Genomic DNA, 288358 nt, shown 5'->3' on the forward strand with positions numbered 1-288358 from the left:
GAAATGCATCATCCTTGATTCCTTGTCCTTAATAGAATTTAAACTTTCTATCTCAGTAGCTAGGACATTTTTCATTTTTCCAAAATATTTAGTAGGACTGCACCAGCACTTCTTGCAAGAGTACTTCTATGTAGAGTGGACAGGTATTTCAAAGGGCAGCAACAGCACTTCTCAGCAACATTGCTCAACCTTTAGGCCAATGATACTGGCTTTCTCCGGCTTCACTGTCCTGATTTTAATGAAGCAGCCTAAATAATTCAAAGAACAGCTAATGTACTTTTAAGAGGATAGTGCTAGCAATTCTCAACATGACTACAGTAATTAAAATGGAACAATGTATGCACTTCTCAGAAGACCTGCTATACATATATGTACATAGGACAATACCAGGTCAGTAACAAACCCTTCATGCTGTGTTCCTGTAATCTTAGCAGATCAATATAGATTGTGAGTACAGTACTTCAATCATTTTAATTAGTCATTGGATGTCTAATCAAGGTTACTATTCCTTTAGATGGACAGTATCAACACTTCTTGAAATGTCTGTTTATACCCAAGACCACTAGAACAATGTAACTCTGTGGGCATAGCCTTTTCTGCATGATTATGGATGTGCCCACATAATCCATCATCTGCTACATAATCTGCAGATTTGAACCAACGAAAATTATTTCTACCTCCAGAAGATCATAAATTACTAAAAATGTGTCAACCTCTATGGTCGCACAGTGGAAAGCCTTTCTCATAGAGTGACTGATCACCGTTTGGTTGCTTATTGCTGTATTTTTTGGATTAAATTGATACGAATTTGGTGGAACATTTCCCAGACACTGTTAAAGTGTAAAAACATAAAAAATAATGAAGTAATACTATCATAAAATCTGTGCATTACACCAGATATGTTGCCTTTTCTTGTCACACAATTATGTCAACCTTGTTGCATAATTTGCTCATCCCTTGCCACATAATTCTAGTGGCCCTGACTATACCTAAACAAAGTAATATGGGTACATCTTACAAAGGATGCTAGTTGGCTGATATGCTAATATATTGTGTGGGTAGTTATATAGACCATTCCATACCACTTGCGAGGCCTAAAGTGCATGCACTTCTTAGCTGGGCTGCCATACTTCCAATGTGGTAGTGCTGGCACTTCTTATAAGAGCTGCTAAACATTTCCTAAGGCAGTATTTAGTATGACAATATCTTAATTTAGAAGCAGGGCTGCTCCTGGTTGATAAGGACAATAGCAGGGTCGGGCTTGCCTATAGAGCAATTAAGCAGAGCACGCTGGACTAGTCTGACAGATCAGTAGGTGGGCTTTTTGTGGCTGTTTGTGGGCCTGTTTATGGTGTGCTGAGCTGGGTTTTAGTTTGATTCCCTAATATTAAAACAAACATTGCATGCAACAAGCTCAACTCCATACTGTATTCCACACCTTGCAAAACACTTATACAGCGTGTCTTTACAAGTTCAAACCTGCCCCAGTTTGCAAACAAGGGGCACTCTTTTTTTAGCTTTCTAATTCACTAATAGAGGACAATTTTATGTTGGTGCCAGGCAAATTTTGGTGTCCCAGTCTGACCTCGGACAGTACCACCACTTCTCGGACAGGGCTGTTATATATTTGATAAAACATTACCTGTATTTCTCAGCAGGCTGCTATACTTTTCATTGGGCAGTATTTGTACTCTTCAGCAGGACTGCCATCCTTGAACACCAGGGGCACTTCTAAGCAACGCTGCTGCCCTTTTAATAGAACTGTACCAACATTGTTTCAGCAGGGATGGTATTTATTTATTTATTTATAAAGTTTTATATACTTTTAAGTGGACAGAGGAGAAACTTTTCCCCTGCACTTTGTGTAGGATAGTGTCTGCCCTTCTCGGTAGGGCTTCTGAACTATACATGGCCCAGGAGTACCAAACTTCACAGATGTAGGCAGGTATTACGAAGAGAAAGTCATGTTATTTCTAACATTTTATGGCCATTTTTAGGTTTCGACCTGGCGAGGGGCACGCAGTGCCCCTCCCAGATCGAAAACTTTTGTCTTCAGTAGGGATGTTTGGACCGCCTCTGTTTCCAATTGGCTAGCTCCATAAATGGAGACTAGCCATTGGGAGACAGAGGCTATCAATCACGCTTTCTTGCGAAAACGCGATTCGGGGGCGTTTCTCGTTCTTTTTTTAAGCCCCGCCCCTTTGTCCTGGGCCGCGCTGTGATTGGCAGCCGGCCCGGGACACCCCCGTGACGTCATTTCCCGGGCCGCGCTGTGATTGGCTGCAGGCCCGGGACACCCCCGTGACGTCATTTCTCGGGCCGCGCTGTGATTGGCTGCCGGCCCGGGACACCCCCGTGACGTCAGCCAATCACAGCACGGCCCGGGACTTGACTTGTTATTGGTTTGCGGTTGGTGTGTTCTCTTGCAGGCTTGCTTCTCACTAATCTTAAGGTAATGCATTTCACCCTCCACCACTAAATTAGTCAGTGGGTCTAATATCTTCCCCTAGGGTGCCCCACGCTGTCCCCTCACCCTGATGCCGTTTAGGTGCTCTCGTGCGGTTGGCCTGAGGCCTTGTCTGGCGACGGTGTCTCGTTCCTTGCGGTGAGTCATCCCCCTCGGGACGGTTCTGTGTTGTTTCTTTATCGGGTGAGGGGACTTTGGAGTGTTTTAACTTAGCTTTATGCCTTTTGCACGGTATGTCAGGTTCGGGATCAATCAGTGTCTGTAGTGGCGTTAGGTCTAAGGAACTTGACGCTCTGCATTGAGCCTTGCGGGTTCGAAGTTTCTATCGGATGTTCAGCGGCTCAGTTATTTGCTTTTGGTTGATCCCTTTTTATTGCTTGTCTTCCCGCAGTGAGGCCGTTGGACGACTGGGGGGGGGTATCTGTTATGCATCCTCGGTTCGAAGTCCGGGCGGTCTCGGGAAGGCTGCCTGGCTTGTAACGCTTGGGCATTGTTTCATCTCCATGCGGTTTTTAGTGTGTTAGGATGGAAATTAAGGTGTAGATCGGGCGATGTGTCACGCAGTATACTTGTGTAGTCTTCTGCTTTAGCATTTCGCGCTTTTATCTCCCCTTCGGGATCGGCAGTGCGGTATTTCTATAATTTTAAGGCAGTTTTGTTTTCTCTGATTGCGGGCAGTTCGCTTCCCTCTCGAGTGAGCAGGCGACGGACGGAAGCATCTCTATGCGCTTTAGGCCCGAGTATGATAGCACCGTCGCTACCGCTCCTGGCGGGTCTCTCAGGGGATAGTAGGAATGTTTATTCAACTCCATTGTGGTTGTGTTGTGTTTTTTTTTTTTTATTAATCCTTTACCGCGGAAGTTCTTCTGCTTTATCGGTAGTTGGCCCTGAGTTGGGGAGGGGGCGCGGGCGCTGCTGCGGTTTACCGTATGTGTTATCTCGATTTGCCGTTCAGTGTCATATCATCGGCCCAGTGGCGCAGAGAAAAACGCGCTGCCCACAGACCAGAAGATTGCAGGTTCGAGTTTCCTGGCTCGACGCTGCAAAGTGCTTCTTTGTTAAGGAGTGCAATTAATATGAAAGTAGGTAGTCAGTCCTGTGGGGAAAAAAGTACTTCAACTATCCTGTTAAAAATTCTCGGCATTCTCGCCAACCATGTTTTTTGCTAACGGACATTTCGGGCTCCGGTGTAGTGAGGGCTGCCGCGCTGCAAATCCTACAGATTGCGGGGGGCAAGTAGGCTGGCTGGCAAGTCCTGACGGATGAGATTTCTGCGGGGACTTTCATGTTGCTCGACCGGCACCCGTTTCAGAGGGCGGTCCCCCTTCCCCCTCCTCTACCCTTTCAGGGAATGGACAGTTGTGCCAGGTAGGCGCCTGCCGGTCCTTGCCGGGGACCCTGTGCTTCTCAGGCTGCTCGAGTGGTCCGCGTGGGGTGCCCCGGTCCGTATCAGGGGATAGGGGCCATTGTGTGGGGCCGCCATTGCTGGCCACGAGGGTCATTGGTGGTGCGGCCATTTTTGAGGGTCTCGACCTGCTCGGACAAGGGGGAGGGGCGGTGGGAGCGGCCATTCTGGACACCTCCACCTCTGGCTTTCCAACTGCAGGGGCGTGGCGGCTTGCTCGACAGCGGTGTAGGTCGAGTCTTATTTAGCTTATTGATGTCGGATTTCGGACCAGTAGCGCTCACGCTATAATAGCTTTTCAGCAGTTAAGCGTCTTGTCCCCTTCCACAGGATTCCGACAATTACATATGGAACGTAAACATTAGCATTCCTTCTTTGGTTGATTGCTTTCCTTCAGTTAAGGCAGTGGTGCGCAGGTAGATAGACTCGGCACAGTGTTGTCTCGTTCCCCTTATGGCCGGGCAGTCACGAGGCATACTGATGCACTTGTCCTGCTGTTAGCCCTTGCGCGCGTGTCGCGCTGCAGCCTGCCCCGTTCTCCTGTTCACATCGGCTTCGCGGGTTGGCACATGGTTCTGGGTGTCCTACGCTCTGGTATGGACAGTGCGGGCCCTCCATGTCGGAGCTCACGAGTAGCTCCAGCTTTGGCCCCTGCGGCTCCGGGGCAGCGCACCTTCTGGTGGATTTTCCTGCAGGCTGAGGCTCTTCCGGGGATCGCGTTCGTGCGCGAGGGCATCGGTGCACTTGGGTTTTGCCCGGGAAGACACGGAGCTGGTCGGGGTACTGCAATTATCACCGTGGTGGGCTTAGGTATCCTGTGTGTTGGGTAATTACGGTAGTGCATGAGGGTCCATTACGACCATACCACGGGAATACTCCAACGGTGTGGCCAAATTTATGGGCAGTTGCCCGCGAGATGTCCGGCGCATGTGGGATATGGGGCCGTTGCACGGCCTGTTTTGATTTGCTTCATTTCACCCCCATGACCATCTCTCGACCGTGAAGGTGCTCCATTTGGACGCTAAAAGCCTTGTCGTCGTTCTCCTACTCGCCCTCTTCAGAGCCCCACTGATTTTCTTTATAGGCGATCTGCATTCTGTGGCCAGGGGCGTAGCTATCACTGGTGCAGCAGGTGCAGTGGCACCGGGGCTCAGAGGGGCCGTGGAACCCTGATAATCGCTGTAATTCCTAACCTGACAACATTTAAAGGGTAATTTTCCTTGCTAACATCCGGGCCCTAGGCGTCCTTGATAAAGTATGGCCAGAGGCAGGGGGCATTGGGGCAATTAGGAGACGTCGTGACCAGCCGGAAGTCCTGTCAGGGTGGGGCCTTAATGTGTCGTCAGTGTAAGTGAACTGTTCACTGTTTTTTAGGACCAAATAGATTCATTACGCTACAGATACATTATCCCCTGCTTCTTTATTTAGATCATTACACTTTGATTTTCCTGTAAAAAACTCGGTCCACTGTCTCCCTCCACACACATGGTTTGAACCACTACACAGTATTTGAAGGCTTGAGGTGTGCATTTCAGTGGACATAACCTTTGCATTCACTTAAGCTAGTTTCATGACTATTCAGCGACGCCTAACTCCAAACAAGCATTAGCAAAACCAATAGTTCTCACCTTTGTGACCAATTGAATTTGCCAATGGTTTTTAGCCATGCTGCAAAGTATTCCCAATGGTGCACAGCATGGCTAAAGTAAACATTTAAAAAAACGTTTATGCATAATGCAGCATCAATTTATAGGCTAGCGTAGCATGCATGCACAACACTAAAAAAACAAGCACTGGCGTTGCCAATAGGTTTCGCATTTGGAAAGTTGGAGCTATTGGTTTTGTAAATGACATTTTATATTTATATATTGTTATTGACAATGCCAATAACGATATATAAATATAAAATTTCATTTACAAAAACCAATAGCTCCAACTTTGCAAAGGCGAAACCGTTGCATTGTAAATGCTTGTTTTGTATGTGGCAGAATTTTTTTACATGAACCGTAAGAGCCTGTGCCAGTGACGTCCCCAGCCCCTCACACCCCGTGCCAGTGACGTCCCAAGCCCCTCACACCCCGTGCCAGTGACGTCTCCAACCCCTCACAGCCCGTGACGTCTCCAGCAGGGCCGGCTTTAGGCATGTGCAAGCTGTGCACCTGCACAGGGCCACCAAACCCCAGGGGCCACCGCGCCAATATATATCCTTAATATAATAATCCTTTGAGGATGGATACATATTTGCATGGCGGCCCCTGGCAGGGATTTGGCGGCCTCCGGCTCTGTTCCACTTCCAAACACCCTTAACCCCCTACCCCCCCCTCCCCTCCCCCCTTCTCTGGCCTCCACACACCGCCCCGCCCAGACCCCCTCTTCCAGGGCCCCCTACCTTACCTCCCTGCCCAGGGCCACCATGAGCCTAGAGCCGCCCCTGTCTCCAGCCCCTCACACCCCGTGCCAGTGACCTCCCCAGCCCCTCACACCCCGTGCCAGTGACTTCTCCAGCCCCTCACACCTCGTGCCAGTGACGTCCCCAGCCCCTCACACCTCGTGCCAGTGACGTCTCCAGCTCCTGACAGCCAGTGACGTCTCCAGCCCCTGACAGCCCGTGCCAGTGACGTCCCCCGCCCGGCGCTGCTCTCACGTTGGTCATTGTCTGTCAGGCTGTAAAGCTTTGCACAGCACCGTCCTTTAATCCTGTCAAATAGGCTTAGTCCTAGCAGTCATATACCAAGAACACCCTGAAACGACCCGCGTGCTCGCATTCCCCACCCTGGCACAGGTGCGCTTAGCTCTGTGGTTCGGACCCTGGAGCGTGCTGGTCTCACGCCCCCCACACCCCTGTACTTCCGGTCACTGGGAGCACATTAAATAAGGCGCAATCCAAAGCCCCAAAGAAGCTGTTGCAATGATGACGGGTGGCTGAAGGGTCCCCTCCCAGGGCGGCTCTTGCAGCCTCATGCTGGAGCCTGCCTGGCCCCTGCAGCGCCCCCTGACGCCCTGCAGGCGAGCCACAAGAGGTGCTGTCCGGCACCGCGCGCCAGCAGCTTCACGCGTCCCACAAGGGACGACCAGCACGAAGGCGACAGGTATGTTCACCCCCCGCTGTGGGTACGTGCGTGCGTGTGGGGGGGGGGGGGGGGGGGCACAGACAATCGGTAGGACAAGGGAAGTTAGGCGGGGAGGGCACGGGGGATAAAGAGTTTGACTTTTCTGTTTTTTCAGTACGGGAGAATGAGATTAATGCCTCGGGGGTCCTCGCACAGACAGCCACCGGTTTCTGGCGCAGTTTTGGTCACTTGCTGCGCGCGCCCTACTTTGCGTCTCCTCCTTCTGATGCGTTTCTTTTTTTGATCCGAGGGGACGTGCGCGCCCTAATATCTGCTGCTGGTGGAACCTCAGGCGGGTAACCCACCCCTCCCCTCCCGCTCTCTGCATGAGAGATCTCAGCCCCACGGCCATGGTGGGTGTTGCACTTAAATAACCCAATACAGTAAAACCCTGAGACAGATTTCAAAGCTCTGGTATTAACCACTAGCAGGTGTCTCAGCTCAGCAAATCTATACGAAGGACACCGGCCAGGCACAGACCGGCAACCGATGCCCAGGTCAACAACATCTACACCAGATGCACTACCCCGGGCACAGACCTGCCCCAGAATCCCTATCCCAGATCAGCGGAAAACTGCTCCAGTTTACCCAGCTCAGAAACATCCTGGTCAGACTTCAAATCTCTGAAAAAATAACCACCAGGAGTCCCAGCTCAACATAATCTACCCCAGATGCATTAGTCCAGGCACAGTCCTGCACCAGCTGCCCTAGCCCCAGATCACCGTCAAACTACTCTACTTTACTCAGTACAGTAACATCCTTCAACAGATTTAAAAACTCTGAAAAAACACCATCAGCTGTCCCAGGTTTAAAAAATCTACTATCCCAGACCTGAACCAGATGCCCAATCACAGATGAGCAGATAACTTCTCTTACATTAGCCAACACAATAACAGCATGCGCCAGACTTCAAAACTGAAAAAAGCACCACCAGGTGATCAAGCTCAACAAAATCTACTCCTGATGCATCAGTCCAGATCAGCACCCAACGCCAGTCATGCTTGTCATGTCAAAACAAGCAATGGCAAAGCCAAATTGGTCAAGATCCGCCAAGCCAATGAGGTTTTATTTTTTGTCCAAGCACATAAAAATTATTTCAAAGTTTAAAGGTGAAAAAGTTAAAAAGCTGCAGTTTAACAGTAGCGTGGATATGTTTGCTAAACAGTAAGTAAAAAGAGGCATAATAAAAATACATCAAAAGGGAAATGAAGCTGAAATTAAAGCAGAGATTGACCCACCAGCCCTAGCACAGAGGTGGACTACTTTTTAGGTGGATTTGTATGTGCACACAAAAAAAATGCTATCACTGAGAATGAAGAAAGCAAATTATGTACATGGGCTGACCCACTACCCCATGCTGTATTTTGTGGTACCCCATGCTGCATTTTGTGGTACCCCATGCTGCATTTTGTGGTGGGCAGAAGTACCAGGTAAAGGACACTTGTACACCCCAATGGATGAAGGGGACTGAAAAGAAGCCCCATTATGCAGAAGTATGTATTTTTATGACTGATTTTCTGGTAAACATGAGGCTGCAAGACCGCTAAACCATCTTTAAACTAACCCTAAAAAGGCAACAGATGACTCAGCCTCAGTCAAAATCTGAAACAGACTAATAAACATGGTCATTATGTCCTAGACTATTCCAGCCCAAGGTAATAACCTTGCATGAAGTGCTATCACTGACAAAATAGTGCAGCAGATGCGCAACCCAAATAAAATCTGCCTCTGGCCAGAACCACCAAACATGGGCAAAATCTTGCACCATAAAGGCCAGGTCAGAAAAAGACCTGCATCAGATACAATGACTCAGACCACACTTGCACCAGTCACACCATCCCTGAGAAAAGACTGCTTTTGATATGAGATTACTTGAAAACATCTATTTCAGACATCATCACTCAGCTAGACCCTGAACCAGGCAACCAAATGTAGGCTAAATCTATTCACACTTGTTCAAACTCAAGAAAAACCATGAACCAAATGTTCCATTTCAAGTATAAACATTTACCGGTCAAGTCAACGCAGGAAGTAATCTGCACCAGTTGTCCATCTGTGTAAAACCAAGACAACCTTTGCAGCAGCTCTGGAAAAACCTCCTCCAGCCATCCCCGTACTAGCAAAACATACCCTATGCAACCCTGCCCATCGCAAAATCTGACCTAGAGATCTCAACCAAATTAAACCTGTGCCATGTGCTCCAAAGTGGGCGACAATCATGCATGCATTGTGAGCAAAGTAGAGATGAGAGACACAGGAGGGAGCCAGCAGCAGTGGACAGCGAGGATAAAGATGGCCCTTGAGAAGTCCAATGCAAGCATTCCAGTGGCTGTAGAAGGGAGCACTTAGACAATAGCATTCAGTGAGACATGAATACTCCATTGGTCTGAGCAAAGACTTGATTGACAAAGTCTCAAGCCAATAACTGTATGAGACTGGTCTAAGAAAGCCAATGGGTAAAAGGGGCACGCCCAGAGCCCGCTCTACCTAAATTGTTAGGTGTGGTTGTGCTTGACAGCTGTACTTCAAACCCCAGACTTTAAAACGTGCATAAAAAACTGCTCCAATGTAATGCTGTACCAGGTGTCCCGGCCCCTAGCTAAGATATCGGCACCAGAAGTCCAAATGCATGCAAAAAACTGCACCAAAATCCCTGTCCCAGAGGCATATCTGCACCAAATGTCTCAACCCAAATATAAATATGCACCAGGTGTTACATAATAAGTTGCAAGTAAATTAAGGTACATTCAGATGTTGGTCAGTCACCAATTCCAGGCACCGTGCCCCATTTATTTTGGAACCTCTCTTCAGGAGTCCTGCTGGCTATCATCTGATGGAAGTATCAAATCTCTGCACCCTTTTATTAGAGAGCACTTGATATTATTAATGGTTGGTTTGAGAAACAATGTTACTTTTTCCAATGATAAAATCCACAAGGAAAAAAAAAGATCGAAAGACCTGATTTTCTTAATATTTACGCAACGGGTACTACTGCTTTTAATGAGAGATTCACTGTATAGAGACTGGGCTTTCTCCAAAGTTTGGACCAGGGTAAGTTTCACTCTATTAATGCCCTCAGCAGAATGAGAGATGGCAGGGGGACGAATCTGTCCCCTGCATCTCCGGGTAATAGGAGGAAACAAATTAGGGCTGTTTCATGACTGCGCTCCTAGTCCCTACCCTGAAATCCATGATGATTTCACTGGATGTGGAATCACACCCAGTGAAATGGAACCCAGTAAAATGGCACCCAGTGTTTCTGCATCTTGTAATTTCAGGTGTGGGAAAATCGGGTCGCATGAAGTCAGCTGGAGTGCTATCCCCTAAAGCATTGGTTCTCCACCTGTCGTCTGGGGACACCCGGGAGTCTGCACAGCCTACTCACAGGGTCCACGACTGCTTAGAAAATGAAATAATATAAACAGTTAATAAACTTTATTTAAATAAAAAGGCAAAATGTACCATTAAAGATTTTAAAATATTCTGTAAATGTGAACAAATTTGAAATTGAAGGGCAAAAATTAAGGTAGGGTCTTCAGATTGATTGGTGGGGTCAGTTCAAGTGCATCAAACAGAATATGGTATGGACAATGAGTTGCGTCGATTGAATTTAGAAAACCTCCAACCTTCCTATTCAAATATATATTATTAAAAAAATATTTGTGAATGAGATCAAATTTGTAAATATTTGGTTGCTAAAGGCTTGTTTCTGTATATTTTGAAAATTGCTTTGTGGTTCAAATAATCGAAAATGCTTAGGCTGGGATCCCTCAGTTCCAGTAATCACTCAGTGGGGGTGAGAGGGGGGGGGGGTGAGAGGGGGGGGGGTGGTCTCGATTTCATTGACTCAGTGGGGGTCTCAGGGATCTGGTAATGATTAAGGGGGTGTCCCCAGAGGTCAAAATGTTAGGATTTCCTGCCCTAAATGTATACTGCCCCATCCCAACCGACCCATAATCATCTACTAAGTCAAACTAAATGGTTTAGATTTCTAAATTTGATATACTGGAATAACCTCCTGTTATTTGAAAGTTGTCTAATGGCAGTCTATAGGTCTTTTTGACGGTTGGAGAGAAGCCAATTATTCCCAGTTTTTTACAGTACTTTCCTATTAGCATCCGCGGTCAAACATGGCCGCCCTCTCCATTGACAGTGTGGTACACCGCTCTTGAAAAGTGGGAAATACAAGTTATCTGAAGAATATCTTGTCCATATCTATAAATTAGCAGTAATGGAAATAGGACCCAGAGTTCTTGGGCCTTCTTTACAAAACTATTTATACGTGTAAGTTCAGCTTGTTTTCACAAATAACCTCTTTTTCTAAAGCCACTTTTACTATTCACAAAACACAGTTACACACTCATAAAAAGATTTACCCACATGAGGCCGGATTCACACGAAAGACATTGTGAATCTACCCCCACATATTGGGTGTAGAGTTAGGATTTTTTTTATTTCTCAAAGAATTCAACTAGTTCTCCTGGAAGGGTGAAACATATCCAGCTTTGTATGAATGCCCACATGCGAACGCTCTTACACGTGTTTTTATACATAGTGTGTCGTCGTACAGGTGCAAATGTATACCAAAAGTTCCTTTGCACTTCCTAACTTTTTTGTCGCTGAACCTTTGGAGAAGTCCCTTTTCCTTCCCTTCCTTCCCGCTGGTGATAGGGTTTGATGCTTTCCAATTCCAACTATTGAAATTGGTTATTTCCCAGCCCTTGAGAGTGATACATTCCTGACTCTTTGAAGGATAGGAATGAGCAATGTTTATGAACATTCGTACATGTTTTATCTGCCAAGTCCCATTGTGGTAAAAGTCAGAGATTCACTTCTGTCAAAAGCAGGAATAAATACAATTCAGTGGTTGGGAACGGTAAAGGAACCCCCAAATCAATATGCGTGTCAGGGAAGAAGCTTCTCCAGGTTGGAAATTTATTTTTTTGTGGAGGAAAAAGGGAAAAAAACTTCTTGACAAATGCAATTGCACTCATGCAAGACATATTCACGTGCTTAATTTCATATTGTATCCACGTAGTCGGTTGAAAGTGCCTTTACATTAGCAAAAATTGTAATTCTAAAAAAATAGAGCACTCAGGAGTGCTGCTTGGAGCCTGCGACTGTCATAGTTTCCCCGTGATGCGTCTGGCAACTGTTGAGCATTCTGTATACTTGTAAGTCTATAGCCTAACGTGAATGAAAACTATTGCTGTTTGTGAACTAAACCATGTCTCGATCTTAAATACAATTGCCTGTCTACTTAGCTTTCATTAAGAGTTCCCCGATTCTAGGTTAAGGGATGCTGAGGGGCAAGCATCCTTGATTCTCTGCAGCTAAATTGGGGGTTTTGAGTAGTTTGCCATGGAATGGGGAATAACACATGGAACAGGCAATGCCGGGTCCACATTTGCTTACTTTTTCCCTTCAATTGAGAACAGTTTACTCAAATCGGTATCAATTCATCACCTGCTTACAGCAGCTAGTAAACTGTGCGGGGTTTTTGTTTGAAGGCCGTGGTGTGGAAGGAGGGTGTGAGGGGAGCAGGCACAGCATGTAAGGGGATAGATGGGGGTGCTTTTAAAAGAGCAGGGTGGGCTTGGACCGGCCACAGAAGGTGCCATCAGCACCGAAATTGCGAGGTCCACATTTTGTAGACTTTGTATGGCAGAGTCTGGTATTTTTGGAACTGGTAACTCCAGGCCCAGCAACAGTAGGCAAGTTGGACCTCTCTGGGTACTGATCCAAGGTCCAAGGTCTTTAAAGCAAGAATCCAGATACCTGCTGCTAGTCCTTTCTAGGTCACGGATGTGTCTCCCATACTACACTGAGCAATCCAGCTTGTCCAGCAAACATGCGCTCCTGCAGTGCAGTTCAGAAGAGCGTTCTCCCCACCTACCCTCCAAACAAATTTTGAGGCCTGAGCTAAAACATTATGTAAGGCCATATTCTAATGAATGTACAAAGGGTATAGGTTTTACCGACAGTTCTGAAATATTCCAGAACCAAACATGGACGTCATTTAAGAGTAACCAGGGGTTGCTTCTGCGACCCCTGGCTTGCCATTTGCTATCCCTTGCACTGTTTTTGCGACCACTGGCCTCAGAGGTGGCAAAATCAGTGCCTGGAAGACAGTGGCAGTTCTTCCTAATGGACGCTGTTTGGAGCTCCACTTGCCTGGTTCCTGCCAATTGGTTTTATTATACAAATAGTGAATAATATTATTCACTATTAGGAGTACAGTATGAGTGAGAGATATTAGAAAGAGATAGGATGGGAACCTCTCGCAATCTCCCGCTATAGACAGCAGAGCTATACCTCACATTGGACAGATCTTCCAGGTTCAGATAGCAGAGCTGCAGCTCCAGTCAGACAGAAGACAGACCCCTTAGATTTCAACAAGTCTGGAGGCTGAGGATGTTATGTTATGGTATTTGTAAAAGCGCCGGTGTGTGTTTGTGCCTAGACCTGCCTGTGGTAGGTTGGTTAAATGAAAAACCAGGTCTTCAGCTTCTTGTGGAAATCAAGGACAGAGAAGGAGGCTGTGATGTGGAGTGGGAGGCCGTTCCACACTTTAGGGGCGATGTAAGAGAACCCTTGTCTACCTGATCTGGTTCTGTTTATGCATGGGATGTGTGCGAGTTGAAGCTGAGATGTCCGGGTGATTGATGAAAGGAGATGCGACTGTTCAGGTAGGTGAGCCTGACTTGTGTAGTGCCTTGAATGTGTGTGTGAGGAGTTTGAAATTAGTGTGTTTGTGTATTTGGAGCTAGTGTAGTTCCCTGAAGTGTGGGGTGTTGTTCCGTATGGGAGGTTGAGGATGAGTCTGGCTGCCAAGTTCTGGGTGGTTTGTAACTTTTAGTGAGTTGCTTGGTGACCCTGGCATAGAGGGTATTCATGTAGTCCAACATACAGGTGACTAGGGTATGAGTGACAGTTTTTCTAGTGTTGCTTGGCAGCCGTTTGGTGATCTTCCTCAGGATCTCCAGGGTCTGGAAGCAGGATGCAGTGACGAAATTAACTAGTGCGGTCATGTGTAGGTTGCAGAAAATGATTATTCAGAGGTTCCTGGCATGGGTACTGTATGTGTGGGCCCAAGTTTGACTGGCCATCAGCTGGAGTAAAATGGAGAGGTGCTCTTTTCGAAGATCACTACTTCTCTCTTGTCAGTGTTGAGCTTGAAACAGTTCGCTTTAATTTAATTAGCAATATCAGTCATGCAGGAGGTGAGCTTGTTTCTCATGTTAGAGGTCTTGTTCAAGAGGCAGAGTATAAGTTGCGTGTCATCGGTGTGGGAGAGGATGTTGATGTTGTCTCCTCGGAAGACGTTGGTCAGAGGCCATGTATGGTCTGTCTTGGTCAGCTATGCTTTGAAGAGGGTGGGGCTGAGCGATGAACCTTGAGGCACTCTGCAGATGAGCTTGTGGGCTTCCGAGAAGTAAGGTGCCAGGCTGACAGCTTTTTTCTATTTATTAAGAAGGAGCAGATCCCGTGGAGAGCAGGTCCTTGGTTGCCAATCTTGTGCAGGCAGCTGATGAGGATGGGGCATGAAAGTGCCTCAAATGCTGCGGAAAGGTCCAGGAGAAAGAGAGCTGTCATATCTTCTCTGTCAAGAATCATCAAATTGTTGTCTCTGGTGACAATGAGTGCTGTTTCTGTTTTATTGTTAGGCCTAAATCCAGACGGCATGGCGTTGAGGAGCTGGTGGTTGTTTTGGTGGTCGGTGAGGCATTAGTTGATTAGTTTCTCCAAGACCTTTGCCTGGTATCGTGGGGAGGAAATGGGACTATAGTTGGAAAGAATGGTTGGGTCAGCGGATGGTTTTTTGAACAGGGGCATCATGATAGCATGTTTCCAAGTGTCCGGGAACGTGTGTGAGTCAATGGAGGGGTCGAAGATGGGTGAAGGTTTTTCTGATTGGTAGGGGTCCTCTGGTCAAGGTTAGGTGGGGGCAAGGGTCAGATGGGGCCCTGAGGGGATAATCTTCATGATAGCAGCGATTTCGACGGTGGTGCCAATAGGCCACAAAGTCAGGGTGTGTTATTTGGCATTGAAGGGAAGTTGAATTGTGACAGTGACAGGGTCTGGTTGAGGGTCAAATTTACCATATATAAAGGTGATTTTGTTGCAGAGAAATTCCTAGAGTTTGTTGCAAAGGTCTTGTGAAGGGGAGTTGTTGCTGAAGGCGGCAGAAGGAGCAGTGAATACTTTGATGATGGCAAAAAGTTCCTTTTTGCAGTTAGAGTTGGCATTGAAGCAATCTGAAAGAGCTGTGCGCTGAAAAGATAATTAAATATCATAAAAATCTATACAACAAAGTTGAGCGACTGCATCCTTGTGAGTCACAAAGGAATAGCCATAGCAACAAAGAAATAACAATAAGTGTCCATCATGCAGCACGAATTTTCAGGCATGTTAGGTTTTATATATCTTGGGCCATATTATCAAGCCCCAGCGATAATTATCGCTAAGCGCACTTAGCGCTAGGATAATTATCGCTGGGTAGCGTGGATTTTAATCACTGAGATAGCGTGCTATTAGCAACGCTTATCTGAGAAGTGATAAAAATCCTCGCGCTAACTGCCAAATGAGAGATTATCGCTGGAAAACCAACGATAATCTCTCGAAGTTTGGCGTTAGCTTGATGATAGGGGCTCACAAATTTAGCCATGATATCCACCTTCCATAGGATATCATGGCTAAGTCAGGAAAATACCAGGTGTAAAAAAAGCAGTGCTAACTGCGGTTAGCGCTGCTTTTTTTTATCACTAACAGGGTTAGCGATATCCTTGATAATAGGAGAAATGTCGCTTAACAACATTTCTCCTATTACTTTTCTCTGGAACCCCCCCTTTGCATCTCATTAGAGATGCAAGGGGAAGCGTAGAGAAAAAGGGTGCTAACATGCGAATTTGCGTGTTAGCACCCTGTTGCTGATAGTGAGATAATTTTATCTCCGCTTTCTTGGCTTTTAAAGCCAAAAAAGCAGAGATAAATCCCTTGCTTGTCCCTTAACACCACCTTGCATTTTTCTACTATTGTACACACTTTTACATTAGAAACATGGTCATAAAATATACTTTGTAATCAACTCCACAATAATGTTTGTTTAAAGGCATGAAAGTCTGGCATTACAAAAAATTAACCCAAAGTTCCAAGTTTGGAAGTATCATGGCATATGGATTGGACATCTAATGCCTGGACCGGGGCATGAAGCCTCTTGCTATTTATGGGGGAAGGCTTTGAAAGACGCTCTCGCTCCTTCCAACATCTTTCCCCTCTATGGTCTCGAGTTGGGTCTTATGTTAGCTGCAGAAAGAGCAAAGCATTCTCCAGTGAGATGTGCGTCAAAGAGTGAGTTTTCCAAAACTGACCTTCTAGTAGATATTGAAAAGAGAACATACATCAGCTCATGTTTCCTGGCAAAATCATGACGAAATTTAGCAAGCTAGTCCATGTTTGTTTAAACACTCTGCTATTTTATGGTAAAAATGTTTGCATAGGGCAAATTAAACCGCATGGGACTTCTTGGTACAGGGAAGCAAAGTAACTACATAATCAACAAATCACCAGGCCCATATATCCTGAGATGTATTCAACAAACTTAAAGAGTCAATTTTTAATAAGTTTCTAAAGCAAAGGTGGCCCTCTATTTTTAGAGAGAGGACCACCAGCCCCTTCCAGGCGCTTGCATCTTAAATCAAAAAGGGATGGCCACCTCGTTTTACTGACCATAACAAGGGAAGGAGCTTCAGATCACAGGAGTCAGCTTGCTCTACACCAGGGGTCTCCAAACCGGTCCTGGAGGGCCGGATCCGTGCCAGATTTTTTGGATATCCCCATTGAGATACATGTAGTTATTTTAAAAATCTGGCATGGATCCGGCCCTCCAGGATCGGTTTGTAGACCTCTGCTCTACACCAACTAAACTCATCAGAAATTATAACTGGGTCCACTTTTTCGGCAGTCAAATTGCAAGTGAGAGGGATTTTTGTCTGTTCTGATATTGAAACAAAATCTAAACAAAATGAAGCAATAGAAGCAGAAACTGAAGAATGAAATGTACAATTACTTGAAGTGCCATTTTTGAATGCCTGAACAGATCTCAGACCTAGTTTGTGGGACTTACCAGTCCATATGTATATATACGTTTTGCGTAAGCGTGAGCTAACAGCTTGTCTTAATTGGATGTTTTAACAAAAAAACAGGGACCTGACTTTTCCTTGTAATATGGCACGCAAGGAGGATGTGCTTTTGTGTTAATTATTTCGGAGCATATGGAGAAGGAAGTTGTTATTAGTCTTAAGGAACTAAGGTACCATCTGCACTAATACCGTGAGCTTATTCCTGCTGTGCGACTTAGTCGGCCAAGTGATGAAACCACCAGCTAAAGACTTGGTTAGCATAGAAAAACGTTTTGATGATGGGAAAACAAGCATTGGCAAACCTAATAGGCCCGTAAATGGCTGCCAGCCTTTTGAATTTGTCATTGCTTGTTCTGTTTTGGTTTTGCAACACTTTATTGTTGGGGACAGTGCTGGGCACTCATCAATCTATAAAAAAATTGTCTAAAAGCAGAAGTATTTTATGGTTTAAAAATGCACGCATTTCCATACTGGTCTCTTGCACTGAAAGAACTACTTTGTGCGTAGAAGCGCTCTTTTTGAAAAAGCAGAATGCTGTCACTCACAGTGAAGTCAGCCAATGGCTGAAGTGGCTGTCCACTAGGCATAGGGAAAGGTGAAGACACAATAACTGACCAATGGATGAAGAGAACTGGCTTAAAGCACTTACAAGTTCTATATTATACATACAATTTTTAGTAAAGTCAAAAGGTCTTAGCTAACGCCAAACCTAAAAATAAAGAGTGGCGCTTGACATACAGGTTGAGCGACCTAATTAACTTTATATTGTCTTCAAGTTTATCTGCCCTTTTGCCTAAATCCTTTCTTTCTTCAAATTCGCTAGTAAGTTTATATTTTCAGATACCCACTTATTATGATTTATAATCCCTCATGGGTCTCCTTTTTGACAACTGGAAATGAGTATTTATTCCCACAGATATAGTGCACACAATTGTTAAACCTTTAAAATTCCGAATTATACCTACATAATAGCTACAGGGACATTTCCATGTTGAGGACGCTGTTCTATTACAAACAAATTGAAAAGAAATATAGATTTAACCAGCTTTATGTACATAAACACATACATTTTTATTTCTTAAACCACAGCTTGGTAGACTGGAAGCAATTAATAGAAAAAATGAAACTCTGAAATGTAATTTTTTTTGTTTTTGTAAAATAAATATATTTCCCCCCAAATATCGACTTACCTATTTCTGAAAAAACACACCTAGCCTTTTGTTTATGGCTAATACTTGTTTTTTAATGAAACATCACCTAACTGTTACCTGGAAAAAAACATACATTTTGCCCATAACCAGCTTTCAGTTTTAGCAAATAAATGATGCTTTTCAAAACATCAGCTTGCCATTTCCTAATATACACCGGGTTTGCCCTCTGGGCAAGCTTTCCTGTTTGGTACATTAACTATTTTTAGGGAAAAAATTATTTTTCTGTTTTAAACTGCACTTGATTTGTTCTGAATACCAGTTAGGCATCTTTAAAACCGATCCGACTGAATACATATTTCCATACATGCCAATACCTGACAATCGATTGTCAGGGCAGACTAACAGGTGAACACCTCCTCCAGATGGCAGGGAATCTGCTCCAGAAGTGAGGCAAGACCATTATAATCCAGAGATCCCCATCTAATTTATGGAATGTTCACCAGATACTAGGAACAGCTATTTAACGCCATGCCTAGAAATCAGTTACCAAAGCTAGGTACCAGATATCAGTGCTGGCCATTAGATTTTGGGGAGGGACTTTTTATATTAGGAATGTCCCCCATATATCAAGTGTGGCCCTATATAACAGCAGGCAACATCATGTTTGCCAAGAAGGCACAATATGCTTGGAGGGCATGTACTAAAGCTGGTGTGTCAAAATAACTGATATGCTAGTGGTGATTCTAATGCCATGCAGGAGCAACATGGCAGGAAGGACAACTGTATGCTAGGGAGTGATCCCATAACCCAAGAATTGCCAACTTAATACAGGAATGCCAGCCTCATTGTAGGGTTAAACACCACAAAGGTAGATTGTGTGAAAGATGTCTACCAAAGATGGTGGATCAACTGCTAGGGGTATCTTCTAAATGCCAGCAGGATGCTAGGGAGCACAGCCATACTCCGAAGACGTCACTTCAATCCAGGAATAGAGCCCACATAGTGTTCATGGCCATCACTGTGATAACAGTGGCCTCTCTAAAGTCAGAGAGGTGTTTTTCAGGGTTGGCCTTGTATGCCAGGGAGACCACCGCTATACAAGTGAAGGCCCCCCATGAGAGTGGGTGGTTAATGGTAGTGCGTGAGAGAAGAGAAGACTGGAGAGCTGAATTAGGGTCACAGTGAGGTACCAGAGGACTGAAGAGCGATTTCATTGGGTCAGTGACGAAGGTTGGTGGGAAAAAGGATACTGGTAGCTGGGTTAAGTGTGTATGGGTAAAAAAGTATGGATGGGGAAGGAGGATGCGGATGTAAAGGGAGAGGGATGGGGAGTAGATTGACATGATAAAAGTGAAGGTGGTACATGGGGCATCGACAGTAGAGGAAAGGCGAAGAGAGGAGGAGGAGGGTCTACATCTTGTGTTGTGTATCATAGAACAGTGCGCAGGTATGGACTGAATGGTGGTGGAAGGAAGACATGAACTGTACAGCTATAAGGGTAGATACAGAACAGATGCGGTTTGAACATGAAAATGATATGGAATGGGTATTTGGATATATGGTAATGGAAACATTACAGGCCTGATTCACGAAGGTACTAACGGGTAGTAAAGTTACAAGTGTGGGTGGAATCTCCGCACCAAGCACTGCAGTACGGAGATTACGCCCGAAGTCACTGATCCCCCGTGAGCGCAAAGACTGCGCCATGAGTGTGGAGACTCCGCACTTGTAACTTTACTGCACATAAGTATCTTTGTGAATCGGGACATAGGAGGGTAAGACAAGAGAATGCGGGTATGAAAGGAGGGGTGCATAGGAGATGAAATAGAGTTGGCAGTGAGCAGTGGTTGAAGTGAAAGTTTGGGCCATGAAGATATAGAAAGTTAGGATGATATTGGGCGAAGAAAATAAAAAGAAAGATACAGAGGAACAAGGAAGAGGGCTTGGAAATTGGAAATGAGAGGCTTTGGGAATTTTTTTTTTTCCAAGGACCAGAAACAGATACAGGAGTGTTGAGCAGATTGGAGATGTTCATGTCTAAAGAAGGTCATTGCCATACACGTTATGCAGTAGAAGCAAAGCTGATGAAGTGTTTGGGTCTAATGGAAGACATACCGTTTAAGAACCTGAGGTATTAAGGCTGACAAACAACAGATTAGGTATGGGGTGAAACCTTAGAGCAAAGGATGAGAAACCTTATGGCAAACACAGCTTCAAAAATCTTAAAGGTATTAAGAGTTTATGGGTACACCCAGGAATGCAGAAGTTAAACTGTGGTGCACCAGGTATTAAAAAGGACGATGGCTAAAAAGAGTCTATCACTTTGGTTGTATATCAGAATATGAAATGCACAATATCTTCTGTCATATATATAGGGTCCTATTTATAAAGGGGTTTGCGTGGCGTTTGCACAGCGCAATGTGGTACATGTGCAACGCAAACCCAAAATGCGATTTCTCGAAACACGCAAGGCCACTTTGTGTGACCCTGAGTGGCTTTACTCGGCCATGGGAAGGTATTGTATGGGTGTTCCCACGCAACTCTCATAGATTTTGATGCTTTCCAAAATTTACCATTGCTGGTAGAACTGGGAATGCACCAAAAAGGTATGCCTTCTCATGTGAGAGGTAACGAGGAGAAATATCTTTATTTCTCCTCCTTATTTCCTCTTTCTAATTGTTCTGCATTCTGCAGCACACAAAAAAGGAGAACGTGTCGCCCTTCCTACACGAAAACAATCCTATATGCAACAAAGGCACCCTTCTAAGACGGTGCAAGGGTGTCTGCATTGGCGCCAAGCAGCCAAAACGGCGTCAGCACAGGGACAAAGGCCGGAATGCTCCATATTCTTTTAAATACGTCACATTCCTGCCCTTTCCCTGCCATGCAGCACAGCAAGGGTACTTGCTGCGCTGCAGGACTTTCTTATAAATTTACACCATAGTTTATTAAGTGCCATTTACAAAATATTGTTCCAGTGAAGTGCAAGCTGACATCACCTAATATCATGAGTGACAATCAGACAAAAGGAGTCTATCGGTTCACCTAGGTGTGGCAGAGGTGAGACAAAATGAAAGGTGCAGATCCTAAACAGCATCAGATATTATGAGTAACCCACAAATATAAGAAGTATGACAACCCTGGTGGAAGTGTAAGCTTAGGTAGAGGCAGCTTCACCTTCCAAAAGTGGCCCGATAATATGCCTAACCAAGAGATAATAGGACCCTATGAATTAGCCAGGAACAGCATCGGTGTATTCTTATGAAAGAGACAGTTTCCAAAATCCACCAGATATTATGACACTATAGGTCCGCCTTAGAGCATTTAGGGGACAGTGCTATGGAATTTGCAGCGTTCCAAAACCACCAGAACCTATACTACATTAGGTGTCTATGAGTAGGACTCATAGATATGCAACGCTACGGAACGTAGAACTTCCAAGCCCCAGCCATTAAGAACACCAATGGGTCCACCCAGGTACAGTGGAGAAGGGATTCTTTGGAAGATGGAATGAGGAAGCTGCAGTGACCAAATTCACCAGCTGTTGGGAGTAATCAATAAAAACCAAGGGGCTGAATTAGAGTTTGGTGGGCAGAGGTATGTTCCTCAGGATGACGGTGTCCCGCGGTACCTCTGCCCCTCAAATCTACGGCTGTCCACCAGCCCAAAGGCACCTCTAAACATTGGCAGGACCCACTGTGACAGCAGTTTCTGTCAATGTTGTAAAATTTGACAGACATCTCCGTCAGACATGACTGCCCTCTGTCAAACTTTTACAAAGATTTACATTTTTCAATCTAATGACCTTCACACCATGGGAATTTCCTCCCATTGTTTAGGGATCAATATTTTTTTTTTCTAAATTGACCGGACGGGATACTATGTAAACCTCCAAAAGCCTGCACTTCACCCGGCCTTTGGTGAAGTATATAAGAAACCGAACCGGTGTAAGCTCCTTTGCTGAAATACTTAAGATCTGCCCGCCTCTAAATAAGACCGGCTGACCAAGGGTTCGGGTGATAGAATACTATGTCACAGTAGCGACAGAGTACCCTCTCTGCCAAACTCCTAATCAGTCTTTAGATAAACCCAGGAGTGGCAAACCTAAAGAAAAAGAGATCTAAAGGTTCATCCAGATGCTTTGGAGCTACGACTCTAAGGAAGGTCCATCTTTCAAATGTGACCAGCTGTAGGAGGTCCTGCACGCTATTCGGACTCTATGGATTCACCCAGGAAGTGCAGAGGTGCAAAACTAGGGAAGACGCGTCTTCCAAAAACGCAAGATATTAAGGATCTCTTTTCCCACCTAAGGGCAGCTGCGATGAAGAATCATGGGAAACAGTAACACTGTTTGGGGTAGATGTGCTATGTGGCAGTAGACTACTGGGGTAGGAGGGAGTGAAAGCCCCAACAGCGCACAGCTGGATGGGAGGTTTGTGTAGGGTCGATGTTGTGGGCCAAGGCCTTTCCAGACCAAAGAGGGCCAAATAGGAAACTCACCCTTAACTTCTTCCGCCCTTTCCTGGACAACTTCGCTGGATGTCCTGGAAGAAGAGTTTTGTCTACAGGACTGAAGTCAAAAGATGAGAGCAGGGGAAGGTGCTAGTTTTCTGATCAGATCTTTAGGCTTGACCGCAAAGGAAATCAGTGGGTCTGCCGAATCTGAGCTGCTAAGTTTCTGAATGTAGAGTGGATAACTTGTGAGTAACATACAGCAGGATGGGCATGAGGGACAAAATAAACACAAATGGGGTAGGCACTAAGCCAGGTTGAGGAGCAACAAATTATGGACATGCTCAAAACGGTACAGAGAAAATGCTAATTCCAACAAGCAGCACATGGGTGGTCTTGCTACATACAAACCTGAAGCTAGGTGTTGTTACGGAATGAGTGAGATTTGGAGCTTTGCTGTTTCTCTGGTTCTACTAGTTGACTGGGATCCATTGCCAAGCTGCATGTGATTGGTAGATTGGATAGGGGGCATCGCGTTGACAGCTACGTAGCTCTCGAGCTCTGCCACGTGCATTGATATTTCCTGTTGTATCTCTGAGCGCTGGGAGGTGTTGCAAAATATTCCCGAAGAGATTTGTGCCTTAACTTTGGTTAAGGTCCTTCTTTATTAGTTCAGTAGAATTTGACCAATGTTCCTTTGGAAATATTAGCTGATCAAACACATATTTACCCTTCGGATTGTAATTTAAAGGACGCTTACAGCGTGCACGCAGCGGGCGAGATATGGCTAAGTCAATACTGGAATCCATCAATCATTTGCCAAGGTCAAATAGGCCGAGAAGGTCGCCGGGCTGTCCCCGAGGGAACTGCACGGCAATCTGAGTGGGAACATTCGAGTCTTCGAGATAATGCTACAAATAACAAAAAAGAGAAATCTTTACTGGAAGAAGGCCGTTCAGTGCTGATAAAATATAATACTAATAATTAAAAAACATATATAACATGTTGCAAAATGATTCGTTTATCCCACGGACAAGGCGCTCCATGGCTGTGTGCAAATCAAAAGTCATTCTCTTAACAACTGATGTGGTTGCCAAAAAGGTACACCATTTTCTCAAGTTCATTCATTATTTACTGTCATATATATTGATGGATGAGTTGCACATTATAGATCTACTAATGCTTGATGCACTTATATAAAGTGGTTTGTGTTTTTGTATTTTATATATAACGTAACACAGCACTGCTATAAATAATGTAGATGAAACGAATCTGAAAGCCAGGCTCAGTTAGCCAAACCTAAGTTATTATTATTAATATTATTATTATTTGTATTATTAATAATAAAAAAGACTTATAAAGCGCGTAGCTACCAAAAAAGGGTCTCTCAGCACTAGAGAAAGGCAGTGAGCAGAGATGCAGGAAGAACCGCAGCTAGCACAACAGCTACCCAAGTGACGCACAACAGCTACCCAAGTGACTCGAAGCTCAGTCATGACAATTGAAGAGCAAAGTATTCAGGTTCTTACGAAAAGTAAGTAGGGAATGACAGTTCCTGAGAGCTACAGGAAGAGAATTCCAGAGTTTTGGTCCCAGGTAGGAAAAAGAACAACCCTTCATGAGGGCCAGACAAAACCTGGGCGTAATAAACAGTGAGAGGTTGGATGTAAATGTAAATGTACAGGAATTTATATAGCGCAAATCACCGAGCGGTTTCTAAGCGCTTGCTTAAGGAACCCGTCCTGGTATTCCCCTGTGAGATAACCCCAGCAGGGTATCCGCAAGGTGAAAGCCAGGCATCCCGCCGCGAGGGGCCGTTGTGGAGATTAAGCAAGCTATTGCCCAGAGTCACAGAGTGTGAACCCGTGAATCGAGTAGGCACCGGAGCGAGAATTGTCGAGTCCATGGACATTATTTTTAGGACTCAAGAGCCCGCCGAGCCGGGAACTGAACCCTGGTCCCGGGCTGACTTCTGCTTCCAGGTCTGCCTCCTCTAACCAGTGAGCCACACTTCTCCACAGCATCTCAGCAGTCGGGTGGGCACGTAGGGTGACACCAATCCTTGGATGCAGTCGGGTGGGCACGTAGGGTGACACCAATCCTTGGATGCAGTAGGGTGGGCACGTAGGGTGACACCAATCCTTGGATGCATAAAGGGGCTAGGCCTTGTATGGCTCGGAACAAGTTATATAGTTGCGCTAAGTTGCACAAATGGCTTGTCTGTCGAGAATGCATTTTAATTGTGTTCACAAAAAATTTGCAAATTGATATGCCTCCAATACAATCATGCCATTCTTGTGTCATTTTATATGTGAAATAAAAATCTATTCATAAGGGTGGAAGGAGGACGTCCTGGGAGGGAGTGCCTTAGAAAGCAAGAGAACACCTAAAAACTGGTGAGTTTTGGGGTATTCACCTACATTTGGAAGACGCATTCTCACCCTTGATACAGTTAAAAACGAGAGCAGGAGTAAATCTGTATTTACATGGGTGTGGCTGGGTTGCAGGGCAACTGATTTCTTGACGGGAAAACACATTTTCTGTGGTTGATAAGAAATTAAATCAAAAATGCACTATTGCAAAACATTTACACATGTGTAAATGCATAGCTGTTACATCTATGCATGCAAAAAATGCTTTTGCATTTAGGAAACTTGGAAATAAAAAAGAATTACAGAGCTTGTCTTGGAAACCACTGTCTGTCGTAGCTTACAAGGGATGATCTGTAATCCTCAATGAATTCTGAAATGTTAGACATTTTCTCCAACATATGCAAACGTTTAACGGATTAAATTACTGACATTTTTGAGAATAATGTCCCAGCTGCTTTTTGATTGCAATGACTTGAATATTTTGTATAGGTTTGGCATTAGTCAGCACCTTTTTTGAATCAAAAATGTATGCATGAACTCAAATTAGTAACTTTCAATCAGCCCACTTTGTCCATTGGTGGGCTTTACTGTCATTCGCATTTCCCTTCTGCCAATCACAGCATACAGCAAGGGTTAAAGGCTCAGCCCACCACAAGAATTGTTTCTTTTCTTTGTGATGGATCGAACTCTGCCAAAGCACATTTATGTAACCCTCAAAGAACGTAGTACCATCTAAGGCCATAGGCCTTAGACCCATTGTGTACTTTTATTCATTAATTTTTTTTTAAAGCTTTTGAAAGGCCTGGCAGTTCTCCAGATGCTGTTACCGGAAACTTGCAGTGCACAACATTACTACACATACATTGCTTGCAGCCTCCATTTTGGGAATTGGCTTCTAACCCAATCAAAGGTGGCTGCCCTTGCATGCACATAGCACACATTTGCAGCTACTGTTTCTGAGCCAGATTTCACCTCATGCAAAGATTGTATTGCATTGCAGCATTAATATATAGGGGTTACTCACCCTATGGGGGTGCTGCAGCGCTGGCAGATATAACTAGCACGCTACACTAAGGAGGCATGTGGTTGGAAGGATGTTGATTTTGTTTTGATCCTATGTGGAAAGTGTTTCCCTGTAGTTTGTGATGACCACCAAGATGCGTTTTTAGTGTTATGGGTCACAGTGCGTATCAGTGTGTTGGATGATGAAGTACAAGAGGCACGAGCAGTTTTATGATTTTCTGTATGCTTGTAGCTTTGAGCAGCTCTGCTGGCCCCTTTATGGTATTCATATGATATAGTCTGCTTAGCTGGTTTCTGCACTGGGTTGTCCAATCCGACATTTTATGTACTGTTGTGACCCTTATCTGAATGGTCAGATTTTATACTTATTTGGGACCTACAGTAAATGGAATATATTAAAGTCCTCCAAATTGTCCAACAATGTGTGACAGATCTCTTCAGTTATTCCATTCCTGTTCATTTGGTGACACTTGTTTGTTTGGCTGTACAGTGCTGGTGATGGACAACCCTCATAGCAGATATGTCTTATGTGAATTTAAGAGGTGTACGTTACAATTTGTTGCTGACCTCTTTTTATTATATTATTATTATAGTATTAGTATTATTGTGAGCCATATCTGTTATATATAGAAGTACATAACTATATAATGCTATGGCAGTCCACAGGCCTGGCCTTTTTGCCTACTTGTATAATGAAATCTGTTTGCTGGTTGAGTTGATTGCAATTTGTGCATTGTAAGCGTAGGATTGCGTTTGAGAATGCAACTGTTTTCTGGGCTCCTTTGCCGGGATACAGGTGGTGCAGTTATCTAGGAAATAGTTAAGTTTCAACTGTCTTCAGGAGTGTATAGGCTCCGGAGTGCTTCTAATGCTGGCTGGTAGTGAGATCCAGAGTCTGGTGGCTTGTACTGAGAAAGCAGCGACTCCTATGCATTTCTTATAGTAAGGTGGCATGATGATAAGTGGTGCAAGCATGGAGCACGGTGACTGTTTGGTTTGTATTGCTTGAATTTAACTTGCATATATAGCAGTCAATTTCCTTGGGAGGGTCTGTGGATAATGCAGAGTGCTTTGTATATTGCCCTTCTCCCTATAGACAGCCAGTGGAGTGATTGAAGGATAGAGTCATGCGTTCTCTTCGGTGAAGACAGAGAACAAGTCTTGAGGCAGCATTTTGGATGAGTTGTATTTTGTGTACAATGAATGCAAGTGCACCAAGGTATAGGCTATTGGCATAGTCAAGCTTGGAGATTACGAGCGTGATCATGGCTTGCAGTTATGTTGGTAATGGGAAGATACAAGTTAGTGTTTTCATTGTATAGAAGGTCCTTTGTCTGCCCTGAAGTGTGCATTCTCTTATATGAATGGTCATTCGTGCTTCAATGGGCTTCAATCCCATTTAGAGATGGCCAGCTCATGCATACGCAAGCAAGAGCATCGAACTGTGAAAGTGTTTTGTAAAATGTCTTCATAAAAACATTAAAAAGCCATCCGTCTCTGCATGCAGCACACTTTAAATATTTTTGCCAGAGGTGGCTTCCTTTGCATGTGCATTCATGTGTAGACTTGCAGATTTCTTTTAAATGTTTTTGAAATATAGATTCACAAAAAAATGTAAATATACGCATTTACAAAGCCAATATACTATCAATCAATCATAGACATATTGACTTTGTCAGTGCTTGTTTAGCATGTGTCGAGAAAGTGTTAGGAATTCTGTAAGCAGCCCTGGCAATAGAGATCATGGGTGAATGAATAGAAAAGAAACTATGGCTCACCCTGCATGGTGGCATAATTACTGAGCAATAGATGCATATTTTTTAATATTTTTATAAACTATTCATCTGTTAAAATAGATAATTAATGTGTGCTTTTATGTGTGTGAATAAATGAGGGCTTGTGTGTTTTTGATCAAGTTGTTTTGTTGCTCTTGTCCTTGACCCTGCTTGCAGGTTAGGCCGCCTCCTCGCCGCACAGCTCCGCCTGTGATGCTCTGCCTTTGCTGCCCGCTGCTGCCCCTCCGTGAGTTCGCCCCTCCACCCCCGCTCTGTGTATATTTTTATGCTTCCCCTTTTACCCACTTTATTGTATTGTGCCAACTGTTCTGTGCCGTTTTGTTGACTCTCTTTTGCCCCTTAGTGAACTGTTTCTGTGCCGCCGTCCCCTTTTGCCTTCTGTTCCCCGTCCCTTCCCGCTGCTGCCTCCCTGCCGCCCTGCCCCCTCGCTCTCCCATTCGACGCCCCACTCCCGCCTCCCAGCTGCTCCTCCTTCCCACCTCCCCTTATATGGCGCCCGCTGCGCGGTAAAGGGAGCAACCCTTGACCGTGCTTGCAGGTTAGGCCGCCCCCTCGCCCCACAGCTCTGCCTGTGTTGCTCTGACTTTGGTGCCCGCTGCTGCCACTCCCTGAGTTCGCCCTCCCTCCCCAGCTCTGTGTATATTTTTGTGCTTCCCCTTTTACTCACTTTACTGTATTGTGTTAAGTGTTCTGTGCCATTTTGTTGACTCTCTTTTGCCCCTTAGTGAACTGTTTTTGTGCCGCCGTCCGCTTTTGCCTTCTGTTCCCCGTCCCTTCCCGCCGCTGTCTCCCTGCGGCCCATCCCCTAGCTCTCCGATTCGCTGCCCCGCTCCCACCTCCCAGCTGCTCCCCCCTACCACCTCCCCTTATATGGCGGCCGCTGCGTGGTAAAGGGAGCGACCCGTGACTCTGCTTGCAGGTTAGGCCGCCCCCTCGCTGCACAGCTCCGCCTGTATTGCTCTGCCTTTGGTGCCCGTTGCTGCCGCTCCTTGAGTTCGCCCACCCCCCCCCGCTCTGTGTATATTTTTGTGCATCCCCTTTTACTCACTTTACTGTATTGTGTTAACTGTTCTGTGCCATTTTGTTGACTCTCTTTTGCCCCTTAGTGAACTGTTTTTGTGCCCCCGTCCCATTTTGCCTTCTGTTCCCCGTCCCTTCCCACCACAGCCTCCCTGCGCCCCCACCCCCTCGCTCTCCTATTCGCCGCCCGACTCCCGCCTACCAGCTGCTCCTCCCTTCCACCTCCCCTTATATGGCGCCCGCTGCGCGGTAAAGGGAGCGACCCTTGACCCTGCTTGCAGGTTAGGCCACCCCCTCGCTGCACAGCTCCGCCTGTATTGCTCTGCCTTTGGTGCCCGCTGCTGCCGCTCCGTGATTCCGCCCCCCTCCCCCACTCTGTGTATATTTTTGTGCTTCCCCTTTTACTCACTTTACTGTATTGTGCTAACTGTTCTGTGCCATTTTGTTGACTCTCTTTTCCCCTTTGTGAACTGTTTTTGTGCCCCCGTCTCCTTTTGCCTTCTGTTCCCCGTCCATTCCCGCCTCTGCCTCCCTGTGGCCCCGCCCCCTCACCCTCCCATTTGCCGCCCCGCTCCCGCCTCCCAGCTGCTCCTCCCTTCCACCTCCCCTTAGATGGTGGCCGCTGCGCGGTAAAGGGAGCAACCCTTGACCCTGCTTGCAGGTTAGGCCGCTCCCTCGCCACACAGCTCCGCCTGTGTTGCTCTGACTTTGGTGCCCGCTGCTGCAGCTCTGAGAGTTCGAACTCCCCGCTCTGTGTATATTTGTGTGCTTCCCCTTTTACTCACTTTACTGTATGATGCTAACTGTTCTGTGCCGTTTTGTTGACTCTCTTTTGCCCCTTAGTGAACTGTTTTTGTGCCCCCGTCCCCTTTTGCCTTCTGTTCCCCATCCCTTCCCGCCGCTGCCTCCCTGCGGCCCGCCACCTCGCTTTCCCATTCACCGCCCTGCTCCCACCTCCCAGCTGCTCGTCCCTCCTATGGTGGTCGCTATGCGGCCGCGCAGCTGGTGCGCCTAAGGCAAGCTCGTATGCGCCCATCTGCTCCTGGACCGCGCCCAGGACCAGAACTCCTGGCCCCCGTGGTCGCCATGATGCCCGACAGCGCTATGATGCCAGCACCCTCCACGCACTCAACACGGACGATCACACACCTGCTTCCTGGTCATCCCGAAGTGCAGCCACTGGCCTTTCACCTGCCGGAACTGCAGCCTCACCAGCATCCGCCCCGCCAAGCCTCCGACCATGAAAGAACACAACCACCTCTGCCCGCAAACACACCGTCGAACTCTGGGACCTACTCGACTCCAAAACCCCAGACATCACCTTCGATGGAGACCTGGCTGAACCCCTCCTTGGCACCCGACATCGCCATAGCCATCCCGGAAGGCTACAAGATCACCCGCAGGGACCACACCAACGGAGTAGGAGGAGGAATCGCCATCATTCAAAGGAACACCCTCAGACACCAACGACACCCTTAGCACGGCTGAACACCTGCACTTGCAGATCCACACCGATCCCAAAACCACCCTCAGAGGAACCCTCATCTACAGTCCCCCAGACCATGACCACAGTTTAGCGACTCCATCGCCGACTTCGTCAGCACACACTCCCTCGCCTCCACAGACTACATCCTCCTCGGGGACCTGAACTTCCACCTCGAGAACAACAACGACACCAATTCTAGCACCCTGCCCGACAACCTAGCCAACCTCGGACTCAGACAACTCGTCACATCACCCACCCACTCCGCTAGCCACAGGCTTAACCCCATCTTCACCTCAAGTCCCCATGTCTCCTTCTACCACACCACCGAACTCCACTGAACTGACCACCGCTGCATTCACTTCACCTACCAGAAACCCACCATGCACCACCACACCCAACAGATGCCTCGCCGCTGCTGGAGCAAAGTCACTGAACACCAGCTAAACCCTCGTCCAAAGTCAACCCGTTGACCCCACCAACACCGACACCGCCTCCCACAACCTCAGACAATGGATCGACGACTGTGCCAACACCCTCGCCCGATCAAGAAACCTTCCAACAGACACACCAGCAAGAAAGCCAGCTAGTTCACCGAAGACCTCCAGGCCTCCAAGCAAACCTGCCGGAAGCTAGGGAAGCACTGGCTCTGGGAACGAACACCGGACAGCTACACAGCCCACAAGAACGCCACCTGCAAACACCATCACCTCATCAGATCCACAAAAAAGGCCTCCTTCAAAGACCCCCTAGACAACAACGCACACAACAGCAAAGAGCTCTTCAACATCGTGAAGGAACTCTCCAACCCCAGCTCTAACACCACGACATCCCACCCTCGCAAGAACTGTGCGACTCGCTGGCCACCTTCTTCCACCGCAAGATCGCAGACATCCAAGACAGCTTCAATGCCACGACCGCCACGACAACCACTGAAAACTCCGCCCCACGACAACTATCCGCACCAACTGTCTGCTCTTTTGGACCGACATTAATGACAACGACACCATCAAGATCATGAACACCATCCACTCCGGATCTCCGTCAGACCCATTCCCACACCACATCTTCAACAAAGCTAGCTCAACCATCGCACCCCATCTACGGAAAGTCATCAACATCTCCTTCAAGACAGCAACCTTCCCAGAGAGCTGGAAGTACGCTGAGATCAACGCCCTGCTCAAGAAACCCAAGGCGGACCCCAAGGACCTCAAGAACTTCCGGCCCATCTCCCTGCTCCTGTTCCCGGCGAAGGTCATCGAGAAGACCGTCAACAAACAGCTGACCCGCTACCTCGAGAAGAACAACATCCTGGACCCATCCCAGTCCGGATTCCGAAGCAACCACAGCACCGAAATTGACCTCATCGCTGCCACCGATGGCATCAGGACCCTGCTAGACAACGGAGAAACCGCAGCCCTCATCCTCCTGGACCTGTCAGCTGCCTTCGACACGGTCTTCCACCTAACACTACGAACAGGCCTTCATGACGCCAGGATCCAAGAGAAGGCCCTGGACTGGACCACCTCCTTCCTCTCCGGCAGAACACAGAGTGTATGCCTCCCCTCCTTCCGCTCCGAAGCCACAGAAATCATCTGCGGTGTACCCCAGGGATCATCCCTCAGCCCAACGCTGTTTAACATCTATATGGCAGCGCTCGCCCCGTCGCCCGACTACACGACCTCAACATCATCTCCTATGCCGACGACACACAGCTGATCCTCTCTCTCACCAAGGACCCCCACACAGCCAAAACCAACCTCCACGAAGGAATGAAGGCCGTCACCGAATGGATGAGGAGCAGCCGACTGAAGCTGAACTCGGACAAAACGGAGGTCCTCATCCTCGGATCCACCCCCTCGGCCTGGGACGACTCCTGGTAGCCAACAGCACTAGGAACAGCTCCAACACTCACTGACCACACACGCAACCTAGGGGTCATCCTCGACTCCACCCTCTCCATGACGAAGCAGATCAACGCCATCACATCCTCCTGCTTCAACACCCTCCGCATGCTCCGCAGGATCTACAAGTGGAACCCCAAAGAAACAAGAAGAACGGTCACCCAGGCCCTCGTCAGCAGTAGATTGGACTACGGGAATACCCTCTACGCAGGAACCTCGGCCAAATTCCTGAGACGGCTTCAACGCATCCGGAACGCCTCGGCACGTCTGATCCTCGACATCCCTCACCACAGCCTATTCACACCCCACCTGAGAGACTTGCACTGGCTCCCCGTCAACAAGAGGATAACCTTCAAGCTCTTCACCCACGCACACAGAGCACACCATAGCACCGGAGCAGCTTACCTCAACAGACGACTCAGCTACTACTTCCCCACCCACCAGCTCCGCTCCGCAGACCTCGCCCTTGTCACAGTCCCCCGCATCTGAAGAGCGAGATCCGGTGGCAGATTGTTCTCCCACCTCGCCGTCAAGGTCTAACACCCTCCCCATCCACCTACGGCAGACCCAAGTCCTGCTGACCTTCAGAAGACTCCTTAAGACCTGACTTTTCAAGCAGAAACAGCACCCCCAGTGCCTTGAGACCCTCACGGGTATGTAGTGCGCTCTACAAATGTTTAGATTGATTGAATAGTTATCAGATCTTTCAGCAAATAGTCAATTTGAAGAGGTTCCCCCCTCCCCCCCTCATAAAATATTTTGCTAAAAAGAATCAAAGAAGAATCAATTAGCTGATTTTGACTTTCAAGAAGCATTTTTGGAGAAAACGAAATCTGGAAATTGACCTTTGTTGATTTTTGCCTATAAAAATATTTTACTGTTTTAAAATCTCTGAAAGTGAAGATGCATTGTTTTTCTACAAAAATATATAATTTGCTTACTTTTCAACTTCAGGTGTCACAAAAATGAGCAAATCTCTATAGGATTTTCAGCCATTTGCCGAAGTAAGCTTACTCACTTTCATACCCCCTCCTCTTAACATTAATTGAGCAGATGCATAAAGTCTGTTAAACATAGTCAAATACAGCGAAAATGTGGAGGACGGCCTCTCTTGGAAGCCTTCCTTTGAAGCTTGGTAGACCTTTGGACCCACAGCTAGCATCTGTGGGGTGAAACTTCACAAACAAATCGTGAATGTGAAAGTTGATTCTCCTAGTGAAGCGGGTCCGGACAATCCAGCAAAATATCTTTCATCGAATTGCAGGTCTGTACTATATTAATATTTTCAGACTGCTACGAAGTATGTCCAGAGTTTAATTCTGAGTCTAGTCTCGAGGCTGAATTTTACCGTCTTGTTTAGACCTGTGATTGACCTGACAGGTGTTTAGAAATGTGAAAGTGAAACTGGCCTCACCTTTCAATTTGCTATACTTCTCTGGGATGAAAGGTAGCATCTTTTTGAGGACACTCTTTTGAAAGTTGTACAATTTTACCACATTTCTGTGTGATTTGTATGGAGCTATGGTGCTACAGAAATTGAGTAGTATAGATAGTCAAGAGGAAATTCGATTGCATATTTTTTAGATTTTGATACAGGTGACGGGTTCCATGTTTGCGTTCCCATTAGTACCATAGCATTCAAGGCATCTTGGAGCTACTCCTTTAGTTCCGTACTTAATCAGGTCATTTCAGGTATAAAAGGGTATTGTACATTTAGGAAGAAAAGGTGTCCTATACTGTTTTAATATTTGGCTATGCAGATATTGAATACGTTTGTAGATTGAGGGGATCCCACGACTGCTTTGCAAGAAGAGAAATTGCAATGTCATTGTATTAACCCAACTTTAATTTTTAATGATGTTTACTTATAAGTAACTTAAACCATTTTGTCCTGTTGTTTGAGTATGTGCCAACTGATCTGACATCATCCAGTTATATGACATGGTCCAGTTACTTATTGTTTAACCCCTCCCCTGCGAAGGGGAGGGGTGTGGCTCACTGATTAGAGCGGCAGGCCCTGATGCAGAGGTCTGGCCCGGGACCAGGGTTCAATTCCCGACGCGGCAGGGTCCGGAACCCAAAAATGTCCACGGACTCGATAATTCTCGCCTCGGTGCCTATTCTAATCATGGGGTCCCACGCTGCAACTCTGGGCAATAGCTGCTTAATCTCCACTACGGCGGCCCACCCGCTGCGGGATGCCTGGATTTCACCTTGGGGATGCCCAGTAGGGGTTATCTCACAGGGAAAAGCCAGGACGGGTTCCCAAGGCAAGCGCCTTGATGCCTTCGGGTGATACGTGCACTATATAAGTCGCAATACCTGCTGATGACGGAACCACTCCGTCATCAGCTGCGATGGTGCTGTGCTGATGACGGAGCGGTCATGGCCCTGCCGCCACGCCTGCGCGGCGCATTCTATTGAGCGGGCGGGCCGTGATGGAACCGCTCCGTCATGAGCACAGCGCAACCGACGCTGGTGACGGAGCGGTTCCGTCACCAGCATGCGCCCGCCGCTCAGCCGCCCTTCCCCTTAGCACTGCGGTGGAATAGCCGCCGCAGTGAAGGGGTTAAGAGAAAAGAAAGACATTGGCACCAACACAAATTACCTCAATTTTATAGACCTGCGAAATAGTGATACATTAGTGTTCTGGTATAATATAAAAGGTCTGGTTTACAGTGGAGCAGGTAGTGAAGTGTGGGGTGCAAAAAAACAGTGTGAATGTTAAAATTGTCCTGGTTATCACTTCAGTATTAGCTTTAATATAAAGGTAACTGGACAAGATTTAAAACGTATGGTGAGATACTGACAGGGGAGTTACGGCCTGTGTATCTCTACTATGTGTTGGTCGACATGTTTCTACCTTGTGGGGTAATCCCCGGTATTCCTCAGGACCAAAAACAAGGAAGTGGGAGGTGTGGGTCCCCTAAAAGACGCACCCTGTCCTAAATCCTTGGTCTTCCAGATGATAAAACTGTATCTCTGGGAATTCACTCCTAGGGTTTAGGAGATGAACAAAAAACCTAGGGAAGGAAAAAGAGAAGTAAAAGGAAGTGGTTACTATCCTGTTACGAGGTGCAGTGTTTTAGGTGAAAAACGTCGTGCAGGTTGTCCTTTCGTTCCACAGTGGTGAATTGAAAAGGTGCCTTCTTAAGTAAGAATACAGTTTTATCATCTGGAAGACCAAGGATTTAGGACAGGGTGCGTCTTTTAGGGGACCCACACCTCCCACTTCCTTGTTTTTGGTCCTGAGGAATACCGGGGATTACCCCACAAGGTAGAAACATGTCGACCAACACATAGTAGAGATACACAGGCCGTAACTCCCCTGTCAGTATCTCACCATACGTTTTAAATCTTGTCCAGTTACCTTTATATTAAAGCTAATACTGAAGTGATAACCAGGACAATTTTAACATTCACACTGTTTTTTTGCACCCCACACTTCACTACCTGCTCCACTGTAAACCAGGTGTTGAAGCACACCCAAGTGACGCTAGGCCACTTGGGTGGGCCCCGATGATGAAGCAAGTCACCACTAGGTGGTGAGTGAGGGGTTTACTAACAAAGGAATAGTGTTTCCTTGTCAGGAAAAGAGCCTTCTCTTCTCTCATCGGGTGGTACTCCTCCAGCTGTTTGTAAAAATTCCTTGACCAGGGGATCAGGAGTATTCCCCGTCCAGCCCCTTTGGACGAAATTCCTTACTCTCTACTTTTGTTATTGATAATATAAAAGGTGCCCATTTCTATGTGAACAAATGTGTTAGCAGTAATGCTAAATTAATTTCTAGAAAAGTGACTTTGAAGCCCTCCCAAAATCACAATTGGTAATTATGTGCCATCCGTTGCCCCCCCAGCAGATCAAGCCAATCAGCTTTTGAAGTTGAAGGTGAGCTTGTTAAATCTTGCTAGCCAATCATATTGACTCTCTCCTACAAGCACACTTGTTTCCAGCTTAGGTTGTTTATGGGTACTTGAGCACCTAACAGGGTGCTCCAGTTGTGTCTCTACAAACATAGTGATGCACTTAAGCAAGTCTGTGTTGCACGAAGGTCAGGTTGACAGTGTAGAGCATTTTACTTGTACATACTCCATTATGGGGGTGCAAAGGAGTGTTCACGATAGTAGGGAGAGCAATTGTGTGTTTACTTTTCACTCAAATTTCAGTGGAATGATGCTTTGTTTATTTAGGCAGTGTGTGAGTTCCAGAGTTTGGCGGACTTTACAGAAAAGGTCTCCCTACCCATGTGACATTTTCTATATAGGGGATATTCAGAAGAAGATATTTTTTGGTTGGGGGTTCTTTCTTAGGATATGTGTTTGAGTCATGGGCTGAAAGAAGGTTGCTAGTCAACAGTTGATTGAATTTTGCTACATTTTACCAGCAGCCAGTCAAGCGACAATGCTACGGCAGCTCCTGATCATAAATGTCGTATAAGTCTTACAGGAGCAACCTGCCTCATCTGCAGTCTGCATAGAAGAAAAGCTGGAGTTACAAGGGACGTTCCATCAGCTGAGTGTAGGATAAACAGTACCAGGATGATGATGGCTCGAATCCATTGCAGGGATTCCTGGAAAGGGAATATGTGTCCAGGATACTCATATTGATGAACTTGAGATTCTGACATAGTTAGCAGAAATGTGTGAGGTTTTAATTTTCTTGGGGCACCAAATGCAAAGACAAGCAAATGCTTGCAGCTTAGTATTTTTTTATGTATAGAGCTTAAAGTGGTTGTAGGACATCCATCTGTCCACCTCCATCAAGAAAGGGCCAAGAATGTAATTGTCTATGTCTGTAGGATTTCTCAGATTCACGATGATTTGAGTGTCATGATCATGTAGCAAGAAATGTTGAAGTATTTGATGATTTCTGGGCATGGCCTCCGACTATGAATTGAAAGGTATCAGTGCAGTTTTGCATCCTCAAGGAACCCCATCTTCTATCTTGGATCCTAAGGATTTGGATGGTGGGGTCTTTTATACCACTCTGAATTAAAAAAGAAATCCAGTGCAGAGTAGCTCATTTGATATAACATTTAATATAATGATGATGAATGGACTATTTTGAAAGCTGCAGAGGAGTAAAGTGAGAGGTGTGAATCCCTCCTATTCAATTGTATGATAGAGTCGCGCATGGATGAACCACATGTGCCTTTACCACGCAGCCTGAACCACAAATGCTTATTAACCATGCATTCCTTTACCACGCATGCTTTTACCACACAATTTTGTGTTAAAGGCATGAATGATAGAGGGGTATGCATGGCTCAGGGTGCCACTACTCTGACCCCGACCCCACCCTAAACTACAAAACCCTTCCAGCCCACCCCCCTCACCTTGAGGGCCAAAACCTTCTCTGAAAACGAAATTTTCTCCTCCCCCTGCCCTGAGCCCTATAATCCTGCCCCTTACATAGACTCCCCCGACCCCCACCCACCCTGCTGTCCCTAACCCTTAACATACACTACATCTAACCCCCTCACACCCCTGCACTGTCCCTAAAACTACCTCTATCCCTTCCATTGCCCTTAGGCCTGAAAACCAAAACATCTAATTTAAAAAATAGCCCAACACCATCACAAAAATCGACCGCACCCTCCCCTAAGCCCTAAAATCTACCCTAGCTACCCATTCACCTCCCCCAGCCCTAAGGCCTAAAACCCTTCCCCTTAACAAACACTACCCCGACCGCTCTCCCACTCCAGCACTGTCACCAAAAATACTCCCACCCTTTCCACTGTCCTTAGGCCTAACACCCTAACTCCTAATTAAAACATCTACCCCGACCCCCCAGCTCTGAAAACTACCCGGCCCTCCCCCAGACTCAAAAACTATCTCCCAAGCCCAGCAGCAGCCGGCAGCTAGACCTCGCACTGCCTTAACCACACATATGTATGGTTAAGGCATATGCGTGGTTGCGCTTGTGAGGTTGGAACACACGTGGCTGCGGCTGCGGTGTGCCGACTGTTTCCCCTACTATTCTAGTCAACTGTTGTGTTGTGGTAATCCAGGATTACAGTCACTGATGATCCTGTGCCACGCTAGGGTGGAGCCTATTATGGGAATCTGGAAGTATATCTAATATTGATACTGATACTCAAAGTTTCATATTTGTTGTGTTTCCTTAATTTAAAAGTCTTAATTTGCTTTCCTTTGTGTTGGATCATCTGTTTGCTCTACTTTTCATTTGAGGCTTTCTTTTTTCAATATAAATTGAAAACTGAGCCAGTCAACAGGGTATAACTGAACATCAAAAATGTAAGGTAAAGAGATGTGCTTGAAAATATCCTCTCCCTTTTGTCAATGGAAGAGGGTGGTGGGGTTTAGGTCTGGAAGTTCTCCTGCTGGGGACATGCTGTGTTTGCAATTTTGGGATAAATTGAAACTGTTAAGAGAGATAGTGTTTTATCGCTGTCAGGCACCGTCGCAATACTCCTCGGGGCTGTGCTGAAAGACCTATACCCACACCCACGCAACAATCCTGAAGCCTGACTTGGTTAACACAGACTAACAGAACAGTCCCGTGAGCGCGGGAAAGGAAGGGGACAGCGGGGAGGGAGATCTGAAATGGCAAATACAATTTGTTTAGAATGACACCCCCTCCCTTATCTCTCACTAGATTCCTTCATACAACGATTTCTATACCAAAAAACACCTGTGTATTTACACTCCTACCTGAAAAGAAATATAGGATGTCTTTATATACAGGAGAGAGAGGCTTAGGGTACTACCAGAGACGGCAACCAACTAGAAAAGAGCAATGAATAGTATAAGGGGATGCTATATTCCTCACAGGTTGCATACACATTTATTCCAATACCTTACCTACCACTTTAGTTCTGTGTTCTGCCTTGAGCTGCACATTTCCCTCTGATTAGATACCCCCCTGTAGTTTCTCTCCTGCACTGAAGAAAAATATAACGAAGAAAGTGTTGTCGACAGACAAAATAAATGCAAACACTGTAGGTTACTTCACCCTCATTTCTTGTCTTCTCATGAAATAAATGCTTTACAAGTCTACGTGCAATAATGAGTCTTTGCAACCCCTTCGTAATCTTCAGTAATGTGTGTTCTTCTAGCAGTTTGAGCCCAAACTGCTTTGACCAGGAGAACGAGTTGATATACCCAGAAGATTCCACGATTACTAGTTCAACTCCAACTTAGTCACAAAATGTTAACTAGAGTTTTTTCCCCGCAAGAGAATGCAGCCGCACTTCTCCTCCAACAGGGAAAACGTCTGTTCCTCTGTATGAAATGCAACAGAGAGAGAATGATACACACAGCCGCGTGTATCTCCAAAACGGCACTACTCGAACCAACCTGACACCAAGCCGGGTATCTCCAGACCAATGTCCAAACAGAAGGATTTACTCACGATTGTGCCGCTTCACCGCTCTCTACAAACCTCAGTACCAGCTCGGCAAGAATTATCGGCACCGACAGTAGACGCCACAATGCTTTAGTTCCGGGGATTGCGTGGCTAGCGTCTTTGCGTTGCGTAGCCGCTTGGCATGCTGGGAAACGTAGTTCAATTTTGGAGGATTGCCGAATGCTACGCATTTCGCGGACAGCGGCACACTCATAACCACAAACCTGACAATCGCCTAGTGAAAAGGAGATTGTTTTTTATTGAAAGTGGCGACTACGGCACTAGTGGGAAAATCAACTTTTCAGCATGCATAGTACTTGGCAGCTAGTAAAAGTCAGTAAACACCAGAAAGATATGCCCTCTAAGGCATTTCAAGTCCTCACACAACACCACATTTTGGAGCAGGACTTGTAAGTTTGCCAGGCCTTCTGGCCACAGTTCACTGCTCCACTCAGAACCATCACCTCTGACTGTACATACACTTGTGTGCAACAAGTTTAACCCCTTGCGTGCTTCTGTCGGCCAATGGCCGATGCGCGCACTACCTTTGTAGTGCTGCGCACATCCGTTAGCAGACACGGCCCACCCCGTCCACTCTGCTAAACCGCTGCACCGTGGTGGAATTGCCACCGCGGTTAAGCGGTTAAGAAGGCTAGTATTCTGGGTGTTAGTCACCAGAAGACAAGAGTTGAGACAGGACCCTTTGGAATGACTTTACTGATCAAGGCAGAAGAAGATTTATGTATCATCTGCCTAGAACAGACACAAAGACCTCAAGTCAGGTGTTTTAATAAATAAACATCAGAGGGCATAAGTATGCTCACTGAGGTACACCTGAAGTAAGGATTCAGCATCAGAATTCAGTTCTCGTACAGCTACACGTTGAGTTTGGTTTTCAAGAGGTACAGAATCTAGGCTGCTGATCGCTCCTTTAACCCGCTTGAGCTAGACAAGTCCTACGCAAACAAATGATGGAAGGAATGCTGCATAAATCATACATTCACCCCAGTCAAGAGAGCTGGGTTAAATCCATTTTTCTTTAGCTCACCATGCCACCACAGTTTAGACCCAGCCATATTCAAATCAGTCTTGACCCTGTGCCTCATGGGAACAGTCCAGACCGAACGGCCAAGCCAGGTCCTCCCTGGACCAGAAACAAGCATCCTGGGACCGGTTTCTGGGTATTACCTTTTATCAGCCATGCTAGCTTGAATCCAGTGGCACAGTGAGCAAGGGACCCATGTCTGGGCATACCCATCCCATTTAGGGTGAAATGTGCTACGCAAACAAATGATGGACGGAATGCTGAAGGAAGGCATTTCAAGTCCTCACACAACACCACATTTTGGAGCAGGACTTGTAAGTTTGCCAGGCCTTCTGGCCACAGTTCACTGCTCCACTCAGAACCATCACCTCTGACTGTACATACACTTGTGTGCAACAAGTTTAACCCCTTGCGTGCTTCTGGCTTTTACAGATACTAGCCTGTGTGAGGATATAGTACATTTACTTACCTGTTCCTCACCATGTCTCAAATTACGCTGTTTTAGCCCACCACCACTAAATTGGTTTCATGATAACACCACCTAGTCATGTCATGTACATGACCACAACCTAGTCCGATATAGGTCGAGCACACACCTTACCAGTCGGCAATTTCTGTGCAAACAGCTTACCATGCTAATTTGACTCTACCTTGTACGTCTGTCTATGTCTTATGTGTTATATGTAGTAAAAGCAAGAGGGAATCCCCCTCTACATATAGATGCACTTTAGGGTGTGCGACAAATTTAAAAAACAACACAAACACTATAATTTAGTATTATTCACCTGCACTATATCACATACTCATTGGTCCTGAGGAAAGCCAGTTTTTAAAGGCCTGGCTGAAACATGTAGACCACACTGGACGTAGGGGGTCATAAACTCTCCAACACGTCTGACCGCCTTTTTATCCGCTAACAGGGGCCCAGTTAATAAAACGTAACTATCTTACCCTAGGGTACTGGGACCCACTGTATAGCTTTTAACCTTCACTTTCTCAATCACTACACTGCACACTCAGCAATTATACCAGCTCCGCAGTAACTCTGGCGTTGAAGCACATCCGGGACACGCTAGGTGTCACTGTGGTGGGCCCGATGATGAAGCATGCCACCAACTAGGTTGGTGGGTGAGGGCTTTATTAAAAAAAACAATGGTTTTCCAGTTAAAACGTGCATAACTGAGTCTTGCACTTCTAGCTAGTCCTTATTGATATACCAATTCTAAACTATGACATGTGTGAAAGCTATGATTTTCTAGTGAATTTCCAAGGTTTTAAAAATGCTAATTTCTGTATCAATTTTTATATTTTTTATATATTTATTTTTCAACAAACTGCCTTTATATATTGTAATACATTGACTGTATCCTGTAATATGCAACAGCACATCTAGTTTTTATGATTGCCATAAAGTTGAACAGTATACTCTACATCTTCAATCCATATATAAACAGTCAAATTTGTTACTTTGTTTTTTTTTCTTTGTTTTTTTTCAAACGTGTGCGCATCGTGCGCGCACCTCGCAATTTTTTATTTTTTTTAAGAAAAAGGTTTTTTTTGCCCTTTGGGGTCTTTTAGGGACCCCCTGAGAAGGCCTAGGGGGTCAGGGAGTCTCTTACCTGCCTCATTTTCACGTTCTCCACTATTGTTTTTGAGTGACTTCTGCCTCGAGGGTGCGTGCACCATGCGTGCACCTCGCGATTTTTTTTTTTTTTAAAGTTTTTTTTGCCCTTAGGGGTCCTTCAGAGACCCCCTGAGAAGGCCTATGGGGTCAGGGAGACTCTACCCTGCCCCCTTTTCACTTTTTCCACTTTCGTTTTTCACTCTATTCTGAAACTACACAAAATGGCGGCTGAAGGGTGCACGCAACGTGCGAGTACCTTGCAACATTTAAAAAAAACAAAGAAAAGGTTTTTTTGCCCTATGGGGTCCTTCAGGGACCAGCCATTGAAAGAGGGTCAAAGGGATTCAAAGTTTAAAGACCCATGCCTGGTTAATATCCCCAGCTACTTCTACATATACAACACAACAACACAGGGGGTCTAACAGCCTAATAATGTAGCTGAGCTGTCAATCCGAATTATCAAGATCTCGGAGTGCCTAAATCACATAAGGACAGCTTATTAAACAAGGGTGAACACTATGTTATAGGAAACACAGACACTTTATAGGTCATTTAGAAATTGGTTTACAAAATCTGAAACTACACAAAATGGCGGCTGAAGGGTGCGAGCATCGCGCGCGCACCTCGCAGTTTTTAAAAAATTTAAAAAATGGGGTTTTTTGCCCTTCGTGGTCCTTTAGGGACCCCCTGAGAAGGCCTAGAGGGTCAGGGAGACTCTACCCTACCCTCTTTTCACGTTCTCCACTTTTAATTTTCACTCTGTTTTGCCTCGGGAGGTATAATAATTTTTGGGGGCCTTCGGGGTCCTACAGGGTCCCCCTGAGAAAGCCTAGGGGGTCAGGGACTCTCTACCCTGCCCCCTTTTCATGTTCTTTACCTTTATATTGCCCTCTTTGCTGCCTCGCACTGACAAAATGGCGGCCAACACTTCCTGGTTTCCACCGATTCAAATTTTGACAAACATATAACAGCAAATCAGAATTCCACTCGCGCACAATGCTGCGCGCACTGGTGCGCGCACGGTGCGCGCTTATAGATATATACATTTTTTCAAATTCGATTTTCTCAACAACTACTGGAGGGATTTACACCATTAAACAAAGTGCGATCTGCGAATCAGACTTTAACATTTTGCCAAATTTCTTGTAATTCCGTTCAGCCATTAGAGCTGTAGCCGTGTCTAATCGTCCTACGGAAAATAACATGGGTCAAAACACGTTTTGGGACCCCCTTTTTTCTCAGCCCCCACTTGACGAATCACCACTAAACTTTCAGGGAAGGAGCGGAGCGGGCCATCTTCTTTGAGAAATTCACGAAGATTCATCCACCGGCGCCAAAGTTATTCCCAATAGAATGTTATGGATTTCCTATGGAAACTAGGTCCTAACTATAACTACCTACTGGCGACTGCCGGTAGGTAATATATATATATATATATATATATATATATATATATATATATATATATATATATATATATATATATATATATATATATATAATGCAAATCATGCTACACCATATAGGGGTGTGATTGGAAATGTGTTGCCTATGCTTGTGCTTGATGACCACTGAGGTGTGGTTATCGTGGATCCTGAAAGGGTTCCCACTTTTATATTGCTGTGGATTAATATTGATTGAGGAAGTTAATTCCTTTGAATAAATACCCTTTTATATTTATCCATCTTGCATGCATATGCACTTCAGTTTCTATTCTGGCAAGGAACAGCAACAAAAATCACAAGCAGGTGTTGCATGTGAGAAGAAGGACTGAACAATAAATAGGGACTTCAGAAACATAGACTTAAAATTATAAACTGTTAAAATATTGACCATACTTAAATACCTCCCTAAAAAAACTGTCTTCTGAATTCCAGAATCCAGTCTGTTGGATTCCGGAATTCAGTAATGCTCCCTTCACACTTCCTGTGAAAAGGCATTTTAGAGAAATTTGTGTTGACATTTTTAAATCCGGGTTTTCACTTCGTACCCAAGTTGTGTTGATGACTGACCTGGATATTTCAATTGCTGTGATGGAGATGGGTGTGCAACTGATATCTATCATCCATCCCCACTTTTTCTAACCTACAGTATTCTCGTCTGGCAATTAGAAAACCCCTAGTTTCTGAATTGATGGTATGTTGGGACTGTGATGCTCAGGGCTGAAACTGACGCCACTCCTGGGAAAGTCCTAAAACTTGCATTTGAGTTTTAAACCAAAATTCTACTGAGTTCAAACTCAGACTTCATTTGCTTATTTTCACCCTAACAAATGTTTTCGTGGGACTTCAAGGGATATCTCAGTCACTTTTTTGAATATTTCCCTATTCGTGGGAAAAGGCAACAATATTTGTTTCTAAATTATAAACTGACTTGCACTTCAACTAAAAAGATGTTTGTTTCTTTGACCTTTACGCTTCCAGAATGAATTTGCATTTCTAACTCATAAAAATTCACAAATGATAAATGCTAAAATACATGATGTTTTTTTTCAAATTACGAGGCACACAATTATCGTTTTGCGTCTCCAAGCAAATCTGAGGAGATGTGTGTTGAAAATCAGCAGGTCTCAAACTATGATACCAGGCTATGATAAACAATCAGCTAGGCAGAAGCGGGGTACAGAGGATTTTTATGACCCAATGAAAAACAACAATATTGCAAGGTATGTATGGATGCTGCTCTCCATTACCTCACTTTAAGACTGACATGGATTTTTAAGAAACATTATCTTTACCAGACCTGCATGAATCTACCTGAAATTTGATGCACACACTGGTTACTGCAAACTCTTATGGAAGTACAAAACCTAAGCTAGGTGCTTTATACAGCAGTCATTACAACTTTTTATACTATGGGTATCAGCTCCTTGTTTGTGCAGCCTATTCCAACCTGCATAAAATTTGGAACAGGAATTATTGACAACACAGTGATTACTCTGTAACAAAAAAACATAATTTTGAGCCACCTGTGCCAATTGTTTTCCCGCCTTTGAGTCATACACTGGTAAAAATGAATTCACCTTCATGACTTAAATTGGAATACTAAGGTTGGGATTCCTATAGAAGTTTCACAGTAAACAAAAAGCAAAGATAATTGCATTTCTTAAAAAAAATAGAGTTTAATTTGATATTAAGGCTCCACGCCGAAGGCACCAAAATCTAGAAATGTGTGCAGTTAAAGGTATTTGTGCAAGATGAACTTTCACTACACAATACAGTGCTGATTCTCTATGAAACTGGCATTTCTGTGAAACACAGTTGTCCTTTGTTTGGCCACACAGAGCTGCTACATTGCCCGAGGGATGTGTTGCCGGAGAGGAAGGGGTGCACGTGTGCAGTGTTGTGTCCAGGCAAAATAGGAAGCTTTTGCTTTGATTCGAGAGGGCCATTCAGAGAATGATTTCATATTCATATTGCGTCACAAGTAGGCGTGTGCGACTTTTTGTTTCGCAAGGTGTAGAAAAGAAAAACATGCAGCAACCCATGATCCTGCTTTTTTTGGCGCCTGTCAAATTTTAATGTGTTGTGCTTTTTTTGCGCTAGTTCATCCGGGGTAAATTCCACAAGAACTGTAAATTCTACAAACCGGCCACTGAATTGCTACGTGGAAAAGTGGGAACTCTTTTCTGTTAAAGGAATTTCTTCAAAGAAAAACATTGCACATTTCACATTTCGGCAAAAAATTACACTCATCATCGTCATGAGTTAGAATTTCACAAAGGCAGACTCAGCTTCTCATCTTTATAGGTTGCTAAATTGCACCTCATTAAATAGGGTAGCATCTATTATTTACATTGCTTAGAAATGGCAAATAAGGATTGCTTAATATTGCATCGAATAACAACCTACACCGGGTTAAACCAAAATAGTTTCGATTATAAAATGTAACTTTAAAAAAACTACCTGAAAAGGAAAATATTGTTGACACACAGCATAAATGTTTATTTGGGCTGGTAGGATGCATGTGTCTTCGGGAGCCACTAATAACTCAGTGGGCCCGATTCACAAACTTTGCTTTGTAGTACTATGGTCATACTACAAAACTTACTACAAAGTGCTGTTCACAAACTCCACTTTTGTGGTAACTTACACCTTTGAGTGAGTTTATTACTTTTCAGTATGGACAAACTACACTTTTGTAGTAAGTTATTCTTTTGTAGTAAGGCCCGACCTCCATTATTTTCTATGGGTGGGTGTTGCAGTACCAGTGGTTGGCCATGTGCAGTGCTAGACTTACTATAAAACTGTAAGGCACTAAACAAGTGCAGTTTGTGAGTACCGAAAAGTTGTAAATTTACTTAAAAGTGTAAATGTGCTCAAAAGTGTAAATTACATTCTTCTGAATGAAGCCCTATGCGTTCAATGACTGACTCTCGATGGAGTAAGAACAGCCTGTAAAGGAAAGCATCAATCCTCACGTTTTACCGCCATCACTCAGTAGCAGATGTGAGAACCCACTAACGGTCCTCTTCCTGTGCAGCTAGATTTAATCAGATGCACCAGGAAAACAAACATATTTGGCGGCGTCTGTTTTATGACACTAGGCTTCAAGGGGAGAATGGCTGCAAACTCAGTGTGTGCTAGTTTTGAACTGGTGCCTCGGGGGAGTCGACCACACATTGTGCTTGCTACAGATTTAGATCAGGTTTCACCTGTTGGTATTTGCCGGTGCTAAATATATAAAATTGAGTCACTGCTTGCCTTAAAATAGGCGAAAAATCCATTTGCACAAGTTATTTCCTATTAACGCCCACCTTTTGGCACAGATGTAAGCATTGGGTGGAAAACCATGAGCAAAACCGAAGCCAGTGCTTAATTTGAGGGGAAACAGTCACCACATTGCATGCTTTACAACGCATGCGATTACAACGCGGTTGTTACAACAACCACGTTGTTACATCGCAGTACCAATAAAACGCAAGCTGTTACATCGACTTGCTGTACGGGGTGCGCTAACCTAAGGAATAGTATAATTTACTATTCCAACACCTTCCCTACTGTTGCGCACACTGGAGTTGGAATAGTAAACAATACTATTCCTAAGTCCAGCTCGCCCCCTACAGCAAGTTGATGTAACGACTTACGTTGTAATGGAACTGCGATGTAACAACGCGGTTGTTGGAAACTAATGCGATGTAAAGGGCTACATTCCATTTGAGCGGGTGTTTCCTGGGGGGGTGGAGGGGAAGGGGGTCACCAGAGCTTATGTTTTTGGTATCAGATATTTACATAGAGCAAAAGCGGGAAAACACACAAATCAGAGGCTGAGGAAGAGAAAGATGAACAACCTATCTATGAAGAACAAAGTAGAAACCTACACGAGTGAAATAAAAGGGAAGGCTGTATCTGATAGTGGGTTTTAGAGGCAGGAGGCAGATTTAAGACTATTCGGCCTTGGCATTCGGTGCACAGAGGTTTACTAGCATCAACCGTGGGCTTCTGACCAACTATTCTGGCAGCGGAACTCATTCTTTTACAAATTAAGCAATGTCTGAAGCAAATATTATTTGGACATGGGTTTCTCCTCAGGGATGCAATGCTTCTATCAAGGAAAAGCGCCTGCAATGCTTTTTTTTGCACCACACTTCTCAGCTATTACTCTAGGCTGAGAGCATTCTGGAACACTTCCTGTGGAATCATAGTAAACACGATTCAGTGTATCAGGGATGGTACAGGTAATGGGGACAATGGTGTCAATGATATTGTCATTGGCGGTATCAATGATGTTATTGATGACATCTATGCTATGCATGATGTCATCTGCAAAGGAGTAGGGCAGGGTTCTCCAATCTCGGTCCTGGAGGGCCGGATCCATGCCAGGTTTTTAGCACATCCTCATTTAGATAAATGTAGTTATCATGAAAATCTGGCATGGATCTTGCTCTCCACGACCGACATTGGAGAACCCTGGAATAAGGGGTCAGGAGTTAAGTGTTTAGAAATGAAATTAGATTATGAATGAATGAAACACAACTTTGCATAGTGCAAAGTGGTGATCTCATCAAGGTTTCCTAGCACAGGAGACAAACAGGCAGAACTTTCCTGAAAAGAGGGTGTAAGGAGATGTAGCAAATTCATAGTGGAAAGAAGTCCCACAATCTGGAAGCAGATAATGGACAGCTCAGGGACATAGACTGTGGGCAGGAGCATAGCATTTCAGACGCTTTCTAATGAAAAGGAGTCCCGTATCGTGAAAGGGCCTATAACAGAAACAGAGAACCTCAAGATGTTGTGCTTCTGCTTGGGCAACCAGTTGAGGGATGCCAACTCAGAGGATTTGCTGGCGAGACGTGAGGTGCCCTGAACAAGATGAGCAGCCATGTTTTGGATAATCTGTAACTGGTGCATGAGTGAGCAAGGCAAACCAAAGTAGATGGAGTTACAGTAGTTGAGGAGTCAAGACAATTTGAAATGGGCAACCTACTTACGACTTTCAAGAGGAAGAAAGACCAGAATTTTCCTGAGAGTTTTTAAGAAACAGTAACAGGTGGATGTGAGTTTTGCAATTTGTGTGCTTAAGTAACGCTTAAGGTCAAAAGTGGTGCCCAGGTTGCGGGCATGGATCACAGGAGGTGACACAAGGCTCATGCATGTGGGCTACCAGGAGTTCACCAAGGCAGGTGGAGAGGTATTGCCAAAGATCTGGACTTCTGTTTTCTCTGAGTTCACCTTCAGATTGTTTTGTCTCATCCAGTTGCAAATTGCCGAAAGAGATGCTGCCTAGTGACACAGAGAGCTGTCAACAGCAAATCAATTGGCTGTCATTAACATAACAACAAAAACTCAGTGCATGACTTAGATGAGATGTACAAGAGAGCTGACACAAAGGTTGAAAAGGGTTGGATTAATGGCAAATCCGTGTTACTGGAATCTGCCACAGAGGAGTTGGGGAGGTAAAGCCTTGGGCAGAATGCTAGTTACTGACATTGGGAAGTATTAGCTGATGAGAAAATTGTGCCTAAGGAATGGACAAGGTATCCACAGTGAGATTTAGTTGAAAGTTGATAGGTATATGTGAGCATGCACCCATTCCTCGAGTTTACCATAGCAAAAATTTGATTTTTGAGCCTCATCTCAGCACATAAACTTAGGCGTTTGCACTGGAAGCATTTTTGTGACATAGAATTGAGACCCAGAGCACATCTTTGGGTCTCAGTCCATCATGTGAACTCTTCTTACCAAGACTGACTACTATAAGCTTGCCTGGTTGCGAAGGACTGACGGTGATGGCAGCAGGGCCAGCTTTAGCGCTAGTGGCAACCAGTGCAACACACTTTGTTTTGACCCCCTAACAAAAAGATCCTGCTCCACATATTCCCTCACTGCCACACCCCACCAGTGCCCCGCACCTCTACATAGCCCTTCATTCTCATGGATTTCATTTCTTTCCTAGCGCTACTCATGCCAGTGTAGGAAGGATGTCAGAGCACTTTACATCATGCACACATTATACAGAGTTAATGAATCATATGTGTGTAAATCAATATATAGGAAATGTTACATAAAACAATGAGGATTACAAGGTATAGGAGTCACATGTTACAAATACTAGTAGGCAATATACTTTAAGAGTGTCTGGTCTGCAGAAGCACAAACCCAGGATTTAAAAAGTACCACAATGGTTGGCTTTACTAATAAGAATGTAGTTCTACCCAAATTAACGCTCTTAGCAAAATTAAGATAATGAAAGACCGGGGGAAAACATAGCATCCTAACCTATACCATGCAGTTTGCATGCAGCTCTTTGATGGCAGTTTATAGATCACTGTGCTGTGTTAGGGTTGTAATGTATGAGCTGCAAGTAACAGAAGTATCTCTGTGACAAAGGCAGTAACCTACAGAGCGATCAACATAAATTACAGTTCGGTGATTTGCGTGGTACACGTTCCTTGTAGCAGGCATATCAACCGTCTGTGCTTCTTTATCATGAATAGAAACTCTCGATCTTACTCCAACAGGAACATTAATTACCAGAGTTAACTTGACATTTTTGTTGTTGCCTGATAGTTTCTGGACACACAAGGAAATCTGCAGCAGGTGCTTTTTAAACCCTTATTAGTTCTAAAGATGGCACTCCTCGAGGTCAGCACCGGGTGCGGTTGCATCGGTCGCATCACCCTGGATCCACCCTGAGTGGCAGTGAAAACGATTCTAGCAGCATGGAAGGCCTTATATTACCTGTCAGTACTCTCCCACCTTTTTTTATCGGTCTACTAGTCCTTTTCAACAGGGTCTTAGGCCATCCATGTGGGACATGGATGATGCTTCTGTATCTCCTACTGTTCTGTGTGGAGCATGTGTGATATGTGTGTCCATAGCCGCACTGTAATCCATTTTATGAGTGCAACATTCAAGAAGTGCATGGGATGGAGGGTTTTTGGGAGCTCAGCCTGCAGATGTGAATTTACGGTTCCTCCAGGACATTCTAGGGATCCTTTGTAGTGGATCAGACTGTTGGGTGTGGAGGAGAGGAGGCAGTGTACCCCTCTGAAGCTTAAAGAGTTTCCCTGTTCTTTCCCTTCCCATTGATCACTCGAAGGGCTAAACTCCACAGGTTAACAAGGAGATAAGTGGGACAACTCCCTTCCTTTTTTATTCTATTTTGGGTCTCTCCTGAAAGAGTCTCTCATCTCCACTACACCTTCTTGCTAACACCTTGCAATGACCACTTTGCTGCCTTTGTCTGAGTTAAATAAGTAAAAGGAACAGGACTGCCCAAATCTGGTCTCAGAGCCAACTGTTGGATACACGAGCACTGTCTGCAGCTTTGGTGTAAAGATGGGACCACAACTTCCAACCAGATTCCTCTCCCAGAATTTGGGGTCTCCACAAGGCTGGCTCTAGGGGGAGGCGACAAGTGTCATGGCACCGGGTGCTGACTTCAAGGTGCCACATGTTTGCAAGTTTATTTTAGGTTTCAAAGCACCTGCTGCCACTTTCCTAGCTTCCAGCAATTTCCAGGTAACAATAAAAATGTCAAGATAACTCCTGTGATTAATGTTTTTCCTAGGGAAAGATCAAACTTTGTGTAGTTGAGGTATAGACTGATCATAAAATAGCACAGATGATTTATATGCCTGCTGAAAAGAACATGTACCATGCAAATCACAAAATGCACATAATGTAAATAGGTCAGTGTGTTACTGCTTTTCTAAGAGACATCCTTTTGTTACTTGCAGTTTATACATTAAATTCCTAATATAGAACAGTGAATAACTAACTGTCATCAAAGAACTCCATGCACACTGCAAATTATAGATTAGAGCATAGATTAATTTTGCAATAGCGGGTTAAATTGGGTAGAAACCGATTCTTATTATTAAAGAGAACCCCCAACTGTTGTGTTCGGTTTTCAATTCTTAGTTTGTGCTTCTTCAGACCAAGCACTCTTAAACTTTATTGCCTTCCAGTATGGATGACATGTAACTCCTACACCTTGTAGTCCTCTGGCTTATGTAACATTTCCCATATGCTGATTAACACATACGGTTGATTGTCTTTGTGTAATGTGTGTGTGATGCAAAGTGTTCTGACACCGTACACTGTTATGAATGGCGCTGTATAACTAATTAAATGCATCTGAAGGAGAGTGGTTATGGAGACTTGAGGGGCACTGTTAAAAGGTGGTGGTGTTGAGCAAATCCATGGTGGAGGTGGTCACCACCTCCACCAAGGATGGGGGCGCCAACAAACAATGTTGCACTGGACACCACCAGTGCTAAAGCCAGCCGTGGGTCTCCACACCAATAGCATCAAAAAACTCTCTTGGATCCAGGGTTGTGGTATTGGCTGCTAACCCCTCTTTCCGGCTTTGGACCAGCAACCTGCAGAACTTGGACAAAGACTCTCAGAGGGAGTGTCTGGAGCCTGCTTCAAGGGAGAGAGTTGACTAACTGGTCCAGAGAGCAATAGAGGAGCCATTGCATGTGGAAGATGATGCTAAGAATGAGAAACTCCATGAAGAATCTGAGGTGGGACAAACCAAAGACATCTGTTGCAGCACTCGGGAAGGAAACTGCATCGCTCACAAGGCTGAGGCCCAGGACCCTGAAGTGTCCCTGCAGTTGACACTAAACTATGTGGATCAAAGACCTGAGTCTTTTGTGAAGCCAGGCAGCAATAAGTATCCAAACCCTGGAAGAAGAAGCCAGGCAACAACCATGGATCCCCCTAAAGAAATAACAAGAGTGAAGAATATTCTGCATCCACAAATAGGCCTGCACCAAGACTTGATTACTCCCCACTACCACCAGGGGGTGAGTGTGTAGGTGGGTCTGAAGGTGGCTTTCTTAAATTTGCCTGAAGATGAACCCAAGCTACAAGATTCATAGAGCGACGAGAACTGCGACTCCACGGCTCCCTCCTCGACTGGTGCTGCCTCTGCTTACTTCATTAACTGCACAAGGCACAGATGCACAAATCAGCTGGGCTAAGGTAGACACTGCCTTCTGCACTCCGTGGGCCTTCTGGTGCACAACACTCTAAGAAGGGCTGCCCTGCTGACCACCAAATAATGGCTGTGCGCTTGACAAGGAAATGAACAACCGGAAGTTGTGCAAACAGGAGAAGAACAATAAGCATTGGAACAACGCCCATGACTACCCCAAAGGAGTAAAGGCTCGCCCAGTCAGACCAGTCTTTGCCGGAATTTACGTAGGTTGCGATATCCCCTCCAAAAAGAATCATAGATACCATTTGGGAGGTTTGCACCCTATGAACTGTAGATTTTTTTTTTTAAACACTTAGTAAAATATCCCTTCTGACATATTAAGTACTCTAATATGTTGTGTGTGAACTAGTAAAGTGCCAGGAGAGCTGGTGATGGCTAAGAAGAAGCTGGACCTAGCGCCTGCTGGGTATCTTTATGCTTCTGTTTAGCACTACTCCTTGCCTTCTGCCGAGCCATCACTGTAAGCTGGAGAAGGTCTCTTGAGAACCCTTCAGTGTTGTATGTGTAAACTTTGTGGGAGAAGCAGTCAGATTCATCTCAGAGTGGGGTCAGCATTTTTGTAGCATTACTCCTTTTCAGGGATGTTAAGGGTTTACTCAAAGAGGTCACACGTGGAATGAACCCTAATTTCCATGAAGCTGTTCTCTCATGTTCTTCTTTACTGGACTACAGACTTCAATTCACATTTATTAGTGCACTTTGGAAATCATACAACAGGTGACCCTTCCTTTTCCTTGTGTTGTGTGAGTGTTTTGTACACTAACCTCTGTATGACTAGGTACAGGGGCGGCTCCTCTGCAATGGCGGAGAAACATTGCCCCACTGGCTAAGAGCCAGCAGGCGAAAAATAAAACAATATTCTATCATCGTTTTATTTTTCACCTACTGGCTGAGACAGCGCGCATAGGGAGGGGTGGGGTTGGGGCCATAAGCTGGGGTGGAGGACTGGTTTGTGCACTTCTTAGTGCGCATGAGTGTTTGGCCGGCCGTCTCAGGCCAGCCAAACACACACGCGCACTTAGGTTTCTCCAACCTGGCTGTATTTAACAGACTCCCTGTCTTGAGTGAAGCGTCAAAGCATCCTGCTCAGGCCAATGCCCACGCTGCTCTCATCGCATGAGAGCAGTGTGGCAAATGCACAGGGAGCCTGTGATGTGACGGGAAGAGGTAGCCGCCAGCTTCAGGTAAGCGTTAAATTAAAAAATATATATAATTAAACTCCCTACGCCGCCCCCCCCCCCCCTGCACTCCCTCTACCTGCCTCACCACTTTTTGTTTGTGTTGCCGCCACTGGCCAGGTCTGGATGTTTAGCCTAGCTCTAGTTGAAACTAGTGAACCTTATACAAGGCTGAATCCATACAACTGCAGTAATCCAAGCGAGATTCCACCACCTCTCATTCCCGCCCACTTCGTAAAAGAAACTGGGCATGGGTGTGATTTTGCTTAGCAGGTTTCCTGGAAGGTGCAAATTCTTGGTTATTTTATACACTAGTAGGGTGAAAGAGAGTGAGGTCCAGGATGATCCCTCAGGTTCTAACTTTAGTAGCAGGACCCGGGGCGCGGCCTTCTCCCCCTACACGAGACTGAACTCCTCTAAAATTGCCTGGGGCCGGATCCACTCTACTGGAATTGAGTTGAAACATGTTTATTTGACAAGGGGAAATAAAACCAAGAAGTTATCATGCTTGTAAGTGGATAGTAAATAATGAGACTTAAATTGTATCTGACCTCAGAAACATGATATATAATGGCACACACCTCAAAGACATTGTTGCTCAGAGCCCAAGATGTTTGAGTTTTGGCCTCCTCCCCTCTTCACAGGGCTTACTTGAGCTCACCTTCCCTAGAAAAGGCAGGGTGTCTTTGATTTATTGGGGTTCATATTACTTCTGCTCATCCATTCCTTGCCATGGGTCAAGCAGAGTGAAGTCTGTGTGGCATTCCTGTCTCCTGCCCAAGCAGTCCAAAATCTAAACATTATCCACGTATTTAGAACACTTGCAGCGAGACATTCAGTCACAAGAGAGCAGAGAGCAGGGCACAGTGAAGGTTCAGCAGAGAGCAGGGCACGGTGAGGGTTCAGCAGAGAGCAGGGCACAGTGAGGGTTCAGCAGAGAACAAGGCACGGTGAAGGTTCAGCAGAGACCAAGGCACAGTGAAGGTTCAGCTGAGAGCAAAGCACTGTGAAGGTACAGCAGAGAGCAAGGCACAGTGAAGGTTCAGCAGAGAGCAAAGCACGGTGAAGGTACAGCAGAGAGCAAGGCACGGTGGAGGTTCAGCAGAGAGCAAGGCATGTGAAGGTTCAGCAGAGAGCAAGGCACAGTGAAGGTACAGCAGAGAGCAAGGCACAGTGAAGGTACAGCAGAGAGCAAGGCACAGTGAATGTTCAGCAGAGAGCAAGGCACAGTGAAGGTACAGCAGAGAGCAAGGCACCGTGAAGGTTCAGCAGAGAGCAAGGACGGTGAAGGTTCAGTAGAGAGCAAGGCACGGTGAAGGTACAGCAGAGAGCAAGGTACGGTGATGGTACAGCAGAGAGCAAGGCACGGTGAAGGTACAGCAGAGAGCAAGGCACGGTGAAGGTACAGCAGAGAGCAGGGCACGGTGAAGGTTCAGCTGAGAGCAAGGCACGGTGAAGGTTCAGCAGAGAGCAGGGCACGGTGAAGGTTCAGCAGAGAGCAAGGCACGGCGAAGGTTCAGCAGAGAGCAAGGCACTGTGAAGGTACAGCAGAGAGCAAGGCACGGTGAAGGTTCAGCAGAGAGCAATGAATTGTGAAGGTTCAGCAGAGAGCAAGGCACGGTGAAGGTACAGCAGAGATCAATGCACGGTGAAGGTTCAGCAGAGAGCAAGGCACGGTGAAGGTTCAGCAGAGAGCAAGGCGCGGTGAAGGTTCAGCAGAGAGCAAGGCATGGTGAAGGTTCAGCAGAGAGCAAGGTATGGTGAAGGTACAGCAGAGAGCAAGGCACAGCAAAGGTAAAGCAGAGAGCAAGGCATGGTGAAGGTACAGCAGAAAGCAAGGCACGGTGAAGGTACAGCAGAAAGCAAGACACAGTGAAGTTTCAGCAAAGAGCAAGGCACGTTGAAGGTACAGCGGAGAGCAAGGCACAGTGAAGGTACAGCAGAGAGCAAGGCACAGTGAAGGTTCAGCAGAGAGCAAGGCATGGTGAAGGTTCAGTAGAGAGCAAGGCATGGTAAAGGTTCAGCAGAGAGCAAGGCACGGTGAAGGTACAGCAGAGAGCAAGGCACAGCAAAGGTAAAGCAGAGAGCAAGGCACGGTGAAGGTACAGCAGAAATCAAGGCACAGTGAAGGTACAGCAGAAAGCAAGACACTGTGAAGTTTCAGCAAAGAGCAAGGCACGGTGAAGGTACAGCAGAGAGCAAGGCACAGTGAAGGTACAGCAGAGAGCAAGGCACAGTGAAAGTTCAGCAGAGAGCAAGGCACGGTGAAGGTTCAGTAGAGAGCAAGGCACGGTGAAGGTACAGCAGAGAGCAATGCAAAGTGAAGGTACAGCAGAGAGCAAGGCACAGTGAAGATACAGCAGAGAGCAAGGCAAAGTGAAGGTACAGCAGAGAGCAAGGCACGGCGAAGGTTCAGCAGAGAGCAAGGCACGGTGAAGGTACTGCAGAGAGCAAGGCACGGTGAAGGTTCAGCAGAGAGCAATGAATTGTGAAGGTTCAGCAGAGAGCAAGGCACGGTGAAGGTTCAGCAGAGAGCAAGGCACGGTGAAGGTACAGCAGAGATCAATGCACGGTGAAGGTTCAGCAGAGAGCAAGGCACGGTGAAGGTTCAGCAGAGAGCAAGGCGCGGTGAAGGTTCAGCAGAGAGCAAGGCATGGTGAAGGTTCAGCAGAGAGCAAGGCATGGTGAAGGTACAGCAGAGAGCAAGGCACAGCAAAGGTAAAGCAGAGAGCAAGGCATGGTGAAGGTACAGCAGAAAGCAAGGCACGGTGAAGGTACAGCAGAAAGCAAGACACAGTGAAGTTTCAGCAAAGAGCAAGGCACGTTGAAGGTTCAGCAGAGAGCAAGGCACAGTGAAGGTACAGCAGAGAGCAAGGCACAGTGAAGGTTCAGCAGAGAGCAAGGCACGGTGAAGGTTCAGTAGAGAGCAAGGCATGGTGAAGGTTCAGCAGAGATCAAGGCACGGTGAAGGTACAGCAGAGAGCAAGGCACAGCAAAGGTAAAGCAGAGAGCAAGGCACGGTGAAGGTACAGCAGAAATCAAGGCACAGTGAAGGTACAGCAGAAAGCAAGACACTGAAGTTTCAGCAAAGAGCAAGGCACGGTGAAGGTACAGCAGAGAGCAAGGCACAGTGAAGGTACAGCAGAGAGCAAGGCACAGTGAAAGTTCAGCAGAGAGCAAGGCACGGTGAAGGTTCAGTAGAGAGCAAGGCACGGTGAAGGTACAGCAGAGAGCAATGCAAAGTGAAGGTACAGCAGAGAGCAAGGCACAGTGATGGTACAGCAGAGAGTAAGGCACGGTGAAGGTACAGCATAGAGCAAGGCACAGTGAAGGTTCAGCAGAGAGCAAGGCAAGGTGAAGGTACAGCAGAAAGCAAGGCACGGTGAAGGTACAGCAGAGAGTAAGGCACAGTGAAGGTTCAGCAGAGAGCAAGGCACCGTGAAGTTTCAGCAGAGAGCAAGGCACAGTTAAGGTTCAACAGAGAGCAAGGCACAGTTAAGGTTCAGCAGAGAGCAAGGCACAGTGAAGGTACAGCAGAGAGCAAGGCACAGCGAAGGTAAAGCAGAGAGCAAGGCATGGTGAAGGTACAGCAGAAAGCAAGGCACGGTGAAGGTTCAGCAAAGAGCAAGGCAGAGTGAAGGTACAGCAGAGAGCAAGGTGCGGCGAAGGTACAGCAGAGAGCAAGGCACAGTGAAGATACAGCAGAGAGCAAGGCAAAGTGAAGGTACAGCAGAGAGCAAGGCACGATGATGGTACAGCAGAGAGTAAGGCATGGTGAAGTTACAGCAGAGAGCAAGGCACAGTGAAGGTACAGCAGAGAGCAAGGCACGGTGAAGGTCCCGCAGAGATAAAGGCACAGTGAAGGTACAGCAGAGAGCAATGCAAAGTGAAGGTACAGCAGAGAGTAAGGCACGGTGAAGGTACAGCAGAGAGCAAGGCACAGTGAAGGTACAGCAGAGAGCAAGACACAGTGAAGGTACAGCAGAGAGCAAGGTATGGTGAAGGTACAGCAGAGAGCAAAGCACAGGGAAGGTACAGCAGAGAGCAAGGCACAGGGAAGGTACAGCAGAGAGCAAGGCACGGTGAAGGTACATATCACCATTTTATCTTGAGGAACTGGTTCTCTTTGTGGGTGTCCTCATTTAACCTGGTTTTGGTTGTTTGCAGTAACATTGCGTGCAGGAGCCTTGTCATGTCTGACATGCGCCCACGCCTCCTTACAGTGAAACCTCTTCGCTGAACATAAACTTAGGTCACTTCCTGCCCCACATCCCTTTGCATCTATTCTTGTCTCTGTGCAGAACTTTGAAAGCACATTTATTTTGACTCTGGCGGATCTGCTTAGCATTTAACTGTGGTAATTGACGTTAACATTAAGATGCATATATTAAAAGCAAGTCCAATTTCCAGCTAAATAGCACAATTAATAAAGCTTCGGCCTACGCAAGTCATTCATTCATGAATGTATTCATTCATCCAAGCCCAACTAATGTTACATGGATTTAAGTTCCATGGATTGAGTCTTTCATCAAGACGACAATGTGTGCTTTTAAGATTAGTGTTTTCATCGTTTCATGTGGCATTTGCTGAAAGATCAATCTTTGCATAATCACACAGTCCAGGGTGCACCACCATCAACTGTACTTGATTTATGAACAGAATATGTATGCAGTGGCACACACACGTATATTCACTGGAAAACATTTTTTAAAGTTAGATGTGATAAAAAGATCTGTTTTTGTTTTTAAAAAACCTCATAAATTCACTGAAAAAAACCAAAGGTATAGTGTAGTTATGTGAATATGTCAGTGACATTAAGTTCTTAAACTAAAAAAACACAGAAATTCACCTATTATACTCAGCAGGGAAAATTAAAAGTTGCGCCCCAATGCCGTGTGCAATGAAAAGCCATGCATAGCGTGAGGTTGGGTGCCTGCTGGGGATTGGCTGACTCCAGATGGGCTGGCCACAGGGCCTGACTGCAGGCCAGACCCTGTTGCCAACCCCGTGCTGTGCAGGCCCAAAGGTTGTGCACAGTGTGGGGTTGCCTGTCAATGGTGGGGTTTGCCACAGGGCCTGGCGGCTGTGCGCGGCAGGGGGTTGGCTTTATGTATTGTAATAAAATTATATTTTACGTTAAAAAAACTGAAATTCACTGAACAAAACAAAGGTTAAAGTGATGTTATAGTTAGGTGTGTTAAAAAGATCTATTTTTGTACAAAAATAACCTTTGAAACACACTAAAAAACACAAAGGTTAAAGTAACGTTATAGTAAGATGAATATGTCACTGGCAACATTAACGTTCTGAACTAAATAAGGAAAAAATAAACAGAATGTTCACCAGTTCTATAAATTGCTCCCCCAAGCCGCATGTGAGAAAAGGCCATGCGCATTATGACCTTGAAGAATGCAACCCAGGCCACCATTTTATTTTTTGAATCACGCTGGAGTTTCATGTGGTCACCGCAAATTTGCTGGGTTTTTCTGTATTTTGTCCGGGGGGGGGGTGGGGTGGAGGGGGTCCCTCAGGGTCTCTCCCATGGGCCATAGGGTAGAAAGTTATCTTACCTTGAGCCCTTATTTTACTTTTTTTTTTTACTTCCGGACTTAGGAGACTAATTTCTCAATTTTGGTTATGGCTGCCAGCAACATTTTTCTCAAGTTGCTGGCCCCTAATCAAAGTGCTCGCTCCCGCAGGAGTCTGATTCGGGTGTGGGTAAATTGGCACAAGGGGAAAAACTCCCTGGGCTAATCACAATGCTCCATTTTTTAATTGATGCTTCCGCGAGGGTCTGTCAAGCCTCTTGAGAACCCAACAGTAGTAATAGCTGATACCCTTAATCCCCATTCATGACCGGAAAAGTGACAGGTCCTCCCCAGGGACCCCCGCCCCCTCAGTGTGACCGGAAAAGTGAGTGGTTTGTCCGGAAAAGTGACATGTGTGGCAGGAAAAAGCTGCGTGTCCTTAAATGTGACAGGCCTCAAGTCCTTGGAAATACAAGGGTGGGGCCCCAGGGTGTCCTCGGCGAACCATAGCCCTGTGACGCGTGTATGACATTGTTGTGAAGTAGAGGGTACGCCTGGTTTTTTTTGTTGTTTTTTTTGGGGCTGCTTAGGATGCATATAAGGCCTCCTTAGGAGTATTGTACAGCAACCGGAATCCTGAATACGCCGCAGTTCCCACAGCAAGAAAAAAGAAAAAGGAATGAAGCGATACAACCCCGTCGTGAAAGGCCCTATGTGGGGTGGGTCCCAGACCACTATCAATAGATATTACAGCTGCTTGCCACCCCGGGTGGTGGATGAGAATGCTCAACAAGAATCACCTGGGGATCAGGGCTGCGACGTTACTGGTTTTGACGCTGACCTGCTTCGGAGTATGGAAACCCCTCGGCCCAAGGCTTGCGACTGTTGTATATCCCCTATTAAGGGCGACAGCAGCGGGAGTGAAGACTCTTGTAATGACAGCGCGTCTGAGGGATTCGAATTTGTGGAGTTGGACAGCTTGGGAGATCCGGTAGTTCTGCCTGTCACCCCCATCTATGAAGACCTTGGTTTTCAGGAGGATGCGAATCCCGAGAAGGACATCGTGCAGCCGTCGGGTACACCAGTCGAAGATGCAGGGTTTTTGGAGGACATTAGCGACTCTCAGGATTTCAGAGCGGCCGCCGAGGGATGCGCCTACGGCATAACCGCTGTAAAAAAAGCTGTAGAACATCCTAAAACACCCGTCAATGAAGTCATGGATCTTCGTGAGCAGACGGCTGTTGAGAAGGTCGTTCTGCAACAACCTGGCACAAGCGTCGAAGATGATGGGGGTTCGCAGGACATTAGCGACTCTCAAGATTTCAGAGCGCCCGTAGAGAGCTTTGAAATCTTGAGAGTCGCTAATGTCCTGCGAAGCGTCGAAGATGATGGGGCTTCGCAGGACATTAGCGACTCTCAAGATTTCAGAGCGAGCGCAGAGAGCTGTGAAAATTCGGAGGTTAGTACGAAAACTGTTATGCACCGTCTGGTACGTAGTGTTGTATTTTATTTCTCCAGCTAAACTAATGATCCGTCAATCTTTCTTCTTTTACCCCCTAGGGCGGAACCCCAAAAAGAACTAAGGTCGGGGAGTCTCCTACAAAAACGGACAGCGTGAATTTTTACTGTCTATGTTGTGCAAACCAGGCTGAAAGTTCCATAAGTCAAAGTGCTGATGTTCCTGTGAAGCGGGTCGTTGTCTCTAAGAGAGACGTTGTTGTAAAAGAAGTTATTGCAATAACTTATGACGATTTGAAGTCTGTTAAAGGTTTCGTAGTGGCTGTGGTGCAAACGTGTGTCTAACATGACTATTATTATCTTTGATACGGACATAAGGCGGATGATCCTCAGCAGGACGCGCACGATTGTCTGCTCGATGCATACAGAGACAGGGTAACCTGTTATATATGTAGTGCGTTAGACCCTCACCGGATGTATAAACTGCTAAGGATAGTTTACGGGTTGTCAGATGAAAAGAAATATGTTTACCCTGCTATGGTTAAGATCATCACGGCGACACTCGCGGAAGCCCAACATGACCCTCATCCCGATTTAAAACTGCCGTGTATGCGGGCTGTGTGCACGGTTAATGATAGAAAGATGATAGAAAGACTCATAGAAAGACGGGTGTGTAAGCTGTATAAAAAAAATATAAGAATAAGGCCGCTGGCTCCTCGAAGACTATTTTAAATAAATAATGTCACACCTAAAGGACCCTGATAGCATGTTTTTAGAATGAATGAAGTAGTAGAATGTTACACCTCGAGGTGACTATGGTTTAAGCAGTTCTTACACAGTTAACTGTGAAAATGTAAAATACCTTCTGTTTATGATTTGTTAAGATTCACTATTTTGTAATAAAATGTCCTTACGCAGAACAAGTGTCATTCATTGGCTGTGGTGTAGCTGTTGAGATCATGCCGGGGGAGCGGTTAAGAAAACTTTATTACGATACTGGAGGGGTGGGCGGCTTGGGGAGCGCTGAAGCTCTGTATAGAAGGGCTGTAGATGAAAACAAGCATGTAACAAGAGCCCAGGTCAAGACGTGGCTTTCAGGAGAAGAGGCGTATTCCCTCCATAAACCAGCCAGAAGACGTTTTAAGAGACGCCCAACAATTGTTAATGCACAATTAGATTATCAGTGGCAGGCTGATATCATAAGCCTTCAAGATATAGCAAAACATAACAACGGAGCCCAGTATATATTAACAGTCATAGATGTATTGTCCAAGTACGCCTACGCAGAAGCGTTACACGATAAAAGTGGTATGAGTGTCACGGCCGCTTTTAAAGACATCTTCGCTAGGGGAACAATTCCTCAAAAACTACAAACAGACGCCGGCAAAGAATTCTTAAACAAGACATTTCAGAAATTATTAAACCATCATGGTGTTCAACATTTTGTGACACACACGGAGGTAAAAGCTGCTGTTGTAGAACGGTTTAACAGAACTTTAAAGTCTAAGATGTGGAGGTATTTTACGGCCAGCAACACCTACAGATACATGGATGTTCTTAAGACTTTTTTAGATGTATATAATGCCAGTTATCACCGGACCATCAAAACAGCCCCCGCAGAGGTGACTCCTAGTAATGTTTTAACTGTATGGAGAACGGTGTACGGGCTACAAAGGTCAAGAAGCCTATTTTTAAAAAAGGAGAGCACGTCAGGATTTCAAAATTGAAAGGCGTCTTCACGAAGGGCTACCAGGAGACATTTAGCGACGAGATATTTATAGTGGAAAGTGTGGAGCTCAAAGAGGGTCTGTATATTTACAGGTTAAAGGACTACGCTGGGGAAGAGGTATCGGGTATCTTCTACATGGAAGAGCTACAATCGGTACCTGATGATCCGAACTGTGTGTATAGGGTTGAAAAGGTTCTCAAAAGGCGGGCCGAGGGGTTAACAGACAGGCATATGTCAAATGGAGGGGGTGGCCTGAGAAATTTAACAGTTGGGTGTTGGCCAGCTCTCTGAAGGGCGTGTGAGCTAAGGCCCTGTTACAAGCAGCTGAGAAGATGGAGACAAAGCCCTTTTATATCACCTTGCCATCCCACTCTTCAAAGGTCATGTTCCCCGACAACTAGATTTCTAACTACATCGTGAAATTGGCAAAGCCGGTGGACCTGAAAAGGGATTGGGAGGTGGCCCTAACAGAAATACAATACCCTAGAACCTGGAATACCTTGACATCGAGCGAAGCAAAGTTTTTCATAAAGCGTGAGGACAATGTGAACATGCACTCCGGCATCCCGTTTGGCTACTACCCATCAGTTGCAAGTGTTGTCGATAGCCGCCCTCGAAGGATATGCGAATATTCAGCTGACGCTCGATCACGTCAGAAGGAAGGTGTTTCTTAAAGCCCCAACTCGAGGCACGTCGTTTAACTGCTCCGCTAAATTAAAAAGGATTTTAGGCACAGTGATGAATGCGGCTTCAAAGGGCCTGGCAGAACAGGATCAATCTTGTCCAGATATTAACGGAGGGTTCTATACGCTCTATGTATATAGCGATATAGTAGAGGCCCAGAGGATCGGCGATAGCTACTCGCCGCTGTTAAGATGGGTCCAGGTACAAGGTGAAAATAATGGGATGGGCAATATCCAGTTTCATAAACCCGACTACGTCGCAGTTTCTAAAAATCATTTTGACACTATTTTAATTATGATCTACGATGATCAGTCTGAGCCGGTTGGGTTTAAATAAGGGAAAGTTATTGTCAAGCTTCATTTAAGACCGAGACGCGATAGCGGCTATTAAGCAGGCATCATGGTGGTCGTGAAAACATACGGTGACCCTTCTACGTACCGGGACTATTACAGAAACCAAGCCGGCTATGGAGGGCCGCCGTACTTTCAAGGATCACCGGTTATGTACGGGGCTGGTTTAGGGGGATTCTTCAGGAGTCTGTTTAGAAGAGCGATGCCATTCCTGAGAAGAGGCTATGAAATTGCAAAACCGCATATTAAGACGGCAGCTACGATTGCCGGGGATATGGTCCATTCTGTTACATCAGCAGTTGCAGAGCGCATGAACAAGCAGCCGCAAGAAGGATCGGGGCTGGTGTACGCCCCGCGTGCGCGTGTTAAAAGGAAGCGTCGTGCTTCGAGCCGCAGGGGCCCACCGGCCCCCTATAAAAAAAGAAGGAGCTCTTCAAAACGCCCTCAGAAAAGAAGAGCTCCAAGACGGAAGAGAGCTGTGAAGAAGAAGAGAGCCGCCTCTAAAGTGAATATTTTTTAAAAAGCCTTGTAAACTAAACCATGGCCTTTGTACATTGCGCATCTGGCGAGTGCGCCAAATCCGAGTTAGACCTGTTCACTCTAAAGCCAACGCAGACAAGCATCAAAAACAGCTTCCTCATGGAGGTATCGCCTTTAGCCGCATTGACGCCTCTGGCCCCTATAGAGTTTTATGTGTCGGGGTCCACGGATATGTATTTGGATCTCAACAACACGCTGCTGCATCTTGTGTGTAAAATCACGAAAGCGGATGGGTCCGACATCGCAGCAGCCGCTAAAGTGGCAACGATCGCTTACCCCATAGCTACAATGTTTAATCATGTGGACATCGCCCTGGGTGATCGGCTCATCACGCAGAATGACAACATGTACGCCTACAGAGCCTACCTCGAGAGTATTCTAGACTACAGCAGCGATGCCCTTGACACACAGCTTTCAACGGGTCTCTTCTACAGGGATACACACGCCCAGTTTGAAGTCACGGCTCTGGACGGCGCCAATAAGGGTTTTGTAAAAAGAGCGGGGCTGGCAGCCGGCAGTCGCAACTTTGACCTTCTGGGACGCATACATTCAGACCTATTCTTCCAAGATAAACTGCTCATCAACGGAATTGATCTTAAGATCAAGCTCACCCGTAACAAGGACTCATTCTGCCTCATCAACGGGGATGCGGAACAGTACAAACTGGACATACTGGCAGCAAGTCTGTTTGTAAAGAGAGTGAAAGTATCTCCGAGCGTCAGGCTAGCGCACGCCGACGCTTTACAAATATCAAACGCCAAGTACGCTGTGGAAAGAGTAGCTCTGAAGGTATTCAGTATCCCAGCAGGTACCCGCTTAACACAGTAGCAGAACCTATTTCTTGGGCAACTACCCAAACTTATCATTATCGGTTTTGTGGACAATACAGCCTTTAGCGGTACCTATGCCTCAAACCCCTTCAATTTTAAACACTACGGCATCAACTACGCCGCGTTGGTCCACGAGGGCAATGTGATTCCCGCAAAACCCTACACTCCTAGTTTTGTAACCTCCAACTACGTCAGGGAATATCAGGGGTTGGTTTCGATAACAGGGAAGCACCAGAGGGACTGCGGCATAGCCGTGTCACGCGAAGGCTATGGGGCTGGATACACGCTGTTCGCATTCGACCTGACCCCCGACCTGGAAGACGGCGATCACTACAACCTGGTCAAAAACGGAAATCTAAAAGCTGAAATATGATTCAGTAATCCTCTACCTACGAATGTGAACATGGTCGTATTCTCGGTATTCGACAGCATCATCCAGATCAACTGCGCCAGACAGATTTTGTTTGACTATCTTTAAAACATTGGCGAAATGGACACTGTGCAGATCCAGGACGTCTTAAGCAGGCATAAACACGCTAGGAAATACTTTTTAGGTGTTTTCCCCAGCGACGGGTTACCTGCTGAAATAGGGGTAGAAAGACCCCGCACCTTGGTATTTAACACTGATCCTCACTACAAGGGTGGAATACATTGGGCGGCCTTGTTTATAGAGAATGATCAGGTTATAGTGTTTGACAGTACAGCAGAGTTCCCAGAACACCGCCTATATACACAACCCATATTCAAGTTTGTAAAAAAAGTTGCAGAGCGAGTGGTGTATAATAAGGTGCGGGTACAGGATTCTGTAGCCATGACATGCGGGGAACACTGTATTTATTTTATCAGTAAAATGTCAGAGGGTGTTTCGTTTAGAAATTTCTTAAATTTATATTCGAGGGACCTTTTTAACAACGACAGTATAGTTGTGAAATATGTAAAAGAAAACACAAGGGTATCGGTCAGACCTGTGAAAACCGAATATGCTGCTTGTCAAAATTATAAGAGCTTATAACTTATGTTTTTAATGATGAACGTCTAAAAATAAAAGACAATATTTTTTTTTAAATCAGGCATTCAGTCCCTGCATTTTTATTGCTTATACATGCACCATGATTTAGAAACAAAAAGTTTTTAAAATAGGAGCGGGAGACGTTATGAAAAGTTATAAAAGTGTTTATTACAAACAGGACTGTAGGTTGAACATTACAATAACAAACTCTGGCGAATAAACATATGAAGAAAAATCAGACACGCTTATACACATAAACTGTACATTTTTAGTTAAAAACCATTAAGGATTAATCCATGTGAGGGCTCTGCCAAATGGCCTTTTTCGCCGTACTGATGACACCATTGGCCTACTCCAGGAGGGTGATAACAGTGGATCATCAGATCCTTCAGGCGATGGTGGGAAGGGTGTCTTTAAATTTTCAAGCATACGTCTGTGTTTGTTATTGCCCACCAGCGTGGATGGAATGTTGAGTTCAGCAGCGGCTCGTAGAAACTGCTCCCAGCCGCGTGGGGTATTTTGAGGTGTCAGGATTCTGGGGTGTGTGAGACCTTTGACTAGATCATACATGTGCGAACCTGCAATCGGCTGGCCCCTGTAGAGAAATTCTCCTCGATCATTTCAGGATGTTAGGTCTTTAGAAGCGGCTAGTTTACTCATCAACATTTGCGCTGCCCCTCAATGCCTTTGACTTATATTTTGTAAGAGGTCGTCCACAAAGGTATCTGAGGGTAGCTCAGAGTCTGGTGGTGCTTGTAGGGGTTGAGGGGCATTCGTAGGGGCTGCTGCTTGTTCAGAGTCTGGGTTGTATAGATTTAGATTGTTTTTCTCGGTATTCCACTACTTGTAGTAGCTTAAAAAGTTTTTAAGACTGCTGGTGTAAAGATTGGCCTTGTCTTAGGGGTTTAGATCAGTACGGCTCAAAATGTCTTTAATTTCAGCATCCAGTCTTAGAGTCTCATTTCTGCGTTTATCCCATACATTGTCCGCGGAAGAGCCCAGCTGGTCCATTTGTTGTTTAGGAACCAAATACATTTTTGTGGCGTGCTCCATCAGCGTGTCGGGAGGAAGCTTGTGATTACAGGTATAGCTATATGCAGCAAAGCGCCTATAAACCCCCCAGACTGTTTCACCAGCTTCTTCTTGGTAATGAGTGAGGCCCTTTTATTACTGAGCTTCTTGATAAGACCCTTCTTCTTCTTCAGAACCTGTAATTGACCCCGTGATATAGGAATGTTGCCTTTTAGGGTATTTAGGGCTATTTCTGCAATGGCAGACACTAAGTCATCAGAAGCAGCGCACAGGATGGCCTTTCTGTGTTGGGGACTGGCTGTAACCAACAGTTTCAGGAGAGAGAAATTGCGTTGCAGACGGGCCGACATGGTCAACACCTTGTATTATAAAGTCCTGGTTGTAAATGTCTCTAAAAGTCATCAACCATACTTTTTATAGGACCTATTCTTGACCCTTGGCGTGTAAACTACGGGTAGCTCGGGGGGAAAAATATCAGCCCTCAATCTATGATCTTCTAGAGTTTAATTTTTTAAGTCTACCAGTAGGTAACCGTGGGGTTTTGCTGTAGCGTCGTTAAAGGCTTCCATGAAGAAGTGGGTGTTTCCGGGGTACATCTGTTTAGCTATGACGGCTATTTGTTGTTTGTCACGGGGGGTTTTAAATAAAACAAGATACGAAGCGTTGAGAGCTATAGATATGCTGTTCTTACCCTTGTTAAACAAGTTCTGCACAATATAACAGATACTTAGATTGCGATGATGTGAATATTGAGTAAAAGCTCTCTCTAACTCCGTATGATCACCCCTTCACGCATAAGGTCATCGACAATTATCATGTTAACCTTGGTCGGTGGCAGTAACTCATCATCGTTGAGATTATCCGGTATACCCTCTATAAATCTGATATGGGGGAAACTGCGGGCCAGGGCTGTATAAAGCGGCTGCCAGAATGAATAAAGCCATACAATGTTATTAAGGGTCTGGGATAGAACAGATGCAGAGTTTTCTAAGAGCTTTTTATAAAGTAGCTCTTACCGCAGTTTGAGGGCCCTGCTAACAAGCAGGAGAATGGATGTTGTAATCGGGTGTCCATGTTAGGGGCTGGTTTGTCTCTCCAATGGGGTCTAATAGCCGTACGGTAGCGTTTTATAGTCGGTGGTCAGGACCCTTTTATCAAAAACAACGCGTAAGGTTTTATGTAGGGGCTGTGTTGTAATTTCCCACTTCTTTTGGGATCTGACTATGCAGGGCTGGTTCACAACTATAGTTTTTGCATTTTCGCAATCGTCTGATGTTGCGTATTCGTGCACCAGATTCTTTAGACTGTCGAAATTGATTTTTAGGTTGTTGGTGACGTTTAGGGTTATGCCTTTGACCTTCATGCACACTTTGTTCTTGTTTGTGCGGTACGAGTATGTTTTAGGCCCGGATGGGGTATATTCTATTATATGCTCATCCTTATCGAGCTCGCTGGTCAAATTACCAAGATAATCTCCAAGGGGAGGGTCTTCATCCCCCGGCTTACTCACAAAAATCACCGAGTCGGTATCATGATACAAACAACGGTCCTGGAGTTTATCCATAACCCTGTAAAGCTCTAGACGGGCGTGGGCTGTGGTGAAGCTTGCTATGAAGATGTTTACGTTGCTACACGTTGTGGGGTATGCTTTTGTGTATTTCCAGCATAGTGCCGCGGTATCGTCATCGATAAACTTGCAGCTGGACACCTCGTAACAAGGGGCAAAGAGGTACTTAAACAGTTCGTCAGGATCTGTTATTAAGGTTGTGTTTGACAGATTTGTACGCTGAGCGAATTTTCCCCATAAGGAATTAAGACAGAGCTTGGCTAACTGGCGCCGGGCTGGGTTGACCTCTATCAAATGGGGTCGTAACTGAATACCCTCGTGAAGGTAGTAGTCATCGATGTACTTCTGTTTTGCATCCTGACTAGTACACCATTCGGGATAGCCAGAGGCTTCCTGCTTGTCTCTGAGAAACAGATTAATGTATGAAGTAAAGAGTTGTGTGGAGGTCCTCTTAAAATGCCACACCTCGTGGATCCTCCCGAGCCTGTAACCTTTCTCTAAGGCAGCTTCTACCTCGATGCTGCACCAGGTCCCTGTGAGCATCCTTTGTTCTTCGGTGTGCCCACAATAACCAACCTCTTTAAACACGGCACATGTTCGACAGAGGGGGAACATCAGTTTACCATCGACTCTGTATGGTAACACAGGAAAGTAAAGCTGTCTTGGAGGATAGATTTCACATTTGACTAGCCCAAAGTATTCGGATATGGGCTTAAAATCTCTATAGATGATGGTTGGGTGTCCTAAGGGGTATACCTTCATCTTGTTCACAAACGGGTACAGACTGGTGAAATCATAGTAGTGTATTTTCTCACCATCACCCGCTGCCCTGTACAATTGTATGGCATTTGTACGACCGCCAAATAAGGCGTTGCGAGGTTCCAGGGGTTCGGGTAAAGCACGAGTCTGTAGGAAAGAACAGAGCTCGGTGTCGGTTGCTAGCATTTCCAACCATTCGTGCTCCCAAATAGCCCTCATAGCATAGCCACGTTTTTCAACATACTGTGCCTTCAACAGAGTACGTCTGTGTAAGTCTTCAAATTTGGCACCCAACAATCTGTTAAACTCGTGAGGCTTGTAACATTGAGGGCAACCGTGGTAAAAACAGCCGTTGTATTCGAAGGCCGTCGACACTCCCTTAATTTCAGCATACCCATCCAGGTAGTAGAGACCCACACTGTGTTCACCTCCCTGTAAGGCGTGGTGAATCTGTATGCCTTCCTTCTCAGAGACGTACATGAGCCATCGGATAGAGGGGGTTGAATAACGTTTCTGTTTGCCGTTATAGAGATCTGGAGGGACTAGAGCGATACTTTTTGGTTTTAAAAACATGTGTTTGTAAATGGACATACACATGGAGGCCAGTGTTATGTTTTGAAAAGGGTCGATGTATTCGATCTCCTTTGGCGACTGATCCTTCTCGGATTTCAAGGCCTTGCTTTTCTTTACCGTTTGAGGCTTCTTGGGTTTCATAGCTCTGACCGTCTTTGGTCTTTGAGGCTTCTTTGGTTTTAACAGCTTGACTTTCTTAGTCATCTCCACCACAGCATCTCTGAAGAGGTTGCACACTTGTCGCAGGATCATTACATCCGCCTGGCAATAAGCTTTCAACTCTGGTTTAAAATGAAACTCCTTTTCACAGTTTTCAGAGTACCATTGTTGAAAGTTCTCTTTCTCGGCAGGCATCATGTATTCAACCCCATAACTGTCAGGAGGTGGCATGGGACCCACATAATCCTGGTTAGCCCAGGTATTAAAAAAGTGTGGAAAAAAATCTTTACACCCAGGGAATCCAAAGGCTTTTGGAAGCTTGCTCAGTTTCATGGGTAAAAAATTCAGGGTGTCTATAAACCTTATTTGTAACTGGACAGCTGTTAACAGCATAAGCTTGGAACCCTGAGTGATGAGGTCTACTTGTACCTTTTCACGAATCATATTTTGCAAAATAAAGAATGAGTCGTAGGCTTTTGAATTGTGGGCCAACATGGTGTACCCTTTGAATTCTGTTTGAATGAAGGTGTTAAGGAAATCACCAACGCACGTTCTACCTTCAAACTCCCAGCTGTCGTCGGAAGTTAGATGGTGTGCGTAAATATAGTTAGGCTGGTGTACTCCTGTCTCCTGCGTGCACTCTATATCAAACACGATGTATGCTTCAGTCTTGGTCTGGGGTCTGCCTTTAACCATGTAGCACTGATGGTTGGTACCAGCTTTAAAAGACATCTGACACCTGGGGCATTTCATACCCCTGCATTTGTGATCATCAGGCACATACCGGCCACACTCAAAACAATCCATTTTAGGGCTGCATCTAGCAGCTTTCCTATGTATGTTCAAACAGTCTTGAGAGCGACAAAACATCTTACAGGTGCGACACTTCACCTTCGTGGTTGCGTCTGCGACGCACCCATCCCTCTGGCACATCTTACAATGCATTTCACACTGATGACGTTCCATATTGCTGTATATGTGGTCGCAATGTGTACACACGTATCGGGCTCCCAGAAAACCTTTAAGGTTCAAGATGCCGTAAAAGTGCTTATCATGGTGAAGGACATATACAGTCTTGTGCCCCACACGGGCCCCGGTTGTAAAGTACTTCCAAGAGCCGTTGTGATAAAGAACTTTCACAGTCACCGAGAAATAGTTTTCAAATAGACTGATGTCACCAAAACCGACCAGACTGTCTGGAGGTATTTCAAGAACTTTATGGGCTTCAGACGCTCTAGCCAGGATGACCGCGTCGGTGGTGTCGCGCCCCATCAACAACCCAGCGATGCTGGCAGCAAGACAAGTGTTGGTTGCATTATTGTTAAAGTCGAGCAGCCAGCGCTGCTTCTTACCTATTATCTGGCTGTATAGCACGCTCTTTAAAGGGCGGGAAACACCCCCCTCACGACCCCGTACAATGAGGGCTATGACTCTGAAAGTGCCAAAGGCGACTAGTTCAGCATTGCTCTGTAAAAGCCGCAACAGGTTTTCTAAAAAGTCTACGGCGTCAAACACATCTCGCGCTGCCCTTCTGGTGAACAGAGGACTATCAAAACCCTGCCCCTGGAAACGTAGCTGGAAAAAATCATTGGGCCCCACATCGCGTAACAACCTTTCAATGAGCGCTTGCACCGCCTGATGTATAGCAAAAACACCGTGATCGGTGGACGTTATTCGGTGTAGGTTAGCAAACCTAAACTCCTCGTAGTGCTCGGTGGCCCTAAATCTCTCCACATTACGCTTGTAGCTTCTAACGCTCTCTAAAAAGACAACCTCTGAATCCTCATCTTGAGGGGTTTGACTCTCTGGGGAGCTTGTTGCGGTATCATTTTGAGGGTTCTGGTTTAGTAGGGGATCTTGATGTCTTTTAAAGCGCCTTGTGGCACATATTCTGGCTTTCTTTAGCTTCCTGATTAAAAACCGGCGTTGTTTAGCGCTATTGGCCCACTTTTGTTTTTTATGGGACCATTCTTTTCTGGGTGCCAGATCCCCGGCTATCTGGGCAGTATGTACTGCACCTATGTGTGGAGTGTTCCTTGAGGCCTCTGCTATAGAACCATGCAAAGACTCCTCTAAGGGTTCCGGTTGGGGTTGTGTTGGTGTTCTAACATCAAAACCCTTCAACCGGCTGCCCCTAGGGCTGTCCTCTCCCAAACCTGTGTTCTGGTGTATGGATAGTATCGCGGTATATGATTTGGACTTGGCTTTTGAAACAGCATGCCTCTGTTTGCGGTGTTCTATACACGTTTTATGACCGCGTAAGAAACGCGGGGATTTTGTTAGAACTGTTTGGAACTTACAGGTATATTTTGAGGTGCGTATTTTACTAACCCCGGGGGACTGCCGTTTCTTTAGGAGCTGGCGGCGTCCTAGTATCGGTTGTATAGTCCCTATGTCTGATCCTGCTTCCTGACAAGTTTGGAGGATCACTCTTTTACAGAGGTCAACCCTTTGCAATATCTTCTGTTGTGCCGCCACTATGGATCTGTCACAGCTACCCCCCAATCCCCATTTTAAGGTTGCGGTGACCGCTTGGCGCTTTAGTTTTCGGACAGCCAATTGTATATCCTTTACATACGCATCTAGTACCGGTTTTGGATTTATAGAGTCATATTTTGGAGGGTTGGGGGTGAATACAGGGCTTGTGTGTGTAGCAACCTCTAACGCGCCAGGGGCCTCTCTAGTGTCTTCAAAATCCCCACCATTCTGTAACTGCGGGCCTTGGGGGATCATGGAAATAGGGGCCCAGTGCGAACACCCAGGGGCATCTGGGGGCGGGATCGTACTAAATGCCCCCACCATACTATGATTGGACCATTCGCTCAACCCGGTACTAGCAACAGTGTATATTGCTGGGGGGGTCGTTGGGCTGGTTGGGTCGTAAACTCCCTGAGGGGGTATAGGGGTCATAAGAAGGGGTGCGTGTAATTGACTGTCACAATAATCAAGGGTGCCACAAGCTAAGGCCGTATCGTAGGGTTGGGGAGGCGTTGGTGTAACACACGTTTGCAAGACCACCTTGTTGTTGTTAGAAGGGCCCTCGTACGCTGCTTCTGAGGTTCCCTCAAGTCTGTCTACCGTTCCACCTAAGGGACGCCCCTTTTCAGACACTTTGTTCCTAAAAACGGATGGGGCGCCTATCAAAGTTTTTAGGGTTTGGTCTAGGGGACACGCCTCTGGATGATTCGTTAGTTTGCTTGGAACTCCCAAAGGTTTCATAGGCGAATAAGGGGTCTGAGGTGTAACAGGCTTGCTTAAGGGGACCTCAGGTGTTCCTACTTCTGACACATCTAACCTCTGCTTATTCTTAAGATATTTTCTTAAAAGCCTACTGACTTTAGGGGTTTGTGGTTGTGAAAGAGTTTCCGCAACAGGCGTCGCTGTCGCTGGGTCCTTAGAGAGCCCCGGGGTAGTGGGCTCGCTCCCCTGCTTAACAACATTTTTTAAAAATAGATCTACAGGAGGCGTCAGGGGTTCAGAAACCACAGGTTTCTTGCTGAGGTCTAAGGGACCTTGTTGGGACATATGACCGCCCTTCTTCTTCTTGAGGTTTATGGGCCCGGTATGGGGTACGGGTTTCAGCTGCTTTTTGTTAAGGACAGGCTTGGTTGTGATGAGCTTCCCTTTTGAGGCCTTGAGAGGTTTCAGATACGCCGAGGGTTTTTTACACAAAACTGGCTTTACAACGGCTGGGGTTGTGAGCACTACTCCACGGTTGACACCCGCCCCTGGTAAAATAGACTGTCCTGTAAAAGGGTTCAACAGTTTGGTGGTGGGCTTGATTTTACATTTCTGAGATGTCCATGTTCGCTGGTGTATATGTTTGTAATAAGAACAGAGTTTATCCTGGCGAACACGCCTACTCACACCTTTCGCTGTAGGCCCCTTGTTCAGAACGATCTTTGTGATATTCGCCAACGGTTTCGTAGCTCTCTTAGCCTTATGAGTATCAGCACCGATGTTCTTTTGAGCTGCTCCTGGAAATGTAAAATAAAAAAATATATATATTAGAAACACGCACGAATCTTGTATAAGATGCTTACACTATCCTCCGCAGGACCCTGGTACTCTAAGTCTGAGGGCCCCTTGGTTTTGAGAGAATAAAACTCAGAGAGTTCTTTTTTGTTTCACACCCTTTTGTAAAAACACACCTTTTAGATGACTTTTCCCAGATCCTTTCTTTTTCACAGGTCCGTCTTTAGATGCTGTAGCTTTCCTTTTCACAGTTGTTTCTTTTGGGCGTTGGGGCGACTCTTGCACAATCACTATGTCCTGGCGTGACTCAGGGGGCCCTGTAAAGAAAAAATAATCACATTTGTAGTATAAGCCAGACCTTAGCAGACCCCTCTGAGGAGCGTTCCTATATTTCACATTTGTTTTTTAGGGAGTACTAGACCCACCTCCCGGGTCTTAAACCTCTGAAAACCACCGCCCTTTTGATTTACCTGTAGGAAGGGGATTAGCCTGTGCACTCAACGACGCGTCTTGAGCCATGGGTAGGCGCTGTAGTTCGTCAAGAATCCGCTCTAGTTCGGGATTCAGACCTATAAAAAGTATACACATGTGAGAACACATTAGGAAAGCAGGGCTTCTAAGATACAGATGTGTGCAGTAACTCGGAAGTAAGGATCTCTAAATGCATATACCTGACTCTATGGTTTGCATTTGCGAGTCTGTGAGGATTAATTCCTGCTGGTCTGAGTCCATGAGGGTTAATTCCTGCAGGTCCGAGTCTGTGAGGGTTAATACAGGCAGGTCTTGTGGCTGGGGGTAAATATATAAAATGAAAAAGGGGATGCTTTAAAACATATCTCATAAACCCTATGTTACAGTTACATACCTCGTAGAAAAACACATATCACACCTTGAAAATCAACACATGAGTATTAGCCTTTACTTATGGGTAGCTGCATAAAATAAACAAACATCGACTTAGGCGTGTATATAATACTAGCTTCCCATCCCGACTTTGTCCGGGTATGAATTGCTGCCGGCCAGTAGTATATTGTTTTGTAGGATTTCGTTTTGATAGCATTTCTTATCTGTGACAGGCCTGTGAAACGCTCCGATTCACAGTGCACTGCTGATGCACTGAAGAGTGCGCGTTCAGTAGTGTGCGAACTCCAGTTTCCCTACTTTATTTTTCCTTGCAATATTATATAGCGCGAACTCGACAAGATGGCATGAGCACAATTTACATTACAGAAGAACACATTCATTTGTGGTAGGCACAGGGAGACAAAGCGATTTGCCTGGAATCAGAGGATGTTGAGCTGATGCCCAGATTCAAACGTAGCTCCCCAGCTCTAAAGTTCACAATTCTAAAACTTGTGGCGGGAGGTGTGTCTACAAGTGTATGTCGCTGCTGGCCATCAATGAGAGAGACCTGTGCATTTTTCAAATCGGTGGTGAAAAAATACGAGTATGTTGCTGGAGATGTGGGCCGCCGTGCCACCAATGTACTTACCGGGGGAGGGTAAACGCCCATTATTCCGCAACTTTCTTTCCGCATACCATCACTCCGCATACTTTCATCACGAAAGTACCATGGCTCCGCAATGCCATTATAACGCATGGCATTACATTTTATATGCTTTTACCACGCATACATTTACAACGAAATTCGTTGTAAATGCATGAATGGTAAAAGCGTGTTTTTTTTTTAATGTTTGGTTAAGGTAAGTATGGGTATAGGGGTATATGTTTTGGGATACTGAGGTATATGTTTTGGGGTGTTTGGGTATTTTAAGGGTTCAGATATAGTTTTGGGTTATGGGGTACAGGGGTAGTTTTAGGGTTTAGGGATAGGTATGGGTTTTGGGGTACAGGGGTATTTTTAGGGTTCAGGGCTAGGTTTGGGTTTTGGGGTATAGGAGTACTTTTAGGGTTCAGCTGTAGGTTTTGTTTTTTGGATACAGGGGTATTTTAAGGGTGCAGGGCTAGGTTTGGGTTTTGGGGTACAGGGGTATTTTTAGGGTTCAGGGCTAGGTTTGGGTTTTGGGGTACAGGGGTATTTTAGGGTTCAGGGGTAGGTTTGGGTTTTGGGGTACAGGGTTATTTTTATGGTTCAGGGCTAGGTTTGGGTTTTGGGGTACAGGTGTATTTTTAGGGTTCAGAGGTAGGTTTGGGTTTTGGGGTACAGGGGTATTTTAAGGGTTTAGGGTTAGGTTTGGGGGTACAGGGGTATTTTTAGGGTTCAGAGGTAGGTTTGGGTTTTGGGGTACAGGGGTATTTTAAGGGTTCAGGGCTAGGTTTGGGTTTTGGGGTACAGGGGTATTTTAGGGTTCAGGGGTAGGTTTGGTTTTGGGGTACTGGGGTATTGTTAGGGTTCAGGGCTAGGTTTGGGTTTTGGGGTACAGGGGTATTTTTAGAGTTCAGAGGTAGGTTTGGGTTTTGGGGCACAGGGGTATTTTAAGCGTTCAGGGATAGGTTTGGGTTTTGGGGTACAGGTGTATTTTAGGGTTCAGGGGTAGGTTTGGTTTTGGGGTACTGGGGTATTGTTAGGGTTCAGGGCTAGGTTTGGGTTTTGGGGTACAGGGGTATTTTAGGGTTCAGGGGTAGGTTTGGGGTTTGGGGTACAGGGGTATTTTTAGGGTTCAGGGCTAGGTTTTGGTTTTGGGGTACAGGGGTATTTTTAGGGTTATGGGGTAGGTTTGGGTTTTGGGGTACAGGGGTATTTTAAGGGTTCAGGGCTAGGTTTGGGTTTTGGGGTACAGGGGTATTTTAGGGTTCAGGGGTAGGTTTGGTTTTGGGGTACTGGGGTATTGTTAGGGTTCAGGGCTAGGTTTGGGTTTTGGGGTACAGGGGTATTTTTAGAGTTCAGAGGTAGGTTTGGGTTTTGGGGCACAGGGGTATTTTAAGCGTTCAGGGCTAGGTTTGGGTTTTGGGGTACAGGTGTATTTTAGGGTTCAGGGGTAGGTTTGGTTTTGGGGTACTGGGGTATTGTTAGGGTTCAGGGCTAGGTTTGGGTTTTGGGGTACAGGGGTATTTTAGGGTTCAGGGGTAGGTTTGGGGTACAGGGTATTTTTAGGGTTCAGGGCTAGGTTTGGGTTTTGGGGTACAGGGGTATTTTTAGGGTTATGGGGTAGGTTTGGGGTTTGAGGTACAGGGGTATTAATATGGTTCAGGGCTACGTTTGGGTTTTGGGGTACAGGGGTATTTTTAGGGTTCAGGGCTAGGTTTGGGTTTTGGGGTACAGGGGTATTTTAGGGTTCAGGGGTAGGTTTGGGTTTTGGGGTACAGGGTTATTTTTATGGTTCAGGGCTAGGTTTGGGTTTTGGGGTACAGGGGTATTATTAGGGTTCAGAGGTAGGTTTGGGATTTGGGGTACAGGGGTACTTTAAGGGTTTAGGGTTATGTTTGGGGGTACAGGGGTATTTTTAGGGTTCAGAGGAATTTTGGGTTTTGGGGTACAGGGGTGTTTTAAGGGTTCAGGGCTAGGTTTGGGTTTTGGGGTACAGGGGTATTTTAGGGTTCAGGGGTAGGTTTGGGTTTTGGGGTACTGGGGTATTTTTAGGGTTCAGGGCTATGTTTGGGTTTTGTGGTACATGGGTATTTTTAGGGTTCAGGGGTAGGTTTGGGTTTTGAGGTATAGGGGCATTTATAGGGTTCAGGGCTAGGTTTGCGGGTACAGGGGTATTTTTAGGGTTCAGAGGTAGGTTTGGGATTTGGGGTACAGGGGTATTTTAAGGGTTTAGGGCTAGGTTTGGGTGTTGGGGTACAGGGGTATTTTAGGGTTCAGGGGTAGGTTTGGGTTTTGGGGTACAGGGGTATTTTTAGAATTCAGGGCTAGGTTTGGGTTTTGGGGTACAGGGGTATTTTTAGGGTTCAGGGGTAGGTTTGGGTTTTGAGGTACATGGGTACTTATAGGGTTCAGGGCTAGGTTTGGGTTTTGGGGTACAGGGGTATTTTAGGGTTCAGGGGTAGGTTTGGGTTTTTGGTGACAGGGGTATTTTTAGGGTTCAGGGCTAGGTTTGGGTTTTGGGGTACAGGGGTATTTTTAGGATTCAGGGGTAGGTTTGGGTTTTGAGGTACAGGGGTATTTATAGGGTTCAGGGCTAGGTTTGGGTTTTGGGAAACAGGGGTATTTTTAGGGTTTAGGGATAGGTTTGGGTGTTGGGGCACAAGGCATATTTATAAGGTTAAGAGGGTTAGTGTTTAAGGGTGTTGGGGTATTTTAGGGAGTACAGGCGGGTTATGATTATGGGGTGTAGGGGTATTTAAAGGGAGCAGGGTGGGATTAGCATGCGATAAAAGACATGGCATGAAGGGCGGAACATACCACACGCCCCCAGCTTTTGTCACGCCCCCAGCACACGCCCACAGCACATCGCAGACACGCCCACAAGGGACTACTTTGCTGGCACGGTTCTTTTACCTTTTAAATGTATATGGTGGGCGTCTGCATAGCCTATGTCCTTCTGCTGCAACTGCGCTTTCCAACGCTGTATTGGGTGTTGTGATTGGTGCTGTACTTTTTGAGTTTACCCGCCTCAAAGGTTTAGGCTGTCTCTTTATATTATTAGTATGGATTGAAATAAAAACAACCAATTGAAACACCCTGCACAGGCCTTCAACTGACCTTAAAAAAACCTCCTTTAACAGCCTCCTTCAAGGACACTTCCTAGTTTAATTCACACCCCCCTCTATAATCTGAAGGAAGACCTTCCATTATAGGGAAATCTGTTCTACGTTCCTATAGAAGGGCCATACTAAGGGTTCTGCCCATTTATAGCGTCATTATCCTTCTACATTTACTTTGTACGCTTTTGTAACATACACACATGTCGCTTTATTCTTCTTGTTATGGATCGCTTGCTACCTCTTGTATTTTGTATGCTCTTGATACATGCACAGTTGTCACTATTCCTTATGCACCGTAACGTATGCTTTTGTAACATGTGGCCTTATATTGTGTGATACCCCATTTATTGCAGTATTATTCTGCTACTTGTACTTTGCACGCTGTTTGTAACCTGCACACGTGTCACTTCCTCATCCTGTAATGCCCCGTTTGCCTCAGAGTCCTCATGTATTATCTTTGCTCACGATTGTCGCTATTGCCTTATGTAATGTTCTCTTGTCTCAGCTCTGTTCCTATTGTGAAGCGCTCTGACACCTTCATGTAAAGTCTGCGCTATATAAAAATGCCTTAAATGGCATTGAGGCAGCCCCAAACACTTTCCTTCCGGGATTGCTGAGGTAGGAACCGCCCCACCAGTGACATCATCGGGACTCCCCTGATGTCACTGGAGGGGCGGGCCCTACCACACCAGTCCCGGAGGGGAAACTCCCTTCATCCGCCATCACGACCCTCGTGGGTTGCCTCGGGAATGCCGCCAGCCGCCTCAACCCCCATAGAGCAGCACAAGCCATACGCTTGCTCTGGGGGGCTTCATTTTTTAAAAACAACTGGGGGCCGCGAGCCCCAGCAACCCCCACAGCAGTCGCACATACCCCGGAGCCCGCTTGGAGACATAGCGGCGCTCCGGGGTTTATTTATTTAATTATTTTTATATGTCGCCACAGTGGGGCACCACGGAGTCCCCACACCCGCTGCACATGCCCCGGAGCCCGCATGGCGCCCAGCGGGGCTCCGGGCCCTTCAGCTTTAAAAACGCGGGCCTAGCACCCCACCACTGCCACACCGGGGACACAGGAACCCCCAACACAGGCCTCAAACCCCCAGGAGCAGCGCATGGAGCCCAGCGAGCTCCGGGGGGCATTATTTTATTTTTTAAAATGAGGCTCAAGCCCACCAAGGGCCACGCTGCCCCCAAGGCCATAGGAGGCCCCACCACCACGCCGCAAGCCCCCCGGAGCCACGCATGGAGCCCAGCGGGCTCTGGGAGCATTCTTTTTTTCAAACGGGGCCTCACGCCCCACCACGGACCCCCGAGGGCCACGCTGCCCCCAAGGCCACAGGAGGCCCCACCGTGTTTTTTAGAAACAAGGGGAACCCAATAGATAGCTAAGGACCATGGGTATAACTACGTTATAGGAAACAAAGGTGCTTAGCTTATTCAACATACATACAATACAGTATAGGAACACAATGGAATACTATACGGTTAAGGTTTCCTGACCCAGCCGGGAAAGGAATTTATTTTCAAGACACATTGTCAAGTATACAATATAAATCGAAATAGCATGACACAAGCCTGTGCCGTACCAAGAGGAAAGAGGAAGGATAGGAATAGAGTGAAGGGGGTGTTTTTCAGGCAAAGGAAGGGAGCAAGAGCAGGGCACTGTAGATAAATTAGAGATCAATAACAGTGTCTCCTGAAGCGGAGCATACACATTTGCATTTGACAATATTGTAAGTGTAACCCCACTTTTGGGTGTCAAAAACCACCCAAAAGTGGGGTTACACTTACAATATTGTCAAATGCAAATGTGTATGCTCCGCTTCAGGAGACACTGTTATTGATCTCTAATTTATCTACAGTGCCCTGCTCTTGCTCCCTTCCTTTGCCTGAAAAACACCCCCTTCACTCTATTCCTATCCTTCCTCTTTCCTCTTGGTACGGCACAGGCTTGTGTCATGCTATTTCGATTTATATTGTATACTTGACAATGTGTCTTGAAAATAAATTCCTTTCCCGGCTGGGTCAGGAAACCTTAACCGTATAGTATTCCATTGTGTTCCTATACTGTATTGTATGTATGTTGAATAAGCTAAGCACCTTTGTTTCCTATAACAGGAGGCCCCACCACCACGCCGCAAGCCCCCCGGAGCCACGCTTGGAGCCCAGCGGGCTCCGGGAGCATTATTTTTTTTAAACGGGGCCTCACGCCCCACCACGGACCCCCGAGGGCCACGCTGCCCCCAAGACCACAGGAGGCCCCACCACCACGCCGCAAACCCCCGGAGCCACGCATGGAGCCCAGCGAGCTCCGGGGGGCATTAATTATTATCATTTTTTAAACGAGGGCCTCACGCCCCACATGGACCCCGAGGGCCCCAGCACTGGCCAGGGTGCTCAGGAGCCACCGGCAATACCCCAAGCCACGACCTCGGCTACTCTGTGAACCCTACAACTCACCAGCGCCTATGCAGATCCCCCGGCCCCTGATGGTGAGTACCAACATGTGTTATTTAATTTATGTGTAAAACGCTGATTGTATGTGAATGGCATTAATATCACATCTGGGGCAGGTTTCTATACATTGTTAAAGACGTTAGCTATTCTAGGTATTCTCTTAAACGCCCACATAAAGCACGCTACACTGTGTTTAAAAATAAAAGGCAGCATTGTTCACCTTAAGCATTCTATCAACCCTCATTTAACATGACTTAAAACAGCGTAAACATCCTCACACCTTGCTTTAAACAGCCTTTAAAAATACACCCTTGTTTATATAAAATACAAGCCCTAGGCGTTTTGCACCGATTAAAAAAAAACCTCATAATTATAAATGTTTCACATTCCCCATTATTCACATTTAAACAGCATAACACATGGCCATAAACATGATTTGTAACTGCGAGCACCGGCCTATATAGCTAAGAAAAAAAAAAAAGAAAAAAACATTTTAAAATACAGCTCTGTTCACTTACTTGCAACCCCCGTACATTAAATAAAATCAGCATACACCAACCACCCAGCCCCTTATTTATTTACCTTCCTTAAGTTGTCGCAGGCAGCGTTAATCTGTGACAAGTTGCTCTGATCCATTATTCCCTTTAAAGTCCTGGGACGGGTCTGTACCACTGCAAATCACCAATACGACCTTCCAGAAGTGTGGCCTCTGTATGTGCTTTGTGTTTGAGACCTGTATTTGTAGGGGGTTTATACTTTTGATTGGTCTGCTCATTATACATGCAGCCTTTGTGGAGGTGGGCTCCTAACGGGTGATAGTGCATTGCTTTTGATGCTTCATTTCCTGACACAGGCCCTGAGGACATACCTTTGAGGCCCTCTTACGGTCGCTTCGCAAGGTCCTAAGGGTCATCCTTTTGCATTCATCTTATCACGGTATCTGTGGCTAATTACATTTCAGGAACTTTAAGTTGCAGGCCTTTGTGCTCATTTTGTCCTCGGCCGTAATTATCTTTCACGTGCTCTAGGGCGTCTCCTGCGACAGTGTGACTTATCCCTGGGACCTCTGCTAATCCGTCCCTTCACCTCTTTTTGTGGGGTCGTGTGCCCTTGCAACTGTGTTAAATTACATTTCATGCCTTAGGAGACTCCTTGTCCACCCCTTTTGCAGCACCAGCTGTGCTTAATTACTCTTTACAAACCCTTCTTTTAAAAACGCCACATTTAACTCTCTGACACAAACCTCATGCAATGCCCTTTGTATTTCCAGGGACTTGAGGCCTGTCACATTTAAGGACACGCAGCTTTTTCCTGCCACACATGTCACTTTTCCGGACAAACCACTCACTTTTCCGGTCACACAGAGGGGGCGGGGGTCCCTGGGGGGGACCTGTCACTTTTCCGGTCATGAATGGGGATTAAGGGTATCAGCTATTACTACTCCCAACCATTCATATGTACAAATATTTTTTCCCTTAATTTCTTAAAACTAGTGAATGAACTTACACCTAATCACAAAAAGCATGCAAGGCCAAGCATCGAAAGACCACGATCTAGCTTCCTGCCAAATTTTGTGTAACTTCGTTCAGCAGTTTTTGCTGTAGCCCCGCCTACAGAATTCAATGGAAAATGCATGGGGATTTTGTGTTTATGGATCTCCCTTTTTTTGTAGTTTAGGACCAATAGCCACCAACCCTATAAGTGAAGTTATGGTAGTAAATTTTGCATGCCACAAGGTGACTCCAGTTTACATGAAAAAGGCTGAAGACTGTTCTTTTAAATAGCCAATCAAGAGCACTCCAACAGTAAAATAATTGTTGGCAGGTGCATCAAATATCTTTGCACTTTTCTGAACCAATTGGTTTACGGGTAAACAAGTTTATTAATGAAAAAGAGCTTCTGGGTGAAGCAGGGCAGCTTAAAAAGGGGTTTGTTACTTACACAGGATGCCGGAAAAAGGCATTGAAGATGCGCTGGCTATACCACTGTCCATGATGCCTTTAAAGATATATTTAGGAATGATTTCAGAAAACTCTATAGGCAGGGGTGTAGCTTTGGGGGTTGGGGGGGTTTGGGTGTTACACCCTTTAAACATGTATTATGTAGTAAATAGTTGGGTACAGGTGCTTTCAGTTTGGTATGGTGAGGTGTTTGTCGGATTTCATCCTGAATTTTTACAAGGCCACACTGACAAAATCATACATGCCCTCTCCCTCGTCTCTTCCTTAAAACTGGGTCAGTTTGAAAACTACTGTACACCTAACGATCCGCACTCCTGTCTTTTCACTGCCTCTTAAGCCTCCTCCTATGTTCTGCTTCTCGTAATGTAGTTTAACAACATATGCCAAGAAGATTGTTGGAAAATATGAAGCTGTCTCCCCCCCAATCTTACTGACCAAGCTACGCCCCTGGTTATTGGAAAAAAAAATACCGCTGATGTGCCCATATTCAATTCTAATGGCCGAAGGCCGCTGCCTCTCTATTGGGCAAAGTGATACCGTGCCCTATAAATACTGATAGCATGTGGTATTGCACTTAACGATATGGCATTACCGCCCAGTTACCCGTTCTGCCTGTCAGAATAGGAGACTACACGATCATTCTGCACGTTTTCACCCCTTCCAAGCTGCAAAACTCAGAATCCTGCCGTTTTTTCTGCACACAGATTTCTACAGATATTACCTAGCAAACTTTGTGCAGGGACAAAAGATATTCTGGAAGCGAAATTTGCACACATTTTGTAATCCATATTCGGGTGCAAACTTCCATTTATGCCTGAAACGGTATTACCAGGGCACTCGGAATGAGGCCCAGTTATTGGTGTAGAAAATGCCCGGTTACTCACCGGTAATATTCATTTCTCCGAGTCCTGGTCTTCCCGTCCCATTCCTGAACAGTGGGTAGCTAGTCTGCTCCCCAGAAACCTAAAACCTAGCAGAGCTTTTCAGCACTTCTCCCAATATGGTGCCCCCGCCCGCTAAAACAGGGCGTGATGGGACCCCCCGTGAGAGGAGCGGCCGCCAAAGCAGGCCGAGTACAACAAGGCGAGGAGCCAGGAAAGGAACAGGCACAAACGGCCGCTAAAGCAGGCCGCGAGAAGGCAAATAAACAAAATGCATATTTCCCAGCACCAACACCAAACATAAGAAAAAAAGCATTCGCTACAGCAGGCTGCCAAAACAAAGAAACGAAAAAAAAACAGAAGGTACACTTACCCGACCCGCAGCTCCGCTAGGCATAAAGGCAACTGACGAAGTCAGAAAAAAATGAACAGGATGTTCTATGTCGCACTTCCCCCTTTATCCTCACCGGATTGGTGGCGCCATATTGGGAGAAGTGCTGAAAAGCTCTGCTAGGTTTTAGGTTTCTGGGGAGCAGACTAGCTGCTCACTGTTCAGGAATGGGACGGGAAGACAGGACGAGGAGGTAATGAACAGTAAGAGGCAGCCAGTGGGGCTTCAGTGCATACCTTTCGAAATTACAGAACACCTCGTTAAAAAATATGTCACATCAAGATAAATCTGATTATTTTTCCTATCTACGGGGACAGAATGGGGAAAGGTTGCTGCTTCTCAGACTAAAGAGCAATGGAAAAGTACATATCGCAGGTTTATGATCCATTATATGAAAGATTTATTGGGTCTGCCTTAAGTACACGGAGTCTTTAGATAATGTTAAATGAAAAGCATTACCAGGTCAGAAAGGATGAGAGTTTACATAGGCAGAAGAGCACCTGTGCAAACATTATTGCCATTATTGCAAGCAGCTGTAGGTATCTCTCGGAAGGAAAGATATAGCTAAACAGGAGTTAGTAACATACAACTATGCAATCTTTGAAAATGGCACAGTAAGTGGGGCAAATTTTGTTAAAAATAAATTTACATCTCAAATGTTGCCCCGACAAAAGGCATCATTATGAGTGCCCCAGAGTGGTAGTATTTATTGCACCCGATAAAATCTGGCACCCTTGGGCTTGGAATTATCCAGGTGCAATAAATAGCACCTGTTCCATTTTTTCCATTTAAAAAAGGAATAACTTGCAGATTTTGGTGCTTACTGCACCAAAATCCACACTTTGTGGTAATGATCATTTTACCCCATTAAATTCCATCTGGTTTGACCTGCTGAAATCTATCAAGGAGCAGACCTTTTTTCTTTTATTTAATTTAATGGAGTTTTATATAGTGAGATCTTGACCCGAAGGCAACAGGTATCAGAGTGTTTTACACAGCACCAGCTGCATTACAAGAGGACACATTTATTTTTTGTTTAGGCACAGGGAGATTATGTGATTTGCCCAGAATCACAGGATGTTGAGCGTCATTGCCGAGACTCGAACCCGGTTCCCCAGATTCGAGGTCGACCGCCCTAGCTGTTAGGCCAACTCCTCTCCCCATTGCACTATTTAATTACCAGGTGTGATAAAAATCACACAACTCATAATTCTGACCTGTGCAGAAACAGGGGTCTGCCCAGGGCTCAGGATGAGGGGTGGGAGGAGCTCGCAGACATGCACTATGCAGAATTCATGGAGTTGCATAAAAACTCAGTGGAATTTCACTCCGCCCAACTAATGTATATGGGGCGGGCTTGTAGGCACCTTTACATACTTCTTGTTTATAAAAGGGCAGAACAAGGTTACTCGTCTCTGCAGCAGATGACGAGAAAGAAGCCACAATCTAGCAGCACTGGGAAGTTGTTCTCACTCCCGAAGCTCCCTGTACACTCGATGCAGCAGCTGGAAGGTCTTTGGGTGAGGGGGAGTGTGCCAGAAAAGAAAGAAATCATAAAGGCAGACCAGTCAGCTCTCCAGGATGAAGCCAGGAGCAGGACTGCTATGCTCACTCCCTTCTCCCGGCAGCTCCCCAGTAGGTTAAAGCCTAGGGAGACAAGCTAAGTGGGCCAAAGGCGACTCTCAAAAGACTGGAGAAGTGGGCCAAGAGTAAAGGATTCATTTAGATACGGAATGTCCCCAATATATACTGCTGACCCTTGCATTTCTCCATTCAGTCCTTGCAGACTCCTACCTGAGTAACAGCATTTGCAGACATTCCCAGACTCTATTCTCTTCGGACTAGTGAACACGAGCTACATAGACGTACCCTATGCACACACTTGATATTTCTGTACACGTAGGTGATAGTACACAAAATTCATAGTAATGCAAACATGCAGAGAAACAGTGGATGTCAACAAAAAAGTGGAAATGAATAGTGTGACAAGGGAAGATCCTTTTGTCCTTATTTAATTTTCAAGGATTAACAACAGCCAGCCGACACGTGTTTCATCGCATCACGCAAATCTTCAGGGCTCTAGGTAGCTGTGTTTGAGCCAAAGGTCGCTCTGCCGGTGATACTTCCGACCCGGTGGGGCCCGAGACTGTCTTAAATTCCAATGTAGATGAGAGGACGTGGACTTGAAGCGAAGTGCGCTTATTGTTTATACCCGGGAACTGTAGTTCATGGTTATAGGGAGCAAGTCGCTCCAAGATCTATGGGGTCCAATGAAGCGTTGTGTAACGTTGGAGGAACAGAGGTAGCTCTGTGCCTTCGTAGTAAGCATAAGTTAATTTCTTCTAGAGTTCAGATTAGCTGTTCCCGGGTCACCGTGTTCCTGGTAGTGGTCACCGGCAGAGCGACCTTTGGCTCAAACACAGCTACCTAGAGCCCTGAAGATTCGCGTGATGCGATGAAACACGTGTCGGCTGGCTGTTGTTAAGCCTTGAAAATTAAATAAGGACAAAAGGATCTTCCCTTGTCACACTATTCATTTCCACTTTTTTGTTGACATCCACTGTTTCTCTGCATGTTTGCATTACTATGAATTTTGTGTACTATCACCTACGTGTACAGAAATATCAAGTGTGTGCATAGGGTACGTCTATGTAGTAATTGTGAGGTTTTGCCGCCTTGCTGACATTACCATTGGGTGGTTACATGGTTTTCCACTCACCCAGTTGCACCACAAACCACTGTTCATTAGTGCTTCCATACAGGCAGTGCGCCCATTGTTAGATTGACCTCTAAAAACCATTCTTTCCTTCTCTTAGTGAGCACGAGCTGTCTGGGTGCCCGTCCCTCTGGTCAGATAATGAAAATGACCACAGGGACGGAGAAGGGACATTTTTACTCGTCCTCCCCGGCTTAGGAAGACAGCGTCATGTGACTGATTCAATAGCATCGCCACTGGCGGTGCCTCTGCTAACCTGGAACTGGAAATACCACCCATTCCAACCCCCAAACGTAAGTGAGAGAGACAAAGGACTACCGACCCCCAATGCTGTTCCGATGGTTTCCCTTGGTTGTTACTAGGGGTAGGCTGGCAGCCGACAAACTCCACTATGCTACGCGGCAGGCGCAGTTTTTTGCCAAACTCCACGCTCCAAGTGAAGCGTGAAGTGGAGTAAACTTTGCAAGCTCCACCAGCAGAGCGGAGTTCCCCACCCACCTTACTCAGGAATTTCCAGCTCATCATAATCAGTGTCACAGAAAGAGTGTTTTCCCAGGGTTTTACAAAGCATAGTGCATTATGTAAAAGATTATTGTATCATTTGTCAAAAAAAGACAAAGATCAATTTGTGGGCATTGCTAGCAAAGACTAGGACTGGACACGCTCCTTCCCACTCATGCGAGCATTTGCTTATTGCCCCAGTGCACTGAAGTTCTTAAATTGGGGTGACACTGGAAGCATAACGTTTTAGGCAGTGTGGTGCCTTGGTGTCTTGACATTTCCTTGGTGCTCTAGTCTGTATGGTCAGCAGTAATCTGGTCTGGATCTTCTGCTGTCTGATGTGAGGGTGACTGTTTCCTTAAGCAACAATGTCACCAAACACTGGAACATGTGGTATCCAGTGCTTTCAAGAAGCTGCCACCTGCTCAGAAGTAAAAAGCCAAAGGTGTAAAAAATATCCTTGGTGGGTGAAGACTTTTGAGGGTTGAAGAAGACCAGAAGTCTGGAATCCATTAGTGGAATTCTTCATGAGCGAGGAGTCAGAATCGGCAAGTGGAGTGAATGAGGGAAAAAGCGGTGGATGCTGGCATCTACGGGGGGAGGGTGCACACGCCTGAGCAAGTGCAAATAAAAAAATATATAATAGTAAAAATTAAACACTTTCTGAGATGCACCAGACCTCTTCCTTCCTCTTCTTTTTTTCTCTGCAGCCCGGCCACCAGAAAACTCCCTTGACCAATCTGGGCGCTGCTCTTATACCATGAGAGCAGCACCCTGATTGGAGGGAGAAGCCTCATGCGGCACTCCACAGTGCTATGCAGGCGTGCACTTGCTCTAACCCAGCTGTTTTAAGACAGTTGGGTTAGAGATGTGTAAAGTGTGCCTTTGTATGTATGTATGTATGTATGTGTGTGTGTTCTTATGTAGCGCTCGACTTACCCTTGGGCATCTCGGCGCTTGCATTGGGAACCCGTCCTGGCTTTTTCCCTGTGAGATAACCCGTACTGGCAGCCCCAAGGTGAAAGCCAGGCATCCCGCCTCGGGGGGGGGGGGGGGGGGGGGGCGTAGTGGACATTAAGCAAGCTATTGCCCAGAGTTGCAGAGTGTGAACCCGTGATTCGAGTAGGCACCGAAGTGAGAATTATCGAGTCCGTGGACACTTGGGCTCAGACCCTGCCGCATCGGGAATTGAACCCTGGTCCCGGTCTGACCTCTGCTTCAGGGTCTGCCTGCTCTAACCATTGAGCCACACTTCTCTTTGTGGCTGGCCATCGCAAGACGGCCGACCCAAAGAACATGCACACTTCAAACAGTGCAGTGGATAGCCCGCACACCTCTCTGCTGCTGTCACTCATCCCGTTGATTTGTTTGGGGAAGTAGATTAAAAATAAAATGGTAATAAATTACCATTTGATTTTTCATCTCTGAAGATTTGGGAGTAATTTAATGGTGGCGACACTCCTCAGCTCCAATGAAGGAGCCACCCCTGATAACAAGCGAAGGAATATGGTTTCATTGCGATGCACCCTCCAACCAGACTGAAGCCCTTATATTGTAAAAGAAGAGAAAAGGGATAGTACATCAAATATCACACAACAGGAAACACAAAGGATTTGGAAAACCAGAAAGGAATCAAGGAGCAAACAGCTGTGATGGAAAAGGGAAAACCAATGGAATAAAAGCCTGAACCAGAGTAATTGTGGAGCCCTTTTAAAAAGCAGCTTCAACCCCTCCTGCAGGTGAATGCCGCTTTGGTACTGGAGGAGTAAGAAGCAGCAGCTAGGAGCAAGGGAGCATGAGGGAAGGAAGCCCTAGCTAGATGAGTTGAACTCAAAGCCTGCAAACTTCATGCACCATTTCTGGAGATCTAGGAACTGCGGAACCACACATGATACTGCGGTTCTTGAACTCACAGGCAACCGAGAATCCACAGTTACAACATTTGCTTCATTGAACAATGTATGTGTCATTTAAGACTAGCAGTGGGTGGAGCTCTGTCCGCAGTGTTTTGTCGAAGTAGAGCTTGAATTCCTTTTCTGGTGTAGGTGATACGTCATTTCCTTCATGTGTACATCCTTCAAGCAGCTGGGGAGACCTGGCAGCAGATGAGAACATTCCTGCAGGGGAGCATAGGCTTTTCTGAGCCTCATGCATAGGTTCGCCCTGAAAACCAAGATGGCGGTGGTGGCTCAGTCGTCGGCAAAGATTGATTCCGTCTGGTATGCTTGACTTATATCACCAAAGCAAACCCATACAGAGAGAGTGGAGAGAACAGAAACCCTAAGTACTTCGCGTCAGGGCAGAAAAAGTGCAGCGAGGCGATGGCGAGAAGACGTAGGAGTTTGAGGTTCATGCTCTGAGAGGCTTGCTGATGACCACGGATACAGATCCAAGAAGTCATGTGTGATTACTCACAGAAATAGACTTGAGAGATAACAATAATCCTCAGTGTTTTCATCAAGAAACTCTGATTAGAAGGAGATTATCTCTGAGTGCCATCGTGATGAGGAGGGGATTATTCAGAGGGAAATTTTCATCGTCACCAGAAGATTACAGCAGTCATATCAACATTTAATGAGATATAAAGAGAGCAGTAGCGCAAATCTAGCAAACTTTGTTTGCTAAAATATGTCTACAAGACAGAAATTGTGCACAAAAGGTATGAAACAGTCACCCACATGAATCAACTCAAGTGCATCATGAATATTGAATGATGAGAAATGAGTAATGAAATTTACTTTTCAATGGATTAAATTTGTCACAAAAAAATAACCACTTAAAGAAATGTCATGGTGCGCACTGGAAAACAAAAAAAGATGCCAAGGTGTTAAAAATGTTCTAAAATCAAGCAACAGTCAGATTTGAAAAGATTAAATAAAAAACTTCACAAAGCGAAATAGCTCTGAAACATCTAAATGTAATCTATATAATATTCACTGTGATTGCTTGATTACTTAATTTTAGAACATTTTGAACACCTTGGAATATATTTTTCTACAAAGTGGTGAGGTTTTGTAACAATTTTAATTAATTGAACAATAAATGTCATTACTCATCTTAGTATTGAATGGTGCAGGGTCTCAAAACGATTTATGGGGTACATTGGACCATTAGTCCAGAAGCATACAAACTGAGGGGGCTAAACAAATGGATAGTAAGAAGAATGTGTTCAGCAATGAGAAATAAAAGAGCAGCTCATGTTGAGAGTCCTGAAGGGTTTTGCTGATCCTAGGTGGTGGTATTTATCTTAGTACCTGGATTGACACCAGATGAATGAATAAATGTAAGAAATGAAAAAAGAAAAATGAGTTTCCTTCAGGTGGGCTCATTTTTAATACAAGTTTTCTATTCTATTCTATTCTATTCTATTGCAGCATTTATATAGTGCTTCATACCCCTGAAGGGGTTGCATTGCACGCTGATTTGTATTCGACTCCTGGGCTCCTTTTTAGTGTGCGTGTTTTAAAAGGGTGCTAGTCGTGGTTTCCCTTACATGGAAGTTCAAGTGAGGTGCTTGTGGTTTCAAGACTTTCTCTAGACATGGTGCGGTGGCCTTGCTGTGCTGAAGCATGAAGTGTTGTGGACATTGTGAAAGTAGACGCAATCACAAACGCGGTCACTTACCACTTTCTGGTGGCATGATAATGAAAGAAGACATCATTGATGGAGGTCAGTGAGGTTCCGTGATTCTGAACCCGTTCAATAAAGGTCGTCGTATCGAGACGATTTTGGTATCAGCGGACCGCAAATGACGAGTGCAGCATGTACAAGTGTTTTCGTCATGATCGATTGATGGATACACTGTGTATACAGGGATTTCGTTCGAACCTTCGGGTTCCATTTTGTGTACGGCAGCCATTTTGTGGTTGCCCTCACATAGGCCGATGACTACGGCCGAGCGAGCCCTTGGGACACGTACACCTTTAGCTGACTTTTGTGTGACCTGAACGAACTTACTCCCTTGCCCAAGGCTAACCTTGTTGAGCCAGTTTCTTGTTAGGCAGCTGGTCAGATAGAGATCAAAGAGCAGGAGATTGTTGAGTTTATGGTACATGCACACACCCTTCTATCTTACTTCTCATCTGTTTCTGTTCATTCCTTTATGGCTTATTTTATGGTTTAGGTTGAGGTCCTTTATTATGGGCTCGTTTGGCCTGTCCGAGCAAGAATGTTGGTTTTTGCCTTGTCATGTATGGTGGGCTGGACAATTGAAAGTGGGCTTGTCGTTATGCGATACCTATGAAATGTCACTGTGTGATTGGTCAGTTTGTAAATAATTGATGCTAGCCAGGAATGCGATTTTTGGCATAAAAGACGATGTCTCACTCAATGAAATTGTGCAGTCTCTAGCGAACCACCCGTGTCGTGCTTCGTAGACCTCTGTTCCTGGTTGCAGCCAATAAATTTGATCTTTGACGTCACCGAGAAGTGTCCCGTGTCTCTGTGTGCCAAGACAGGTGAACTCGAAGACTTCGGGCGTTTCCCCTGGCGCCGCTGGGTTCTAAAACCCGGTTCTTCATCAGTGGGGACAACTTGCAACATCCTGCAGGACTTTTCCCGGTACTTACAGAGGTCCCAGAGATGCTTGAAATCCACAAGTCTTGTGGGGTCTGCTCGCCTTTTATTCAGGTTAGACCTCTGGAGTTCTGCATCAAGATTACATCCCCTGTGTCTGTTTAAGATAATGTGTGTTTTGTTCCTCCCTCTGGTTTGGGCAGGCCTTCTGTAGTTCATGAATTAGCCACTAGACCAGCTCATAGGGGGCTACAAACAGTAACACCATATGTGACATTGAGGGTAAACTAGACCCTTGTCTTGTGCAATGGGTTGTGATAGGAGGCCAAAACATGAAGACATGAAGCCAGACAACTTTGCAACCAGGCATGGATGTACAGAACCTCTCTTCTGTATGAGCATAGATGAATGCCCTGTATTCACTAATGCGCCCCAAAGGGAAATGGTCGTGACAACTTGCACTTTTATTACTTTCATATGGAATGCTTCTTCCTGAGACCCGTGGAGTGGCCAATGTGCTGACAAAAAGTTTTGCTAGGGAGAGTGAGACTCCTTTCACCTTACTGACCCCGTCTCTCTCGAATTGATGAAGTGGATTCAAGGGCAGTGCAGCCCAGGCCTTTTGGAATGAGGGCAGGAAAAAGCGTTCATAGTGAATCTACTAGGAAGGAATGTAAACAAGTCCCTGTCAACTTGTACTTGAGAGAAGGCACGGCCACATGGCAAGGTTACCCTTCTGGTGGATGACCCTTAGGGGAGGGAGTCAGGAGAAAAACAAGGAATGTAATTTTATTTATTAGAGCTCAGCTGGTGGGGGAGGGGTAGGTAGAGAGGAGGGGTGGGTCAGAGTGACATGACACCATCTTCACATCTGAGGAATCATCCATATTTAATCCATCTCTCACATAGACTTTGGGCACGGCGGTGGCTGTTGGATTTGCCAGGGAAGGACTGACATGAAACTGAAGGGAAGGGGGCCACACACTGTTGCCATTGGGCCAGACCCCATTCCAGTGACATACTGGCCAGCACCGAGCCAGCCCCCCACCAGAATCGACTAGAAACGAAGAGGAGGAAAGCTCGGCTCCCTTCTGTAGACAGACACGTTTCTACTTCAGTGGCTGTCACAAGACTCTTCCCTGCGTGTCTTGTAGGATCAGATAAATTGATGCTAACAGAAGTGCTCGGCAAGATATCCTTCCGTTCCCACAAGCTCTGAAATTTGCAGACGCTGCAAGTGCTGAAAGGGAAACCAGACGATGAGCTTCCTGACCACTATACTTGTTTCTAGACACAGGAGTGCTGCTGAAGGAATTGTGACTAAAACAACTTTCAAACTTTTCAAAAGCTTTTATAGGACTAGCCTCCAGGTTGGCCTTGAGGACTTGTACTATTGTCATCACTCTGGGTCTAATTAACTTAGGTGAATACTGTTGATTAGCAGTTTTCATAATACCTGTTAAATCCTCTCTGAGGCATGCAACCCCATTCAGGGTATTGTTTTCTCCAGCCCTTGTGTCCTCTTTGAACCACACTTGCGCAGAGATTCCCTATTGACCACTCAGGAGGTGCTCTTCTGCTGTCTCCCAATGGACACTTCTAATAAAAGACTCTCTTTCATTATATGATTGATAGGGTGATAAGACATATACATTTTATAGGAAATCTTTTATAAAGTATACATGTAATTTCATTCCATATCATAATTTTTTTATCACCTTTACCAATTTTCTCTATTTTTGCTTATTTCTCCTCTAATGTTCTTGTATTACAGTTAATGTGCTTTGAGATCCTCACGGGTAAGGAGTTGCGCTTAACAAATACTGATTGATTGATTGAGTTACACCGTATGTGGGCATTCTCCATTTTTTATTCCTTGATAAATTGTTGGTTATGTGCTGTTACATACACCAAGTGCACAAGTGCACAAGAGCACAAATTTCCTCTGTTCCTCATCTTTTCTTGAGGTTTCTGCTATTAAAGGTGAGCTAAGGTTACACTTCTTGAAACTGGTTCACTTGGACGCAGCTGTCACTCAGCCTCTTTCCCCAGTTGCCTAACAGGGCACTTCTTAACAATCAGGTTGACAAGGTGAGGAAGCCCCACAAATGGAGTTGGCTGTTGGTATGCCGTGACGTAGGTTTATGCCTGTGTTACATTTTTTTTATTTGCTTGCTTCTGACCACTTAGAAGGCCCGAAGTCAAAGGAAAAATTCAAGACATAGTTGGTCAAAATTTACTTTTATATTTTCTCTGATCAGATCATCGATTATCAATCCCTTTGTATGGTTATTGCTGAGCGTATTACCTTGAGCTAGGGTTAACGGCCTCTCAATGTGATAGTATTTGGAGAAGGTTCAGCCTTATGCAGAGCTACTGGAAAAGTGAAATTGTGTGGCTGTTGTGTTTTTTGTATACAAAAAAAGAGATGGATAGAATGTTTGAATTAATCTCAGCCACTGGTAATCTCTTGGGCCGCATCCCAGTCCATCATTATTTTGTATGCCATCTCAGTTAGGACCCAGCCATATGCAAATGTGTCTCTTGACCAGATCAAATGAGAACACTCCAGCCCAAACTGCCAGGTCAGGTCCTCCCTGAATTGGAACAGAAGCAAACCAGGAACGTTTTTGCCCTAGTTAGTGCTCATTAGCCATGTATAGCTGGATTTCAGTGCATCCCAGTCCATCATTATTTTGTAGGCCATGCCACCTCAGTTAGGACCCAGCCATATGCAAATGTGTCTCTTGACCAGATCAAATGAGAACACTTCACCCCAAACTGCCAGGTCAGGTCCTCCCTGAATTGGAACAGAAGCAAACCAGGAACGTTTTTGCCCTAGTTAGTGCTCATTAGCCATGTATAGCTGGATTTCAGAGACAAAGGCATTTTCCCATTCACTGTTCTTCCCGTCGACAGAAGCCCCGCCCAACCCAGAACCTAATTGATGGAGACAGCATTGTGACCGTTTAGCAGACCGGCATCCCTGAAATGCTATCTGTGCTTGGACAGTGCCCAGCGACAGGAGCTCTCCCCCCTCATGTCATTCCAACCAACACCACAACCACAACCACCACCTGGGCCAACAAACGCTGCCACTACTCCTACACCATCCTCAACAACACACACGGCAAACACTCTGCTGCCACGCATTTCTTTTTTTTTTTTTTTTTTTAATATCTTTATTCGGCAATTTTTCACCATAAAAGAATACAAATACATAAACATTTCAATCCCAATAAAAGATTATAAAATACAGTAAAAGCATGGACACATCATTCATCAATTTACTGACAGTATGATCGTCCTCAGTTAGTGGGACCTCCAATTTGTAGTTTCAGTAACCGGGAACGTGTCATCCACGCACTTCCTAAAAACTTAGCCACCCCACAGATCATACTGGCAGATGAGGACTCTGTAGAAAGGACGCGTAGTGCCAGACTATGGCACCTCAGCCCCAATTCCCTGCAGACGGGTTTCAACCAAAATTTCCGTGCCCCTTTGTAAGCTGGGCAGGCAAAGAACATGTGAGCCACCGATTCCTTAGGGGCCGCACAGCCCGGGCAAACACGCGAGCAGGCATCTGCATCCAGCCATCTTACCGTAAACTCATTCACCGGGAGCGTCCCATATCGCAACTTGAGGTACAGCGCTCGGTCCAATGGTTTGGTTATTAAGTCTAGAAAGGGTTCCAATTTACGCACACACTTAATAGACAAAAACTGGTCAGTGAGTGAGCCCAAATTCGTAGACCTCATAGTGTTATTCTGTACCCAGTCCCAGTACAGTTTTTTTATAACATCTTTCGGTGGTGGTGACTGCGACTCCCATGCCTCTCTAAGACCCAAGCTGAAAACCAATTCTTTCAATTTATTTAACCATCTTATTTTTTTACAGGTGTCCAATAGTAGCAGTTCATCCAGCCCTTCTGCATACTTTGCGAGCTCCTCAGTTCTTCTTAGTCGGGACCAGAATAACAACGGGCGAAGCCTCACCAAATCCTTTACTGTTTTTCTGCCCAGATCTAATCTTAGAGGGATCATTGGGGTAGAAGTGGGGAGAGCTACCACTTTCCTAAAAAAGTTGTTTTCCGCTCTCATCAAGTCAGAAACCCCTTCAAACCCCCACAGTTCCGAGCCATAGAGTGCTGCGGGAAGGATCTGGCCCTCATAGATGGTCATAGCTGGGGAGACCGGTTTGCTGGTTGACTCCCGGATCTCCTTCAGCGTCACCCCGGATACTCTATGATGGTTTAATAGCATTTTAGACAAATGATCCTTCCAGGTCATGTGACTGTTAATTCGGACACCAAGATAGTCAAAAGACTCAACCAGCTCAAGGGGGGCGTTATTAAGCACAAAGTTATTTCTAAATCTTCTTGAGGGTGCAAATGCCATCAATTTGGTTTTTGATGTGTTGATAGTTAAGCCTCGGTTGGTGCAGAAGGAGCTAAATCGATTCAAGAGTTTTTGCAAGCCCACCGGGGATTTAGAAATTAATAGGGTGTCGTCAGCGAAGAGAAGTGTGGGGATTCTCTCCCCCGCCAGGGATGGGGCATCCGACTCCTCCCCCATCAGATGGTCAACCACTCCGTTTACGAATAGGGAGAAGAGAGTCGGAGCCATAACACAACCCTGACGCACTCCTCTTCGCACAGGGATCCTATCTGTAAGTTGACCCTGGGATCCCCATCTCACCCTCGCATAGTTCCCCTCGTGCAGCTTTACGATTAGGCTCAGAAGACCACTGGGAATACCCATCTCTTCTAGAATTCCCCAAAGTTTTGTACGAGGGACCAGGTCGAATGCGGTTTTAAGATCAATGAAGGCCATATACAAACTGCCCTTCATGATAGTAACCGCCTTCCAGTAGATGGCAAAGAGACGAAAGACCTGGTCCATCGTACCTACCTTCCTTCTGAACCCCGCTTGTAAATGGGAGAGGATACTAACCTCCTCTATCCAGTCGCCTACTCTTGAAATGATGACCCTGCCGACCACTTTCTGGATTATGTCTATCAGACTGATGGGTCTGTAGTTTGCAGGGTCATCCCTAGCCCCCTTCTTGTACACAGTAACTACCTCAGCCCCTTTCCAGGAGTCTGGAACCTGGTGTCCCCTCGTGATCAGGTTCATTATAATCACTATTAGTTTGGCCCAGGCCTCCGGCTCCGCCAACAATAGATCCCCAGGGATCCCATCCTGCCCAGCGGCTTTTTTTGGGGTTAGGTGTCTAATCGCCAATACTACTTCTCCCGTTGAAAACAAAAGCTCGGTATCATCCACGGGGACCCCTTCACCCAGGCTATTCACCCCAGGACAAGTTGTTTCTTCCGAGTCTCCATATAGGGATGAGAAGTGTGTAAACCATTGCTGGAAAGTTATATGATCAGACAATGGTTGCGATTTTCTCTGCCTAGATCTATTAACCAGTTCCCAAAAGAGGTTTGGGTTCCTGCCACTCACTGCATTGGAAAGGTCCTGCCAGTGCTGTTCCTCCCACTCCCGTTTGGCCAATGATAATACTTTCAGGTAATCCTTCCTGGCCGCTCTAACCAGTGGAGGGTCCCCTGAAAGTAGAGCTTCTGTCAATTTTTTCCTTTTACTTTTACAAAGTTCATTATACCATACTTTGCTAAGGGTAGAGGGTATAGCAGGAGCCCTATTACTTTTCCCCTTCGAGATAAAAAATTTGCCAACTTGGTCTATTGTGGATTTATAGGCAGAGTCAAGGGAGGGGTATTGGGGACTAACGGTCCATTTTTCACCAGCCCATATTTCTAAGGTGGAAGATAGACCCTCAACCATTGCTTTGATGCTTCCTATATCGCCCTCATTAAGCTTAGCCTTATCCCATTTCAATCTACGGTTGTTATTAAATGGGATAACTTCTTTAGTTGTTTTTAGGATGGCCATCGCACACCTGTCATTCAGAACACCCCAATGGAACTTGCATCACAGGGGATTGTGGTCACTATCCTGGCTTGGGACGACCTCCATGTCGATCAGGTCCGGCCAGAATCCAACATCCATTAGGATGTAATCGATTCGGGACGGACCCGAAAGTCTATTAAAGGTCCATGCCCCTGACTGGTCAGACATAGTCCTACCATTGAGGGCTCTTAGTTTATGGTCCCTTGTCAATGCATTAATTTGTATGGCCCTAGACGACCACTTCCTAACAGGGGACAGGGAAAGAGTTGGAATAGACCATTTTGAATCCTCCTCTTCGATTCCTAAAGGGTCGTCTCCGAGAAGGGGTTCAAATGTACAGTTAAAATCTCCCCCCACCAGAATTTTAGCTGAGCAGGGGCAATTGGCTAAAGCCAAATCCAGGGATGTTAGGGTCAAAGAGGGGGAGTCACCCTGTGTCCCTCTTGCATAAACATTAAAAAGGTCAAGCCTGACAACATCCTCCCCTCCTTTTGCCGAGAGGTGGAGTATATCATTACACTCCACAATATGTCTTGTAACCACCCAATTCAGATCTATTTTTATCCAGACTATGAGCCCGCCCGATGGTCTGCCCTTTCCCTTACTTACTGCGGGCACACAGTGGGTGGTATACCCCGATTTATGTAATGGAACAAAACTCCATGTCTCCTGAAACAGGCAGACATCAAACTGCTCAATTTGTATGTGCCACTCTGGAATATCTAACTTCCTCTTTAGCCCAGCAATATTCCAAGAGAGGAGGTTTATTACCCTCCTTCCTCTAGGCGTGGAAGTGTAACCCACTTTTGGCAACCTCTCATTAGCCACCCTAGTCAAGGGGCACCCTCCCTCCTGGGCCATTGAAGTTAGGGTTGCTAAACAATCAACCGTACTCATCACGGGCCCAGCTGGCCTAGAATCCTCAGTAATGTCAATGGTGGTCACCATGTGGTCTGTAGATAGACTAACTTCTTCAGTACCAATGCTACCCCAGAGTGGACGAGGATCCTCCACCCTTGGAGGTTCATTATCAGTTTCCCCCCCCCCTTGCCCCCAACTTCAATCACAGTCTTCCAGCCCAGACAGCTGAGAAAACCGATTATAGGTGTCCAATGGGGTAAAGGGCATCAGATGGTTCATACTGGGACCCTGGTTCTGCCTATGTCCATGAGGGACCATGGACCAGGCGGAGTGTAGATCAGGCACCCTAGTCAGCTGATGACCATACTGAGGTTGATTATTAATGTAGGGCGGAATAATGGGCGGCCTATAAAATTGTGGTCTGTTTAAATATTTAGAGTTGGTGACTTTTGACCTGGGATAAAAGTATGTTAAAGCCCGTGGGATAACACAGGTTTCCCCACTCCCAGGTGGCCAGTTTAGGATGTAATCAACTGCCCGAGGGTCTCTAAAATTGACCACCACTAGGTCCCCCTCAATATCTTTAATTCTACTCCCCAGCCAATTGATCCGTCTAACATGAACTATGTCCCCATCTATGTTAGGTGCTATCGGCCTGTGCAACCGCAACCAATGGATAATTTTATTTTTGAGGTCAACAAATCCCTCCTTCTTATTTTCAGTTAGCTGCGGGACCCCCGTTAAGATCACCACGTAGGGCACAGCTTCTGGGGGAATCTCTACTTGTGGAACCCTTTTCTGAGGCATTCTGCTTTTTCCATCATCCCCGTGTGCACTCTGGTTGTTACTCGTCGGGGCCTTTAGAGATGGGTTGGAGGGGCCCACTCCCAACCCAGTAGCTGGTGCTTTTGGTTGTTTAGGCTGCGGTGTATTATGAGTTGGGGGCACAGCTCCCCCCGGCAGCTGGCGAGTTTGCTTAGCCGGAGCAGGAGCGGGAGGAATTCTAGATTTACTTTGAGGTGTGGTCGAAGGTGGTTTGGGATGTACCGCCACACTTCCTTTATTTTTGGTATGGGTAGACATACTAGTTATGGCGGCTTCCAATATGGTTAATCTAATTTCCACCTTTTTAATTGACTCATTAATGGGTAAAAGGAGAGATCTTAACAAAAATTCCAGATTCCCTGATAATGAAGAAGGAAGTACTGGTGAAGTGATAGGTGGGGTGACTCTAGTGTTATTATCAGGAACCTCATCTTGTATAGTTACTGAAGATGGACAAAGACCCGGTGAAACAACTACCTGTGGAGTGTGTTCCTGCTCTACTACTGTGGGGGTCTCAGTTATAATCGGGGTTTTTGTCCCTTTACCAAAATCAGTATGCGATGTTTTTGCTTTACCTGATACCACCCTTTGTTTCCTTCTTTTTTTACTAGGGGGCGGGCGGTGGATCTGGGCTACAGGATAAATATTAACTTTCTGCTTCCTAGATTTGGATTTGTCGGCCACACGACTACCACTAGGGGTGGGTGAAACAGTTATAATATTATCCCCGGGCAAACTAGGAGTGGCTACAAAGTCACGAAACAATAGGGGGACTCCATCTTGACTTACGTTATCCTCACTTAGGCCAATCGAATCACCTTCCCGATTTAATTCAAGTAGGCTATCAGTGAGGGGTCTATGTTTCATATTCTCAACAGAGCGACGCCGCTCTGCCCTCCGCTCCGCTAGGATGGAATCTTTTTCTCCCTCGCTCCTCTTGGGAAAATAATTCTCCAGGGATCCATTACGTAATCTAGATTTTTTCCCCGGGGTTTCTTCTTCTGTTGCCATATCCAATATGTAATGAACAATGTCCTCCGGACTGCAAACGAAAGAGGTCAGGCCCAGCCCGGCCTCCTCCGGCCCCTGACGGCCGCAGACGGTCCCGCCCTTGTCCCGGGCTTCTCCCGGGACGCTCCCGCGCGCTCCCGCGCAGCGGTACTCACGTGTTAGTTTATGGCTGTGGTGGAGGTGGGCTGGTCGTTGGGGGCGGGGCGGGGAGGGAGAGCAGCCCAGGTGGAGCGGGGGCGGGTTGCTGGGGCTCCTGGGAAATGGAGTCCCAGCCCTCTTGCTCGCAGCCCTCGGCCCCTGATGTACCCCAGCAGCAGCTTCACCCCAGGAAGATAAGCGCCCCTCTGCGAAGCGGGACCCGCGCAGCGGGTTCCGCGAGGCGTGGAGAAAGTTGCACAAAGTGTCCTCACAAAATCCAAGAAGGCAGAGGCAGGTCTGTTGGAAGGTCCCAGGAACTGCAGGGCAAGCCGGTATTTAATTCACCTGGTCGTTGGGGGCGGGGCGGGGAGGGAGAGCAGCCCAGGTGGAGCGGGGGCGGGTTGCTGGGGCTCCTGGGAAATGGAGTCCCAGCCCTCTTGCTCGCAGCCCTCGGCCCCTGATGTACCCCAGCAGCAGCTTCACCCCAGGAAGATAAGCGCCCCTCTGCGAAGCGGGACCCGCGCAGCGGGTTCCGCGAGGCGTGGAGAAAGTTGCACAAAGTGTCCTCACAAAATCCAAGAAGGCAGAGGCAGGTCTGTTGGAAGGTCCCAGGAACTGCAGGGCAAGCCGGTATTTAATTCACCTGGTCGTTGGGGGCGGGGCGGGGAGGGAGAGCAGCCCAGGTGGAGCGGGGGCGGGTTGCTGGGGCTCCTGGGAAATGGAGTCCCAGCCCTCTTGCTCGCAGCCCTCGGCCCCTGATGTACCCCAGCAGCAGCTTCACCCCAGGAAGATAAGCGCCCCTCTGCGAAGCGGGACCCGCGCAGCGGGTTCCGCGAGGCGTGGAGAAAGTTGCACAAAGTGTCCTCACAAAATCCAAGAAGGCAGAGGCAGGTCTGTTGGAAGGTCCCAGGAACTGCAGGGCAAGCCGGTATTTAATTCACCTGGTCGTTGGGGGCGGGGCGGGGAGGGAGAGCAGCCCAGGTGGAGCGGGGGCGGGTTGCTGGGGCTCCTGGGAAATGGAGTCCCAGCCCTCTTGCTCGCAGCCCTCGGCCCCTGATGTACCCCAGCAGCAGCTTCACCCCAGGAAGATAAGCGCCCCTCTGCGAAGCGGGACCCGCGCAGCGGGTTCCGCGAGGCGTGGAGAAAGTTGCACAAAGTGTCCTCACAAAATCCAAGAAGGCAGAGGCAGGTCTGTTGGAAGGTCCCAGGAACTGCAGGGCAAGCCGGTATTTAATTCACCTGGTCGTTGGGGGCGGGGCGGGGAGGGAGAGCAGCCCAGGTGGAGCGGGGGCGGGTTGCTGGGGCTCCTGGGAAATGGAGTCCCAGCCCTCTTGCTCGCAGCCCTCGGCCCCTGATGTACCCCAGCAGCAGCTTCACCCCAGGAAGATAAGCGCCCCTCTGCGAAGCGGGACCCGCGCAGCGGGTTCCGCGAGGCGTGGAGAAAGTTGCACAAAGTGTCCTCACAAAATCCAAGAAGGCAGAGGCAGGTCTGTTGGAAGGTCCACGCATTTCTCAGCACCATGGCAGGACCTTTCTCCTACACCCAATGCGATTTCACCTGCGTCTTCACCTCAGATGCCGACACCAACATCTCCAAACAACCAACACATGCCACCACCTCCCCACAACAACTGCTCCTCAACGTACGATCCCTCAGGAAACACTCCACTGAAATCTGGGACCTCCTGAACAGAAACACACTCAATCTTCTGTTCCTCACTGAAACATGGCTCAACCCAGACATCCCTGCAGCAATCCCACCGGCCTATAAAATCATACACCTGGACTGAACCCACAAACCAGGTGGAGGACTCATGATCATGTACGAAAACACGAACGACTGCACCACCTCCACAGACTCAAACACCAACGTCATGGAAGACCTGCACTTCAAAACATGAACGGACTACCATGCCACCCTTATGGGAACCCTCGCCTATCATCCATCAGGCCCCTGAGCAGAATTCTGCAACTGCATCGCAGAATTCGATGCTCCCCTATCCAACAGATCAACCAACTACATCCTCCTCTGGGACCTCAATTTCCAGCTGGAAGAACAACAGACCCTAACTCCATGGACTTCCTTGACAGTATCAGCAACCTTGGACTCTCCAGGCTCGTTCAAGGATCATCACACACATCAGGCCACACCCTTGACCCTATTTTATCCTCCAACAACAGGATCACCACCACCCATATGACCCCGCTCACATTGTCCGACAACTACATCATCCATTTTAAGATACCCACCCACCAAACCACCCCACTGGAAAAACCCAAAGCACCATCAAGACACTGGGGCAAAATATCACAAGAAAATGAAACCAAGGCCCTACACGAACGCCCACCCAACCACACCAGGATTCTCAATGTCGACACCAAGCTCTTTAATAAATGGCTTGCCGACTGCACCACTCCCACCAGAAACAAGATCTACAATAGCAGCAGATGACCCAGCTGATACACAAACAACCTCAGGGAGTCCAAGCCACTGCAATAGAAATTGGAGACTAAACCCAATTACCACTGCAAGGTCCCCAAACAAAGCTATCCTAAACTTCTACCACCATCAACTGTGAGATGCAAAGAAAAAGGCCCTAACTCTCAGACTCGAAATTCAACAATGGCAAAGAACTCTTCACCATCGTCAAGGAGTTTTCCAATCTGACAGCTGCCAATGACATTATCCCAATCCTTAACACTCTGCAACAACCTCACAAACTTCTTCAAAGAGAAGATTGCCAAGATCTTTAACACATTCAACCCAAAGAATATCAATATGAACTCCCACAACCAGCCGGACACCTACTTCATTGCCAAACTGCAGCTAAGGAACTGGGAGCCCCTCTCAAGGAAAGACACTAGCCCCCTGATAATACTGTCCACTCAAAAGCCCCTTCAGACCCATGCCCACACCCCATATACAACCTTGGAAGGACCATCATCTCCCCCCACACTCTCTGGTATCATCAACACCTCCATAACCACTTCTACCATCTCGTTTTGCTGTAAAAATGCAAAATCAATGCCCTAATGTAGAAACCACACACGGGCCTTGACTCCCAACTCAGCAAGGCTGAGTCAAACTAGAACAATGTAACAACACAAACGCCAGTGCTGAGAGCTTCTATTGACAACTGAAAAACTTAAATAAGTAGCTGTTTTGAGTAAAGCGAAAACAACTTGCTTAAGAAATTGCAACATGCAAATTTTAATATTTCTTTTTAGTTTCTTCACCTTTTATAACACTATTTTTTCGTGCATGGAAATACAAACAATTTTACTGTACACAATATATACAACAATTATAGAAATTATAAAAAATAGCATTTACACACTTCAGGCATTCTTGGCCATTCAGTCATCCAAAAATCATTCACACAAACGAACAACATGGGTAAACAAACAGTAATAGGTCTCAGTATCAGTTGGACTGTTATTGTGAACTCAAGGAGAAAATCCTTTTGCGTTTTTCAGTTTTTAAAGTCTTTGCAGAACGCAGATCAAAAGAGTGTCCACATCTCTTACTAATGATTTGGCAACCGTTTGTAGAACCATAAGTTTAAACAAGATACGAGACCAAGCTGGTCGACGCGTTTCGAACCCCTATAAGTGACGGGGTTCTCCTCAGGACCAAAATAGATGCTTAGTCGCTTGACCAGTAATCCAAATACAAGAAGGTAGTATTTCCAATGGCAGTGCGCGCGGGGGCCGCTAAAACAATGGCGTCTGGCTCGCCATGGATTCCCTGTGTATTCTTGTTGCTAGGGGGCAGGGCTGAATCTGGTCCCACCGCGGTTAGGGAGAATTTCGGCACTTCACACGAGCGTGCAGGACGATTCACCTTCATCGCTGTGCTGGCACAGCGAGTGAAGGTGAAGGTGAATCGTCCTGGACACTCTTTTGATCTGCGTTCTGCAAAGACTTTAAAAACTGAAAAACGCAAAAGGATTTTCACCTTGAGTTCACAATAACAGTCCAACTGATACTGAGACCTATTACTGTTTGTTTACCCATGTTGTTCGTTTGTGTGAATGATTTTTGGATGACTGAATGGCCAAGAATGCCTGAAGTGTGTAAATGCTATTTTTTATAATTTCTATAATTGTTGTATATATTGTGTACAGTAAAATTGTTTGTATTTCCATGCACGAAAAAATAGTGTTATAAAAGGTGAAGAAACTAAAAAGAAATATTAAAATTTGCATGTTGCAATTTCTTAAGCAAGTTGTTTTCGCTTTACTCAAAACAGCTACTTATTTAAGTTTTTCAGTTGTCAATAGAAGCTCTCAGCACTGGCGTTTGTGTTGTTACATTGTTCTAATGTAGAAACCAACAGGGGATCCAAACTGCCTCAGCACCTACAGACCCATATCGATCCAGCCTTTTCCAGCTAAAGACATTATGAAAGCCATCCATACCCAACTTGCATACCACCTAGAACTCCATCAACTCCTAGTCAGCTACAATTAGGATTTCACACCAACCAGAACACGTAGACAAACCTCATTGTGGCCACGGATGACATCTGAAGCATCCTCAACAGAGGAGAAATGGCCACACTCATCCTCCGCGATCTCTCAATAGCTTTTGGTACAGTTTCCTACAATTCACTCATAAGAAAGCTTCAGTACTTGGGTATCTGTGGACTGGCCCTCAAGTGGATATCCTCCTTCCTCACACACAGAACTCAATGAGTTAGACATTCCCCTACATCTCAGAACCCAAGCAACTAATTTGCAGAGTTCCTCAAGGATCGTCGCTCAGCACAACACTCTTCAACGTCTGCATGACGCTACTTGCAGACATCGTCAGAGCCCACAGCATCAACATAGTATCCTATGCCAATGACGCACAGCTGATCCTCTCCCTTACTGACTCAATCAGCACCTCCAAACCAAACTTTGCCAACTGCATTTTAAATGTTGCTGCTTGGATGAAAAACAACTGCCTCCAGCTTAATACAGACAAAAGCAAAGTCCTAATCTTCGACAACAACCATTCCCCCAGGGACGCCTCTTGGTGGCCCTCTGAACCTTGCCCCCACCGATCCCTGTGGACCATGCCAAGAACCTCAGGATCATTCCTGGACACCAATCTCTCCATGATGAGATAGATTAGCGCCATCTCCTCATCATGCTTCCACAACCTGCAAACGCTACGCAAGATTTTCAAATGGATACCAATGAACACCAGATGAATGGCCACCCAGGCTCTTAGCACAAGTAGACTTGATTACGGGAATGCCCTCTACACCCAAATGCCAGCCCATGTTCTAAGCCAATGCCAAACAACTCAGAACGCCGCTGCCAGACTCATCCTGAACATCCCACAAAATAACCACATCTCTCCACACCTCAACAATCTCTACCGGCTCCCAGTCCATGAAAGACGTAAGTTCAAGTTACTCAACCACACCTACAAAGCTCTCCACAACACCAGTCCAGCTTACCTCAACCACCGACTCAATTTCTACCAACCCACCAGACACCTTTCATCCGCGTCTTAGACAAGAGCACACCTCCCTTGCATCAAGAAGTCCAGAAGCAGAGGATGCTCCTTCTCATACTTTGCAGCTAAGACCTGGAGGGACCATCCAAAATACCTCAGAACCCCAATCCTTCATGGACTTCTAAATGAACCAAAAAACATGGCTTTTCCAGATGAAACAGGCATGATCTCCTCTCCCCCCTCCCCCTCAGACCTGTCCTACTCAGCGCCTTGATACCCTCACAGGTGATTAGCCGCGCTCTACAAATTTACATAACATAGCACATAGGACCCTTGTCTGGTCAGAACCATCCCACTTAGGGCGACACACTAATGTATACAAAACAGTTATGGATGGATTGCTTGAATTAATCTCAGCCACTAAAATCGCTCAGGGCTGCATCCCAGTCTATCGCTATTTTGCTCACCATGCCACCTCAGTTAGGACCCAGCCATTTGCAAATAAATCTTGACCCTGATCTACTGGGAACAGTCCAGCCTGAACTGCTAGGCCAGGTCTTCCCTGAAATGAAACACAAGCAACCCAGGACCAGTGTCACCCTAGTTAGAGCACATCAGCCAGGTATAGCTTGGTTTCAGTGACATGCGAGTCACACTGAGTTCTTTTTCTCCCAAAATTCCAACAATTGAGGGCCTGATAAACAAAAAGACTCTGCACTCATGGCAGAGGCCCTGGAGTCATGAGGGACACCAGGAGAGTCCCCCATGGCTGCCGGGCCTCCGCCACAAGTGTGTAGACCCTTATGGAATCAGACACATACGCTTCCCTGGTGCTTCCCATTTTTTTTTGGGGGGGGGGGGTTTGGTAGTGAGAGAAGTCCCTAAATTACAGCATGCCCAGGCTAAAAACAGGGAAATGTTCTTGTGCAACATTGATTGGCATTGCCCCATTTCGAAAAAGGATCCGTACATTGCACATGTAACATACATTCTGATACTCTCAGCCAGGCACTATAGCAGGTGTTCTGAATGGTCTGAAGTATATCTGTGTGCATCCACGGTCTGCTCCTATGCCCTGGTCAACATGGGTCAGAAATGCAAAGATCTTTTCTGCTGCCCAAGTGTTTTGAGGGTGATCTCATTTAACTTCAAGCAATGCGCAAAAGTATTCACAAAAGTCCATCTGCTTGGCAAGGGTATAAATAAGTTATTTCCACATCTTCAACCATTTTGCACCACAGCAGTCCGTCAAATAGTGCTTCAAAATTGCTAGATAAAATGGCCAGGTTACTTACACAGATTATTTGAACCGACTGTAATAACTATGACTTTTTAAACACTTTCTTTGAGAAGTTGTTGTCAACAATGGGATTAATAATTTGGGAGTGGGCACTCATGCCAACTAAATAATGTCACTCTGGGAAGGTCAAAACACAGTACTGAAACAATCTCTGCTCATCCCCTGGTAGCTAAGGCACAATCAGCAGTAAATCCCCAAAGCAGTGCTTGCTGAAGTCAAGCAGTACCAACAAGTGTAAGGTAAAGAACACAACACAATAAAATACACAAACCAATTTGGAAAAATAGAGGAAAACATAATTTAGCAAAGAGACACCAACATCATTACAATAGGTTAAGATGACCCAGTAATATAAATCTTTAGAGTTTTAAAGCAAAAGGTGCATAGGAAAAGTCAAGCACTATGGTACAACAACAGTTTGTAGTGGTCCCAGACCTAAGTTCAATATCAGGCCAAACGCGATGCAGCAGAGGTCGGCTACATCAAGGGATTTGTCCTGGTCAAAGGTTTTACTTTCAGACTTACTCTCCAACTGCAGGGTGAGGCTTATTCTGGCCAGTCCTGTAGCCCCTAGATCCTAAAGGCAGGTATTTGGACATCAGATTTCTCTTCAGCCAAGTTTCCTGAAGGGTCTAGACCTCTTTAGTTAGCTGGACCCTTTTGGGATCAATACTCTTGCTTGTTGTGTCCCTGAAGCGTGTAAACATGAGTTCAACCATTTGACCCTTGAAGAGCAGTAACAGTTCCTGGGTGCCAGCAGGATTCATAGGTCCTTATGAACTTGTACTAGTCCTTCTTCCAGCAGGGAACAGGAGTCAGAAATCAGGATATTTCCTCCATCTGAGCCTTCTTCCTCAGATGGGATCTTCCCAAGTCCAGAAAGTCTTGGAAAAGGTTGTGGTAGATGTGCCAGATGTATCCTCTGCACTAGCCAATGATCTGAGAAATTCTACAGCTCAAAATCCTAATAATTGTCTTGAAGTTCCCCACCTTCTCTGCCCACTTTGCCTTACTGCTAAATTACATAGGAGCCTATATTTCAAGATGGTGGTGCATAGCTACCACTAGGCAGACCTGTCTTCAGCTTCTTAGCCACTCTCCTATCTGACAGGGTCAAAACTGATTTTCTGTCCTACTGTGGCTGGACTCTAACTGTCTACGATGATCCTAGGGTTTCGTAAAATAAGCCCTCCCTTGCTTCTCCATGGTAATGCTAAATCTTCTCTTTCTTCTGCCAACTGTTCCTGACCAAACCCAGATAGATAACCTTTGCTAAATTGTTAGCAGTTAACACCCATTGGCCTTTCCTGAGTCCATATGCAAGACATCATCTTTTGAGCCAGGGTTGTTAAGTCTCCCAACCAGGGATTGTATTTCAACTCTAGATGTGTGATTTATTGAAAGAACTAATGTTAAGATAGTTTGGCTCCGGTAGCCTAAGGTATATTTTTTCAAAGTTACTTGTCTGCATAAATTATCAAAAAATCTGATTTAACCATGAAGTCTTTAGTCTTTAAAAACTAAGAAGGGAATAACTTAAGTATTTTTTTGCCCTTTCCTAAGAAGAAATGGGAAATATAGATTTTAATCCCCCCTGTGTGAGCCCATTAGGAAAGGTGAGGACAGGCCTACAAAGAGAACTCATTTATGTGTTTTATATCACTGTGTGTGCATCCAAACTTTAACATGCAGAGTTCTTGGTTTTTCCAGATTCTATCTTCAATGGAGAAAAAATGAAACATAGTGGTGTGTGCCAAGCTTGGCAATTCCTCATGAAAGAATTTAGTAAACACAGGTAGACTACATATGTTAAATAAAACTCATGATGCTCACCTCCGAATCTCCTAAAAGAAGGGTTCCTTCATTTACTATGTCTTGAGTTATGTGAGGGCCAGGTTCTATAGAGCAGAGGCAGGCCTATCTACTATTTAAGATTCCCACAAACTCATTGATCAAGGCTGTCTCATAACATGACACACTACTCCATCTAATAATGCCAATATCTACATGCAACACTCATCGGAACTGAAAGTTATTCACACTGGAACAACCTTGGCTAAGCTTCAAAAGTTTCAATTGACCTTTCTGTGAAGCAAACATTTACATATTAGTCATTGGACTATGGTCCTAGACAGAAGACCCAAAGGTCAGATTGAAATGGGCCTCCAAGAGTCCCTCTATTTCCAGCTTTCCAGCAAAAATTAATGATTACAAGAGGGGAGTAATTGTAGCCAAGGCAGGATGCTAGTCATCTGGGTGGTGGCAGAAGGAGCGGAGTGAAGGGGTGGGTTGTACATCTGGATGAGGAGTCTTTAGATCCTGCCTGAAGGCTGAGTAGCAAGGGAGTTGTAGATGGGTGGAGTTAAGATGGAGGAACCTTATCTGTGAATCTTTTCTTTTTAGGTCAAATGCTACCAGACAGCACAACTGTCTGGTTGCTAAAGACTTCTTGGGGACATTCTGAAAGCGGAGCTAGGAATGCAATCCACCCTTTGTTTTCCATTGCCATTGTGGTTAGTAACTCACATTTGCTTGCTTTCTGCTTGCTGACTTTATTTGTTTTAGGCTGTCCAGCATGTCTTTGTTCCTCTCTTGGAGAATAGCCTGTTTACTACCTATCTGACTTGCATCTTGTATTCTTCCACAAGTGCTCGATTTCTGTAAACAGGACTGTTTTATTTTGTTCATATCTTGTCACATTTGTTATGCATTTAAAGACAGAGGTCAAATGTCAGGCTGTGTCTTCTGAGGGATTTTGGAGTTTACTTTTCTTCCTCTGATTTCAAAGTGGGAGGATTGATGTGACAGACTGGGGCTGTAAAGGAAAGGCTTTTTTCTAGCCCACAATAAAATGTAAATGTCTGTAAAAGAACTGTGCAAATATATTAGAATTCGAAAAGCACAAATAAGATCAAAACAAATCAGTACACTAGGTGACAGCCACGGTCCATCCATATGGGCTAAGCGGCCATGCCCCCTCACCTTTCTCCAGAAAAGAAGAGTGCCTGTCAGGCTCAGAAAAGGTCAGCCTGATGGACACTCTTTTTATTCTGGTCAGGCTGCCAGGAGCTAGTAATGTACCAAATTTACAGACTCCTGGCTGCCTCATCAGAACTTTGCCAGGCTGAGGATTTCACATCCATGTGGGTGTTATCTCCTCAGCCTGGCAAACGTGGCTCATGGTCCTCCCTCTCATGACGAGGGTGAGCAGCACAAATTGCCTTGAAACTGGGTGCTTCAGTTTTAAACCCTGAAGTGCCAAGGGCCGACTGTCAATCAGTGGCACCTCGTCATGGGGTGGGGTCAGCACTGACTCCATCCCACTCTGTGATGAGTGAGGGACTTCTGCCTTCTCAGAGAAGGCAGCAATCCCCACCCTCCTGGGACCTCTGAAGCTTTCCCCTCCCAGAGATTCAGGACAAGTATGTTTTATTTTTTTGAATGGTGCGAGCGTGTATGTCTAAATGTAAGAATTTGTTGTGAGTATTGTGAATGGGTGTGTGTATGTGTGTGCACTTTGTGAATGCATAGGTGTGAGCGAGTGAGTGTATATGTGTGCATGTGTGGCATGCTCTCCCCCTTACCTCCAAACAATTACCAGGCTAGACTGCTAGGCGATGTAATTTCCACACATTATCCTTTGTTTGCTTTTTAATTTTTATCACTAAAATTATACATAATGGTCATTCCAATTGAAATGGGCCGTCTGTAATGGCAGCATTATCTTTGTAGCACTGTATAATTGTATCAATAAAACTGTAAACCTGTGAAAATGTAATTGTGATTTACATACAAAATGTGTTGCTTGTGATGGCAGTTCATTATCCCAACATGCATACTCCACTCTACGTCACTCAACATCACTCTATGCCACTCCACTCTACAACACTCCACTACTCAATACTCCACCATATGACTTCATTCCACTCTACTCGACTTTATGGCACTCCACTCTATGATCCTTGGCCCCTTGACCCTTTTTGATATAATTGAATTTTTTTTAATGGTTTTATAAAAAACTTTTTCCCCATTTTATTCTCAAATATGACGGATGATTACGTATTTTTGGCATTTGAATTTTATTCATGTATAGATCGACTGTATTTTACTATGAATTTGTGCTTTTATGGGTACCAAGGTATCCGAATAAATCCGAATGAAGTGGCCATTGCGCCCATCTACCCTAGGCTGAGACATCCGGCCTTCAATCAGGGTGAGTACTGTGACTCCCCTTACTCTGGGAGTGATTGGTTCAGCACACCGCCTGTCTCTCTTACACACGGCTCATTTTTTGTTTTCAGACTGTCTTTACAATATCCCCACCACACCTGTCTTGAGGAAGACCTTCGTGACCACCCATTGGGGCACCATAGGGTCGAAACGTCAACGCTTTTTCTAGGCCCAGTACCACCAGGATTCCATACTAGTAAAGATAGGAATCTCTGGACTGAATTCAATATCTGGCCTACCCCAAAACTTGTATATATGGAACTGCTTTCACTGTATATAATGTTCACTGCCTAAGCACCATGCACTTGTGTCACCCATTCACACTTGAAATTGATGTTTGTTGTTTTTGTTTTGACAGTCAGCATATGCAATGTATATATCATTAAATGAAGTAATTCTGATATAAATAACATTGCACAAAATGTTTTGATCCCATGTCTTATTCATTAAATGCTAAGAAGTCATTCTATGTGTGTTAAGAGAGCCTTCTCCTGTTTTTTGAAGGCATTAATAGCTTTCCCAATCCTATTCTTGTTCTACCCGACAGAACCAATTTTTTGCTTAAACATTATTTACCCAGGTTCTGAGAGACACAGGGTCACCCCTTTTATCTTAACTATCACTGGGGTTCTCTATAAAGACATGTTTTCTTAACTTCACTGAGATAAAAAAAAATGCAAACGTTACCAGGACTCAGTGCACTGATTAGTTCACAATGGTGAACCACACCTAAATATAAGTGAGGCCACTTCTACTCAGGCCCTCTGCCCATGCTTAATCTGCATAAATTAATGGGCCGCCCTAGCGAAAGACTGGGAATGGTAATTCCGCCACATTGGTAAAAGGGCGTAATAGAGGTCCATCTGTCTCCGGAAAGGCCGCTCAGGCACCCACTCGGTTGCTGGCGGCATCTGAAAAGCACAGACACAGTCCAAATCGGGCACCGCACTAGCAAAAAAATGGCCAACAGCTGCAACGCAGATACCAGCCCATCGCCCATAGCCCTTGTGCCCGCCTTACCAATCCAGCCCAGCTTTCATGGTATATTATTAATGGCAAAACCGGGAACAGGTCTGGCTTATTTGCAGTAAGGCCAAACCTTTCAATGAGAAAACAACAACAATTGCAATTACTGCAATTCGCTTGAATATATATTTAGGCTTAGAGAACAGATCAAAACTGGATCTTTGAAAGATTAAATCATTTGAATACATTCATTTATTTTCAAATTGTCATTCATAAGCATATTTTCTGAACATCAAATTATTTTACGTTGTTCGGAAATGCATTATAGTATACAGGAGAGGAAAGAGCAAGGAAAAAGATCCTACAAAAAGTAAGCAACTGGGTATTCCTCTGAGCACTCAATTCAATAGTACAAAGTCTTTGTATAGTTTTCACTGATCGATTTAATGTCCAATCCTTCAGATGTATTTACATCCTAGATCCACCAATTGATGAGACGCAGCTAACACGTGTTTCGTCAAGTCAGTAAGACAAATGACTTCTTCAGGGCTGCAACCCAAAATATTTACAATAAATTACAATTTTAGTAGATGATAATAACAAAATCAGTAACTCTCCCATTACATCTATTGAGAGAGCAAACTAAAAGGACACACCCTCAAACCATCATAGGTAAAATAACATGTAAATATTTCATAGTGGATATTGAAAGAAGGAACACATTACACCAAAATCGTGCTCGTATCGGGAAATAAACTATAAACCATCATAAAAATAAGTTATTTAAGAACCATGGTTCTAAGCCATTCAAGCGTTATGGTTGTGAGTTATCGGCAACACCACTATTACCCGGGTCACGCATAGTGAAGTTTAAATCTTCCTAATAATAGCAAGTTAACTCACCAATATTTTAAAATTGGTGTCCTCTGAGTTTCTCTAGTCCAGTAAATATAAACCTATAAGTAAACAACATCTCTAAGTTGAAAAGTACTGTGAAGTCAATCGTAGTCAACACGTATGTGTTTCAACCACATTACCCTCACCTCCAGTGGTCCAAATATCCAAAAACCGGACTTCAGCCTGTATCTGATCAATTGTGCGTGTAGTTCTCCTAAAAATTAAGTTTATAAAATAATAACTGTTACTGTCTAGTGGCATACGTCTGTTGCACGACAGTAAGGATAGGTAGCTTAGATGGCGTTCAAATAGCAGTCCCATGTTTTCTACACTTCTTGTTAAAGTAATACATTTTAGTTTGCTCTTCCTGTACTATTAAGAATGGTCATGTTAATTCAATTCCTCACCTCGTAAGTAGTCAGCAGTACTCGGGAATATGTAGCCCCATCTGTCAAGTAACTACTCCTTTGGTACGTCACAAGGACGTGTCTGTAACCAAAAAGTATGCATTAGTAAAGCGTATGGCTCCTAGCTCAGTACGAAATCTAAGTTCCCAATAATATTCTCAAGCTTACCGTTCACTGCATGTTCGCGAACATAAAGCGGCGTTCTCCACCCGCGCCATCTTGTAATGGCTATTTGTAGAAAAAACAGCGTGCAGCCATATTAAAGTGGTGTATAGCTGATGCTAGTCTGATAGTATAATCCAAATTGTCTTCTGTGTAAACTTTACGCTATGAATAGAGATTGTTATTTTCCAAATTATAATTAGCGATGTGAAAGCGATGTTCAATCCCACCTTTTGCCTTTTTTACACCAACTTTTTACATTCTTTGGATCAACAGGTTCTACTTCTGGATCTTTTACAGAAGCCCTAATTATAGTACTTCCGAAACCAGATAAAGACCCTACTCTTGTATCTAATTATCGTCCTATATCCTTATTTAACCAGGACTGTAAACTATATGCTAAAATACTTGCTTCCAGGTTGGGGCCTATTTTAAATTCTATTATACACCCTGATCAATTGTTTCAAAAATCTGTTATTGTTAAATCTACTAAAATGTTATTTAATGATCTTGATTTAATTTTTATTTCTCCTATTAATAATACAAATGAATTATCGTTATGGTATAGTAATGTTATTAAATTAGATAAGAAAATTAGTTATTGGTATTCTTGGATGAAAGCCGGTATTTTTTATCTCAAAGATGTTTATTATAATAATACTTTTATTCCTTTTGATATATTGCAAATAAGATTTGGTTTATTTAAATCTGACGATGTCAATTATCAGTATTTATGCAATTCCATCTTAGACTCCTTCCCTAATGATATTCCCTCTAATACGCCTGCTGATTCATCACTTTATATTCAAACAATTTCTTCTTCGTCTCATGGTGTTTCCATTCTATATAAAAAGTTATCTGATACTTTAGTTAATAATATAGAGATGATTGCTACTTTTTGGAACAATGAACTTTCACTTGATTTATCTATGGACATATGGAAAGATATTTGTCTCAGTAACATTTCTGGTTGGTTACCTGTTTCTATTTATGGACTCCTTCACGATTATTCCGAGCTAAACTTATTCCATCTGAAGATTGTTGGCATTGTAAACTTCACCCAGGTACTTTACAACATAGGCTTTTTGATTGTCCATTAATTTTCAAATTTTGGTCTGATGTTTGGAATATCTTACAAAAGATTTTTAATATTCAAATTGATGTTTCTTATTCCTTAATAATATGTAAATCTGCTATTGTTCCTCACCTTTTACCTGATTTAGAAGGTAAACTTGTTAATTTCTTAGTTTCTGCAGCTTTAAAATCTATCACTTTTTGTTGGAAATATGCTTATCTTTTATCTGTTAATGCTTGGTGGTCTTGGGTTATCTTTTCAAGAAGAGGTGCCCAACTATCACTAAAAGGGATTAATCACAATTCCTTGTCTTATGAATCCTTTTGGTTACCTATTGATACTTATTTATCTTCTTAATATTGTACTAATTGTATTATTCTTGATTCTTAATATACTGTTTACTCTTATGCTGTAATTATGTAGCTCTTTAGATTGGCTATGCAATCTCGGTTCTATGTAACCCCTTCCTTCCCTCCTATGTTTCTTTTGAGTATTTAATATCTTTTACCTGATGTATTTTTTCTTCTTTTTACTGATATTGCTTATTGTATGAATTTTGTTTTTAGGTATTTTTGCTATATAGTAATATGTTTTGTATTGTCTTTGTTGGTTGTATCTATGCAAAAATGTAATAAAATATTTTGAACATTAAAAAAATGTGCAGATTATGCAGCAGATGGTGGATTATGTGGCAAATGTGGCAAATCTATATTTATGTAAAAAAACACAGTGCCTACATAATCTCATAATTTCAGTGGCCGTTCCTAAAACTAACTGGTATGTATGGTGCACACATTTTTTGTCTGTGTGGACCAGATGCTGTATTTTGCACTTGAATGGCAGATAGGTAAGGAAACATTTTAAGTGTGGTGAGATGTATTTTTTTATATTTTGTAAGGAGATAATTTGATTAGTGTGGGGAATGAAGGGTAAGGTGTCTTGTCAGGTAGAATTACTGACTGCTTGAAAAAGTTGGGGAGAAGTTCTGGGAGGAAGGACTTGGCTTTAGTGGAAAAGAGGATGTCATCGTGTGGCCGGTGCCTGTGATTTTATGATAATGCTGGTGAGATAATCTAATATGAATAGTTAGAAGGAGTTATTTTTATGTGTTAGGGAACATAAAGTTACTGGATTTGTGGTGAGTGTTAACCACGATCTTGACAATGCTGTTGTTAAAGAATTAATTAATAGCTGATCTCTTTGCTATAGAGTATACTGAGTGGAAGGAAAAAGGTTTAGATGCATTGGTTTGCTGTTTTAAATTGAGCATGGCTCTGATTGCTGGTCTCAGTAATTTTTTGGGCAGTGGCATACAATTGGCTATAGGATGACGTCCTTGGAAATGTATACATTTGCTGTTTTAGCACGGCTAATGTGGTGCTCAAGGTGCTGCACGAGTACTTTTTTAGTCTAAATAGTCACTTATTTTTGCTGTCAGTGAGTTCTTGTCCTACCAGGGAGTGTTTTTATTCAATTATGCTTAGTGTAGTGCTCAAATGGTATACACGTAGGGCAACAGGACCCTGAGAACTACAGAGTGACCCTCCCAGAGAGGTCACCATATCCAGTGGGGTAGGGACAGGAAGTTGAGGACTTGACAAGGAGCTGGGCCATTGGATTGTACCATGAGGGGCTAAAATGGCGATCTCTTCTTTTTGCAAAGCATTTGTTGCGCTTTCTGAACTCAATAAGAATCATAACCTGTTTTCTGCATGCTCTCTACCCTATGATGCATCTCTGGCAGGCAGTCACACTCATGGTGCCCTGGGCTTAAAGGTCCAGGATTTTGGCATGTGATTTGTTGGATATGTGTAATATGTAGTTAGCAGCAATTTGGGTTTAGGGTGATTTTTGAAGGCTCCACAGAGATGCTGACGTTATGTGAACATTAAGGAGACCTGGATGAACGCCTCTTCAGCGCCCGACATCGCCATCGCCATCCCAGAGGGCTACAAGATCACCCGGAGGGACCGCACCGCCAACCAGATGGGAGGAGGCATCGCCATCATCCACAGAAACACCATCCGAATCACGACCAGCACCGACAACACCCTTACCACCGCCGAACACCTGCATTTCCAGATCCACACCGACCCGAAGACCACCCTCAGAGGCACCCTGATCTACCGACCTCCGGGACCACGCACCCAATTCAGCGAGGACATCGCCGACTTCGTCAGCCCGCACGCCCTCCCCTCCGCTGACTACATCCTCCTGGGGGACCTCAACTTCCACCTGGAGAACAACAACGACCGCAACACCAGCACCCTGCTCGACAACCTCGCCAATCTTGGACTCAAGCAGCTGGTATCCACCCCCACCCACCTCGCCGGACACACACTCGACTCAGTCTTCTCATCCAGCACAGACATCGCCTTCAGCCACGCCACAGAACTTCAATGGACGGACCACAGCTGTGTCCACTTCACCTTCAAAAGAACGACGACCCACCACCACCAGCAACAGGCTGCCCGCAGAAGCTGGAACAAGATCACAGCCGACCAGCTCGCCACCTCCCTGAGCCAGCACCCTCCTGCCAGCTCAGCGAACCCCAGCCAGGCCGCCGACAACCTCACGAAGTGGATCAGCAACTGTGCGGACGAACTCGCCCCGCTGAAAACCCCGCCCAGCAGACCCGGCAGCAAGAAAGCCCCATGGTTCACCAACGAACTCAAGAGCTCCAAGAAGAACTGCCGAGCCCTCAAGAAAGTCTGGAGAAGGGAACCAACACCGGACAACATGACCACCTTCAAGCTTGCCACCCGGAAGCACCACCAGCTGATCCGCGCCACCAAGAAAACTGCATTCAAGGACCGGCTGGACAACAACGCACACAACTGCAAGGAACTCTTCAACATCGTGAAAGAGCTATCCAACCCCAGCGCAGGAAACAACAACATCACCCCATCGCAAGACCTCTGCAACTCCCTCGCATCATACTTCCACAACAAGATCGCGGACATACACAACAGCTTCAGCAACCAACCAACGCACACCACGACCGAACCACCACCCCCCACCACCACCCTCCGCGCCTGGACTCCAATCAGCACCGAAGACACCGTCCGCACTATGAACTCCGTCCACTCCGGATCTCCGACCGACCCCTGCCCTCACCACGTCTTCAACAAGGCCGACGTTGTCATCGCACCCCACCTGCGAGACATTATCAACACCTCCCTGAGAGCTGGAAGCACGCCGAACTCAGCGCTCTACTCAAGAAACCCACAGCGGACCCCACCGAACTCAAGAATTACCGCCCCATCTCGCTCCTCCCGTTTCCAGCCAAAGTCATCGAGAAGACCGTCAACAAGCAGCTGGCCGCCTTCCTTGAGACAAATGGATCCCTCGACCCCTCACAGTCTGGCTTCCGTGCCAACCACAGCACCGAGACCGCCCTCATCGCCGCCACCGATGACATCCGAGCCCTGATGGACAACGGTGAAACAGCGGCCCTCATCCTCCTAGACCTCTCCGCGGCATTCGACACTGTCTGCCACCGCACCCTAGTGCAGCGCCTCAGCAACGCCGGAATCCAGGAGAAGGCACTGGAATGGATCATCTCCTTCCTCGACGGAAGAACACAGAGAGTCCGCCTACCACCGTACAAGTCAGAGGCCACCAAAGTCATCTGCGGCGTCCCCCAAGGATCCTCGCTGAGCCCCACCCTCTTCAACGTCTACATGAGCCCCCTCGCGGCCATCGCTCGCCAACACAACCTCAACATAATCTCCTACGCTGACGAAACCCAGCTGATCCTCTCCCTCAACAACGACCCCGCTGCCGCCAGAGCCAATCTGCACGAAGGGATGAAAGAGGTAGCCGAGTGGATGATGACCAGCCGCCTGAAACTGAACTCAGACAAGACGGAGGTCCTCATCCTGGGCTCTTCGCCCTCCGCCTGGGACGACTCCTGGTGGCCTCCCGCCCTGGGCACCGCACCCAAACCAACAGATCACGCACGTAACCTGGGCTTCATCCTGGACTCCTCCCTCTCCATGAACAGGCAAGTCAACGCCGTCTCCTCGGCGTGCTTCAACATCCTACGCATGCTACGGAAGATCTTCTGGTGGATCCCCACCGAGACCAGGAAGACCGTCACCCAGGCCCTCGTCACCAGTCGACTGGACTATGGCAACGCCCTCTACGCCGGTACCACCGCCAAGCTCCAGAAGAGACTCCAGCGGATCCAGAACGCCTCAGCCAGACTCATCCTCGACATTCCACGAACCAGCCACATCTCCGGACATCTGAGAGACCTGCATTGGCTGCCCGTCAACAAAAGAATCACCTTCCGCCTCCTCACCCACGCACACAGAGCCCTACACGACCAAGGCCCGAGCTACCTCAACAACCGAATCAACTTCAACGCTCCCAAACGCCACCTCCGATCAGCCAACAACGCCCTCGCCGCCGTCCCCCGCATCCGAAGAGCGACAACAGGAGGAAGGTCCTTCTCCTACCTGGCCGCCAAGACCTGGAACTCCCTCCCGACCGACCTGCGCCTGACCCAAGACCACCTCTCCTTCAGGAAGAAGTTGAAGACCTGGCTGTTCGAGCAGTAACGGCACCCCCCTCCCCCCAGCGCCTTGAGACCCTACGGGTAAGTAGTGTGCTCTATAAATGTCTTTGATTGATTGATTGATTGAAGGTCATATGTAAGGTACAAAGCAGATTTAAAAAAGGAAATGGCTTTTTATTCTGACCAATAATTAACTAAGGGCTAGTAACAAGTGATTGTGTTGGGTGTGTGGAAGGGCAAGTCATGGGAGTGATTGGTGGGCGCAGGCAGTGTTTCATAAGGTTAAACAGTTGGGGGAAGACTGAAGAAGTCTTATTACATTGTCTTGGTTGCTGAGTTTCCATGAGAGTTTGGAGATACAGAGGAAGATGTTACTAGCAATTGTGACAATAATTGGTGGAAGATATCCACTCAGCTACTTCCCTTGCTTGCGTGCAATTGGTTTAGTGTGTAGAGCAGCCAACAGGTAATAGCTTGCAAAGGACTGGGCATGAGATACGTCTTAGTCAAGGTTCTAGCAGTAATAAGCCATTGGTTTGGGTGCAGTGTGCAGTAACTTTGTCTGCAACGTCTGCTCTGTCTGTTTGGGGTTCTCCTTATTTATGTCTGTGTGGTGAATTAAATTGGGTTGTGGATGGTTGCTGGTGAATGTCGTGGGGTATAATATGTGATGCTGCATGCTTTTCGAAGAGGTGCCGTCAGGGATAGGTTCTAGTGGGGCGAAGGATGAAAGATACATGGCTGTGGTTAGCACCAGAGGAAGTTGACTATCCTACCAGTGTGATGCGAGGGCATATTTTGTGGGTTGCGGTCCTCCATGGGCCTTAAAGGTCCAAATAGACAGTGTTGTTATGACTCCCGGTCAGAGAAGCGCTTCACCGGAAGCATCTTGGGCCCTGTTCAAGGGAAAGAAGTAGAGCACCTGTTACAAGTCAAGTAATGTGAAGAAGATATGAAGAAAATATGCATTGCAAAGCCAAGTGGTTTTGCTTTGCCATGGTCGGTATTCTAGTTCTTGTGTTTTTTAATATAGCTATACTGTTCTGACATGGCTGCTATGTTGTGTCATGTTGCATGCCTTTGAGTGCTAAAAGTCAAAAGCTTTGGACAAAAAAAAGGAAAAATAACTCCCTCAAATCAGCAGCAGAAGGAAACAAATCACTCCTTGGTTGGGACAAACACAAGAATATGGAGAAAAGCTATCAAATCAGGAGCAGGGTATTTGAATGGGCAAGATTGTCATCCAATCATGAGCAAGGTGCTAATCAAAAGCCTATTGTAAGTATATGTGAAAATAGCGCATACAGTGCAATCTGTAGCAAGACTACAAAAATATTTCAATTGGGGTGGTAAAGCAATATGCTTGTTTTCGGATGTATGACGGTACGACGCGGGCTATTACCCCGCGTACCGTTACAACTCGTGTTTTACAACGCAAGTCTTTACCACGACTTGCGCTGTATGGTGCGGACTTAGGAATAATTTAATTTACTATTCCAACACCAGTCCCCGTGGATAGTAGTGAAGGTGTTGGAATAGTAAATTAACTATTCCTTGTCCTTGAGCGCCCTCCAGCGCAAGTGGTGGTTACGACTTGCGTTGTAAGAGATGCGTCGTAATGGTAGCGCGGGGTAACATCCGCGTCGTAAAGGATGTTCCCCCTTGTTTTCGGAGAGAAATAAGATTTTGAAGAAGCTTTGAGGGATTGAGAAAAACAATGGGTGTGAATGAAGGTATGTTAATGTGGGCAGTGAAGGAGGTAACAACAGATTCTTACGTAGAGCAACATTTTATAGAGCAGTCATTTTTCATAAATTTACAGGAGAAACGTAAAACATCTATCATCTACATACACAGAACCCTGTAGGATCCCGTGTTTAAGGCTTAGGCTCCAAAACCACACGTAGTTGAAGAAATTTCGGATTGCATCTCGAAAACAAGATGCAGACAGAATGTCTACTTATCCCACTCATGGGTATTCCATGGTTACTACTGATGTATCTACACCTTCTGCCTACTCTCTTTCCTTTATTTTTTTATTTCAAATCATGTTTATTGAAGATTTTATAGGATAAGAAATACAGACATAGTACAAAGCAGAGAGGAACAATAGTATAGTGGGGTATGTGGGCTGACACTGGAACATCATCAAATACTTTAAACTGCTAACATCTTGAGAGGGATGGATGTGATATGGCGGAGAAGGTCGACAATGTTAAAGCACAGTCTCTTGTATCGTATACGTTAGGGAGGTAAAAGAGATGAAATTAGGGTAGGGTATATTGCCAATCATTTCATACCCATGGGTAGTATCAAGGTGTAAGGGGGAAATGAGAAAGTGAAGTGAAGGAAAAGAGGAAGAACAGAATGAAGAAAGGGGGGGTGGAAGAAGCGAGGAAGAAGTAGGAAACCGTCTCCTCTCTTTCTAAGGCGAATCCCTAGATAAGGGCACTGGATTTAGTGGGGTGTAGCAGGAGAGGGAGCTGTCTTGTTTTTTTCTACTGCCCTTTGCAGTGTGTTTTTTCCTATTCTTCAGATTTTTTTTATACATGCCCTAAAATTACAATGACTTCAGATGCAAATGGGGCCCTAGAGCAATCACCCCTTGATCAACTGCTAGTAATTCAGGAGTTTCTTGCTAGGATAAAATGGCTCTGATCCAGAAGAGCGCAGATTAGAGCCCCATATCCAGTAATGTAAATCCGTTACAATGATAGGGATAAAGACTATGGATATACATCAAATGGAAATATTAAACATGAGAACATTTTAAATAAAACGTTAATCTTTTTTTTAGTTGTTTCTTCCATTCAAGAACAGTAAACGGTGAGGAATTGCTGGGTTGAGAATACAGCGAGGACACGTTTCACCCCATGCAGACAGTCGGAGTTGGGCTTTCTCAAGGCTGGAAAAGTTACTCTAATTATACATAATTCTCAAATCAAATATTGGTTTTTGGTAAAAGTATAAGATGACACTATGTAATCAGGGTTACTAAATTCATGTCCTGGGCTTTCCTTTTACAATTCATTGCCTTTAGGTGTGACTACAACTCTCACAACGTACTAGATTATTAAAGGGCAAAACCGATCTGGAGTCCATGTGGCCATGGATTAATTAGTTAACATTATTATTAACATAAAACGTTGTTTAGTGAACACAATCACTGAGAAAGAAAAAAGTGAGGCTATTGTGGAGAAACAAATGTATCTTAGTGTAGTTTTAAAGCCCTGCTGTCCGATAAGGACGTTTTGGAAACTTCCTAGCATGCAGGAGCTCTCTGTAAGATTGAAATTGTGCACATCTCTAGTCAGAAACTCAAGGCTTTTTCTAGGTGAAGATGGTTGTTTCACTAAAGACTGGAGAGACAGCTAAAGTTACAGGTAGAGAGTGCAAAGGGGTTGCCATCGCCACCCCCAACACAGGTGTATTTCTAAAGACAGCCTCTTACCCCCCCACACCAGCTGGTAGTATCATACTGACTTACCCCCAAATTTCTCACTGACCTTTATGTGCTTGGTTTGGTTAGACGCATAGGAGCTGGAAGTAGGGGTGCAAGTGGGGGAGGGGGGCTGCAGCCATCCCCAAAATAACCATGCTGGAGTTCAGAAGGTGGGTGAGCAATAAAGATACCTTTACATTTTGTTTTGATCTTGCCACATTTACTGTGCATTCAAAGACAGAGATCAAATGTCAGGCTATGTCTTTTGACAAATTGCTGTTTACTAATTTAACATGTAGCTTGGGGTTTACTTTTCATTTTCTGACTAAAATGTTAGTGGATTTTTTAAAGTGAACTATGACAACCTTGCTGGTTCACAGGAAGAGGGAAAGGAAAGGCTGTAGGGTGTGGATTTTTTTCAAACACCACAAAAGCCAAATATTTGTAAATGGACTGTACAAATATTTCTTAATATATCAACAGTTAAGAAAGCAAAAATTAAGCACTTTTTTGTAATTCTGAAGTGTGATGAAAACAAATATTTTAATAGGATCAAAACAAATCAAGACACTTTACTTATTGACATTCAAATGCTAATTATTCATTGAAATCCAATTTCCACACGTCTGTGCTCTGAATAGCTTTATCATAAAGCTGCATGACTGGGCACATGTGGTGGCAGTTTCAAAGGACACTGTGCTGTCTGTAAATGACAACGTTCTACCACACATGCTATTAATGTATTTATATCAGTATGCTTCAAAATGCATACCAGCTAGCTACATACCACACCCTTGGGGGGCGTGGCAAGGCCGCCGACCAACATGGCCGTGCGGCGCTGAAGCTCTGCCGAATCGCCCACGCACGTCTGAATTATCCCCTGACAAATTGGCGCTAGCACCTTTGAAGCGACTCTGGCGGCAGGCAGAGGCGATGTGCAGTGCGGGGAGGACCCCAGGACAGTTGTGAGCGCTTCTGATTGTGGCAAACGCAGTCCAGATCCTGAGGTGGGTGTGGCACCCACACGATCCAACAGAAGTACGCACAACCAGCTTTTGCCTGGTCCTTCGTGAGCTTGCTGTTATCCTGCTAAGGCCCTGCCTGGGCGAGGAATGCTGTGAGTGCATTGGGCGCGTGCCGCCGGGGACTCCCTCCCTCCCCCTCCTCGTTAACTGTGACGTGCGGAAGGTGCCCCGAGCACTTATTTATTTATTTTATTTATTTATGGAATTTTTAATGCGCAGCTAATACCCGAGGGTGTCTAGGCGCAGTATGATGCTTTAGGATACAGTGATCAGCACACAAAGTTATTGGTTAAAGAGCCAAGTCTTCAATGCCCTACGAAAACAAATGAGAGTAGGGGCAGTTTTGATATGTGAAGGGAGAGAGTTCCACAGTCTGGGAGTTGCTACCAAGAATCGTCTGTCTCCCCAGGTGGCGGTTCTTGTTCGGGGAACAGATAGTAGACAACTAGCTGCTGATCTTAGGTTCCTTATAGGGGTGTATAGCTGAAATGCCTCTCTTAAAAACTTCGGGCCAGTATGATGAATGGCCTTATAGGCAATACATAAGGCCTTAAATTTGATCCTGCTCTCCACTCTTAGCCAATGAAGATGGCGTATAGCTGCCGAGATGGACTGGCGCCTTGGAATGTTGAGAAGGATTCTGGCTGCCATATTTTGAACAGATTGGAGCTTGTTCAGAATATATTTATGAGTGTTGAGAAAGAGGGCATTTCCGTAATCAAGCTTGGAAAACACCAAGGCGGTAATTAGGGTTTTCCCAGCTGATGCTGGTAAGTACGGTAGCAGCTTTTTTATCTTTTTCAACATAAAAAAGGCAGCTGAAACAACCTTATTTACATGGTGTTTGAAGGACAGATGTTTATCAAAGATCACTCCAAGATTCCTGACCTTTGCGACTGGGACCGGAGGAGGACCCATCTGAGTAGGCCACCAAATCGGGGACCATTCTGGAGAGATGTTACCAAAGGTCATAACCTCCATTTTCTCCGCATTCAGTTTTAGGCAATTACTGTGCATCCAAGCTTGTACCTCCAGTATCCCCTCCTGAAAATTAGCTGCCACCACTGGGCCGTTCTTATGCACCGCCAGCACAAGTTGGGTGTCATCAGCGTAGGTAGTTAGGCGCATCCCATGAGATTTTATGACCCTTGCCAAGTCTGCAACATAAATGTTAAAAAGCGCAGGGCTTAACGACGATCCTTGGGGGACCCCGCATGGCAGTTTAGAAGTCGGTGAATAATAATTGCCCAGTTTAACTGCCTGTTTGCGGTTAGCTAAAAAAGAAGCTATAAGATCTTTGGCCAGATTGTTAATCCCCAGGGCTGTGACACGGTCGACCAAGATGGCATGGTCGACCGTGTCAAAGGCCGCCGAGAGATCCAACAGAATGAGCACTGCTGCTCCTCCCGAATCCAAGATGTTTCTAATTTCATCGGAGGCCTTATGTTGCTCCCTAAGACCCCGCGGGAACAGGGCCCATGGGTGAGCCCAGGAGGCGGCTGCCCAGCCACGATATTGAGCCCTGGGGAGAGGTGAGTGGTTGCCCTGGATGTGTTCTGCGCCCGGTCACCCCGCACAACAATGCTTGGTTTGTCCGCTTGCCCAAAAGCACAACTACGCAGAAAGCCAGCGCTGGCCTTGCTGACGCCTTCAGCCTAAATCCGCCATTTTGAGACCCCCGCATGCTGAGACGTGCGCTGTGGGGATTTACAGGTCGCCCCAGACACATCTGCGCCATCCCAACTGGACCTGCCTGTATACTCCTGCTGTTTGGAGGTGCCACCGTAGGCCCCCGTATTTGTTGCCTCTGCCCCCACTGTGCGCAGGCCCCTTGGCCCAGGACATTGTACCTGCATCCGACGCTCCGAGGCTTGAGCGATCAGCCTCCCTCGAGCAAAATACACTACCCCCTACGCTCAGAGAAGCAGTAAATATACTCCTTCCCAAACCGGGCAAAGACCCCCAGCAATGTGCTTCATATCAGCCATTATCTCTTTTAAATTTGGATTATAAGATCCTCGCGGAAATGATTGCCTTTCGCCTCGCCCCTTTGATGGACAAGATAATTTCGCCGGCGCAATCAGGATTTGTTCCCCAGAGATCCACCTCGCTTAATCTTTCTACCCTGTTTGCAGTCCTGCATAGAATAAGCCCTGAGGTTCATGCGGCGGCTGTTCTTCTGGACACGAAGGTGGCCTTCGATTCATTAGAGTGGCCCTTTTTTGTGTCAGTAATGCTGAGAATGGGTATGCCCAAGGGATTTGTGGCTAACACAGCAATGCTGTACAGCAGCCCCAAAGTGAGGTTGCGTCTAAACGGTTCATTGTCCCGCCCTTTCCCGCTGTCGCGAGGCACCCGACATGGCTGCCCCCTGTCGCCGCTTATATTTATCCTTGCAATGGACCCACTAGTCCGCCACTTTCAGGAAAAACATCTACACAGAGGTCTGCAGTTTAACACTGGACCTTTGCTGGTTTCCCTATATGTGTACGATGTTATTCTGTACGTGCACAAACCTTAGGAGAATATAGATCTACTGATACGGGAAGTCATATGTTTTGTCCACTTCTCAGGATTAGGTATAAACTGGCGGAAATCGGTGATATTCCCCCTACCATCTAGCACAGCCGGCTTGTGAATACTCGCTGTATTGGTGCACAGACTCGACCACATTTTTAGGCGTTCATTTACATCTAGACACAGCACAAATGCTCAGGCTTAATTATGGTCGGGTGGTTCATAATCTGGAGGAGCAGATAGACAGATGGTTACACCTCCCCCTCTCCCTTGTGGGCTGTGTGGCCCTGATAAAAATGGTTGTATTGCTAACATTTTTATACCTCTTTAACAATATTCCGATCCCTCTAACAAATAGTTTTTTTTTAACACTGTGATCACACCTGATCAGACTGTCATGGGGGTAGGCGACCTAGGGCACGGTGGTAGGTTATGACCTTGCCATATGATAGGTGAGGGTTCGGCGTCCCAGGTCTTCAGCTCGACTACCTGGTTGCCCAGAGCAGCTACACGTATGCCTGGTTCCACCCCGATGCTAGGATCCCTTATCATGGCATAAGGCAGATCTGGTCCTCCCTGACGCCTTGTAGGTTGTATTGCCCAGGGGCTTGGCTCGGGACCACAAAGATATCCAAACTGTCTCCACCACTAGTTGGGCCTGAAACAAGCTTAGGTGCATGACTGGTGCCCCCTTGTTGTACTCGTCAGCCTTCCCTATCCCCAATAACAGATGGGTACCAATTATGGGGGAGAAGCTAGTGCAGCGCACATTGGCTAAAATAAATCACGAAGTTTGGAGACCTGTTCCCAGGCGGGCACTTCGTCCAATTGACAGAGGACGAGCATTTCTGCTCTGCCTTCTTCATGGAAAGATTTGTTATGGGCCAGGTCCGATCGGCCCTCAGGGCAACATTGTCCAGTCTCCTTCTCGAACCAGAGTCATGGTCGATGGTAATCGAGTCAGCAGGGGGGCACACTTGATATCTTAGTTGTTGTACGGGATCGGGCGCATGGAGGGGTAGGAGGGACTGAGTCTGACACTTGGAGTAAGGATTTCAAGGATGATTTTATTTTCATATAGGCTTTTCTTCTTCTACTAGTGAGTCTTAACCGTGCAAACTCGTCCGGCTCCGTTCTTACTCCCTTGGGGAATGCTGGTAGTTCCAGGGTGCTTCAACCACGCAGGGGAGAAGTAGCCGCCAGACCGGAGGTTCAGCTGTGTCCGTCCCAGGCGGTGTCCTCAATATGGGTCGGGAAGGAAAAGGAAGGAGAAAGAAAAGCTGTCACTATGATGTCCAGCATAGGACGTTTGGGGCCGGGGAGTGAGGGACACCAAGTGCGGAAGTGTATTTTACAATGGTGATACTGTGCCTTTCGTGCTCGTGAGTGGGAAAGGAATGAGGAGTCTATACACTTATGTACACGCTGGCCGTTAATCGTTAGGCTGACCACTTCGAGTTACCCAGCCCGCCACTCTGCCCCGTACCTTTGTGAGCCACGCTCCTCCCGCGGTAACATGGCGGGCGAATCACCGACACGTTGGCCTCCTGGCTTGAAGTCCACAGCTGGGCTTTTCAGGGTTTCTTCCTCGCCGCACTTCGATTCCACTCTCGCTCTCCAGTCTCCAACGCCTTCTTCCTCCGGGGAAACGCCGTTCGAGGTCTTCCGGGTTCCACCTCCTTTTGGCTCCGTGACGATCCAGGTGTAGGAGTCTCGTCTTCCTCAAAGGCGGAATTAAAGGTGTTGTGTCCATTTTCGTCCTCGTATCCCCAACGGTGCTCAGTGTCTGCCAGAGGCCACTCCTCCGGATAAGGGGAGGCAGGCTGTTTAACGGGAACAGAAAGGGGCGAAAAGGGAACAGCTGACCACCAGTCTCGTGAAACATCAAGTTCCTCACCGTATTCGTCACAGTGGCGTCCCGCCCCGTCACAGTTGTATTGTGAATATTTGGCCATAATCCTGGTTACAGATGAAAAACTCCGCGGGGCTTGGGAGGAGGACCTTGGGCACCCCCTACTGGAAGAACAGCGAGTTGAATGTTGTTCCCTAACTAAAACGGTTTCTCTAAACAACCGTCATAAATTACTCCATTTAAAATTTTTACGCAGATTATATGTGACTCCCGCTGCAACTCATGGAATTGACCTGACCAGACCACCCATGTCTAAAACGCGGGGCCCGCAGGCAGATTTTGTACATCTCACCTGGACCTGCGCAAAGGTTAGAACTTACTGGGAGGAAGTACATAAAGCCCTCAGGGACATGGTAGACCTAGACATAGCTCCTACACAAGAGCTGGCGTGATTGGGCTATGTGGCCAACTTCCCTAAAAAAGTCCGGAAGTTTGTGGCCCTCAGTTTAGTACTGGCAAAAAGGGAAATAGACATACACTGGGGACAGAAAAGGATATTTGGGGGCGCTCAGGTCCTACTGGGCAGTGGAGCAGTTGAATCCTACCACACCTATAGAGCAGGGCCTTGTCCCTGCAGGGGTGGGTTAGTTACGCTACTGGGTTGGATGGTGGACCTTTTGGGAATATCTCTAAAATTGTATTTGCAAACTGTGGTTCTGATCTCATGGTGGATATGCCGGAAAATCTGAAAAGCAATTGGGGTGCCTGGGCTCAGCCGGAAAATGCCTCTGGAATGGTTTATGCAACTGTTTGTGAGTATTGTATATGCCGTTATCCGCAAGCTAAGCAATTGTTACAGTGAGCGTCATGTTTTATTGTATGATGTTATATGATGCACTTTGGTAAATAAAGTAAAAAAAAAAACCATACCACACCCTTACCAATCTCCTGCTGAATGGACGTGAATCATTTGCTACACGTTTTTTGTTGTTGTAGATTTTATATAGCACAAACTCAACACAAAGGTATTGGAGAGCTTTACACGAGCACCAGTTATGTTAAACAAGGTCACAATCATTTTTGGTAGGCATGAGAAGACTAACATATAGATTCATCAATGTCCCCTTTTGCGAGTATGTATTAGCGATTATTAAGGAATCGCTATGACAGCCTCGCAAAACGGGATGCATGTAGAAATCGCAATATTTTTTGCGATTTCTACTGCTTCCTTATTTGCGATTCGCAAATTGCTAATCGCAAATAAGGATGCGATTTCCCATTCATTCCTATGGGCGTAAAGGCCCATAGGAATGAACAGGGAATCAATCCTTATTTGCGATTAGCAATTAGCGAATCGCAAATAAAGATGCGATTTCAAGGGTGCCAGGGTGTCCAAAGGACACCCTGTAGCACCCCTGAAATGCAAATGCACACAGGTGTTGCGCACACACATGTCCAAAGGACTTGTGTGTGTAACATACAACTTAGAAAAATGCACTAAAGTGCATTTTTCTACGTTTTCGCTATTTACCACGAAGTTACACTTCGCGGTAAATAGCGGCCCCATATTGCGAATTCCCAATTTTTAAAAGGTTCATGAATAGCATTTAAGGGATCTGTAATTGAGATTCCTTAAATGCGATTCTTCGCAATTTAGCGAGTTCTGTAATTGCGATTTTTGCATTTGGGATGATGAATCCCAAATGCAAAAAAAGCGCTCGCAAAGGGCCGGATTCTCAGAATCTGGCCCTTTACGAGCCGATTTCACTTTGATGAATCTGGCCGTAAGTGATTTGCCCAGAATCACAGGATGTTGAGCCGACACCGAGGCTGGAACCTGGTTCCCAGCTGCAAAGTCGGCAGCTCTGGCAGTCATGCAACACTTGTTCTTTGTGTAATGCTTGGATTTTTCATTATTCTTATGACTTGGGAGATGTAAAATAGATGGCTGAACTGGGGTGGCAGAGTGGGCTTAAGAACGGTGATGGATTAAACCCAGATCTGTTGACTGGGTGTGAGTGTTTGATTGATTTAGATGCTCCGTCCATCACCACCCCCGTTTGTACCGTAAAATAGATGGCAGCATCCCCATTCTGAAATTTGCTCCAGCACCACTGCTCAGCTGTCTCACCTGCTCATAGAGTCTTCCAGCTCCTCTGTACTTGAGTCAGCTCATTGCAGTTCCCGTGATTGAGGACCGAGGCTGACAACGGCTGCAGCAGTACTCAGAGCAAGTAAAGGCTCACGCTGAGTGATGGAGGCCTTCAGGGCCCTATTTAGGCCGGGTCCCTCCAGGTCTCGGACCCAGTAGTAATTAAAAACGTACATTAAAGCGGGTCCCTATCAGGCCCTTTATTTATATCTTTAACTTTAATGGCAAAAACAGTGTTCGGTTTATGAACAATGAATGTAAAATAGGTAAGGTAATCTGTGTGAGCGAATTAGATCCTGTTTGTATTTCACACATTTTACTTAATGTTGCATTCCCTAAGAGTGTCAGCCGTTTCCAGGATGCTGTGCTACTGCATTTCTTTTCTGTGTAGCCTATTACTCTTGTATAGTGCAAACTTTGAAAGTCACCTGAAGATGTTCATAATTGGCCACAATTGAAAGCTCTGGAGTTGAGGCTGAAGGCAGTGTGAGTTTCTCACCATGTCTGGCTCAAAATGGTGATCTGAAAACACAAACCTCCAGTCCTCTGCTTCTCTTTAGATCACACAGAGCAATGTTCATGTATTCCAGTTGTAATTGTGATTCTGTGCAAATGCGTGTGAAGGAGGTACACAGATGTCGAAATATAAAGGCGAAAGTAAAAGAAGATGAAGTGCTTACAGGAGAGTGACTGTGTTCTGTGTTTGGGGTGGTGAAATAAAGGTGATGCGAGGATAGCATCAGGAGAGAGTGAAAAGAGGGTGCTGAAGTTCTAAAAGATGAGGTGCAAGATATGTAGGTGGACAAGATGTGGAAGGAAAAAGGGGACACAAGTCTACCATGAAGTGAACATAGCAGGAGTGATTAAAACATTCCGAGGACCACTAACCCTTCCCCAGGCTCCTCTAGTGTTTAATTTAGTCTCACAATTTAAACATTTCCAATATTAAATCATTATTGTTACTCATTTGCCTTAAATAGCTAACAACCACTGACAAAGGCAATAGTCCTGGCTGGTAGTAGTTGTATCTCAGTTGTTTTATCTATCTGTATACCATAACAGAAAACTCAGAAAGCACCCAAAATCCTCCATGGGTAGCACACTACGGAAATCACACACCTTTAGCTAACCTGTTTAAGTCACACCCTAATTACATAGGCTATGACATTATTAGAGCCCTCTGCTTATTTCATCCCACTTAAAGCCCTGGAGTCCTTCCTCAACATACTGTGGGGTTGCTTTCTGCTCAAACTGTTGTGACCCTTCATACTGACTGGATATTCAGAGCCGGCCAGTGGGACCCTAGCCACTCGCCTGACTCGCGCTGTGCTCGCGTACTATTTTAAAACTTTTTTTAAATTTCTGCATTTGCCTAACCTTGTTTTTGTTGTGCAGGTGTCACTCCTTGGGCAGCATTACTCGCCACATCAGTCCGCTAACCTCTTGCCATTGCTCGTCCTCACGGGAGATTAATTCCCGCCCGGACGCGCTGTTGGCCGCCATCTTGGGTGAGGAGGGTGAGTAGGTCAGCGGTGCAGCGCTCGGCCCCTCACCACCTCAGCCCTATAAAAACCATTGTGTTGTGACCCTTCATACTGACTGGATATTCAGAGCCGGCCAGTGGGACCCTAGCCACTCGCCTGACTCGCGCTGTGCTCGCGCACTATTTTAAAACTTTTTAAAAATTTCTGTATTTGCCTAACCTTGTTTTTGTTGTGCAGGTGTCACTCCTTGGGCAGCATTACTCGCCGCATCTGTCCGCTAACCTCTTGCCATTACTCGTCCTCACGGGAGATTAATTCCCGCCGGGACGCGCTGTTGGCCGCCATCTTGGGTGAGGAGGGTGAGTAGGTCAGCGGTGCAGCGCTCGGCCCCTCACCACCTCAGCCCTATAAAAACCATTGTGTTGTGACCCTTCATACTGACTGGATATTCAGAGCCGGCCAGTGGGACCCTAGCCACTCGCCTGACTCGCGCTGTGCTCGCGCACTATTTTAAAACTTTTTTAAAATTTCTGTATTTGCCTAACCTTGTTTTTGTTGTGCAGGTGTCGCTCCTTGGGCAGCATTACTCGCCGCATCTGTCCGCTAACCTCTTGCCATTACTCGTCCTCACGGGAGATTAATTCCCGCCGGGACGCGCTGTTGGCCACCATCTTGGGTGAGGAGGGTGAGGAGGGTGAGTAGGTCAGCGGTGCAGCGCTCGGCCCCTCACCACCTCAGCCCTATAAAAACCATTGTGTTGTGACCCTTCATACTGACTGGATATTCAGAGCCGGCCAGTGGGACCCTAGCCACTCGCCTGACTCGCGCTGTGTTCGCGCACTATTTTTAAAACTTTTTAAAAATTTCTGTATTTGCCTAACCTTGTTTTTGTTGTGCAGGTGTCACTCCTTGGGCAGCATTACTCGCCGCATCTGTCCGCTAACCTCTTGCCATTACTCGTCCTCACGGGAGATTAATTCCCGCCGGGACGCGCTGTTGGCCGCCATCTTGGGTGAGGAGAGTGAGTAGGTCAGCGGTGCAGCGCTCGGCCCCTCACCACCTCAGCCCTATAAAATGGCGCCCCGTCACAGGGAGCGCAGCGGACGGGCGCAGCGGGCACGCCGTCAGCGCGCCGAAGTCGCACCTAAGTCCCGCCCGCCTGCGCCCGTCCGCGGCCGAGGCCCAGGGGCTTGGGACGCTGCTACTGTCATATCTTTCCCCCCCCCCCCCCCCGCTGCTCTTACGAGTCTACAAGCCTCTGCTTGCCCCCTATCTCCCGATACCTGGGCCCGGATCTCTTCACTTGGGATCGCAGGAAACTCCCCCCCCCATCTGGGGCCGGCGTTACCTCTCATTGCACCTGCTCTTGCTGAGTCGCAGATCCGGGTATTATATCTAAATACTCGCTCTTTGGTCAGGCATCAAGCCGATATTCTTCACCTCCTCTTGACGTAGAGCCCAGACGTTCTCTTACTATCCGAGACCTGGCTCACCGACGATTCCCTTCCCGATATCCTCGCTGCGTTACCCCCAGATTACTTCTTGTTGAACACCAACCGTCCTGGGGGCCGCTCCGGAGGAGGGGTGGCAGCGGTAATACGCAAGAATCTAAAGATTATCGCCTCCGCCTCCATGACCCTCCCTGAAGTGGACAACCTGGTCCTCCGTCTTGGGACCGAGGTAGGTGCAGTTACCCTTATGGTACTATACCGTCCCCCCCACCCCATGCCTTCCTTCCCCTCATCTTTTATTGAACAGCTGACTAATCTTGCCACCTCCTCCCCCCGCACTGTCATTGTTGGTGACTTCAACTACTGGTTCCAGCACGAGGACGCTGGCCCCCATGCCTCCGAACTGTTCGAGGCCCTCTCGAGCCTGAACTTTACTCAATTAGTCAGGTCCGCTACTCACAGTGGCGGCCACATCCTTGACCACATCTGGGTCCACGGGGTCAAGTCCTCCTGTCCGCTTATAACACCTTGTGTGTGGTCCGATCACTTTTTGATTGACACCACTTTCTTGGCTGTTGGCCAGATTAGGATCCCATTGCAGGAGGGCGGCACCGCCCGCAAGTGGAGAGCCGTCGATTCCTCTAAATTCCTATCTCACCTCTCTTTTACCCGTCCCCTGCTTCCCAATGATTTAAGCACCAACGAGCTTCACGGGCATATTTCTGACTGGCTTACGACAGCCAGCGATATTTTTGCCCCTCTAACTAAGTTCCCCCGATCCCGACATTGCAACTCCCACAAATGGTTCACCCCCCAACTCAAGACCCTGCAATTGGAACTCCGCCGATTAGAGCGCAGGTGGAGGAGAGACTATTGCTCGTCTAGCAGAGACGTATATGTGGCCGCGCGCAATAAGTACAAAACAGCCATCTCCGCTGCCAAAAAAGCGTACGCCTCAGAAAGAATCTTATCAGCCCCCTGCAAGTCCAAAGAGATTTTTAAAGTTCTTAACGAATTCACTTCCGATCCCAGGACACTCCCGACTCAGGCCCCCACACAGGAATCTTGTAACGCACTAAGTACTTTCTTCATTCAGAAAATTGCTTTGATTAAAGACACCATCCCGGTTACTCCCCCTGGCGCTGGTTCCGTCTCTCCCCCCCACAATGCCCTCTCTTTCACTCAGTTCCCTCCCTTAGACCCCACATCCTTGACCACATTGGCTACCCGTACTAAGTCTGGATCTCCAGACGACTGTTGTCCCCCCTCCATACTTCGAGACATCTGCCATTCTCTACCCGACTGCATCCTTCCCCTGCTGAACTCCTCTCTCTCTTCCGGTACGGTGCCCAGCTCCTTCAAGGAGGTCGTTTTGGTCCCTCTACTGAAGAAGCCTGGTGCTGATCCCGCCGTTCCGGCGAACTACCGCCCCATCTCCCTCTTGCCCTTCTTCTCCAAAATCCTGGAAGCCCACGCCACCGCCTGTCTCTCTCAGTTCATCGAGAGCTCCAACTTTCTCGAGGCCAACCAGGCCGGCTTCAGACCCGGCCACTCTACGGAGACTGTGATCTTGGCCGTGCTGGATGCCTTGAGAGACGGCGCTGACAAGGGTACCCCCCAGGCCTTGGTATTATTAGATCTGTCAGCCGCTTTCGACACGGTGGACCACAACATCCTCCTCCACCGTGTCGAGCAGGCTGGCATCCAGGGCCTGGCGCTGGCATGGGTCAAATCCTTCCTGACCGGGAGGTCCCAGACCCTCAGCCTGGGCACTTTCAGAGCTCCTAGGGAGCACTCGCCCTGCGGGGTCCCCCAGGGCTCCTCCTTATCCCCTCTTCTCTTTAACCTCTATCTTCGTCCCCTTCTTTTTTCTCTGAGGCAGTGGGACGTCACCGTTTTTAACTACGCGGACGACCTGCAACTCATCTTTCCTCTTAATTCCCCCTCTGCTATTCCTAATTTCCAGGCAGCTATGTCCCACATCCTCCAGTGGATGTGTCAAAATCAGCTCAAATTGAACCCCGGAAAGACAAAGCTCCTTCTTCCTGGCAGGAGCTCTACCCACTGGGGTCCGCACTTTTGGCCGGCAGAACTTGGCCTCCCCCCCACCCCCGTGGCCTCCGTAAAGAGTCTCGGGGTCACTATTGACTCCGGCCTTTCTCTCGGGCCCCAAGTGGGGACGGTGGTCTCCTCCTGCATGTTCCAGCTGCGCAGGATCAGGAAGGTGGCCTATCTCCTCACTCCTGAAGCCCTTCTGCAAGTTATCATGGCCCTCGTCCTCTCCCGCTTGGATTTTTCGAACTCTATTTACCACGGTCTGCCTAAAACATCTCTCTCCAGACTACAATCTGTTCAAAATCAAGCGGCGAGACTGGCCCTTGGGATTCCGAAATGGCAATCCGCCAAACCCCTTCTCTCTAAATTGCATTGGCTCCCTGTCATCTCGAGGGCAGCCTTTAAGATCGGCTGCCTCACCTTTAAATCTTTATCTGGCTCCTGTCCCGTCTTTCTGAAATCCCTTATCAGGCTCTACTGCCCATCACGTAACCTGAGATCTTCTCACCTTCACTTCCTGTCCACCCCCCCTATCAAACTCTGCAGATCTGGAGGCCGGAGATTTGCATTCCTGGCCCCTAAACTTTGGAACTCCTTTCCCCTCTCTCTCAAAACCTCCAATTCTCTCATTCTTTTCCGTAAATCACTAAAAACATGGCTTTTCCCTCAATCCAGCTAAGTCCCTCTGGTCCCTCTGCATCCAACCAGCGCCAGGAAACCCATGGTGTCAGTGCGCTTTACAAGTTCCCCTTACAGTACAATACAATACAAACCATCAGACAGACGTTCAAGCCACCATTGCATTGGTGAGGCAGGAACTGGGCTTTCCCACGCTACTGCCACATTACTGTCCACTCTGAGGTATGACTCGAAACGCACCGTGAGCTGCATAAGCTGGTGGAGCTCAAAACACCGCTGTTCCCCAGCACTGAGGCAACTTCAAAATAGTTTGATTTTATAATAATTTTCACAGAGGGGCAATCCAGTGAGCGCCTGGCTACAGTTACCCAGAACAAGGTCCCCAAATTGTTGTAGAGACACTCAGCCACTCAGATTTGAGCAAGCAACTCAAGACCAACCTGCTTTTCCAACAAGAACATAGGCTGGAAGGCCCCACGCAAAGCGTGCTTGGCTTCCACTAGATGTGGGGTGTGTTTATAAAAGCATGTAACATAACACAGAGTACCATATATCATATAGTTGCTGACACAATGAGTGAGTGAGTTAGTACTTGTTACTGACATCTGCAGTGATCTGAAAGTCGCGAGTTTGGAGTACAGCAAAGCAGAGCCATCCTTCCATTGACCGCCCTCAGGATGCTTATCTTCTCCAGAGATTGCGAGAACCTCGATACGTCGCAGGCAGTCGATGGTGGTCAGGAATCGCCTCACGGACTCTTGTAGATATTCAGATACTAGTGTTCCGGTTCCCTCACTGTTATTTTCAACTTCATTGCAAGTCCTGCTCTCCATTCACCGCCATGCACTCAGAACCCACCTATGGACGTCAATCAAAACTCCCGGAGTGAGAAAAGCGATCTCGTGCACCTTTTGACCCACACCAACATCACAGGATTGAACCGCTGTTCCACCGCTAGCCCCTCAACTGCCTCCTGTTACTGCTGCAGGAAGAGAATAGGATAGAAACTACTGAAAGTAATCAAGACTTTAAAATGTCTGTGTACTCCCAGATCCTTCTAAGAAACAAAGGGAGAGGGAGGGTATTCAAAGTAGGGTAATACTCCTTATCCCCTAGGGCTATATTTTCAAAAACAAAGAGAGGAGTATCCCCAGGACACAGGGTCCTAGTGATTACAAAGGCGGGAAAATGGATGCAGATAAAGAAAGAAATCTTTTCTTTATAGAAACCCCTCACTCACCAACCTGGTCGGTGACATGCTTCATCATCGGGGTCCACCTGAGTGACCAAGTGTCACTCAGGTGTGCTGCAACGCTTGCAACTGCAGCAGAGATGGGTTTTTTTGTGAGATGTGACAGGAGTGATTTTGTGATTTTTTTAAAAGGTGTTCAACATGTACTCTTCTTTAATTTATTTCAGTCATGTGACACAGTTAAAAGATATGAATAGGATACTTGTGCTGGCGTAATGTGTCCAGAAAGTATCAGTGCTAGGTGAATATGGTCCATATTCACCGAGCACTTACATTTTTTTTTTTAAATCACTAAATCACTCATGTCACATCTCACAAAACCCCCCAGCTCTGCTGCAGTTACAAGTGTTGCAGCACACCTGAGTGACACTCGGTCACTCAGGTGGACCCCGATGATGAAGCATGTCACCAACCAGGTTGGTGAGTGAGGGGTTTTTATAAAGAAAAGATTTCTTTCTTTATCTGCATCCATTTTCCCGCCTTTGTAATCACTAGGACCCTGTGTCCTGGGGATACTCCTCTCTTTGTTTTTGAAAATACTCCCTGATCCTACCAGCTCCTACAAGGGGCAGTGTCAGAGTTAATAAAGGGCGTATCAACTTCTAAAACTGAGTATCCCTCATTGACATTAACAAACCCATCACTTCCAGGCTTTGCTCCCTCCCCCTACCCTAACAGGGGCACTCTTGCCTCCAGAATGGGATTGCACTGTACGTCTATTAATATAGCGCCTCCCATACTCCTTACAAGGCTTATAGTGCTTTTTGGGTTGACGAGTCAGTGGCTACCCCACATGTTTCATCACAGTCGTACTGGTGTATAGGGCAATCAGGGAAGGACTGAAGGGCTGGTCTGACAGGTCGGTAAGTGGGCTGGTTTCTTCGCTGTTTGTGGGACTTTTCTATGGTCTGTTGGGCCGGTTTTTACTGTTGATTTCCCTGGTATGAAAACAAACATTGCCTGCAGCAAGCTCAAATCCATGCAGCCTACCTTTCAAAACACATATGCGGCATGTATTTTCAAGTTCCAAACTGCCACAATTTCTAAACATGGGCCACTTTTTTAGTTATTTATTTCACAGAGGAAGGGGGGGTTTATTTTGCTTCCATGGGCCTATTTTCTGTCCCAGTCCGACCCTGTCCGCCATGTATTTATGTAAAGCTTTGCAGTGCATAAGCACAGGAATGGTGCAGAGTATAAGAACAGGCGCTGGCCAAAATATATCTTCGGTGATTTACAGCAGTGAATTGCAACACTCATAACATATTTGTGTTTTGGTTTTGCACATCTTCATGTGTTATTGGAAAAACATAGTATGTAACATTTATGGCTTCATTCCTGAGATTTTGAGCCGTGCATGTGTTTGATATCACTTCATTAAAAAAAAAATATATATGAAAACGAGTTAGAGCGAACAGCCCAGGATAAATAATTGTTTGTTGTTCCAATTTGCAATTGAGTTGGGCGTAGGGGCGTGTGTGCACGGCATGGAACACGCAGTGGGCAGAGCAGCGTCTTTAGAACGGTGCTTGGTTGGTAGACTGCTGTGATCTCGCGACCACCAACCACTTCCTGTGCTGCGCCGCGCGCAGGGCCAGTGTGACGTATGTTTGGAAGGTGGCACCTTCGGGCTGTGGCGCGGAAGTCATGTCTACTTCGCTGTGAATCTGTACGATCTGCTACTTTTGCAGGGTGAACCCGGGCTGCTGACAGGAGCTTCGGATGGTCTTCCTGGATAGCAAAGTTCCCTAATGTCAGAAGGATGAGACCATGGGTCTGGAGGTGTCGTGCCTGAAAGGTAAGAGCACTTACTAAAACAAGAAATCGATGGGTGGAAAGCTTTTGCTGTGGACCGGGCATGATTGTTGGGGTGACTATCACCGGGATGGGGAAGAGGGAAACCTCACAAGGTCTTAGGAGGTTAAGCCGGTCCTACAAGCATGGTCAGTATCAAGAATCAAGAAGGAAAACAGGCCTGCATCCAAACAGGGATGGGGTGAGGTAGGGGGACCTGGCATCCCAGACTTACTAGGACAATCCCACTCACCCATCATGTGCATTGAATGGTATCTGTTTCAACCCTTCTTCAGCCTCAGAGGGAATAGAAGGAAGGCAAACTTTAAACCCCCAGTCATCTTTTAGACTCAGTAGAGAGGGGTGACCCACTTTTTCCATCATTCCCCTTGAAAAACGTAGAAAACAATTGCGCCCTTAAAATGCCGCTGGACTTCAGTTCATTGTGGTCCACAGGTTACTAGCAAGCATCCTCGTGGTTCAGTTTACCCCAATATTTACCTTTGGTGTCCCATGGTCACAACACTGGTGAACTGTATTTGAATAGCCCAGTTACTCTCTTTACAAAAGTGGGCTGCATATGGGCAATAGATAAAGACGCAGTGACACTGGACCCAATTCAGATCCCTGGATACTGCTGAGATAACACAGGGTGAAACATCAGGGGTCACTCCTAAGAGCAGGAATAGCATGAATAAAAGGAGTCACTCCAAACATATAGAGCCCAAACATGCACCAGCCAAACAGCTAGTACCAAAGCTACCTTGTGTTCCCACTGGTGGCCTGGCGTCCTGTCATCCGTGTTTGGTTACTACCGAATAACCATGGACTTGCACAGGAACCTGTGTGCGAGTGCCCTACCCATTCCCAGTAACTGTGTTAGGTGAAAAGCAAGGCCCATGTTCTGATCCATTAATCTAGCAGTGCACATGTATGTGATGAAAATGCCAGGTTCAGCTCGTGAATGCTAAGCCTTCGGTATGTGATTGTCACCTTTAGCATTACTGCTTCACATTTTTGCCACACACTACCATGCTTCATCTTTACATTTCTTCACCCCTCATTTCATCCGAAGGATAGCTGAGCGAGTTGAAAGTTTGCTCACAGAAGATGCTGCTCGAAGATGGGCCCATCTTATAGTCACTGGGTTGAATCCCAGCAAAGCTGCCTTCCATCCTTCTGAAGTTGGTAAAGTGAGTATCATTGATTGTGGAAAGAGTAGCACTAGCTGTTTAAAATGGTGGGAAACTGAACTTGGAAATGGCAGATGGGCAGAATGAAACACTAAACAAAAAGAAAGTTCTCACTAGCATCGTTGTTAATACAGGCAGCCTTTCTGCCAGGATTTCTTCACCTGCCACAGGAGGGAGCTTTCCTGTATGCAAAAACAAATACTTTTCCTGTGTCGTGGAGCAGGGGCCATTCAATATGTGCGTTTGTATAGATTTAGTTTCAACCACTGGGTATATTTCAGTGTGTAGTCATTTATAATGCATTTGAGTGCACAGCCCTAATTTTATGTGCACTCAGCAGCACCCTATGTACACAAGTAGCACCATGGGTAATAACTTGCTTTACTGCTGCGATTTATGCCACACTTTTAAGAACTATTATCCAATGCAATGGTGTTCAATTTGCCGACATCAGAAGGATGGAAGGCTAAGGTGGCCTTATTACAATTTAAAGTTATCAGTGGAAAGCATTTAACTAAATGATGAATGGAGATGGCACAATGGGTTGAGCTAAATGCTGGCCACTGATACATTCTGTAATCTGCAGGTCACAAGTTTGAATCTGCCTCACCCAGCTCAGCCTTCAATCCCTCTGAGGTTGGCAAATGTATATCATTACATATGCTAATAATAACACCTATTTATGTAGGAGTGCAGTAAGAAGTTCTATATATAAAAAAAACCGCTAATAAAAAACATATTAGTTAAAGTCTTGTGAAAAAGAAAATCTGTGTTTCAAAGATATCACGGTGGAAATTTAATTATACTTTGTGCCAAGTTTGCATCCCAAAACTGAAGCAAATCCTTAGCAAACTATTGTGTTGGGATTTACTTTCCAATGCAAATCCGGATTGCAAAGGAAGTGTGCATAAAATAAAACAATGTTCTACTTTGCGCCGCGGGGCATCCAATGAGTGGTGCATGGACGTTCTAATGCAACCACCCAGGGGCTTTGATGCAAACCCTTATCGACTACCATTTGAAGGGAAGTACTTGCGCCAAAAATGACATCTTCTTGAGGCAAGCGTAACAATAGAGTAAGTTTAAAAACGTCTGCACACCTTTCCACCTTGGCATGTGTGCTACACCGTAGAACACGCATACAATGTGGGAAAAGTATGAAACTATGCTAAAGAATGTTTTTTTTTTACTGGAAGTGTGTGTTTCCAGCACAAAACTGATACTTGAATGAAGACCGTTACCTTGTGGTACAAGTAAGGTTGTGTGTACTCGCCAAGACAGCCTAAAGTGTTCCAGCACCCGAGGACAGAAAAACAAAACAGTATTGTAGAAGATATGGTGCTGTTTTTCTCTCTCCTTTTGATGCAAAGCAGCTCGTTTTGATGTTCAGCCATGTTATATTAAAATGTAGTATATATACTCCCAAAAACTTTGAGAACCTGAAACTATGAGCATGTCATCTAAGTGGGAGAGCTACAATGTATGAAACAGATACGAGGAACAACAAAAATGAGAGAGAAGGAGAACAGAGTGAAAAGAAAGAAGGATAATGAGTGAGGGAAGCCACAACCAGAAGGGAAAAAGATGTGAAGAGACACCAAAGGAAGTGGGGTAGACAATAGAGTGCAGCGGATGTGAAGGGGAGCAAGAAGAGAAAAGGAGGGATAGGCGTACAAGTATGCAGGTGCATTAACACCAGTTGGTTTGTTGGTTGTTGAAAATCAGTACACAATCACTGTGGGGGCTGGGTACAGGGAAGACTCTTTGGGGCAGATTTACTAACACCGTGCAACAGGTTTGCGTCACTTAACCAGCGCAAAGTGCTGTTTTGGGATTCACTTTCCAGCGCAAATCCTGATTTCCATTGGAAAGTAGCCATAAAGTGATGCAAAGTCGCGCTTTGTTCTACTTTGCACAACTTTGCACAACTTTGTATCAAGGGAGCATCCCATGGGTGTTCCATTGCTTCCCATGCAGGGATGAGCGAGCAGTGTAAGTGAACAGAGCATGTCTTATTAACCCATATTAACCCCTTCTTGAGAGTCCTTTCTGATGAAGTGCGCCTGGAAGAGGTCTTCAAGGTGTAGTGGAACTCAACATCATTGGGAAGTGCTGTCTTTATTGTGGTAAACTCTTGTTGGTTGCTGACTTTATGTCTCACTTGTGTGACTGTACACAGTGACATTGCTCAGTTCAGGCGATTATACGATTTCATGATTTTTATAGTCTGTTTCCCTTTCTACCTCAAATAACAGAGTACTCCATTTAGCAATGGCTGCACTTCGAGGTGGGCACACTATCGATTTTATTACTCCTTCATCAGGAACTTGGATCCTCTTGACTATGATCGACTTGAAATTTCAGATTCTGCTCATTACACAAATTACCAACAATATGAGAAATTACAAGTTGTGCAGGAGCACTGTACTTCTGATATTACACCCAGGTAAATTCGTGCAAGCGCCGCATAACAAAATATTTACAGGGAAATTGAGCCAAAACATGAGGAAAACATGCAGGAATTTGTTTGGAAACATGAGTTCCTATGATTGAACCAAATTCCAGGCACTGAACCTTCGGAGAGAAATTTCCACACTTCTAGAAATAACAATAAGGGTGGTATGAAATAAATAAGATAAATACATGGGAGGGAATCATTACAAACACCTTGGTGTTGTCCAAAGGCCGCTTTATTCAAGAGCAAGCTCCGCGCACCTAACACCAAGCTTCAGCCGTACATACTAGTATGCCCTCACAACTATAGTAACTATCCCCTCGCCCTTTAACAATTTTCATGATATCTTTAACTTGAAAACTACTGTTTGATATCTTTCTTGGGTTCTTCTGACCTTTCTCTTGCTTCTAATGTTTCATCCTGCCAAACCGGCCGGCTCGTTCCTGGACCAAGCCTCCCTTCCTCTCATTCCCCCATTTCTCTCATTACTTTCCTTGGTCCTGTTTCCTGAAACCCTCAAATCTGGTCTTAGAGCTCTTCATTCGACCACCAAAATAAATCCTCTATTCTGGTGTTAGTTCTGTCCACCCCTCCACCAATGGGTAGCTTGACCTGCCCATCCACCATCTTCTTAGCACTTGTGTCACATTTTCCAAATAAAGTCTATGAACCCCAGCAAAGATACATAGACTCCATAATGTCTAAATACCTGCGGGCACTCATTGACTATGTCCTAATGCCTCACTACTTCTATCTCCAGGCTCTTACAAATTCCTGACACCTCTCTGGTCACCTCCATCCTTGCCCTGTTGATTGCTGTCGGTTTTATCGCACCTCTCCACACTCTCCTGGGCAACAACTGTATCCCCATTACCATCATCTTTTCCTATGTTCCCCTTACTGTTTCACAAGGCCTTTTTCACCATTTTAATCAATTCCGCCCCTCACAGCTTTTATTTCTTGTAACTTATCCCTCTGTGCGGCACAGATCCAAATTTGGAAAAGTTTTAATGTTAGAGCAAACATAATATTTTGAGCTGAAAGGGTACCCTTCCATTTCAAAAGCTATGCTATACTAATGCAGAGACCTGTACACTATAGTTCAAAGGTGTGTGCGTGGCGCTTGGTGGCCTAATTGTGCGCCGGGGCTAGAGAGATGGCTGGACAGTGCTATCTCTGCAGATAATGTGCTTTTGTGCTCCCTCTGTCATGCAACACAGTCCCTGTTGGTTATCTTCACTCAGCACTTGGAGGGTGCTTGCTCTGGAACCTGTCCCTTCTTACCGTAATTCTGGACCTTCTGTGGGCCGGGAAGAGTCTGCTGCTTTTGGCTGGGTCTGGTGTGACCCCCATACTCTGCTATTTGATTAGGGCTACTCCCTGCATTACCTGATAGCCTTCTGCTGCCTGCACTTTCTTGCACTGCCAGCATGCAGCCAATGAACTATCATCCCCTCCTTGCTTGAGTCTCAGGTCCATCCTGAAGGGTACTGAGGTTGTGTGCTCACCCTCTTGTTTGCCTTGCCCGTCTGCATCTGCTGTTGGACAATAAACAGCTTTGGTCCCATTGTCTGTTCTGGCCCGCTTCTCAAGGCTGTGGCTCAAGTTGTTTGTCTTCTCCCCGTTTCTCTCCTTGCCCCAGGGGGTGGAGCTTGGGTGGCCAAGGAGGTCCTTTGTTGATGGACCATTCCACCCAAAGGTGCCTCATGGGAAGGATACATGTCCCTCTCCCCATGTGCCCTCGTGCAGGTGCCCACACCTGACTTGGCTTCCAGAGCAGCCCTGTAGTTTTCTCGGATCGGCCCCTGGCTGATCCCAAGAGGCTGGAAATGCTTGCTTGTTGCTTTTGTTACTGGGGGCCATTATTGCAGCACCGCTGCAAAACCGGCCCCCAGTATCAAAACCATCCCGCATACTGCAAAACCGGAACCCACCCTTCCAGCCTCCAGAGGAAATGCCCGATGCACATTTTGGCCCGTCTGGTCCTGCCCACAATCCCTATATTGGTGGTCCCTCAAAGCTTTGTGCACTTTGAAATCAAGGAAGTGTCAGTAGGCTAATAACAAGGAAGCCTCAATATTCCCCTTCCTGAGGGGAGAGCTGCAGGACTTCACAGCTGCAGCCACTTCAGCTTAACCCGTTGACCGCGGCTGGAATTCCACCACAGTGCGGGTGATTTATGACTGGGCGTGGTCAGGACGGCCTGGCCGTCCTCCGCACACGCCCACCGTGACACGCAAAGGGTTAAGCAGCCCCGCGGGCCTCTTTGCTAGGCCTTGATGATTCTCATAACTCCTCCCGCACCATTATCTTGCATGAACTTCAATTCACCAAAATGCCAGGTGTATCGGATGTGACATCACATGCCACTTAACCTTTACTTTCATTCACACATGCATGCATGCATACACACATTCATACATACACACATTCTCTCTCATTTAAACATGCTCTCACACGCAAGCACGCACACAATATATTTTTTAAAAGCAATTTTTACTTACTGTAGCTGGCAGGAAGGGTCATATTCCAGCTAACTGTAATCCATTTTTTATTACAGTAATAGTGAATTATAAAGTATTATTTAATGTTATTGTACTAAACAATTGTCAGAAAACAAGGAAAGTGGAGCCGCAACTGATGTCCAGAAGGAAGAGCTGCCCTTCTATTTCTAGCACTGATTTTGCCAACCTCTGAGGCCAGGGGTCAAAAGGGGCAAGTCAGTCAGGGGGTCGCAGCTGCGACCCCTGACGACCCCTAAATGAGGTCCACGTTCTCCTGCAATCAACTTCTCTGGTGATGGCCGCATCCCTTCTCAGTGCTTTTCGGCAGGCACCTGTTTAGGTGCAAGGCGAGTGCATGTGGTACCACTACAGTGATCATCATAGCATCGACATCATTCCCCGTCCCAAATCCCCGCAGGTGGAGAGAGCAGTACCTTTCGCTCAACCCAGGGCCCTGCATATTGGCCTGTCCCATTCAGGTGAACGTTTGGAGACATCCAGCTTTCACTGTAAACCAGTCCCTCCTTGATTTAACCAAATAATATTTGTTGTAAATTGTAAATTGATACTTGTATAGCGCACTACTCACCCGCAAGGGTCTCAAGGCGCTTGTACGAATACCGCTGTGGAACCCATCCTGGCTTTCCCTGTGAGGTGTCCACTCCTGGGCACCCCCAAGGTGAAGCCCACCCTTAATGCAGCCTTTGCAAGACCAGAACATTTTACCTCACCCTAGGCTAACAAGACTTTGAAAAACAAAAAACAGGACATTCCACAAACATAAAAGTAGGACACCAATTTTGCATCAACTGAGGTGCACACAGGTCTTCACTGACAAAGCTCATCGGCATTTCAACACAGACAATTGATAATTTAATTAAACTTTTAAGCACATTGCCATCTGTGTCTATTAAATTGCTTGGCTGCCTACAATCTTGCCCTGGAATATAAAAACAAGCATTTACAATGCAATGGTTTTGCCTTTGTTAAAGTTAGAGCTATTGGCATTGCTCTTGACATTTTTTATTTATGTTTTTTTCTAACATAAATAAATGGCATTGTCATTTACAATGCCAATAGCTTAATCTCTCGCAAATGCCACACACAAACACCCACAGAGAGCCCCCCCACACACACACACACATAGCCCCCCCACACACACACCCACACAGAGCCCCCCACACACACACAGAGCCTCACACACACACAGCCACACAGAGCCCCCCTCACACAGAGCCCCCCCACACACTGCAAGCCCTCCCCACACACTGCGAGCCCCACACACTGCGAGCCCCCCCCCACACACTGCGAGACCCCCCACACACACTGGGGATCAACATGAAAATAGGGCAATGACTGAGTTAGACCAAGAAGCAGGGGGTCAGTGTATTCTGCACTCCTCAATACGTTGAATAATAGTGGGGATCACCAATCTATTGTCTTTGAATAAGTCAATAGGGACCCCATTTAGGCCCAGCACTTTGTTACCTCCCTTTAGGGTAATTTTGGGGGATCACTACTATTTATGCTTCCTGGCATACACCCACACAGAGCCCCCCCCACACACACACAGAGCCCCACACACACACAGCCACACAGAGCCCCCCTCACAGAGCCCCCCCACACACACCCACACAGAGCCCCCCACACACAACCACACAGAGCCCCCCCCACACACTGCGAGCCCCCCCACACACTGCGAGCCCCACACACTGCGAGCCCCCCCCCACACACACTGCGAGACCCCCCACACACACTGGGGATCAACATGAAAATAGGGCAATGACTGAGTTAGACCAAGAAGCAGGGGGTCAGTGTATTCTGCACTCCTCCATATGTTGAATAATAGTGGGGCTCACCAATCTATTGTCTTTGAATAAGTCAATAGGGACCCCATTTAGGCCCAGCACTTTAATACCTCCCTTTAGGAAATTTTGGGGAATCACTACTATTTATGCTTCCTGGCATATCTATTAAAGTGGCGATGTTGTATTGCTTGTAAAAAAGTGCCACACATTGATGCCGTGGGGTCATGGGGTCCATACACCTATCGGTCTCTTCAATCGGTGAATTTACGATTTTCCCAAAAAATTGAGAGTATTTTCTTTTATTGAAGGGAACGGGTGTGTTTGCTTAAAGGGCTTTTGTGACATCAAAGCTAGGATTAGAATTGATACCAAAAGCTAGACATTACCAGCCTGTATCAGCTTTACACAAAACAGAAGTTAACTTTTTTACAATGGGCTTTATTTGAAAAGTGCCCCGCCCATAGACCGCCCTTTTCGCCCGTAGTCAGAGCAGTTGTGCCTGCTTTCCTGCGACTGTTGTCGTTCTTCAGAGCAGTCGAATGGAAGCTCCATAAATCGTACTTTTAATACGCTGTACAATAAGTGTCAAAACGTGAATTCTGGATCAGGCCATCTAAACGTATAAAGCGTGAAAGTACACGTCTCCCACCGGAAACCAGATGCTTCCCTTGAATGGGGAGCGAGTTCCAGATGCGCAAAGAAGGTGCCATGACTCTCATCTGTCCTACAATAAAGTACACTATTACCCCAATAGCCACACCTAGCCAGCGTCATGGAAACCAAGGTTCATTCATAAAACTCAGCTCACAGGAATTTCCTCCCCTTGCCTGACCCCAGGCTGCTGTCAAGTCAGCTTTGCTCAAGGTGACAAAAAGAGAAAGAAATGGAATGTGAATTATGTAGCAATCTTGCACATAGTGCGTGAAAGTGAAAGTAAAAGATCCCATTTTTTGTAACACACAATAAAATGTAAATACCTCTAAATGCCAACTATGCATTCAGCAGTTAGTAAAGCAAAAATGAAGCACCTTTTTTGTAATTGTGAAGTGTGATGAGAGCACAGGTTTTAAAACTATCAAAACAAAATCAAGACACTTGGTGATGCCAAAATGATAACTATGCACAGTAACCAGATTTCTGCACATTATCACTTGAGTGCTATTTAGTTTACTCAATAAAGCTGAGCATCTGCACACATTTAGTGCCATTTTAATGGGAAATATGTTGGCTGTAAATGAAAGTGCGCTGCCACACAATGCTTTAGTTACATTAAAAAACACCCTACCTCATGTCCATTAAACCTAGGTGGGCCATGAAATGTTGTCCTTCTAAAAAGTGAGTCATAGCTCTAGAAAGTTTGGGAAGCAATGGACTAAAGGCATGGGGAGATTGTGAGGCCTAAAATTTGGTTTCAAGTTCTAATTCAATAATCAAGTTACCTCGTTCGTACACTTGACTCACCAAATGTAGCAATAGCAAGCAGAGAAGGCATACTCCAGGGTGCAGTAGAGGTACTCCAAGTCAGGTACAGCATAACACAGTATTGTCAAATATACGTCTCTTCTAGACACTAGGGCATCCACTTAGTACAGAATGAAACCCTCACAAGAACACCACGACTCATACAGTCCACACCACATACATGATTGCTCTCCCCACGCCCACGTTACATCTCCTACTTTACTCATTCCCACACCGCTGGTATTAATGCAATCCTTGGTCACACCACAGACCATACTTGTTTGGCCCCTGGGAAATGTTTCTGAGTACAAATTTCCTGGAGTGAAAAACAGAGCATTCCTCTGCAGGCCAGCCTCTTATACCAGGGACACTGGTCAGTGGCCTATGGGAGGACGAGGAGGTCCTCAAATCTTCACTGGCATCATAAGAAAATACATATTTCTTTACCGACCACCCACATGGGACGCTTCCAAAAAGTACGAAAAAGCTGGTTGCCTTTGGGGAACAGGAACATTTTTTAAGAGGCTGCTGGCCTTATACGGAAAACAGATCATTTCTGCAAACAAAAGTCTACTACATGCATATGGAAAAATATTCCACAGGCTAACAACGTATGGAAAATGGGGATATTTTCAACAGGATTTAGAGGTTTTCTTTCTATGGCCGCAAGCCTTTTGAAAATGTATCAATAGGCAGATGTGTCATTTCTTAACAGCCTCGGGAACTCGCACAGGTGTTTTCACATCAGAAAAGGAAAATACCCACCCTCAAGGCTCCAACGCCTGAAACTTGAACCTGGAAACCTACAAGCCAGGCACCTTAAAAAACACCCACAACTACAAACGCAGCGGCAAAAGAGAGAGAGAGCATCTATTCTAAGCTTGTGAGGACATCTCAGAAAACAATTAGCAGCAATGGACTAGTAAAAAGGTGTGCGTAGTGAATGCCGAATGATAACCAAGGAACTTTAGATTCACAATCATACATAATAAGCTGGGGCAAATCTGGAGACCAAACAGGCTCCACCGCCTGAGGTCAACAATAATGCAAATGACTGACAAAGGAGGGCACCGAGTAGGCAGGGGAGTTGATGGAGCACAAAAGCATGCCAGAGTCCGAGCTGTCAAAGACCTGGGAGGCCGGCGGAGACAGGAATGCGTGCAGAGAGGTAACGCTGGAAGCATAATGGGGTGGCAGGAATGGGCAGACGGGCTAAGAAGTGGGCCAGCAGGGAGGCAGCAGCACTGAGCAGGCATGGGTAAGGCTGGAGACCGCGGAGAGTCGGGTAGATGTGGCGAGCCGGCAGCAGCCACAGGGGAGGGGTGGGTCTGTGTGCAGTGCCCTGGTGGGTCTGTGTGCAGTGACGTGGACTCTGCACTGCTCGGGTGGCTCTGCAGTGTCCCTAGCCGGCACACCGTCATCTTTGGGTGTAACATTCAGGGTCATCCAGGGGTGAGGGCTCTCCTGTCAGAGGGGCGGATGTCCAGCTGTGCAAGGGGGGGGCTCTCCTGTCAGAGGAGCAGATGTCCAGCTGTGCAAGGGGGGGCTCTCCTGTCAGAGGGCCAGATGTCCAGCTGTGCAAGGGGGGGCTCTCGCTGTCAGAGGGACAGATGTCCAGCTGTGCAGGGGGGGCTCTCGCTGTCAGAGGGGCAGATATCCAGCTGTGCAGGGGGGGGGCTCTCGCTGTCAGAGGGGCAGATGTCTAGCTGTGCAGGGGAGGGGGGGATCGGTTTCAGAAAAACAATACAAGGATGAGCAGGGGGTGTCCCCTGACGGCATGGACCTCCAACACCAAGGCTGAGCTACCACCCTCTGCACTTACACTCTCTCCCTGCAAAGAGGAGGGGGGGCTCGTCGTGTGGCACAGAGCGCAACATAAAGAGATGCCATTTTACACACCCTGCATTTACACCCTCTCCCTGCAAGGTGAGGCAGGTGTCATCATACGGAGGGGGGGGGGGGGGGGCATCCTGGGGCACAGAGGGCAACATGAAGAGGTGCCATTTTACACACCCTGCATTTACACCCTCTCCCTCCAAAGGGGGGGGGGCTGTTTTGGGGTACAGGAGCAACATGAAGAGATGTAGTTTTACACACTCTAATATAGAGGCAGACTCCCATATTAGAGAAGGGAGAGGTGTGTGTGTGGGGGGGGGGGGGGGTTGAGGGTGCAATGCCATTTTACACCCCTGACTTTCATAACCACCTACTTCTCCTCAAAATGTTTCCCATACTTAATGACCAACCCGGGCCAAAAGCACATCCATCAATGGAAACTTTTGGGGCACCTCAGAGGCCCCGTGTGACTTCCATTTTTTAAAAAAAACAATGACAATCAGCCCGCAGCCAATCAGTGGCTATCTATCCGGACACACGCCGGTTAGATTAGCACGCGGGCTAATGGCGCTGCTTAAAGGCACAATGGTCATCTGTTTAGAAACAGGGGTGATACAAGCTCTCCTGCCCCAGTCATCTGCACGTGCGTGCGCACACATCCAGAAATGCACGCGCACGGAAGCCACAAACAGAAGCACACAGATCCTCACACACAGACAAGCACACATAGAAACGCACACATTCGGAATCAAGCACACCTAATAACACAAATTGTATTCATGTGGCGCTTACAAACCGTTGAGGATGCGTTGAAACACACACACACACGGAATCGGGCACACTAAAACATACACATAGAATCACTCACGGAAACACACACCCACATAATCACAATCACGCACATACACAGATGCACACATACAGAGAATCACACACAGAAGTACCTATACACACTCACAGAAACACAGGCACACATAGAAGTACACACACCTACGCGCACACAGACAAAAACATACATTGTAAATTGTAATGCACAAGCTTGTACACACAGAAACACACACACGAAACCGCAAACACTGAAACACAAAAACTGCACCCACAAAAAAAAGCAAAATCACGATTACGCACATACAGATAATCACACAGACAGAAACACACACAGAAGCACACATACAGAGAAAGTATCACACACACAGGCGTATATATGCTCAGACAAGCACGCATAAAAACACAAGCACAGAAAGAAGCACACGCGCAAACACAAAACAAAGACAAAAAAAAACACACTCTGTGCCACACTTGCTCACACACACAGAAAACGCACAGGTAAAAATGTACCACTCCACAAGGTGTGTGGGACTTTATGTTTTAAAGAGTATTTACTTACATATTGTGTGCAAGTACATTCTGCGCAGCTGGCAGGAGTGCACAGAAGGATGAGTAAAGCTCTGCGAAGCAGCCGTGACTGCGTTGTATTTTACGCATCCCTTTTATCGAGGACGTAAATGTGCTGCTGATTTACAAACATCACCACCTAAAAAAAATCTCATCTCCTTACAAATACTAATGTCGGAGCACGCAAAACTACAAATGTTTTTAAAACCCTACCCCAAACTCAGATCCTTCTCGAGAGCTGTGGCCACGAGTTTTTGCAGAATTTCAGAAAATAAATGCTCAAATAAAAAAACACCTTTATACATTTTTATTTTACCGTATGCCACATTATCGATTGTGTGTTTGTTCGGAGACATCTACGTTTCGTTTGCCCCTGCCGTGCTTCGATTATTTGAAATATCGGCGGCGAGCTTTTTATTGCCTCCATCGGGGAATTGTCCGAGCGCTGCCTTCCAACGCATATTATTAATGCTGTCAATACTGTCAAACCTGTCCATTGGTGGGACAGTGCCGATATTTCGCAAAACCACTGCAGTTCATTTGAGGGACAGTACCAGCTGCTGACAGTAAACCTGCTGTGCAGTAGCCGGTCCTAGCGACGCTCTGCCTCATGCTCGTACATTAAGTGGACTCTTTTTAACGCTTTACTACACAATAGCAGCTCTTCCAGGCGCCGGATCGCTGAATGGCTGTTACCAGTACCACCCCTTCTGAACAGAGTTACTACACGTAATAGGACAGTAGCACCACACTCCAACATGCATTGGGCAGTTCCAGCCCTTCCCAGCGGAGCCGCCGTGCAGTACTGGGGCAGCACAGCTGGTCCATCCCAGGGCAGTGGCGACGGCAGTGTGCAGCGGCACAGGGGCAGTGCCTGCGAGCTAAGCGCGTGCACGGCTGGCACGGCTAGTCTGGGACGCCCCGGGCTATCTCTCGCGGTGCTGCCCGCCGTGGCTTGGCGGAGGCGTCCAGCGATTCATTTCCAACCCTGACGAATTATTGCAGCATTTCTTCTCGCCCTCTGCCCGAAGGGGGAGGGGCGGCAGTACGGAAGGCAGTCCTGTGACAATGCCCATCAATGGGTGCACATGAAAGACAGAGCGTCTTTGGGTGTGATGGTTAACTTGTAGCGGGGCGGATGTCTAGGAATGCAGCTTGAAGTCCTCCGCAGTGTGGTCGGGGTATGATGGGTGGGGGAGGGGGTGAGCTGAGGGTCTGGGGATGGCAGCCTGGCCGTGGCGTTGGAGAGGGGGGGGGTGCGGTTGGGTGAAGGTCTGAGGATTCCAGCCTGACCGTGACACGGGGGAGGGAGGGGGGGGGGGGTTGGTGACGGTCTGAGGTAGCTAGTCTGACCATGGCCCAGCAGGTACGGTGGGGATGCGGTGAAGGTAGAGCCACAGGCCTACCATGGCATAGTGGTTGCGTGTCGATGGAACCCGGCCTAGCCGCGGTGGAGAGGTGACGGGACGCGGATGAGGCTGTGCCAACCTGACCTTGACGTGGGGGGTGACAGGTAAAGGGGATTGCACGGCAGGCAGGGCGCGGAGGGGGGTGGGGCCGGGGCGTCAAGTGAGGGTCGGGTGAGCCTGCCTGACCGCCTCAGAGCAGGGAGACGGGCTGAGGCACACCACCACACTGTGCGTCCGCTGCAGGTCTGGGGAGGCTGACCTGAGTACGGGAGAGCAGGGAGGGGGGCATAGCGTGGGTGTCTGGCCGTAGTAAAGGAGGCGAGATGTTTTGAGGGAGTATTTGAGGAAGTGAGGCTGGGGTACATCATAACACGGGAGGAGAGAACGTGCAGTCGGTTAGAGCCATATCGCATAGTATGGGCGGGGCGGTGTCCTGGGGGGTCTCTGAGGAGGTTTGCCAGGCCATGACAATGTATATTTTCTTAATGATTTCACGGAACGATCGATTGATCTGTCTATCTATCTGTTCGGTCCAGTCTGTGGTAGAGTTGGGGTGTGGCGCGTGGGCTCGTTGCACTTTCAGCCCCCCCCTTCCTTCCCCCTCTTACCCCAGCAGACAGAGCGCATGCGGTGTTGTAAGGTGGATGATTTGTTTACCTCAGGGCGGATTCCTTGACATTCCCAGCGCTCCCATCTCTTATCTGTTTCTAAACAGTTGGTTTAACAGACCTGGAACCGAAAGCATTGATTTATAGCTAGATTTTGAGCTCTGCCTGTCATGGGGGTTTATAGGAAGTGGGGAGGGCGGAGCTGAGAGTTGTAAGATGTGTGCAGCGTCCTCATCACTGCGCCAGTGACTCAGTCTTTACAACAAAGCCTGCATGAAGCAGAAAACATACTTTCTGGAAACTCCACATCTTATGCGAAAGCCATTAAAGCGAACAGTGCCGCTTGTAGATTGTCCGTGGGGGAAGGCGGGTGCCCTCAATCCCGGACCAGATTCGGGGGCGTTGACGAGAAGAGGCTTTTGGCTGACGTAGCCAAAAGCCAAAAATTCTCGGGAACGCCCCCGAATCTGGTCCGAGATTGACGGACGGAGCCCTCTCCCAATGGCTAGCCTCCATTTATGGAGCTAGCCAATAAGAGGAGGGGGCGTATTCCCGACCCCACACACACATCAAAAGGTTTTTTTTGGCGCATGCGTACTGAAGTACGCATCGCCAGTCAAAACCTAAAAACTTGTCTCTCACTGCGCTCAGCCATCCTGCTCTGAAAAATGGAATATGAATTTCATAGAAATCTGCCAGAACAGAAGACCAAGGCAGCATTGCAACAGGTCCATGGCCCAGAAGCTCTGCTGTCCTCCTAGCGGTGTTGGGGCACCATGTAGCCTTGGGAAGGCTGTGTTTATCATGCTGCCCTTAAAAAAGTCTTCCCATTAGCATGGACCTTTAGCAGATTTTCCCTGGGATTAGGTCACTCCTCCTAGCAGGTCCAGTCCAACTCCATAGCAGGCAAGCAGGTCCTCCTTCTCTCTCCAGATCACAGCAGCAAGTCAACCCTGCATGTTTCTTTTACTTCAACCTTGGCACTTTTCAGAATGTTATGATATCTTTTTTTTATTAAGGTGTCCTAAAGTACTTAAATATCACCTACTGGTCACTTCAAAGCGCTTCAGAGATCTGGGCATATAGAGTTGAGCCAAACTTTAATGAGGAAATAATGGTGCAACATTGAGTAGCTTAGTAGCGAGGATGAGAAGGAAGGAGAACAGAAAATGTTTTTATAAGTCGAGTCGCGAATTGCATTGTAGATTAGTGGACAGCTTTGTGTAAGAGAACCAGAACCCATCGCCCTAACCCCTACCTTGTTTATGTTAGTACTGGTGCACACGCCCCCCGAAAATAAATACTCCTGGCTACAGTCCTGATGTCCGCCATGAGTGGCGAAGACCACGACCAAATTTCTTCATTATTGGGAACAGCAGACATGCTACAGGTTAAAGGTGTGCCCATAGGGATACGTCTTACACCCAGAACCTACTGGCCTGAAGTCATTCCCAGTAGGTGCTTGGGTAGTGGACCGATCAAGCAGCTCATGGCCAGCAGTCACACTCTTTGCTCAAACCCTGCAGCTCACGTCTAAGGGTAGGTGCCAGTGGCTATTGTGGGGGGGGGGATATTGCATGAATATCAGAGGCAAAGACCAGTACTCTGTGCCCTGTAGCTACTCTGCATGGTCAAGCACTATGCTCAATGATTTCTCATGTGTGGTATTGGGCAAAGGTTGTGACCATCTATCCAGAGGGTGCTGAGTTTTATTTTAATAATGTCGTTTAGAGTTAGATATTAACTTGAACAACGTGAGAGTTACAGACGTGCCCAGGCATAGAGTAGAAAACCGTGCTGGCTTATGTACTGTCAGAAACCAATTTAAGTGAAGAAGTGAAGGAACATTAACCCAGACGTCAATGACAATCATTTTGGATCAGCCATTATGGACACAGCGGTCAATAAAAGGTGGCAATCATTTTCAATCAGACAGAACTCTAACCATGCACAATGTAGATGGCACTATGGGGAACACTCTCCATTGCTTTCCTGGTGACCGTCACCGCCATCCCTCAAGAACTGGAAAGCATGGACCACTAACACGCTGTGGTGTAAATGGAGAAGTATGCTGCAGCTTCTTGCTAACCCAGGAGTCCCCACGAACCCCAATAAGTCCTGTCAGGATTGTGATCACGATCCAAAACCTATAAACAATTAACGTTACAGTTATTGTGAGCTATGTTAATCAATCAATCAGTCAGGATTTATAAAGCATGGCTAATCACCCGATAGGGTATACAGGCGCTTGCAGGCCCCGGAGGCTTGATCAAACAGCCAGATCTTGAGGCCAATTCTGAATTTTGGAGTTGAGTGGGGATGCTGTTCCCAGTTTTTGCTGCAATGTGGGAGAAAGAGAGTCCTTCACTTCTGCTTTGGTAGATGCAGAGGGTATGGACAAGTGAGAGGGAGACGGAGCGTAGTCTTCTCAAAGGTTAATGGAAGTTCAGGTGGTGGTTAATGTAGGCGGGTCCTTGGTTGTGTAGAGGCTTTTGTGCGTGGATTAACAGCTTGAATTGGCGTCTCTGCTGTCCATGGAACCAGTGAAAGTGCCTGACGTGGGGTGTGGTGTGTGTTCATTGGGGAAGGCCAAGGATGACTCTGGCTGTGGCGTTCTATATGGTCTGAAGTCTCTATAGGAGGTGTGTGACGATTCCTGCAAAGACAGCATTGACGTAGTCCAGTCGGCTGGTGATGAGGGCCTGCGTCATGGTGCATCTCATGTATAGGGGTAGCCACTTGAATAATGAGGAAGCAGGTGGAGGATACGGCATTGATCTGTAGTTTCATGTTGAGCTTGTTGTCAGCGACGACTCCAAGGTTTCTGGAATAGTCGGAGGGAGTGGGAGCAGGTCCTAGGTCTGATGGCCATTAGGAGTCATTCCATGTGTTGCTGCTGTTGTCAAAGATCAGTACCTCCATCTTGCCTGTGTGCAGCTGCAGGCAGTTGTTCTCCATCCAGTCTGTGACACTTGTCATGCATTGTGGAGGCTGGTTCTGCTGGTGTTGTTGGTGAGTGGGAAGATGAGTTGAGTGTAGTCAGCGTAGGAAATTATGTTGACACCCTGGGATCTGATGATGTTGACCTTATTTGTAAGTATCTTGCTCAAAGCCCAAGAGACTTCCAGCCATGTACAAGGTGGTAGGTCCATGTTTAAGGGAATATGGTAGCCCTCCACCAATCCTTGTGCCATGGTATCGTCGAGAGACTTGGAGTATACATTTTTTAAATGCGATCTCCAGGCTTCTTCCGCTAGATTTGGAACAATAGCCGAGTTGCCTTCGGAATGCCCAGTCTTCACTAGGTTCCAGAAGGATCTCGAGTCTCTAGATTCCAAAGCTTTCCTAATCGCTTCCCATTTTTCATTCTCCCATGCTATTTAAGCTTCTGCCAAGGTATTTTTATAATGAGACCTGGCTACTCTGCCAAATTAAATTACTTAAAAAATAAATTTAAGTCTCCTCTCACCTCCCTGTATCACTTTGGGATATTGGTGGACAGAGCCCCACAAACATCTTACCTAGTGCTTTATTAATGATAGAGACAGGATCTGACCCTGAAATAAGACATTCAAGACAAACTCCCCCTTCCTTATCTTGAAAACACTGAGCAGTGTAACCTTGAACACGTCTTTCGATTGACCCTACAGCTTGGAAGGCTGCCAGGCTGATGTTTGCCCTTGTAGGTCCCTGCATTTTTTCACTATCTCCTGCAAATACTTTTCTTTGATTTCTTTCAAAGCCGTAATCAGTTCTCTAACTTTAATTTTTGAAGGACAATAGGATTTAGGGTGCCATTTCAATAATATGGGTTTTTCAGAATCTCTAGGACAGCGCCAAGTACACCTGTTGTCCCTACAATCTAATAATCTGAACTTGTTTATTGTCGAGTAATTCACACTGGAAAGCTCCCTCTGGTGCTGGCCATGCTGGGTGCTGTCACCTGCTTACTCCGTAGCGCTCTGCTCATTGCCCCTTGCACTGCTCAGCCACATGCCCCCGCTGTCACAGTGTGTAAATCACAAAAGGGTAGGTGGGCAGGCATCCCCCCCTGCCCCGGGCCCTTCTGGTGCTGTCTCTGTCGTTACACATGGCCTGCAAGGACAGGGGTCAGACAGGCGGTGGCCCCGGGCCGGCTGAAAAGGGGGTCATGGAGCAGCCGCCATTTTAGATGCCGGTGCTTGGCCCCATGAGGTGACGAACACTCCGACGGCCACCAGGGTTCTTCCGATGCTAGTAGGCAGCTCCCTGTGAAGGTAGAGGAGTTACCCCATTGTGTAGTATCTGTATCGCCTTCCGGACTGCGCCACCCTTATGATTTGCAGCGGACATTCGTTGGAGCCCCGTAGTGGTGCTCTTACAACGGTGTCATCTTGACCAAGTCCCCCGCATTCTCAGCATTTAGAACTATTTTCGTTCTCGAAACTGCAAATATTGTGGGACATAAATATAGATTCATAAATATCAATCACAAAAATATCGTTTTCCTATACTTATAATGTAAATAACTAAAATATCAGGGGAGGAAATATCGCTATACACTAATATCAAAAACAAAAATATTGTTTTTTATATAAACATACTTAAACATAGTAAACATTAAATAAATGATCATTAAACAGTAATATAATGTAAATTAAATATATTTTAATATTTAAAATTATACAAAAATTGTAAACTTATTTTTAAAAATAATCATATATGTGTATATTTATTTAAACATATATAATTTAAAACAATTATTAAAATAATAATTATAATTTAAGTTGCAATCTACAAATTTTTTGAAAACTTAAAAAAATAACATTAAAAAATGATATATGTGTATACAAACAAATTAAAAACAGTAACAAACTGAAAAAAATCTAAAAAACATACCAATTTAATTACGCATATATATTTCATATTACAAATTTAATAAATAACAATAATCTAATGTTAAATACACAAAATCATCATAATTTTAAATTTAAACAATAGAAACAAAACTATAAAATTATACGAATAGTGCATACACTGTAAGGTCTCTCATGCTACGTATCTGAACACTACCCTGTTGCATTTGCTAAAATTGATCTTTGAAACGTGCTATGTTTTAATTATGTTTTAATTACTACTTGCTTTTTGCACATCCTGCTGTTTGAATTTGGAGGAACATAGGGAGGAGGGAGCAGTTAAAACACAGTGGTTCTGCTTTCTTTCGACCATTTCTCCAACATTGGGATACAGAGAGGAGCCATTTTAGTCAGTGCGCGCTCTGGTCCACATGTATTTAAAGAAAGGTGCTGCACGGACGCCGTAAGGTCTCTCATGCTACTTTTCTGAATGTTACCCTGTTGCACTTTCTAAAATCGGTCTTTGAAACATTCTGTTTTAATTATGTTTTAATTAATATTTGCATTTTGCACACCCTAGTGCTGGATGTGGGGGAACATAGGGAGGAGGGAGCAGCTAAAACGCAGTAGTTCTGCTTTCTTTCGGCCATTTCACCTACACTGGGACACAGATTGGCGCCATTTTGAGTCAGTGTGCATCTAGTCCACATATATTTGAAGAGAGGTGCTGCAGGCCTGTCTGACCTGTCAGCAATGTTTTTAGACAAGATGTGGACTGTATCAGCATTACCTTGGGTGAACCTGATTGAGCAGAATGTCTGGGTTTCTGCTGCTCCTTATCACCCCTTCAATCCATAGTGGGGGCCTTGATCTATAGGCCGCCTGGCTCACTTAGGGCTTTTGTGAATTCCTTAAATCAAATTCTGGCACCCTGTACTCCCAAATACTCCCATTTTCTGGTCATGGGCGACCTAAATCTACACATGGACAAGCATCTGGAGACAGAAGTGATTTCTCTGAAGGAGACTTTTTCAGATCTTAGCCTTACCACATATGTATTTCTACAAGCGCACAGGGCTGGACACACCCTGGATCTAATCTTTTCAAATGTCACAATTAAAGAAAATTATCCTGTACCACTAACCTGGTCGGACCATTATTTAGTGAGCTTTAGCTGGCTTACATTTCAGAAAAAAGGCAGACGCATTCCACAAACACTTCAGCGACGTTTAGAGCTTTCCATAGAATGTCTCTAACTGACTTGGACAAAGCCCTCAAGTCCCCATCCTCCTTCCAGAGACAGATGCCCTCCAGCTAGATGCTTGGATCTTGCAGAATGTAAATTAGCTAGCTCCGATTATTGCAAAAACTTGAATAAAACAAAGCTTTTGCCCCCTGGTTTAATGAGACATTAAAAACAAGTTAACAAATGTCTAAATGTCTGGAAAGGAGATGGTGGAAAAACTTCAATTTCGAGGACAAAAGTATTTATAAACTGACTTTGAAGGCTGGCTATCTAAAAGTCAATGCAGTAAAAAAAACCTTCTTTGAGGAAAAAACAGAGGAATCTGAAAACAAATCAAAGGAGATTTTTTTAAAATGTAACATTTTTTCTCAATCCTGAGACCACTATCAGTCCTCCCGCCATCGCAGCTACAAAAGGGACCACCCACCATAGTTGCGGCAGTTCCTCCATACGAGTCATGATGCGCCTGCCAGTATGGCGGGCGCATCCTGTATATTTTACATTGCGGCGGGCGGTGCTGCAAGCAGCACCCACTGCAATGTAAAATATACATGTTGTGCTTTTACATGCACAATGTGACAGACACCGCTCGGTGCCTGCCACATTGTACATGCAAACGCAGGAGGGTACCATAGGTACCCCCCATGTGCGCCCCCCACCCTCCCAACACCCTGGGGCCCGCATCGGGCCCCCAACAGCAGGAACCGCCAGCCTTTCCATGGCAGTAATGCAGCCAAGGAGAGGCTGTTCACAGCCTGCATCGTAATATGGATGGCGGTGTCTTAAACCCGTTTTACACCGGTCGACGGTCTTTCCGTCCGCCGCAGACCCCCCAGCCATCATAATATGGCGGGTGGTCTTTGCTGTCGCAATGGCGGTCGGATCGCCCCTACCGGGTCGCCTGCCCGGTAGGGGCGATCCGCCAGCCAATGTAATCGGTCCCTAAGTACTTCGCCTGCGGTGCTTGATCATGTTACCTGATTTTTAGCAGGGCTGCTTTAGTTTTCCAGGTCGGCACTGTCAATTCCTCGTATTCATACAGAAAGTTCTGCAAATCACAAAAGTGACACCCTAGTGTGAGGAGTTTTTTTTACCAACTGCAAAAAAACTCTAACTTCCTTTCCTGAGAGAAGTCTTTCGGTTGCGATATTTATCTCTTTACTGCCTTCACCCAAACAGTCATACAATCATGCGCTAGCATACCACTTGTTCTTAAATGTAAATAAATACTATTTAAATCAACCTGTCCACCACAAAACCCCTACCATGCGATCCGCATATCCAGTTTAAGTAAAAGTGGAAAAACATTGGCCCCGATTTATCAAACGTTTGCGTTATCCTTGCGTCACTCAAGGCAACACAAACCCTTAAGTTAGATTTACTGTGCCACGTAGAGCCACCTTGTATGGCTGTGCATGGCATATTACATCTGGAGTAACAAAAGCTCAAGTTCCTGCCGTACGTTACTTTGCGCGGGGAAGTCATTCCATGGGTGGAGAGTGGGTGTTCAAACTCATCCACCCATGGTTTCTGACTCATTCCAAGATTTACTAAGAGTAGCAAGCATGGGAATGTGTCAAAATGATACGGCTTCCCTGGTGAGGCGTAACAAGGAGAAATATCTTCATTCCATTTTTTTTTCTCATTATTTCTCTTTCTACATGTGTTGCATTCTGCAGCACACTTAGAAAGAGAACTTTTCTCGGGAGATTGTTTTTGTGCAGGAAGGTATCCCTTCACGCACAAAAACGATCCTAGCTGTAACACGGGCACCCTTGCACCATGCAGGGGTGCCATCGTTGGCGCTTGGCAGCCCCCAGTGCCCCAGCGCAAAGAGGGAGCAGGAGTGTGCCATATCTTAGTAATTATAACGCATCCCTGCTCTCTCCAAGTAACACAGTTTAGCAAGTTGTCTTCCTGCGTTGCACCAAATATTGATATATTTGGACCATAGTGTTGATAAAAGATAAGCATCCAAGCTCCAATCGGCTTATTTCCAACTCAATCTTGGCACAACGGTCTCCAGCTTCCACCTGTCTAATGTCACACTGATTTTACCTGTCTGTGCCACAGACCCATTCAAATTGCCCATCTCTAGTCTGCTTCGCACTCGTAGACCATAGATAGGCTGCAGCTCAGCTCAGCTCTTGTTAGAGTAACACTGGTTTCACATCTCTCTGTCCCAGATAGATCCAGCCTGCCCATTTCCTATCTATTTATTTATTTAATTAGTGTTTTTTATAGCACGAACATGACCGTAATAGGGTATCAGAGCGCTTTACATTTACATATCGTTCAACTTGGAACATTACAAACGCCATGCAGTTTCATTAAACCTAATTAACCCCTTCGGCGCTGGTGACGGAACCGCTCCGTCACCAGCCTCGGTCGCGCTGTGCTGGTGATGGAGCGGTTCCGTCACGGCCCGATTGTCGCACCTGGGCAGCGGTGATTTCGAGCCTGCGCGGCGCGTTCCATTGAGCGTGCGTGGCCGTGACGGAACTGCTCCGTCACAAGCACAGCACAACCGAGGCTCGTGACGGAGCGGTTCCGTCACGAGTATGGGAGCGCCGCGCGGCCCCCCCTCCCCACTAGCGCTGCGGCGGAATAGCCGCCGCAGCAAAGGGGTTGATGTACAGCCAGTTGCTCGATACAATTGTGTTCCAAAGTCATAAATTCATTATGCATTGATTTGTGAGATAAATATTTATGCTTGACATATCTACTTCTAACTCACAGACCCTATATGGTCTCCAGATTTACCCATTTATTCTTTATGCCATTTGGCCACTATTTATCCCCAAGCCCTTTCGCTGTCTCCATTTCATATCCATTGTTTACACACAGATCTTCATCCTGAATAGTTTACAGCTTTACCTGTGCTGCTCAACTCTGTCCCTCCCCCATTTTCGACCAAGGTGTTTATTTGCTGTGTTTCCAGCAGCTCTGTGGGTATCTGGCACCCAGATTCATGCCCACTACTGCAACTTTAATAGGATAATATTGGGCCCGCCCATTAAAACAATCACTGCGAAGCCTGTTATGTCCTGAGAGAAAGGTTGGCAGTGGAAGGTCAATAGCAAAGTTGTGTTTAGTACAAGAGCTTTGCAAAGTGACAGATTGTTCAGGGTCAAATGTTGCGCCTCTGAGCATTACCAAGAGTGTACAGGAATTGTGATTTGTTTTTGCTCTCAGTGTTGCTCTGCTGTTGTGACCTCAAACGAAAATGGGGTGTCTGCCAGTACAAACAGCCCTACTGTTGTTCATGTGCTGTTGGGTAAACAGAGGGATTTGATTCACTGAAAGTGTTGCAAGGCCTCAGAGTCACTGCAAGTGGAGACTGACATTAAGGCCAAATACCCGGCGCTGCAGTATAAACAAGGCTGTTTATTTATTAACCTATTTCAACACAGTAAAATATCACTACATGGGTAACATAGCCATGCCAGCGTGCCTCAAAACATAGGAAACCGGAAGATCAGGGCACAGTAAAGTGTCGATATAGCAACAAAGCATCAAAGCAGATGGTATACTTTTATAATAACCCAATAGTAAACCAATGTATATCAGTATCTTGATATATCAATACAAATGCGTCCCAAAGCATATCTGAACATCAGAACAGAAATATATTAGTATAGCTCTGCATTTGTAAACCAAAGTGTAACAAATCTTTGGTGCATCAGGGCTTATCAACACATTGGTGGATCAATGCCAATGAAGCCATTGGATAATTAACGAACAAAACAGGTGATGGACCGAATGTGGATCAATGTCACACATTCGTCCCAGTCCAAAGATCTGGGCCCAAATCCATCGTTTTTTTGCACTCCACACCACCCTGGGTTAGACAATGGCGATATGCAAATCAGCTCTGACCCTGTGCCCCATGGGAACAGTCCAGTCCGAACTACAAAAGCCATGTCCTACCCAGAACGGAATCAAGCATCCGAGGACCGGACCGGTTTTGAGGTAACACCTCTCATCAGCCCGGCTAGCTTGACTCCAGTGGTGTGGAGTGCCTGGGACCCACGTCTGAGCATCCCCAGCGCACTTATGGCGGAGTTTGCAAACAAAACAGGTGATGGACCGAATGTGGATCAATGTCACACATTCATCCAGTCCAAAGATCTGGGCCCAAATCCATCGTTTTTTTGCACTCCACACCACCCTGGGTTAGACAATGGCGATATGCAAATCAGCTCTGACCCTGTGCCCCATGGGAACAGTCCAGTCCAAACTACAAAAGCCATGTCCTTCCCAGAATGGAATCAAGCATCCGAGGACCGGACCGGTTTCGAGGTAACACCTCATCAGCTTGACTCCAGTGGTGTGGAGTGCCTGGGACCCACGTCTGAGCATCCCCAGCGCACTTATGGCGGAATTTGCAAACAAAACAGGTGATGGACCGAATGTGGATCAATGTCACACATTCATCCCAGTCCAAAGATCAGGGCCCAAATCCATCGTTTTTTTGCACTTGGATAATTAAGGCATGAATCACAAGCAATGGCTGGTTGGTTTACCTTTCAATACACTGCACTCTACAAGGAGAGGACTGGCTTGAACAGAAGGTAGGATGAGGTAGATAAAAGGTCTTCACTTAATGAGGCACTGGAGAATCTCTGCCTGCCTGAGAACTGCAGGAGGGTGACTCCAGCTTTGCCTTCAGTCTCTGCATTTAGTCATTTTCTCTGATGCTCGTTACAGTGGCCTTACCAGTCGCTGCTCCTCATGGGATTTCTGGAGGGCAGTGGGGTGTGGCGAGGGAGGGGCAGCGTGGGGGGTAGTAAACTTTTGGCACCCGCAATGAAATTTGTTTTATTTATTTATTAACTCAACTCCGTTCGGCCTTATGCCGGAGTTTACATTCCCGCCACTCTGCTCCTCCCCCACACCGCAGCACTCCCACGAGGAGCCGTGACTGCCTCTGACCCAAGAGGGCCAGAGAAGAGTCAAGGTGTGGCCACAAAAGCCGACTTGCCCCTCTCTGACTTTCCTTCTTTGGTTTGAGGGTGCAAGAGGTTGTGTAGCCAAGAAAGCTGATGGCGGCCTATAGGAAAACTAGCGGAACAGTTAGAACTGGACAGTTTTCCTGCCTGCCCCAGTGAAACATCCCTCCTGTTGCTAGAGGGAGCAGCAGATCCTGTGGACAGAAGATGTGGTTCTGTGGAAAAATCCAGAGGGCCTGTCAGATCTGTGTCTGTCCAGTTGTCCTGAGTGCACTGAATCAGGGATCCATATTGTCTTTTTGTCCAGTGTATGATTTACTTAGGGGCAAAATAGATGTTCTAAATATCTCTTTTAAAATGTGATAAGAATATGTAAACTCGATGCTTCGATTCTGATGACCTTTGCCTGTTTGCATTATTTTCTGAACTACCTAAAGGAATTGTTGTCCTTTTTTCAAATCTGCAGTTTAATCTTTATGAATCTTTTTTATAAATTGTGGTAACAAAGAAACTTAAGATCATATAGTTTTGATGTGTTTTTAATGATATTGGGTACTGTGGTGTCATGAATCTGTGTTTTATGGTTGAAATCTGTTTTGTCTGACTGATTGACTTAAGGACATGTGTTATCATCAGCCCTGGGTATGGTGTCGTATGTCTAGGCTTCTGCCAGGTTTCTGGTTTTTGGGTACATAGGGTAAGCAGTGTTTTGGTTTGCTTTGAATCTGTGGGACTAGCAGGGTAGAATCTGAGGCAGCCTTAGAGGAAGCATGGACTCTATAGAGGGCAAATAGTGAATGTTGAATCTATTTGGTGGTAGGAGTGAGTATCAACTATGTGGATACAGAAGTGAACACATTTTATGAGTAAAGGTCTAAGATTGAACATGGAATCTGTGGGACTCTAAAAATGAACATGAACCTTCTGGGTCTAGGAGTGAGCACGCTATCTGTGGGTTCCTAAGAGGGAATCTGTGTAAGTCTAGGACTGAACACAGAATCTGTGAAGGTTTAGGACTGAACAAGGAATCTGTAAATTCTAGGGCTGAACATGGAATCTGTACATTTCTAGGATTCAACATGTCTTCTGTGAAGGTCTAGAACTCAACATGGAATCTGTGGGAATCTAGAAATGAACTTGAACTCTCTGGGTCTAGGAATGAACATGCAATCTGTAGGTTCCTAAGAGGGAACATTGAATCTGGGGGGGAGAGAGGGCTTGAAAGGAACTGTGACCTGTGGGAGGATTAGAGGGAAATGGAATCTCTTGGGAGGTGGGTATGAACATGAAATCTCGGAGTCTAGCAGTGGACATAGATTCTGTTGGAGTCTGGAAGTAAACATGGAGTCTGCTGGGATCCAGGAGTGAACGTGGAGTCTGCCTGTTCATAGGCGTGAACGTGCATGTGTGGGGGTCACGGAGTGAATGAGGAGCCTGTATTATATATTGGGTTGTCTAACTATGCGGAGACTCCGTAACAGATTAACCAGTCATCCTCTCTTGGATGTTCCTCCCCCCCACATATTCTCCCCCCCAGCTATCTTACTTTTTTTATCACTGAATGTCGCGCCACGCCTGTAATCACCAATCTCCAATCAGTTGTTGTATTTGAGCAGGTGTTTGCCAGGACTCAGCCCCGGAGCATATTTTAGAGCACGGATATTTCAGTGCAGTGCTTGCATTTGTTTGTTACGTTATGTCTTATGTTATGCTCATTTGTACGGCGCAAAAATCACCCTAAAGGGTATCCTGGTGCCGAAGAAGGGTGGTGCAATCCAGACTGAAGCCTGTTCGTTTCTGCACTGGTCAGTTGCACATCTTGAATGAAGGAACAGCTGCTAATGAGCAATATTACCAACTTTCAGTGAGAAGGAAACAATTGTGTATCAAGGACGGCACTTTTAACACAGAAAGTTTGCAGTAATACCAATAGTGCTGGAGGCATCTACAGGGACAACCATTGGCTGATCTGAACCAGAGTTAGGCAAGTCAGCATTACACCTCATGCACAACTCTTGGGGACCGTTCAGCCAAGTGGGGATAGATTGCTGATCTGGCACCAGCCTGGCCAGGTTTGGGTTTAGAACCATAGCAATAACAAACAGAAAAGCTCAGGTTGGCCCATGGAAGGCAAGTAACTGATCCATTCTTGCTTTTTCCTTCAATTATAGCTCTAGTAGCTTTTTTTCTATTGTAAATACTGGACTACAGAAATCAGATTTCCGAGAAAGAATCGCAGTGGCAAAACTATTCACACCTGACATGGAACAAGACAGGGTCAATTCAACTACTGTTTTCTAAACGATGGCAAAATGAAAGACTGATTTGAATATGGCTCGGCAGTTCGGGCTGGACTGTTCCCATGAGGCACAGGGTCAGACTGATTTGCATATGGCCATGTCTGAACTGGGGTGGTGTGGAGTGCAAAAAAACGATGGATTTGGGCCCAGATCTCTGTACTGGGGTGAATGTATGACATTGTTCTGCATTCTGTCCATCACCTGTGGTTTTTGCATTTGTCTGCCGAGTGGGATGGGTATGCTCAGACGTGAGTCCCATGCAGCGACGGCTCGTGGAGGGAGTTACGGTGGGGCAGGAGGGTGGGGAGGGGGAGGGGCAGGGTGGAGGTTGCTAAAAACCGGCATATGGATAATTGCAGGTAAGTAAACAATTTAATTTATGAAACGAATTTCGTAGCTCGCACTGCATTGCATTTTGCGATGCAAGGCGCACTACGAAATTAGTTTTATTAATTAAATTGTTTACTTACCTGCAATTATCCATATGCCGGTTTTTAGCAACCTCCACCCTGCCCCTCCCCCTCCCCACCCTCCTGCCCCACCGTAACTCCCTCCACGAGCCGTCGCTGGTCCCATGCACTCCACACCACTGGATTCAAGCAAGCCGGGCTGAAGACGGCCGGAATGCCAGGAACCAGTCCTCGAAAGCTTGTTTCCGGTTCAGGGAAGGCATGGCTTGGCTGTTCGGGCTGGACTGTTCCCATGAGGCACAGGGTCAGACTGATTTGCATATGGCCATGTCTGAACTGGGGTGGTGTGGAGTGCAAAAAAACGATGGAGTTGGGCCCAGATCTCTGTACTGGGGTGAATTTATGACATTGTTCTGCATTCTGTCCATCACCTGTGGTTTTTGCATGGGTCCAAACTGCGGCGTCATGGTGTGCAAAATAACGATGGATTGGTATACAACCTGAATAATTATGTGTGGCTCAGATTAATTCAAGTATTCAATCCATCCATCACTTTTCTGTATACTTTGGGTGCAGTAATGCTGATGACACGTGTGTGTCACAACATTACAATGGCCATCTCTGGCACTGTTATTGTGTTAGCATATTCTCTGGCACAATAGTCTGGATCTTTCTGCCTTATACAACTGGTCTCTGGCACAGTTCACTGGGGCATCTTGAAGTGGCACTGTAACATTTTGCTCACTTTTTATTGTTAACATATTTTATGGGCTCGTCAATCTGTTTTTTATTTAGTTCAAGAATGTGACTGAGGGCTGTATTCTCTCACTGAGTTATCTGGGAGGGATGGTTCTGCGGGTCAAACAAAGCAAGCAGCATTCTCTACCACACCGCTCTGTGGGGCACAATATACAACACGATATCTGGACAGGGAGTATTCTAAAAAAAATATTAACCCACACTACTGAAGGTGGTGTTCTGGGGTACAGTTCTTTAGATATCGCTTACAGACCACTTTTAGTCCTGGGTCATATGACGGCTCGCTTCAGTCGATGTGTGCTATGAAATCTCTCTTCTAAGAAGGCTAGCTCCAGTCATGGGTCCTATGAGGGCTCGCTCCTGTCCAGGAGTCCTATGTGGGCTCGCTTCAGTCTATACATCCTATAAGATCTTCTCCAGTCGATGGGTCCTATGAGGATTCATTCCAAACCATGAGGTCTATGGGCGATTGCTTCAGTCCTTTAGTCGAATAGGCAACACTTATCTAAAGTTGGCTGGTGAGTGGTTTATAACCACTCCCATCAACTTTACCCGTGTCAGTCCTTCAAATATTTCTGAACCTGTATACACGCTGGTTAATGTTGAGACACCAGCTGGCCAGCCTTAAAATATTGCTTTCTCCAAACTTTCCCTGGTTTAATGTGAGTTAAAAAAAAATGTTGAGACCCCTGACATTAAACAACAACTTAGTATAGCCTGGAGCCGCTGACTTATTCTTACAGTGTGCATGAGATAGCGGCTGTGTTTCAGTTAGAGCCTGGTGCACCCAGTGGGGGATCCACGACTATATGAAATGCCTGGGGTTTCTTTTTATGTTGAAAACAGTACTGTAATTAATGTTATAATGGTCCAATTGTGGGTCTGACCCTATATTATGTGCTATTATGTATTATGTATTATGTATATTATGTGCTCACTGCAGTCTTATTGGATACTTTTTTAATATATGTTTTTATGGGTTTTTTTCTTCCCTAATTATTTTAAGTTTTTCCTTTTGTCCTTGCTGTTATGGTTCTTAACTGTGAATATGTATCTTTTATGGTTATTTCTTTAATCAAATAAAGATTTATACTACTACAACCTGTGCCATTCAAAAAGGGCGTGTATGGGACCAAACAAGTGTATGATGTATGCACAAAACCTCGAACAGTCAGCCTTAAAATTTATATTTTTACGTCCCTCTTGCAGGTTTTTTGTTTTTGCACATTTAAGTGATCAATGCTAAGGAAGAAAACAAATATTAGATTTGATTAATATCTCATTTGACTAAGTCACACCGTTCAATAATTATAGCTAAAAGACGACACAGGAAAACCTTAAGAAATGCGTTACTAGTGCCACGTTAAACTGAACAAGACACATTAAACATCTAAAATACCAATATAGATATGTGATAAATCGGTTTAAAACCAACCAACAACAGCAGGAGTTGTTAGAACTTCAGAGCTGATAGGCTCTAGCACTGCGTCCTATAAATTAGCAAACAATTATTTTATCCCGTATAACAACTAGAAGGCAAAGGATCTTTATTCTAGCAATACTTCTGCCTGTTTTATGATGGGCCCATATATTAACAAAAGCTTTAGGGTTACTTAAGAAGAAATTGTCATTTTTATCAAAAATGTTAGACCCTCTCGTGCCGCAAGACCAGAGGTGTACCAGTGGCATTGCTTAAGCATGATCCTGCATCATGTTGCACACTTCTCTCGTGCCTGCTTAATCGAAATATGCTGACAGCTCAGATTCCCTCATCCTTGATACATCCAGTTCAAAAAAAGGTCCCAAAGAAGAATCCAAAAAGCCTCTGTACTAATAGGCATATGTACAAGGAAATGGAGCGGTGGCAAATTTTGCAATTTACAAGAATACGGTGCACCCCTGTGTTTTCCCTTGCGCTGGCACTAAAAATAGCTGCCTAGCGCCAACACAGACACCCTTGCGCCATAGTGCAAGGGTGCCTGACTTGCAGGGATGATTGTTTATGTGCAGGAAGGTGTCCCTTCCTTCACATAAACAATCAATAATGGCAAGTAGCTATTTCTTTGTGAGCTGCATTGTGCAGCATTCATAAATGTACTTAATGATTGTTTTGTGCAGGAAGGGACATCTTCCTGCACAAAACCAATCATTAATGCATTTTGCTCTTTCTGCATAATGCATCACATAAAGAAAAAGCAAAACGAGGAGAAATAAAAGGTATTCTCCTCGTTTCGCCGATCTAATGCCTGCTTTTGCATGGGGTTCGTTTTTGCAGCTGCCTCTGAGTTACACATCCTTGTAAATCTGGGTCAGCATCAAAAAGCATAGGGTGCTGCAGTGAAACACACTTAGCAACACCCATTGCACGCCCCTTGCACACAGATATCTGCGTGAAAAGGTACCATATTTACAAAAACGCGTTAAGCCATGCAAAGTGGATATGATGCAGAGCATTGTGCCACCGGAACGTAAAAAAAAAGTGACATTCCGGTGGACCTATGAACCGGATTCATACGTTTCATACCAGCTGCATCCAAGGCATTAGGAAGCACATTTACTAAACTTTCACACAACACAGAGCAGCAAGAAAAGTCGCTGTGCTGTGTTACGTGAAAGGGAGACAGCAAAATGGCTCCACATTTACAAAGATATGGAGCACTTCTGCTCCCTCCTTGCTCTGGTGCAGTGCATGCGGCCTAGTGCCAACGCCAACCCCTTTGCACCATTGTGCATGGCTGCTTGCATTACGGGCAGGATTGTTTTACAAGGAGGCATTTTCCTCCTTCTATGTGTGCTCCAGAATGCAGCACATGTGGAAAGAGGTAATAAGGTAACATTTTGCCTTGTTATGCCTCACTTGGGAAGGCATAGTATTTTTATGCAATCCCAGGGTTACAAGTCTTTGTAAATCTAGGAATGCGCCTAAATCCATGGGTGGGTGCACAGGAATACCCTTGCTATCCCCATGTAATACCACTCAAGTGGAACTGTATTGCAGCACAAGCAGCTGCGTTGCGGCACATTTGTTTAGAAAGCCATGAAAGACCACACAATTGAGGACTTGGTTGGCTTTATAAAATTACTGAAGCTTTTGTGCTGTCCTTGCATTCGCAAGGGCAACAGAAAGGCTTCATAAATATGAGCCTAGATCATTACTGAATTTACAAACCTCCCCAGCACATCGAATTCTTTGCTCAAAACTTGATTTGAAACCAGTAAACACCTTGCACATGCCTCTACGTTCAACCTTGCCTGTGGGTTAAGGATGTCGGGGAAGATACATTGAAAAAGCTGATTTCAGAGGAGCTGGTAATTAATGGATCTAAAAAGTTTGATTTCCACTTCACCACCATTGAGAACTCTCCCAAAGAACATGACTTGCATTCACTGGATTCGCTATCAAGACTAGAAAAAGTCGTAAAGGGTTAATAAGAACTACCCTACGAAGAAACAAGTGTAGTAATGATATAATGGTGTTACTTAACTACAAACATACAGATTTAATTTCAGACTTATACTTATCCATAAAACAACCATATATTGGCTCAGACTTGGAGGCCGTCAAGAAGTTGCAGTATCTCTGTCTTTGCTTGCTATATATTCCTAGTCTTAAATTTGGCGGGTCATGGAAAACAGGGATACTACATAAGATCTTGCAGGCTGTGTGACTATAAACTCAAATCCATGGATCATGTATTATGCATTTGTCCAAAGCTAAAAGAGCTGGAGAAAAAGTATTTCTGCTGTTTATTCAACCAGTGGCGTAGCTAGGTCAGGTTGTACCGGGTGCGGAACATTTCTGGTCACTCCCGGCTTGACAAAATGCTAAAAATATGTGTTTAAAACAAATATTTTTGCCATTTTGTCACCCCCCTCAGTGATGACATCCGGGGTGGCCCGCATCCACCTTCCTACGCCACTGCATTCCACAACAACCTAACATCCGGTAATGATCAATCAGATGTTGTTTTAGTCTTCAGACAAAATGTTTTATTAGTAAATTTGTTTCTAGACCTCACCTATCGGATATTTGATCAGCCGATAAAAGATGAACTGAGTTTAGGAGTTTAAGAACAACAGTGATGGCATGAACATAAATTTCACCAAAGGCCAGGGTTATTGTAAGTAATATCATCACATGCCACTTGGCCATCACGTTCACTAATACACACATGCTTACACATACACACTCACTTACACACACTCTCTCACATAAACACACTCTCTCCTGCACCCATGCACACAACATATATTTAAAAGCATTTATTACTTACCTCCGCTGCCAGGGAGGGTCATATTCCAGCTAATCCTACTCAATTGTTTTATTACACTAATAGTGAATGATATATTTGTATTCACTATTAATGAAATAAAAATACATTGACAAAAAACAATGGGATTGGAGCCTCAACCGATGTCCAAAAGGATGAACTTTCTCTGTGTACCTGGCACTGAGTTTGCTACCTCAGAGTCCAGGGGTGTAGCTTGGGGAGATGGCACTGTGGCAGCTGGGGGGCTTCAGACTTCCCAACAGTCAAGCTGGGATATCTTGATAAAACACGTTATATGAGAACCGGGATATGAGGGGGTCTTAAGGAGTAGAGGAAAGAGAAAGGAGGGCGGACTGCTGGAGGCATTTAAATCACAAAAATTTTCAAACGTATCAACATTTTAAAAGGTCTTGAAAATAGAGTTGAAAGAGAGAGAGGGCGTGTGTGTGTATGTGTGTGTTTTTGTCAGTATGGGCATGAAAAGATCTCAGTTGAAATCTGACAGACATACCCGACTGAAAGGGTACAAGCACCTGGGGTTGGGAGGGGTGGATTTCAAGCAGCTATGTCTCATCCGATGAGCCAGGTCTTGAGGCTCTTCCTGAAAGCCTGCAGTGTGGGGGTCCATCTGATGCTGAGGGGAATTTTGATTCAGCTCTTGGCTACGATGTAGGAGAATGCTCTTCCTCTCCTTCTGGCTCTGCGAATGCATGGAATTTCGGCCAGGGCAAGGTCGGCGTAGCGAAGGCTTCTCTTGGGTGAGTAGAAGGATATTCTGTCGTTGAGGTATTGGGATCCAGTGTTGTGGAGGGATTTGTAGGCGTGAGTGATCAGCTTGAAGATCACTCTCTTTTCGACCAGGATACCAGTGGAGGTCTCGTAGGTGTTGGGTGATGTGGTCTTGTTGTGGGATGCTGAGGACGAGTCTGGCAGCAGTGTTCTGGATGGTTTGAAGTTTGAGGAGTAGAGATCTGTTGATTCCAGCATAGAGGGCATTCCTGTAGTCCAGTCTGCTGGTAATGAGTGCGTGGGTGACGGTCTTTCTGGATTCGGGGAGGATCCATTTGAAGGTCTTGCGGAGGATGATCAGGGTGTTGAAGCATGTGCAAGATACAGCGTTGACCTGTCGGTTCATGGTGAGGGAGAAGTCAAGTATGATGCCGCGGCTGCGGGCGTGGTCCGTTGGTGTGAGAGGGTTGCCGAGGGTTGTGGGCCACCAGGTGTTGTCCCATGCAGAGGGGGTGGATCCGAGGAGGAGGACTTCCGTTTTCTCAGAGTTGAGCTTCAGGCAGCTGCTCATCCAGGATGCAGCTTCTTTCATTCCTTTCTGGAAACTGTGTCTGGTGATGTCGGGTTCCTTGGTGAGGGAGAGGAGGAGCTGGGTATCGTCAGAGTAAGATACTATGCTGAGTCCGTGTTTTCTGACAATGGTGGTAAGGGGGGCAATGTAGGTGTTGAAGAGCGTTGGGCTGAGTGAGGATCCTTGGGGTACTCCGCAGCTGATCTCTGTGGGCTCAGAGAGGAAGGGTGGAGTCTGATTCTTTGAGTTCGACCGGTGAGGAAGGTGCGGTTCCTGTCTGAGGCAGTACCCTGTATGTCGGTGTTGTGGAGGGATGTATGATGGTACAGCACATACATTTACATCGTGGTACATTACATTGCAGTTTTTACAACGCAAGTCGTTACAACGACTTGCGTTGGAGTGATCTGGACTTAGGAGTAGTATCATTTACTATTGCAACTCCAGTCTACGTACAGTAGGGAAGGTGTTGGATAGTAAATTATACTATTCCTTTTCCTAGAGCGCCATCTAGCGCAAGTCGTTGTAATGACTTGTGTTGTGAAAACTGCGATGTAATAGCATTGCGATGTAATCCCTGCGTTGTAAACGATGTTTCCCGTTGTGAAGTCTGGCGGTTAGTGTGTGGTGGGAGATGGTGTTGAAGACTGCTGAGAGTTCTAGTGGGATGAGCGCAGCCATATGGCCGTGGCCGAGGAGGGTGCTGATGTCGTCCCTGGTGGCCAGGAGGGCGGTCTCAGTGCTGTGGTTTCTGCGGAATCCGGATTGGGAGCTGTTGAGGATCGAGTTGGATTCGGTGAAGTTCGTGAGCTGGTTGTTGACGATCTTCTCAGTGACTTTGGCTTCGAAGGGGAGGAGAGAGATGGGTCTGTAGTTTTTTAGGTCCGTTGGGTCAGCGGAGGGCTTCTTGAGGAGGGGGCTTGACTCCTGTGTGTTTCCAGTCGTCGGGGAACGGTCCTGTTTCGAGGGTGCAGTTGATAGTACGTCATAGTTCTGGAGCTATAGTGGAGGCGGCTCTATGGCAGATATTCATCATGGTCTTAGTGGTGTCGTCTGTGGTGAAAGGGGTCCAGGCGGTGATGGTAGGCTGGGTGGCGTTGCAGGTGGTGGGTGTAGCATCGGTGTCTTGGTTACGTTCGTCGAACTTGTCGTAGAGAGTCCTGATTTTGAGATGAAAGTTGGAGCTGAGTTTGTTGCAGAGTTCCTGGGAGGGAGGGATGTCAGAGGATTCACTGGGGGATTAGGTAAATTCTTGTATGATTCTGAAGAGTTCCTTAGAGTTGCTGGAGTTGGAGAGGATTCTGTCCTGGATGAAGTTCTTCTTCGTGGTTCTGATGAGTTGGTGGTGTTCTGTTATGGCGTACTTGTAGGCGGTGCGTACTTCTGGGGTTTTGCTGTTCCTCCAAGCTTTCTCGAGTCGTCGGCATGTGCGCTTGGATTCTCGGAGGTCGGTGGTGAACAAGGTGGCTTTCGTGGTCTGTTGTCTGTCGGAGTTCTGGAGGGGGGCGAGTTTGTGCAGTCGGGAACACCCCAGAACCTCCCCACCTTCCAGGCTACGCCCACCCCTATAATGAACCGAGGAGGATTTGGCCTTCCAGCCAGAGCTGCCGACTTTTGAGCTGGGGAAGTTTGAGTCTCGGAGTCAGCTCAACATCCTGTGATTCTGGGCAAATTACTAAATCTCCCCGTGCCTGCCTAAAATGAATGTGTCCTTGTGTAACGTAACTGGTGCTCATGTAAAGCGCTCGAGTTTGCGCTATATAATTCTGCAACCCTGGCGATCCCTGGCGACCTGTCCATGATGATTGATGTACCCCTTGTATTAGCTTTTGTATGGTACCGTTGTCATAATTATTTAGACTTGTAATTCATTTATTTACATGAAATAAACCATTTTAATACTATTAGATTTGTATGCAAATATTCAACATACACACCTTCTGCAACAATTGAGACCTTAGAATTAACGAAAATGAGGAAGTGGAAATTATGCAAATGGCCACTTGATGGCGCTAAATCCATGTAAATGAAAACGATGTAAAATTTCGAAGTACGTTGACGATGTTATGCACCGTTAGTTAGCACGTGGAGTTGATTTACTCAGACATTGGTACATCCCGACTTATCTGGTGGTTGATATTATAACCAGAGGTGCAGCCCTTGTGCCATGGGCCTTAGTATAAAAAAAAAATGCTCCCCACCACCTCCTACGGGGTCGCTGTTAAATTCACCAAGAATCAGGGTTCGTTCGTTGGGCCCTTAAGGACTCCGGGTCCCGGTGCAGTGCACCGGCTGCACCAATGGAAGCTTTGCCCCTGACTGCAACTTGTTTTATGCACATTTTGTCAAATATGAAAACGGAGAGAGACAAGACAATGAAAGTGATTTGGGCAGGCTCGCCGGTTTTGCTGAATTGGCAAAATGTCTGCTTGGCTGTACTTTTTTAAGTCGCGTGACTAATCTGGACACACACACACAGACCTCGTTATCAGACTCATCGGAAGTGACGGGCCACTTGTAACGAGGTTCATAGATCCCTATCACTTCCTGTTGATATGTTCATTCCCTTTGAGATGGGCCAGCACTTCCTGGTCTCACGCAATCAACATTACTCCAGCTGTCACCCCTGGACCCCTCGGCAGCCCCACTCCCAAGCACCACATGTTTTTTAATTAATTTATTTAATGCGATTTTATATAGCGCAAGCTTTACCCGAAGGTGTCAGAGCACTTTACAAAAGGACCGGTTACATTACACAAGGACTTCAGAGTACATGAGTTACATAAAAGATACAAACAAATAAACTCTAAATTCACATAAGAATTCTAGTGGTTAGAGTTACAAAATTACAAGTTGCAAATTTCACTCATGATTATATTTTAATGAAAGTTGAAGTGGTTAGGGTTGGAGAAATATAAAATTCATATTTGCACAGCATGATCTTCTCGCCATTGCTGGGGTTCTTGCTTTCAGCCTGGCCTCTGGGCCTGGAGTGATCCCCAAGCTATTGATGGCCACTGAGCTGCACAGGCAGCAGGCGAGGTCCGGGAGCTCCCGGGCCAGGGATCGCCTTTTCCGCAAAATATCCCTGACAGTGGCCCATCTCGATTCCAACACACCCAGGGATTGGGTGGCTGCAGCACTGCAATGCCCCAGTGCCACCTGGCTGCCGTCCCCGCCGGTAATGAAGAGGAACCGCAGATGGCATCGGCGGAGCTACGCCACCCGCCATCACTGCTGCCAAGGCTGATCCACTGACGGCGGCTGCCGGCACCTCCCCACACTACACACGGTGAGCGCGGGCACTTCAGTGAGTCTCGCCTAGCCACTCGCGGTGCGGACGATCGGAGCGGAGTTGGCGGCTGGCGATGTGCTTCTTGGGGGGTGAGAGCAGCGCTGGATGCATGGGGTATCTCCACTGTCTGCTGTGACGCACCGCGGGATGGTAGACAGTGAGCGGGGGCATTGCTAATCACCCTGGTGTTCCCCCAAATGTTCTGGTATTGAGGGTGGGGGGCTCCGATGACCTGTACCCCCACCGCCCTTAAACTCTCTGAGTCAGATGCGCGCTTGCTGAGCACAAGATGGCAGAGTGCTCCTCTGCAGCGTTTGCTGTTTAACGGTGACTCTGGCTTCCCTCCTCATTCATGGATTTTGCCCTGAATTCGTCACTGTTCCCAGCGGGGCAAGCAACGTGTGGGACACTCTTCCATTTCGGTCTCTGTTGTCCCTATCTATTCTGAGGCTCGCTCCAGTTCTCGGCTGTCCTTGTTGCACGGGTCGTCAGCTTGATGCCCTTGTGGGGCTGTGCCTGTGCACGCAAACAGCAGACATTCTACTGACCTCCCTTGGTGTTGTGACTGCGTCCCCTCGCCGACCCCACTTAATGGAACTCTGCTCTCATGATTTTTGGTTCCTGACCTGGATGCATCTTGCCATTTTGAGATGGTTTCCATCGATACCCGGGTCCGCCATTTTGTTGATTCTTGTCCTTTCCTTTGGTCCATTAGATTCCATCCTGCCGACCTTCAGTCATTTCTCTTTTGCTGGACTGCCTTATCTCTTTCTCCCCTCAGGTCCCCCTCTCTCTTCTCACCAATCTCAGCTTCTGACTCTTCTCCCCCACCTACCGCTCTCTACCCCTTTTGATTTTTTCTTTTATACTTGTCCAGCTTAATCGCTAGTAAAATGTAATCCTGAGCAATCTACTATTTGTATATATGTATATAGAGATAACTCTAACCACTAGTATATGTAGTAGACCCTTGTACTCACTACCATTCCTATGTGATTCTTAGAGTTTATCCATTTGTATCTCTTCCTTGAGTGACTTTACATATTGTACATTTGCAATTTTCTCTGTTTGTATCTCTTCCTTGTGTGACTTTACAACTTGTACATTTGCAATTTTTTCTGTTTGTATCTTTTATGTAGCTCATGTAATACTCAGTTCTTATGTATCGAAACTGGTTCTTTTGTAAAGCGCTCTGACACCTTCGGGTAATGTTCGCGCTATATAAAATCGCAATAAATAAAATAAATACATTTTATAAAAATGTTTTATACAGAGACAGGCAGTCCCCCGCTGGCAGCGGACGCAGCTCCCCCACGCTGTGAGGCACCAACTGTGCCCGTACAGCACCTACCAGCAGTAGGTGAGGTCCGCAGCAGGGCTCCTCAACACCTGGGCATCCACCGGTACAGGCAGTTCCTGGCCCCAGGACACCGCAGGGCATCTTCCAGAAGCCCCAGGTATAAAATGGTGGTTTCCTCTCCTCAAACATGGAGTATGTGTCTTCTTGTCCCCAGGTAGATCTTCCACAGCGACGGAGAAGGGAAAGCACCTGAAGGTGGCACGACCAGCATGGTCCACTAGGTCAGAGAGAGTCTCCCCTTGCGGCCTACCTGATGACCGCTGGGCCACTTCATCATGATGACGCCATGATTTCAGGCTCCCCAAGAAACAGTTTTTGAATGGCTGATGTAATAGTAAGGGAAGTAATAGCGCCCGCCCTCCTCCTGGCACTCACAATTAACACACAGCCGTCATAGGCCCTCTGTGCAAAGGGGCTGTTCCAGGGCCGCTCTGTGGCAGGCGTGGGTGCCCTTGGAAGAGAGGCAGCTGCGTATTGGCCTCCAGGGGGCAATGGGGGCACACAGATTTGGCATGCGCATTGGCACGTTCATTGCACATACATTTTCTGTGAGCTTTGGTACAGTACTGCATGAAGCTACAGTCCATTCCTGCTTATTGATGGCCATCTGGCTGTTCTGGGCACCTCTTGTACTCAAGGGCCAATAACAGGACGCCCCTGAGCTGGGAAGGAGTTGAAATGGAACTTCTAAGGTAATGGGTGCACAGGAGAGAGACAGTGATAGCTAAACTTACATCCAGGTATCTGAACTTTGTGAAGAAGATGGCCAAAGCAATTGAGGAGCACAGAGTAACCTCCAGCTACAAAAGACAAGACTAGCAGATCATGCCAATGGGGCAACCAGGTGTGAAAACAATGTAAATATGAGGGACCTAAAGGATCCCGTCAGGCAAGGTCAAGACCTCCAGATGATTGGATACACAAGACAGTGGTACCAACATATGGCGAGGTGCAAAAAGACACAAGCGAAGGAAATGGGTGGAAATCCGAAAGACTCAAAGACACCAGATTCATCCAGTAGATGGTGACCTCAGGATTAGCTCGACTCCTAGTGCCAAAGGTTACGGTTCTATCTCCAGAATAAAAGGGCAGACCAACATAACTGTATCTTCCATAGAAGTCCTTGTAAAAAAAAGCGTCCCCAGAAGATCCTCATCAATAACCAGAGAATGAAGCCTCTCTCCTGGTGAGACCACATGTCCCATTCACTGACATCTTGTGAGTGGAAATTGCTACAGCTGAGAAAACTGACATCACAAAATGGATATCAAATGAACAAATAAAAAAAGCAATATAAAGCCTCCAAGACAACAAGCCCCAAGGACAGTGTCTTCTGACAAACAAGTTATTCACACTGTGGAACATGTGCTTCAACTTGTTTGAGTTTTGCACAAATTCTCTGGAATTCCTCCAGTCGTGTCCCAGCTCGGTCATCGCTCTACTGCACAAAAAGGTGGAAACAGAAGACCCAAAGCCCTGGAACAAGCTGAAGTGAACATACAGAGAAAGGTGATAACACTCAAACTAAACGAATGCTGGGGAGATGAAGAAATCATTACACTATTTAATGGGGAATTCTACCAATGCCTGTCTACAGTTGATCAAGTTTTTACATTCAATCACCTGATAACAAGGAAAGCTGATCTTGGCTGGGTTCATGGACTAAGCCCATAGGTGCTGGAGGTGGGGTGCTGGGGATTCTGCTGCCCCCCCAAGATAAACATGTTGAGTTTCAGAAAGCGAGTGGGCAATACAGATGATTTTAAATGTTGTTTTTATCTCATCACATTTTCTATGCACTCAAAGACAGACGTCAAACGTCAGGCTACGTCTTCTGATAAACTGCTGCTTATTCTTTTAACATGGAGACTGGGGTTTACTTTTCTTTCTCTGACTGCAAAGTTAGAGGATTTTGCAAAGTGAAGTTTCTGACAGTCTTGCTAAGGTACAGAAAGAGTGAATGGAAAGGAATGACAATGTCAGTTTTTTTCTAACACAAAAACATTTAAATACCTGTAAATGAATTGGACAAATATCTCAAAACATACCAACAGCTAGGAAAGCACAAACAAATCACATTTTCTTGTAATTTTGAAGTGTGACGGAACCAAGATTCTAAAAGGATCAAAAAATCAAGACACGTAACTTGGTGATGTGCAAATGTTAACTATTTACTGAAAACGGCTTTCCCCCAATATTCTTTGTGCGCTATATAATTTGATCAGTAAAACTACAAGTCAGTGAAATGTTGCATTTCAATGGAAAATGTGCTGTCTGTAAATGGCAGTGTGCTACCACATCATGCTTTAGAACTATATTTGCGACATCTGTAGCCCACTGCAACAACTTTGTGGATTTCTATGATAGAAAAGTCAGAGACATCCATATCTCGCTACACAACAGTGAACCTCCAGAATCTGAGATTCTATCTTGCAAGGCGCTTCATTCATGCTCCTATTCCTGAACGAGACCTACAGCGACCAATCTCCGAAGTGAAACCCTCAAACCACCTTCAGGACACCCTTTCAAGGGTCTCTCTGCAAATCTCTTGCCACACACCTACTCCTACTTTAGACCAACATGGTCAACTCCTCTCTTCAAAGTTGTTGTAGTGGGCCACTGATCGCTCGAGAGCTGAAGTGGTGGATGGGTTTGCAGTTTGTCCAAGCACCTTAAACAGATGATTTGGTCTGTTCATTGCAGAATTCACCAGTGCTCTGAAGTGAGAGGATTTGGCCCTAAGGATTCGGTCTTTGTTTGTTTTCACGCTATGCAAACCTTATTTATACTGAGGTGAGAGGGTGCTAATCTTGATTCTTTCTCACACTTTCTGAAAAGCTTTCTTTCTTGGTAAAGTTCTTTTGAGAACCAAGTATTGGAGGGTTTTGGTCTTGATAATTTGCACTTCAGGGGTGCAAATTTATCAATAAGGGATTCCATGCAGGAGTTGTATTTGTCAGTGGCCTCATTAATATCAAAGTGTAGTGTAATTGAGATACAGCTAGGAAGGGCCATGATTGCCATGGCTTCTGTGTCAAGGTTGAATGTGTCCCTGAGCCATATTTTCTCTTTCTTTGGTTGCACAGACGTTTTGGTATAAGAAGGAGAATGGGAGCTGCATGTGGTCAGACAAGTCACCTGGACTGGGGTTGTATTACTGCAGATTGAGAGAATTGGAGATTATCAAGTAAAGGGTGGTGCCTTTGGGGTGTGTGGGTTTAAGGCAGTGTTGTTGGAGATCAGTGTCTTTGAGAAAGGCTGTATAGGTGTCCACCAGGCTGTTACCCTAGATTCCCCAGTAGATGTTGATGTCTCCAAGAAAGATTGTGTTGTCTGAACCGATCAGTTGAGAGCAGAAGAGATCTATGCAGTCCTAGATGAAGGAATTATTATGACTCGGTGGATGGTAAATCACATCCAGTCTGATATTGGAGGTAGTGGATGTGGGCACTTCCACCGACATGCATTCCTAAGGCTGAAACTGAGACGCTTGGAAGATCCTGCCTTTCAGTGAGTTTCTGTGAAACCTCTCGCCACAAAGTAAAATGTAAGAAAACCAATTAACTGGACTGTCCAAAATAGTCATTTAAAATACTCCTCTTTGCTTAGAATTGGTGAAGCTGAAACATGAAACAATTTAAACATGCACGGCTTCTGCACGCACCTCAATTCTTCATTAAAATCCCTAATTAAAGGGTATGGTGCTGTGTGCTACCTGGATTCTCATGAGGAATGCATAATTTCAAGAGCAGGTTTAACAGGGTCTTCAGGGCTCTACTACATATTATGCAGGTAGTTTTGTTTGACAGAAGTTTAGCTAAGAGGTGATTTTGGAGGAGAGTCGGAAAAAATAGAAGACCTCAGAGCAGATCCTTTAGACATAGCAAAGGCCATGACCATGTTGGTGTTGTGGTAGATCAGCGGTCTTAGTGCATTAAAAAAAATAAGGGAACTGTGAAGCTGTGCACAATGGGGGTTGGGGAGTAAGCGTAGTGGTGGGGTCAAAAGCGTGGCTAAAAAAACAAAATATTCTATAACGTTTTTCAGTCTTTTATCTTCAGTAATGTGCATATAATATAACGCAGAGCTTAAATACAAAATAAATGCAATTTAAGTTAATCAGTGGGAAATGCAGTATTGTACTTTATGAAACCTCTGTTAGTTAATGCACTGCAGAGGTCTGTGCCTCTAACCAGAGAACCACAGAATTGAATCCTGGTTGGAGCAGTTAAGAAGTGTTAGGGATTAAACCAACTCCCCTGCAGCGCAGGGGCATGTGTTATGCCCCTTTAAAAAGCACGTACTTCACAGCTCAGCGGGTAACTCCTTTCCAATACCACTAAAAAAACAATACACTTGTTTAATCAAGAAGCGTCAAATGATTCCATTAATCAAAGCCAATACTGGCTTCCAAGCTCCCGTTACATCTGCAGATTGACCCGTAGTGAAAATTTACATTTCTTTCAGGTAAGAAGTTACCCTGGGCCTGACGAAAAGGCATGTTGAGCTGTCTGCCTGCCTTCAGTTTGACAGCCCAGGAGACTCTCTGTCTTACACTACAGCTGAAGCATTTCAGCTCTTGGAAATAACCATTTCGGGATGGTTATCCTTTCACAGAAAGTAGGGTAACTTTTTTCCTTAAATCAAAAAAGTATGGGATTGTCGTGCCCATCTGACCCTGCCCACTTCGACCACTGCAGATGAATACCAATGGTGTAACATTTACTAGGATGCATTGAGAATTGTCGATTGAAAATCCTGTTTTGTAGCTATGCCCGGAGGTTTGGGTTCTCTTAACGTCTCGGACAATGGAGTGCTGGGTAGCGCTTAATCACCCTTCAAACTTCAGTCTTTCTCAGGATTAGGTCTACACTGAGTTACTTGTTCCATATTCTAAACCGCAATATCTGTCGACCATCCCACAACGCTTATTATTATCAAAGCAAAAGAAATTCAATCTGAAAAGAAACAATATATGCCATGGATTTCTGGAAATAGTTCCCACTCTCAAATTTGTGTGGAATTTTTGAGATTTTCCTGTTTTAGGAGCATTTCATGGACATTTCACACATTTTGCAAATATATCTAAAACCCTGAAACGTTTACAAAAGTATGTGTTTTTTTACTTACCTCTGGTGCTTCTTTTTACCTCTTGCTCAGACCAGTGAAATAAAATTCTCCCAACCGAGGCAGTTTCATGAAAAGTGTTCCACAAAACAAAAAAGTGTCAAGGCCTACTGATTACCAATGAACTTCTAATTTTATCTTGGAGTGCCAATTTGATATTCACACCCACCAGCACACCCCAGTTGGACTCAGTGGTAAAGTCAAACAACCACTGGCATATATTAGGTGGTTCCTGCCTAAGGCCAAATAATACTGCCCACAAAGTTGCTGTGAATGGAATTTCACTGGAGCTTCTCCTCTAAGATATAGAAATAAGGAACGTAATTTATATATATTTATAGATTTTAAAGGACCATGTAGAAGTTGTTTTTGATATGATACCGTTCATTATAAGTCATGCTGATGAGGTGGGACATCTCTCATAAACAGAAAAACAAGTTTGTGTACAGGCCGGGGACAAATTTGAGCGAGGAACCCAAGCATGCATCAGCCATATGCCGTGCCATCTGCAAATGGAAATCAGCCTTCGCCTGTGCCAGGTGCGTGCCACTCATTCAATGATCTTTTTTCCCATTTCAGTGAAAACCCTTGCACATTGATCTAATTAAACCGCGTTATTAAATCCGAATTTGTCAAGTGCTTGAACACCTAAGGATCAAAGTGCTCCCCAGATATGTTGACAAAACAAATGGATTTAACCACCAGTAAGGTGATGCGTGAAATTCTGTGTCATTCACACATATGTATTTATTTGTTAGTTGAGAAAGTCTGTGAGATCACCCTTGTTGTAGATGTACTCACCCACAATGGAAGAAAAATCAATTAAAAAATACAAATTTTGCTGTGGCACATCTTAGTAACAAAAATGGCAAAGATACCAAACATGCAAGTTAGACTATGAATAATAAATAAATGAGTGAATGAGCAGAAGAGATTCGCCGACATGTTGTATAGAGCATGGGCCAGACGGATGCACATCTGTATTGGCTCTACAAGCATCCACATCTTTCTTAGCCCTCTTTTGTGACAGGCACTTTGCCTACTTTTTTCTTGTGAGCTTTAAAATCTGTTGAACCTAATGCACATGGTTAGTTATAACCCATCTCTGCTTGTTGGAGCAAAAGACCTTCTAAGTTTGTCCTATTCCTCTTTTTGACTGGATTTTATTGTGGTATCATTTATATAGCACTTACTATACCTCACAAGGTACTTAAGCGCTTTACGGCTAATGGCATGCCTCTTGTGAACTCAAGGTTAGTGGTTAAATCCGCAAGTTAATTAGATTTAGCCGTATGCTGTCATGAAAGCATTCCAAGCATTTACTGCTGTTACTTTAGTGGCGGGGTCAATTACTAGGAGTTAGGTGACGTCATTAGTAGGGGCTTCCTTGCACAATGCAGTGCCTTATGCTGTCCATGTGACCTCTCCAGAGCGCTATGCGAGATATGCGTCAGATGGCTAGACAATCTGCATTCAGGTTGATGTGCAATATAAATACAAGAATGAGAGGTAAGCTGGTCTATGGGTAAAACTATTGATTTATTCACCTAGGGGGTCTCTGAAACTACCTCACTCCATGCCCACTTTAACACTGCATTGCCCTTGTTTGTGTTGCTTTCGTCTATCAGGAAAGAAACACTAGTTGTTTCTGCCCTCGATGCTGTATTTAGTCAGAGCATCAGGCAAATGCAAACATATTAACTATGATTTACTTGGTACAAACAATACTTGTCAATAAACTGTACGTTTGTGTTTTTTGTTTTAAACTGTAGTCTTTATTAATAGCCTCTCAAAGCTCATATGCCACTAAAAGGAGTCACCTATATATGCTTCATGTGGTAGTTCTGAAAAAATACACAATTTAGTTCCTGAATCTAGAGATTTATTGCTGGTTTCATGTGTTGTTGACAGGGTCAGATGAGTAAATGCCAGTATGGGGTTTAAACGGCAGTCGTCAACGTAGACTGAATAATCAGTGATAAATATTTTTTTCATTGACATTTGCTCTCAAAACAGTTCTAGCAGGGAGCTATGGAATGGTCAAAGTAATCAAATGCTAGTTACAGCTGACTTGTCATTCTGTGGTCAAATATTAGTTACATATAAATCATCCTTATGTGGTCATATATTAGTTACAAGTGAACTGTCCTTCTGTGATCAAATATTGATTCAATGGAAATTGTCCTTCTGTGTTCAAATATTAGTTACAGGTGAACGGTCCTTCTGTGATCAAATATTGATTCAAGGGAAATTGTCCTCTGTGGCCAAATGTTAGTTACAGGAGAACTATCCTTATGTCGTCAAATGTTAGTAACAAGTGAACTGTCCTTCTGTGGTCAAATATTTGTTACATGGAAATTGTCCTTCTATGGTCAAATATTAGTTACAGGTGAACGGTCCTTCTGTCATCAAATATTAGTTACATGGAAATTGTCCTTCTGTGTTCAAATATTGATTCTATGGAAATTGTCCTTCTGTGTTCAAATATTGATTCTATGGAAATTGTCCTTCTGTGGTCAAATATTGATTCAATGGAAATTGTCTTTCTGTGGTCAAATATTAGTTGCAGGTGAACTGTCCTTCTGTGGTCAAATATTAGTTACATGGAAATTGTCCTTTTGTTTTCAAATATTAATTCCATGGAAATTGTCCTTCTGTGGTCTAATATTAGTAATATGTGAACTGTCCTTATGTCGTCAAATGTTAGTTACAAGTCAACTGTCCTCTGTGGTCAAATATTGATTCCATGGAAATTGCCCTTCTGTGGTCAAATATTAGTTACAGTTTAACTGTCCTTCTGTGGTCAAATATTAGTTACAGGTGAACTGTCCTTCTGTGGTCAAATATTAGGTACATTGAAATAGTCCTTCGGTGGTCAAATATTGATTCAGTGGAACTTGTCCATCTGTGGTCCAATATTAGTTAAATGTGAACTGTTCTTATGTCGTCAAAAGTTAGTTACAAGTGAACTGTCCTTCTGTGCTCAAATATTAGTTACGAGTGAACTGTCCTTCGGTGGTCAAATATTGCCTACATGGAAATTGTCCTTCTGTGGTCAAATATTAGTTGCAGGTGAACTGTCCTCCTGCGGAATGGAATGAGACTTCAGGTTGAGACAGTTTCTTCAGGCAGCATTTGAGTAAGAGCAGTTTTTTAAATTACATTTAATAAGCAGTTATGCATAGCCCTGTACCTTGCAAACAACACTGCAAGACAGCCTCACATTAACAAATATATAAATTAACATAATACATTTAACAAGTTAACATTTCAACAGATGTGAAGCCGCCTAGTAATCTAGAGACACCTGTGGTTTCAGAGATAAAAAAAAAGCGGAGGATGAGAGGGCTCCTGATACATATTCACGTTAAAGAAATAGGACTTATAGTTGCAAAAGGCTAGACGTGAGTGGGGTAGGACATCAGAATAAGAGACGAAGATCAGAGTAAGCAGCAAAAACATAATTCTAAACAAGAAAAGACTCATAGAGGCTAGAAAGAGAGAGAGAGAACACAGATACATTCATTTTCCTTATTAGATTGATTTCGAGAGTGCAAACATGTCACCTGAGGCCACTCTGTACCACGGCAGATACTGGTGTGTTAATAGTGGAGAACTGTTCCCGGTGGAGCGGTTCCTTCATGTGGGTTCTGATATATGGTGGGTCGCCGCTTACTTAATAAGACATAAATAAAACAATAAATAAGATATACAAATATTAACTGAAAATGGAAAGAATATGGCAGCTTAAGTCTGGAGATTTGTGGGGTGAGGTGGGAAGTGTTGTCAGTAGGGGATAGGTGCAATTGAAAATCAATTTTAATTGATCTGAAAGTGCTCTCAGTAGTGAAGAGGATCTGTAGTGAAGATGTTATAATACAAGGGAAGCAATGAGGATCTCAGTTTACTGAAATATGATTCATGATCATGTCTTGTGAACATTATATTTATTTATTTATTTATAAAGTTTTATATAGCGCAAACTTGATCCCGAGGATAGTAGAGCGCTTTACAATTTGAGGAAAAGGAAGGTAACAGATCCAAACTTGAGTCAAATGGGGAATCTAGTAGGCATTGAATCAAATAGTGCACACGTAACTGATCATTGATAAACCTGGGCGAACGAAGAATGACTAGACGATACTTCTGGAATCTAGAAGTGTTGGAAGCCTCGGAGAAGGCTGAGCCACGGGCTGCAGTAAGACACTCTCTTTACATGCCGTCATATGGCTGACATTCAAGGGAGGCATTTTAGCAAAATGAGGTGGTAGACAGGACAGATAAGAGGGCAGATTTACGAAATGTTCACACAATGCAACGCAGCAAGGCAAGTTGCTGTGCTGTGTTGCGTGAATGGGAGAAAGCTGAACAGCGCCTTATTTACGAAGATATGGCGCTGTTCATCTCTCTCTCTTTGCTGGTGCACTTGTGACCGCCAATCGCCAATGCAGGCACACTTGCACCACAACACAAGGATGCCTATGTTATGGGTAGAATACCTTCCTACACAAAAATAATGCTTAAGGGCATATTCCTCATTCCAAGTGTGCTGCAGAGGGTATACACCTGTTACAACGCAACTTTTACAACTACCTACCATTACAACGCAACTTTTACAACGCATACCATTACAACGCATTGGCCCGGGGGGCGCTCTAGGATAGGGAATAAGTTTAATTTACTATCCAACACCTTCCCTAGTGTCCACGGGGACTGGAGTTGGAATAGTAAATTATACTTACCACTATCCAGCACTTCTAAGCGCTATGCGTTGTAATGGTATGCGTTGTAATGGTTGCGTTGTAATGGTAGGTAGTTGTAATGGTATGCGTTGTAACGTCATACATCCGCTGCAGAGTGCAGCACGCATGGAAACGGGAAGTAATGAGGGAAAATAAAAATATTTGTCCTTGTTAAATCTGTTTTGGGGAGGCCCACCATTTTGGTGCACACCTAGGTTTACTGCCCTCAGGTAAATCGGGGGTTGTGTCAAAATACGTGGGTGGAGGCATGGAAATGCCCTTGATCTACCCACATAACGCCTACTCAATAAAGCGTAACATGATGCAGTGCGAGGTGTTGTGTTCTGTTACTTTTTTTTTATAAAGCCACGCTAAAAAGCCCTTGCGTGGCTTTGTAAATCTCTAATAGTATTTTGTGTTCTGGTTGTGCCAAAAAAGTAGCGCAACCACAACGCAATAGGTTAGTAAATCTGGCACAAAAATTTTTTTGCTTTACTTTTCTAAAGTTGAAATGCTACAAGCATGCAAGGCAAACATCCACATTAGAAAACAGCTAGTACTTTGGCTAAGGTGATGAAAATCACACCTCACGCACACAGCAAATTAGCTACAACTACGAGCAAAATGAAGAAATAATTGAAATACCGTGATCTGATTAGCATTCTCTATTGTATGGTAACAATGAAAGCAAGACTGCATACAGAATCACGAAAAGCAGCAGGTGCAGACAGTGAGAAGTGAAAATAAAAGATATTCATATGCTAATTATATTGATTGCAGCTATACTGAGAAATAAAAATGAAATTGCCCTGTAAATGATAGGTGTTAATATTGCCAAGCTCTCTAGTACTAATTTTCTCAAGAATGGTAGTATTATGGGCAGATATATGTGAGAAAAACAAGGACCCCCTGGGTACCGATAAGGATTCCTAGGGCAGGGTAAATACCTATGTGTGTACAAAACCTAGGACATCTGCATATTATAGACGACCAAATTCGTTTAAAATAGCAAGTGTGAAAAATAAACAAAGACTAAAATTGTATACAGTATATAAATTTAATATATATTAATAAAAAATCATATAGACAAGCAAACTATATGATAGGGCTAAAAAAACAGTTCATAAAAGCCAAAACACATATATCATATTCCACTATAAATTCTCAAAATCATACATATAGTGACCAAAGAAATACATTCATGAATATAGATAATAATAAAAACATATAATCATAAAGTAACTCGACGCGCGTTTCGGCAGAAAAACCGCCTTCTTCAGGAGTGTCTGTTGGTAATCTGGAGAGGCAAGTTATAAAAACAGAAAGAAACTTTATGATTATATGTTTTTATTATTATCTATATTCATGAATGTATTTCTTGTCTATATGATTTTTTATTAATATATATTAAATTTATATACTGTATACAATTTTAGTCTTTGTTTATTTTTCACACTTGCTATTTTAAACGAATTTGGTCGTCTATAATATGCAGATGTCCTAGGTTTTGTACACACACATAAGTATTATGGGCAGAGTCACACCAGGTGGGATTCAAGTGTTTGACCTGTACGTTACAGACAGATCTCAGTTCATTTGCCTGAGTGCCTGTTGCAATCTTACCAGGGGATAAGACTGGTAAAACTGTGAAGAGATGTGCAGCAAATGACAGCAGATGCCAACTGTACCACAATCTTGGGTCTAAACTATTCAAAGGAGCAGCACAATGGCAGCAAAAGACCATTATCCAAATGAACAGTGCAGGGAAATGGGGCTATATCAGAGACACACAGGAATGTAGATTTTCCTAGTAATTTATGTAGGAAAGTCTAGATTTGATTAAAGACATAAATGGGGAGTATTATGCTTCTCTGCTCTTGCATTTATTGGATAGCAGCAGGCAAGAAGCTAAATACTACAAGTTCCATGAGGATTAGGGAACATTAGCCAATGGGAAATGAAACACTGTAAGCATCACAACCAATAGGATCCCCTTAGCATGTATTACCCTCAACTTGATTGAAAACAGCTCTCTTTTCTTGTGTGAGAAATCAATTGTAATCAGAGAATAAAGGAAAAATAGATAAACAATTGACAACGTTGGAGAAAAAGTAAAAAGTTATTGCCAAAAGTCCATGAGTTTGAATCCCAATGATGCCAATAAAGAGGAGAGATGAAAAACGCCAGGAACATCCGTATTAGAGGAACTCGACAGAGATGAGGCAGAAGGTGCTGGAACGTACTTAAGAGGCAGGAGGCAATGCCTGAGCAGCTGTTAGGGTGGGAGAAAACACCAAGTTAATGAAGTGTTGAGGTGGGATAATACTTCCGTTCTTGTCTTTAATAAATTCAAGACTTTCCTACATAAATTTCTATGAAAATCTACATTTTACTGCAAGACCAGAGGCTCCTAATATGCTTGTTTGAGGCCTATTAATTACAATAGAAGATGCAGTATTAACAGGTTTACAATAATACGTGCAGAAACCATTATCGTTAGCCCAATCAGCTGATTTCAGAATGTGTGTGAGACAGGAACCTGCCCAGAAAGACGTAGAAGCCATGGGTCCCTTGGAAGAGTGTGCACCAAAGATGAAAATATCGATGCCTGCAAGAGACATCACCCACCTAACCCAGCGAGACAGAGTAGGAGAGGAAACAAATCTGTGTTACTTTCTAAAAGAAATGAGGAGTTGCAAATGTGAAGACGTTCTAAGATCAGTTGTCGTGTGTTCATACACAATAAAGCATTGTCGAACACAAAGTTTAGGTTGAGCAGGAAAATGAGGATAAACGACAGTGGTTAAATTTGTCTTTGTGCATCTGTGAACTGAGAATAGAACACCTGTGGGCGTAAATTGGTGGGAGGTAATATCCAATGCATTAACATCATTTGATCTAGATAAGGCATAATAACATAGTCAATTTTTTAAATAACATTTTCAATGAAAGATCACTATTATCATGCCAAGAAATAAACAATGTTAATAGTATAGTCACATCCCACAATTTGCTGTATTTTGAGATAGGAAGTTTTACTCCCTTTAGCAGTTAACAGATGAGTGGGTGTTCTCCCACCAGTTTTCCGTTGATGTAGGGATGAGTCATTGAAATAGTCAATCAGTACAGATTTATGGTACGATAAGCCTTGCCACTAGTCTCGGCTGCAAGGAAGTTAATAGTAGACTGAAAGGAGATTGACAGATTTTCCCAAACACCAGCTTGCCGATAAAAACCAAACTGATTTGTAGGACTTGTGGTACCTGGGGCCCAGAATTTGTTGATATATTCTGACACTTTTGGTGAAATGGAAGCGCAAGACTGAGAGATCCTGCTATTTTCCATGTGCAGAGGCTGAGGCAGTTGGATAGTACTAGATTGTGGCCCAACGAATCCTGACTGACTTGCATCTGATTCTAACACAAGATCAGGGGATGATGCAAGGATAGTTCTGCCATTGCAGGCATCTAAATGGTCGATCTGCCTTTGAAGCTCCAGCTCTGATTCTGGATCTGTGTGGATGGAGTCTGAGTAGGCGAGACCTTTGCATAAATGATGGATCTTTAGTCTTTGAAGAGTCCGATAATGGAGAGAACCCGGGAAGATGGCCTGCATTGAGGAAGGCAGGAGACCCACAATTCTCGCTAGAGATCTGAGGGAAATGAAGGAGCTGCGAAGAGTTTGGAGAATCTCTATTTTGATAGCTTTGACTTTTGTTGAAGGAAGATTAGGGGTGGCACTGGAAAAATTAGAAACTCTATTTGGGTTGAGGGAATGATCACAGATGTTTCTGTGTTGATTAAAAAACACAACTCGGAAAGAAGAGAGCATGTGAGATGCAGATGAGAAAGTAGAGTCTGAAGGTTTTGACACATTAAAAGAATGTTGTCTAAGTTAATGATGAGGCTGATACCCTGAGACTTGAGGTGAGTGCCTACTGGCCTTATTAGTATCGTAAAGAACCATAGTACTGAAGAAGGGCTGACTGGAAGAGACAAAAAGTGACACGTTTGTCCCTGCCATTGGAACTGAAGACATTTACTGTGACTTTGATGAAAGGGGATTGTAAGATATGAATCTTGCAGGTCTAACCTGACCATCCAATCTTTTTTGAATAGCGAATCCCTGAGGTGTAGAATAGTTTCCATTTTGAAATGATAGGAAACAACGAACGGACTGAAGAGCTTGGAATTGATGACTGTGCTCATCGTTTTGTTTTTCTTCTGTGCAAGAAAGATGGAGCTGAAGAAACCTGATGGATCTAGGAGAGAAGGTTAGATTGCTTGCTTTTGTAGAAGAGATTGAATTTCTTGTGAAATTAGATTGGACATTTTGGAGGAGGAGGAAACACAGTTTGGAAAAGCTTTGTGTAAAGCTCTATAATATAACCTTGTATTGAATTTAAAATCCAATGATCTGAAGTTACTGTTTGCCACTTTGTGAGAAATACTGCAGATGGCTGCCTACAGGAGGTTAGCCAGAACATAGAATCACTTGGCTGGGAGTTGGTTTGGAAGCTCTTTTGTCCATGCCTTTGATACCTTCTGCTTCTCCGGGGGTAGGTATGTGGCTTGTATTCTTGGTAGCCGGAGTAGTTTGAATTGAAGGAGCCTCTGTATCCTTGGCTGCAATAGTTACGGCTAGTAAAGTGGCTCCTGCATCTTTGGCTAATGTATACTAAGCTTAATGGGACGTATAGCCTGTTAAGCTTCTTGACTGCTGGTATCCAACAAATTCAAGATTAGAGAAGCATAATAGGATCCTCTGGTCCTGCAATAAAATGAATACATAAAGGGGATATTGATTCATATCACCACATTTGTCCTTCGTCCAACAATAAAGAGTACGCTGCTTAAAGTTCACACACTTAGGACAATACTAATGTCACATATGATACATTTTTATGTATTTCACTTCAGAGAGTTGTAAGAGTGTTTCAATAACTAGCTGATTCTCATACTTTACCTTATGTGAGCTGAGATTCAATTATCAGAGAGTAAACTCAAAATTATCTTGTTCAATGCTGATATCACATTAAACGATCATCCATGTCATAGTGAAGAGAAATAGGATTATATATGTTCATTTCAAATGACTACTTAAGTTGTCCTTTCTTATTTGACATTTTGCAGCATTTGCTACTACATTGCAATCAAGCTATTTCGAATAAAATACACCTTCCAATTCGTATTCCAGATATTAGACCTATATTGCTAAAGTTTATAATCTTCCCTTAAGTAATACAAAACTAACAGGGGTGAAAACCAATATTTCCAGGGGCATCACAGTTTTAAAACTCCACCTTGCTAGCTAACAAAAGTGTTAATATAGTCAACAATTTGTTAGCTAGAAAATGATTATTTGAGAAAAGTATATAATATATATTCTTAGAAATACTGAGGATAACGGGTCTTATAGTTGATTACATTTATTTCATTTCTTTATTTCTTTTTTCTTTTCTTTTTGTTTCTTTTATTCTTTTTAGCTTTTTTATTTATTTTGCTTTGCCATAAAACATACCCTATTGTATCATTTGGAGAAGGGTTCAATGTATTTATTCATTACATGAGAAAGAACATGTTTGGTGAAACTCAGAAAATGCCCATTTGGAATTTCTGTTTTGGCCAGACTGCACTGCCACTGGGCACAGGTCCGTAGTGTTGAACAAAGGTTGCATAAAGGCTGCAATACATTAATGGAATTTAGTTAGATATTGGAGAAGTGTGGCTCACTGGTTAGAGGAGGCAGACCTGGAAGCAGAGGTCTGCCCGGGACCAGGGTTCAATTCCCTGCTCAGCGGGATCTTTAGTCCTAAAATGTCCATGGACTCGACAATTCTCGCTCCGGTGCCTACTCGATTCACGGGTTCACATTCTGCGACTCTGGGCAATAGCTTGCTTAATATCCACAATGGCCCTTCGTGGCGGGATGCCTGGCTTTCACCTTGCCGATACCCTGCTGGGGTTATCTCACAGGGTAATACCAGGACGGGTTCCCTAAGCAAGCGCTTAGAGACCGGTTGGTGATTTGCGCTTTATAAATACCTGCACATTTACATATGTGAGAAATGTGTCACAGCGGGTTTCCTTTCCGTGTTGTCAGTGGATTGAGTAGATGCCACAAGATGCCACAGAAGGACAGTGGGGCACATGCATCAACCTATTTAGGAAGTGCAAACGGTGCGAATCGGTAAATTCAGCCGTTTGCGCTTCCTAAATACGTTTTTGGGATGCATGAAAAATTTTTTCAAAAATCGGGTTTTTTTTGCATTTCCTAAAAATGAGAATGCATTTAAGGAATCGCATTTGTGCGATTCCTTAAATGCAATGCATCATTTTTTTTTAAAAAAGCGAATTTTGAAATAGGAAGTGCAAATTAACACGAGGTTGACCCTCGTGTTAATTTGCGAAATTGTTTCAAAAAGCACAAAAATGCATTTTGAAAAGTGTCATGTTACAGACACACATGTCCTTAGGACATGTGTGTGTGAAACATGCCCTTTAAGATACATTTCAGGGTTACAGGGGGGGGGTCCTTTGGACCCCCCTCTGCACCCTTGCAATGGATCAACAAATTGCGATTTCCTAAAAAAAGAAATGCAAAACGGCATTGATTCCTATGGGCCTCTAGGCCCATAGGAATCAATGTAATGCCATTCCTTAATTGCGATTCGCAATTAAGGAATCGCAAATTCCGAAATTTAAGAAATCCTGAAAAATTTTAGGATTTCTTGATGCGTAGGATTTTGCAATTCCTAAATAGCGATTTCTTAATTTTCGCTATTTAGGAAATGCAAAATCCTAGATTGATGCATGTGGCCCAGTGTCTTCAGTGGTGAAGAAACATGTTAGATTCATACCCTTGATTCTTTACTTTGAGTAGCTTGAGTGATAACACTTATACAAAATAAAGACCAGTAGGCTCCTACTGTCTTTACATTTTGTCCCAGTGGTAACACCGTTGACTTAATGTAATCTACATTTCTCTGTTTCCTTTAACATCCTTATAGTCTCACACAAAATCTTACTCACGCCTTCCAATAACTTTTCTCATCTCTTCTCTTATCTCCCAACTTCCAGCACTTTAGACACTACATACAAGTCATCATACAAGCTCTCCTGCAAATTTTGTTCAACTGTAGTATCTCTCCTTTGGACCACATTTAAACTATCTTCATTCTTCATTAGATCTGGCCTCTCGAGCTGGACTCAATACTCTAGACACAGCAGGACCAACACATTTAAACAATACTTGCACAATCACATATTTTGTACTGGTTAAAACTCTCTTTTTGGACAATTTCTATCAGCTGGTTCTCAATTTTGGAAAAGGTGATGGACAGAGTTTCTGAATGATGCAGAATACTCCTACCCAGTCAAGAGATCAGGGCTTGATCCATCACCGTTTTTTAGCTCACTGCACCATCCCAGCTCAGAACCTGGCTACATGCAAATTAGTCTGTTCCTGTCCCAGTGCATGATGGGAACAGGGCAAACCAAACTACCAAGCCAATTCTTATATTGGGAAGGAGACAAGCTTCCGGGGACCGGTTTCTGGCATTTCAGCCGTCGTCGGCCCGGCTTGCTTGAATCCTGATGGTGCAATGAGCTAGGGACTCACGTCTGAGTATACCCTCCCACACTTAGTGTGGATAAAATCAATTTTGGAAAAGGTGATGGACAGAGTTTCTGAATGATGCAGAATACTCCTACCCAGTCAAGAGATCAGGGCTTAATCCATCACTGTTTTTTAGCTCACTGCACCATCCCAGCTCAGAACCTGGCTACATGCAAAGTAGTCTGTTCCTGTCCCAGTGCATGATGGGAACAGGGCAAACCAAACTACCAAGCCAATTCTTATACTGGGAAGGAGACAAGCTTCCGGGGACCGGTTTCTGGCATTTCAGCCGTCGTCGGCCCGGCTTGCTTGAATCCTGATGGTGCAATGAGCTAGGGACTCACGTCTGAGTATACCCTCCCACACTTAGTGTTGATAAAATCAATTTTGGAAAAGGTGATGGACAGAGTTTCTGAATGATGCAGAATACTCCTACCCAGTCAAGAGATCAGGGCTTGATCCATCACCGTTTTTTAGCTCACTGCACCATCCCAGCTCAGAACCTGGCTACATGCAAATTAGTCTGTTCCTGTCCCAGTGCATGATGGGAACAGGGCAAACCAAGCTAGTTCTCTACATTACCTTTTAACTTTGTTTTGGAATTTTATCTTAACTCCTGCCACCCACAAGAAGTTTGCTTGAGAGTCTGGAAATAGGTTAACACCAAAATAAGGTGTAAGCAAAAACTGACATTAGAGACTCCAGACTGAATTTTAAATAACTTACATGAATGTAAAAGGCTAACAGGATTCCAGTCCCAGGACAGAAATGTAATTACAAAATGAAGAGATATGACGAGGGAAGATGACTCCTAAACTGTCAAAGACTGGAGATGTGGATATTAAATACATTTTAATCACAACAAAGGGTTTCTTCAGGTGATACATTCCAGTCAATACAGCACAACATTCACTATTTGAAAGTACAAAACTCCAAGACCCAATAGACACCTGACCAGTTTCTACCATCACGTAAGGTAACATCTACCTTCATATCACCATTAACATTACTGAAGTTATACATGCTAGCATTTTCATAAACCCATTAACTAGTAAGGCAAAAAAAGCCTTGTCTCTGTATTCATCCTTTACAAGAACATAAAGATGTTGAAGGCCTAAGCCAGTGGCTGTACTTAGCAGGATATGCGCAGAATGCAATGAGTGCAGGGCCTTGCCAGAAGCCATGTCCTTTGCCCATGATTCCCTGGGGATAGCCGGCAGCCATGCTCACTAAGCTCCACAGGAAGTGGAGAAGGCCCAGGCAGAGGCCAGGCCATGTACCTAGCCTTAACCAAAGGACTAGCCCGTTGGTCCTGGAGGAAGGTATATTAGTCGTATGGCCTTATCTGGCCAGGCTCTGTGCTCCAAGGTCACTGGGCTTTGGCAAAGGTGACCCAGTTCAAGGGTGTCCTCTAGCCAATCAATGATGATGTGATACATGATGAATCAATGAACTAAATAAGAATCTAGGGCATACAGCTACTACTAGGTTGCTGAGGATTCTAAATAATTGTAGGCAGCATGTAGATTACACATCCAATCAGTCATTTTTTTATAAAAATCCTGAAGAGGTAGTGAGTGGTGTAGTTACCTGAGGCTGAGAGGAGTTGTATTACAAAGCTTGATCGTGTCATAGAGGAAAGCTCTTCCTCGCATTCTAGCTCTTGTAATCCTAGGGACCTTTAGAGATGGAGCAAGGCTGAGTGAAGACTCTGCCTGCCTAGCAAATGAAGACAAAATTGTCACATTGGGTAACCAGAGCTCTTACATTATAAGCGTTGAGGCTCTAATAGAGGGAGTTAGCCTAATCCAGCCTCCAGGATTGCAGAGATTGGGCCTCTGTTTTATATGCTACTTTAGGTAGGAAAGGAAAGATATTGCGGAGAGATTTAAGCAAGGCAAAACAAACTGGAGCAACATTCTTTTTTATTTTTTACAGCTTTTATTGGCTTTAACAAATAGCTCCAATAGATGGTACAGAGCATAAAGGCACACAGAGACATCGGCAATCAGCCAAACTTTAAGACAACGATGTTGAACAATAGTACAACAGCATATTGAATCATGGAAAACTCTGAGCGCCTCACCCAGTGTGTGAGCTGTGTGTGTGGGTACAATATCCTTGATCTGACCTGAGAAAGACAAAGCGCCATTAAAACTCACTCCGAGGTTCCTTGCTGATTTAGTTGGTGGGGAGGCTTGTAGTCAATTTCTTACCATGGGGGAGGGACTTGGAGTCAATTTCTTCTGCCCAAGAAACTGGAAACCAAGTCCACAAGAGCTTACCAAAGCCTAAGATCTTGGACTGCTATCCATTCAGTTTCAGACAGTTGTCTTTCATCAGTTGGACAACTGGTGTCATACAGTTATTTAAATTTGACAATGTTTTCCACAGTTAGTTAATGAGACAAAATGTGCATAAGATATCAGATTGAATCCAAAAGACCTACCTCCGTCTGACAAGGATGGCACGTAAACATTAAATAGCATAGGGCTCAGAGGAAGAGCCTTGTGGAATCCCGCAGTTTAAGGAGACTAGTTTGGACTGAAAAGGAGGAAGACTGATTGTTTATTCTCTTTTGGACAGAAAGGATTTAATCAATTTCCAGGCTTTGCTTCGTAATCCAATATCCGGAAGTCTATTGAGTAGCACATCAAGAGCGACAGACTTGAAGGCCTCTTAAAGTTCCAGAAAGAGCAGGGTGGCAGAGCTTCCTTGTCCAGAATTGTTCTAAGATCATATGATACTGCGAGCAAGGCGGATTCAGTGCGGTAGCTTGGTTTGAACCCAGGCTGTAAGGGGCCTAACAAAACATACTGAGACAATTATGACTTTACCACATTTTCAATCACTTTGGCTGCTAAAGGGAGCAGCAAGATGGGCATGAATTTGGATAGTTTACAGGGATCTGTTGCAAAAAAACTGGTTGCAGAGAGCAGAAACTGCTGGCGAAATATTGTCCAAAGGCCAGGATAAGTGGGTGAGGTAGACAAGGATCTACGGGCGTTCCAGATTTAATATGGAGTAATCTTTAGAGGCAGCATTGGCAATATCTGGATCAGCCGCAGCATGTAGCCAGGTTTCAACAACCAATATTAGGCGAGGCATGCAGATAGAAAAATAATGTTTGATTAAAGACTGTGCATTCAGAAGAAATGCTTGGATGTCAGCAGTAAAATAATCTTTGATATGTATCACATCATGTGTGAGGAAATTAGCAACACTCAACGTATTTGAGATAGACTGAATAAACGGAAATTACGAATGTCAAGGGTGTTTAGGTTTTGAAGTATAACAAATGGAGGGGCTTATTATCAATGCTGGCGATATGCTATTTTTGCCGCTTTAGCTGCCGTTTTCGGCCGCTAAGCGACGATAATACTATCGCCCAATTAGCAAGCTGTTGCTAACTGATGTTAGCGACAGCTTTGAGGCGATAGCGAGCAGTTTGGGGACGCTTTGCATGTTAGCGATAATTATCGCTAATGACATGCAAAGTGGGCGTTCCCAACCCGTTAGAGACTGAAAGCAATCGCTAACATCGCTAACGCCTATTAGCAAGGCAGGCTTCGCGATGGCAATATTTGCGCTAAGCGCGAATATCGCCAAAAACTAACACCTGCCCAGACAAGTTCTTAGCTAGGTTATCCAATGGGAGGTGGATAACATGGCTAAGAGCATTTAGTCGCTAATTTGTGAATATCGCTGTATTTTCAGCGATATTCATGCTATCGCCAGAAAAATTATTGCTTTGGAGATAAACGTAGCTAATAGCACGTTATCTCAGCGATAATTTCCGGCGATGCTTAGCGATAAAAAATCGTTGCTAAGCCTAGTTAGCGATAAATATCGCTAATCGTTGGTAATATGCCCCGGAATTCCTTCAACTGAAGTTTTTCCGTGAGAATTTTTACAACTATATTTTGAAATATGACTAAGAAACATAGGGGCATATTATCAATGCTGGCGATATGCTATTTTCACCGCTTTAGCTGCAGTTTTCGGCCGCTAAGCGGCGATAATACTATCGCCCAATTAGCAAGCTGTCGCTAACTGATGTTAGCGACAGCTTTGAGGCGATAGCGAGCAGTTTGGGGCCCGCTTTGCATGTTAGCGATAATTATCGCTAATGACATGCAAAGTGGGTGTTCCCAACCCGTTAGCGACTGAAAGCAGTCGGTAACGGCGCTAACGCCTATTAGCAAGGCAGGCTTAGCGATGGCAATATTTGCGCTAAGCGCGAATATCGCCAAAAACTAACACCTGCCCAGACCAGTTCTTAGCCATGTTATCCAATGGGAGGTGGATAACATGGCTAAGAGCATTTCGTCGCTAATGCGTGAATATCACTGTATTCTCAGCGATATTCACGCTATTGCCTGAAAAATTATTGCTTTGGAGATAAACGTAGCTAATAGCACGTTATCTCAGCGATAATTTCCGGCGATGCTTAGCGATAAAAAAAATCGTTGCTAAGCCTAGTTAGCGATAAATATCGCTTATCGTTGGTAATATGCCCCGTAATCTCTTTTTAAAAACTGTTTTCAGTGATTTCTAATTGGGTGATTTGTTATTGTATAACTAGGCCTCTGTTCAAACTTACTAATGGCTCAGACTGTAGCATGTTTCCAGTGGCCAGGCCATGAGTCCAGTACCCAACCCCCTGAGCAGCGTTGTAGCGCAAAATGATGGTTCCCCTTCAGAATGTGAAGAGGGACCGCCGAGTCCTGCATTTCTCACGTATATTCATTGATCTTGGGCTGAATGGTGCTCCCCTGAAAGGCAATGGGGCCCCTGAACACATAGGGGCCCTCCATGCTACAACGGCTGCTAGACCCTGCGTTACGCCCCTGCTACACAGCCTTCTGGCGTGGTCTTTTACTCGGTGGTTAATTCGTAAAAAGTAAGTGCCGGGACTCTCGTCAGGAGGCAGCTTGCACCAGCTCACTTCTCCTGTTAGTGCAGCCTAAACCAGAAATGACTAATAAACATGAAAGCGGGGAGAGGATGTGGCATAATGGCAAGAGCTGTCTAATTCAGAGTTGGGGAGCCAGCTCCTTGTCTCAACGTTGGTTCAACATCCTGTGGTTCTGGGCAAATCAATTAATCTCCCAGTAAATTAATGTGTCACTGGTGCTCATGAAATGTGCCAATGTTAATGAGCAAGTGCCGTTGCAGAGTATCGGAAACCACTGGCTTAAATTAAGCACTGCTTTTACTACAAGCATTAGACTCTGGGCTCAGGGTATAAACTTTGTCCATGCACTGTACCGCTGCCCCCAGAGCTAAAGCCATGCACTTCAAACATTGGGTGCAAGAAGGGACCTTCAGCCAGGTCTCAGGCAAAGTATAGTGTCATAAACCGTGGTTTCTATTTCCAGGATATGGCAACCATGACCTACACTCAGTGACTGCACCCCTAGAGCCTACAGTGTATGCTCTGGCTTTGGTACAGGGTATGGCATATGGCCACCAATTCTGCCTAATTCCCTGTCCACAGAGCACAAATGAAATCGCCTTTGGCTGTCACCATGGGGCTCTGAGCAAGGTGTATGGCTTTCAGTAATATGCTGAACCCGTCAAGCTGGCCACAAGAAAACACTGGGTAAGTGTGGAGCTGGGTGGCGGGCGGACCGGAATAACAGGCGGGGAGGCCGGATAAAGTGAGCTATGACAAGTGTTTTATTGCAGCTGAAGGACAAAGTCACAATGAGGGAGGGATGCAGTGTTGAATCCAAGGGGTGGTGGGCAGATAGTAACTGCGGTGGACCAGGCTCGGCGAGGATGTTGGGGATCAGGATTCGCTTCTCCTTGTTCCGCCAGTAGTCTCCTCGGTGCGGTACTGGGGCTCCTTGGAGGCTTAAAAGAAAGGAGAGAAGCGTAGGGCTTTAGTCTGAGTACTCCAGCAGTACACCCCACCACCTACACCGGGGAGTGAAAAGGTACTGAGAAAGTCCAGTGAGGACGGGATGGTAAAGGGGGGGAATGGAACAGGCAAGAAAGAGGCGGGAGGGATGAAGGCGGAATGGTGCAGGACAGTGCTCGGTCTTTGTACAGTGCGCGTGAGAAATCCCTAAATATCCCTGTGCTCGTGCAGTCTATGGACTATATACAAGGCTATTTACAGATATACTATATACAGGAGGGGACACGGAGAAAGGGTAACGGGTACTCACGTGCCCCGCCGCAACTCTCGTCCGAGTTGCGGCCGCTCTCCAGCTTCCTCCTGAGGACGCCACCAGTCCTCCGTCCAGACGTCCTCTTCCTCGTCCTCGCTTCGGTCTCGCAGTGTTGCTCCTCTCTCTCTCAGGGGTCCGTCGCTGTCCGCTGCCTCCTGCCACGAGTCGGTTGCTCCGAACGCCTCTCCTTCGTCCTCGGGGCTTTTTCTACCTTCCGGATTCTGGTCTGGCCGTCCACTTCCGGGGTCGGGGTCGATCGCTTCCGGGTCGCTAGGGGTCGACCCACCGTCACTTCCGGTGTTCCTGGCGAGGGTTTCCGGTCCTTCGTGCTCCAGTATCGGTACTTGCAGGGGACGACAAAGAGAGGGTGTCCTGGGTGTCCGGGACGTTAAGTGACCGGGCGCGGGAGACAGGACCCCTGCGCCCGGACTTGGTTGCGCCGAGGTAGGTGCCGCCTCCGCTCCACATCCCCTTTCCCTAGCTGTCTTTCTTGTAGGGGACCTGGGAGGTGGGTATCGGGACAAATAATCAGCGTTGCCCTGTTGCAGTCCTTTCCTGTGTAGCGTTTTGAACCGAAAGGGCTGTAGGGAGAGGAACCACCGGAGTACTCGGTCATTGTGGCCCCTATTGCGGGCCATCCATTCTAGAGGGGCATGATCTGTGTAGAGTTCGAATTCCCTCCCCTCCAAATAGTACCGAAGGCTGTCCACTGCCCATTTGATGGCTAGGGCCTCTTTCTCTACCACAGCGTAGTTCACTTCCCGGGGAAATAGTTTCCGGCTGAGGTAGAGGATAGGCCGTTCGACCCCTGTGTTATCCCTCTGGGAGAGTACCGCCCCTAAGCCCTGATCAGAGGCGTCTGTTTGCAGTATGAATGTTCGTGTATAGTCTGGACTGACTAACACAGGTTCGGTTACCAGGGATTGTTTCAGACGCTAAAAGGCGTGGACCACCAGGGTTGGGGGATGTTGGAGTAGTGCTTCTGTGTTCGTGGTTTTCTTTAACAGGTCGGTTAAAGGGGCCGCTGTTTGGGAGAAACATGGGATAAACCTCCTATAGTACCCCAATAATCCTAGAAAGGCTCGGAGTTCCTTCCGGGTTCGGGGAAAAGGGATGGCCTGGATGGCCTTGATCTTATTGTCCTGAGGCCGGATGAGCCCTTCCCCTAACAGGTAGCCCAGGTATTTCACACTCTGGGCCGCTAAGGTGGTCTTGGAGGGGTTGATGGTAAAACCATTGTTCCCTAGTGAGGTGACAACGGCGCTTAGGTGGCGTAGATGCTGTTCCCAATTATCGCTATATATAACGATATCGTCAAGGTAGGCCCCGGCGTACTTGGTATGTGGTTGTAGCACCAGGTTCATGGCCCTTTGAAAAGTAGCCGGGGCTCCGTGAAGTCCGAAGGGCATCACTTTAAACTGAAATAGGCCCTCAGGCGTGGAGAAGGCGGTCTTGGGTTTGTCGGCTGCTTTGAGGGGGATCTGCCAGTACCCCTTGCAAAGATCCAGGGTACTTATATACTTGGCCTTGCCTATTCGTTCCACCATTTCATCTACGCGGGGTAGGGGGTAGGTGTCGAAGGCCGATATTTTGTTCACCTCCCTAAAGTCGATACAGAATCTTGTAGATCCGTCTGGCTTGGGGACTAAAACTATCGGGGAGTTCCAGCTGCTATTGGAGGGTTCTATGATGCCCATTTTCAGCATTTGGTTCGTTTCCTCTTGAATGGTGGCTCTACGTGCTTCGGGAATGCGGTAAGGTCTTTGTCTTACTATTTTTCCTGGTTCTGTGTGGATGGCATGTTCCACTACCGTGGAGTGTCCGGGTAGGGAGGAAAATACGGGTTGTACGGAGAACAAGGCCCGCCTGAGGTCTCGTTTATGCTGTTCGGGAAGGTCAGGATCTATGCATGTTTCGAAGGGGGGGTTTGTTACGCTAGATAGTACTGGACAGGGTCCCTCCCACTTCTTTAGGAGGTTCACGTGATAGATTTGGGTTATTCCTCTGGTGGGTTCGGTTTCTATTTCGTAAGTTACAGGGGTCACGGCTCTTAGCACCGGGAAGGGGCCTTGCCACTGCCCTAGCAGCTTATGGTCGGAAGAAGGAAGCAACAACAACACTAGATCCCCTGGGTTGAATTTCCGAGCCTTAGTTCCTTTATCATATTGGTGTTTCTGGGTGTTTTGGGCGGCCACTAGGTTCTGCCTCACGATGACCCTGATCTGTTCAAGGTGGGTCTTTAGATTATCCACGTATTCCGGCAGGGGTCGGGTTCTGTCGGGTTTGGCTTCCCATGCTTCCCTAGCCATATCCAGAAGTGTCCGTGGGGCTCGGCCATACAACAACTCATAAGGAGAGTAACCAGTACTGCTTTGTGGCTTGCACCTGATGGCAAACAGCGCCAGGGGAAGCATCTCCTCCCACCTTTTGCTTTCGAGGCCTAGGAGTTTCTTCAATGTCGTTTTGAGGGTGGCGTTGTAGCGCTCTACCAACCCATCGGTCTGGGGGTGGTAGGCCGAGGTCCTTATCTGCTTGATGCCTAGGTGGGAGCAGACCTGGCGCATAAGGGAGGATACGAAGGGCGTCCCTTGATCGGTGAGTATCTCGCGGGGAAAACCCACCCTCGAGAAGATGGATATGAGGGCCTTGGATATGGTTTGTGTGGTGGGATGACGTAGGGGTATCGCTTCAGGGAAGCGGGTGGCATAATCTACCAACACAAGAGCATACCGACAACCGGTTCGGGAGGGCAACAATGGTCCGATAATGTCCATGCCTACTCTGGTGAAAGGGACGTCGATAAGGGGGAGAGGCTGCAAAGGAACCCTGGGGGGACGGTAGCGGCTATTTCGTTGACATACTGGACATTCCCGGCAATACTGTTTGATCTGTCCGTGAACCCCGGGCCAATAAAACTTATCAAGGATCGTGCGTCCGGTTTTCTCATCGCTGAAATGACCTCCCAGCAAGTGGCTATGGGCCAGGAACAGCACTTTGTCGCGGAATAACCCGGGGATAACCAGCTGGGTTGGTTGTTGGGGTCCCCCTTTCCTGTAGAGGAGCCCGTTTTTTCGGAAGAAATAAGGACCTACATGTAGGGGGTCCTCGGCGTCCAGAGCATGGGCCCAGGCTTCCTGCAACACCGGGTCTTCCTGTTGTGTGGCGCGGAATTCCCGGTCGGTTTCCCAGGGATGGACGTCTATTTGAGCAGGAAAGGCCATCGCGTACTCTCTCTTTTCTTTTTTCTTCTGTCTTCGGGTCTTGGGAGGTCTGGTCACCGGATTCACAGGAGCAAGTTCATGGGAGAAAGGGGCCTCGGCCCACCAGTTCCTCAGGGAATCGGTGGTGTCTTGGAGTAGACGAGGAAGACCGCTATAGTCGCTGCCCAATATCGCTTGCTCCGGGAGATTAGGGATCAGGCCCACCGTTAGCAGACTGCCCGCGTCGGTGGGGTGTTGCACATGGACCTGGGTGGTTGGATAGCTCTTAGTGTCGCCATGCACACACGTAATAGCCACGTTGCCTGTCATTGGCCTGACAGGACAGGGCAACTCCTGGGGTCTTATAACGCTTTGTCGGCATCCCGTGTCGGCCAGGGCCATCATTCCGTGTCCGTCTATCCGCACCGGGCACCGAAAAGGAGGAGGGGTGGTGTCCGCGGTGAGACAGGCATAGTTTCGCGCCAACCCTATGTCCATGGGTTCCTCCTTTTGGGGGCAGACGCGAGCAATATGCCCGAACCCACCACAGTGGTAACATTGAGGGCCCGGTGGGTGGGGTCGAGGCAGGATAGGGTATGGCATCAGGGGAGCGGGGTCGGGTTTCCTGACCACCTGAGGGGGTCGAGGGACCCGGGGATGGCTTCCTGGAGTTATGCGGGACGGGTGTTCCTCCTTTGGTCGCTGAGTTTCCTGCGCTCGGCTGTAGGCGCTGGCAATCTCTACAGCGCTGTCAAGCGTTAGGCGAGCATGCTGACGCACCCACTTTTGGGTGGCAGGATGCAGGGAAGCCAAATACTGTTCCAAATATATTTTGGCCAGAATGTCCTCCTTGGTGGCCGTAGCAGGTTTCAGCCACCGGTTGGCCAGATCCTGTATACGGAAGGACAAGGCCCTAGGCGTTTCTTGGGGCCCTTCCCTGGCCTGGCGCAGCCTCACCCTATAGGTCTCGTCGTCTATTCCTAGCCGTTCCAGGATGCAGGTCTTGATGTCGGCATAGGGGGTTTGTCCCTGGATGTTGGCTTGCTGGTAGGCAGCTTGCAGCTCACCCGTCAACAGGGGACCCAGGTAGTGGCCCCACCGATCAGCGGGCCAGGCCGCCGCCTGGGCTAGGCGCTCAAAGTTCGTGAAGAAGTAGTCGGGGTCCTCTCCGGGGACATACTTCTGTAGAACGACTGAGGGCAGGGAGGTGGCTGGTCGTTGAAGCCCCATGACTGTAGTGAGCTTCTCGAGGGCTTGATCCTGTGCGCTTCCCTGTCCCTTCAGCACGTCATGTAGTTGGCCCCGATCGTCTTCTGCCGTCTTGAGGAACCTCTCCATCATTTTTCCCAATTCTTCCTGGCTTTGCGCCAGTTGCTTGACCGCGGCCTCCATGCCTCCGGGATATCCCACTTCTGACACCACTTGTGGAGCTGGGTGGCGGGCGGACCGGAATAACAGGCGGGGAGGCCGGATAAAGTGAGCTATGACAAGTGTTTTATTGCAGCTGAAGGACAAAGTCACAATGAGGGAGGGATGCAGTGTTGAATCCAAGGGGTGGTGGGCAGATAGTAACTGCGGTGGACCAGGCTCGGCGAGGATGTTGGGGATCAGGATTCGCTTCTCCTTGTTCCGCCAGTAGTCTCCTCGGTGCGGTACTGGGGCTCCTTGGAGGCTTAAAAGAAAGGAGAGAAGCGTAGGGCTTTAGTCTGAGTACTCCAGCAGTACACCCCACCACCTACACCGGGGAGTGAAAAGGTACTGAGAAAGTCCAGTGAGGACGGGACGGTAAAGGGGGGGAATGGAACAGGCAAGAAAGAGGCGGGAGGGATGAAGGCGGAATGGTGCAGGACAGTGCTCGGTCTTTGTACAGTGCGCGTGAGAAATCCCTAAATATCCCTGTGCTCGTGCAGTCTATGGACTATATACAAGGCTATTTACAGATATACTATATACAGGAGGGGACACGGAGAAAGGGTAACGGGAACTCACGTGCCCCGCCGCAACTCTCGTCCGAGTTGCGGCCGCTCTCCAGCTTCCTCCTGAGGACGCCACCAGTCCTCCGTCCAGACGTCCTCTTCCTCGTCCTCGCTTCGGTCTCGCAGTGTTGCTCCTCTCTCTCTCAGGGGTCCGTCGCTGTCCGCTGCCTCCTGCCACGAGTCGGTTGCTCCGAACGCCTCTCCTTCGTCCTCGGGGCTTTTTCTACCTTCCGGATTCTGGTCTGGCCGTCCACTTCCGGGGTCGGGGTCGATCGCTTCCGGGTCGCTAGGGGTCGACCCACCGTCACTTCCGGTGTTCCTGGCGAGGGTTTCCGGTCCTTCGTGCTCCAGTATCGGTACCTGCAGGGGACGACAAAGAGAGGGTGTCCTGGGTGTCCGGGACGTTAAGTGACCGGGCGCGGGAGACAGGAACCCTGCGCCCGGACTTGGTTGCGCCGAGGTAGGTGCCGCCTCCGCTCCACAGTAAGGCTCACCAGTGCCCAGTAGGCCATGGCACAAAGCATGGGTTAGAGCCAATCCCTGTGCCTTGTAGCTAGGAGCTAGGTCCTGTGGCCATGAGCTATTTCCACAAGGTTCTAGGCTCAGGGCGTGACTTTTGCCCCACTCTCCACCCAGTATAGCACCAGCAGTAATTGTTTAGCGAAGAACAACTCTATGCATCTCTGAAATGACTGGTAAAAGAATCATAGCTCATGGTTAGGTGGTTCAATTTATCATGCTTTACTATACACAGAGCATTGTCAACTATGAACATGTTTGTTCGGATTGACGCTGCTTTGGGAATCCAATGTTATTTAAAATAATGAGACTCAAATTAACTAAAATATTGTGTAGGGTCTGGTGATGAATGCATTTTTGCCTTATTTTAAAACACCAGAAATTACCACGACCAGGCCTTCCTGTGTGGAGTGTGCAGAAGTGTGGCTCAATGGTTAGAGCGGCAGACCCTGATGCAGAAATCTGGCCCGGGATCAGGGTTCAATTCCTGCGGCAGCGGGTCTTGGGCTCAATTTCCTCGGGCCTGATCATTCTTGCCTCGGTGCCTATTCTAATCATGGGTCCCGCTTTGCAACTCTGGGCAATAGCTTGCTTAATCTCCACAACGGCCCCAACAGCGCTGGGATGCCTGGCTTCACCTGGGGGGTGCCCAGGAGTGGACATTTCACAGGGAAAAGCCAGGAAGGGTACCACAGCGGTATGCGTACAGCGCCAGGTAACCCCGGTTGGGGTATAAGTGCGCTTTACAAGTACAAATTCATTTCCTGAACTCATTCTACAAACCTCACGCTTTAAAGTAGGGACGTAACTGAGTGTTGGCTAGCCCACAAGGGGATGGGGTCTTATTGCATGAATGGACACAGGATACATGGTACGAGATGTTCCCTTACTGCATGTGCTTAAAATGGGACTCTTCATATGAAAGATCTCTCTTACGATAAAATCGAACAAACAATGCTACCTCATCCAATATGAACTGAGGCAGATGTTCTTTTTTTTTAAACTGACAGAAATAAATGAACATTTGAAAAGCCCTTTGAAAACAAAAGAGCAGGTCGGTGTAAAAAGGCATTCTGGCACAAGGATATATCTTGCACTATGTTAACTTAAGATAAGATGCCATCAGCCCCAGAAGGTTCTGGAACCAGTCAGCAGGAGTGCTGTAATGAGCCTGGTAGTCCTTCTTCGCTGTCACTTTCTATGAATCTACACATAATGGCGCAAGCCTCTCAGGTTCCAGTGATTGACAGATCTCGAGAGCATGTGTGCCTGTTGTTTCTTGTGGCGCTGTCCCTCCTCCTACGTCTTCCACCCACAGAGGGTACAGTACATTGCTAGCATGAAACTGGCAGGCCACTGCGGATCTAACGCCTTTAGCCGTCTGTCAACACAGACCCTTACCCTGGCACCATGTCTCCATTTCCTTTCGATGACTGTCAGCCGAGCTCCCATAGATGCAGCCTCTTTTCAATGCCCACATAGAGTAACCTTGTTTTCTTTCTTCTTCCTCTGAATGGATGGAGCGGGGAGGCATCTGCTACCCAAACACAGGAAAAAAGACATATTCCAAAATGTATTTCACACCAGGCACATGCTGTGGCAGCCTCTCCCTCGATTCCCTTTATGATGACTGAAACACTGCCATCACCTGACACTGCGGCAACACTCAGCAGCTGCCACCGCAAGGCCAAGCCCTCCCACAGTGACTCTGCAGGCACATCACAAATTAGCACCTGCCATTCACAGGCAGGTGTGCCAGCCAAGCAGTCACACCACATGCCAAGTCAACAGCCAGGTTGCATGATCTGTGGATTACTATGGGGAATGAATCTGCTATACAGCATATAAGAGCGGATTTCTATTTCTTGTAATATCTTCATTAACCCGATCCCCCCCCCCCCAACAACCAAGCACCCTGTATCTCAGGTGCATCAGCTAGTGTAACACTGATTAATAAAAGTGAATGTGAGGCCAAAAACAGGCTTTGGCATCTAATGTTCACCTGTCAACTCACCTAGGCGCGACTCGATGACAAAATGTATAATTTCAGGCAAGCCAGTTGTGGCCAGAAGAAAGTAAACTTTCCATGCATTGCTGAAATACTTACTCCATTCTAGTGCTTCTGTTCCTCCATGTTGTAGTTCCCACAATGCAGAAGCCTAAAACGAAAGGAAAAAAACATCCAAGGGAAGGGCCACCTTCCCTACAGGTGTGGCTATGGGTCATGTGAAGGCAGCATTCTAGCTGGACCACAAGCCAGCCACAGCTTTGGCTGAAGCGTAAAATGAATCTTCAAGGAAGGCAGGATGATATAGGAGGTGATGGGGTTCTCATTGGTGCTGGAACAATTTTCAGAGTGGGCGGTGTTCAGGGGCGGCTCCTCTGCTAAGGCGGAGGAGCATCGCCTTACTGCTCTCAGAGCAGCAAAAAGGCAAAACAAAATTATAATAACATTGTTTTTATCAATTTATTTTTCAGAGCTACAGGGCTGGGTTTGGGCGGGGCGGGGGTCACATGGGTAGGAGTGGTTCATGCACACTCTAAGCCTGATGGGGAACATGCACAGGCTACCAGCCCCCGTCTGAGCGCCGAACCATAGCACTCAGACCAATCACAATGCTGCATTGCAGTGTTGTGATTGGCATAGGGGAGCCCAGGGCTTTAAGTGGGCCGGGTCTCAAGGGGTCTGAGCACCGGCAGTTTTTTTCTGGGGGCCTCGAAACGGGTCTCTATCGGGCTCTGTTTTGATCCCTGACAGAGGCAGCCCGTTTTTTTCCCGGACTGCAATGACCGCTGTTTGCTGTCACTGCAGTCCGAAAAAAAGTGCCGTGGCTCTAAACAAAGCCCGATAGAGACCGTTTCGAGACAGCACCAGGCACATGGATGTGCGCTGCTCACACTTTACTACTTCTCAGTAGTAGAGAAGTTACAGCATGACGTCATGCCAGGGGAGCGTTGTGGGGGAAGAGAAATCCTTTAAGAGTCATTTTCTTTCTGGATTTCTCTTCTCTTTCGGAAACTCAGAAGCAGCAACATTGTGGGAGGGTCACCAAGGATTTAATTGGAAGCTTTGTCAATATTATATAAAAGTTATAGTTGCAGCTTATTTATCTTCTGCAAGTAATAACCATTGACAAAGCCAATATTACTTACTTATTGTAGGTATGATGTTACTTGTATCAAATATCTGGATGCAATGACGGAAACAGCAAATTACAAGTCGGGGCGGCACACTATGATAAGCCCAGATTTTTTGCGTAAGTGATTGAAAGCCACGCCCCTAATTACACTGGCCACGCCCCTTTGAGAGACCCCCCAGTTTTTTCATCCCACTTAAAGCCCTGGGGGAGCCTGTGTGCTTCCTGCTTCCAGGACTCACCAGGACTTGAAGAAGAGGCGAGATGGCGGCCGTGAGAAGGTAAGGGTTCTAAGGGTTTTTTCAAAGTCATACTATGTTTCCCCCCTCCATGCCTCACTAACCCCATTCCCTGCCAGCTGCCACTGGGTGGGTTGCCATCCATGTTACATCACCGAAATCACAGGGATTGTGAAAAACATCACACAAAGAATTGCAGCAAATGTATTTAGCATGAGAGTGATAAGGGTGTAGTGAGTAGTTAGTGGTGCATTTTGGAGCAGTCTGTCCCAAATATATTACTAAAGCACGGTGCGGTGGTGCCCGTTCATTTACAGACAGTACACTTTCCATTGAAATAGCCACTACATCTAAACAAACGTACAGTTTTTCTGATAAAATGATATAAAGCACAAACGATAATGTGTGGAATTTCAGCGAATCTTTATCACGTGGGCTTTACCATGTAAAGTGTCTTGATTTGTTTTGATCCAATTAAAATCTTTGTTTCCATCACACTTCGAAAATCCCCAAAAATTGTTTAATTTGTTGCTTTGCTGTCTGAAATAGTTGACCCCAATCTCTTGTTAACCCCTCCCCTGCTGGTGACGGAACCACTCCGTCATCAGCCGCGGTCCGCTGTGCTGATGACGGAGCGGTTCCGTCACGGCCCGCTCGGCACGCCTGCGCGGCACGGATTCCGCGCCTGCGCTGAGCGTTCCATTGAGCGGGCGGGGCCGTGACGGAACCGCTCCGTCATGAGCACAGCGCAACCGCGGATGGTGACGGAGCGGTTCCGTCACCAGCATGCGCCCGCCGCACGGCCGCCCCGCCCCTTTAGCACTGCGGCGGAATAGTCGCCTCAGTGAAGGGGTTAAAGGAATAAGCAGCTATTTGTTAAAGACACAGCCTGATGTTTACCCTCCGTCTTTGAAGTGCATGACATGTGAGAAGATAAAAACAAATGATGTATTGTTATTGCTCATTCAGCTTCTTATCTCCAGTATGGTTATTTTGGTGGTGCAGCAGCAACACCCACCTCGCATCCCTGCTTCCAGGCCTATGAAGTTACTGATGATTGGGGATCAATTTTTACAGCAGTTGCCCCTTCATTAGAGTAGAGGAGCGCCCTGGCCACCACCCTCAAATAAAACGATAATAAAACATGTTTTTAAACATGTTTTATTTCAATTCCCTAGACCCACCCCCAGGACTCTGATGAGTCTTGAGGGTGGGCCCAGGGGTGACGCTGCTGGTGGGGGAGTGGTGGACACTCTTACAGTGCGCATGATGGTTTGCCAGGCCGTCTCAAGCCTGCCAAATCGTCATGCGCACTGAAGCTCTTTCCAGTCGCAGCCGTGTTGCTGGGGCTGGATTGAGCAGGCACAGGCTTCCAGTCTGCCTGGGAGTGCAAGTTGGCAGAGCTCAGGCCAATCCTGATGCTGCTTTCATGCAGCATCGGGATTGGCCGCAGTGCAGTCTGTACCCAGAAACAGAAAAAGGAAGCACGCATTGCGACCATCGGCATCATTCAGGTAAAAAAATGTTTTTTATTATTTGTTTGTACCCGAACCACCCCATCCCCCACCTCCCTCCTCCAGCCCGCTTCACCACTTTGGCAGGAGATGGGCCGCTACTTTGTTTTTATCTGATTAGCTGTCATGTATGGTCTTGAGTGTATATCTGTTTGAATCTTCTAGTAGGAGCTGGATGGAGAACAGAGCTTGTCTCTGAGAAAGAATAGAAGTACCGACAGACTCTGCCCAACGGGCAGCCGAATGAGACATCTGTACTATTGACCTGACATGGGTGGCAGGGATCTGACATCATCCTTGAAGGCGGGCACCTCTCCTGCCAGACCGCTAGCTTTAAAGGGAAGGCCAGAACCATGGGACTCAAACACTGTAAAACCGAACACTATGTCTCATTACATCACTGGAAGACAGATTCCCTGAGGTTCTCAGCGTCTGGTGCAGTCTTTGCTCATAAGGAGAGACAATGTAGGACCTGCAGTTCCTTGCAAAGCCAAAACTAGGTGAGTCACCACTAAAAACACCAACTCCAAGTGCAAGTGACAAGGTACTGGAGGGAAGGCCTAAGGAACCATGATGGAAGGGAAGACCTCAGGAACCAGAATGGACTATTTGTCAGGGAGATTTGGCCAATGGCCAATGTCAAATGGCTTGCGTTTTTAGCCAAGACTTACTGGTGCTGTCCAATAGATAGTTGGACCAGAGAAAGACTTAGGGCGAACTAGCCCCAACTTGCTTATACAATATGCTTTTGCCTCTCTGCTTATGTAGTAACCACTCGGAATAGGCGTGAGACACTTCTGAGAAAGGCAATGGAGAGAAGGCTGTTATCTCATAATTGTGTATGTAAGTATGTTGGGCAAGAACTTGGCCAACTGGTAAGTACGAGCAACAATAAAGATTGTATCGATTTAATTGTGATAGCCGCGCACACAGGTGATGGCCACTTATAATCAGGTCCTTTCTAATTCAGGAAGGCAGTACCAACCAATAGCATTGTAGAGAACATGCAAATTAGCCAAAGAACCACCAAGCACAGATCCAAATGCACTACTCATTCACACAGGGGAACCCTGTATGTATAGTGGTACTTATTCGGCGCTGCAATTTATAGCATATGCAATAGATCAGAGTGGCAACTTAAAAAACAGATGCCCTGACGTGCATTATGGTATTTTGGAATATAGAAGTTGCGCAACGATGAACATTAAGGGAGTGCTGCGTTGACTGCCATTTGCAACTTTGTTTGTTTTCTGACTCTTCCCCAGCCCACCTGTAAACCGCCCCATTTCCCTGTAGGGCAGCAGCCTGTGCACTCTGCGCCAGAATGGGTTTCCAGTGCTGCTATCTTCCTAAGTAATACATGCTGGGAATTACGGTCTCCTGAATAAAAGGAAGTGAGGTTAAAATTAGGTCCCTACTGCAGGTCAATGCAGAAGAGTGAATCATTGGAAGGTATTGTTATAGCTCTTGGAACATCTGTTTATTTATGTTGTGTAATTAGATAAAGGGTAATCCCTTGCGAAGTTGTGTGGTTGAGTGTTTTATGATATGCCCTCATGTACATGTATTCTATATTTCTTTGCGTGTGTGACTCTATAATTATGCAAATCAGTGTTTATGTATGTTTCTGAGATATGTGTCTGTATGTAGAAATGATATCTGAGTGCACTGTATTCCTTTAAATCGGTGTGCACCGCCAGTTCATTTGTTCAGAGGCTTACAAAACTCATCCTCATTTCCATTTTTATCCATTGCAATGATGTCTATATTTTGAAAGTGATGCTGCCTTAGAATTACAATTCATCTTACATATTGATATCACCCGTGGCTGTGAAATTGTATGTGACATCACTGAGATGACACGGTTGCTCCTTTCCGCATTTATTTGCTGATCATGAATAGAAGCCATCAGTGCTGCTGGGCATAGCCTACGGGCATGACCATATTAGAGTCTGTATCCAATCCTATAGACAATATGGAAGTAATACCTATTTTTAATTTGTCTAAACATACATTGTCATCTTCCGAAATCTCCTTGTTGAGTAAAGGTCTCTCGTTTGTCATCACAGAGAAAAGCAATTATTTCAACCTAAAATCTGAATTGTTCCAGTTTTTCAGGAAGATTCGCCTTAAAATATTCTTTAAAAATCGCGAGTTTACTAGCCATGAGTCCACAACTGGGCTAAAATTGCCCTCTACTTTTTACCCTACTAACAGTATGAAGCCCCCTGAGTTACTCACTTTCGAAAAACTGATTTTAGAAGGGGTAGATAACCTGAAGAACGGTAGACAATTTACACCATATAATATCTCTCTGTTAGAGCGTCGAGCACTCGAGAATTTAAAGAAAGATACCTCAATAATACTCAAACCCGCAGACAAGGGTGGAGGTATAGTTATTCAAGAAAGAACTGATTATGACATTGAAGTAAATAAACAAATTTCTGAAGAGAAGCATTACAAGAAACTCCATCATAATCCTGTAATTGAGATTCGAGAAAAAATTGTGTCTATTACCAAAGAAGGACTAGATCAAGGTTTCATAACTAAAAAAGAATTTGAGTTTTTAAATTCAACAAACCCAAGAACCCCGGTCCTATATACCCTCCCCAAGGTGCACAAAAGTGTAACACACCCACCAGGGAGACCAATTCTATCAGGATGTGGCTCGATTCTAGAGCCAATTGGCAAATACATTGATTTTTTCATAAGAGACTACGTTCCCCTACAAGCAAGTTATGTTCATGACACAATGCATATGATAAATCTAGTGGAAGACCTGGCATATAATAAAGATACAGACTGGCTGGCAACTCTAGATATATCATCACTCTACACCAACATCCTCAAATTGATAGTATTAGCTGCATAAAACATCTGCTTGACACTAGACCACGACCATTCAATGTGCCCACCTCTTTTATAATTTCATTACTAGAAGTAGCACTTCAAATGAACTATTTTGTATCCAATGGCCAATACTATGAACAATGTGGGGGCACGAGCATGGGAGCAATTTTTGCTCCAAATTTAGCAAATGTCTACATGAATAATGTAGAGAATGACTTTGTCTTGAGTGACCAGAATCCCCACTATACCAGCATTAATTGCTGGTATAGGTATATAGATTACATTTTTCTTATCTGGAGGGGAATGAAGAGGACTTTGAGAAATTTGCTTTGCACTTAAACACTGTTCAAACACATCTGACTTTTACATCTACATTACAGAAAGATATTATCCCATTCCTTGATCTGAATATTCAACATGAGGATAATAAACTCTACACATCTCTTCATAGAAAACCAACTGAAAAAAACACACTGCTATCATATAAGAGTCAACATCCTAGAGCACTAAGAGATGGACTGCCCTTTGGGCAATTTTTAAGGATCCGTCGGAATTGTGCTCGACGAAATGACTATTTAAAAGAAGCAGAAATATTAAAAAACAAACTACTAAATTACTAAAGAGAGGCTACCCCAACAAAATAGTCAGAAGATCACTTAAACGTGCCTGGTACTGCCCCCGAGAAGAACTATTGGTCACTAGACCTAAGAAAGAAATGGAGAAAATTGTATGTGTCACCACTTTCGGGATTCACGCCAACAAGATCCGAAAGAATATTATAAAAAATTGGAATATCATTAAAAGCATTGACCCCCGAATTGAAGTACCTTTGTTTGCTTATAAGAGAGGGAAAAATTTGAAAGACCATTTGGTTAGGTCATCCACTGAAAAAATTGCTAAGAAAGGTGGCACACTAGAATCATCTTGGAATCTCCCACCCATCTTAGGCCATCATCCTTGTGGCAATTGTGTGATTTGCCCTTTGACAGAAAAAACAAACACCTTTAAGCATGGCAGTCACGAACATACTCTTAAGTTCATCTCAAATTGTAATACACGCAATGTTGTGTATTGCATTTGGTGCCCCTGTGGCTTACCCTACATTGGGCAGACACAACAACCAGTGAAGGCGAGAATAGGCCAACACCGCAGCCGCATAAGAAAGGCGGCTCTGACAGCACCCCTGGTAGGTCACTTTAAAGAAAAAAATCATTCTGCAGACGAGATGAGGTGGCAGGTTATAGATACTTCAACAGTGCCTGAGAGAGGGGGTGACATTTCACAAATATTACAACGACGTGAGTGCCACTGGATTGATAGAATCAATTCAATTAATGAGGGGTTAAACTCTGCGGATGAATGGAGGGGTTTTGTCTCTACTCTGACAACCTGATTACACCCGGTAAAAGTAACAATTTCTGAGCAAGAACTGCATATATGAGCAAAAATGTGGGGTGTACTCTGTTAATGAAAAGAAGGGATCTCTATTGGCTCTTGTAGAAATCTTTAATAATGTATAGATGAGATATAATGTTTCAATTCTATGAGCTGTGCATTATAACAATGTTGACATGAAATATGGGGTATTTGTGAATGTTTTGTGTAAATGCATATCTTTCCCTCGGTTAGGAAATTATAACTTGTATATGCGTCTGAAATATTCGTAATATGTGGAGCATTATTGCCTAAGTATAAATTCGAAAAATGAAATTGCTATATTATGCTTGTAAACAATGCTCATCCTCATTAAGATTGTGTGGGCAAAATCGAACCTTGAAGTTGTAATATCCCATGTTTGGAAACAATGAACTTGAGCATTCCCCCACCCATTTTCACTGCGCGCGCACCCCACGCATCACGGTATAACCGTGATGACGTCTGCACCCGGATCCAACTCTGTTACCGTACAGACGACCGGAGAAACGTGATCGAGCCGACACATTTTTGCGAGCAGGTAGGAACATACCCCGTGAGCCCTATAGATATCACCAACAGTATCCGAGCTTTAAGCTAACCTTAGGGCGCTTTTTGTTAACAGGCATACTCCTGTTTATCCCTCGCTTTGACGGCACTGACCGCCAGCCCTCAATATAGGACTACCACGTAATTCTACGACAGTGGTAAATCAGAGAACATGACAACTGCTCATTTATAAGCAAATGCCTAATCTGAAGTTCGTTTTGAATCACTAATGCTTTACTTTGCTTTGCTTCCCGACAGTGCCCGGCTGGGTTCACTGTAAGTCAATTTATTTATTTCATCACGCATGGGTTGCGTAATTAAAAGACACCACGAGGTACATTTCTTAAATCTCAGTCCACACACAATTACCACTTAATGCGACCACACACATATTTATACACTTTTTCACTTTTCCCCTTAGATGTCCCTCACTGTTTAGTCCTGACGAGACCCTCATCCAACGGGACGAAACGCCGTCGACGCCATAGGAAATGAACCCTTCAAACACAGTGTTCTATGATTGCAGATAGTCACTGATTATAAATTGATTCTATTATCGCGTTTGGTCATTTTCCTTTTGTAAATATCCATAGGCGAAAATTGTACAGATCACTTACTGTTTTATGTTTTGTGTTTTTCGCTCACAATATCACTGGGGACACATTGCACTTTTTTTGTATATATGTCGCTGATATGATTACAGTACTATCTGTCTTACCTGAAATACAAAAGCAATTTCTATAAATTGGTATGAGCGTGCTTTTTTCTTTGCCAACCCCTCTCTGATAAATTTAAAGCGCTATTTAGCTGTTGTACTAAGTATAAATTGTACAAGTAATGGGCGTGTATTAGAGGCATGGTGCACCGCGTGCCTGGAGCCTGCTGGGCGTGTATTAGAGGCATGGTGCACCGCGTGCCTGGAGCCTGCTGGGCGTGGCTGAGGGGTTTACGTTGCAGGCATTTGTAATTGTCATATCCTTTTCGTGTCTGGAAAAGCATTCAAGCACCTGATCAACTCACACCAAAAGAGTTCCTTCCCCTGCACACACACCCCTACGCTGGGCAAGCAGTTTGCAAATACATGGGTGTTGAGGCAGGGGCCGGCAGTCAATCACAAGCATTTAGTAAGATGGCGTTTTTGGAATACTTTTTAAGGAGTTTTTTTTCTAGTGGGCCCTCTATCACAAGGACCTTGAATTACACGTGGGCCTTGGACCAGAAGCATTGAAGATGAGCTGTTTCCAGGCTAGCAGGATCTCGGGGTTTTAGATTACAAGCATCATTGCAATTGAAGGTCACAGGCGCTTGCCCTGTTCGAAATCAGGCTGAGAATGACTACACCTGTCCTGTCTCTGTCTTTCACTCATTGGTACCAGCTGCTTCTTCGCCACGGACTGTAACATTCTTTATAAGTTTGGTGTCAGAAGCTGAGGAAAAGGGAGCAGTGAAACCTTTCCTTAAATCTTCTGCATTGACCACTGGACGACTAAGTATCACAGGTCTTTAACTGTGCCCGCCATCTTGAAAATAATACAAAGGGCCGGATTACCCGTATGCCGTATTACGAGTTCCATTAAACCCTATGGAACACAATGGAACTCGTAATAGGGCGGACAGGGTATCCGTCACGTTTGTGATGAAGTAACCTGTTAGCAAACTCATAATCAGGCCCACAGTCATATGGGGTCGTATTTCAAACAATGCTCTGAAATTGATACTTGTATAGCGCACTACTCACCCGCAAGTGCGCAACAGGCGTGAGCACCAGTTTTCTGCACCTCCAGGGCACTTTAGTATTAAAAAAAAGAAGGTGTGCAGATGCTTGTTGCGCCCTCTTCTGTAACACAGATAGCGCCGGTGCACATAGATCGCCTGCGCTATTTTCAGTGGGCGTTCCCTCATTAATATGGGACATTGCCCGATGCTAATGAGGGAAATACTAAGGGACAGATTTATGAAGGCCTTGCGCCGCCGGTGCGTCATTTTTAACATGGGAAAAAGTGACGCACCGGCGGCGCAAGGCCTTCATAAATCTGCCCCTAAATACTTTGACTCTGTGCCCATGCCCTAATATGGACACAGAAGCAAAGAGGACGCAGGAGGAACACTGAGCGTGCCCCATGTAATGGTGGCACACAGTCAGTGCACCCCTGATGGCAAAACCTGCAAGGGGATTAAGGGGATCCCTTGGAACCCCAGAACATTCCACTGCAGGCAGGTGCAGTCACTTACTTCACCAACCTGGATGGGGATTTCTGTCCGTTCCTTGGAGTGCACGCGGGTACCACCTGCACAGAGAAAGACAGAGTGGCTGCTTCAGTCGGCCCATCCATCTTTCACTAATGTGCTGCTCTTAGGGCACCACAAGTTCGCAGCTGCCCTGGGGGCAGTCCAATATTTATAATGGGGCACACAGACCCTGTTTGAGCCCAGTGCACCTGTTTAAAGGTGCACCTTGGTGCAAACAGTAATAGCGTGCCTGTTACATAATAGAACACTGTCACATTGATGGCACACAGGCTCACTTTTATCCCACCATGGCACATAGGTAAGGTGGCTTATTGTTCTTAAAATGAGGTAAAGCTGGTAGGATTTTGACTCTATTATCTGTCTGATGCCTTCGATACAGTTGATCATAACATTCATATCAATCAGCTGATAGTGGTGGGCCTTGTTTGTTCGACCCTAGACCTGTTTAGTTAGTTCGTGAATGGTCAAACACTGGCTGTCTTCCCTGGGTGTACTACTCTGAAGATTGGCTGTGCCTCTTAACTTACTTGAATTTATGTAAACACACTGCGGAAGTATATACAATCTTTGCGCGTCAAGACACTCTCATACACAAACAGCACCCAGGTTTTCTGAAGTCGGTAAAGTGATGATATTGTTCACAACCTACAAAAACACTCACTACTCATGGCTTCACACATGATGTCACAGGCAACGTGACACACTCCTGGTTCATAAACATCATTAGTGACATAAAGGTGACATCTCCTTATTTTCTTATTATATGCTGTTCTGTATAGTATGCATAATAGCCTGCTGCCGAGGGCACTAACAGTTGTTAAAGGCCCCAAACCCTTGTTGCAGCTATAACGAGGGTAAGGTATTTTAACAACAATCATAGCAAAAGAAAAAAGATGTATGAAGATATTAGAACATTCCATCCACTGGGGAGAGAATGATCTAAATTAAAAAAGCAGAAACAGAAAGACAAAGTTTGAAATGCTAAAGCAGAAGGTAAGTATACCTTCCTTTATGAAGCCTGCGTCAATTCACTGCCTTCAATGGTGCACTTAATATATGTTTATATGTATATGGCATTTCTGTTGTGCAAACCTAGCCAAATTGCAGTGGAGCACTGTATAAGGACAAAGACAAGCATAAATCCAACAAGTGGTAGGAGAGGTAGGTGGTGTGTGAATGGTTAATGCATTGTAATGTAGTGTTCTTAAAAGAGGTGAGTCTTCAGCTGTTTCCTAAAATGGAGCAGTGTTGTGGAGAAGTGTGGCTCACTGGTTAGAGGAGGCAGACCTGGAAGCAGAGGTCAGCCCGGGACCAGGGTTCAATTCCCGGTTTGGCGGGGTCTTGAGTCTTAAAATGTCCATGGACTCGACAATTCTCGCTCCGGTGCCTACTCGATTCACAGGTTCACACTCTGCGACTCTGGGCAATAGCTTGCTTAATCTCCACAACGGCCCCTCGCGGTGGGATGCCTGGCTTTCACCTTGTGGATACCCTGCCGGGGTTATCTCACAGGGGAATACCAGGACGGGTTCCCTAAGCAAGCGCTTAGAAACCGCTCGGTGATTTGCGCTATATAAATTCCTGTACATTTACATTTACATTTGGTGCAGTCTTGGTGGATAAGGGGATGTTTTTCCAGATCCTTGGTGCATAGATGGAAAAAGCTTGCTGCTTTTTTTCTATCTTCCACTTTTTAGTCTGCAGTATGATGGGTGTGGATGTGCTGAGAACCACCAGAGATGGTGACTGTGTCTGCAAGATAAGCGGAGGTTCTGGTTGTGATTGCTTTGTAAATGATGCAGCTGTGCTCGGCTGGACAGGGAGGATCTGGCTTGGCAGTTCGGGCTGGACTGTTCCCATGGGGCAAAGGGTCAAGACTGATTTGAATATGGCTGGGTTCAAACTGGAATGGCATGGTGAGCAAAAAACACAATGGATTTAGGCCTAGATCTCTGTACTGGGGTGAATGTATGACATTGTTATGCATTCTGTCCATCAACTGTTGTTTTTGCATTTGTCACCCGAGTGGGAGGGGTATGCTCAGACGTGAGTCCTGTTCTCTCCATGCTACTGGAATCAAGCTATCCTGGCTGATGAGGGCTGAAAGCCCAAAACCGGTCCTAGGATGCTTGTTTCCAGTCCAGGGAGGACCTGGCTTGGCAGTTCGGGCTAGACTGTTCCCATGGGGCACAGGGCCAAGACTGATTTGTATATGGTTGGGGTCAAACTGGAATGGCATGGTGAAAAAAAAAACGATGAATTTAGGCCCAGATCTCTGTACTAGGGTGAATGTACGACATTGTTCTGCATTCTGTCCATCAACTGTTGTTTTTGTATTGGACTGTTCCCATGAGGCACAGGGTCAAGCCTGATTTGCATATGGCTGGGTCTAAACTGGGGTGGCATGGGGAGCAAAAAAAACCGATGGATTTAGGCCTAGATCTCTGTACTGGGGTAAATGTTTGACATTGTTCATTATTCTGTCCAACTATTGTTCTTTTTACATTTGTGGTGTGTAGGAAGGCCTAAAAGGGTTGCAGTGTGGAATCTGGGAGGTCACAGAGCAGGTCATTATCACCATCCTGCAGCAAGAGCGTGAATGATTAAACAACAGGGCCGGACTGGCCGGAGCGGGCATTGGGCGTTTCCCTGGGAGGCTGGAAGGTTGGGAGCTGTTTTTTCAGCATTCTGGGCTGGTGGTTACTGGCGGCCGGTTTTGCTGTGGTGCTGCAATTTAGTCCCCCAGTAAGAAAAGCCGCAAAGCACACTTGCACGCCCCTCTCCTTCACCCAGGGTGGTTGGTCCAACAAAATTGCCAGGGCTGCATTGGGTTCCCAGTCTGGCCCTGTTAAACAGCAGTTCTTAAGTTGCTGTTTTGAAGAATCATTTTCTCTTTCTTTGGAAGAGAGTGCTGGAACCCGGCAGTCTTTGTCTTTTTTAGCAAACTGTTCCTTGAGGGTGAGGTTGATGTCCAGGATGAATCCAAGTGACCTGGCATTCGGTCAAAGTTGGCGTTTAACACTGTCAAGGTTCATTTCATAGAGCCACGTTGGTAGTGTTTTTTGTGATTGGCAAATAATAGGAATTCTTTGTGGTTGTGTTGAGCTGCAGGTAGGCGATGGACATCTTGGTTTGCATTAATGTGCAGGCCATGTTTGAGGTGTTGGATGAAGCAGAGGAGACTTTCAGGTAGAATTGTGTATCATCAGCATATTGGTGAATCTTGATGGTGTTATCTGTGAGTAGAGCACCAAGCGGCTCAAATACAAATGTAATACTGACAGCAAAATGTGGAACCTGGGGGACTCAGGTGTTTCCATGTAAACAAACTGTTATCAGTTGTAAAGGTAGAAGAAGAACCAGTGAAGGGCATTGCTAGTAAATCCTGTTCAAGATTCCAGAGTGTGTATGAGGGTCAGATGGTCGACTATGTTGAAGGCAGTTGAGAGGTTCCGCCAAATTGGGAGACAGGGGTTATCTTCATTTGTGGTCAAAAGGGCATTGTCTACGATGTGTAAAATAGTGGTCTCCATATAAGAGATGGTTAGCATTGATGTGAGTTGAACATAGACTGCCTTTTCAATTATTTTTCTGATGAATGGTAGGAGAGCAGTGGGCCTGTATTTGGCGAGTCGCCAGGGACTAGTGTAGGTGTGGGAGGATATGGCTTGTCTTGGTAGTTTTTGGGTAAATGCCTTGAGTAAGGGGGACATTGAAAATGGTATCAGAGCAAAGAGAACATCCCCATAGAGAAAGAACCTTGATGAAAAATAAAAGTAAGACATCATCTTCATTAGATGTGGCTTTAATGGGGAGTATGCAAGCAAGATCTGCAAGAGACGGGGCTTTCTATTATTTCCATTATGGCATTCTAAGGGAAGGGGTGGCTATAAGAGATGAAGCTTACTTGGTGTTATTGTAGTGTTTTCAGATCTTTTTTTAAATAAAGGATAGATTGGTGTTCATGTACTTTTCTGTGGAATGAGGAATAGGCAGGTCTGGCTGGGGATTGATGCAGTTCTTGATTGCCTTGAATAAAGTTCTGCTTCTGTTGGCGTCTTTGTCAATGGTGTTGGCATTGTACCTTGCTTTAGATGATGTGATGAACTCGCTGTGTTACACAGAGTCACTTCAGGATCAAGGCCATAGGGAGATCTGTTTTTCTTCTATTTTGTTTCCTGTCTGCAGGCGAATCGTTTATTGTCAACAAGGTCTTTACATTATCAGGATCCTGAAGGCTTTGGCTCGCACTTGCATGTTTTTTAGGGGCATGGATGTTCACATAGTTTTTCGAAAAAGTGTTGAATTTGTTTGGAATGATGTTGGCATCAGGGTGGAATTGATAGGGTGTGAGAGGAGTTTAAGCATTAGGTTGTCTAAGAAGAAGGCTTTGAAGGATCCGAAAGTTTGATCTTTTTTTTTGGATTAACCTTGGATTTTAGTAGGACACTGATCAGAGAGACTAGGTTGGCATGTGGTCTTTGGAACATGTTAGTTGTGTGCATCAATAAGGTTGGCGAGGTTGTCTTGGGATTTCTTTTTAGCTTGTGTTGTCTGAGTGGTTGAAGGCACCCAAGAGAGTAGTGCTGGCATGTTGGATGGACGAGTTGGCAAGGAGATCTGAGAATTCATTAATTAAGTCCTTGTTCTGCCCAGGATGCCAGTTGATGAGACGGAAGGTGTTGGTCTGATTTGCAGGAAGAGGAAATTTCCTGTCAGCAGCTCCATGGAGCTACGTGTTGCTTGCTTGTCTAGCGTGCAGGACCAGTAGGACTTATGGATGACAGTAAAAGTCCTCCCTTCTTATGTGTGTGGCCCACATGATGGATTAGCAGTCTGCAGGATGAAGGATGTCTTTGATGTCTAATGATTTTGGGGTAAACCATGTTTGTGTGATGGTGAGGGCATCAAACCTGTGATAGGTGATAAAGTCTATGATGCCTTGTGCGTGGAGTACTGCAGAGTGGGCATTAATGAATATGATCCTAGGCAGTGGAGGGGTTGGGCGTGCGCCAAGTGATGAAGTCCAAAAGGTCAATGTTTGATTTTCAGGTAAGTCTTTATTTCCAATCAGTTAGTTCTCTCGAAATTGGAGATTTTACGGTCAGCCAACGCGCTTCGTTCTCAAGATGAGAACTTCGTCAGGGCTCAATGGGTGTGTGTCCCTCTGATAGGTGAAGAAAATATATTGGAAATTTCCACTCCAAAGCTGTAGTGGATGCAGTTCAGCCCAGCTCCAACTAGACCTCTTGCTTAGGGCTCGAATATGTAATCCACAGTCAAGTCGGTGTTCCAGGCAGTAACTCTGGCAACACTAGGGGTATCACCGGGCCTCGGTCGGCCTTAGAGAAATTTCTCGGATTAGCGGTTCTCCTGCCAGAATCAGCCATTCTGGCAGGAGAACCGCTAATCTGAGGTCTAGTTGGAGCTAGGCTGAACTGACTCCACTACACCTTTGGAGTGGAAATAATTTCCAATATATTTTCTTCACCTACCAGAGGGACACACGCCCATTGAGCCCTGATGAAGTTTTCATCTTGAGAACGAAATGTGTTGGTTTACCGTAAAATCTCCAATTTCGAGAGAACTTACTGACTGCAAATAAAGACTTACTTGAAAATCAAACATTGACTTCATCACTTGGTGCATGCCCAACCCCTCCACTGCCTAGGATCTGATTTACAGAGGCATCAATTGACGGCTGGTGTCAGGGCTTGTTGCGCAAGGACATCTGATATAATTGAAACTAGTGTGAGGTGCAGAAACAGCAGTCCGCCGTTAAAGTATCTCTGCTAATCTTCATTATTGAATAGGAGTTGAAATGCTATTCCTGTAGTTTGAGTATGTGTGGGCATTATCCTGATGTGTGCGAGGTTGGGTGTATGTGTTGTGCAATTGCTATATGGGTGTTTATAGGTCTGGCTGGTTGAGATTGTGGGGGTTAGGAATATATGGGTGCTAATACTGGGTGAGGCACATACTTATATTTTATCTTGTAACCTTCACTGTAACAGGAGCTGTGGCCCAAGGCCCTTCCCGGCTGTAACAGGCCCAAACAGGTGAGACAATCCGACACCCTAAACATTTGATTGAAGTAAGTAGAAAGCAGAAGCTAAAGTCACTTCCTGTGCAGATGGATGATCAGAGATTCAATAAACTCACTTCTTGTGCAAGTGAATGATGGGAAATGAAGCCCTGTTGCTGGACTTCTTTTAAACAGGGTTTTGGTTGAAAACCAGTGACTCCAAAGTTCCTTTTTTTTTTTTTTTAAATGACAATTTTTTTTATTTATGTGTTGGTTTTGAAAATAGCTAAATTAATAGCTTTGTCATTTACTTTTTTATTTTTTTATTTAGACAACTCCTTTACAAATGGATATATATCTTTCACAAAATAAATAGTATAAGAGATGAAAATCATATACAGACACAATTAAAACATTCTTAATTCATTATACTTGCAGTATATCTTCACAATACTAAGATATTCAATTTGATATAGCTGAAAAACTCCAAGCTATGATAGCGGATCATAATTCATTATATTTACAGTATAAAATCACAATACTAAGATATTCAATTTGATTTAGCTGAAACACTCCAGGCTATGATAGGGGACAAAATCCTTTCCCCTCTTAGTTTTGCCTTCACCCCCCTGGGTGCATAGATTAATGTCTCATGATTGAATACGCCCAGGAATCGGGCCAGCCACATTTGGAAGCTTGGAGGATCGATCTCCTTCCATCGTGCGGCAAGTATAATACGATATACTGCAGCTCCGATAAAAAGAATAGCTTCCTCATTGTGGTTCAAATTTAGCATGCTATCATATCCGAGCATACACATAGTAGGTGACTCGGGCAGTTTGCGCCCGAAGACCTCCTCCCAAAATTCCCAAATCATTTTCTTCAGTAGTGTCAACTTATCGCAATCATAAAACATATGCAAGAGTGTTGCGGGGCCTTGTTTACACCTAGGGCAGTGATCGTTAATTCTTTTCTCCCATGTAAACATTTTTTCCGGTGTATAGTAAAGATTGTATATTGCTTTATATAGTTGTGCCTTCAAGCTGGAAGAGAGTAGTAATTGAGAAGCTAGTGCCAAAATCTTGTCTATGTCTATTTCTGGGTTATCGAGTTTGTGTGCCCATGCCAATTCGGTGTGTTCCATGTCATCTGGTGATTTTTTTCGAGAAGAGTGATATAAAGTGTTCCAATTCTGATTGAGGGCCTTAGGATATTTTCAATTAAAGGTATTCTGTTCCAGCTTAAAGTGGGTAGCATAGGTTTAATACTTGATCTTATTTGATAATATTTAAAATAGTCCCTCCCGGGTATATTAAACTGGTTTTGAAGAGTAGTAAAGCAAATCTTTTTCTCATTACCTAGGAGGTCATAAAGAGAGGAAATTCCCTGTCTCTCCCAGTTAGCAGAGGTCCTGTCGTTTACATGCTGTGGAAGAATAGACGAATGCCAGAGTGGAGTGTATCGGCTAACTTTCGGGATTTGCATATGTTTTGTGATTCTTGACCACACTTTCCAAGCCCCAATGATAATTTTAAACTTAACTTTTTTATAGTAGCTGGGCTCGAGTTGGCTTAAAAGTAATCCTCTAGCTTTGGGACCCAGGGCTAATTTGTATACTGATGGAACGCCCCCTTCTTCATAGTTACGAGTTGGGTTTACCATTGGAGCAAATTGTTGTAGATAGGCTGCCCAAAAATATAACAATAGTTGAGGTATTGCGAGCCCCCCTCTGTCAAACGGTAGAGATAGGAATTTAAGGGATCTTCTAATCTTGCCGTATTGCCAGATGAATTTGGAAATCTGGGAATCAAGGATTTTCATATAATTGTCTTCGACTAATAAGGGGATTGCTCGAAATAGATACAGTATCTTGGGAAAGATAGTCATTTTAATAAAGTTTCCCCTCCCGATAATAGAGAGATGGAGGCTATTTACTCTTGTTAGATCTTTTTTAATTGAATTGATAAGGGGTTCATAATTAATTTTAATAATATCTTGAATTCCTGCAGATATGAAAACCCCTAAGTATGTCGCCTTTACTGTCCATCTGGGATCAATACATTGTGTGTTTTCTGTGCAAAGTATAACAGTTTTGGTTTTGTTTAGAGAGTAACCAGAGTGGGACCCAAATTGATGAGTTATTGCCTCTATCTCGGGCATAGCTACATCAGGGTCTGGTGTTAAAATGGCGATGTCGTCAGCGTACGCTAGCACTTTTGTTTCATATATTCCTGTCACTGCTGGTTGAATTCCAGGACTAGCTAAATACTCAGTATCAAAGGATTGATATAGAGGGCAAATAGAATCGGGGAGCACGGGCAACCTTGCTGCGTGCCTCTTGAGATATTGATGCTACCCGATTCGTATCCCATAATTTGTAGCTTTGCTTTCGGATCGGTGTAGATGGCTTTGACTGATTTAATAAAGCTGTGGCCGAAATTATAGTGTTCTAATATAGCCCACATAAATTCCCATGACACCCGGTCGAATGCCTTCTCGGCGTCAAGAAGAATCATTGACAGCCCGCCGCCCGTGGCTGATGTAATATCATACAATGAGATTGCTCTACGAGTGTGGTCGGTAGTGCCCTTCCCCGGGATAAAACCATGCTGCCACGGGCTGACCAGGTGTGCAACAACTCTCCTTAACCGATTTGCCAACATTTTTGCATATAGCTTAGAATCTGAATTTATCAGCGAAATTGGGCGGTATGATGAGGTGAAGTCGGCAGGTTTTCCCTTTTTAGCGAACATTATAATGTTCGTATCTTTCCAAGATCCGGGTGTATTACCACTCCACTGTATCCCAAGAAAGAGATCTAAGAGCAGTGGCAATATAGTTTTGCCTAAAATCTGATATAACTCCAACGGGATCTTGTCGGGGCCTGCCGCTTTCCCCGAGGCTAATTCTGAAAGTGCGAGTTCGAGTTCAGCCAGTGTTATTTCTTTATCCAGATCATTTTTGGTGGTATTGTCTAAGCTACTATCTGTACCGGTTAGAAAATCGTTAAGGAATTTTTTATTATCTTCATTGCTGTATGTAATGTCATTTTCATATAAATTCTGATAATACCTTTGAAATACTTCAAGTATATCCTCTGTTTGGGTGTATTCTATATCATTAATTTTAATAGAAGATATTGAATTAAGAGAGGCCCTTTGTCTCGTTCATAAGGCTAATTGCCTGCCTACTTTCTTCCCGTTCTCATAAAGGTTTCTTTGGTGACTTCTAAAGGTTTCAGAAGATTTTTGTGCTAATCCTTTGTTTAGATCGGTTTTGAGGATTAAGATCTGACGAAGTATAACTGATCCATCGGTTTAATCTGCAATTGATGATGTATGTGCAGCTTCCAATTTGGCTAGCTTTCCTAATTTCTTAGAATATTCAGATGCCTGTTGTTTCTTGAGTCTGGCCACATAACTAAGGGTTTCTCCCCTAAGTGCAGCTTTGTAACTATCCCATACGGTGTTTCTTGGGGCGCTATAGCGATTAATATCAAAATACCCCTGTGTCCACTGTCTAATAAAACTAACATAGTCATTATTAGCCAGCAGTCTTCTGTCAAATGTCCAATTATATGGTTTGCGGGTCGAGCAGATTAGATTCACAGTGAGGACCAAGGCATTATGATCGGATATCAACTTGGGGTATTTGATAATAGTTGCAGGACTTGAGATGTCTCTGGTGGTGAAGATATAATCAATTCTTGTGTATGAATTATGAGGATGGGAGAAAAATGTGTATCCTGGGTCATCTTGGTGCTTAAGGGGCCAAATGTCGACTAGCTTGTGGCTAGCTATGAGAGACTTAATTGCCTTGAATACTTTGGGCTTACGGCCCAGGTATATGTGATTAGTTAGGTAGTTAGAGTCAGAACCAAGTGTAATATTAAAATCCCCCGCAAACATTAACGGACCAGGCCATCCGGCTAATTCCATTTCTAAAATATCAAACACAGATGGATCATCCACGTTGGAGCCGTATACTGTGCATATGGTTAGGCCTAGAGCGAGTTCTACCACTGCCCACCTGCCATGCTGGTCTGGGCGTAGCGGCTTCCCTACATGATTTTTACCTAATATAGCTACGCCCCGAGTATTAGTTGTATGGGTTGTCGGTGCTAGAACGTTGTATCCCGGAATTTTAAGTAAGCTGCGCTTAGCCCAAAGTATATGGGTCTCTTGTAGACATACAATATCTGGTGAGTCGCGCTTGATTATCTCGCAAAGCCGCCCCCGTTATCTCTATCATGTAGCCCAGCTATGTTCCAGCTCCAGATAGTTAACCTCCCCATGAAGCTTAATGAATTGGTCCCTGATTTGTTGCATTAATTGTGTTTGTTTTATGAAGAATAGTTATGTGGTTGAGAAATATATTTTGATTTATTTGGTATGGAGTTGTCGGCATTTTCGAAGTTTTGCTCCCCTTCCCACCCAACCTCCCACTTCCCCGCCCAGCCAATCCCACCCCCCCACTCCAAAAATAAGGCAAAAAGACTCCATTGGAGTCTAAAAAAAATGATGACGGTGCTGCCCGCTGGTAGGTCCCTATCGGCATGCTAAACAAAAAAAAAAAAAAGAGAGAAAGATCTAAAAAAAAAAAGGATGTAAAGAGCCCAACTATGAGGAAAGCAAGAGATTAAAATAAATAAATAAATAAATAAACATGCAACCAGTCCCAATAAATGGGCAGCGAATCTAGTTTTTCTCTGTATATTATGACTCACATTCTGCTCACACTGCTCACACTGTGCGGTTGATTTTTTTATACTTATTCCCCTTTTTTTCTTTCTTCAGGGCTTACCGCCCCCACTTTTGAGAACATTTTTTTTTCTTTTTTCTCCTTTTTTTCCTTTTCCTTTTTCCCCCCCTATTCCTTTTCTCCCCTTCTCCCCTTCCTTTTATCTTTATCACACACATTCTACACACATTCTACCCACATATGAGCATTATTTATACATTCCTATTTTTACTCATAGGTGGAAGGTGGTGGAAGGTGGCTACGCAGTTCATATAGTCCGTCAGACTCAGACAGTGTGCTGAAGTTAAGACATCACATCAACAACCGATATTTGAGCTTGTCTATGTTGATACAGCTATTTTAACATTATTTTAGGCTGTCTAGGTATTCCTGTGCAATGATCTCGGAGACAAAGAACTTTGTCCGCCCCCCATATATGACCTTAAGGCGTGCGGGGTTGTTTAGGTAAACAATTGCTTTTTTGCTCTGAAAGGGTTTTATGAGTTGACTCCAATGTTCCAGTGTTCAATTTATTTTATCATATATTGCTTCTCCTATGGTCAACCTCTGTGCTCAGCCCCTATGTCTGTGGTCTTTTGTCAAAAGCAGAGATCTGGGCTCTGTGGACATAACCTACTATGCAGAGCATTACACATGTGCACAAAGCGACTGAGGGTATAGCCTGAGATGTGACCAACTAAAGTTGCTGCACTGTTTTGCGTGAAAGGGAGAGAGCAGAGCAAGACTATATCTTCTAAGATATGGTGCGGTTTTCCTTTCTCCCCGTACTGGCGCACCTTCGTGCTACCATACTGAGTTATGTACTCAATCGTTTTTGTACTGGAAAACAACTCTTCCAGTACAAAACTATCAATGAACACTTTTCCTGTTTTGTATGTGGGGTGTACACTGCATCATGCATGCAAAATAGTAAATACAAGAAGTAATGAAAACATTTCCACTCATTGCAACTGCCTCAAGAAGGTGTAGGATGTTGGTGAAAATCCCTGTCTACAATTGTTTGTAAGCAGGGATTTGAATCAAAACAATGGGTGTTTGCATGGTAATGACCGTGCACCACCCATGGAACGCCCTCTTGATGCAATGTAATGCAAAGAAGTGCATTGCACAATTTCGTCTTTCTTTGGGATCTTCAGTATTTGTGTTAGATAGTAAATCCCATAATAACAGTGTTTGTTAGGTTTTTGCTACAAAAGTAAAGTAAACCGGTTCCAAAGGGTTAGTATATCCGGGCCTTAGTCTATGCAGACAAGCATATGTGATTTATGCCACGCTGTGTTCAAATGTATAGTATTTATACAGAAATGGATTAAAGCATATCCCAGACACAAGAGCTGAACATGTGAAGTGAGATTAGATAAAAACACACTGAATAGGCCTTGTGAGTATTAGTAGATTTAATTTTCTCTGTAAAGTCATTGTAAACAAGTGTTTTTCTCACATTGCAGCACCAGGATAACCTTGCGGATGATAGGCACTTTACAAATATACATAACATAACATTCCTTCAGCTACTGTTTTGTGGTATTAACATGGAAGGTAACCTTAGCACTGTAGTGATAAATCATGATAAATGGGTAAATATGTGTTTTTCAAAGGCTGAGTTACAAATATGGATATATTTATGTTCTGACATGCTTTTCAGCTAAATTTAAAATGCATCAATATGTGTATATAGGTACTAAAAAAACTAAAACTGAAAGGGAGTTTAGGTTGATTGTATCAAAATAAAAGCTAAACAGTCTTGAAATTCATGAGCTGAGGTGTTACTTTCACATTGTTTCACAACCCCTCCATACTGATTCAGACCTAAATCCCAGCCCTGCATCTGATTGGGAAAGCTTAAAATGAGATGTGTTTGAGAAAATCATTGATCATGTTTATAAGTTTGTAAAGGGATATATGATAGTTTAACTAAGGTCTTGGTGTGACACTGCAAAGTAATGCTAAATGATGGCTGTGTGAGTGCATGATTATTGGAAGGTTGTCAAATGATGCTGGGTGTGTGGTTGAAAGCTTGATGTGTGCTTGTTTGATTGTATTTGTGGGAATTTGGACGTGCATTGGTGGGTGTGTTGGTGTACCTTGGTGGCGTGTGGGTTTATGAAGATGAATGTGTGGGCATTTGATGTTTGGCAGTTTGGGCATATGATGTTGGGGCTGGGTGTATTGCCATAGCTGTGTGGTTGTCTGATTGTAGGTTCATTAGCTGGTGAGCAGCTTATCCTGGTGGTTGTTCAGGCATATAATGGACATGGAATTAATTTAGGGGTTGCCAGAGGTAGCAGCTGTGACCACTGGCTTGACCATTGTGGCCCCTGCCACTGCCTTTGTGACCTCTGACTTCAAAGGTGACACAATCAGTGTCAGGGACACAGGCCCTCTTATTATAGGCATTGGATGTGGCTCCACTCTCCTGTATTCTGTATTTTTTTATTTCACCAATAGTGTAAAATATTGTATAATTTACTATTAGTGAAATAAAAGTAGAGTACAATTCGCTGGAATGGGACCTTCCCTGGCAGCTGAGGTAAGTAAAAAACATTTTTTTTATTGTATGTTGTGTTTCATTTATGTGAGACAGGGCATGTGTATGTATAAGTATGCGTACGTGGATTTGAGTGAGAGTCAGTGACAGTGAGTGATAATGTAAGAAGTTGAGCATCAGATAGTGAGTATGAGTGAGTCAGAGAGAAGGTGTCTACGTGAGAGTAAAAGTGAATGTAAGTAAGTGATAATGAATAAGAATAAGGGAGTGTCAGAGATTGTGAGAACCAATGTGAATGAGAAGGAGCAATAGTGACAATGTGTGAGTCATAAAAAAACATAGTGAGAGTATGAGTGAGTGCAAGTGAGTGTGAATGAAAAAGTAAGATTGAATAAGAGTGAATTTGAAAGAGTGAGTGTGAATCAGTGAGAATGTGTGAGTCAGAGTGAATAAATGAGAATTACGAAGGAAGAGTAATAGTGAATAAACAAATGAGTAATAGTGAGTACAAGAGAATGAGGGACAATGAATGAGTGAATGCAAGTTAGTGAAAAAGAATAAGTGTGAGCGAGTGACAATGAGTGTGAATGAGTGAATGTGAGCGTGAGTGAGAATGTGGTATGATGCTTGACGGTTTGCTTTTTGCCCTTGCATGGTGAAGGTAATTCTTGTCTTGTCTTGACCCATGGCAAAATACTGACATTAGTAATCCTTGGCATGACAGGCACCTTGAGAGAATACTGGTAAACAGGCTAGTTTTGGGAATAATGGCAAAATACTCGCACTGGCACACTGACGGTAATAAATACTGGAGGTAGTTTTTGGCATAGTGGTCAACTTCTGGTAGAGGCATTCTGGAGGTCATTCTTGGCATATAGGACACCAGTGGAAACAAGCATTGGAAATGCAATAGGTCTCGCAGCATTAGAGTTAGTGCTTTTAGAATTGTTTATGGGTTTTTTGTAAATCTTTAGCATTTTTGTTTCCTGTAGCCAATGCTAAAGAATTAAAAAAAAAAGCCATAAACATTTCTAAAAGCTCTAACTCAAATGCTCCGAGACCTATTGCACTGTGTGAGGGTGAGGGGTTGAGGGTGAGTGAGGGTGAGGGTGGGTGAGGGTGAGTGAGGGGTTGAGGGTGAGTGAGAGTGAGAGTGAGTGAGGGTGAGTGAGGGTGAGTGAGGGTGAGGGTGAGTGAGGGTGAGAGTGGGTGAGGGTGAGTGAGGGTGAGTGAGGGTGAGTGAGGGTGAGGGTGAGGGTGAGTGAGGGTGAGGGTGAGTGAGTGAGGGTGAGGGTGAGTGAGGGTGAGTGAGGGTGAGGGTGAGTGAGGGTGAGGGGTTGATGTTGAGGGGTTGAGGGTGAGTGAGGGTGAGTGCTTGTGTGTGAACAGTGCCTGTGTGTGTGAGCAGCCTGTGTGTCTGAGAGCATTGTGTGTGTGTGACAGTAACTTGTGTGTGTGAGGGCAGTGTGTGTCAATGCAACGGGGCTCATGTTATCGACCTCAGAAGCATTAAAAGTGTGTGTCTTGGAACGTCTGAGGGCAGCTCGTGTTACAAGCTTGCTTTGAAGATGGTCATGCAGTGCTGGGAGTGGAGCAGATGGTCCCGTTTATGACCTGCAGAGCGCGTGTGAAGTGGGCGCGGATGAAGTGACTGGGGGGTGAGGGGTGTGCAGCCTGGTGTACTGAAGCCTGGCAGCAGAGGCGGCGCGCGCCAGCAGAGGCGGCGCCTGCACACAAATTGGCTAAGTGGCTAAGTGGCTGGTGGCAAATGGACGCACATCAAAGGAGCCGCGAAAGTAGCATGCAAGCAGAGGGCTTTTTTATTTATTTCCACTCATCTGTACTAGTGTTCGTGCTCAAATGACCCCAGATTACACGTAAATTATACATGATGAAAGGCCAAGAAATGATGTTGGGTTACTCCCACAATATATGTACAGTTCATGAATGTGCAATTTGTTGTTTGCTGATAGCTGGATTAATAAAGCTAGCTCAGAGGGTTAAAGCGCTGACGACCGATCAGAGGGTATCAACCACCACCCCGGGAAGACCTGTAATTGTGTGAGGTACGGGGTTTGGGGGTGAGTTACAGAGAGGGTAGAACGGGAGTTGCCTCCCCATAGGCGATTTCGAAGAGGGGAAATCTGCATGTCACTTAGCAGCTGATGCCATGTGCTTTCGTTTTTTTTTATCCAGACGTAATATATATATTACTAATTCACTTTGCATAAAAAGGCTTCAAGTTTGATCTTTTTCATTTTAAGCAAGTTGGCTCTAAAACGCAGCTGACTCGGTGTACCCTGGGCATCTGCAGAGTGGCCCGTGGAGACCCTAGCATCATCAAATTGCTCTAGAGAGTGAAGGCCATGCTAAGATTGCTGCCTTTCAAAACCCGTGTTTGAAATAGAAATAATGAAGTTCTGGCACTCATAATATCCGAGTACCGGGCTGTTTGCTCCGGAAAAGGTCTACTCCCATTGGAAGCATCCTGCTGAGGAGTACAGTCACCCCTACCCTCCACCTTTAAACAAGATCGAGGAATGAGCGTGTGTCAGCTAGTTCCAGGCATACTCTGCAAGTGCAACTTGATTAGATTGCAAAACAGAAATGCATCTTCATACTTGCGTTATGTAATGCATTTCCGCTCTTCCTATGGCAGGTGATGTCTGTGGAAATGTTAGTTTGGGGTGCTAGTTTAGAACCACGAAGGCTGTGAAGACGCCAACAGCCACCAAGAATAGCTGCGAAGTGTTCTCATGTCACGTGACAGTTTCAAACACCTTTTGTTTTTAGCCGACATCGTGTTGTAATCTTTCGGACTACCGTTACAATCTTAGGCACGAAACTACAAGTCCCACAATGCACCCGTCTGTTTGCTAAAAGAGTTAGACCTGATTGGACACATCACATGGCATGGGTCTACTTGAGAACCACTATGATTGGAATAACGAACATGATAAATTAGATTCGTGCAGGTTACGCTCAGGGCTGGATATAATGGTTTCCTGTCCACACGGAGCTCTCTAGTAATCTTGAGACAGAACATTTGGATCAAGCAGTAGGAAACACGGGCCGGACGACAATACGGTACAAGTGTTAAAAGGAGACCCGTGGAATGCAGAGAGGTGGGGTTAATTAAATAGCATCATATTTCCTAGGCTCATGTGTGAGTAATTTACCCAGTCTTGGTTTATTTTGTATTCTAGGATTTGTACACCAGGAAACTCGACCACTCTGGATGGGACGAAGTAGAAAGACAACAGACATAACAACAGAAATCCGAAGGAAACTGGGTCAGGGAGAGACATGAGAGGCAGAGAACATCGAGACACGAGGCGCATTAGAAAGGACGGAGAGACATGGATGTCTGGGAACAAAACGGGGTCTGAGATGAAGCCGAAAGAGCAAGAAAGACACTGTGGCGTGAGGTGGCTAGCCTACACGCAGGGTAGAATAAAGACACTGTGGCGTGAGGTGGCTAGCCTGCACGCAGGGTAGAATTCTTAACAAGAAAAGCGAGTAAGAGCAACAAGCCGGAGGGAAGAGAGGGGAGGAGGGAGGAGAAATGCGACATGGCGGGAAGGGGAGGGGGCGGAGCGGGTCAAATAAAGAAACAATCCGGAGGGAAGAGAGGGGAGGGGGGAGGAGAAATGCGACACGGCGGGAAGGGGAGGGGGCGGAGCGGGTAAACAAAGACGGACGTGCACGCGCTTTTAAGCTCAATGCGCATGCGCATTGAGCTTAAAAGTCACGGGCACTGCAAGGAATCGCCACGATTCCTTGCAGTGTGGATAAAGAGCGGATAAGTCCCAATACTCTCGCCTTGCTCGATGCGCATGCGCATCGACAGGCGAGACCTAAAAAGATTGAACTGACCAACTTGAGGAAATTCTTGGCATGGGGTCACTCACGGCAAAACATTCACACTAACATATTGGAGGTAGGTATTTTCATGAGGGGAGATAACGGTGGCATGTAAGGGGACAGACATCCATGATAAAATGATTGTCTTGACATTAAGGGGCATATTTACATGTTCTGGCGCATCTCTGTAAATCAGCAGGGATGCGTCAGAACTGTTGCGTCATGCAATCCCCTCCTTCCGCCACCACAGATGCGCCTCATTTACCATGCGGCGCACCATGGTGCAAGGAAGAGAATATGTGTGACGCATCTTGTGGCGTATGGGCGGCGCATTGCTGGAGTTGCGTCGCAAGCACGACGCAACTTCTGCAATGCACAGGGGCCACCCATACTCATCGTGGTGCGTCACTCCTTATGCCTGCTTCAAGCAGGCATAAGGATATGACGCAGCAGCGCCGTAAAACTGACTCAGTGAAATCTTGTAGATTTCACTGCGTCAGTTTTACGGGGGTTTCCTGCGTGGGAACGCACATCCTGCGACAGAACACCCACATGAAACCTGACGCAGGTTTCATGTGGCGCAGGGCTTTACAACGTGACGCATCTGCCTAGATGCGTCACGTTGTAAATAAGTCGCAATGCGGCGCATTGTTTACGCCGCCGCTGCGTAACAAAAGTGACGCAAAGGCGGCGTGAAAGTGTCGCAAGGGGGTTGTAAATCTGCCCCTTAGAGGTCATTTATAACGGAAGGATCACCCATGGTATAGGTATAATATTAAAGGCAAAATGTTGGCTCTTTTATATTGTGTGTAATTTTTAACCTACAGGGCACCCGTGACAAAACGCTGGCCCTGGCCCATGGAGGTCATTTTTAGTGTCTGGGAGCAAACTTGAGACCAACTCCTGGGCATGTCTGGTTTCAGGACTCGGCTCACCATAATAGAACTTGAATATTTAAGTAGTATCCCTGCAGAGCCTAGAGCTTTTAAACAAATTCACTTGAAAGTTAGGCTTCAAAATACACTATTTGACCCCATTGTTTCAATCTTTTCTCTGGGGCGGGACACCCTGAACACTTTTAGAAGAGGTCTGGCTCCCTTTCTTCACCCCTTGCTACAAGACAGGGCTAGCATTACGCCCCAGCACTTCGAAAGGTCATGTCAGCACACTACTAGAGGTGGTATTTAAAGCAGACGTGTACAGCTTGTGTTGTTATATTAATCATGCAGTTATTATAAACCTTCAGCAATGTCACTTATCGCGATGTCATCAAGTTTAAGGCCATGTGACATGACCTCCTGGGAAACCTGGGGGTTAAAAGTCATATGATGTCACTACTGTGATATCATAAACGTCAAAGCATGTGTTATGTCACTTTCACTACCCCAGGCATTTTGATGAATCAGTGTCTATGATAATGGTGTGTGTGGTAGTTGTGAATGGGATGAGCATTTGAGGGTGAGGCTATGGATGTTTGTGGGTTTAAGTTTATAGACGGGGCTGTGTGGTGTCTGGCGGCTGGTGTGCGGGTGTGTCCTGTTGGTGTGCAGACATATATTAGTGAATACGCTGTATATGATGATGTTAGTGGGTAGACACCTATGAGGGTGGGTGTGTTAATACATTATGGTGGCTTTTGGAGCATGGTGCACTTCAGGATGTTTGAGATTGTGAAATGCAGTATTTTTAATTGAAATTGTACATAACTTTGCAGAGACTCTATGCTCGGGGTGAGAGTTGCGGTTGGCTTAGTATAGCAGGATAGCGACATAAGCTGGTGGTAGCACCTTTCTTATGATTTATGTGACAAAAACACTGTTAGCATATTTGTCAGTTAGCGCCCTTTCACATTTTGGGGAATATATATTTGCTTATGCATTGTGAGTTTGATCAGCATTTATAGTGTGAAACGAAATGCAAGTAATCCATATGACATGCACTGAAAAATGCCTCCTGCCAAGTCTAACGACGCACTAAAGATGATATGTGATGAGGTGACACCTGGCAGGGAGCCGGGTGCCGCAGATGAGGCAGGTCTGTGGTTTGAAAGTGTTCATTCCTTTCTGTGCCTTCTTCTTCCCTCTGCAGGCTTCAAAGTGTGCGTTTCCGGCGGAGAGCAAGAGCGCGAGGCGCCCCCAACCTCTAAGGACGACGACCACCTACAAGTGCCCAGCATCGTCATCACACCCCCGAGCCCCACGGGTGACACAGACAGCAACGACGAGGAGGCCGGCGAGGGCCCGCCAGCCAAGCCCTGCTGAGGCAGCTGGAGCCGCCGATGAGCGGGCCGCCAGCCCTCCCCACTGGCGCGGCCTACCAGAGCCGACAACCGCGACAGATTGCGCGGGAGACCCATCTGTGCAATTAATTTTTGTTTTCCTGTCGCTGGGTTTATTAAAGATTTATTAATGGATGTGCCGAGTCCTCTCTGCAGGGACCCGCACATGGTGGCGTGCAAATGACAAGCAAGCTGCGGCGTGTTAAGTGATTAGCTATGCGGTGGCACTCGCCCGCCAGAGCAGCCTGGCTGCTGGAAGGACGGGGGCCACGGGGATGTTAACTACCTCTGCTGGGAAGGGTCACCTAACCCCCCCCCCCCTCCCCCTCACACCGGCCTGTAGATGCTCGGAGTATGGGGCGATTTGATTTTTTCCAGGTGTTCCCAGAACTTGTGTTCGCCTTGTACTTTTGAGGGTGCAACAAAAAGTTTTAAATAAAAAAAAAACAACAACAAAAAAACCCTTCCAAGTAAACAAGGAGTATTGGGTCCCATCAGAAATGAGTACTGGTCTTGTGATGCCACATCTGGCATAGCATGCCCTTCCCTAGGATAGCCACAGCACATCTGGCATGCTGGATCCCAGCTAACAACTGTCACCATAGGTATGGGCGGGTTGACGGGTGGGTGTTGATTGTTGGCCTCTGGAATAAACTGCATCACAAGTTATGGAGAACCAGAAAAAGTGGACGTTTCGAGTCCAGTACAAGGCTGGGTTACAAAATCAAAACCAACGTGACTGCTTGGAGTTGAAGAAGAGGGCAGGATCCAAGTTCTTGATTGTGATAGTGTCGGTAAACGCATTGTCAAGCTATGTAGTATACGGCTCAATAAATGAATAACGAAACAACACAAAATGTTAATTTAAGCGGGTAGGTGTGAAGTGGGAAATGATACCATATAGGCTACACAGGAGCACCTGCTAAATGAAGAATTATGAAATCTTTGTTGTTTTGTTTATTTTATTCGTTCAGTTTATAAAGTACAATGTAATGCTCAGCAATTAGAGCTTGAAGGCGAACAAAAACAATACGAAACACATAAATACAGCACAAAACACACAATCTAAAATAAAGGAACACAGATAAAAAACGCACTGGAGAAAGTGGAAATAATTTACCAAATTCGATAGATATTCTTTCATCTTATATTTTTAAAAGAGAGGTGAAGTAACATAACCATAGTTTGGAGGAAAAGTGTTCCAAAGCTTGGTACCGGGAACACCGAGTGATGCCAACATCTGGTACATTTCCATGATGAAGTAAATCATTTTGGGGCATATTATCAAGAGCGGCGATAGGGAATTACCTCTGCTTTAGCAGCCGTTTTCGGCCACTAAGCGGCGATAATTCTAATCGCCCTATTAGCAAGTTGTCTCTAACTGCTGTTAGCTACAGCTTGTAGGCGATAGCGAGCGGTTTGGGGCCCGCTTTGCATGTCAACGATATTTATCGCTAATGAAATGCAAAGTGGATGTTCCCAACCTGTTAGCGACTGAAAGCAGTCGCTAACCTCGCTTTCGCCTATTACTAACACAGGCATAGCGTTGGAAATATTCGTGCTAAGCGCGAATATCTCCAAAAACTAACACCTGCTCAAACCAGTTCTTAGCCATTATTTCCAATGGGAGGTGGATATAATGGCGAGGACCCTGTTAGCGATAATGCGTGAATATCGTTGTATTCTCAGCGATATTCACGGATTTCGCCGCTTTCGCCTGGAATTTTATCGCTTTTATGATAAACTTTGCTAATAGCACGTTATCGCAGCGATAAATTCTAGTGATGCGCGGCGATAAAAAAATAGCCGCTAATCCTAGATAGCGATACATATCGCTATTTGTTGATAATATGCCCCTTTGTATCTCTGGAGGAATTCATCTCTCGTGTATAATTTTTAAAATGCAGACAGGCTTTTGAATAGCTAGGACTAATTTCATGTATTGTTTCCCGAATCGAGTCCAAAACATTGAAAGCAATGTGTGCTTCATAGGAACCCAGCCAAGAATTCTATGAGATTCTAAGAGATGGTGAACATTTCTTCAATCTGCTACAGTATGAACAGTTTGTAACTTATGTAGGTTGTATAGAGTGATATTAAAATAATAGCAGAGCACGGCGATAATCTTGAACAAAATCCACAGTCTGGATTACGAATACAAGATGAGAGGCCTTCAAGAGAGGTTTGGTTTTGGACTTGTTGCAAAGATGGAAGTGTGCTGCTTTAGTGACTGCTGTGATTAGTGCCTCAGATGACAGTGACGAGTCAAACCATACTACCAAATTCATTACTGTTTGCACGGGTAAAGACGGCTCACTGTGTTCAGGTGGCCAAAACCGAGGATCAGGTTCAATGTCCAAGACAATAAGAATTATTAGGCATCTAATGTTTACTGGAATGTTGGGAGCTCCATTGAAAACAGTGGAGTGCTCAAGGCTTCTAATGGCCGGTAGAAGCTCGGAGCTTCAACATTCCAATGTTGGTTCACAGCTGCTGCTGTGAAAAAAGGCCTCACAGAGCCTAGGGGATTTCAACCCCCTCAACTCTTGTAATGCCTTTGTTTTACAAATAAGAACATTCTGCCCTCTAGGGGCGGGATGTTGTAATAGCCTTACAGCCCTCTGTAGTGGGTTCTACCGGCCATTAAAGTCCTGCTCCCATTGTTAAAATCCCTCGCCTTTGGCTCATGCCTTTCATGCTGGAGCGGACCTCTAAAGGCCGGTAGAGCCTGCTACATTCGGCTCTAAGGCCATATTCTCTAATGTCTTTCAAGTATATAGTCTCATATGGAGCAGTGGCCAGGTCTCCTTTCAGATCTCACAATATTTCTATATCATGCTGGTACAACTGAAACCACGGATCACTTAGGAGAATGGGATCAGATATATATTAAACTAGAGGGGTGGGAGACAGAGCCCGGGGGTGCCCCAGGTCAGAGCAAGAGCTGCTGACCTAAACTGACCAAGCTGAGTGCACTGGACCTGGTGAGTTGGAAATACACAGATCCAGAACAGCATTGTGCCCCTCACTCCCTCCCCCCAGCAGAGCAGGCCATGATCTGCAGCCATAATGCAACAGAGAAATCCAGTGGGGTCAATACCAAAGAATGGCCCTTGCTGCATACTGTAAGCTCTGTTCTCTGATATTTTAAGATGACGCTTCCCTTGCCTTTCTGGGCCCAGAAACCAAATTGAAAGTCATCAAACAATGCCAGCATGGGAGCCCAAAGCAACCCTGCAAATTTTGTCAGACCAGTCCCGTATGATGAGTAGCGAGCGAGCGCAGTGAGTGAACCTTAGCACTACAAACGGCGTTTGCAAGGGGTTCTCCCCCCCCCCCAAGAAAATTTGGGAAAAATAGCAAAAATTATGCATTCTACAACACATTTTAATTATTTATTCCATTGTATTAGCGTTTAAAGTATAGTAAATGACCTTAAAGTGCAACAGGATTCAACAATATTTGTTGGTGCTCTTCAATGATTCCCTCACTATCGCCCTCCAACTATGCCCCTCATTTCTCCATAGCCCCTATTTTACATGTATTTCATTTGTTTTATGGTGCCTCTCATACGAGTATAGGCCGTCGGATCACACACACATACCGAGAAATGAATCATACATGTGTAATTCAGTGTATAGAAAATTATACATAAGAGCAAAGAGAATACAAGGTGTAGGATTCAGGTCATCCATACTGGTAGGCATTTTTTTTAAGAGTGCTTGATCTGGAGAAGCACAAACTCAAAATTTAAAATGTTCCACATTGGCTAGGGTTGGATTTACTAATAAGAATGTATTTCTACAAACAATTTCTAGCAACATTAAATCAATGAAAGACTGGGGAAAAACATAACTTTTGAACCTGTACCATGCAGTTTGCTTGCCTCTCTTTGATGGCAGTTCATACCTCACTGTGCTGGATTACATTTGTAAATTATGAAATACAAGTAACAAAAGGATCTCTGTGACAAAAGCTGTAACCCTCTGTCTATTTGCATAAAATAAAGTTCTGTGATCTGCTTGGTACACCTTTTATGCAGCAGGCATGTAAATCCTCTGCACTTCTTCAGATGAACCAAAATCGTCAATAGACAAAACTCAGATTTCTCTCTAGCAGGACGATTAATCACCTGAGTTATCAGTCTTGACACTTTTATTGTTGTCTGAAAACTGCTGGATATACAAGGAACTCTGCCGCAAGCAAGAGAAGTCAGTGATTATGCTGGCCACGCCTGCTGATGTTGCTATTGGGGGCTGTTATTGCATCATTGCTCCAAAAATGCCCCAGTAAAAAAAAAACAGAAGCCACACACGTTTTTTACAAGAGAAATCTCTATAGCTTTTTTACATCTCGCCTAGGCAGCACTTGTACTGTCTCTTCGAGACATTCTGTATTCAGTAAATGGGCATTAAGCAACACCGATCTTTCTAATTGGCTCCTTTTACTGTCCTTTGTAAATGGCTGCTTTTCATTGCTTAATATGGTCACTAGTTCCTCCTTTTTACTTTTTTAACCTGCCATGAGGACTGCCATAGTGTTACTCGTTATGTTATTTATTAGTGTCTGAGCACTCTACTTTTTTTTGTTTAACGCTCGCTCCTCCGCCTTGGCTACAGCTGCTTTAGAGTTCAAGCTTTATTTAATGTTTTATATTTACAAAAAGCGCTCACTGCACCCTGCAATGTCGTGCTTTAACTTAAAATATGGTGGCCGAGCACCTCTTGTGTGGCCACTCTATATTTACAAAAGCGCTTGCTGCACACCGCAACATCACGCTTTATTTTTAATTATGTTTATTTTTACAATGCTCCACACAGTGCTTCACATTTAACATGGTTGCCATGCACCTTTTTTTTGTGCTATGCGGCTCACCTAAATCAACTTTTAAAACATTCATTTTTTTTGTCAACAGCGCACCGTGCCGTGCATTAACTTTAAAATAATAATAATAATAATAATAATAAGATTAAGCGCCTGGCTTCATAAAACTGTGTTTCCCCGCGCTAACTGCTAGTACAAAACAATCCAGAGGAGAGGAGTCAGGAAACTCAGACAGAGGCGTTACTATTCAGGAAACAGGTGAGTTTTTAATTTTGCCCTGAATCTCATTTCGGAAGGCTCCATCCGCATGTGGAGCGGGAGTGCGTTCCAGTGTTTTGTGGCCAAATAGCGGAAAGATCTTCCTCCCATTTTAGCTCTTGTGAGGCGAGGGATTTTGAATAACATCATGCCTGACGAGCTTGAATCTCTCGTCGGGCGATGGATAGTGATGAGACTTTTCAGGTAGTCGGGACCTCTGTTCTGGGCAATACGGTGGGCATAGCAGAGAGTTTTAAATATAATTCTCTCTTTAATTGGGAGCCAATGGAGTTTGAATAGCGCAGTTTTGGTGGATGTTTTTCTTGGGAGACCAAGCACCAGCCGAGCAGCTGAGTTCTGAACACATTGTAATTGGTGCAGTCCCTTCTGGTTAAGGCCTAACAGGAGAGCATTACCATAGTCCAGATGGGGTGTTATTAAAGCATGGACTATGGCTTTTCTGGCTTCGGTGGGCAGGAGATCGAGTACCTTGCGAAGCACTTTTAATATGCCGAAGCATTTGCCTGTCACTTTATTTGCATGGGTTTTACCAGAGAGGTCAGCGTCCAGCATAACGCCTAGATTTTTCACCGTCTCCACAGGAGTAGGCAACTCACCTAGTTCACTGGGCCACCATGCATGAGACCATACAGAGACATCTCTTCCTACTACCAGAACCTCTGTCTTGTCTCCATTTAAATGGAGATAATTGTTGTTCATCCAGGTAGCTATCGCTGACATGCAGTTTGAGAAGTTGGTGGCAAGTTCTCTACTCTCTGGGGTTAATTTAAACACCAACTGGGTGTCTTCAGCGTAGCTGACAATGCCCACCCCAAACTCCTCTGCAATGTGTGCCAGGGGCTCCATATAGATGTTAAATAACGTTGGGCTCAAACTAGAGCCCTGTGGAACCCCATGGCTCACACTGCGAGGCGATGATTTGAAGGGTGGGCAGTGTAGTTGAAACGTTCTGTCAGTTAGGAAGGACTGGAACCAGGTGAGAGCTGGGCCCTTTACTCCCATGTCCGAGAGGCGGGACAGCAGCGTTGAGTGCAGCACGGTGTCAAACGCTGCACTTAGGTCCAGTAGGACCAACGCTGCTGTCTCTCCCTCGTCCACCATCCTCCGAATACATTCAGTCGAGTACAGGACTGCCGATTCGGTAGAGTGGCCTGATCTAAATCCTGACTGGGAGGGATGAAGGAGGGCTTCTTTCTCCAGAAACTCCATAAGTTGTTTATTTGCCACCTTTCATATAATGTTGGCACAGAATGGAAGAAGTGAAATTGGTCTTAAGTTTTGAAATTGTGAAATTGGGATGTTCGGTTTCTTTTTTAAAGGTATTACTTGAGCAGATTTCCAACTTTTCAACACATGGCCTTCCTGGAACGATAAGGTTATCATGTTCCTGATGTGATCTATTAACGTATTTTCCATGACAGCCTTACATTGTTCCGGGGGACAGGCATCAGTGGGGGAGCCAGAGCGTATTCCATTAATAGTTTTCATTAGGTCCTGTTTGTTCGGAGTTCTGAACCTGGTGAATAGGGATTTGTGAGTTAGGGAATTTTGATTATTTGCATTGCCATTAGCTATGTTAGTGCTGCTTGAAAAAGTGGCATGGATTTTCTCTACTTTCTCTACAAAGAAATCAGCTATCCGATCACATATCTCTGCGGAGTATGTATCTTTAGTGTCTAGACGAGTGGGAATGGTGATTTCGCTATAGATGCAGAATAACTCTTTCGTGGGGTTCTTGGCCTCCTCAATTCTGCTTTTGTAATAAAGACTTTTTTCTGTTCTTACCAATTTCTGATATTTTTTCAATTCGGTTCTGTAGCTTTCTTTGAGTTCCGGTGTATAATTTTTCCTCCATTTACGCTCTATGGATTTGCATAGGGCTTTAGCAGTTTTAAGTTTCTCTGAAAACCAAGGGGCGGTTCTGGATTGTCTGGCTGGAGGTTTGGTAGTCCATGGTGCAATTTTGTATAAAGCTTTAGCTAACCAGAGTTCATAATTATCCCATACCTCTTGCAGGGAATTCCCTGTTAAAGAGGATTGTTCGGCTAGCATATTTTTAAAAAGCTCAGGGGTGAACCTTTTAAAATTCCGGCGTTTGTAAGGCGGCTGTTTAGTATGTATATTTTTAATGCGTTTTCTAGTTATCTCAAACGGCACCATACTATGGTCAGACCAAATTAATGGAATTGGGGGAGAAGTTTTAATACCTTCCCAATTTGCAAAGATAGGGTCTAATAGATGTCCCTGTTGATGGGTGGGAGTAGTTGAGAGAAGTTTTAGGTCTACAGAGTTGAGTGCACTCACTAAGAGTTGAGCTTCACTGGAATTCATATCTTCTAAGTGAAGATTGAGGTCGCCTAAGATGATTACATTTTTATGTCTGATGGCAAGCTGAGTGGCTAGTTCAATGAGTTGGCTGCAAAAAGGCACCGCAGTACCAGGGGGTCTGTATATAAGTAGACCGGTAATCGTGGTAGTTGGATCTAGTTTTATAGTGAACATACCGCACTCACTATTGATTGTTGTTAATTTAGTTAACGTGCATTCAAGTTCTTCCATACAGATCATTGCTAGTCCACCCACACGTTGCCTTTGTCTATCAATTCTTAGAAGACTGTAATTGAGGGGGATGGCTTCTAAGATATCAGGGGAAGATGCTTCATCTAGCCATGTTTCCGTAAGAAACAAGGCGTCTAGGTCTCTATTAGTCAAAAGATCGTGGATTTCTATTTTATGTTTAGTCATGGACCTGCAATTAAGTAATAGCATTTTTAAGTTAGTATTCTTTCCAGGTGTTATGAATAGCGTGGGGAGTGGCTGATGGCATAAGTTACAGAACGAAGGTATAGCTTCCGGGTCTATTGAGTGAAAGCAGTTACAAGACCGTGTCTTACCAAGTCTCAGGAGGTCAGATTTTGAATAGTGAAGGTGGTGGCTCTCATTTCTAAGGACTTTTGCAGTTGTTGGACGGATAGGTCCATGGAGTCCAGCCCCGCGCCCCGGTCGTTCGCAGACGGGCGCAGACGGGCTGGACTAAAAATGGTGCTCGGGCGCCTATTTAGCAGATCATCTTTTATTTTTGTCAACAGCACGCCATGCCGTGCTTTAACTTTAACAATAATGCCTGTTCGCCTATTCAACAGATCACCATCCTTTTAACCACTCCCCTGCTGATGACGGAACCGCTCCGTCATCAGCTGCGGTGGCGCTGTGCTGATGACGGAGCAGTTCCGTCATGGCCCTGCCGCCGCGCCTGCGCGGCGCTGATTTCATGCCTGCGCGGCGCGTTCTATTGAGCGGGCGGGGCCGTGACGGAACCTCCCCATCACGAGCACAACGCAACCGACGCTGGTGACGGAACGGTTCTGTCACCAGCATGCGCCCGCCGCTCGGCCGCCCTCCCCCCTTAGCTCTGCGGCGGAATAGCCGCCGCAGTGAAGGGGTTAATGTTTATGCTGTCCTCCCAGCTCGCTCCTCCAATTGGCCACTGCCTGGCTTTTAAATACGTCTGTAAAGGCCACCCACAACACACCCCGCAGTGGCTTTTTAGCATTTTCAACACCAAGTACTCTAAATTTCACATATGTGAGACCTATTGCATTGCAAATGATTGTTTAATTGAGGAGATACACACTCTGTTTCAGGAAAGCATCTGTTATGGTGGAAATATCATCTGATAGTGACTTAATATTTTTCATAATTAAAGTGCAGAGAAAAATATAATTTTTGACCCAAGGGGTACACATCTTGAAAAGCTTTTTGCAGTGAGTTTCGTAAAAAATAAAATAAAACTACAAATGTTATCTTAGTTGCACCATCCCTCCATTGTGCATACGCTCACATGCACCTTATCCAAATAAGAGCAATTTCACAGCCCCTGATAACATTAAACCCACCATCAAATGTGTAAACCCAAGGTGTCCAAACAACCTTAAAGCATCCTTTAACTGCCCCATCATTGCTGACACCTGTTTAACTCAAACTCATGTGTGCAATGTGCACACTAGCCCAGGAATCAACAATAACCCTTTCCAGTAAATTACTTGCAGGAGAAACAATGGTAATAAGAAAACCGTGCACAGCGCAGGAGCACAGCTAGAGGAAGACAGGTGACCAGTGGACAAGCTTCAAGAAAAGTTCCACTATTCACCCCGGATGTATGTCAGTACAACGCGATCTTTTAGATCGCGGTAATTTACAACGCGGTTGTTACAACACAAGTCGTACAACGACTTGCGTTGGAGGGCGCGGATTTTGGAATATTATAATTTTATTTTCCAACGCCAGTTCACGTAACAGTAGGGAAGGTGTTGGAATATAAAATTACAATATTCCTTAACCAACAGCGCCATCCAGCGCAAGTCATAGTAACGACTTGCGTTGTAATGGCAGCGTGGTAAAGGTCCTGCGGTGTAAACACTGCATTGTAAATGACGTTTACCATTCATCCCAGATGAACTAAGCAGGGATCATACAGGGACAGTGAACGGACATAGACATGTGCATCCAAGGCTTACTGTGGGAAGGGAACATTCTGTCTAGTGGGCCCCAAAGCTGCCATGCTGACTAGTAAACAAACATACATAGGTAGGTTAGCTGCATGGACAATATGAGTGCAGAGCCTTGAGACCCTTACGGGTGAGTAGTCGCACTTTACAAGTCACCTAATTGATTGAATGATTGATAGAAAGGCGCTAACCTGCAACTTGTCAGTGCCCCAGTCCTGCTGGCAGCCTTTAGGATAGCTGTGAACACTGTGGTCACCCGAACAATCTCACACAGAGTTCAGGCCCTTTTGAGAGATATTAGAAATGCTCCACAGTTCTATGTGCAGTTTTTTTCTCATTAATCAGAAGGGTCTCAGTGTGACTCTTGAGGAGCAGGGTTGTAAGTGGGATGAAAAAAATAGTTGGGTGTGGTGGGGTTTCTAAGATGGGCGTGGCCTTAAATGCATAACAAGGAATCCTCTCCAAGGGGTGTGTCCTGTACACAGTAACTGACGTTTGAGTTTTCCAATGCTTATTAACAGCATCCGATAAATAAGTAACAACAATGATTTTTTTGTAAATAATTAGAATTGAAAAATGTGAGTGAATAAAACATTAGAAGGTCTGTGGAAGGGGAGGTAGTCTTCAAAGTGTCTTAAGTGCTCCCGTTATTCCAGCCATGCCAATGTTCCCTTTAGTCTCAATTTTAAGACACCTATACCCCTTTTCTCCCCACATCTAACTGATATCTTCCATTTGCACATCTATCACCTCATCTCTTTGCTCTTCAGCCCCTTCTTTTCACTCTCTAGTGCATGTGCTTCCTTGCATCTCCTTCACTTCACCAATACCTCTCGCACACAGTGCACCCACTCACCTGTGAGCACTGCATTTTCTTTTACTTTATTTAATTTATTCTTTATTTCGGCCAGTTGGCCATAAAAGACACATATGTATATACATAAAACAGAGGGTCATAACAATATACATACACCAATACTTTCATAACAATATACATACACCAATACTTTTAAAAACAATTGACTTTTAAAATACAGTACAAATTAATTTTTCAGCATCCTCGTTTAAGCACATTTCATTTAACAGCTGGAGTATAAACTTATACAGGAGTCCTACTCAATACATACACCAATACTTTTAAAAACAATTGACTTTTAAAATACAGTACAAATTAATTTTTCAGCATCCTCGTTTAAGCACATTTCATTTAACAGCTGGAGTATAAACTTATACAGGAGTCCTACTCAATACATACACCAATACTTTTAAAAACAATTGACTTTTAAAATACAGTACAAATTAATTTTTCAGCATCCTCGTTTAAGCACATTTCTTTTGACAGCTGGAGTATAAACTTATACAGGAGTCCTACTCAAAGCATCTGACCAAATTTCCTTCTTTTAATGTCTCCCTGTTAATATTTCACCAGCTGTGTACCTCCTTCACACACTTTCACATAGAATTACACTTAAAATTGGCATACATGACCATTGCTCTGTGCTGTCTGCGGAGAGGCCAAGGGTTGGATGTGTGAAATGTAAACAGGAACTTCAAAGCTGACATAGATTACCTTAACGGTTTTTACAGCCATTGTTCACCTGATCAGTGTTTTTTTACTGTAAAGTTAAGGATATCATTAAAGGGCCCCACAGGGACCCATTTCAGTGTCTGTTTTTAATTACTGCTGGGTCTGAGACCCGGAGAGACCTGGTCCTCTTAAAGCCCGGCATAGTAGGTAAATAAAAAGCCAGTGAAACCTGCATTTTGCTGATGGTCTGATTGGTTAACATAATCTACGGCTGGTAGGTATGTGTGACTCAACAAGAGTGAACCAATAAATGCATATTTGTCTGCACGTGCACCTACCTATGTTTTCGCATGTGTCTATGTAAGGGTGACATACTGTACTAAACAGAAAAGGTGAGAGGACTGCCATGGGTAGGTACAATCAGGGCTACAGGCATTATGCAGCACAACAGGACTAAATTATGTATTAGGGTTGACTAAATAATGCAGCAAGAAAAGGCAAATTATGCAGCGTAAAGCGGCCCATCTTGTGATAGTATTCATTAGTTTGTGTTATTTTTACACCAGTTACTACTGCCTGAGCAAATGATTTGACCTCATTAGTACCAGATTCACACCCAAACAGAGTAATAGGCAATACAAAGGTGACCTGTGAACCTTTGCAAAGGGTCATCAAGTGCCCAGCAGCACGTACCGCTGCTTTTTAAATAACTTTTGATCCCTTTGAGCTAGAAACTATTTTGTGTAATAAAATCTGCAGATTATGAGGCAGATGATACATTATGTGATACATATTGCAAACCAATAATTAGGGGATAACACTGCAGCCACAAAATAGCATAATTATATTGACCCTGAATACAATGTAGTGTCCGTCTTGTATCTATTGAGGAAAGTGAGCATTGTGCAGCTGGCAAACTGGGAGTCCGCCATACTTCAGAGCACTGGCAGATCAATTCTGTACTACATGAACCCAAAAGTCTTCAAATAAAGATATACAAGGCTTTTCAATAACTTCTAAACAATGAGAAATGGTAGCAAGATATTAACTACTCCGGAAACCCTATGCTTTGCTACTTTTCCCACTTTGACAGTGAGCTTTAGAGTACAACACACATGCAGAGTTGGAAAAATGTGGAGACTTTGAAACCGCTTCACTATTACATCTGCTTAGAGAGGCGCAGCTTATTGCCAGAAATCCCAATTTTAGTAGCTAGAGATTTGTGTCAAAACCCATGGGCTGTTGCATGTGAATGCCCATGTACCACTTGTTGTACTCCGCCTTGAGGAATGTAGCGCATAGCGCTACTTTGCAATACTTTTGGTAACTTTCTAAGGCAAATCATGATTTCCCACCACAACAATTTGCACTGGGTGTGTGTCACAAACTACAGCGCAAAGTGTTTCTAAATCTGGGCCTTAGCTGTAGATTTCTTCAACAGACTAATATCACAGAGTGTCAACAGGCTGAAATAATGGGCACTTTGTGGGGAGAGTATTTCGTTTAAAATCCAGTCCACCTCTAGAGAAGTCAGCTAAAGAGACTGGGTGCTGTGGATTCAGATTAGAACACCTGGAGTAAGCTTGGAAGTAGATGCATGAAAATTATTTATAGGGTATGGAAGAAACATTTATTGTTTCAGCCTTGTTGACAACAGAGTGTTGACACCTCAATAGCCTCCTTCTGCTGCCTATGGGCTTAGGGAAGCAGAAAGTAGTGAAAGTTAAGATGGCTTTTGAGTCCTGTGTACTTTCTGCTCCTCTATAAAACAAGCATTGGCATAGCCAATAGGTCTCACCTTTGGGACCTTATAAGTGTTTAGTTATCCAGCACAATATCCTTGGTGCAACAACATCAACTGTTGCGTGGCTAAACACTTATAAGGTCCCAAAGGCGAGACCTATTGGATATGCCAATGCTTGTTCGATTTGGAGGAAGGTTAGAATACCCTAGATGCTGAAGTACCGAGGATGAAACTCATACTATGCCTTAAATACGTCAGGAGCTCACACTCCCAGTTTGCACTAAGATGAACCTCTTTCCTAATAGCTACACTGCAGGGTCATACCATATAATTTCTATAGCATGCCCTGGGATTGGCTGCCTTGCACACAGCTAAGCGTGTGGTACAGCCAACATCACTTACATATGAACACTTTAGAATCAGTCTCTATGTACGAACACGCAACCGGGTCCCACGCACATCCCCAAGAAGGTTGCGTTATACAGATGAGGCAACGTGCTTCACTGCCATACAAGAAATCCAGTGTCATTCGCTATGTACAAATGCATATACTGCTGTAGAAGCCTGTCTCACTTCCACGGCACACTAACAGGGAATTGGCCATCACACACAGAAGACTGGTGAGGGAACCTGTCTTGTTCTTACAACGCCTCCAAGAACTCCATCAACTACAGAACATTAGTAAACGCAAATGAAGCATAAATACTGCTTAACAGCTTTCAAACCAGCCCTCTGACCCTTGGCTCATTCCTCGCGGTCAGAACCGAGACCTGTCTGTCTAGTGAACAGATATCCGAAAAAGAAAGGATTTCCTTGACCCAACAGTTTGATTATCAATATACAGTAGTTAACAATACAGTGAAATATTGAATACTATATTCAATGTGTACACTAAAAAAGCATTTTATTAAAAAAAATCATAAGGACTTAAGCAGCATATGACATCACAATTATGACAGAATAACATTTTTCGAACATACAGTACATATAAAACAGGGAGAAATTGATCAGCAACAATTTACATATACCGTTATGACCAGCATAACAGAGACAACCACATATGTAAGACACAGCACCTTTTAATTTACTAACGCACATCATATGGGACTAATATTATAAAACACAGCTAGTAATACATTGATCCAATCTGTATCTACACATCTATGTTTAGTCCTTAGATTGTGCCTGCAGAAACGTTGACGCGTTTCGATGGGTTAAAGTTTATATTACCTTCTTTATCAAGACACAATGATTTTGTTTCTCTCTAATGTCAATCCAGGTTTCTCTCCCCTTAATTCGTGTACACCATTAAAAACGACACTCAAACCCTCGGTGGAACACTACAGAATTAGAGGCTGCACGCGATAGAAGAGGTCACAGGCCTCTGTGTACAGCAGTAGTCCAAACAACTCCTATAAATAAATTAAAATACGGGAGCCATCACCAAAATGGAAGTAAGGAACGGCCATCTATATTAAAAGAAGAGCAATTGAAGAACTCTTAAAACACACTAATCCCACAAATTAACAATTTTCCCTGAATAATCGGATCTTTGGAAAGTTAAGATTCAGGTTTAGGATTACTGGGTTGTGGTCACTAATACACTTAGGTCCTTCCCGTAGATCAAGGATGGTCCCCTTGTTGGTATCTGTAATGAGGATGTGGTCAATATTACTACCCCTTCCTCGCCCCGTAAATGTTGGTAAGCTGTGGAGGTCAATAGTCCCGCCATATAAGGGTAATTTCAGATTTAATTTTAACATCAAGTTATTAAGCGATACACCGTTTGGACGGTGTAAAAAGTGTACTACGGTGTTCCCCTCGAGATCATGATACCCGCATACTCGTTTGGACGTTGTATGACATTCTGGGATGTTAAAGTCTCCTGCCCAGATTATGAAAGAATTCTGGTTGATATAATTTCCCAAATCTGTTTCAAGTGCATGAAGCACCTCCACCCTTAATGAATCGAAAACATTGTTCTAAAAATGTACAGCTGTTACGGCCAAATTGATGCCCAGCGTGAAAGAGACAAGCTGATAATAAGGGGACTTTAAAGGCTCATCTTAAATCCTGAATCTAAGCTTGTGGAGCAAAAAGTCACCAAACCCACCTTAGGCCTACCACGCGTCGAAGGGGCGGTGGGGGAATTAAAAGCTATATAGCCATCCTGCTCAATAATGTTAAGTGACCATTTTTCCTGCTCTCACACAATGTATGTGCACATACGTTTCCCAATCCTCCGACTCCATTTTGCCAGCAATCTTCCATGTTGTAACTGGTATCCCCCTTTGCTCCTTAAGCTCCTTTGCTACAATAGGGCTAATAGTTCTGATGTGACTATTGTCGTTTGGCAAATTTATGCTAGGGAGAAGGGCTTGGTTGGAGAGTCAATCTTGAGAATCCAAGTGCGAGAGGTCAGAGAATGACATACATATCCACAGTGCCTAGTGCTGCAGGCTAGGCTCTTGTAGCACTATAAATACACAAGTCAATATGTCCCACTGCGCCAACCAGGATTCAATTCTGTGACCCGCTGGTCATTCACACAGACATGTCTAGTGATCGCATTAACCAGTTGAGTTTTCCTAACATAAAAGAGTGCATTTACCACGGATTACTTTAAGTTGCATTCATTTTTCATATAAGTTGTGTGTTAACAACTTGGGGCCAGATGTAGGTCGCCCAATACCGGTCGGTAACTCCCGAAATTACCGAATTTCGGCCGTTACCGACCGGTGTTGGGCTTTTTAGATGTAGGTGGCATTTTTTAAGGATTCAGTATTTTACTGAATCGGTAATTTAAGGATTCGGTAAAATACTGAATTCTTAACAGACCGATTCGGTAAATTACCAAATCTAGGATGTAGGGAGCACTCAAGTTAGTGCATTCCTCAGTTAAGATTTCGTTATTTACCACCAACAGCAAGTTGGTGGTAAATAATGAAAACCTTTGAAAAAGCATTTTTTTTGTTTTTCCAACAGTGCGATGTGGCAGACATACATGCCCTTAGGGCATGTATGTGTGCCACTTGTGCACCGATACACAATTGAGGGGTGCAACAGGGTGTCAAAGTGACACTCTGCCACCCTTCAATGTTTTCCCCCTTTTACCGAATCGGTATTTACCGATTCAGTAATTGACATTCATTCCAGGCCCATAGGAATTAATGGCAATTAGCGAATCGGTAAATACCGATTTGGTAAATACCGAATCTTAACGATTCTGTCATTTTTACCGAATTTTTAGCTACATAGTATTTACCAATTCGTAGATACCGAATCGGTAAAATTCAGTATTTGCGAATCGGTAAATACTATTTACCTAAATCTAGCCCAAAATCTTTATACTGTTTTGCTCTTTTTAGCCATATCTTTGATCACGTTACAAAACTCCCTGATATCACAGCAATGGCAATCAGGGTCACAGCTCCATCGCTTTTTTATGCACTTCAACTATGCAGGTAAATGAAAATAACCTGGAAATTGGAATGTGCCAAATAAACAATGTTGCACTTTTAGGCTATGTTTGTTTACAAGCATTGCTGAGGATTATGATGCCCCTTGGAATACAGCCACAGACACTCAGGGGGTGCACACAACAGTTTGAAGACTTCCGTTTAGAGCGATCCAGACATAGAATGTGTGAAAGAGCACAAACCTAATATTATTCTTAGACTTCAGGGATCAGCCATACCGGAAGCCAAGGCAAGAGTAAAGGTATGCCTTAAGAGAGCTCAAGACTGAATGGAATCCTGGCACAAGGGGGCGTAACCCCCAATCTAAATATTATGGGGTGGGGCACTTTTGGAGGGGCACTATGCCTAGAAGGGACACACTCATAGAGGACATAGGTTAATGGGAGCCTCATCTAAGGCAGGGCAGTCTTTAGAAGCCTCAAATCAGAAAGACCTATGTCTACATGAGCCCCAAGTATAGGGAAGTCCATACATAGAAAAGGCCCAGAGTCTTGGTGGGTCGGGTCTAGGGCACCCCAAAGGATAAAATCATCTAAGTGAACAGGAACCCAAGGCTACATGGACAAAGCCTAGAAGGTGGCATGCCCTATGTAGAGTTGTCCAAGCTTAGAAGGCCGCTAGCTTTAATGTACCACATTGTAGATTGGTCCAAGGTTAGAAGAGCTAGACACATAATGGCTTGATCCTTGGTGCATTAAAGAGACTCCTCGATTTTAGATTTTATGAATGGCTGTGTGGAGAGACCAAGAATACTCGAGAGCCCATGGCACTCATAATTAACCTCTAATCTCACACAGGTCAATGAGAAAATGAATCTTGTCAAACCTTATTTCCATTTCGAGAATGCATGTCCTACCACATCACCATTTAGAGAATGTCTCTTTTGCATTTTAAAGTGCCTTGGGGAAGACCCTGGTTAAGATGGGCCAGGTCTGAGGAGCACAAGCGTATAGAGACCCATTTGAGCCCAAGTCTTGGGAGGACCTCGCCTAAGAGATTCCAAGCTCAGGTTCAGGTTTAATGCTTTATTCGGTTTGTCAAACAGAACCATATAAGCAATCAATAGAAACAACACTTGTATCACTATTACAGAATAAAATCGTTAAGTTAACAAGTCTGAATAAAACACATACAAGAAGCAGCATTAAAAACAATAATTTCCATCTAACACAATATACTATACAATGCTTCAAGTACTGAGCATATGATCCATACTAATCTCCTACTACAACTTTACCATACATTTTTGGGATAAACAGTGTATGTGAAAATTATGCTATAAAGTGTCTAATGCAAATTATTATTATTATTATTATTATATTTAATTTTATACAGCGCACAGCTACCCGGAGGTTTCCCGGCGCTAGGAGAGAGGAGGGGTTGATTGCAGAAAGGACTCTAAAGAACCTAGAGGGTCTATAAGTTAAATAACCAGGTCTTGAGGTCTCTGCGGAACCTAAGGTTGCAGGATTCAGAACGTAGGGAAATAGGTAGGGCATTCCACAGGGAAGGGGCTAAGTAAGCGAATGAGTGGCCGCCCATTCTAGCTCTCCTGATGCGAGGCACCTGATATCTATATTGGGTAGACGAACGAAGAGTGCGGGGGGGACAATAGTGGTGAACCAAAGTGCTTAAATAATGAGGGGCAATGCCTGTCTTAATACGGTGCATGATGCAGAGGGCCTTGAATTTAGAGCGGTTTTCAATTCGGAGCCAGTGAAGGCTACGCAGAGAAACAGAAGTGGGAGAGGTTCTGGGGAGATTGCAGAGTAATCGGACGGCCATGTTTTGAACCGTCTGAAGTTTGCGAGTCACCTCCTTGCATGCACCCAGAAAAAGAACATTCCCATAGTCCAGCCGAGATGTAATTAACGCTTGGACTACGGTTCTCTGGGTGTCATGGGGAAGCATCCATATGATCTTTATCAGCCACTTGATGATGGTAATACAGGTGGCCGAGACCTTGATCACATGTTGCCTCATCGACAGCTGATCATCAAATATGATGCCTAGGTTACGAGCTGTCTTGGAGGGAACAGGTAGGGGACCCAACTGCTGTGGCCAATGGTGGGGACCCCAAAGTGTGGTATTGGGGCCAAACAAGAGAAGCTCGGTCTTATCCCCATTTAATTTTAATTTGTTGTCATGCATCCAACTAGCTATGTTATTAAGACCAGAGAGAAGGGATGAAGTAGTGGAGTTTTGACCTGTGGAGAGTGAATAGATGATCTGAGTATCATCAGCGTAAGAATAGATGATGAGTCCTGCTTGCTCTGCAATGTTGGCAAGGGGTCTAACATATAAGTTAAAGAATAGTGGGCTCAAAATAGAGCCCCGAGGAACGCCACAGGTGGAGTGATGAACTTTTGAGGCTGAGGAAGGGGAGAAAACTTGGAACGTGCGGTCAGAGAGATAGCTGGCCACCCAACCGAGAGCTGAGCCACTGATGCCGATGGACTTTATGGCAGTAAGAAGGATGGAATGGGAAACAGTGTCGAAAACTGCACTCAAATCCAATAAGATGAGTGCCACCGTTTCCCCTTTGTCTACCTGGCTTCGAATGGTCTCAGAGACCCCAAGAAGAGTCGACTCGGTCGAGAAGCCAGCCCTAAAACCAGACTGAGACTGATGGAGGAAGTTGCCTGCTTCAATGTAAGTGGTGAGCTGTTTATTAATGTGTTTTCCAGGATTTTTGACCAGACCGGAAGGAGAGAGATGGGACGAAAATTAGCTGGATTATTGGGATCAGCATTGGCTTTGTTTAGTAGGGGCACAATCATCGCGTGCTTCCATGTACTCGGGACCTTAGCTTCTCTGAGTGAGGCATTGAGGAGTTCTAAAATTAAAGTGAGAGCATGAAGATCAAGAGTTAGAAGGATTTGTGGGGGCATGGGATCCAAGGGGGAACCAGATTTAATGCATCCCAGGATTTTCTGTAAAGAAGTAATAGTAAGAGGGTCCCATGCAGTCAACTGAGGCGGGGAGAGCGGACACATTTGCGTATTAATTTCTGATTCATACAAGGGTTCAGACATGCCCAGATCAGGAGAGGATGCAGTGTGCGTGGGAACTCCAAAGTTAGTATAGATGGTCTCGATTTTGGTCGTGAAAAATTCTGCCAGGGAGTTGCATTGCGTTTCATCCAGGCTTGGAGCTTTGGGCAGGCAAGACATGCCCGAAAGTTCCTGCACAGCTTTAAATAAGGCTTTAGGTCAGTTCTGAGCATTTAGAATGGTATGATTGACATGCTCCGCCTTGGCTATGTTACAAAGAGAATGGTATTTGGTAAGAGCATCTTTGTAAGTTTGTTTGGCCCCAGGTTCATAGTACGCACGCCATTTCCGTTCCAACCTTTTACATATAGATTTCTCAACTTTTAGTTGCTCAGTAAACCATGGAGCGGGGGGTGATGAGACTTGTGTTTATATTTGCGTAGGGGGATACAAGTATTGACCGCAGAGGTTAACCAATCATGCAGAGCAGCCTCCTCCTCAATGTTGGCCATATTAATAGGAGGTCGTATCATTTAGTGCAGGGGTCTCCAAACCGGTCCTGGAGGGCCGGATCCATGCCAGATTTTTTGGATATCCCCATTGAGATACATGTAGTAATTTAAAAAATCTGGCATGGATCCGGCCCTCCAGGACAGGTTTGGAGACCCCCTGATTTAGTGCAACAATTACTAAAATTTCAAGGAACCACAACAGGATACAGTGTGCTTCCATAGTTGCACAATGTGCAAAAGAGCAAAATATATTACGAGCAAATAACCCGCTACAAACTGCTAAATTAATATATTATGTGCAAATTACGCTATAAGGTGTCTAATGCTGTGCAGTTTGTGCAAAACTTGCTAAAAAGCAAAGGAACATTCTAAAGCGTCAGGTGCTAAGTAATTTAAACAAAAACTTGCTAGGGAACAATGGGCCATACTAAGGTGTCATGAGAATCATAGATGTACAATATGCATGAAGACTTTACAATTTTAATATTCGATCTAAATGCCTGCTCAAGGGATAATAGATTTCCTGGCAGCTATACATTTTAAAATATATGAAGCTACATAAAAACAAATATCTGCGCCTTCTAAGGATGATTTTAACTTCATTGCCGTTTTAGTGGAACAAACATTATATTTTAAAAAGATAGGTTTCAGATAAAATTTCCTAAGTGAATGATAAAATTTACAAAACATTAAAAAGTGGCAGCAACTTTGTCTCAAGGTGTTGTCACAAGGACATGTGGATGTAGTGCTTGTTTTCATGTGCGGGAATGCCACAAGGTGGTGAACAATTCCCAACCTTAGTCGTGTTAAGATAAAGCGATGGAAATTACGTGACACTAAAGTTAGATATGTCTGGAAACCTTTTCTTAGATTTAATTCCTGGTAAAAAAACAAAAGTAGGTTGTTTCCCAGACACTTTCACTCTGGCCTCCCTACAATAAGATAGGAACATTGCTTTTAACTCCTTCTTTGGGATCGATGCTACAAACTCTGGTTCCAGAAGGATATTGCAATTGTACAGGAGTTTAAACCAGTAGTGAATATATCTAAGCCACGGAATGCGGGAAAAGTCGTCTAGTCTCATACAATCTCTAATGATCATTTGCGTGAATAGGGTTTCCGTTTTCGAACAGATTGAACGCCAAAGTGTCAGGGGGCGTAAATGTAAATGTAAATGTAAATGTAAATGTATGAAGCTTATATAGCGCATGACTTACCCTGGGGCATCTCCGCACTTGCTTAGGGAACCCGTCCTGGTATTCCCCTGTGAGATAACCCTGGCAGGGTATCCACAAGGTGAAAGCCAGGCATCCCACCGCGAGGGGCCGATGTGGAGATTAAGCAAGCTATTGCCCAGAGTCGCAGAGTGTGAACCCGTGAGTCGAGAAGGCACCAGAGCGAGAATTAACGAGTCCGTGGAATTATTGAGCCCAAGACCCGCCGAGGCGGGGAATTGAACCCTGGTCCAGGGCCGAACTCAAGCTCCAAGTCTGCCGCCTCTAACCCCTGAGCCACACTTCTCCACTCTGCCACCTCTAACCCCTGAGCCACACTTCTCCACGTAATGCGGCCAAGTATGAAATGTAATCTATTCCCACCTCCTCGTGAATAAGTTCCGTAGACGCGGAAGGGGGAACAAACAACAAACGCTTTAGGAACCTATTTTCATCACACTGTAGCGACTTACCACAATGGTGGCCCTAAACGCCTACTCCATATAACGCAGACGAGACACACCTAGCGTTATAAATGGCCACCATGTCTTTTATCCTTCTATCCCCTAGTTTGGTTGAAAATCCGAATATGCTTTTGGTATTCCTACTCATTTTGAGGCTCACATTTTCGTGTTCATTAGCCCATTTCCCGTCCCCTGCAAATGCTATTCCTAGATAGCAGAACATTTGAACAGTTTGTACTTTAGCGTTTTCAATATAGAAGGTTCTAGCTGACTTAGGTTTTTTCCCACAGGACATGACATAAGTCTTGGTTTTGTTTATTAAGAGTTTCCTCCTCTTTATGAACATTACAAAACTATCAATAAGTCGTTATAGTCCAATCTGAGTGTGTGATAGTAAAACAGCGTAGTATGCATTTAATAACATTGGGACGACTTTCCCATCTATAAGTGGGGCATCCGCAGATATCTGGGTTAGGGTTGCGTCGACCTGATTAATAAATAATGAAAATAAAAGAGGGGCCAGAACGCAACCCTGGTGGATGCCTCTTGAGACCTTAAAAAAAGGGGTACATTCGCCACTTAGATCATAACGTACTTTGCAGGATAACTTCTCGTAAAGTCTCGCAAAAAAATTTACAAGTTCCTTGGGTGCGCCCAGATCCAATAACGTAGGCCATAAAATAGAATGATCTACACGATCAAAGGCGCTGCTCAGGTCTGCGAAACCGAGGAACAGGTTTCCCTCCTTAACAGTGGTGTATTTATTAATCACGAGGTCTAGATTGACGCACTGTTCCAAGGTCCCTAGACCTTTTCTGAACCCAAATTGCATTTTTGATAAAACATCATGCTCTGACACCCATATTTCCAATCTATTTATCATGATCCTGCTCAGAATTTTAATAGAAGAATCTAATAGGGAGATCGGGCGGTAGTTACACGCTTCAGATTTTGATCCTTTTTTAAAAAGAGGAATTATTAGCGACTGACTCCACAACAACGGGAACTGTCCTTCTACCGCTATGTTAAAAATTCTTGCTAATATAGGGGCCCAAAGATTCATCTCCGCTTTATATAAGTTCACCGGAACCCCATCGGGGCCGGGGGCTTTGCCTCCTTTACTGTTGGTAAATCTCTCATATACCTCATCTATACTTATTAGCAAGGGTAGTGACGACCACATGCAATCATTACAACTAATTGCTTCTAAAACCAACCTATCTGGGTTAAAAATTTTGTAAAATGTTCGGTCCATGAGTTACAGTCAACATGCGAAGTTAATTCCGGCACCTTATCGTTCTTTAAAAAGGGGCTATTTATGGTCTCCCACAATAGTTTACCATTATTAGTTTCAACTGCAAGGTTAAGTTTATTCTAGGCCTCCTCTTGAAGGTCTCTTTTCCTATTTCCTTAAGCTAGTTTATAGTTATATAGTAAATTTTTAATGGTCATGTTTTATCGAGGTTTGGTGCACAAGGCTTGTTTTAATTCACGTAGTGCCAGTGTACAACTGTGGGAGTGCGGGTCTAATATACAGGCGAGGAGGCTGAATAAGTTTGCGAACAGGCAAAGGTTTATTTTGAACAAGTGTAGGGTCAGGTAAAACAGATGTTCGGGCGTCACAATAGTCTTCTTCCTGGGAATCCTCTTCAGTATTTGGCAATGGTCCTGGCTCTTCGTCTTCGGAATCGAAGAATGTTCCCCGGGGGCTCATAAAAGAGGAAAGAGAGGGAGTCGTCAGAACACTAGTTTACCTTTTATCAGGGAAGTTTTAACCCGTTACCGCACCACGGTTGTGCTCAGCGTAAGACAGTTGGGGTTGTGAATTTTAAACTAGGGTAGTAGTGAGGATAAGGAACCATGGGAAGGAAAAAGTAATTCAAGACTCTGGTGAGGAACCCCCACCATAAAGAAATGACTTTCACTTATTTACAAGTGATTTCAACATAAAGGTTGTGTATCTTATGATACTTTCTACAAAGGTTTGAACAGAAAGTCAGGGTATCTAATCACATATACTCAATATCCATCATTACAAGTCTGTTTCAGGTTTTCTCGTCAGTTTCAAATCACGGACAATTAATGGCCACTATTACGAATCCTGTTACAGGTTTACTGCAATTGACAAGGAAGATAGCGGTTCATTGTGACAATTAGCGAAGTATACTCCACCCGCCACCCTACAGTGTCCACCCGTTACTCTCCCGTACAGTCCCTGCTTCCCTAGATAGCGTGGTAACCCTTAACTCACCGACTCCTGCCGCAAACTCTCCTGAGTCCGCGGCCGCTCTTCAGCGTCCTCCGGTGGGATCCACCACTCCTCACTCCAGGGCTCGTCCGCTTCCTCATCCTGGGCTTCTCCGCTCCTGTGCTTCTCCTCGCAGTCTTCTCGGTTCCAGTTCCACTTCTCTCCTAGCGTCACCTCACCCGACGTCTTCTCCCGCTCTTCTCCTTCGTTCCAAAACCCGCCTCCGTCCACGCAGTGCTTCGCTTTCATTGGACCCCGTTTTCCACTTCCGGGGTTGCCGCCGTCCTCTTCCGGGTTCTGCCTCTCAGCTTTCTGTAGGGAGAGGAAAAGACGACATGGATCCGGATCGGGTGTTCTTGTCTTTGAAGTCCGTTGGATATTATCGGCCCACGGGACCGCATCGGTGAGTACTTCCTCACAACAACCTTTATGAAACCACCCTGAACACATTACCTCAGGTTCACTGTTTCTTTTGGTAATTAGGCCTTATATCGTTTCATTTATCTTGAGAAAACTGTGAGCTTAGTTTTAGGGTTAACATTATTGCTGAGGCAGTAATCTATCTCAAGGCTACACTTCCTTACCATCTCCTTTTGCATTTTCTGGCGATCAATACCGGCCCATTTGATCCTCATGCCGTTAGTTCTTATAGCGGCATTATTATTAATGCAGTTATTATTAGGTGCTTGTTTATTTCCCAAGCACAGTAACAATATAGATATACTATTGTGATCACTCGTTCCTTGCTCCGTGATCCACACATTGGAGTAATCAGTATTACTAAAAATCAGTATATGGTCAATGTTGGTATTGGTATTCCTGCCTGTAAATGTTGGACAGATAATATTTTCCTTATTTTTGGTACAACTAAGTAGCTCCAAATCCAACTTTACTATCAAATTATTTAGAGTTGTACCATAACCACAATGGGGAAAATGTAAATGGTCAACAGTTTCATCAACGCCAGCTTCCTTCCTGAATCCACACAACTTACTCGGGGCCAGTGGGCAGGATTTGATGTTAAAGTCACCTACCCAAAGAATGATGGCCTGCTTACATGATGATGCCAGAGCCTTTTTAATTTCACGCCCTAGTGGGTGTAAAATAGTGCCTCTACTGTTGTCAAAGATGTTTTTATAGTAATTGATGAGAATTAATTCTTTACCTTTGATAAATTCTATCCGCAACACCTGGCTGTATATGGCCACTGGGATGCAACTTTTGATCTTGCCCATTGTTAGTTTATTTGATATCAAAACTAAGAGGCCGCCCTTTGCTCTGCCAGCTACAGAATTAGCGGCTCTTAGCCAATAAGAAGTATATCCCTCTATGAAAATGGGTTCCTTACACCATGTTTCTTGGAGGCATATAATGTCATGCCTTACAGTGAAAAAATCCCTCCAGAAAGGTGTATCCAATTTCCTAGTAATACCAGCAATGTTCCAGGTAACCAGGCTTTATCCTGCATGTAAATTTAGATTATCAGATGCTAGTTTATGTGCGGACAGTAAGGGATGTCTACCTGTGGTATCACAGGCGGTATTTCGGAGGTTATTGACGTTGTCACAGTTGCCCTTTTTGTTACATTGCATATATCATCCTTCATAACGGGGTCTAGGGTTAATTTGGGTGGCTCATTCACAGGTGATGTTGATACAGAGGGTAACAAGGGGGGAATAGCAGAACCTCTCTACCTGCTTCATCTAAGTCCTTCTGTCGGCCCCCAGTTAGACCATTTACCTGTGTTATATCCAGAGCCAACATATGTCAATCATTATCCTCTAGGCAGTCAAAAGCCTGGTATCTGTTATAACACAGGGTCGGAACCTTTCTCGTGTTTGCGGTTTGTTTGGGGCGGGATTGTAATTACTACTCGTGTTATCATAGTGTTTGGGTCCTAACAGGTGCCTATAGAAGTACCCTAAGGGAAGGAGGGTTATGTTATACTCCCATTCTAGAGGTGGTGGGGCATTGGCAAGAGCGTTCCTGGCCCAATACGGGGATTTAAAGTTTATAATTATGCAGTCCCCCCTCACACCCATCCCACCCTTTGTGTTAATATATCTGGTTAGCCCCCTCTATGGGAAAATAACAGTTATTAGTCAACCAGTGTACGGTTTTGTTTTTTAGTGTATCGTGATTTGCTACTAGATCTTTCCTTAGTTTGGTAACATTTACAAGTACTGCAACATAGGCCCCACATTCAGGCGGCAAATTAATAAAGGCTGGTGTCTGTCTTATGGTAACATTCATCGTCTCTTTATCACTATTCTTGGCATGTTCAATGGGCGCTGGTCTTCGATTTAGATTTACATCAGGGCCCTGGTCAGGTTGAATAGTTACACTTCTTCCAGTGGAAAGCAGAGTATTCTTTGGCTTTTCCCCATGGCTATGGTGTTTGTATTTCGGCTTTTCTAAATGGTTTTGCTCGAGTTGCCATGAGGGGAGTGTCACTGACTAACGCTCCAGTGGCATTATCTTTTTTGCCATTATTCCCATTATGTGCAACTGAACTTAGTTTTTCCTGCTGGAGCCCTGTCACGGGTCTGACTGTCAAGAGACATCTGAATTTAAAGACTGGTGGTGCGCCACCCCCCTTTCACCTTGCGTCTTGTCTCAACAGCCGCAGACTTCTACGTGGCATGAGGAGGAAGGAGACCCCGACACGGAATGGCCATCAGGTGTGAATGTATACGGCTCCTTTAAGGCCGACGGCTGGGATTGTGGAGTCACGCCCCTAGTGACGACAAAAGCAGGAAGCACGGCATCGAAGACGGACGGCGTTTTCCCCAAGGAGGAGAGCGAGGAGAGCAGCACGGAACCAAGTCCAGGAAGAGAAGCAGACGGAAACGACAAGCCAGGAGGCCAACGGTCGGACGAGTCGCCCTGCCACGCGCCCACGGGAGGAGCGTGGCTCAAAGAGGTACGGGGCCGGGTCGCGGGTTGGGTTGGGAGGCGGAGACAGCCCCCGGCGTAATACTTCCTGCAACCAAACCCTTACCTGAGCACGAGCACCTTCCGTCACTCCCATAGTTAATTGGAGCACTTCACTGGGTTTGCGTGTCCCTCACTCCCGGTCCTTGTATGTGTCCAACCAGAGTGCAGGCAGTAATTCGCCTTCTCTTGATTTCCTTTTCTTTCCGGTACCACGTGGAATCCTGTTGTTGAGACGTATCAAGATAAAGACTTCCACGACCAGAAGGCACCGCGGCATTCAGCGAAACCCAGAGACTAAAGACTACTTACTTGTTCATGAAGAAAACATATATAGCAATAAAGCCCTCCTTAAAACCTTTAATTAAGGATCCAGTGTTTCTCTTTGAACCGGCCCCTCCCGCTCCAGTGGTCGAACCTCCAATCCTTCCTGAGCCCCCGGGACATTTGGTGTCAGAAGTGGGATCTGCTTCATCATCCATCAGAGAGATCAAGATGGAGACCCTGATCGACCACCTCATAAAAGGGCAGGAGAAATTAGGATGGGCCGTGGAGAACCAGCTGTCCATTGCCCAAGCGGACCGAGAACTTTTTACTGAAACAATGACCGCACACGTAGAGGGTCTTAAGTCCATACCCTCTGTCCAACAAGCGGCCACGGGCGAAGGACGGGTACACACGCCACATCCGTCAGGAATGGCCCTCCAAAAATACGTACCCGGTGAGGATCCTGACGCATTTTTGGTAAACTTTGAAAGGGCGGCTCGGGCTATGAGCTGGCCCGAAGAAAAATGGCCGTTCTTTCTCGCCCCTCTCCTGACTGCCGAAGCCCAATCTGCCTATCAAGCAGCGAATCCCCTGGGGACAACCCCATATGCGACTATTAAAATGGTCATACTGGACCATCTAGGGTTGGACCAGGAGGCCTATAGGGTACGTTTCCGAAAAGAAAAAGGGGTTCCTGGGGAAAACCCGAAAACGCTGTTCTTCAGATTAAAAATGGCGGCTGACAAATGGCTTCGCCCTGATGTATGTACCAAGGAAGAAATACTGAATAAAATCTATGTAGAGCAGTTTATGGAGGCGTTACCATATGCAACCCAGCGTTGGCTCAAACAGCATGTAGGCCTGACAGTAGAACAAGCCATTGAGATGGCTTCTCAATATGCCAGGGCCCAACCCAAGTCTATACCGTGGGAGCCAGAAAAAAACTCCAAAGGAACTCCTATCATCAAAACGGACAAAAGGCCAAAACCAGTACTTGAGGCTCCCCGACCTTACAGACCTCCCGGTATGATGGTTCCTCCAACAAAAGGACCTCAGTGTTTCGAATGTGGCGAGTGGGGCCACATAGCCAGGATGTGTCCCAAAAGGAAGAACCATGAGGAACCCATGGAGGTGGGGTACCTGCCCCGGACTGTGATGTATTCCGCCGAAATGGGCAGCACGTTTTACGTGAGTATAAAAATGAATGGGTTCCAATTGAAAGCATTGTTAGACTCAGGGTGCAGGCAATCTGTGGTACAGTCCAGGTTCGTAACCCCGGATCAGATGAATCATAAAACTCCCGTATATATCAGGTGCGTCCATGGGGACGTGAAGCCTTACCCCATGGCCTCCATCACTCTAACACCGCAGGACAGGGACCCCTGTACTGTTAGCGTAGGGGTAGTTGATTCCCTGCCTGAAGATATGATCCTGGGGACCGACAATCCAGAATTCCTGTCCCTATTTAAGGAACACCTTTCCACAACCAGGAGTGGGGTGCATATACCATCCTACCTGTCCCCCGAACCCTGGATTATTGATCGCAGTTTCAGATTTGCCCAGACTGAAGACAGATCCCTTTTCAACGCCTGGGAAATCGCCCATAGCTCAGACAATCAGACCTCTCCAGTATTTCCCCGCTTTTTGATCAAAAACGATTTGTTATACAGACAAGCCAACCAAGAAGCAGAGATGCAGCTATTGGTTCCCCAATCTTTCAGAGAACAAGTGCTATTCTTTGCACATGCCCACTTGATGGCAGGACATGCCGGCAAGGAAAAAACCACTGACTGTATCCTGCGTAACTTCTATTGGCCGGGTATTTACAAAGATGTTCAAGAATTCTGTGCCCGGTGCGAGATCTGTCAACGTAGAAACACACAGCGCCCTCCGGCTGCCCCCCTACAAAGGATGCCCTTAATTGGTGTCCCCTTCGAGCGAGTGGGCATGGATCTGATAGGGCCCCTACCAAAGACGGGAAGAGGCTTTCTATATGCATTGGTAATCGTGGACTATGCCACTAGATTTGTGGAGGCTTTTCCCTTAAAGAACACTACCACAGCGGCCATCGCTGAAAAATTTGTGGAACTTTTCAGCAGGGTAGGTTTTCCTAAAGAAGTATTGACCGACCAGGGGACTCCCTTCACCTCAAAATTAATGAAGGAGGTGTGTGCCTCCTTGGACATAAAACACTTGAAAACCTCGGTGTATCACCCCCAAACTGATGGTTTGGTGGAAAGATACAACCAGACTCTGAAGCAAACCCTAAAGAAAATGCTGACGGCGGAAGGGCCCGCCTGGGATCGGCTCCTACCTATCGCCCTTTATGTGATAAGAGCCCAAAAGCAAAGCAGCCTAGGATGCTCATCGTTTGAGTTACTGTATGGGAGGATGCCCCGGAGTCTCCTAGACATAACCAAAGAGATGTGGGAAAACGAAACATCCCAGGAGCAAAAATCCATGTTGGAATACACCTCTCAGCTCCGAACTAGACTTGGTAAATTAAGAGAACTCGCCTATACAACCATGGAGCATCAACATGAGAGATACAAGAAATCTTTTGATAAAGGTAAAAGATTAAGATCCCTGGACGTAGGAAAATGGGCTCTAGTGCTACTACCTTCCATCAGTACCAAGAATAAACATGAGTGGCAAGGCCCATATCAGATCACGGAAAAAATCGGAAACACTACCTATAGACTCCGATTAGCCCCTCACAAAACACAAATCTACCACATCAATCTCTTGAAAGAGTGGTTGGGACCTCTACCCCGGGTGGGACAATTCGTAGGGCAGATGGATGTCCGACATGACTCTACTCTAGAACAGTTGGTGGTTAACCCCGAGCTGACTCCACAGGAAAAGCAGGAGTTAACAGAGACTCTAACCCCGTATACAGCAGTGTTTTCCGACTTACCAGGAAGGACGGAGTTAGCAGAGCACTGCATCGAAACTCTTCCGGGGGAAGTGATAAAACAAAGACCATATAGAATTCCAGCAGCAAGAAAAGAGATTGTACGGAAAGAAGTGCAGGACATGCTCGAATTGGGAGTCATACGACCTTCACAGAGTCCTTGGTCATCCCCGATTGTTCTAATTCCAAAACCTGATGGCTCAAAAAGGTTTTGTATGGACTTTCGTGCATTAAATGCTGTCTCGCAGTTTGATACGTATCCGATTCCTCGAGTCGATGACTTGATTGAAAAAATTGGAGACGCCAAATTCATCACCACCATTGACCTCACGAAGGGGTATTGGCAGGTCCCCCTTCGGGAGGAGGATAGAAAGAAAACAGCATTTGTAACCGATGAAGGTGCTTTTGAGTTCACCGTCCTGCCTTTCGGATTACACGGCGCCCCGGCAACATTTCAGCGCCTGATGAACAAAGTCTTACAACCTTATTCACACTTTAGTTCAGCTTACTTGGATGACATAGTCATTTACAGTCAGAACTGGAAGGAACATTTGAGACACTTACAAACCATTCTGGAAGCCCTACAAACAGCAGGTCTACACATCAATGCAAGAAAATCGCGAGCAGCTTTTCAAAGTGTGAAATACCTAGGCTACGTGTTGGGTGAAGGAACCATCGCTCCCCAAAGCGAAAAAGTAAGAGCGATAGCAGCAGTTCCGTTCCCCAATAACAAAAGGGACCTTAGAGCCTTTCTTGGCCTGGTGGGTTATTACAGGCGCTTTATTCCAGGCTTTGCAGAGTTAGCAGCACCCTTAACCAATCTGCTCCGCAAAGACGTCAAGGCCAAAGAATTTAGTAACCCATCGGAAGAGGCCTCACAGGCTTTTCACCGTCTTAAGTCCACGATGACAACGGCTCCTGTTTTGATATCTCCGGATCACAGCAAACCATTTGTGTTGTCCACGGACGCTTCTAATCAGGGGATAGGTGCGGTACTATCACAAGTCAAAGAGGGCGTTGAACATCCGATCCTATACATCAGTAGGAAATTGTTCCCCAGGGAGTGCCGATACTCTACCATCGAAAAGGAGGCCTTGGCAATCAAATGGGCAATTGACAAATTGCATTACTACCTGGAGGGCAAGCCCTTTGTTCTACATACGGACCACGCTCCCCTGAAATGGATGCACCAAAACAGTAGTCACAACCCCCGGGTGTTGAGATGGTTTCTGTCCTTACAACCCTATGTATTTACTGTGCAACACCGCAAAGGAAGAGACAATGCAAATGCAGACTTTTTATCCCGGGTGTTTCCTCTCCCCGATCGGGAGATGCCAGGGGGGGAGGTGTGTCACGGGTCTGACTGTCAAGAGACATCTGAATTTAAAGACTGGTGGTGCGCCACCCCCCTTTCACCTTGCGTCTTGTCTCAACAGCCGCAGACTTCTACGTGGCATGAGGAGGAAGGAGACCCCGACACGGAATGGCCATCAGGTGTGAATGTATACGGCTCCTTTAAGGCCGACGGCTGGGATTGTGGAGTCACGCCCCTAGTGACGACAAAAGCAGGAAGCACGGCATCGAAGACGGACGGCGTTTTCCCCAAGGAGGAGAGCGAGGAGAGCAGCACGGAACCAAGTCCAGGAAGAGAAGCAGACGGAAACGACAAGCCAGGAGGCCAACGGTCGGACGAGTCGCCCTGCCACGCGCCCACGGGAGGAGCGTGGCTCAAAGAGGTACGGGGCCGGGTCGCGGGTTGGGTTGGGAGGCGGAGACAGCCCCCGGCGTAATACTTCCTGCAACCAAACCCTTACCTGAGCACGAGCACCTTCCGTCACTCCCATAGTTAATTGGAGCACTTCACTGGGTTTGCGTGTCCCTCACTCCCGGTCCTTGTATGTGTCCAACCAGAGTGCAGGCAGTAATTCGCCTTCTCTTGATTTCCTTTTCTTTCCGGTACCACGTGGAATCCTGTTGTTGAGACGTATCAAGATAAAGACTTCCACGACCAGAAGGCACCGCGGCATTCAGCGAAACCCAGAGACTAAAGACTACTTACTTGTTCATGAAGAAAACATATATAGCAATAAAGCCCTCCTTAAAACCTTTAATTAAGGATCCAGTGTTTCTCTTTGAACCGGCCCCTCCCGCTCCAGTGGTCGAACCTCCAATCCTTCCTGAGCCCCCGGGACAAGCCCGATACCAATTTTATCCAAATTGCTACTCAATTTGTGTACCTCCCTGGCCAAATGATCCACTTTTTCATGAAGGGGCCTAATTAGCTCGATCAACTTAACATAGACAGCTTCTAAGTTGTTATTACCAAGGGGAATCTCTATGTTTTGTTTTGATCTTGTACGAGTAGTGATCATATTCCCTGTTGTATAAGTTCTTTTGTCCCTTATTGTCTTCGGATTCCCCTGACCTGGTGTTTTCTTTTTCCGACCCTTGGTTTTAATTGGGGGGGGTCGGTGAGGGGAGGGAGCTGGTGTCCATAACGGACAAGCTAGGTGTATTGGAAATACTTGAATGGTTGTCGCCATTATTAATTGAGTCCTCTACTAGACCCGTATCTATATTGGCTACGCTGGTGGAACTAGGTGCTCTTAGTATTAACATGATCAGCCAGCACAATGCTTGACCCCATAGAAAGGTGCCTTTCGGTGCGGTCAATTTCTTCCGTGAGGACGCTAACAGCCTTTACCAAGTATGTATCAATGGTGTTACATGCATTTTCAAGTAAAGGTTTAGCACGTCTTCTTGCCATTGTCAATTATTTACCAACACTTGACCGAATCAAAAAGGATAAGGAAAGAAAAATAAATCTTTTAAGGAAGTATAATACTCTTCAGGGGCATGTTTTCCTATTAATCTAGTTTTAGCCCTTATAACATTTTATCAAAACAATCGATAACATTAAAAATAGGCAAGTCGGCAGATATAATAAAAAGGAGATAGTTCATGAATGGATCTCACTCAGACAGCATGCGAGTTAGAGGGGGGGCCCAGCCCAGCCTCTGACGGCCTAAAACGGTCCCGCCCTTGTCCCAGGCTTCTCCCGGCACCGCCCGCGCGCATCCCGCGACGTGGGAGGAGCCTCTCTCCTTTGAGCCCTTCCGGGTGCGAAAGTGGGTGGAAGTGGGCTTCGGTGTGGCCGCAGGGAGACCTGGGAGCTGTAATCTCCCGCCTCGGCGGACGCGCGATGGTGCAGGCAGCGGCGGCAGGGGAGACCAAGAGCAAGTGGGCCCAGGCGCAGGCAACAAGTTTGGGGCAGGTAAATGATGGTCCCTTACAGAGAGCAGCCCCGCAGTTCTACAAGCAAGTCCAAGCTTAAAACTACCAAGGATTGAAAGCACATGGTTAACCCCTTCCCTGCGGGGCTAATTCCCCTGCTGTGCTGGGGGCGCACACAGTGTCCTGGTGCTCGTGAGAGCCCGAGTAAAGAGGAAAACACCAAAATGGTCAAAATGCTTGCCAATCTTGTAACCCTTCATTGAAGACTAAGAATAAGAATAAACCAATAGAAAGGCACAAAACTCCCCCTGACATCAGGAAGGAGAAAAGAGCCAAGCAGGAAATCCAGGTTTAGAATCTAGTAGAAGATCCAACTGCTAGAAGCAAACATTAAGGACAAACTTAGTAGCAAAGAGGAGAACATGACAAAAATATGGAAATAAAGGAGTTGCAATACGTCCTTCACAAGCATTGCTTCTTTATGTAGGAGTGAAATAGGAACTGACATGAAAGGAAAAGGCTCTACTTCCATCTTAAATTGGGAACCTCAAACAACAGCCTATGGACAGACCACAATCCTGGTAAGGGCTAGCTCTAAGACCTAACCATTCCCCTTTCCTGAAAGTCATGGCATTTACTTGATAAACAAAGAAAAATTCCCATATTGACATATTTTGTTCAGCACTGAATCGTGCAGTTCAGCTGCTGCCTTTTATGCCAGATGTTCAAGGCAGCTTCTAAAACACCCTTCTAGACGTTACAAGTGCACAGACATCAGAGATGTTTGGCAGTGCATGGAAGGCTTCTTCTGGTGAGTCAAACAAAATAATCTCAGGCATTGAGCACAGATGCACCAAATCATGCTCAGTGCCATACTTAGATCAGGTGCAAGTCTAGAGGGAGCCTAAACATATGGAAGAACTAGCCTAGAGGCAGGCTGGGCAGTTCTTGTATTCCACTAGGCATTTTCAAGGTGGGCTGGAGCCATTAGTGGCTAGTTTTGAAAGCACAGAGCTGCTCCCGATGCTGTGTCACTTTCCTCAGCTCTTTGAGGTTAACTGTAGCTGGCACAAGGATACTTCAAGGGTGAGACAAAGAGAGGGAAGGAGACAGAAGGTAGACAGAAAGCTATCAGATAGAGAGGAGGGAAGAAGAGGGAGAATGGATGGGAGGAAAAAGTGAGTTAGCACACTGAGACAAAGGGAGCGGACTGGTTTCAGCATTTTTTCCAGGGCTGCTTTGGATTTCCTAGTCCTGCTCTACCTAGAGGGGTACCAAACACAGGAACAACAGGATGGCCAAACAGGATGGCCAAACCTTGAAGAATGCAATTCTAGAACAGCTCCAAGCCTAGAGAGAGCCAACAGATAAATAACAATAAACAAATAGAACTGCCAATGCTGCCACTGTCTTTACTATTTCAAGAGGAGGAAAAAGAATTAAACAAGTCCCTCTAAAACACTCTTACAGTTTGAATTAATCTATTTTATTTTTATCAATTTTCAGAATTTTTCAAAAAATTGAACTCCTTACAAAGTCGCAATGGTCATCACAAAAAATATATCTCCCCCGAGAAAAAAACTCTCACCCTTTGGGATCAAATTTGTGTTCCCTTTTCAACAGACTTTCATCAGCACTCTCTCTAACATACTCTCATATAGTGTCACATTCATACTTGTGTTTGACTCATTCCCACATACATACACTCATCCTTTCTTCATTCACACCAAACCCACCCTGGGGCACCTAACCAACACCTTTTTTAAATACAAATATATACAACTTTCAAATATCAAACAGAGAGTAATCAATTTCCAATTTGAAAAAATCACAATAGGCCATCCGTGATTTATAAGACATTACAAGTCTTGAACAGATAATTTAGCTTGATTGGCCTAAAGTATTGTGGTCGACGCGTTTCGAATCCCTTTCTCAAAGGGATTCTCCTCAGGACCAAGAATCACTTCTTAATACCTTTGACAGAATCACATAGATCTTTCTCTATTTGAAAAAATGTAGGCGTGAATGTGCCGTATCTACATGTTACGGCGCATTCCTCTCCTTTCTGCTAGTGCACAAACTGCAGCTGAGCGCCAACGCATGCACCCATGCACCATGGTGCAAGGGTGTTTGTGTTGTTGGCATGATTTTTTTGGAGCAGGAAGGGACACCTTCCTGCACAAAAACAATCAAAGGAGGAGGTTTTCTCATTCTATGTGTGCTGATAAATGCAGCACACATGGAAAAAACGAGGAGAAATGTAAACATTTCTCCTTGTTAATTTCTCTTTGTTATGCCTGCTTTCGGAAGATTGGCTCCACAGCAACAAGGATACTTATCGCAACGCGGTTAGACAATACAAGACTGCCGTGAAAACAGCTAAATCACTATTCTACGATAACAGAATAAAAACCTCGACCAACTCAGCCAAAGAATCCTACCAGATTGTCAAAGAATTATTAAACATCTCAACAGCACCTCCCCCTCATTCCCCCGCCACTGACAGAAGCAAGGATCTAGCTAAATACTTTGACTCCAAAATTCTACGGATACTTGACTCCCTTCCTACCATCAGCCCTCCTATCCTGTCCACAGCGGACGAAAATAATGGCCCACAGCTGAAAACTTTCAGAGCAGTTTCCCTCCCCGAGGTGACGGCCACGCTTGTTAAAATGAAAAGTGGCTCCCCCCTGGACCCAGCCCCGGTAAGATTCCTAAAAAAGGTGTCCTCCACCATAGCCCCCACCATCAGGGATTTGATCAACTCCTCCCTAGCTAGTGGAACGGTTCCCCCCAATTGGAAGAACGCAGTCGTAAAGGCTTTGCTCAAAAAGCCCCAACTAAACCCGGACGACATGTCCAATTACAGACCGATCTCACTGCTCCCCTGCATCAGTAAGTTGGCTGAAAAATTAGTCAATGCCCAGATATCCCAATTTCTCGAAACCCACAGCATCCTGCGCCAATCCCAAACTGGGTTTCGACCTGGCCATGGCACGGACACGGCTCTCCTCGCTGTCATCGAGGAGGCAAGGTGTATCCTAGATTCAGGGGGCTCAGTGGCAGTGATCCTCCTGGACCTTAGCGCCGCTTTCGATACGGTGGATCACCGTGTCCTATTACATCGCCTGGCCAAGGCAGGAATTGTGGGTACGGCGCGAGCATGGATCGAATCCTTCCTATCTCATCGATCCTTTCAGGTGTGGGACGGCAACTCTCGGTCAGATCCTCTTCCACTTAAGCACGGAGTTCCCCAGGGGTCGTCGCTCAGCCCAACTCTTTTTAATGTTTATATGGCGCCCCTGGAAGACGTAGTGGCCCCCTACGGTATAAAAATAATTAACTACGCTGACGACACCCAACTTGTCGTATCCCTGTCCCACCTGGATAACCACCCGGACAGTTTGCTCCACTGTCTACAGGACATTCATACCTGGATGTGTGACTCAGCCTTGAAGCTAAACGGTGCAAAGACTGAGATTATGCTCCTAGGCAAGAAACAGATAACCTTGCCGCTTACGTCCTGGCCCGACACCTTCGGTGAAATCCCATCCCCTAAAAATGAAATTAAGACTCTAGGAGTTTGGTTAGAACCGGATCTCACCATGAAAACGCAGGCAACCAAGACAGCAGGCACCTGTTTCGGTCTACTACGGTCCGTTCGTAAAATCCTGCCTCTTCTTCCCCTTTCATCCAGGAAACTACTTGTCCAGGGCCTGGTCTTGGCACGGCTCGACTATTGCAATGCCATTTATCTGGGGGCCCCTGAGTACTCCTTGACCAAACTCCAACGCACTCAGAATGCGGCGGCCAGGCTCATCATGAACCTTCCCCCCAGAGTGTCGGCTAAGCCCGCCCTCAAAACCCTACACTGGCTCCCTGTTCGCCAGAGAGTAGAGTTCAAGGCCCTATGTATCACCCACAAGCTTATGAATGGAGATGGCCCTGACGCACTTAAACATATGGTCACCCCATATAAAGCCTCAAGATCCCTTCGCTCCGACGCCGAACATCTTGCTACGGTGCCCAAAGTCAGGAAGGCCCGTTCTGGCGGACGCCGCTTCTCGGTAAAAGCCTCCATAGCCTGGAACCTACTACCCCTCAGCTTACGTCTCGAACCATCCCACATAGTGTTCCGTAGGAAACTCAAAACATTCTTGTTTCCCAATTAATACCTCTTCTCCCCCCTCTTGGATAGCGACAGGTTTAATAGCGCGGGGATGCCTACGGGTCACCAGGCGCTTTAGAAATCGCGAAATAATAATAATAATAATTTGTTTTGGCGCTGCCCCAGATTTATGCTATGTTGTAAATCTGAGGCAGAGTCAAAAACCATGGATGGTGCATGTGAACACCCACAGCAACTCCCATGGAAGCCCCTTCAATGCAAAGCACGGCATTGCTTTAATCCATATTTACAAGGCCATGAATAGCCATGCAGGGTGGCTTGCATGACCTTGTGAAAATAGGTTGGCACACTTCCCCTTTGGAGCATCTCAAAAGTGACACTCCGGTGGTGCAGGGGAATTGTAAATATGCCTCCAGGTACTTTCTGCTGTTTGTATAACAATTATTGGAATCTAAGCCAAAAGGGCTTTGGGCTTAGAATGGCCCCACTTCAGAGGTACCAAAGCATGACTGATGGTCTCCTTTTCTTGAAGATATGAATGTTACCATCAAGTACCAGCGATGGTGCACATCTCCCATAAATTGTCAGTGGCATTCACAGAAGCCTCCAGGAGCCTGCTTCGACACTCTATTCTGAGCAATTTATGGCACAATCCTTGAAATCAGCTAAAATTATCCAGTTAGCTCAAGAGAAGGTCAGAGCACAGCTTGAAGGTCAGTTTCTTGTTAGTGTGCAGAAAATTTCAGAGTAAATAAATGATGGATGAGACCACTCAATAACTGAGTTCTAGATCAATGAAAAGTTAAAGGATTTTATTGCACAATCTCAAAATAGGCAATACAGGAAAAAGCAAAGATTATTTGACTTGAAGGCTTGGATATAGAGTTATAATCTAAAATCAAAATTGTTCCAACCCCCAATAAGCAGCAAAAATTATAAATGGAACAGAAAATTCAGCATGGCATGACTAAATATAAAACAAATTGGACAAATCAGAATCACAACCGTCATAGAAATATTTTAGCACTATCCCAGTTTGAATGAGGGGTACGAGAAAATCTTCTATTAACTTCCACAGCAACAACAGTCCGGAGATGTACAACACAATGTGAAACATTCTCAAACAAAGATTCATACCCTAGTGTGCTAGCAAGTCTACATCAGAACTTCCAGTGGAAATGTCCTTCATAAAGTTACATTAGGAGCATGATGAAAAACTTAATTCTCAATACATGCTGTCAAAAGGAAAATAACCAATTGTGTCAGTGTCCTGTGCTCCGCTAAAACTGTGGGGAGAGAAGACTTGTATGGGGAAAATGATTGGGAATGGTGATGAGCTAGAGCAAGTTGAATAGCACAACAAATCCAGCATTCATTTTAATAAAATAGTATCTCTATGAAAACTTGACAAAACTAAACGAAATTATTGAACACATCTAAATAAAATCGTTTTAAGTGCAGCATTATTAGTTAATCGTCACATCTATATTCATTAAAAAAAACATTATTATTCACAAATTATTTGTTTCACAAAATTTCACATTCAGAAAAACTTAAACAGTCCCTAAGACGAACATTTTGCAAGAAATCTTACAATCATATGCTTTAGTCACTGAAACTTTCTGACTTTTTAAGGAGACCCAAAACTGATTCTGAGGTGGGTTTTGGATTCTGTAGATACTGGGACATGAGCACATTGCATGCATGGATCCCTTCTAGTGGCTTTTTTCGGAGAGGTCCATGTCACTCTGATGGACCACGGGGTTGCTGTACTACTTCCCTTGGAATTCTCAGCTGAGTTTGACACAGTTGACCATGTCACTCTAAACCAAAGGCTCTACAAAACTGGTATAGAGGGGATTGGCCTTGATTGGATCAGATCCTACCTTCAAAACAGAACACATGTCATTCAGTCAGTCAGTCAAAATACTTTATTGCGATAACTTAATATCATACAAAGACAATGGCAAATATATACACAAGATCACAAACGACAAATACGTTAAGAACAATTAAAAAAAACATTTTAGGATTAACATGTTAAAAAGCCAACGTGCACCATGTTACATTTTTTAGCTATAAAATTTATACAAAGTGCAAAGTGCTAAAGTGCAAGGTGCTAAGGTGCAAAGAAGGTTTAAAAATTACTTAAGGATGTCCCCATCTGAATGTTAAGAAAGGGCAACTACTAACCCTGATACAGTGCTTTCTAAAAATTCTTGGCCAATGGTCACCAGCAGTCAGACTAACTAGTATGCAGGTCTCTACTACAAAGGGAGGTAGACCCGTTTTTAAGTCTGATATTCCTGCTTCTTATAGCTCTCACCAGGAAACTAGCCACATGAAACATAATCCTGGGAGTTTGTAACATTTGCAAATAAATAAGAGCAGGTCTGACTAAAATAAATCCTGCTTCCTTGAGTATAGGTACAAGAAACAATCTCCGAGCTTCATTGTAATAACTACAGAACATTATAAAGTGCATAGTACTTTGCTCAGAGAACTGATCGCAAGAACAGGGCGGTGCCTTTTCAGGGGTACTCCAAACGGGGTAAAAACCCAAGTTAAAATGTATCAAATTAAATCGAAAACGAGTTAAAATAAACCTGTGGTAGGGATGGGTCACCACATTAAGGTAACTGTCAGGACCGTTGGGTATAGCCAACAATAAACTGGCCCTGACACAGGGTTTCTTCAGCTCAGTTTCTTCCCTCTCCAGGGATAGGAGCTCCTTCATAGCCTCCTTGGTGTAAGCAATATCTTTGGATGTTATAGAATCAATAACAGAGAATAGTTCAGGCCTCCCCAACCTCGAAAAACTATCCTTAATATACATCAACCACCTAATCCTATATACAATGTCTAGGGTCAAACAGTCCCTCATTATGATATGATTTAGAGGAATTTCTGTATTAAGCCACATCCTAAGCCAGGCGATTAAAGGTGAAATTCTAATCAGATCTGAGATGTAGCCTTCCCCCAGTTCCATATGAACGGTATAGGACGGCGTTGACTGTGGGACGCCCAAAACAGATCTAAAAAATTTATTTTCCATTGTCTGTATGGGATCGACTCCCCTATGACCCCACAATGAGCCACCATATGAAGCAACTGAGATGCATTTAGCTTTATATATTTTACTGACAGCTGCAATTGGCCTACCCCCCAGTTTTTTAGAAAACCCATGGAGGGCAGCGGATGTCCTGGCCAGCATGGCTGCTCTGCTTGTTACATGAGGACCCCAGCTACCTTTCTCATCAAAGGTAATCCCCAGGTAGGGAAAAGAGGAGACGCGTGCAAGCTTTTCCTGCCCACAGAAAAAGATTTTATGAAAAGGTTTCCTTGAGGCCAGGCCCATGAGCATAACCTGTGATTTTTTCACGTTTATTTTCAGGTCAAGAGACCCCATAAAGGATTCAAAAGCATCCAGGAGTCGTTGAAGCCCCACCCCAGTTCGTGCAAGGAGAACCGCGTCGTCCGCGTAAAGGAGAACTGGTATTCCCTGTTCCCCTGCACGTGGGATGTCGCTTGTAACACCCCTGAGGGCAGGCTCCAGGGCGTTCACGTATAACGTGAACAACAGTGGTGCCAGTATGCAACCCTGTCTGACTCCCTTTTCAGACGCAAAAACATCGGTACACCTTCCATTAGTAGATACTCTGATTTTAGCGGTAAGGCCAGAATGAAGGTCAGCCAATAAATTGACTATGGATCTATCCAGGCCCATGTCAAGTAATTTTCGCCAGAGCTTAGTTCTGTTGACCATATCAAATGCAGAGGAGAGGTCCATGAACCCGAGATACATGGACCCATCCTTAGCCCTGGTGTATTTCTCGATCAGCAGGTGGAGATTGAGACACTGATCCAGGGTACTTCTTTTGGGTCTAAACCCATATTGCACATTACTCAAGATGTTGTTGTCATTGGCCCATTCATTCAGTTTCACTAATATGACTCTCCCTAGGATCTTAACTGAGGAATCTATCAGTGAAATTGGCCTATAGCATGCAGGATCCTGCCTATTTCCTTTTTTAAAAACAGGAATAATTATTGATGTTTTCCATGACTTAGGGATATTGTCACGGTTTAAAGCATTAAAGACCCTGCAAAGCAATCTTGACCAGAAGTTAGGGAAGCATTTAAAGGCATCAGCAGGAACACCATCTGGTCCCGGTGCCTTTTTATTCAGGGTACAATCAATAGCAGATAATACTTCCTCAACTTCAAAGTGCAAATGATTCCCTATTGGAATGGTAATCGCTTCCTGTGCCCTGTTTTCAGCGTTATAGTGGTCTGAGTAGATGTCTCTGAAGTGTTTAATCCAACCCTCATCAGGGATATTAGTTTCTAGGGGGGAGTTATCCTCCCCTGTGAGTAGGGGTTGGATGACAATCCTCCAGAATTCTCCACTATTTTTTAATATGGCTGGATCTGTGAGTTGTGTCCAGGCTTCATCTTTAAGCTGTTTTTTCCTTTCTACAATGGCCTTTTTATATAAAGCTCTACTATTACTGATGAGGTCACGATCTTTTGGAATGGTTTTTAGAGCATTGAGCAATGCAGAATGTGCTATTGAGCATCTGTGATCAAACCATCTTTTAAGAGGTTTCGACTTAGGTTTACTAATCACAGAGAGCCTGCCGTTTATCTTGCTACATATGCTACTAAATGCAAGGATCACTTCCCCATCATTAGCTTCACTAGATAAACACACTCCGACCTCCTCCTCAGCCTCTAAAAGAACTTCTTGAACAAAGGGTTCTGGGATAATACTATCCCATTTCAGTCTCCGTCCCTGGTCCTTAACTTTAAGTTTTCTTTCTTCATAACAAGGACCATGGTTTCGCCCTAAAAGTTCAGACGCTACTAGGTCCATGGAAACTGGGTTATGATCACTAAAGGCGGATACCACAGTTCTATACATTAAAACTTTGAATAAAAAACATGCAGAAATAAAAATATAATCGATAATAGAGCCATTGTCTGAGCCCTTAAAAGTAGGGGCCCTGACCCCCCCTCCCCACAACTGGATTCGTATAGGTTCCATCTTGCGAGGAAGTTTTCTAGACAACCCCCCTGTTTATTATGCTCAAGATGAACCATGATATTTTTGGAACAATGGTTCAGGTTAGGCCTAATTAGGTCCTGAGAAAAGGGTAGAGTAGCGATTATTTAATAAACGCGGGGGAGCAAGAACTGTATGTACAGGTAGGAATTTTATTTTACTCTTTCTTTTTTATAGATATACATAAATATATATACTGTATTTCAGGTGCTCAAGTGAATAGTACGGTGCAGGACTGTCACACAACAACAACAAGGTTAAAAAACAACAGTTATATACAATAGAGTGAGTAGAAACTCTATTGTATATAACTGTTGTTTTTTAACCTTGTTGTTGTTGTGTGACAGTCCGTTCACTTTGTTCACCTATGTCACGTCCTGCACCGTACTATTCACTTGAGCACCTGAAATACAGTATAAATATTTATGTATATCTATAAAAAAGAAAGAGTAAAATAAAATTCCTACCTGTACATACAGTTCTTGCTCCCCCGCGTTTATTAAATAATCGCTACTCTACCCTTTTCTCAGGACCTAATTAGGCCTAACCTGAACCATTGTTCCAAAAATATCATTCCACCCCAGGTTCTACTTTGTGGGGTTTCCCTTGTTTACACAAAACAAGATCAACCATTGCACAATTTGGAGGGGATTCTGTGTCATCGCAAACACACATAAGTGAGCAAGGGTGTATATTAAAATCCCCTAAGAAGATGATTTCAAATGCATTAACATCTTCGCTATAGACTGACAGAAAGTCATCCAATCTACCTAGACTATGTGATGTACAGTCAGCAGCATTGGAATTATAAAAATTAATAAACAAAATGTTGGGAGATTCCACACGAGACAATTCAACAATAAGACATTGCTCAGATCCTGAGTCACATTTCTTAAGTTACCTTTGATGTCAAGTTTAAAGAGGCTTAACAGGCCTCCCTTCGCTCTTCCTGCTGTGCTAGCCACAGCAGGAATACAAAAATAACTGTAGCCATCAAGAGAAAAACTATTGTTTGTTTCCCAGGTTTCCTGTAAAGCAATAATATCATACTTGGATATAAAGTTTAGCCATGTTGCATTATTTGCTTTAGTCTTGATACCTGCTATGTTCCAAGTAAGCATGCTGAGAACAGGCACACTATTCCCTGTCTGTCCAGAATGTTCTGGCAGAAGTCAATCATTATGATCCAAAAAGGATAAGGGTGCAAAACGATTAGACAGTAAGAGGGGTTGAGCAAAAGGATTCTGATAAGCTAGGGGTGCTGATTGATTTACAATGTTGCGATGATATTCACGACCCCATCTATAGTTTAAATCAGAATTAGAATCCCATCCAAAGGCTGGTGTTTTAGGGTATGTAACATTCTGTTGCTCTCCATAAAAGAATTTCAAGGTTAATGGTACAACAGAACCCTGCCTGCGTTGTGGTGGGAGTAAGTTAATGAGAATGTTAGGTAACACGCCTGAATGTGAAAAGCTTACTGCTACGCAATCCCCCTTAAATTTTTTAGGGCGATTACCTAACCATGGAACCCTTTTAGCAGTTTTAATCTCTTGAGCCAGCTGTTGTCCCCTCCCTGGGGCTAATCTCATGTTAGTTGTAAGCCACTGTAAGGCTTTATTAGACAGAGAGGAAGGGGATTCTTCAGTACCGGCTTCTAAAGGTGGTACATTTACCAGTACTAAAACAACAGGAGATGCTTCAACTATAAATTGAAGAGGGTCCGTTGGCTGAGCATGTGCAGGGGGTATCTCAACAGTTAAAAGACCGTCCCCTCTATTAGTATTAGAACCACTAGTTTTTGGATCAGGAAGCTGGGGTGGTGGATTATTTAAGACGTCAACTATGTTCTCCCCCTCTTGATCATCAACTTCTCTACTATTATTGCCCAGGTTTGACACCAACATCATGACATTATCAACACCCTCTGTTAATTTGTTCATCTGCCCTCCCAGCTTATTGACTTCAGATTGTAATTTGTCAATTTTAGAAAGCCATGGTTTAACAATGGATTTAATTTTCATATCTATTAAGTCAGCAATTCTGTCAAACAAGTCCTCATCATGGCTGACATTAGGCTTAACACTTCCCCCTCCAGCTTCCTTATGGGTTGCTTTTGGGGTGTTTACCCTCTCCCTCCTGGTCCAAGATCTTAGTCCCCCCCCCGCCTCGGCGGGTTTTTAGTTTTCCCAGAGTCTAACCGAGAAGGTTGTTCAGTGATTGAAATATCTTCATCTGTAGGGGTAGCACGAATTTCCTGATCCACGTCACTGTCAGATTTATTTCCAAGCTCCACTATAAGAACCTCAGGACCAGATAATACATTGTCATTTAGGGAGCCGGATTCCTGCGTGGTGGGACAGTTGAAACAAGCATCAGAGAAAGTCTGCAGGGACACTGAGTCCTCAGGTGAGGGGGTTAGAGAAGGGGACAAACAGTGTCAGGTGACTGACTCAGTCCCAGGGATTCTCTCCTCTGTAGATTAATTTTTTTCACTGTTTGCACCAAATAGTTTTCCATTGTGTTAGCTGGTGGTGCAGATCCCTTTTTAGACATAATGATGATTATAACAAGGGGCCTGAACTCCTCAAACACACAGGGAGCTATGTATTACCAACAAAACAGTCTTACTTGGTCAGTAGGGTCCCTCGTGAGCCTCGTGCAGAGTTTCTGGCGCTGCCCCTGCCTCCTCCTGCCGATGAGGGCCGTAGAGGGCCCGCCCTTTGCCCGGGCTTTGCCCCGGGCGTCCCGCGACGCGGGGGTTCTCCTTCCTTTAAGCTGGTGTTTGGCGCTCACAGGGCGCTACCGCGTCACTCAGACGCGCCGCCGCGCTGCCTGCCGGGATTTGAAGTCTCCCGGATCGGCGGCGCGGAGTCCGATGCCCCTTGACTCTTGGCGGTGGCGGCGGTAATGACAATGAAGTCTGGCGGCTTCTGAGCGCTTCTCTGGGTAGGTATGACTCTCGGCGGTGGCGGCGGTTTAATGATTGTCTCCCCCGCTCTGCCGGGGTTCTCCTTCCTTTAAGCTGGTGTTTGGCGTTCACAGGGCGCAACCGCGTCACTCAGACGCGCCGCCGCGCTGCCTGCCGGGATTTGAAGTCTCCCGGAGCGGCGGCGCGGAGTCCGATGCCCCTTGACTCTTGGCGGTGGCGGCGGTAATGACAATGAAGTCTGGCGGCTTCTGAGCGCTTCTCTGGGTAGGTATGACTCTCGGCGGTGGCGGCGGTTTAATGATTGTCTCCCCCGCTCTGCCGGGGTTCTCCTTCCTTTAAGCTGGTGTTTGGCGCTCACAGGGCGCTACCGCGTCACTCAGACGCGCCGCCGCGCTGCCTGCCGGGATTTGAAGTCTCCCGGAGCGGCGGCGCGTAGTCCGATGCCCCTTGACTCTTGGCGGTGGCGGCGGTAATGTCAATGAAGTCTGGCGACTTCTGAGCGCTTCTCTGGGTAGGTATGGCTCTCGGCGGTGGCGGCGGTTTAATGATTGTCTCCCCCGCTCTGCCGGGGTTCTCCTTCCTTTAAACTGGTGTTTGGCGCTCACAGGGCGCTACCGCGTCACTCAGACGCGCCGCCGCGCTGCCTGCCGGGATTTGAAGTCTCCCGGAGCGGCGGCGCGGAGTCCGATGCCCCTTGACTCTTGGCGGTGGCGGCGGTAATGACAATGAAGTCTGGCGGCTTCTGAGCGCTTCTCTGGGTAGGTATGACTCTCGGCGGTGGCGGCGGTTTAATGATTGTCTCCCCTGTCATTCATTCTCCACCTTTTTCATCCAAATCATAACTCACAAAAGCAGGGGTCCCTCAAGGCTCTATCATCTACATGAAGTCATTACCGGCAATCATCAATGAATTTCAGCTCACATGCTATAACTATGCACATGACACACAAATACTCCCTAAAACTGAAAGCACTAAAAACATTGGAAACTCATAAATGGCCTAAGGGCCATTGATCAGTAGATGTCATGGAGTCATCTCAAATTGAATACTTCCAAAACAAAAATACTCACTTGTAGGGATTAGAAAAAGTATGACCGCTTTGTACCTGACCTGACTATGTGGGACAACCTCCTAAAATATCTAATGAGTAAGAAATCTTGGAATTACCATGCACTCCAAGCTATCAATGAATGCCTAAGTGGACAAATTAGTAAGATCAAGCTTAATTACTATGAAATCTCTGGGATTCCTCTTCCACCACTTGGGATTTCCACACACGGTCCAAGTCACTATCTCTCTTGTATTCCTTAAACTTGAGTACACCAACGGCCTCTACCGCGGATCATCTTTGTCAACTATGTAAAGAAGACAACAGATTCAGCACTCAGCTGCCAGACTTCTCCTACATGTAAAGCCACAAGCCCACATCCCCCCTACCTTGAGGGCCCTTCATTGGTTACCAGTTACCAGAAGATTCACATTCAAGCTGCTTTGCATCACCTACAAAGCAATACATGGAACGGGACCACTTTTCATCAGAAATAAAATCACCAAATACATTCAACAAAGGAACAACCATACAAGAAAAAAACATAGGTGGCACATGTTTTTCTGTTCAAGTAGTGAAAATATGGAATTCATTACCCCAAACATAAGATCCACAGATAACTATCTTATCTTCAGAAAACAAGACTACTCACGATTTGGCTCTTTCTTACATAACCACCATACTCAACACAAATGTCCAGCATATCTCTGTGTATATAAACATTTTATTTGATTATATGTATGTATCTAGATATGTGTATTTCTTGATATAAATATGCATAATAATATGTACGTATGTCTATATATGTATTAGTTTACTCCTACTGTAAAAAAATTACTCTCCCCAATGCACTACCCTATATTTCACCCTATACCTCTCTCAATATATCCTCTGCCTCCACTCTCTGACTAATCCCAATCCTCATTCTACTACTATGATCTCCAAAATAACTCTTTCTAGACTTTTCCCTCCTCTATCTTTCCTTGGATCACCCCAAACCTCATTTAATGCAATGATCTCCCAAACAACCCTTGTCAATTCTTCCCTCACCTATCCTTCTTTTGACTCATCCCAAAACTCATTTTAATACTATGATCTCCCTAATCATTTTTTAGAGATTCTTCCCTCCATCTCTTCTAAATTCTTCCCTCACCTATGTCTCCTTTGACTCAGCCAAAACCTCACCTTACTAATATAATCTCCTAATAAACACTTTCTAGACTCTTCCCTTTTCTATCCCCCCAATATCCTTTTCAATCCAACTAACAGACTCACATGTCCACTGCTCAAATGAACTCAACTTTCCCTATACTAATCCACCACTAATTATTTTTGCGTTTCGGAGTAGCATGCTACTCACTGAAAAGCTCTTTGACGCCTCGTCAGAGGTAGAAAGTGCAATATACATGTAATTACAATGTGCTTTAAAGTTTTGAAAAGTAAAAGAACGAGTTTTCATGCACTGCAAACTTTGTGAACAGAATTGCTTCTAGGTTTATGAGAGACTTTTGATTGAAGTCACAGCTCTGATGTAATTTCGAATTTTATATGAAAGTGACTTCAACATGTACATCATTCTTGCATGATTGCCGATTTCACTGGAGGAGAAACACAAGGTATCAATCAATCAATCAAACAGCATTTGCAAAGTGTAACTCTGTCACCCCTAGGGGTACATGGGTGCTGTGTTTCCGTCAAAGAGCCAGGCCTTGAGTCTCTTTCTGAAGTCTGCCAGTGAGGGGGCTGGAGGCAACTGGAGGGGATGGTCATTCCAGGTGTCTTGGCAGAGATGTAAGAGAATGAGCGGCCACCGCTGCAGCAGCGACAGATGCGAGGAGTGTGTGCAAGGGTTCAGAAAACCTTCAAAGTTAAAGTGTCACAGCTTATCCAACACAGGCGGAGGACTTTCAGACCCACACAGCCTTCCACAGCCCCCAACAAAGCCGTACACAGTATCCAACAAATCCTTGCAAATCTGACACCAGATCCTCCCACGGCCTTCGACAGATCTTAGCATAGCTCTCAAGAGACCTTCACACACCCTTGAGAAGACCCAACAGAACCTTACAAAGCTCCTAAAATACCCACCTATAAGTGCATACCTTCTTATTAAAAAGATCCCCATTAAAAGTCCCCATAAACTCTCACAAAGTCCACAACAGATCTTCACAAAGCTACAAGCTGATCCCCCCGCCCTTGGAGATCCTCAAGGGCGGGGGGGATCAGCTGGTAGACTTACTAAAGCAAACTCTTCCTTG

General features: G+C 45.3%; 1 protein-coding gene and 1 long non-coding RNA gene across 2 annotated transcripts; both read left to right on the plus strand.

Moving 5' to 3' along the window:
* The first annotated feature begins 6513 nt into the window (after nucleotides 1-6513).
* Nucleotides 6514-214733, plus strand: LOC147677986 (uncharacterized). The gene is made up of 4 exons (XR_015302472.1): nucleotides 6514-6961; nucleotides 110140-110249; nucleotides 139556-139662; nucleotides 214571-214733. It is a non-coding gene; the product is annotated as an uncharacterized LOC147677986 (long non-coding RNA).
* Nucleotides 214734-266828: 52095 nt separating this feature from the next.
* Nucleotides 266829-271481, plus strand: LOC147677987 (uncharacterized). Its single transcript, XM_086945601.1, has 2 exons — nucleotides 266829-267965; nucleotides 271128-271481. The coding sequence occupies exons 1-2, from the start codon at nucleotides 266829-266831 to the stop codon at nucleotides 271479-271481; spliced, it is 1491 nt and encodes a 496-aa protein (XP_086801727.1).
* The last annotated feature ends 16877 nt before the right edge of the window (nucleotides 271482-288358 follow it).

This window comes from Lissotriton vulgaris, chromosome 12, assembly GCF_964263255.1.
Source record: "Lissotriton vulgaris chromosome 12, aLisVul1.2, whole genome shotgun sequence".
Lineage (NCBI taxonomy): Eukaryota > Metazoa > Chordata > Amphibia > Caudata > Salamandridae > Lissotriton > Lissotriton vulgaris.

Coding starts and splice junctions, on each gene's coding strand:
- LOC147677987 (XM_086945601.1), top strand. CDS start 266,829: ATGAAGAAAACATATATAGCAATAAAGCCCTCCTTAAAACCTTTAATT. Junction 267,966..271,127: donor AAATGGGCAGCACGTTTTAC/GTGAGTATAAAA, acceptor TTGTCTCAACAG/CCGCAGACTTCTACGTGGCA.